General features: G+C 40.5%; 12 protein-coding genes, 1 long non-coding RNA gene and 3 other non-coding genes across 23 annotated transcripts in view; 9 read left to right on the top strand and 7 right to left on the bottom strand.

The window, feature by feature from the left end:
* Positions 1 to 16,183, bottom strand: part of LOC119726688 (protein O-mannosyl-transferase 1-like) — a 26,885-nt gene extending 10,702 nt beyond the window's left edge. Inside the window, exons 1-9 of one of the 3 annotated variants that reach the window (XM_038198479.1) lie at positions 16,008 to 16,183; positions 6,487 to 6,648; positions 4,919 to 5,073; positions 4,281 to 4,427; positions 3,368 to 3,473; positions 2,494 to 2,559; positions 1,677 to 1,770; positions 1,091 to 1,246; positions 1 to 78 (exon numbers count right to left, since the gene is read on the bottom strand). The exon at positions 1 to 78 is cut by the window's left edge and continues 105 nt beyond it. In XM_038198479.1, the coding sequence (XP_038054407.1) occupies positions 1 to 78; positions 1,091 to 1,246; positions 1,677 to 1,770; positions 2,494 to 2,559; positions 3,368 to 3,473; positions 4,281 to 4,427; positions 4,919 to 5,073; positions 6,487 to 6,602 (918 nt within the window). In that variant the 5' untranslated portion in view covers positions 6,603 to 6,648; positions 16,008 to 16,183. Of the gene's footprint in view, positions 79 to 1,090; positions 1,247 to 1,676; positions 1,771 to 2,493; positions 2,560 to 3,367; positions 3,474 to 4,280; positions 4,428 to 4,918; positions 5,074 to 6,486; positions 6,649 to 15,248; positions 15,280 to 16,007 lie in introns of those variants that run through there. The other 2 variants (XM_038198482.1, XM_038198480.1) reach the window with 2 other exon arrangements.
* LOC119726689 (uncharacterized protein DDB_G0284459-like) lies at positions 9,354 to 15,312 on the bottom strand. The gene is made up of 4 exons (XM_038198483.1): positions 15,253 to 15,312; positions 10,474 to 12,268; positions 10,103 to 10,206; positions 9,354 to 9,895 (listed from the first exon to the last, which is right to left on the bottom strand). Exons 2-4 carry the CDS (start codon positions 11,690 to 11,692, stop codon positions 9,680 to 9,682), a joined length of 1,539 nt encoding a protein of 512 aa, XP_038054411.1. The 5' UTR covers positions 11,693 to 12,268; positions 15,253 to 15,312; the 3' UTR covers positions 9,354 to 9,679.
* A 293-nt stretch (positions 16,184 to 16,476) lies between the features above and the next one.
* Positions 16,477 to 29,401, bottom strand: LOC119726687 (phosphate carrier protein, mitochondrial-like). The gene is made up of 8 exons (XM_038198478.1): positions 29,281 to 29,401; positions 28,974 to 29,152; positions 25,278 to 25,399; positions 23,242 to 23,394; positions 21,882 to 22,090; positions 20,854 to 21,026; positions 19,161 to 19,271; positions 16,477 to 17,870 (listed from the first exon to the last, which is right to left on the bottom strand). The coding sequence occupies exons 2-8, from the start codon at positions 29,143 to 29,145 to the stop codon at positions 17,704 to 17,706; spliced, it is 1,107 nt and encodes a 368-aa protein (XP_038054406.1). The 5' UTR covers positions 29,146 to 29,152; positions 29,281 to 29,401; the 3' UTR covers positions 16,477 to 17,703.
* LOC119727047 lies at positions 18,712 to 18,993 on the bottom strand. Its single transcript, XR_005270886.1, has one exon. It is a non-coding gene; the product is annotated as a small nucleolar RNA SNORA53 (small nucleolar RNA).
* Positions 29,402 to 31,348: 1,947 nt separating the features above from the next.
* On the top strand, positions 31,349 to 41,197 carry LOC119726686 (pyruvate dehydrogenase E1 component subunit beta, mitochondrial-like). Its single transcript, XM_038198477.1, has 8 exons — positions 31,349 to 31,470; positions 34,649 to 34,711; positions 35,220 to 35,426; positions 36,409 to 36,516; positions 37,520 to 37,697; positions 38,402 to 38,604; positions 38,926 to 39,067; positions 39,855 to 41,197. The coding sequence occupies exons 1-8, from the start codon at positions 31,435 to 31,437 to the stop codon at positions 40,022 to 40,024; spliced, it is 1,107 nt and encodes a 368-aa protein (XP_038054405.1). The 5' UTR covers positions 31,349 to 31,434; the 3' UTR covers positions 40,025 to 41,197.
* A 4,509-nt stretch (positions 41,198 to 45,706) lies between these two features.
* Positions 45,707 to 78,699, bottom strand: LOC119726684 (PX domain-containing protein kinase-like protein). Of its 2 annotated transcripts, XM_038198474.1 has the most exons (13): positions 78,367 to 78,697; positions 71,749 to 71,799; positions 67,919 to 68,153; positions 63,524 to 63,675; positions 62,267 to 62,446; positions 59,740 to 59,841; positions 58,701 to 58,862; positions 57,149 to 57,266; positions 55,999 to 56,077; positions 54,351 to 54,634; positions 53,523 to 53,579; positions 49,581 to 49,649; positions 46,367 to 46,421 (listed from the first exon to the last, which is right to left on the bottom strand). In XM_038198474.1, exons 1-12 carry the CDS (start codon positions 78,469 to 78,471, stop codon positions 49,630 to 49,632), a joined length of 1,545 nt encoding a protein of 514 aa, XP_038054402.1. In that variant the 5' UTR covers positions 78,472 to 78,697; the 3' UTR covers positions 46,367 to 46,421; positions 49,581 to 49,629. The 2 variants fall into 2 exon arrangements, with proteins under 2 accessions (XP_038054401.1, XP_038054402.1); XM_038198473.1 differs by lacking the exon at positions 49,581 to 49,649 and having other exon boundaries at positions 45,707 to 46,421; positions 78,367 to 78,699.
* A 228-nt stretch (positions 78,700 to 78,927) lies between these two features.
* Positions 78,928 to 95,331, top strand: LOC119726685 (protein RFT1 homolog). 2 transcript variants are annotated; one of them, XM_038198475.1, is made up of 14 exons: positions 78,928 to 79,038; positions 80,106 to 80,245; positions 81,824 to 81,909; positions 83,040 to 83,156; positions 83,871 to 84,060; positions 85,267 to 85,368; positions 85,577 to 85,711; positions 87,412 to 87,487; positions 87,913 to 88,094; positions 88,890 to 89,034; positions 90,408 to 90,513; positions 91,682 to 91,810; positions 92,448 to 92,568; positions 94,931 to 95,331. In XM_038198475.1, the coding sequence occupies exons 2-14, from the start codon at positions 80,150 to 80,152 to the stop codon at positions 95,105 to 95,107; spliced, it is 1,662 nt and encodes a 553-aa protein (XP_038054403.1). In that variant the 5' UTR covers positions 78,928 to 79,038; positions 80,106 to 80,149; the 3' UTR covers positions 95,108 to 95,331. The 2 variants fall into 2 exon arrangements, with proteins under 2 accessions (XP_038054403.1, XP_038054404.1); XM_038198476.1 differs by lacking the exon at positions 78,928 to 79,038 and adding an exon at positions 79,069 to 79,105.
* Positions 89,467 to 89,755, top strand: LOC119727048. Its single transcript, XR_005270887.1, has one exon. It is a non-coding gene; the product is annotated as a small nucleolar RNA SNORA53 (small nucleolar RNA).
* A 10,196-nt stretch (positions 95,332 to 105,527) lies between the features above and the next one.
* Positions 105,528 to 113,964, top strand: LOC119726683. Its single transcript, XM_038198471.1, has 9 exons — positions 105,528 to 105,683; positions 106,080 to 106,167; positions 106,676 to 107,241; positions 107,474 to 107,663; positions 109,019 to 109,234; positions 109,829 to 110,001; positions 110,722 to 110,918; positions 112,710 to 112,907; positions 113,356 to 113,964. The coding sequence occupies exons 1-9, from the start codon at positions 105,554 to 105,556 to the stop codon at positions 113,950 to 113,952; spliced, it is 2,355 nt and encodes a 784-aa protein (XP_038054399.1). The 5' UTR covers positions 105,528 to 105,553; the 3' UTR covers positions 113,953 to 113,964.
* Positions 113,965 to 115,737: 1,773 nt separating this feature from the next.
* LOC119726682 (dnaJ homolog subfamily C member 2-like) lies at positions 115,738 to 133,614 on the bottom strand. The gene is made up of 16 exons (XM_038198470.1): positions 133,433 to 133,614; positions 132,518 to 132,711; positions 131,127 to 131,202; positions 129,254 to 129,361; positions 128,054 to 128,198; positions 126,264 to 126,344; positions 125,028 to 125,185; positions 123,569 to 123,759; positions 122,397 to 122,477; positions 121,863 to 121,951; positions 120,942 to 121,011; positions 119,852 to 120,033; positions 118,462 to 118,562; positions 118,097 to 118,207; positions 117,777 to 117,961; positions 115,738 to 115,920 (listed from the first exon to the last, which is right to left on the bottom strand). The coding sequence occupies exons 1-16, from the start codon at positions 133,503 to 133,505 to the stop codon at positions 115,861 to 115,863; spliced, it is 1,905 nt and encodes a 634-aa protein (XP_038054398.1). The 5' UTR covers positions 133,506 to 133,614; the 3' UTR covers positions 115,738 to 115,860.
* Positions 133,615 to 133,694: 80 nt separating this feature from the next.
* Positions 133,695 to 156,528, top strand: LOC119726681. 2 transcript variants are annotated; one of them, XM_038198468.1, is made up of 14 exons: positions 133,695 to 133,814; positions 135,030 to 135,527; positions 137,187 to 137,305; positions 138,694 to 138,858; positions 141,215 to 141,361; positions 141,684 to 141,779; positions 142,540 to 142,974; positions 145,594 to 145,746; positions 147,153 to 147,344; positions 148,590 to 148,665; positions 149,265 to 149,273; positions 151,571 to 151,729; positions 153,134 to 153,274; positions 155,556 to 156,528. In XM_038198468.1, the coding sequence occupies exons 2-14, from the start codon at positions 135,303 to 135,305 to the stop codon at positions 155,622 to 155,624; spliced, it is 1,986 nt and encodes a 661-aa protein (XP_038054396.1). In that variant the 5' UTR covers positions 133,695 to 133,814; positions 135,030 to 135,302; the 3' UTR covers positions 155,625 to 156,528. The 2 variants fall into 2 exon arrangements, with proteins under 2 accessions (XP_038054396.1, XP_038054397.1); XM_038198469.1 differs by lacking the exon at positions 149,265 to 149,273 and having other exon boundaries at positions 155,556 to 156,527.
* A 3,288-nt stretch (positions 156,529 to 159,816) lies between these two features.
* Positions 159,817 to 177,153, top strand: LOC119726410 (nucleolar protein 8-like). Its single transcript, XM_038198065.1, has 15 exons — positions 159,817 to 159,870; positions 162,718 to 162,893; positions 163,525 to 163,587; positions 164,173 to 164,251; positions 165,468 to 165,645; positions 166,012 to 167,640; positions 168,323 to 168,430; positions 169,118 to 169,246; positions 169,828 to 169,894; positions 170,124 to 170,262; positions 170,492 to 170,572; positions 171,778 to 171,932; positions 173,286 to 173,522; positions 174,970 to 175,052; positions 175,853 to 177,153. The coding sequence occupies exons 2-15, from the start codon at positions 162,734 to 162,736 to the stop codon at positions 175,934 to 175,936; spliced, it is 3,192 nt and encodes a 1,063-aa protein (XP_038053993.1). The 5' UTR covers positions 159,817 to 159,870; positions 162,718 to 162,733; the 3' UTR covers positions 175,937 to 177,153.
* Positions 177,154 to 191,202: 14,049 nt separating this feature from the next.
* Positions 191,203 to 253,393, top strand: LOC119726680 (fibrillin-2-like). Its single transcript, XM_038198467.1, has 24 exons — positions 191,203 to 191,291; positions 192,001 to 192,700; positions 210,392 to 210,607; positions 211,544 to 211,716; positions 214,447 to 214,653; positions 215,456 to 215,593; positions 222,993 to 223,130; positions 225,463 to 225,582; positions 228,198 to 228,323; positions 228,740 to 228,862; positions 229,921 to 230,061; positions 231,463 to 231,661; positions 233,414 to 233,661; positions 235,267 to 235,405; positions 236,132 to 236,322; positions 238,926 to 238,992; positions 239,264 to 239,319; positions 242,059 to 242,245; positions 243,259 to 243,446; positions 244,113 to 244,182; positions 245,093 to 245,168; positions 246,263 to 246,365; positions 248,799 to 248,923; positions 250,389 to 253,393. Exons 2-24 carry the CDS (start codon positions 192,657 to 192,659, stop codon positions 250,506 to 250,508), a joined length of 3,195 nt encoding a protein of 1,064 aa, XP_038054395.1. The 5' UTR covers positions 191,203 to 191,291; positions 192,001 to 192,656; the 3' UTR covers positions 250,509 to 253,393.
* Positions 253,394 to 254,741: 1,348 nt separating this feature from the next.
* On the top strand, positions 254,742 to 263,515 carry LOC119726931. The gene is made up of 3 exons (XR_005270870.1): positions 254,742 to 255,109; positions 256,078 to 256,272; positions 262,540 to 263,515. It is a non-coding gene; the product is annotated as an uncharacterized LOC119726931 (long non-coding RNA).
* A 2,873-nt stretch (positions 263,516 to 266,388) lies between these two features.
* On the bottom strand, positions 266,389 to 266,460 carry Trnae-cuc. The gene has a single exon. It is a non-coding gene; the product is annotated as a tRNA-Glu (tRNA).
* A 67-nt stretch (positions 266,461 to 266,527) lies between these two features.
* Positions 266,528 to 286,935, top strand: LOC119726679 (inositol-pentakisphosphate 2-kinase-like). Of its 3 annotated transcripts, none has more exons than XM_038198466.1 (13): positions 266,528 to 266,684; positions 271,023 to 271,166; positions 272,300 to 272,356; positions 273,920 to 274,006; positions 274,467 to 274,658; positions 275,202 to 275,297; positions 277,391 to 277,449; positions 279,006 to 279,078; positions 280,154 to 280,293; positions 280,614 to 280,762; positions 281,446 to 281,599; positions 284,625 to 284,852; positions 285,461 to 286,935. In XM_038198466.1, exons 2-13 carry the CDS (start codon positions 271,074 to 271,076, stop codon positions 285,663 to 285,665), a joined length of 1,533 nt encoding a protein of 510 aa, XP_038054394.1. In that variant the 5' UTR covers positions 266,528 to 266,684; positions 271,023 to 271,073; the 3' UTR covers positions 285,666 to 286,935. The 3 variants fall into 3 exon arrangements, with proteins under 3 accessions (XP_038054394.1, XP_038054392.1, XP_038054393.1); XM_038198464.1 differs by having other exon boundaries at positions 266,529 to 266,684; positions 271,017 to 271,166; XM_038198465.1 differs by lacking the exon at positions 266,528 to 266,684 and adding an exon at positions 270,431 to 270,537 and having other exon boundaries at positions 271,017 to 271,166.
* The last annotated feature ends 1,423 nt before the right edge of the window (positions 286,936 to 288,358 follow it).

Here is a 288,358-nt window from a genome sequence, read left to right as displayed (position 1 = left end):
GTGGGTGTGACGTAGGGTGACCTGGGAGCCGTAGACCACGGATAAAGGCTGTCCCTTGGTAATCAATGACAAGCCTCCCTGCAGGGAAAACAAGAAAGAAAAGAAAAGCATTTGCATATACCAAGCCAATACATCAGCTCAAAATGGTACTTAATTGAGTGGGATGATGAGCTGATATATGGCTCAATAATCAGTGTGCTTTGTTTTGAAGGGCCCATGCAACGTAATTTTTTTTAACGCAATCCTTGAAAATGCACCTTTGTGTCCCATTTAACGCCAATTTGTGACGCCAGGGCAAGTTTTTGCACTGCAAATTTGCAAAAATTAAACACATTTCAACTCTGGCGAATTTCGTAGCGGGTGCTTTGTGAATTAAATTTACATCGCATTCGCATGAACCCTCCTTAAGGCACTTCATTCCATAGTCAAAGAGTTAACCTTAACAGCCCTAACCCCCAGGCCCTTTTTGGTAGGAACCATCCTCAATCCTCCTCAATCCTCCTCAATCCTCCAAAAGTTTGCACTTATATGTATGTTCAAATGAAGGACACCCACTGCCTCAATCCGTAAAAATCCTCCAATAGCCCTGCCTCTCTAAACACGTTCAGCCTCAATCCTCCAAAATCCTCCTCTTCTTCAAACACCATTCATCCTCAATCCTCCAAAATCCTCCTCTTCTTCGAACACCATTCATCCTCAATCCTCCAAAATCAACCGATGCTGAATGTCCATGAGCCCTCAATCCTCCTCAATCCTCCAAAGTTGTATGTTGCATTCATCCTCAATCTGTCAAAATCCTCCAAAATTAACCGCCCGGAGGACTTAGGAGGATTGAGGAAGGTTAGGGTTATCCTTTTAAAAAGGGGGTTTGGTGCATAGAGGACGATACAGCCCAGCTACTAATAATTACTTTGCATAGACTTAAAACCCCTTGAAGTATTGTTAGGTTCCCCCACAGGTTTCACAAATTTATTAAACAAATTATTTGGTTGACATTTTAAAAGTTAAATTCCTGTGTGTCTGATGTTGTCAGCTCACAAACTGAAACTTTGGCAGCTTGGTTTGTGTTCGAAGACACAACAGAACTCACCTCCAGGCTTGCTGAAAATGCACTTGTCATCTGGTTGTCATGGGGACCAGCCTTACTGAGCACGCTCAGATGAATCCAGAATATCCCAATATACATCAGGAGGGGGAAGATGTTCAAGAGGGACAGACGGGCAAGAAAATGGCACAGGAGAGTTTTCTATAAAAGAAAAATATAAACACTGCAACATGGAGTGTGCTTAGTTGAAAAATCAGAAGAAGCAATAACAGATAGTTAATTAAAAAAAAATAAACAGTAAATTGTAAGTTATAATTCTATGGCATTCAAAAGGTACATAATTATCTGGTTACACACTCAACTTTTCCGATTTTGCCCAATTCAATGAAGTTTCCAATTATTTCAAGAACTAAAATCTATTGCATTAAATTGATATAAATCTATTACGCATAAAACAAAAGTATTTTTTGTACACAAAACCCATTCCGAAAGTTCATGAAAACAATCGTATAACAAAAGGTTGCCCCATTTTAAAGACTACTGTGAAAGAAAGAAATGGAAGGTTAGTTGGCCAAACTGCAACCAAAGTAAAACTGCAACCAAAGCAAAAAAAAGAGTAGAAATTCCTCACCAGGGAGAGAGTTTTAACACCGATGAGCTGCCAGAAGTCGTACACTACAATCAGACATATGAGAGATACTGTACAGATGGATGAGTACTTGACGCTGCAATGGAACAAAAAACAAAACAGTTGGAATTCTCATTCTTCAAATCAAAATACAAGGATCATGTGTACAAAGAATTTAATACCTTGATTACACAATGTAATAGAAACCCGTGTTGTAGTCAAGTCATCCAAAGTTCATTATAAATCCTGTCAAAAGTGAATTACAAGTCCTTTCATAAAATCCAGTCACAAGTCAGGGTGTGAACAATGACAAAAGAATGCTTTTAACCAACTTTTGGGATTCCTTTTGCCGAAAATTTTGATTTTCACAAAAGGCAACATTTTCCAGCCAACTTCAGCCAAATGCCACAAATACTGATTCGCAAGAGTCATTTCAACAGTATTTATACGATATTTCTTGTCAAAACGTAATATGTTTCAATACTCTGGGGTGTGCACTGTTGCAAATTGTAGAAAAATAGGCCGTACACAACGGCCAATTCAAGATCAACACACGGTCCACCTCCATAGACTTCACAGACTTTGTGTGTGTGTGTGTACAACAGGCACGAGGGATTAGCATGTTTAGACGTCACCCGGAGGCGAGTCGAGGCAATCTTGACGTTTTAACCCATCAGCCGCGACTGTGTATAAAAATAGCCAGTGCGTGTTATCACGTCCTTCGACTCGAACTGGTTAAGACAGTTCATTTGAAAAGCTTGTGTCTTGATTGGAGGACTTGTGAGGTTTTGTGGAAAACTCTGTAAAAAGCATAAATTACCTGATTGCACAAGTCATGGATACACCAAGTGATGTCATCCACAGCCACCAAGACAGACTGAAACATCTAAAATAAAAACCACAAAAACAATAACGTAAATAATTACTGTTTCTAACTACAAAAAAAAAGCAATCAATGAAATTGTTAATGATTTTATGGACTCTGTAGAGTGCCAAGAATGAATTTATTATTGTTAACGCATTAACAACTGTATTACATTGTATTTATCACATGTGAATGAGGGCTTGGGCAGTTTCAGACTCTACAGGGAGTAATGGGCAGGGCGATTCAGGGCGGTACAGTGAGTCAAGGTTTATGAGCACAATCAAGATGGCCGCAACATGATAATGGTCTATACTGAGCAACAAATTCTTGAATGGCCACACAAAGACAGTTAAACGAAGCTAATATACTGACCATGAGCACAATTTCTATATGCCTCAATACTACGGTTGAGCACATTCTATTGACAAGTCGTGGAAAAACTCTAGAATTATAACAATTCTCCACCATATTTACCCCAAGCTGTAGATAGGGCATATTCACATCAGGAACTACCACTGCTCGAATACCTTACTGGTACCCCATTGCAGAGTGGGGAAATTACAACATCTGAAGTGCACTGCCTTGTGTTAACTATAAACCTCTATCATGCTGCCACCATTTCAGTGATGTTCCCTGTATCCAATAACAGTACTGAATGATAATATTTTTTGTGTTAAAAGGAACCAAACTATTTTTCCTTCCAGCCTCGCTTTGCTTACGTTGATTTGAATGGGAAAAAATCAAGATGGCCGCAACATGATAATGGTCTATTGAGCAACAAATTCTTGAATGGCCACACAAAGACAGTAAACGAAGCTAATATACTGACCTGTCAATTTTCCTGAATTTCAAAAATGACAACAAAGCGAAGAATGTGAAGAACAAGAGAATTGTGTCCAGAAGAATGAATCTTGACTGGGTGATCAGAGCGTTATCTGCAACAAAGAGGAGACAGACTTAATACTAGTTTTGAGTTTCAACCAGAAAAATAGAGTTACTCACTTTTAAATGAGACATCGAATTAAAAACATTCGGCCCACATTTACTATTGAAATAACTGATTTACAAATTTCAAATTGCGGCCCAATGATAATTCAGTTCTTGCAGGTACTTTGAGGGACCTGCACCCAATTTCATGAAACTCATCGTAACTTACACTGCATTGCGTCCTGCGATTCATTTCACAAAACGCATCATAAGTGCGACGCGTCATAGGTGTATTCATAGCACAACTCGGTGATGTATTTATTCAACGTACAGTAAATAGTCGTCTGATATTCAGCAAAGAGTCGTTGGATCTCCTTTCGAAAAGTTTCAAAACAAAATGGTGGACGTATGATGCAGTTTTAATGGAAAACAAGCTTGCAGTGGATGGTATAGCTACTTTGAAATTTCAACTGCAATATCTCAGGCTAATTCATATTTACTACGATGCATATTCCATTTACAACTTCGCACACATGTCTCGGTATTATAGGACGCTTCTTATTTTGCGATGACGTTGCAACGTGTTTTAAGCCGTTGTCAAGGAACTTACGACAACACATCGTTAGTTTTTGTGAAATGCATCGTAGGAAGCAATGCAAGTTGCGACATGTTACACGTCGCAACTCAAGTTGCGACATGTCGCAGCGTTTCGTGAAATTGGGTGCTGGACAGGTACATCTTTAAACTACTAAACAACAAGCGATACAAAGCTGAGTGAAAGAACAACCAATCCATTCAATATTTTAACTTCATACCAAACAATACCAAGCTTGCTGCCAACAGTGCCGTCCAATGTGAATATCCTACTTCAGCCATAATGAGGTAGACAAGAGGGACCAATAGGCTGCCACACAGTGCTGGAAGGAACCTCAGGTGCCAGATAGGGAAATCACACGGGTAGTCTGGGGACAAAGAAATGACCAAATGGTACAAAATGGTTCAGAGAAACTGGCACAACGGAAAACAATAATTACTGTCAGCTTTTTCACCCACGTTTTTCACCACCGTGGCCATGCCTGTTGTGCCCTCGAGTAAGGCCCTTTACATTAATTACTCCTCTCAACCCAGGTGTTAAATGAGTACCAGCATTATTCGATGCTGCGAAGGTAACAGACTTGCTGTGGAGGAGGTGTGGCGATCCCCGGCCCCCCACAGCAGCATTTCATGGACTTGAATCTAGCCCAATCGCTTCGAAAGAGAGATGGGCGCTGCGTTCCTGTGAACACAGGTTCGTCCCTCTTATCTTTTTTACTTTTCACTCCATAATGCCCATACAACTCCTTTCAGACCGCAGTAAATGACGTGGCTCTGCATACTCTGGGGAAAAAGAAACCCATCCACTATGGATTGTGTTCTCAGTCTCCTCCTGATTTGATGAGTTTTCCATACTTACCGTCTCCGATTCTGTCAAAGGGAAAACTGGCGTTGGTATCTGTCAGGTACCCGGCACCTGCCAGCAGCAGCTTGCCCAGGGGAGGGTGGATGTCAAAGAAGAAGGTACGACGCAGGTACAGGTTGATGAACTTGCCGAAGTGAAACTCATCAAATCTGTGTGATGAAAAATAAAACATTCCATCAAAGAGCCAAAAACGTTCCATCAAAGAGAAGCATCTATTCTAAGTTGCTTTGGTGTGTTCAAGCCTAAACTTAAAGTCAATCATAAGTCATATCACAAGTCAGGTCATGGTATATGCCGTGCCTGGTATGTGTTCAGTGTTTTCTGATATTTGCAAGAAATAAGCTAGGCAAGTTTTGAGGGGAGGGGTGTGTGGATGGTGGTCTTTGTTGATTTGAAATTTAGGAGGGAGATTGGGGAGAAAACGAAATAATCAGCAGAGGGCTTGAGAGTTGCCCAAGGCCCCAGAGCAACGTAGGGTTCAATAATAATAATAACAGGTTATAGCACTTTTAACTAAGATCAAAGCGCTTTACATTATTATTATTACCCCTGATCACTGGGCCAATTAAACATTCGTATATCCAAATACCATCTCAGCTCCCTGGGGAGTATACAGCTCGATGCAGCCTGTTAGGCGCAAGGAAGCTAATTCAATCACAACAACCATCTCTACCCTCACAGGTACCCATTTACTCCTGGATGGAGAGAAGCAATGAGTGACAAAGTGCCTTGCCCAAGGGCACACGCCCCATGACCCCGGGCTGGACTCAAACCCACAACCTGCAGCTTAACCCACAGACCAAAATCCAGTGCCCTTAACCACGAGGCCACAGCACTCCACACGTGTTACCGTATTTCTTCGTATAAGCCCAAAAGGCATCTCTAAAACCACCACTTTCTTTTGCTCTATGTACAATTTTATAGGTAAAAAGACCTTTACAGTAAAATCTCAGGAATTCCAGATTTCCAAAAGGGATTCGTTAAAAATCCTGATACAAGGAAAAATCCTAGCGAAAAAAATCCCGAAATCAGGATTTATCCTGACAATTTTGCTCTAGGGAAGCACCCCTTCAATGTAATGTTTTAAACAATGTAAATTGAGTGCTATCTGAGTGTGAGTTAGAGAACAAAGTCGCCATGCTCTGTAATTAACCTGAAATGTAACATTTATTTTCTATAGATGAGGCGAGTCAACCAACTTCCTTAGTGCATGTATGACAACACCAACTTGTGCAAGTAGGTTTTTGTCCCTGTTGATGCAGACCAGCTGTGAGTTTGCATGTGAATGAAACAATATTGTAGAATAGCCATTTATATCATTATCAGATCCAGGGACAGCTTTTGTGGGGACTGGGGAGGGGGGCTTTTGTGGGAGGGGATCAGCATTAGCAGAAGCCCCGGGGGGGGGGGGGGGGGGGGGGGGGGGCAATGCAGGTGCAATGTGATACTTTTGAAATAAAGCCGGGGGGGGGGGGGCTGGCTAAACCTCCAACCTCAGATTTACCCAGTGTTTCCTGCTGATGATCATGATCACTTATTTCCATGCTTGTTTCCATACTTACACAACCCCTCTGGGTTCTTCTAGTCGCCACATTCTCATCACAAAGGACATCAAAGTCAGTCCCAACAGGACAACGTTAATCTCAACTTTCAGCGAGAAGATTGCACTTGGCTTCATTGTTGACAGTTGTTGAGTAGCATCTGTTGAAGTGTTTGACTGAGCTCTGTAAACAAAAAGAAAGCGGCTATCGTTACGGCAGCCGTAATGCAATCCTCAACTGCTAACGTTACAGTATTGCAAAATCACCATATAATTTTGACACGCAAACGTGTGCAAACGAATCTGGAAATTTCACGAAAAATGGACATCTGAAAAAGGCAGCACTTTCTGATTAGCCTGTAAAGAGGGTGACTATGCTTCTAAAGCAAAAAATAAACTACAAACTAAGCCTAAATGTGAAAATCAAAATTTGACTAAGTTCTACATGTTTTTGTACATGGTGGAAGTGTGGCCTTTATTTACGGAGGTAGTCCAGTTAATTGGCCACATTTATGGGGCTAATTAAACTTCTGCCCAACTCGGAGTAAACAACAACGCGTTTATCAACTTTTCGGAGTAAGATTAACAGGCTACGCATTATTGAGCAAAATTTACCTTGCAAGGCCTTGTGGAGGGGTAATACACATATTTTGTTACTAGACAAGCGAGGCGTAATAATGTTTTGGGATTTAAATCAATAATTAGGTGTTGGGCCTTGAGCCCAACACCTACTGGTTTTGTAAGAATTTACTGGTTTTGTTCTTCTCAGCATATTCTCAGCAAATCCTTCTCCAGAACTATTTGGAAAAATATATGAACTTCATTTGTCAATACATGAATGCCAATCCACCGCAGATGTGTTTTTTTGCAATTGGGTCATTCCACAAAGTTGGGTACACAATGTGTGACATGAGGGCGAGTTTTTCAAAATAATGTGAAGAGCACTAAGGCCAAAAAAAAAATATTCGGTCTCTGGTCAGACCAAAGTTCCGGAATTGACGCGGCCACGCGGCTTTTTTTTTTCTTTTCTTTTTTTCTTCTTCAAGCTTGGATTGTACAGACAAGGTAGGTACTATTTTGCTTTTTTGGTGTCCTCATGTACATTGGTGTCCTCCATAATTTGCCTTGGTGCTTTCGATCATTTGCCTTGGTGCAATTTCCCATTCCTTGGTGCTCTTTGGTAAAAAAAAATTGAGGAGGTGCGGAAATAGAGGGCGCTGTTGGAGCTACCGCGGAACATTTTGGAAAAAAAAAAAGATTGACGCGCATGATTAAAATCGACGCGCGCGCTGACCAGAGACCGACTTATTTTTTTTTTTTGCCTAAAATAACTTTTTTAGGTGCTGACATATATGTAGTGTCTAAAATAATAAACCATTTTGAGACATCTTGACAAACGGTTATTTTTAACAGTGTTGTTTATTAACAGATGCAAAGCAAGTTTCACATGTAACATGGACACCAAACATGAGGAATCACCTTTCCCATTGTTATTTTATAGAATTGATATGCTCCAAGTATAGAATGTATTTAAAAGGGCTTGATAAGTACATTAATTAAATTCATACATTTTTTGGCTAATCGTTATGAGATTATTGAAATCAGCTGTTGTTCACTCACATGAAATGGGCAAATTATATAAATTTGGCCCTTCATACACATTTTTTCTTGTATTGTCTGTTCAAAAAATGTTTGACAATCATGTGTAAAACACAAGGAAGCAAATCCACATTCAACTTATTTTGCCATGTTACCATTTCTTTTTACACAAGACAGTATCCATGCAAAATAATTTTGTGGTTTTAACATGTAACAATGACACCAAAATATTGGTGTCCTGTTACACGTGAAACTGATATATGGATTATAAGGTAATAAGCTTTAAACTTGATAAAAAACGAGTAAAACTTCATTTATATTAATTAAAAATGAATAAATTTGAAACATCAGCTAAAGATGTGAGAGAGTTTAGCTTTAAGACTCCCATATTGGACAGGGTTGGGTTTCACATGCAACATGGATGCCAAATTATCGAACGTTCTGATTACATCTCAAGATGTGATGCCTTAAAACCATTTTGCCGTCCCCATCCTTCCCGTGTCCCGTCCCTACCCAACCCCACCCTCCCCCACTCCATTCCCACCCTTCTACTACCCATTACATAACAGTGTTGTAGTTGAGTCCATCACAAGTCCCTGCAAGTCCATCGTAAGTCCATCACAAACAATTCACTCTTAATCAGGTAATTAACTTTAAACTTGATAGAAAATGAGTAAAACTTCATTTATATTAATTAAAAATGAACAAATTTGAAACATCAGCTAAAGATGTGAGAGAGTTTAGCTTTGAGACTCCCATATTGGACAGGGTTGGGTTTCACATGTAACATGGATGCCAAATTATCGAACGTTCAGATTACATCTCAAGATGTGATGCCTAAACCATTTTGCCGTCCCCATCCTTCCCGTATCCCGTCCCTACCCTCCCCTACCCCACCCTCCCCCACTCCATTCCCACCCTTCTAGTACCCACTACATAACAGTGCTGTAGTCAAGTCCATCACAAGTCCCTGCAAGTCCATCATAAGTCCATCACAAACAATTCAGTCTTAATCAGGTAATCAACTTTAAACTTGATAAAAAATGAGTAAAACTTCATTTATATTAATTAAAAATGAACAAATTTGAACCATCAGCTACAGATGCGAGAGAGTTTAGCTTTGAGACTCCCATATTGGACAGGGTTGGGTTTCACATGTAACATGGATGCCAAATTATCGAACGTTCTGATTACATCTCAAGATGTGATGCCTAAACCATGTTGCCGTCCCCATCCTTCCCGTATCCCGTCCCTACCCTCCCCTACCCACCCAACCCTCCCCCACTCCATTCCCACCCTTCTAGTACCCACTACATAACAGTGCTGTAGTCAAGTCCATCACAAGTCCCTGCAAGTCCATCACAAGTCCATCACAAACAATTCAGTCTTAAGCCAAATCACAAGCTATTCAAATGAATTGTAACAAAAGCATTCCTTTGTGGTTGTTCACTCTGTTTCTTCTGACTGGTCTTATGAAAGGACTTGTGACTGGGCTTGTAAAAGGACTTGTGCTGGGTCTGTGATGGACTTGTGATGGACTCGACTACAACACTGTTACATAAGGCATACAATGTTGAACAATGGCCGCCCTTATTTAAAGATCTTGAAGTGGTTGTCTAGTGCTGCTGGAAGAGTTCTTCAGCCCTCTTCATGTTGAACTTAAAGAACAGACGGGAGCCTGCTGTAACTGGCTCAGGATCCTCAAGTTTCACGATGATGTCACATCGGGGATGAAGAAAAAACAGCTCTTCACCCTCGGGCCAGGTGTACTGATTTTGGCGCTTGATCATGTAAGAGAGACTGAAGGTGTTGTCCGTAAGAACTGATGCGACCTGCAGTTTAAAAAATCCAAGACAGCAGCACATTGGTATTATTACTTTTTTGTTTAAAAGTCACAGTATATGATAACTAGGAGTTTACAGCAACAAGGCTGGAAGATAATGTTTATGTACCAACAGTTATTGTATTTTGATTAAGTGTACACTCTTTAAAAAATCCTTTGGAATTTTTTTTTTTGTTTTTTGAAATTGTAAAATTACCTGGGCAACATGTAGTTGATTGGACTTTGCTCGCCAACCCGCAGTAGTTACTCTAACAGCAACAAAGTCCAGAGCACTGATATGTGCTCGTGCACTGTCATCTCCTGATTAAAAAAAAAACAATTATCAACAATCAAGTTAAATTATGAAGAGTATGCTGTTAAGTCAGTTCATTCCGATTATTGCAATGAATATTAAAACAATGGCAGAGATGAGTAAAAAAAAGTTTGGCTACAGGATATGTCCCGACTTGAGTTCTCAAGAAAATACTTGTGTGCTGTGGAGTGACCCCCCCCCCCCTCCCCGAAGGGAAAGTTGCAATTTTTTTTACCTACATTTTATATGACTGTAGAAAAAGTAGTAAGAGATACCTGTTTTGTGTTCGGGTAAGCTGAACCTGTTGCTGCTCCCATGCCTGCTGCCACTGCTGCTGCCACTGCTGCTGCCACTGCTGCTGCCACTGCTGCTGCCACTGCTGCTGTCACGGCAGCTGTCACGGCTGCTGTCACGGCTTCTGTCATGGCTGCTGTCACGGCTTCTGTCACGGCTGCTGTCACGGCTATTGTCATGGCTGTTTCCATGGCTGCTGTCACGGCTGCTGTCACGGCTATTGTCATGGCTGTTTCCATGGCTGCTGTCATGGCTGCTGTCACGGCTGCTGTCACGGCTACTGTCATGGCTGTTTCCATGGCTGCTGTCATGGCTACTGTCATGGCTGCTTGTCGCATTTTTGTTCAACACGCATTTACTTGATCCACGGGGACCAGCAATCATCTTGCGCCCAATATTTAACAGCTTGATCCCTTTCTTTTGCAGGCGATACTTTTTGAGAATCCGGGCTACTTCTGCAAACTCTGCTTTTTTCTGCAGATTTTTCTTCTTTGTACTGTGCTTGATGGATTTCATCTGAGTGCCTATGGCTGCTACCAGAACATGTTGCACGTCTCTCTCACTACCTTGCAAAGCAATGCCTCTTTTCTCAAAAGCCATTTTCTTTCTAGGTGACGCCTTGTCGTACAGATCCACGAGAGTGGTTACGTTTTTTTGTGGTTCTTTTGGCATTTTCACCCTTGCCCTCTCCAAACTCTTTCGTCTTGCTGCTGGTGTCCTGTTCTCAGCCCCAAGTGCAGACATCTTTGTTTTTATATCTTTTTCTTTCTCATCAAGGGCTTCTCTCAATGCTTTCAGGCGCATTTCCTCTTTGTTCAGTTCCTTTTCTCTCGCCTTCAGCAGGGTAGCTTCTTGAAGAAGATTCCTTTGTTGCTGGACTTTCTGATGGTATTTTCTTCGCCTATTAGCATTATGCTGTTCCCGTTCATCCTTTGACATTGCTGCACGTTTTTCCCTTCTGTATTTTGCCTCGGCAGTTTGTTTTTGCTTTTGTTTCATCTGCTGTGCCCTTGTGACAGGAAGGTTTTGCTGCTTCTTTTGGACTTTGGATTCTTCAGTCTTCTTCTTTGCTCTCAATTTCCTCATTCTCATGGCTGTACCCTTGTTGTATTTCTCCTTTCTTTCTAAATACTTGTGTGCTTTCTCTCGCTCTTCTTCAGATAGATTTCTCTTACTCAGTGTATGCGCTGCAACAGACATCTCCAGCCTTTGTAATGTATTGTACTCTGCTGATCTCTTCAGGACCTCTGCATACTTTGTCGGATTTTCTGCTTTCAGTTTATGTCTCCAATTTGTTGATTTGCAGGTGGTGGTGTTGCACGTTTTTCCCTTCTGTATTTTGCCTCGGCAGTTTGTTTTTGCTTTTGTTTCATCTGCTGTGCCCTTGTGACAGGAAGGTTTTGCTGCTTCTTTGGACTTTGGATTCTTCAATCTTCTTCTTTGCTCTCAATTTCCTCATTCTCATGGCTGTACCCTTGTTGTATTTCTTCTTTCTTTCTAAATACTTGTGTGCTTTCTCTCGCTCTTCTTCAGATAGATTTCTCTTACCCAGTGTATGCGCTGCAACAGACATCTCCAGCCTTTGTAATTTATTGTACTCTGCTGTTCTCTTCAGGACCTCTGCATACTTTGTCGGATTTTCTGCTTTCAGTTTATGTCTCCAATTTGTTGGTTTTGCAGGTGATGGTTGGACTGCAGGAGCCTTCTTAGTCTGTCTCAATCTAACCCGCAGCTGAAAGAGTGGTTCACCTCTTTTTTTGCCCATGGTGCATATATCTGTGAAATAATTGAAATATGTTTTGTCTCTTATTAATTTGTTATCCATGTTTGCCAAAACTTTGAGTACCACTGTACATGTATGTGCCAAACTTAAAAAAAAAAATAAAGGACGCACACGAATGTTATATAAACCTATCACATATTGCATACTGCAGAAGTAATCACTGGTCAATTAGTATGTGCGGCAGCTTGCACCACAACACAGTAAATCATAACTCAAGTTATACATGTAGTTACACAGCATTTTCAATTTCTACGTCAATTAAATTAATATTGAAAAAAAAAAAAAACATGGACAGTTTTTGAGATATTTTGGAAAATGTCAAATGATATTTTAAAAAAAAATCTGCTGCAGGAGCCTGTTGAATTATTTGAGGTCATAATAAGACAAACATTAACTGGAAAAATCATTTAAAAACAAAGTATTTGCCAGTGCCGGGTTGAAAGCCTTCAACACAGAAAATCCTTCAAAAAACAAATTAAAGGAAGGAAAAAAGATTTATAGATAGAAAAAGTACTGTGTACAGGCATGGTACGAAATGGTGAACATGTGTGAACTACCAGCATGCAATACAACCAGAACCAACTTATTTTTCTGACAAAGATTAAATAAAAAAATAAGGCTGAAATAATTCTCTTTAATGTCATTAACGGTTGGATGCATTGTTCTATGGATATACCATTCCCTAATGGATGAATTTACTGAACATGCTGAAGCCTAAATCAAAGCAAATTGTGAATTTATTTCTAAAAATTCTTAGGGGAAGATTTTATTTTAGTTTTATACCTGTATACTATTTATTCTTATGTGTTTTGTTTCTTTTGTCTGAAAAAATATTGAAATATCTTAATTCAAACCAGAAAAAGAAAATCACATGATGCTCCACCCCCTTTATGAGAATGGAATGGTCTGGCGGTATCCTGGCCTGTGACCAATCAATTTTGACACTTCCCCTCTTATTTTAGACTAACTTCAGTAAAAATCACCAACTTTCGAACCCCCTTCAAACAGATAAATGAAAAGGACCCCATTTTTATAGATCAGACGTTGACCATCCAACGCAGGCAAAAGCACAGGCCAAACCACATAATCGCACCACACCATCACATGGAAACCACGTCGTGAAATTTCCATTACGATGTGCAATTTCAGTTAGGGTTTCGGAACACATATTTAGCGTCATTTGTGAAAGTTCAGCCTCTTCCATGTTAAAAAAACCAATCAGGTCTTTCCATGCAGAACCTGGAGTATTTGACCGTGCATGAGCATGTTTTATGCCAAATCACGGAAATGGAATATCACATCGTCACGCGGTTACCATTTTGTTTCGTATCCATTCCGTAGCTAAAGTGCAGGTTTTAGCGCGTCAACTATACTGCAACAATTGTTTGAGATGTTATTCATGTTTCAGCATACACAGGGAGTATTTCTTCGGGATTACCAGGCACCGTGTTGGTAAATCTGTAATCTTACCCTTGTGTCCTCCCCGAATGTGGTATACTTCGTAACTGACGTCACACCGCAACAAAATTACGCCCCAACTATCGCATCGGTCCCAACTATAGTTGGGACTGTCCCAACTATAGTGCGGCAGTTGGGTCAGCCCAACTATAGTTAGGACTGGAGTTGCGCCGGACGTCGGAGGGTGTTAATGTTCCGCGGCGCTGGCACCATGTATTCGTCGTGCATGCGCATGCATGCCGCAGGGCTGGCCGGCCACGTGGTGATGCCTAGTTGGATGAGTTGTCCAGCTTGGTTTTATAGTCAAGCAACGTGCCAAATTCAAAGATTGGCGTGGCCCACCTATAGATGGGCCCCACCCAAAGCTAATTTCAATGGTTCCAAGTAAAGTCAGACGTGTATAATCAGAGCTGTAGAATGCTACAGTAGTTGTACAGCAAGTGAACTATAGTTTGGACTGCAAAATTCAAAGATTGGCGTGGCCCAACTATAGATGGCCCCACCCATGGAATGTTTTATAGTAGTAGATTAATGTAAACTATAGTTGGGACCGCAAAATAAAAATATTGCAGTGGCCCAACTACAGATAGGCCTAGTCCGAGTAACTTGGACCCAACTTATCGCCTTTTTTAACATTTGGACATGGTCTGGCGATATAGCCAGACCATGTCCAAATGTTAAAAAAGGCGATAAGTTGGGTCCAAGTTACTCGGACTAAGATAGGCCCCACCCATAGCTAATTTTATTGGTCCCAAGTAAGTCAGACGTGTATCAGAGAGGAAGGGAATGTTTTATAATTGTACATCAATCTGAACTATAGTTGGGACACCGCTATAGACTTGTCCTGAGTCGAGTTGTCTCAACGGTCGACTTGTCTGACATTCTAATAATATATGACATGTATGACTGAGAGTCCCAAAACTTAAGGTAACCATTAGCTTGAGTAACTCCAGCTGACATGCTCATATTCATTCACATGTAGCGCTGGAGTCACAACCGGTTCGTTGCCATGTGGTAGCAAGAGGTCTGATTCCCGCCCTCAGAATACACAACGCTACGATAATCTAAGCGCGGAACCAGACTAAGCAACAAGGCTATCACAAAAGCGCAGTAGTTGGAACTGGCGTATTTTTACGGACAAGCCACCGAAATCGTCAAGATTTTTCCCTTTTTTTTGTGTGGTCTGTTTCAAGTCGATCATTAGGCTTCGTAAATGACTGCTGAATGTATTTATGAGGTATGTAAATGAACTCTGGGGTGGGATAAAGAGGTGAAATTCGGACAATTTTGGAGAGGCCGTTTTTTTAGGGTCTCTTGCTACCACATGGAAACGAACAGGTTGTGACTCCAGCGCTACATGTGAATGAATATGAGCATGTCAGCTGGAGTTACTCAAGCTAGGTAACCATGGCATATCGTGCAAAAGTTTGTGCTGCATAAAACCATGGAGGAATAAGAACACTTCTTATTCCTCCATGATAAAACCAGTGTGAATCAAATTTGCAAGCTTCTTACTCACTACATTTTCTTCAATAATCCCCGAAACTTCTGCCTCGCAAAGTTGCTGTTGTGAGCATTGCTTCACCAAAAATTCAGCTTTTAATTCTAATTTTGCAGAGAGTTATCGAAATCCAAACGCGAGACAAATGTGGCAATGCATTGTTTTGTACAAAAAAACACCCTAGCTGGAACATTTTCATCGTGTAGATAAAACAGCGCCCTCTTGTTGATCTGTGTGAATGTAGAATGTTTCATTTTTTAACAGAGGGCGCTATGTTCATTTGGCTATCGTTCGGTTCGCTCGGAGCGCGTCGCGGGGGGGGGGGGGGGGGGGGGGGGGGGCGGGGTACGGTACGGTACAGGCGAAATGATAGTATGTGCATGCGTACCGTACAAGTGCATGTACCGTACCCCCCGCGGCGCGCTCCGAGCGAACCGAAAATCATCGCTCGATCATATGCGTGCACGTTTCAAGTGTCAGGTTGGCTCAGTGCGGAAAGGGCATATTTTTCATCATTTTGGCCTAAAAACCGACAGAGTCCACCTATGTTAGTTCTGCGCATGATACGTGAGTATGTCAAGAGATAAAGTACGGAGTATAGGGGCAAACTGTGCAGCGGTTCTGTGTGAAATGTCTCCATTTTGATGGACGTTTTTGTACTTTATTAGTGTTTTGTGCTGCAGGCAATTTTGCGGGCTTCTTGATCTATGAGGAGTACCTTGAACCCTGCTTGAGCAAACAACTGTTTTGAAAAAGCAGGGGTTTTTACTCACCACCTACTCACAAACATCGGATTTCCGACCCGACGAGCCACCACGGACTGAGGTATAGGACGAACCCTAGTACATGTATCACGCGCACGATACGACGACCGACGCCGGCGCGGGTACCGGCGAGCAAGGACATATATGCTTCCACCAAATTCCACGTTCTGAATACAACAAATCAAACGCACGTTCTAAAATAGCTGTCGAACACGTACACGTAGCTGATGTTGTTTTTGTTATTTGGAACGTGTAGTTGATGCTTTTACTTAGAATGTATAGTTTAACATGTTTAAAGGAGCTTTCTTGATACCGAAGCGATTTATCGTACGAAGCAATGAATAAGCAATTTGAAAGTTCATGTAATTGGCGACACAGTAGGTCGTATATCAGTGCAAACAAACGTTCATGCAATTTAAGGCAAAGACGATTCACCACGTATTCCAACATTTTTGAATGAAAAGTACCTCACACCATATTGTGGAACTCAATTCCTTCTTTATTCAATTATAATTTCTTGGATGTTCAATACTGTCAAAACATGGATCAACTCATTGAGGTTTTTTTTCGTTGTTAAATGCGTCGGGAAAAGTGGATGTAAAATGTTCACACAGGAGGTTAAACTACAATGCAGGGTTTTTGTACACCATAAATATTACAATAAAATAGTCAATTATAGTCACAAACACTGCAATATCATTGTATTAAAAAATACTTCGCTATCTTTCTCGTCAAATAAGTGGATCAATTTTCTTCCCCATCTTCTTGTAAGCTGCCAGCCATGCAAGTTTACTATAAGTTAATATCTGGTGAGGTATCTTAAAAACGCATCTGGAGAAACACAGCTTGGCTCTTTAAGGCGGTTCATACTTCAAAACAGTTTTTGATGTCGGTTAAAAATATTAATGATGCAATTTCACAGAAGTTGAATACATTTTAAATCCAACATGGCACATCCGATATCTTTTGAAGTATGAACAAGCCTTCAATGTTTATTTTTAAACAAGAAAATGTTACACCAAAAAAATCCATCAACAACCGCTTGTCCATTCCATAGCACAATTTTGAATTCTTTAAAAAAACGAAGCTTCGTTCTCACTGTCGAGTCAACAACATGCAGCAGATGATGAATTTATATGTTCATGCGATTAAAGAATGGAAATTCTCCTGCTTTTTCGAAGAAATTATACAATCTGACAATGTGTTCTGAAACTTGTGAAAGCGTGAACAGAAACAAAGAAAGCACCGCATCCCTTAAAAAAATATTGAGGAGATGTTTTGAAACTTAACAATAAGAAGACCACACAGATCCCATTTCGCTTTGAGGCAAATATTTGAAAAACTCCAACTGCCGTTTATGGATTGTAAGTTGATTACAATTGAAGTACAGTGTATAACTGAAACTAAAAGTGAGGAAAATTACTTTCCTGATGAAACAGGCGAAATTGTCAGGAGGAAATAAGAAAAAAAACAGGGAAAATGATCTTCCTTCCTGTTTACGTTCGTAACTGATAATTTACAGACCTATATAGGTGGGAAAAAAGTTATATGTTTGTAGTCCCTAATATTCCAAATTATCTATGTAATTAACTTGGTTGGCTCATTTCTCCGTGGTTTAATTTTGTGACTATTTCCTAATTTTGACAATGCATCTGTTTCCTAATGGCTGGTGTTGTTCCTAAACGGGCTGGATTCCTAATTGGGCTTAGTTGCCCTCTTTGGCGGCCAGCTTTCTCTTGAGGCTCTCGGGCATCTCTGGTGGTGGTGGGCGGGGCAGCTTGAAGTAGACCTTGACGGAGTCATAGATAAACCACTGGAGGGCAGTCAGGGTGCCAATCATGATGATACGGGGGAACAGACCCTTCCACAAGCCTAATGGGAAAAACAAATCATATTTTTTTACCGACCAAAATCAGAGGCTTTTTTAACCCTCCTGCCATCTGAACAGTCACAGACAGTCAAAAAATCAAACCTCTTCCCCTGCCATGCCATTTACAAAGGCTAGTCAGCGACAGTCAGATCATATTTCAAAGAATTAAGCACTGTGACTAGTCAAATTCAGTCAACAGCACACACTGCACTGATTAAATACAGGTTCGCTAAGAGCTATCGCATGCAATAAAAACAGGCAAGTGGTAAGCACAGCTGGCTTATCAATCACCTACAGTCAAAGCATAGCTTTATCAAGTAAAGTTACATAAATAGTCACAGCCAGTCAATCCTGCTTAATGTATGACAGGAGCTCTGAACTATTGAAAACAGTCACGAGATCGATTTTGACTGAAATGACAACTTTGCACAGAATGCATACTTTAGGCCAAAAAAAAAGTCTCCGGTTTCTGGTATGGAGCTTGCCCAAAAAGTGTTGCGGCGACGCGGCTTTTTTTTTTTTTTTTACCTTTTTTTTTGCTTCAAATGTCAGCTGATGGCTGCAAATGGTGCCCGACTAAACTTAGTGCAAATATATGGGAGTCCAAAGAGGCCACATAAAGCTTATTCTCGATTATAACCCAATCTAAAAACACGTTAAAATTGTGCAGCAGCAGGATTCCAGTCAAACCAGTGAGTTTGGCGGTTTTGAGACATCATCTACGGCGACGCGTGCGCATACCAAACACCAGAGACTTTTTTTTTTGGCCTTAAAGGAGGGTTTTATTGCAATGAAGTGTATATCAAACCATTTACTCTACAGTCAAACATTTTAAACAGATATAATGTCCCCACCACAAGCCTGACATCATGTGTAATCAGTTGACCAACTGCCTTGGGAGGCAGTTCCCCCTCCACTGGTTGGGGTGGGGGTAGGTCTGCACACAACGCACTACCAGCTCACAGTGGAGGTATTCTACTCTCACACACTAATGACTCAAGCACTCCCCATGGAACACAACATTGACAAGTGTTGCTGAACGGAGACTGGACAGGGAGGCAACCCTAGAGGGCGTACTCCACTGTGACAGGCCCCGTCCGAGGAGCGGATCTAAGGCAGTGTGTGCGACAACTGGCCGCAAACAAGTTTAAAGAAAACTGTACTTTTTAGTTTACAGCAAAATTTACCACAGTCGAAATGTGTTCATAGTTTGCAAAGTTGCAGAGCCAACACTTGCAATGACATTCACATGTGTGTGTATGAATGACCAATAGTCCTAGAATCAAACTCACCAGCCATGCCAAGTTTCTTGGCAGCCTCCAGAGGTGTGCTGCCGGCGTCCTGGTTCAGCTTGGATACAACGGTGTCAGCAGGGTGAGAGACAATAGCACAGAATACACCAGCTAGGAGGAAAGAGAAATCATACGATAAGAATCATAATGTCCAGTGTTCTCCAACTTTGAAAATTAAAGGTCGGTGCGCCGTCAAAAAGCGGAGGGGGGGGGGGGGGCGCTATATGTTAGGAGCGCTATTTGCAGTCATACATTTCTTTATGCTAGGGGGTGTTATTTGCAGATGAACATGTACCGGTACATTACATGTATGTATGGATAACAGCTTTTAGGCCATTTCTAACCAGTAACACTGACAATTAAGTACAATACTGGCTCAGCATCATCTTTTTTAACACATCAGTGACTGGGGACTCTGAGGCAGTTTGGCCTTGAGACTTTTGACCTGATTGATTGCTACAATGGGCAGGCTTGTCAGTGTGACAAGTGTTGCATGTTACTGCTTTTGGCAGAGTTTCTGGCCAAAATACACCCTGGAGGGTAAGGGTAGTCCCATTTGTTTTTATTTTTTATTTTTCCCCCCATTTTTTTAAGCATGGCGGGCAACTTTTTAAGCTTGGCGGCAGCTTTTGAAGCTTGGCGGGTGCCTCAGAAAGCTTGGCAGGGCACCAAGTTATATTTACAGGTTGGAGAACACTGAATGTCTCACTAGGCTAAGATCAATTCACAGTGCAATTCAGAGCAAAACGTTTGCAGATACATCATATAATAGTGACTTCCTCCGACAGGGAAGTGCGGTTCCGAGAAAAACCAGAAAAATGCACTTAACATTTGGTCAGTATGTTCTGATCTTCTAAAGATTGTCGGGTATTACTACCTGATATTGGTCAAATATATACCATCCATTCTTTTCAAAATGTTGCTCGTCTTCTAGAATCACTTAATGTGGTATGAACTCCTTGCACAAGTACCCCCTCAACGGTAAGAAAGGGAGAGTTGGGGGAGACCACCGGGCGGGACATTTGAATGCCGACGATGCCTGGCGCTCACCTGAAGACGCTATGGGTTTGCGCACATTAAATAAAATAAATTGTAATGCTGATATAGCGATTTTCATCGTATCATTAATCTGAAAGCGCTTTACAATTATTCCCCCGTTCATCAGGCCACGAGAGCACGCGGCAGCCGATATCAACGCACATTCGGTCCTCTACCCTCATAGGTACCCATTTTATACTCATGGGTGGAGAGAGGCAATTGTAGTAAAGGTCTTGCCCAAGGGCACTAACACCATGTTCCTTGCAGGATTTGAACTCATGTACCACCTTACATGAGTTAAACACTGTAACCACTGGACCATGGAATTCTACATTGAGAATAAAATTAGTTGTGTGTATTTTGTGATGTATGCCCACGAACCGCTACGCCCAGTGTATATCTCCTTCCAGGGCTATAGACCTTTATCATGCCGCCACCATTTCAGTCATGCTCCCTCTATCCAATAAGAATATTGAATGGTAATATTTTTGTGCAAAACGGAACCAGACTATTTTCCCTTCCAGCCTCGCTTTGGATCCGTTGCTTCGAATGGGAAAAAAAATCAAAGATGGCCACAACATGATAATGGTCTGTTGCGTATGGAGTCCATATTGGCACACTTCTCTTAGGTAGCGCAAAGCCGAACTCCACATACCGATGTAACCAGCCAGGAAAGTAATGACCAGCTGTTCAGGCTTGGAGCACTCCGACCGTGGCTTGGGCACGACGTGCTTGTACAAGAACTCCACAGTCCGCTCGAAGCAGGCGAACTTCATCATGGTGTACGGGATCTGTCGCAGCCAGAGAGGGGGCAGACCCTTGTAGAAGCTGCAAGGGAAAAACGTGATGACTCATTATTTTAATCAATGGTGACAGATGGTACATGTACAGTGTTTACTCTCATTATTACAAATTTCGTTGCAACAAAATTCTTGTTAAAGTGAACATCAAGCCTCAATCAATAGGACTGATGCTCCTCTTGGATATAACAAACATTTTGGCTAGGTCTAGCTGGGTTTGTTTAAACAGGAGTCGACTCCAGTGATTTAGTTCTGTGAGAAAAGAATTTGTTAGGTTAATTAGATGTCAGGCTTTTTCTACAAAAGATTTTCCTCAGAACCATGTATGATCACGATGTACTGACCCTGATCCTTCAAAGTCTACCAGAATTTGGAGGATTTTGTAGGAATAAGAAAGGTGGAGCCCAGCGACTATTACTTTACATGGGGATTGATGTCCGTTGACATTTTAAGTACAAAGACTATCCCACTGGTTTCTTGCACAATGGACATTTGAAGGAAGGTTCTGAAGAAAAAAAATGCTTCCCTCTGCTGTCTGAACAGTCACAGACAGTCATAAACACAATCCACTTCCTCTGCTATGCCTTTATACACAGGCTAGTCACCAACAGTCTTGACCACATTTCTGGTGAGAAATCACCAACAGTCAAAGCATAGACGTATCAAGTTACATAAATAGTCACGGCCGGTCAATCCTGATGGATGTTTGCATAGGATTCACAAGTTAAAAACAGTCACCTGATGACACAGCTTTGTTAAATTTGTCTGCACGAATACGAGGTTTTGGCACAATTTTTCCGCAGAGTAACTAATCAGCTCCATAAAAAGTGAGCCCAGATACATGAAACCCTCTCTGTCTTGATCCGGTTACGTCGGTACTCACCCTCTGATGCCCTCCATAGCCCACAGCTTGGGGGCGCCCTCCCTCAGAGTGTTGGCAAAGCCAGGCATGGTCTGAACCCGCACCTTGACGGCTTCCATCGGTGCCAGGGCAATGTCGGCAAAGAACTCAGCGCTGGCCGAGGCAGCCAGGTACAGGGAGGTCCGGTACAAGAAAGTACGCTCCTCTCCCAACAGATTGCTGTAGAGACTCTGTGATGGAGGGGGGAAAAACAGACAAAATTACTCATTGCTTTCTGGCTCTTGCCACATTCTATTGTTGCAATAACCCAATTAAGCTGTGAAAAATTCTGTATTTTTTCTCTATACTTTTCTACAAGGAGAGTGAGTTTTGCACAATGGTTCTTTTCCCGCCTTAACCCCAAAACAGGTAAAAAGGGCCGGGGTTGTAATTTTTTGTGGGGGGTGGAATTTTTTTCCCCCACCCCTTTCAGAACTCGGGTGCGAAGCGACGAAACAGAATGAAAATCGGCGTACATGTAGAGCAATTTAATCTGAACATATTCACACAATTTGATTTCACAAGACACAGATTATTGAAGTTTGATTATTGAATTTGCAAGTTAGCACACAGTTACCACGACAAGCTGCACTATCCGTGTATTGTACGGGGAATGCAATTTCTGTGACAACCAGCCTCAAATAATGTCACGCAGCGCAGTGACCCTAAGGCCAAACAAAGTCTCCGGTTTCTGGTATGCGCGCGCGTCGCCGTAGCCATGCGCGTCGGCAAAATGAAAACGTTTTTTTTTCAATGAAAGATGATGTTTCAAAACCGCCAAACTCACTGGTTTGACTGGAATCCTGCTGCTGCACAATTTTAACGTGTTTTTAGATGGGGTTATGATCGAGAATAAGCTTTATGTGGCCTCTCTGGTCTCCCATAATATTTGCACTAAGTTTAGTCGGGCACCAGTTGCAGTCATCAGCCGACATTTGAAGCAAACAAAACAGGTAAAAAAAAAAAGAAATAAGCCGCGTCGCCGCACCACTTTTTGGGCAAGCTCCATACCAGAAACCGGAGACTTTTTTTTTGGCCTAAGGTAAATTTTCATAAATTTGGTATCAAAACGTGCGCCAGACTTGACGCTTGAAGCTAGTCACAAACAGAGTACACTGTCAAAAACATCGAGATCTATTCTCTACTCCAGTTCTTTTCAGAATCACAGTTCTCTTCAGAACCACACTTCTTCACAGAAGAGATACTCCGTGGTAAACCAACAGAAACCTGTCCCTTTATTGTAAGTCAGCTTCATTGCCAGTAATATTATATTCAAGGAATTATATTGCAAAAAAAGGATAAAAATTTATTAAAATAAAATAAGAAATTGACCGTGGCTTACCTTGAAGACCTCATAGAAGCCAAACTTGCAGAGACCCTGCATGGAGTAGCCGATGGCAGTGGGTGCCCAGCCCTTACCGAGTGCCCGGAAGCCTTCCTCTTTCAACGTGACTCTGAAGCCTTTGAAGATGCCTACATATTTCTCTGGGTCAACCTGAAAATGAGCAACAATGACATTCTTGGGTATTATCAGTTCTTCTAAAAGTGGAACGCACAGTACTACAGTGCGTCTGTGTCATGATACATCACAACACTTTTCAAGTTCTACACGGGGTAGTGGGATGACAAATTTATCAGGGTAATAAGAGTCACAAGAGGGGGGAGATGGGGCGACAGTGTTCGAGTACTCGTGCTTGGCCCGTACTCGACTTCAAGCACTCCAAAATTATTTGGACTTGGCCTGAACTCGTTTCTTTGTACCTGAATTTTGCAAGGACTTGATGGTTTGGTACTCGTTACTCATTGTATAATCCGTCGGGTCAATGTGTGCCATCGCGTAACTGTCCCGGATGCTGATTTTAGCGCAATTCAAAACATGACTTGGCAACTTATGAATTGAAACCGAGATCCTAGAATGTTGTTTGCTCGGAATATACAGCATTCCCGAGCTGGAACTTCATCAGGTTGTTGAAGCACCTGTCTTTAGATTTTTAGCACTTTTTTGCTTCAAACAAAACAAAAATCACAAATGACAAGTAATCTACCCTGACAAGTAATCTATCCTACGGTACCTTTAAGCATAGATGCCTTCAATGCTCAACAATAGGGGCTACTACCGTAATTTTCGGAATATAAGCCGCGGCTTATACGTTGATTTTGCCCATGAAAATGTTTACTGTGGCTTATACACAGGGCGGCTTATACGCCGAGCCTTGAAGAATAAAAATGAAATTCACTTGTGTATTTAATGTACTGGTATAAGAAGAGATATGTTGCTGAAATGAATTATCAATTAAGAAAGTCATTAACGAACCGAAACCACGTGCCACGTAAAGGTGCCGAGTGGTAAAAAGTACGGTGAAAGCTGTCTTCGATCGACGCTTGCAACAAGCCGTACGTGATTCTAGTGCTGCTGCATATCGCATGCAGCATGCTTTCCCAGCGAACCACACCATTTGAGGTAATATAGGGGTGTACTATCTTGGAAACAATAATTACCAACATTTCCGCTGTTTAGAAAAAGAAAAAAGACGACTAATACTTTTTATGGTGTCCGAAACATTTCTTTATTCGATAATCAGTTGTTCAACGTCACAATATAATTTTTGTACTTGAAATGTATTCAAGAAACGATGTAAACCACAAAACAGGGACTACATCACCCCTTACAAAATTAATGGATTCGTCCATGAAAATGGCAGCATCGTTTTGACTATTTTCGAAGAAAGTTACGATCGAAACTTGAATACTGCTCGTTAGTAATCACAAAAATTTGATAAGTTTTGAGATAAAAACGGACCTGTATATTTTTAGGACAAAACAAATCAGCATCTGTTGCCACAAAGCAAGATTTGTACGTAGCGCTCCAGTCAGACAACACACGCAATGGGGGAAAATCACGGTGGGTTGCATACTCTCTCACGTGCTGCAGGAAAATGTTGTCCTAGGCCGGCGCGCACCAGGCTGCCGCGTCGGGCGATGTATTAACTTTGACGGCCGGGGACCGGACGGGGCAGCCGGCAGCAATTCCCGGTGTTTATTTCTCATCATCAATTTCCACATTTGTTTGTGAGAGTATCGATTGTAAATGATTTGATACAACTTTTGTGGCCCTTTTTATAGCTTCTGTCGTGTAAATGGAACTGGTTCAGAGCATTTTGGCTAGAATTTGGAGGCCTTACAAAATTGAAACCGCTGCCGTCGGTGCGGCTTATACGCCGGTGCGGCTTATACGCCGACTTCAAATCTTAATTTGCAGATTTTTGCGTGCTGCGGCTTATACGCCGCGCGGCTTATATTCCGAAAATTACGGTAAATGATTCCATTCAAATAATAGCTGGGTGGGGGGTGTTGGGGGGTTGTGGAGCCCTGACTCACCTGGATACGGCATTTGACAAGATCTAGAGGTACGAGGGCGGTATGTGTCACCCCACAGCTGAGGATACCACCAAAGCCACACAGTGCATAGTACTTGGCCGAGCCAAAGTCGCAACTGGTCTCTGCAAAACAAAAAGACCACTTTTCTGTTATATTAGAGACATTGCCAGCAAAGAGCTAGTAGCAATTATGATGGAACTTTGAACAACAAATGATGCAGTAAATCATTAAATTACAAGTACGACCTTGTCTTGTTGGACGCTATCCTGGCTGAGTCCACTATTTACCTTAACGTCCTAAAGGGCTCTTTGGGGTCAAGGACCAAATACTACAGAATGCTACTTGTGTTGTGTACACTTGTATGGAAAGAAATGCATACTACAGGTTACTACGTGTACTCAGTAGTATTTTGCACATTTAGGTGAGGTGAGGTTAGGGTTAAGGTGTGTTGCCTTCACATGCAAAATAGAACTTTTTTGGGGGGGGGGGAGGGGTGGGGGGCAGGTATACACAGTGCACATAAAGACTTCAAGTTCCCCTCGACCAACATATCCGAAACGTTAAGGCTAATGTACTGCACACGCCATTAGGTATGTACGTTATGTAACGAAATGCAACATTACAGCATAACAAAGAAATAATAATAGCAAAATTAATGAATATTTAGGGTTTTTTTTTTTCAAATGAAAAAAAAAAAAAAAAAAAAAAAAACATAAAAAAAAAAAACCCAACAAAACCTCACAGGGGATTTCCAGATTTTTAGGTTGGTCGGGTGAGGGCAGTACAACAAATTCTTATTTTTTGCCTCATGTGGACACAGTGCAGAAGTATCCCTCAATTACCCTCAATGTTTTGTGTACTCTGTACCATACATGCACAAAGCCTCAAACTAGTGTACATGTACTGCATCCCAGCAAGAGCCAACCACTGTCCCTGCATAGTTCACAGACAGGTTGCATGTTCAGTGACGGATAGGGTTGTCCAACGGTCATGAATATACTGAAAGGTTTCGCATCAGCTCTCTTCCATTTTCTTCCCCTCTTGGAAATTGTGGTTTGAAATAAAGCAGTACAGAATGGTAATTAACAGCTGTAACAATGACAGTTCTTTATGTACTTCCTCAAGAAAATGCAAAAGTTTAAGTACAGAGAGCCAACAATACATGGCCAACGAATACTAGGGCAATACTGGGTCACAGCCAACGAATGTAGCGGTGGAAAGTAAACTTCTTGCCTGTAACGATGCCTGTACAACTAACACGTACATGGAACTTTATGAATTAACTTCCCAGGAAGTCAGAAATTGACCACGAGGGGGAAGTGAGTCAACAAGACATGGCAGTGATGGTGAGGCTAACACGAGTGGCTTCTCAGTTCACCGATGTAGGTGAACCAAAAGTGAAACCTGATTGATTCATTTCAGAATTGTCTGTTAACCCGAACCTCCTCCTCAGGACTACCCTGCTAAATCCAACAGAGTCCAACCGGAGTTTCCTGCTCAATCCACTGTGACTTATTTTCAGTTGTCTGCTGAATGATAATCCAACATTTTGCATCAGGAATGTATCCAAGGGGTTTACTGCTCAATCCAACAGGCTCCATTGGGTATATGACATAGTTGGATTCAGCAGGGTAACACACTCAACTCAAAATCATCTTTAGGAACATGGAAACTACAAGAGTACAAATTGTGCAGTCCTCTTCACAGCACTTTGCTAAATCCAACAAAATCTAATAATGAAAGGCTTATGATGACCCATCTGATCAACAAAATCCAAAAGAATTTCCGACTGTTGGCTACTGTTAGACAGCATCTGCATTACAAGACTAGGGCTAGCAATTATATGTGCCTATGGAAGAGGTTTAAGCTGCATCCCATAGACACGTGTTACTGCCAGCCGTTCACACAGATTTAGATTCAAGCAAATAATTTACAAGTAGTTTTAGAAGAATATTCAAGATATAATCCTTAAAACTCCAAACCTGTAAGATTCCTGATAAATTATAGAACCCATGTAAAATTTCTTCATGAAAATTCCTCTCTGTTGCTGAGGCAGCCTGAGTCTTTAAGAAAAACTGAACTGTCTTCACACCATTTAAGTTTGAATGATCTGAACATCTTTGCAACATCTGTGAACCAAGGGGTCAATTTAGACAATAAAAGTTACATGCACTTAAAGTGAGATTTTTCCTTGAAAATGGGCTAAAAACAGAAAATTTTGCATGCACAGAGCCAAAGTTACATGCATATGTGCATGTAACTCCCCTTTAAATCGACCAATATTGGGAACCAATCTTTTCCATTTTTTTCCAAATCGTTACTTCTTGCGAATAAATCTCTTCACAGCCCCTTGAAAAACAGCCTTTGGATGAATGGGTGAATAGGTAAAGATAATAATAATAATAATCTGGTCAACCCTCTTGCAGTTCATCGCTTTCCCTTGTCCCACATTTATACTACATTCTTCTCCCTACAGTTTCCCATCTCTTCACATCCCAGTTTGGGATGCAGACATTAAGATGAAAATGAGTAATGCCTGGTTTCATATCCAGAATTCACAGATGAAGAAAGCAGTACACGCATAAATATACCCGCATGAATGACATCATGTTTTTATAAAATTTTCAAAAATTTTAACCTGAAAATGATGTTCAGTTATTGCAGATAGGCCTAAAATGGTGTAATAAAATACATGTGAACAAACACAACCATGTCCATGACAACCATCCTTTTCAAATTTCCATCCTTGAAAAACTGAAAAGTAATAAACAACTATCAAGTTAGGAATATAGGTTATTGTTGGGGAAAAGTTCCATACTCGGACGTCAATTTATCTGCTGCCAAACATATTAATTGTCACCTCACCTTGTCATTTGAACCAAGAGAAATCCAGGAAGCTGTGTTAAGGTGAAAAAAATTTACTCAAAGTGTGTTTTTAGAGCACATTTTGGATGCATACGTCGTGCAGAACTAACTTGAAGCAGCCGGTCAAAACTGATTGTAGTGGCTGAAAGACAGCGGTATGTTATACACGTGACATCAAAAACCATGACGTCGCATGAGCCTGCCAATGATAGTGCAATACGTCATTATGAATATTTATTTTCTCATGAATATTTAGTTTATTTCAATGGATACTTCAAATACGTCCAAAGATTGATTATTGCAACAGCGATCGTGCGCGGCCTAGCGGTTAAGAGTCTCGTGTATCAAGCAAGCGTCAGAGGTTCGAATCCCGATGAAGTAACTGACTGATTAATAAAAAGAAATTAAGGAAAGGAGAGGGTGAGAGTAGAGGAGGGAAAGTGGAGGAATAACCATAAAAGATGTAACTTTTGGCGCTAGAAAATTAATTGAAAAAAGTGACGTCCGAGTACGGAATTTTTTCCCATTGTTGGTTTACTTAAGTCTGGTGCATAAATATCTCAGTCACCAACTCTATCAATGACCTTATAAATCACATGAAAGCTGTGAAACACATGGGCCAGACCATGGCCAGACTCACATGTAGGCTACATGTACATGTGCGCGCGCATGGTCATATGGATTGTGCATCCTGCGCCGGTGACTTTCTCACATGCGAATCATTTCATGGCGCGGCGCTTTAGTGTGTTAGCCGGTCGCGAAATTTTACATCAAGATATATTTCAAATCCTACTATTCTTTCAATGAAGAAAGGTATAATTATGGACCCACCTTCCCCGACACTTGCAAGCTTCGGCGCCGTTACTTCGGCAGGTGAAATTTGTGATACATTTTCTAATGACGGTGTCGGTGCCGGTGCAACTTCGCCTTCACATCGGGCCGTCGTGGTGAACGGGCTCGAAAAATGGTTACGTTTAACGGTGTCAAATAATGACGAAAACATCTTGATTCTGAAAACGCAACAGATATTAAGGAAGAATGAATCAGAAACGTCAATTATATGCAAACTATTTTCTAACACTTTCCCATAAAATCAAGTTATTTCATATTTTTTGAAGATGCGTTGTACAAAACTTACCGGCGTCAATCGCGTGGATTTCCTAAGAACATGGAAGGAACGTGACGTAATTCCATGACGTAAAAATTTGCGATGATGCCATTGGCTGAAACGCTTGTTCTCCCCCCCATACATATTTTGCATATCCTCGATCGAAGTATTTCATCAATAATTATAAGATTTATTTCTAGAAAATTGAATGCATCTTGGCCAATAAACTAATTCAAGTAATTACAAAAATAATAACAACATATTTCTGAGGTAATAAAACAACAATATTGCCTTTCATTTATGATGCGGGTGGTAAGCGTAGAATGTCCAATGTGACGTCTGGGTACCAGTTCGTCGCAAGCGATGGTATCGATTAAATAAAACTCGATACTTGTAAAGTCGATATTAATAAATGGTTCTTTGGCAGAATTATTAAAATAATTTGTTCATCACTTCAAAGTGAAATGAAACACACACAAAAGTAAATTTTCCTCCTTTTTGGGGGTAGGCTGAAGCTGGAATGTGGGACAAGAGTTTTAGATTGGGCGAGCTGATAAGTTGTGAGTTTATGGCAGGCATCCATATGGAGGAGTAACTAAGGATTCAATTTGCATGGGCGCCTGTTTTGAGGGGAAGGGGAGGGGCCGTCAATATCTGGTGTGGAGCACCCAATATTCGGTAGTTGTTTTTGACAAATCAAAGCTCTTTCTTTCTCCATTTTTTAAGCGGGAGGTTGTGGACATGCGCCCGTGCCCCTTCCAGTTTTTTGCTCGTTTGTATTGGTAAATGGTCAGTAGGAATTTGCGCTTCCCGCCACAGTGCCGAAAGTTGCTGATCCTTGGAGCTAGTCTGGGCATATCACCCGTTGTCGTATCCAACAATTCCAAAGACGAATTGGAGACAGGCTAGCTGTAAGCGAAAATCGTAGGGTTTCTCAAAGTTACAAAATGGACAAAAATCAAAAAAAAAATGTATCATTTGGTATACAAGTCCCTCTTCAACCCGACTCTTAACACCCATCCCGTTAAAAAAAGCAATACGAGGGTCGTTGGACATTTAGCAATGACGCACGGGCTAAAACGCCCAAAAAAATTCGACCAATAGCCAAAGGTGTTTTTTTTTTACAGGCAGACGCCAATGGACTAAGGAAATGCAAATTTCCACCTACCGCATTCATGATAATCCGAGGATATTTCATTTGCTTCGAATTGGAAAACCAGTGGTGTCGATTTTTATGGAGATGCTTACTTATTGACAATTTTAGTAACCACAGAAATTGGGTACTCTTTTCATGAGATAAACATGTTTCACCATTTTGCTTCTTCTTTTATTTTTTTAGGAAAACGTCAGCACCCACAACCTCGTACTACAATTTTACGAACGAAAACGAAATGGGAGCCACTTTTCTGGATTCCCCCCCCCCCATATATCTGCCACGAGCAAATGGTTAAGAATAATGTTAAGTTTGGCATTCTTTTACCCGGCGCAGGCAGTTAATTAACACTAACCAGCTAAACATTTACGTTCAAATCACCCGGGAGTGTAACAATCCTGGGTATATGGGGGGGGGGGGGGGGGGGGGGGGGGGAGGGGGGTGCCTGTGTACAAACAGGACCGATTCTTCACAAGCGTTGCCGGTTAATGGCCAATGCTCAGTATCCGTACCGCCCATGACAGGAGGGCGGGCCGGTGGAAAAGACTCACCCTGAACTTAAGCAATAAGTAGAAAACGTGAGGGGGAAAAGGGTAGGGCCAACTGAATATTTATAAGAAGTTGTTGCGATCCGGCCGAATTAGACACTGCATGTCGCGCCCGAAACACCCCCCCCCCCCGGTGAAAATTCCTGCTTTAACACTTGGGAATAGTGACATGAAAACAAATTCAATAGACTGAACTGAAGGGACAAGATGACCGTCTACGCTCAGCAACACTCCTTCAAACTCCAGCATTTGTGGCTCCTGGGTGTACACACTCCCGAAAAAAAGGCCACCAAAAAATGACCAAAACATTATTTTCGTTCCAAGAAATAGTGGCAATCGATTCTAGTGTTTCGAATTGGACGAATATGAAAGAACCGACAATATTAGTCGGGTACCTCAACTGCATAGAGACATCAGCTGATCAGTGGCGAAGGATTTGCGGCGATTTTATCATCGTCGAGAGGTCTAAATTACGCCGACAGAATGGCTTCGTTGAAGTGCTTGAGATCGTTACGGCAGGTGATGTTGTCATGATTAAAAAACAAAATTAAGTTCTGTCCGAGTTTGCACAATTTCAACCACAATATAAGGCTCCGTGCGCGTGCGCTAGTAATAAATGCGCCACTTTGATTGTGGTAGGATGGAACGCCCTATTATCGCGGTACTTATCACGTTTCTCGTTCGGAATAGAGATTGCCCACTAACCTTCCAGAATTGTCCTGTCTTATGTGTAGTATAACTCTTCCTTTTTAAATTAATATAAAAAATCTGACGGGTGGTGTGGTTTATTCCGTGTACGATGCCTGTGCAAATAGACATGCGCGGCGTGTGCGAACGGAGGTGGACTCCCTATTATCGCGGTATGCGGGAAGTGGTTTTTACAATGATCCCAACTTTTTTGTTCATAGTTTATGTTTGACCAAAACACCCCCTGAATAAAGTCTGATATTTTCCCTGTAACGTTCAAGGTGATTAAAGACAAAATGTCTGCAGGATGATTTCTTAAGACCCTGCCCTTCCCCCGAAAGGAGAACAAAATCCCGGAGGCAAGTCTACTGATCGGCGATTGAGGGCGCCATTCACTTTACACGGTGTGCCGTTTTATTTTCGCTAACGCGCGGTGCTTATTTTGATCCCGTAAAAGTTGTTACGATTTCGCGCTGCAAATATCGTCGTTCGACTTCATTTTACATTTGCAGCTGAAGAATGGGAACCAGACAATGGAACTTTCATGGACAGAGCGCAATTAAAGATTTATGTTAAAATATAAACGGTACCTTTTAGCAGACACGGTGAGGGAAAATTTTGCAAGTTTTGGAAAACGTTAATATTTATTAAAATCGTTAAAAGTCCCGAAAGACACAACATTTTTTAATCGTCCTTTTTATACAACTTGGTAGAAAATCCTTGATGACTGGTGAACTGGATAAAAATCGCCACTTAAAGGAGTTTTGACACTGTAAAAAGAGAAATTTCCCATGCCGCGATAATAGGGATGCCGCGATAATAGGGAGTCCGAGTATACGTGCAAATCCCACACAACTTTATTAGGGGCGGGGCTCCGGGGAAGGGGGAAGTAATACATAAATAGACCCTGTGTATTTTTAAATGGCCGTCTCAGGAAATGACATGGGCAGGCTAATTTTTAAAAAAAAGAAAAAAGAAAAAAGGAGGCGGTGGCCTCCAAAAAGGAAGCGGGTGGGGACGCTAAAAATGTTTGTTTTTTTAAATTTGGTCTTAATTGATAATGATAGTTTACAAATAGGCCTATGCAAAATTGCAGGCCACATTGTTGCACAGTCATAAGTCATAAATTAGAAATAAAGGAGAATACCTAGCACTAGTGTAACTATACTGACCACATGAGGCCCAGAGGGCGATCGATTGTTTTCTCAGTATATACTATATGGTTAAATAGTTTCCCTGCTAAATTGGACTTTTTAGGTCGTGTTATCACTTTCTGATGGCTGATGAAAATTAGTGATGTCCATGCATGGAATTCTTTCAATAAAAATACCCCGCTCAAGTGAAGGAAAGCAACATTGACAAAATGTAGGTTTTTTGCCTCAAAAATAAGTCATTCCTTACGTGTAGTGCGTAGGCTATAGATGTTGTGCCCATTCTTGAAAATCACGCATTCTCGAGAATGGGCATGCACATTCTTGAGAATGTGCAACTGGATCCTTGCTCAATCTTGGCAAAAATAACTCTTCCAGATTGAGCGCACATTCTTGAGAATGCGCGACAAGATAACGGTCTTGTCGATGCCGAGCACCGGCTGCGCTTGGCAAGTCTAGCTGAATCCTCGTTCACTGATTCTCAATAATTATACTGTTGCAACGCAAGGCGCTGAAAAGTAGAGTGGATATGATAAGTAAAGGCGTATTGATATGGGGGGGGGGGACCGGGAAAAAATAAGAGACATAATAATACTAGTGCAAAGAATTCTGATTTTTGGGATAATAAAAGCGGGGGGGGGAGGGGGGGGGGACGTAAGAATGAAGAATGTGAAGAATGAGAATGAATACTGTGACATCCCATAGTGCTAATGCTATTTCCCATTTAAATTGCCACCAATTTATTGTTCACATCCCACCATAACGTCGCAGAGCTGGATTCTATCTAGTCAAAAGAGCAATTTTGGCAGCTTCTGGACATCGTTTTTTTTTCGTGGCACGCATATGATACATGCAGGGACTTGTAACTTGTCTAGCCTAAACAAAGCACTTCCCAGACTAGTTCCCAGTCCTCCGTTATTACAAAACTTCCCATAGTGGGCAGAAAAAAGCAATAATAACAGGTTTAATTTGATTCAAACTATCGTAGTTATACGAGTACAGAAGCATAGAACATTTTCTTTCCTCTTTATATGAATTGTTTCCCTTTTAACCGCTATACAATTCATTTAACATAATTATGTCGTGCAATGTTTGTTAAGATTGGGCAAAATTCATAAATTGTGCACGTGATATTCCCACCCAATCTTAAGAATGAGCGCTCATTCTTAAGAACGCGTGCTCGTTCTTAAGAATGGGCGCTCATTCTTAAGAATGCGCGCCCATTCTCGAGAATGTGCATGCCCATTCTCGAGAATGCGTGATTTTCAAGAATGGGCACAACATATACATAGTCTGCATTATGGAGGTTGGAAATTTAGATCCAGGAATTCAAAATCCTGAAGTAGGTAATTGGGAGATGAAACATTCGGTAATCCTTAATTTTACTAGGACCCCTTTCCTATATAAGGTTAAAAGACTCACCAAAACAGCTGACTATGACACTCAAAAGTGACATTCTGATATTTATTGACACATTTGAACATTTGGCAATGACACCTCTTGAATATCAGCAGGTTTAATTTTGTAGAAAGAGGGCAGGGTTTTGATTTATGAGGGGTTAAAGACGATGACAAACAGAAAATAAATTTAAAAAGCAAGATGGCGAACTGCAAAAAAAGGTAGGAAAGTCACATTTTCTTTGAAAGTGCTTTCAAAATTATAACTAACATGAGTTTGTCTGAAGAAAAAAGACTTCTTTAGCCTACAAAAGTCACTTTGGTACTGGACAGTCATCTGCAAAAGTCAGTTTTGAACAGAACTCGTACAAAATAGAGGTGTCCTAAAAGTAAGGATTACCAAACATTCATTTCATCAACATGAAGATTACTTATTAAACTCCAACGTCAAATTCTTTTCAGGTTGTCTCCAATGCCTTGGCGACGAGAAGTATCACAACATCAGCGCCAGCTGCTGCACAGCAGGTATTCAACAATTGTTACTATTGTCACGCTTGGGTCTGCAAGTATCAATGAATTTACGATCAGTTAATGTTTTAATTGAATAATTGTTTTCTTTTTTCAGTTTCTAGTAGGATATTTGTAGGGCCGTTCATCTGACAGTTTGTAAGATACTTGTAAGAATTTCAAATATGTTTTAACATAATACAAAAAAAAATTGATGCTTATCACTTTCCATTGTATCAACAATCTCAAGTCAAAGCGCTTAACAATTATTCCCCAGTTCATCAGGCCATGAGAGCACGCGGCAGCCGATATCAGCGCACATTTGGTCCTCAACCCTCACAGGTACTCATTCATACTCCTGGGCGGAGAGAAACAATTGTAGTTAAGTGTCTTGTCCAAGAGCACAAACACTGTGTTCCTGGCGGGGTTCGAACCCATGCACCATTGCACTTGAGGCAAACACCTTGGCATTCTGCTTGCACTTTTTATTCACTGCTTGCACTTTTTATTTATTCATTGATACCAGATGACAGTGCGGGATGCCTTAAACGCTGCCCTCGACGAGGAACTGGGTCGCGACGAGAAGGTGTACATCATGGGGGAAGAGGTGGCACTCTACGACGGAGCCTACAAAGTAACGCGGGGGCTGTACGAGAAGTACGGCGAGAAGAGGATACGAGATACGCCCATCACGGAGATGGGCTTTGCTGGGATAGCTGTGGGCTCGGCCATGGTAAGCAGAAGTATTTGCAAGTAGGAAAACTAGAAAAGAAAAGTTTAACCCTAAGCATCCTCAATCCTCCAAAATCCTCCAGGCGGTCTTGGAGGATTTTGGAGGATTGAAGCTGAATGGTAAAAAGTGTCGGTTGGTTTTGGAAGATGCATTGTGTCGAGTACCCTAAATTGTTTATGTTCACCCATGCATAATTGAGCCCTGCATTATGCTTGATATCATCCGCACTGCTTCTGAATGTCATCGGCACTACCTCAACCCAGTGATTGTTGGAGAATTTTGAAGGAATGAGACAATGATCACCCCTCCACTGAACAAATTCAAGAAATAACAGATTTTTATGAGGATTTAGACTGAATCCAATTTTAATGTGGTAGCAATTGAAGGATTTTGCAGGAGTGAGGTTGGTTCCAAGCCAAAAGGGCCAAGGGGGTTAGGGTTAATGTCGCTGTGCTGCAGTGTTGTGAGGAGTCACCGAACTTGGTGATTCGAGCCGAGTCAAGTCATTTTAATACAGCCACTGGAGTCGAGTCAAGTCATTTGGTCAACAAGGTGGGGTCGAGTCGAGTCAAGTCGAGTCAAATGTTTGCCTGTGTCAATCTGAGTCGCTGACAGTTGAACACCATCTAATGAAGTTTCACATACTGAGACAGAGACTGAGTTAGGCTTCAGCATGTTTGTTTTGATTTGGATGCACTTGACTTGAAGTAGGCTAATTATGCAAGTAAGTTTGTAACGTTCGTAAGTCACTAATATTTTTCACTAATATTTTTCATACTTTGACTAGAGTCGACTCAAGGCTTTTGATGAGAGACTCGAGTCACTTGCTCGCACAGACTCGAGCCAAATCATTGCCAAAAATGTCTCAAGTCGGACTATTGACTCGTGCCATTACAACTCTGCTATATTTACTTTTTTTTCAACTTAGCTGGGCACCTCACTTCATTGACAATGGCTTATTTTTGTTTGTCGCCCTCTATAGGCTGGGCTCAGACCCATCTGTGAGTTCATGACCTTCAACTTCGCCATGCAAGCCATCGATCAGGTCATCAACTCGGCCGCCAAGTCTCACTACATGTCAGCGGGCCAGGTTAGTCTTCATGTTACTCCTCTGATCCATTTTGTCTTTTCAAAGACATCGCCCAAACACGACACAAGAGCCATTCAAAGATACCGGTAACAATGCAAAAGAATAGGGAAAAATCGAAGAATTCATACTGTTAGATGGTATCTGTTCACATTTCATGTGAGTTGTGGAAGTTATATAGGTAGAAGGGAAATAAGATTCCAGAAGGGTGTTCCTGCAGTAGGAAGAGAGGCTGCACAGTGTGAGAAAAAAAACCCCTGTTGCTGTCTGTGCTTCACTCAAATTGAAATTCAAGGAGTTTGGCAAATTTGAGAACTCTTTGAGACATGAGTGGAAATAATTGCACAAAGGAAAACAAGAAAAAGTGTGTTTCAATGTTTTATTGAAGTGCATGAGTTTTTTCAACATTCTCACAAATGGTTGAAACAGTTCTTTATAAATCTCTGTGCCTAGAGGTCAAAGGATGGTTGCAGAGAGGTCGTTCTCTTTCTGTGCCCCTAGATTGTGGAATTACCTCCGAGCAACCATCAGATTGGATCCTAAACCACAAGTCATCACAAGTCCATCAAGCCACTTGTCACAAGTACATCACAAGTCTTGTCGCAAGTCAATTGATAGACAATTCACAAGTAACAGGATGAACAATAACAAAGGAATGTTTTGGCACAGTTTACTTGAATAGCTTGTGACTTGAGTCGTGATGTACGTATGACGATTTGGGATCCATCACAATCATCTCACGACAACACTGGCTATGTGATCACACTCCTCAAGCACATACATTCGTGAATTTCTATACGCCCGAGGACAATGCTTTGTGTTTCCCTTTGTCCCTGTAATATAACACACTCTCATAGAAGCACATAACTGTACGATCGAGGACAGCTTTCAACAAAAGACCCAACGCTCGAGGACTGAAAGGATCTTTTGTTCTCCCTTTGTGTGTCTGTCCGCTATCATAAAGCCATACATGTACAAGTATTCAATTTCAATTTTGTCCCAAAAGGTGACCGTACCAATCGTCTTCCGCGGACCCAATGGTGCCGCGTCCGGCGTAGCGGCCCAGCACTCCCAGTGTTTCGCGGCGTGGTACGGCCACTGCCCTGGCTTGAAGGTTGTCAGTCCTTATTCCTCAGAGGATGCCAAGGGACTCCTCAAGACAGCAATCAGGGACGACAATCCAGGTACAAAACGCTGGGGTCAACTCTAACATTTCTAGATCCCTCAAAATGCACCAGGAGGTTGTGGAATATTATTTTGCAGGATTGAGGAAGGTGGAGTCCAGTCACTAAATAATAATAATTTGGGGGCTGATCATCCTGAGAAGCTGAATTGTGAAAAGGAAAAGGACGCGGCTACAACGTGGAATGTATCAAGGAGTGTGCCTTTAGGATTTTGCATTTCTGCACAGTGCATGGTGAATTTGAGAAGATTCAGAAAAGACAAAGTTCATAGGGAGTTAGGGTTAATATTTTTGAACAGAAGTGTGAATGTGGTTGGTAGGCCAGCATGTGACATTGAAGAAGTCCAAGTAATGGCACAACTAGGGGGAGGATGGGGGAGGTATGAGGTGGGGTATTTGGCACCCAGCTAAAGGCAGTTTCCCATGTGACCTAAAAAAAACCCTTATTATCATTTTTTCATGCATGAGAAAGGAAGAGGTTTTTCCTCCCGTTTCTTTACACTATGAGAAGAGCTAAAATCGCTCTGTTGGCATTGTGTACAGCAAGCCAGCAGTTGTGCATATGATGCCGACATATTTTTCTGTGATGTTCACATGCACATCCATGATGCAATGCAGGCTCCAGGCATATACCGTTTGTGCAATAACTTGTTACTTAACCTCTCTAAAATAACATCGCGAAAAAAACGTCCTTTGTTTTTCCAGTTGTTGTACTTGAGAACGAGCTGCTTTACGGCACGGCCTTTGACATGTCGGATGAAGCCATGCGAGACGATTTCCTGGTCCCCATCGGCAAGGCTAAGATCGAGAAGGAAGGAACGGACGTGACCCTAGTGGCTCACAGTATGAGCGTGCAACGGTGTCTGGAAGCAGCTCAGCAGCTGCAGTCAGAGGGGGTCTCTGCTGAGGTAAGAATGATCAATCCAAAAAGAAAACCAAAACCTCCCCAAGTAACAAACCCAAAACCAAAACCCCCAACCACCCCCCCCCCCATCCCCCAACCATCAACTGGACACAATCCTGCCCATTTTGTTCACTGTGATATTGGTGGCTATCTGAAGAAAGGTCAGTCAGAAAAGATAGAAACTGCAGGTCTGAGATCCAGAAAAGGCAGAGTTAAGAAGATTCAGGATGAATAACAGTTCATGCTTCAACAATTGTAATGATAGAAACAGGAAAACGCACTCCAACATTGAGCTTTTGGCTTCGTTCCGTCCCATGAACTGCAGGTGATCAACATGCGTACCATCAGGCCAATGGATGAAGAGGCTATTGTGAAATCCGTCAAGAAAACCAACCACCTGGTGTCTGTGGAGGGTGGCTGGCCGCAGTTTGGTGTCGGGGCAGAAATACTGGCCAGAGTCATGGAGAGTAAGTCACAAAAGCTAACTTTTCATTTCGTAGTTTTCATTTTCCAGAATAACTTTTATATTTCAGAACTGTTAAAAAATTACAGCGTTGCCTTGTACTCATGGCTTAAGCCTGCAGCACACAAGAGCTACATGCTAAGCAAAAAGTCATTCGAGGTCATTTGCTCAGAACGTAGCTCACAAAATATCCCCGTGTGCGGTCAATTTTGGCTGAGTTTTCTGCCTCGCAAGGCCGTGAGGCAAATGTCTATCCCGTGTGCGGTCAACCTGAGCTACGTGCTCATACGTTCACATGATTTTATGATATTGTTTTGCAATTTCTCCCAACGCCTGCTGGCGTTTGTCCCCATTTTTAATATGCAACCGACAAACAAGGATAATCTGGCCACAACTCAACAAGGTTGCCCTCTAAAATATAGTCTCTGACACAGTGTCCACACAGTGTTTTCCACTTACTAATAAAAACAGTGTTTAAGGCATTTTGAGGTTTATCTGTAGCAAAATGAAGTAGAACGTTGAAGGAAATTGTTTTCAGTGAAAGTGGCAACGTTTGGAAACGGGTTATTTCTTTCCATGAGAACAAAGGAATGTCCAACAATTGTATGTACCTTAAACGTGTATGTGATTGTTTGGTCATTCACATAAACTATCAAGTACAGATGATTATAACATAACACAAAGTCAGTCGTTGGAAAGTTGAATGAAAAGTGGCAACATGTAATGGCACTTTGTATTTTGAATTCAAAAAGTTGATGTCATTTGAAGTTGCATTTCTCTTTCCCTATCAGGTGAAGCCTTTGACTACCTAGATGCCCCAGCTGTGCGTGTGACTGGTGCCGACGTTCCCATGCCCTACGCTGCCTCATTGGAACAGGCCAGCTTAGCGACGGCAGCAAACATAGTCAACACGGTCAAAAGATTGCTGCTGGTTGAAAACAAGCAATCCGTGCAACACTGACACTAAACAGGGTTTATAAGAAAGTGTTTTATATTGAAATTTGTTAACTAAGATGCCAGAATATAATCTCTGTGCCCAGATGACCTCCAGATGTATCAAAAGTCCGCCCAGAGGTTTTGAAGAGTTTCAAAGGATTTGGGATGGTACAACTCTGCTATTAAACTTAAATATAATGGATGTCTCTGAGGGTGTTCTTTATTATAATTTAATAACAATAAATGCACCAAAGGTATGCTAATGCTTACGCTAATGATACTATAGGTTTTCCCGGCTATTTTAAAACATTTTTTCATTCAAATTCACCAACTCTAACATTCCATTTCGTTTGGGAAAAATTTCACACGCTTTTACAAAGACCAATGTAGTAATTTACCATTCAATTTCAAAGTTTAGTCACCCTCTGTAGTCACCGGGGCGAGACTATTCGTCATTGCAGATCACATTCGTCTAAGCTGTTGCCGAATGACAGCATTCAGAGAACGAATTCGTCTTACATGTATATAAATCAATTAGACAAATTTGATTTCTGATTACCGTGTTTAGCGTAGATGAGACAAAATCGAATACCCCGGGATGAAAACGGGTGCTTATTGTTTGAATTTGCTTGAACTGAATTTGAAATTGTCTGACAAAAGACGAAAATTAAACATTGGAAGTGCACTAAATCGATGTTGATTGACAAATTTGAATATTAGAAACAGTAAATTTGAATGACAAACGTTTTAAAATAGCCAGGAAACCTATATTACTCGTCCTGCGAGCATGAGTGGAACAGGGAATAATGTAATGCGTCTGTGTCCCACATGGCATGTGGGACGCAGACGCACTACATTTTTCGTGTTCCACGAGCGCGATTTTATGAATGACTATTAGTGCTAGTGCTGACATTTCAGTTGGTTATGTGCATGAATTTGTAGGCGTGACTGAGCCTTTGTGTAGCAATACAATGTGTGACTCTACCCGTCAGAAAATATAACTATATCTAATAATACAGAGAGGGTTAATTTGTTTGCACTGATTATAGTTTACCACTGTTTAATTAGTCCTATTTCATATTTAATTTACTGTTGTATATAGTACAAGATCTGAATAAGTATAGATATATTGACCCTGGTCAATACCAATTGAATGCGTTTGAATTAAAATGAAAAAATAAATTGGACTTACAATTTACATGGCTGTAGTTTGTCGTGTTATGTTTGAAAAGAGTAAATGGTTGAGCCAAGTGTCTGCTTTGTAGATGTAGATGTTGGCAACTTTCAGATGTGATACTCACTGCACTAATGTGCAAAGGCTTTCTGTTGAAAATATTGCTTGCAGATTTTGTGAAAGTACCTCCCCCCCCCCCCCCCCCCAGCAGGTGAACGTTTGGGGAAACCAGAATGGACATCTTGAATGCATTGCCAACAGCTCCTGATGGTAGTGTGAAGACAATACATGTTTGTGACCATTCACAATATAATTAGTTACGCGTACTTCACGCTATATATGCGGGAACCTGTCGGTGCATGTGCCCCATCTCCCCCACTGCATGCACTGGAGCTCTCATGAGTGGGGACACAGCGCCAACTACTGTTCATGCAGTGTCCATATAGCCAGAGGTTCATAGCTGCCCACAGTGTCAACATGATGTGCCGTTGATCAAGCATAGATAAATCTGGACATGTGAGGCCCCCTTCAATGGAGAAACCATTGTGCATGCTATTGTACGAAAGCAACTGCCTCATGACCGATTACCTGAACAATAGATCTCTCTCAAATGACGCCACTGCCAACAGACTGCCGTGTGCATCGGCATTTTGGGAGTCGAATTTTCGTGGTGTGCATTGGCTGTGCCGTATTTTGAGCAACATGCGGCGTTTATAACATTTTGCACACTGTGATCTGATACACCGTCCCTCTGGAGACATGCACACAGTAGGGAACAAAAGATTGTATACGTCTCCACAGGGCAATTTTTATGGATGAATACGTCTCCACAAGTTTTTAAGAAATAGATATATGGATTTTACTCAAAAAACTAGGAATTTCCAAGGTATGTTAATCTGTCGCAAGTGGTAGAGTTTTAGAAAAGGGATATTAAGTCTGAATCTCAGTCAAGGAAATTAATTCTGGTTAAAATAAGAGCATTTTGAAACTGTACTTTCAAACTCGAAAACTTTAGTACACGAGAACAAAGAAATGTCTCCACAAGGATACAAATTTCGCCATTAGAGGGGCCTCAGTTCTGAAGTTATGCGCAGAGCCAATAGTTTACTTTGACCAAGGTTCTCATGGGATCCCTTTAACAGCCTTCTAAAAAGTGCAATGCAAACGGAAAAGACTGCACAAAAAATTCAAGATTTTTGGTAATAAAGAACGTCTGCTTTCGTTTAATTATAGATCTGTGTTTACAATATTGCTAAACTTTTCATAGATTTTGATCTCTTCAATTTAGACAGTAATAATAATAATTTTGTGTATTTTCGAACTATTTACGAAGAAAATAAAAGAAATGCGTAATAGCTTTGTGTGAAAGAGGTGGGAGCTGAAATAAAACTGAACAAGTTAATAAAACAAATGACAATAAAAAAAACAACCAAATTATTGGTTTTTCTGCGAAAGAATTCTACATTTCTACCTTAAACAAAAGACTCGCAGATCATAAATTAACTACCTTACCAAACTGAATTGCAAGAATGATTTCTTGACACTTATAAGATTTGGCATGAACCCCTAAAAAAACACCCTTCATATTTGTTTCCTCTCAAATGAAATAAAAATATAACAATAACAAAAAAACACCGATATTCGTTTAATGTCAAAACACATTCTGTGGCACAGAAGTTTGCTTTGTTGTCCATTGCTGAATAAATGGATGTTTTTTTTGTTTTCAGTTTTATAATCAGCCAAGCAAATAAAAGTGAGAGATTCACAGGGGATGGACAAATTATTTGTAACATTTTTTAACTTACAAAAAGGAAAAACTGTGGACAAAATTTAATTGTTTACGTATAAAGACGAGTGATCTGCCAGGCATACCAGCCATTTTGCAAATAAATGTACTTGGAAAATCTCCAAAAATTCTAATCTGGAAGAAATTTCTAAAAATGTAAACGTCTACACGGCAGATGAAAAAACTTAAAAAGATATGTCTCTTCTTGTCAAGCGTACAATGTGCAAAAATGGGAATGAATTTCGAATAAACGTATTATTTAAGCTTATTTTCTGTACAATCAATATGTTATTTTTTTTGTTGCTAATATCTTTAAAATTTCTCATTTAGCAACTTTATCTCTCTTTTTTTTGTAAAATAAAAAACCCAGATCATAAAAATATTATTTACATGAAATTTCTGTACAATTTCTGCCTAAGCCTTCATATGTAACATCAATGTGTATCTTTGAAATATGGATTAACTACAGTGGCTTGGATAGGACATTACAGCTGTGGTCAATGTGATATGTGTGGAAAACAGAATGCAACTAGTGGCGGGAGAAATATAAGATTTCAAAATCCGGTTCCATTTTTTTCTTTCTTGCAAATTCACGGGAAATTTCCATTTAGTTCACAGTCATGCAAACAAAAAGTTATGAGTGAGATGCCGGTCGCATGCAATGCCCTTTAGAGCTGTGCATGTCATGGTGAAAAAATGGATGGGAACTTTCTGATCAGTCACATTAGCAGGGTATTCATGAATCAAGAAGACCACAAGAGAGTGAATGCGATTACGATCAGAGACAATGGAGCAACTTGGGAGATACACTCAACCAAAAAAAAAAGTTCCTCCTCTAACTCTTTTTGGTCTAACTCAAAAACTACTGCGCACATCTTGTTCAAAATTACAACTTTTCGGTACAGGCATTCCTTAGCAATTCAGCCATACTCTTTATTTGGGCCAAAACAGTGACAATGTGTACAAACTTATGCAATTTATGACAAATGCTACCGGAAAAAAATTGCACTTTTGTATACGTGCAAGGCGAGTGTGAACCACAACTCATACAAAAGTGCAACTGTTTTCAGTGTCATTTGTCATAAATTGCATAATTTAGTAAACATTATCACTGTTTTGGGCCAAATAAAGAGTATGGCTGGATTGCTAAGGAATTTCTGTACCGATTAGTTGTTATTTGAGCAAGAGGTGCTCAGTAGTTTTTTAGTTTGACCCAAAAGTATTGGAAGGGGGGACTTTCTTTTTTGGTTGAGTGTATGTTCCACTTGTTTTCTTTAGCCTGTGTCACAAAAAAATAGATGTCTTATTTTTTTCAAGGTTGGTTTCGGATATCCAGTTTCCAAATCAAAACCCAAAATCCACACAAATTTGGATATTTATCCCAGCACTAACGACTATTAAAGAAAAATGTATATGCTCACATATATTCCAGAATGACATCACGACCCATCTCAAAGGAAGTCATACAGGCATGTCACAATGTAGAAAACAAATTCTCACCTGTTTGTCCCTTCTGGGCCACCATAAATTACTACAACAAATGGCAATGTTTTTGAAAACTAAACAATTTTTCCCTTTTAGTAAACAACTATAATTTTAATCTAATGAGTTTACCTAAACTTGGCCCTAGCCTCCTTGAAATGGATAATCACCCTCTACAATCAATTCAAATATATGGTTTTTTATTCATTTTACGCATTATTTACAATGAAAGCCATTCATACCATGCTGTATTACATGTCCTCTATTCCAGTATTACATTATTACTATTAACAAGGCACTCCAAAATATTTCACTCGCAGTTACTTTAAAATTTCCACGTGAAAGAAAAATACAAGTTTTGCTGGAATGTGATTTAAAAAAAAAAAAGAATTGATTATTGAAACAAACTTTAGGGGTTGGCAAATATATCTTCTTGCAGTTGTGGACTTTTTCATACATAAATGGAAAATTGAACTTTTTTCCTCCTACATTGTACTTTTTTTCATGACTTTACAGGAGTGTAAATTCTCAATTTTTGTTTTAGCTTTAAATTTGCTCTTCCTGTGTCCTTCAAAATTGTTAAATATTTTTTTTAATATTCTTTAGTTGGTCTGCAACCCTTTTGCTTTTGGGAAAAATTGTTGTCGAGTTGCAAATCATTTGAGATTTGAGATCTAATTCATCCATAAACAAGTAAACATGGGCAATTTTTTTTCATTCAACTGTGAATAACTTTTGTATTCAATATTAGGTTTTGTCCGTCATCGACGTATAAACGCTGCATACTCAAAACCTAATATTGATTTACATCACCCCGATGCAACTTCCATCTTATGAATAACTATTGTATTGATTGCAAAAACAACAACATATTTTTATATATTTTTTTTTTTCGGGGCGCAAGTTGAAAAATAGGACAGGGACAACAACGTTAACCCTGTGGTGCACAGATTATTTGAATATTAAAGATGCACAGATTGTAACTTTTATTTTTGGCGGTTGCTAGTGACCGCCCAGCACCCGATTTCACGAAGCGCTGCGACGCGTCGCAACCCAAGTTACGACGTGTAAAATGTCGCAACTCGCGACGCGTCATATGATCCATTTCACGAAACTTGCGATGTGTTCAATACGTCGTAAGTTCCTTGACCATGGCTTAAAACACGTCGCAAGTTAACACGTGTCTAGTGGTCATCGCAAAATAAGAAGAGTCCTTTTCTTAGCCAGTTTTATGGCATAAACATTACATAAATGAGATTATAATACCGAGACAATCATAGTTGTAAATAGAAAATTCATTGAATACTTATGAATTAGCCTGGAATATTGCAGTTGAAATTTCTAAGTTACTATACAGTTCACTGAGAGTTTGTTTTCCTTTACGTCCGCCATTTTTTTTTTACCTTTTAAAAACTTTTCGAGAGGAGATCCGACAACTCTTTGTTGAATATCAGACGACTATTTACTGTACGCTGAATAAATACAAAAAACAGTCACCGAGTTGTCCTATAAATACACCTAGGACGTGTCGCACTTATGACGTGTTTTGTGAAATGGATCGTAGGACATGTCACAGCTGCAAACGCATCATAGGGATACGACGCGTCGCAGTGCTGCGATGCATCATAAGTTACGGTGAGTTTCATGAAATCGGGCACTGAACATCAAAGGGTTCAGATTCAATCAAGTCTGGAAAGACTTGCGTATTCTTTTCGTAGTCAAAGTGCTAAGGATTGAAGATCCAGCAGAGCTGGGCTTGGCACGAGTTCCTCTCTCGCTGACGTCGGGCTCACACCCTCGGCCCGCTGCAATCCTTGGTGTCCGTCTTCTTGAGGGCGCCCTTGGTAAAGCCTTGAATGGAGCTCAGCAAGGCCCCTCTTTCGCCGGCGGGCGCCGGTCTCGGGGCCGGGGATGCTTGGGACGGGGCGCCGGGGGGTGGGGGGGCTACTGGAGGGGGTGGAGACTGCGGAGGTGGGGGAACTGCAAAAAACAAGGAATCACGAAAAAATAAAAGAAATACAAAGTATGCAATGCATGTTGGAGATTTGAAGGTAAGGAAACTGCATTGTTAATAGAATTCAGTGTCCCACATAAATTATTCATATTTGGTTTTGCCTTTTGCTGAAGTGCATGTTATAAAGGACTGTAAGTTAGTTTAATGCTTTGGAATTAAATAAACCCACACAGCCAAAATTAGACTCTGTACAGAGTATACTCAATATAGGAAATGACAAAATGGCAGCTCACATTTATAAAATGAAAGGAAGTTAAAGGAGGAAATATAGAAAGAAATCAAATCTGAGGACAAGGGAAGGAAAAGTACAAAAGTACATGCATACAACAAGACGATGCAGACTGCATAAAATTTAAAAAGAAAGAAAAAATAAATTGCAAACGCAATTCATCAGGTTGCAGCTCTGATGTCTTTTGTTTGTTTCACAAAAGCCGCACTACTGTCTACAGCAAAAATTACCGCAAAACAACAAATGCTGACACACTGGTGGAAATAATAACATTGGAATTCACAACAGATGCAGCTGCAAAAAAAATATATAAATAAATGAATAAATTACTATTAAACAGTTAGCCGCTGTGAAAACAATGGCACAAAAATGAGCAGGCAGTGCAGTGCTACAAACAGAATGTTGTCAATTCTTTCCCCTGATGTCGAAAAAAGAAACCTCAAGTGCAGTTAGTCCCCAAATTTTAATCCTTCAATAATACAAACGGAAATTCAACTCTCGGCTCTCAGCCACAGATACTTTTACCACCGAATGACACCAAGTACGTTTGTGTTAATTTTTTTAACAGTAGTACAGGCAAGATTTGAAGGTTTGCATGGTGAAGATAGCAGTAAGATAAAGATGGTAGCACCATGTGGCAAATCTCTTTTGTGAGTTTTCAAGGTGCTGAAGAGAAACGGGGGAAACTCAACGTTTCGGACAGAATACTCTAGGCCATCATCAGAGACAAAGAACCAATTGAACCTCTTGTTAAAATGAAAACAAAGATTAACAAAAGAGATAAATAAACAAGAGGAGGGAGGAGTTATGTCCACCAACAAAGGGAGGTGACATCAACAGAAAGCAACTAAACTGCATGTGGCAGTATTAGTACCACTAATGTGACGAAGGGTATTTCAATTTTTACATTAGTACCACTGGATTCCAATATATTTCATTCACACATACCTATCTTTCAATTAATTAGGTATCACACCATGAAGAGATTATTGGGGAAAAAACTGTTAAGGTATCTAAGAACTACACTAAGAACTACAAGAATGCCAGGACACGTTAGAACGTGAATTCTCCACAGGTCGTAATGATCTGTAAAATTGTAACCAAGGTATTAAAAGTTCCTGTGATAAATTTGTTGGCCAAAAAAAGCTATTGGCACAGACCTCATCGTTTGCCACGAAGCAACAGTTTCTGACAGCAAATTTCCACAAGGGGCCATATCGTCACCGTTTTCAAGAAGAGCAACATATGTCCAAAATTACCATTTTTCTGATTTTTATTTTTTTCAATATTTTGCTTTAAAACAATATACTTAACCATTTTGACATGTTTCTGTAAGCAAAACATCATTAATTTCCGAGTTACATTAATGTTGCAAGGGGCAAAAATCTCGATAAATGCATTTTGCGTTTTCACGAAGAGCCACATACATTTTGGCCCTTTGAACGCGTACAAAACCCATTGAACTGAAATACGTAAAAGTAGGTCAAATGAGATTTACGTTTTCACGAAGAGCCACATATCTTTGTTAAATTTTCAGCTGCGCGCACGTACTCACGCGCGCCTATGGAAATACACGTTGAACAGAAAGGGCCAATATGTCGGAAACCTGAATTTGTGTTTTCACGAAGAGCCACATATCTTTACTAATTAATTTTCACCAATTAACTGCTGTATTAAGTCTTGTTACTGGGTTTATGTAAAAATTCAGCTCTCATAGAATCGTGTGATGGTTTCCTTGCTGCACAAAGTGGTTGCAAAGTGGTATTTTTGGCAGTTTTAAAATATGAGAAACTTCTTTTGCGATTATCTCGAAAACGCTTTTTCTTCCAAATCCACATATGTGGCTCTTCGTGAATATGGTGACGATATAAGGGCCTTTTTTTTTTAAACTTTCCAAAAACTCTTGCGTTGAACCCCTTTGACAGTAGCAAGAATCCAAAATGGCTTCTACACGCGGTGCTCTACACCGGTAAAATCCAACCCTTGTCGGTACCAGGGTTGAGTGGATCTACCCCGGGTAGAAAATCAAGCCAACAGGTGTAGTCACACCGGTATAAATGTGAACGGTACACCTTGCCTACCAGTATTCGTTGGGACCCGGTTCTGCTTACAGTTGATTCATGTTAATGTCAACACAGGTAGGTGAGATGGGGCCATATCATAAGTCCGACGCCTCATAGGTCCTACGCCTCATAAGTCCGAAATTTCGGACTTATGAGGCATCGGACCTATGAGGCGTCAGACTTTTGGGCCTTTGTTTGATTGGGGGATGCGATTTTGTCGGACTTATGAGGCGTCGAACCTATGAGGCATCAGACTTATAGATTATAGATTATAGTGTGAAAAGGCCTATACATGGACAGGCCGAAAGATTAAAGAAGTGACTTTTTTATATTACAGTGCAATACAAACTGACCCACTGTCTGAAAAAAATTCTTGCATCCAGTACATATCCAAGACAAAAAGATAAACAAGAAATTGAACCACTGTCCCAATGAGTGAAATGCGCATGAATCCAATGGCAAATCCAACGCCACAATCTATGTGACATATGCAATATGAACGATTAGTGGAACTCTAAAGATTGAAAAGAATAAAGCCAAACATCAATTGCCAAAAAAAAATGCCAACTAGGTTAACACAAGGTGGTGACGCCAGAACAGAGCATGCATCTAGAGCTATTTGTGAACACAAAAATAATCAAAAGTGCAGAATTTAAGAAGATGATCAGGGTATCCACTGATATTCAGAAAAACAAACTATTCCCAGAATTTTCCTCAAGTTTTTGACCGATCCCTCACAACTTCCAGTCACCAAAAGTAAAAACTTCTGTTGATTTCTGAAGGCAGTGGGAACCCTGGGGGCGAATACTACTGTCTTATTTGTATGCACACACCTACACACACGCTCATACTCATGGCTGGCGAGACTGGTCCGGGAAGAACTTAGGTCTTTGCGCTCGCCTCTGGAAATAAAACAGTTGGGTGGAAGACATGAGTTAATGAACGAAGTGATCGTGACAATCCAATGGTTCGAAAAGGCTCCCAATGCATGTGCAATAATGTGATCAAATGATTTATTCGGTTACATTTTTCGGTTCGTAAAATCAAAAATGAATTTTGGAGAAAATGAAAGCGTCCTATCAAGATGCTCGAGATCAAAAGCAAAAGAACAAAATTCTCAAGCCAAAACCTCAAAAAATTTGGATAAACAAAAAGACATGTTCTGACATTCTTTCAGAAAATGCTGAAGATGCACCCAAACAAAATCTGGACTAAGCCGTTGATTGGTCAATTTGGATGCCATGTTTTTGTAATACAACTTAACGGGCATAGAGATCTAATAAATCCGACACTGGCTTTCAAAGTGGGTTACCGAAGACCTGATATAGAAGGCGCCCGCTGAATGGTCAGAACCTCGAGGTCAAGATGCAGTCTAGTTGCATAATTAATCACTGAATCTGCTCGCATATCATTGACCCTTGTTCCATAGACTATCCCGTTATGTGGCTAGGATTGAAAAAAAGTAAAGGTCCTCAATGTACCACAATGGCTCAGCACTGAGAATCTTGGCCCTGAAGCAAAGTGGAAATTTGTCCATTAAAAATAACCAGTCTATAGAAATGATCTGCATTCTAGAAAAAGACTTGCATGCGCTGTAAACAATTCAACTGCCAACTGTCTTGTTTTGTTCCGTTCATCACAGATATCTGTCATAGCAACTTCATATGTTCCATCATTTGGAAGTAGTACAAATGCTACCATTTTGAAGCATTGCAAAGTTAGAATAGGCCTACATGTCTGTAGGACAGAGGATACAAAGATTTCAACCCGTACAATTCAAACCCAAAATGCAAACTAAAAAAAATAAACCACAATGCAATGGCATGCCGTAGAAAAATTATCACACAAACTCTCGGAGAAAGGAATCTGGTGGATTTGTTTGTTTGTTGTTTTGTGTGTGATGTTTGTTAGGCAGTCACATCCAGTCTCACCTATGTTTACGTTTCCTGCGAGGTTTACGATGGAATTTCACTACAAAATAATGCAAAATTGGTAGCAAAATGTTGGAGGAAGCATATCTTGATCCTTTTCTGAGTTGTCAGTAAAGTTCCTCACTGAACAAAATAAGGTAAGTCTTGAAAAAATGAAATTAAGAACAATTTATCAATTACAATTGGTTCCCATCCTGCTAGTAGGTTAAAACACGGATCCTACACACAAGGATTAACAACTCGGCCAAACTCCTGGTTAGATGCGTGATAACGGCTCGTACTGGTGGCAAATACGATGAATACTTGTCAACAAAGACCCCTGCGGGCGGTGGCTTTCAGATTTGCAGGGCTCTGCGCCCGATCTGGTGTTGAAGTCTGTCAAGCCAGCTAATTATCTTTTTGAAATATTCATGAGTCCACGTTTTTGGTCTTTTATTATTGAATTCTGATATAAAGTGATATCTACATAACCATGGTAATGCCGAGCACAATATCTTTAGCTTTAAAATGAACTATATGAAATGTCGCTTTTGTTTCATCGGTTCGGGATCACATCTCTCTAATACTTTTTAGTGAGAGCCTAATTAAAAATGAAATTTGGGTAAATGGTGTTCTCCTCGAAATTTGACGGTTATTTCCTGGGTAAATACTTCATCTATGACGACAAAAACTGCACAATACCATCTGTTATATCCCAAAGTATTTATTTTTTAACAATTTTGGAACAATTATATCTTATGAAAGGAGTAGTTTTGCTGACAGTTTTTATGAATATTTCCGTTTTAGATGTCGTGCAAAAAACCTGACACAATGGCACACCTGGAAAATTCACGATTATGCGCCAACGGTCATCTAACCAATTAAGGCAAGTCCGCTAAGTACATTTTGTACTAGAGCTCAGAACAGTCGTTTATCCGTGTGTGTAGGATCCGTGGTTAAAGCCCTCGACAGTTATAGAATGCTCACTGCAAAATACTCCAGCGTACCCCAGATTTTGCACTATGCGTGCGACTTTGACAGGCATGGCAGTTTCGAATATCCAAATATTCGGTCAAATGCAGTTTCAAGTAATCGAATACTAATTCATTCGTAAACGGACATCCCTACAAATGCAGAGCTTCTTCCGGACAAAGTGAATGACTCTACCTGCAACTTGAATTGAAAGGGCCCTAGCTAATTACGACATTATCCTCGAAATGCTCAGTATACATCAGTGGCACAATTTGTGCTTACTGTAGCAGAAAGCTTTCAGCTAAACTTTGGCAAATTTCACAGCCTGGACGGGAGGCTCAACTGCACATCAGTGTTGTAGTCGAAACCGGATAGTCCGAGACCAAGACCACAGCTTCCGAGACCGAGACTGAGACCAGCAAAAAGTGGTCTCGAGACCGGTCTCGAGACCTACAACACTGCTGCACATGGAGATTTTTGTTGCATCACAGGCCGTGTCTGAAACGGGCTTCCAGAACTAGGGCTAGGTCTACTGTCAGCATGATGCCTGCGTAGCTGTAACAGGCGAAGGCCTGGACAATAGTTGTATGACAAGAGATTCAGATGAGGCCTTACTCCTTGCAAGTGGTACTGCTTACGATCATCAGGAAACAGACAGAGAAGTGGCAAATTCAGGTTTTTTTCAAACAGGGTGGATAAAGTTTTGCAGTCCAGAAATAATCAAGGGTGGTCAACACATACAGAGACTTAATTAATGTCTTGACCCTACCCTTCCTCAATCCTTCAAAATCCTCCAGGCGGTTTTGGAGAATTTAGTATTGAGGCGGCATGGCAAAAAAGTGTAGGTTGCTTTTCAGAGGATGCATTATGTCAAGTTCGTAGGCTGTACCCAGCATTGTGTACGTTCAGTCATGCATAATTGAGCCCTGAATTATGCTCGATTAACAGTGATTGTTGTAGAATTTTGAAGGATTGGGGCAATGATCACCCCTCCACTGAACAAATTTAAAAAATAACGGATGATTTTGGAGGATTGAGGCTGAATCACTTTTTACTTGGTGGCAATTGGAGGATTTTGCAGGATTGAGGATGGTTCCTATAGCCAAAAGGGCTTTGGGGTCTAGGGTTAAGCAATGAACGCGAATTTGCAATGCCTGTATCTACAATGTGTTTGACCGAGCGCATCAGTTCAGACAAAAGTACAATAAGCTCTCATTGGAGGCTCTGTAAGAAAGAAAAAAAAAGGTGCCGAGCCATAAATTGGGCTCCCCTTGGCAAGGCCAGATTCCCTTGGCCCCAAGGCAGTCACCAGTGGTCCTAGGCCTTATTCCGCACTAGGCACCAGCACCGATATCATGTTGATTCTAAACTGTACTAAGCAAGCCAGGCCAAACTGGTAGCTCTAAAAGTCTGTTGACACACTGCGGTATTGTCGTAGGCCCTCAAATTTCTTGTAGGCCCTCAAATTCCTCGGAGGCTCCCGAACTTTTCGTAGGCTCTAGGCACAGTGTATACTTTGCCTATTGGATAATCCGGGCCTGCCCGTGGGCAAGTAAAGAAAAAAGTCAGCATTCTCTGTCAAAATGTTTCCAAACTTGAACCGGACCACCAATGTAATATCCGTAGCCACATCTTTGATGCATCACACCTACGGCTAGATTGTATCGGCTACATTGTACGCCGTAGCCAAAACTGTCTGATGCGGACATGGGCTGTGGCTAGTGTATTGCATACATAGACTGGTGCAGATTGTCAATGTGTCACACTGCATAGAAATTCATTACGACAATAGGAAACATGACCAGGATGAGCGTAATGCTCGAAAAAGGCACAGAGTGGCTGAAGTTAGATGTGGGAAGAAATTTGTGGCGGGCAATTACGAGAAGTTCTTACCTGATGATGGCGATGAGGGCGCTGTTGATGACGGACTGCTTACTCCAGATGCTGTGCCTAAAATAGCCCCAAACAGGAAAACAAATACAGAAAGGAAAATGAAATAAAAAAAATAAATTGGAAGAAAACCCCCCCCCCCCCCCAGGAAATTAAGGAAACCACAAAATTGGGCAGTCACAGGGCACATATTAAATTTGCTATTTGACTTATTACGGGAATAGTTATAACATAGTATTGCTAGGTTTGGACTATTTATGACTGCACCTTTCTTGCAATTTAACTGCAATTGGACTTGTGATGGACTTGTGATGGACTTGTGATGGACTTGTTGTGGACTTGTGATGGACTTGTGAGGGACTTGTGATGGACTTGTGAGGACTTGTGATGGACTTGTGATGGACTTGTGAGGACTTGTGATGGACTTGTGATGGACTTGTGATGGACTTGTGATGGACTTGTGATGGACTTGTGATGGACTTGTGATGGACTTGTGAGGGACTTGTGAGGGACTTGTGAGGACTTGTGATGGACTTGTGATGGACTTGTGATGGACTTGTGATGGACTTGTGATGGACCTGTGATGGACTTGTGATGGACTTGTGATGGACCTGTGATGGACTTGTGATGGACTTGTGAGGACTTGTGATGGACTTGTGATGGACCTGTGATGGACCTGTGATGGACTTGTGATGGACTTGTGAAGGACTTGTGAAGGACTTGTGATGGACTTGTGAGGACTTGTGAGGAGTTGTGAGGATTTATGAGGACTTGTCAGGGACTCGACTACAACACTTTATTGAACCAATGTGGGAGCTCCCCTCCACTGACCATTGGTTGCTCCGTTGGTGGCACCGTTTGTCTGGCTGTCTGTTACACTCAGCTGCTGCTCTGACATTCTCTTTTTGGCCGACGCCTTCTTCCTTTTCTTCTTCTCTTCCTCCGAGTTGTGATGGGCGTGGGCCTTCGACGCCCTCCGCCAACTCGCAAGCTGCTTCTGGTCCGCCTTGAGCCGTTTCTCCACCCCGTTTTCTTTGGCCATCTTGAGCGGTTCTTTTAACTTGCTGGACAGTCTGAATTGTGGGGCTGATGCCACCGATACATCACTGAACAAGCTGAAAAGCGCAACAAACATTGGAATGCTCCGTTGAAATGACAATCCAAAACCGACTTTTATGTTACTTAAATGCTGAGCATTATTTTTTGCTTTGACAAATTGGGGACCTGCCAACATAGAGCTGGATAGCTCAGTTGGTAAAGCACGGCAACCCAGAGGTTGTGGGATCAAACCTTGCTCCATTCAATTTCATTGTTCAACTTTATATTAATTATATATGTACCTTGTCAGTTTCCCTATGTGGTTTATTTGACAATCAGATCAGTGCACCTAAAAGCAAAAACTGTAAGGGACCGAATCCCACAAAAATGAGTCTTTCAGACATTTATTCCCTCATTAGTATTTCATAAACATTTGAAAGAGCATTTACTGCCTTTCATCTCATATATCACTTGGCTTAAAATCTTAAACCAAAGGGCGAGTCAGAATGATCTGGACCCAAGTTCACCATTTTTTGGTGGCAAATAGAGTAGATTGAGAAAAAAACTGAGTGTTTCATATGAATGGTTATTACCTTGTCTTCCACAGGAATTTTAAATTTTTCAAATTAGTGGCTGTGGTGAGGAGTAATGCCATTTTCATTGAAGTGGCTCATTTTCCAGTCTGCACACGGAATTGGTTTTGCCTTTTGTGAGTCAGTCACCATGACTAGGTGTTTATTTGTTATTATACTGCTTCACATCAGTACGCGATTGCAATCAATCTGTTGAACCATGGAAATACGGTCAGATTGTTCTTTAGGGCGTGTTCTTGGATAGCGCTTTTCTTCAAAATGGTACATGAAACTTTTACCAAATAAGTCCAAAATACCAGCCTATAACATATCTCATTTGCACTTGTTTCGATAATTGCTACATATTTTTAATATTTTCTTTAATTTGGGTCCAGATCATTCTGACTCACCTAGTATATGCACATACTTTGTGGTGAAAACAGAAATCTTCCAATGAAATTCCAGGACTTTTCCGAGACAAAGTTAGGGCTTGTTATGACCAATTCCTACGCTGTTTTGGCATCTTAGGAGCACATTTCTCTGGAGGCAAGTTGACACTACTCCCCTTCAGCCTTTCAGTTTGGCACAAGACCACTAAGCGCCACAAAAACATCACAACGGTGCATTGAACGAGCAACAAGTATAGGGACATGCAAACTGGAAGACTGCCATAGCCAAATATTACGCATCACCACGTATAGGTTGCACAGGATTCCATGGCTTTTTCCCTTGGTATATCAAGTCCAACATTCCATGACATTTCCATGCCTTTCCACGATTGCTTTAAATTCCGGGATTTCCCAGGATTTTTTCTTGAATGTGGGAATCCTGGGCAATGTATTTTTCTTTTGTCTAAAACGTTTACTTACGGATCTGCTATGAGATCATCAACACTGGGTAAGCCACTTTTACAGGATTCAGACGTCAAAATGGATTCCAGTACAGACTCTGCATTGGAAAAACGGTGGAGGATAGAAAAATGCAAGAGAGGAACACGACATTACAACTACAATTATCTTTAATTAACTGATTCTTCCTGTTCAGATTTTCAACTATTTAATTTTCCATGCATCTAGTCAGTTCCCTTTGAGGTTTATTTAATTACATAATTTTCCATAAGACAAATCAAAATATCAAAATAGTGATTAACCTGCTTATAAAGACTCGTAACCAAATAAATATTTCAGGAACATCGATGAACTATATGATATTCATAAATACCTCAGACAGTTTAGCTATTCCTATTGGTCGAGAGCCCGTCACGTGGCCGGTCTTAAACGGATGATAAAGACATGGCTAGCTGGTCTTAAACACTTTTCCAGTGTCACAATAAAATGTGGACTCCTAAAAATCCAGTGCCTCTTACCGTTTCATTGGTTGAACGTAAACAATCCTCACGTAGGCATGCGCAACACTACCAGCGAGTCAGAATTTTACAGTTCTAAATTCAAAACGCAACGCCCCAGGTGCGTTCTGCGCGGCATCGCGCAGAACATGATACGCGCGCGTCAATCTCCATAAAAGGGTTGTTTACATCTTACTCGCCAGCTGAACACTCCATTATTTTGCTAGAGGGATGTTTCAAAAAGCATGAAGTGAACTTGTTGAACAAAATCGGGATTTTTGAACGAATTATTTGATATTTTTTACCGAAAAGGTATTTATGAATGGGAATAAATATGTGCTCGGTCGGTATTTATCACTCTGTTTAAGACCACTTAGAGTCTGGGTGCTGATAATTACCCTCGCCTCCAGCTCGGGTAATTATCAGCACCCAGACTCTAAGTGGTATTAAACAGAGTGATAAAAACCTCCGGAGCACACATTTATTGCCTTAGTTATATATGTGATTGACTTGTGATGGACTTCCAGTTAACTTGTGATATGACTTGTAATGTGATCAACATGTGATCAACATGTGATTGACATGTGATCGACTTCTGATTGACATGTAATTGACATGTGATCAACTGGCAATCACCTTGTGATAGCTGAGCAAAGCAGAAGAGTCATACTCACTGATAGGAGAGGGCACCGTGTGGGGGAAGTCATCCTTAAAGTGCTTATTCAGTGGCATGCCAAAGACCATTTCAAAGATGATGTGACCAAAACTGTACACGTCTATCTGCTCTGTGGTCTGCAAGAAAGAGGAGTCAATTTCATCTATTTCAAGATTTACTCTCAGTGCTCTTCAATAAATTCAATTTTTCTTGGTCTCCTAACGAATGTTGACCTTTGAATGTTTTATTTTAATGAAAATGTGCTGTCTTCTCTTTCAGGGTGTCTGCAACACCCTGAAAAAAAACCTCCAGGCTTTTATTTGCCGCTGCTTTTGCGCACAAACTGATCTGCCCTGCGAGTGGACTGGTTCCCTGTCCTTACAGTATGGATTATAAAAGAGGGTGGGAAACCAGTGTACCCTGCAGGAACTGAAATTACTGAATTGTTGTGTCGGGCTGCAAATAATTCAAAATCTGTAAAGTAATTATTCCATAACTATTAACGTGGGGTGACTTTTTGGTCGTTTTCTAGAACATCTTTTATATTGCTAGAGGGGAAAAAAGCAATTTAAAATTTAAATCTACGTGTTTTTTCTGGGGCGAAACTTGAAAATAGCATGGACAGTACATCTTTAACAAATCTTGACTGCTGTGATGTTGAACTTGGCATTTTTAGCCTTGGAGCTCCACGTAACTGCACAATTTCAAAACCATCTGGGAAAAACTGCTAATATTATTCATAAGATGAATTTGCGTCGGGGTGATGTAAATCAATATTAGGTTCTTGCCCTTCACCGACTTATAAACACTGTTTACTCAGTGTGTTACCTCCCGAGTGAAAGTTGGAAAAATCGCTCGGGTGGGACTCGAACCCACGACCTCCTCTTACCACTTGACTACCGAGCTTGCGGGTTGGGTTGGCTGGTTTGAATCTGATGTAGCAGTCGGTACCACAATGAAACTATTCACTTTCACTCGGGAGGTAACACACTGAGCATGCAGTGTTTATAAGTCGGTGAAGGGCAAAAAACCTAATATTAATTTACATTCCCCTACGCAAATTCCATTTTATGAATACTTTCATTGCGGTACCTGCTGCTACATCAGATTCAAACCAGCCAACCGATCCCGCAAGTTCGGTGGTCAAGTGGTAAAGACGTCTGCCCTAGAAAGCAGGAGGTTGTGGGTTCGAGTCCCAACCGAGTGATTTTTCTCACTTTCACTCGAAAGGTAACAAACTGAGTACACAGTGTTTATATGTCAGTGAAGGGCAAAAACCTAATGTTGACTGCTAATGTTAATGGCTCCCTGTACCATATTTGTTTGTCTTATACAGAGCCTCCTTTATTAGCTGGCCAATGAGTCGTACTATGTATCGTTTTTGCCTCATCGTTGCAAAATCTGTTTACTTGATTAATGATTCGCACCCAAATTAGTTTTTCGCATACATTGTTTCACAAATCCTGTGCTTGTCAAACCCCGTAATGTGATCACAACAGCATTATCAACAGTGTGAGTGTACTTCAACAGCGCCCTCAATGGGTCAGGTATAAGAGCTTTCATTCACTTACGTTGATCTTCTTGTGTTGCACTATGAAATCCCTGTAGTAAGAAGGCAGGCCCAGCATAGAGTTCTCAACGTCCAGTAGCCTACACGTGTTGCCTTCCAGGATCACGTTTCCCGTGTGTAGATGGCCGTAGGGTATGCCCTTCTCATGAAGAAACTTCAAAGCCTGGATGGACAAAAAAGTGAAAAAGGATGCTTTTTTGACTTCAAAATAAGTGCCAGATTTCAATTGTGGGTCAATCAGGTTTTTTTTTAGAGTCTTCAAAAAAAAATAATGGGACACTGGCTAGGATTGAATGATGGTAGACTGGAGACCTGGATTCATATCATAATGTATACATGTTCTACATAACCCCCGAGGACTAACACACAAAGGGAGAAGAACAGATCCTTCCAGTCCTGGGGGGGGGGGGGGATTTTGTTGAAGACGGTCCACTTTCGTACGGTTATGTGCTTAGTCTATGGGGGAGTGTTATATTACAGAGACAAAGGGAAACACAAAGCATTGTCCTCGGGAGTATAGTAAAACATGACTGTCTGTATATATGAAAACAGGCAATGTACATTCTATGCTGTGCTTCTGAAATCTATGGGTTGATATGCAACTTGATGATGTATTCTGGTTTTCCTACTTATGTCACGCAGAATGCAGTGCCCTTTTTGTACGTGTGTGTAGATATTTAAATTAAATTGACCCCCTACTTCATGGGTCACTTCAAATGTAGGTCAATGACGCACTAGCCACTCTCAGACTCTTAATCTAGAGATTTTGATGCTGTGATCAGGCTAGGGTTAATGGTTTCTGACTAGGATCCCTCAATCAAAGACATTGATCGATCGGGAGACCCCCCAGACAGGGCTGAGCTCAGTTGGTAGAGGGTGGTTAAAGGTTCAAATCCTGCTCCAGTCCCTTTCTTTGTTTTGCCTAATATTGTACAAAAGATAAAAGTGGAACGGGAGGGGGAAGGAAGGTACAGATTATAACTTAATAACGGGAATACATCAGAAATTGTAAGACTTCCAAGACTGCAGCCTAGACCTACCTCCAAAATCTGTCTCCCGTAGGTCTTGATGTTCATCATGTTGAAGGCAGTGTAGGACTTGGGATGGCAGTATTTCCTCAGGTAGTGGTGCTTAGGCTTGGCCTGGGGGCATAAAGACGGTGGAAAAAAGATCATTTCAAGTGCAATTTTTGTGAACCAGCTACCCTAACCCACCATCCCGAGGCTACATTCCCACCCCAGCCCAATTCGAAGTTACCGCTGCCCCCACTCCAACTGGAAAAAAGGGGGAAAACCTCCAGGTTTTGAGGGAAATATGGCAATACTGGCATCATTAATTTGAAAAATAGCTCTCCAAATTACTGGCAATGTCCATATTTTAAACACTGTATCCCTTTTTGACCCAATTTGTTTTCAAAACACTCCCCGCCCTCCTCCCTCTGTTTTGAAGTCCAAGTCCCACACCTCTCGGGTAGAATCCTGGCTAGGTGAAATATTCTAACTCCCTGCAGGGGACCACGTATCTTTCATCTTGTCATGAAGTGCCATGTCTTATATTAGTGCACTTTGCCTGTTGAGTCAATGACCTCTGGGTCAATGACCTCTGAGTCCACACAGAGATCTGCCAGATGACAAGACAAAGTGCCACCTGATGCTTACTCATCATGAAGCATGTGAGGCAAGCCTCAGGCAGATCAGTGTACAATTTCATGGCACTGTACCATGCTTGCTCTGCTAGATGCTAACTACAAAAATACCCCCCCCCACCCCAAACAAATCTAAAACTGTTCATAGCATATGTTTCAATGACAGAGTTATCACAAAACTGTCTGTGCTAGCACTATTAGCACAGAATGATGATCCTAATCACAACATTTCATTGCCACGAAAATGGGCCTAAATTTTATCAGTTACCGAAACAGTGAGGTGATTCTATCTCATAGTCTTTACAAAATGAATATGGAGAAAATGATTGGACACTGCAAATATCTCCGTTAGATATCATCTCAACACTATTTGCAGTGCTGTTGACAGCTGATCTTAATTTAGGATGAATTGTACAACACACACATTTAGTTTGAGAATTGTCCCATGTATGGGTTTACACAAGCAAGAAACCAGTGGAATCTGTAACAAGTCTGTGTTTGAAAATGAATAAAACTGCTGCAAACTGCTTACTGACTGGATTGACCTGAAATATACACATCATTTTGCCTTTGACAAAGATTCTGCTAGGATAGAAATATTAAACCCTCTATTTTTCTTTCTTTTCATATGACTGTGTTCGATTGACATTTGTGCTGATGCCAGGGAGCTACATGTACCACTGTCACTCAGCAGGTAGGGACAATAACACTCATGCAGCCTGCCTCTCTGGAAACAAAACCTAAAGCAAACTCCATCAAGGGATTTTAAGGTCTGACCTATCTCAAGTGTTTATTTTAAGTTAAGATCTAAGAGTATGGATGCCCCAGGGAAAGTCTAGGGTACTTTATGCTTCCCCTGCATTCTTTCCAAACAAACTCGGACTCAAAGACAGAAAAGCTTTCCATGACTGAAAGTAAAATTGAAAATGTTTTGATCCATTGATTTTGAGAAGTATGTCCTTTTTTTGACTCTCCGATCAACGTTTAATTCAGCACACTAAATTACTTTTACTTAAAGCTATAGTCCATCATTTGCAGCCATCCGAAAAGTAATTGGCGTAAATTACTGTTGAAAAACAAACTTGGTTGAAAGATAGTAAGGGAACTAAACTCCCTGTGAAATTATTCTTTCTGGGAAGCTGTCATTTTGAAGTAATCAACGAAAGAAGGCATTTCCAACGGTGATTCTTAAGAAGCACCGTAGGAACATTTAAATTAGTAGTTTGTTTTGTTATTCAGCGCAGCGCGCACAAGTATTGGAACGACGCACACGCGTGCGCGGTTGTTATAATTCGTCAGATCAGTGCGCGACGCCGCGTATAGCTGCAATTCAAAACAATTCAAAACATGATTCAGTAACTTTTGATTTGAAATTGAGATCTTAGAATGCTGCTTTTCTCGGAATGTACAGCTGAAGCTTAGCTGAAACTTCATCAGGTTAGTTGCTCAGTATCCTTCATTAGATTTTGAACACTTTTGTTGCTTCAAACGAACAAAATGCACTAATTACAAATGATGGACTATAGCTTTAACTTTACACAATGAAAACTTAAAGGAGAAAGCAGACAGACCACAAATTTTGTTATGAATTTATGGTAGTCATTAAATGATGTATGCTTCGACTTTTGATGCTCAACCATCTGAAAGCCAATTCATTCTCTGTTCACAGGGGAATGTCCATGCACATTGCAAATTTGTGTTGTCACAGCAAGTATACATTCTGCAAATTTTCAAAAGTCGAACACATTTCATCTGCGATGAATTTTGCTGTGAATGTTTTGTCATGCAAAGCTCGATTCATTTAATACTTTACGCCTTTGTCTTCCACCTCCCCCCACCCACCTCGAAAAATCTTGGACTTCAAAACCCAAGCCCCTTATTTGGAAAATCCTGAATCCTCCACTGAAGTTTCCAAATTGTACCTTGCAAATGAAATCCCTGAGCGTTCCCGTGGCATGGTAGGTGCGTATGGCAAACCCTCCCGTCTCGTTGGCCGAGGCAAAGGTGACCGGGTAGATGTAGGGATGTTGGATGGTAGGAAGGACCTTCATGGCTTGCAGTATGTCCTTGTCCTCCATGACTTTATCTGGTCCAAAGTCGGACTGCGAAAGAAAGAACCGAGAGTTAGGCCCGCTCTAGACCCTGTGCTTCTGCCGTGCCGAACTTAATTGAAATGAGTACGGCAATAGCTCGTCTACAGCATGGCAGTTACGCTAAACAGTCGAACCTTAATGCATCTGGAGTAATGGGCCAATAGTGCGATCAAACTATTCGCGCCAATTTCACTCCCCGTGAAGCAGACGCAAGAGAGGGTATTGTCAGCATGTGCATTCCTAAAATGTTTGCCCCAATTTCAAATTGAATTGAGTTTGGCACTGCGTTTAGAACAGTGCCGTGCCACTGTCATTCAGAATGACGATAGCCCGGCAGCCCTGTCAAACCACATGATGGTGCAATGCCCAACTCAATTCGCCAAGCCAAATGGTTCTAAACGCTGTGCTATCGCCGTGCCAAATTTGATAAAGTCAAATTAATTGAGTTCAGCAGCGCAGTAGCACGGCGTCTAGAATGGGCCTTAGACCAACGGCGACTCATAGACTGATCCATTGCGTAACCAAAATGCCTGGTAAAAGTTTGAATTGTGTGCACAACTCCTAGTAAGCAAATGCAGTGTTGCTGCGCCAAATGTAAGGTGAGTGGGGCTTAACGAATAGTGCTTTCACCATGGACGAATTCGAGCACATGATCACTGGTAACTCCTGAGGCCCCCTTCAATGGAGAACGTATTGCGTCAGCTATTGTACAAAGCAAGTGCTCAGTAACAGATTATCTGAACAATAGCTAGCACAATGCTTTCGCCATTGAAGGGGGCCTTTGTGATAACTGGTGACCACTTTAAATAAAAAAAAAATATCAAGAATTTTTTTTTTCAGTGCGTGTAGATCATAAGTCAAATTTAAAAAATTTATTTTACAAATTCAGTAAACAAAACTTTGCAATTATAACTTTGCAATTATTAATAATATGACACAACATTTCATTTTATAACTTTTGAAATGGCTTTTCCTTTGTTAGAATGCAACAATTCTTGTATGGCAGAATATGTTTCTGATGAACTGTCTTCTTTCTCAACTTGTTTCTCGTCAAAAAATACATGTCATTCTTTCCTGTGTACATACCCAGGCCAGGATTTGTCTGACTTTAGGCTGGTCCTTGGGCCTGATCAGGAAGTAACTCTTGCGGATTCTCCAGCCGATATCTCGGAAGGGCTCGACCACTTCCCAGTAGGGCTCCGACCTGAAGAACATGGACACGTGCTGCAGGGCAACCTCTGTAGGGGGTAGGGGAGGAAGTTGTGGGGGGTAGGGGAGGAAGTTGTGGGGGGTAGGGGAGGAAGTTGTGGGGGGTAGGGGAGGAAGTTGTGGGGGGTAGGGGAAGAAGTTGTGGGGGGTAGGGGAGGAAGTTGTGGGGGAAAGGGTTTAGAGACGGTCATATGGATGTTATGCAATGGAAAGGACTTCAGGAAATCCATAGTAATTGTCCCCCTGATTGATTAGTAGAGTTACATAATAGGGTGCAGTAAACTAACAGTAAATTGTGCCCGACTCATGAGGGATGGCATATGGCTCATTCTATAAATTTGGGGTCCACTATTTTCTCTGTCCCTGTTACATCTGACATGTATGATTTTATAATTCTAAGCCTAATATAAACAGTCATTCTCCAAGAGTGATTATGAATAATTCATGAGGACAATTCCACGGTTACTCACGTTACATTTTTGATGTACTTTTGAGTTTCCTTGTGCTTTAAAGGGAATGTACATGTACATCATTGGCTTTTGCTGCAATTTTCAAAAATGAACTATTTGAGGGGTTTGTATAATAGATCAAATATTGTTACACTGACATTTTTGAAGTTTTGCGTTCAAAAATGCTGGAAAAGCCAAGAAAAAAGAAAATGTTCAAGTAGTCTGGTTCCCTGACTCCACTAAAGATGAAATGGATCAATTTATAGATGCCGGAAAATTGTAAGGTAAGGGAACCAGTCTAGCTGGCTTTCACCCGTTCATGAACATGTAACCAATAGCAAACAAAATTTTAACTGAAAAAAAATGGTAATTTGGAGCAGTAGTTCAAAAATAGTTAGGTTTTTCCAACGGTGATTGGCCGACCACCGTTAGTAATTTATACAAAAATACCATTTTCTTGAAAATGACTTCACACCAGGTGCCATAATTTTACAAGATGCTTTAGACTGTCATTAACCAACATCCTAGTAAGGTATTTCGTAAAAACTTGGTAGTTTTATTTGTTGATGTTTGCAAATGTTGTATATTACCGGTACCTTACTGAAAAGGTTTAATAACTGTTATCCCCATGGTAGATAGAGTACCGGTAGACCTACAGTAGACCTACCTAAGCACCAAAGATGACATCCAGAAAAATGTGTTATGTATGATAAACAAGACGCACAAAATCGGTTACTCACGTTATGGAAATGTAACGTGAGTAACCGTGGAATTGCCCATAATCACTCTTAGAAAACGACTGCAAGAATAGCAAACTACCTACCCAACAAATAAAACAAATCATATGAACTCATTCTTGATGATTCTTTAATATCGAAGAACAAAGTTCAGAGGCAACAGGGACAGAAGGAAAAAAAACACACACGCTTTGGATTCTAAATTTATACATTGACCAATATACTACACAGTGGTTTGAACCTTGAGGGAACATGAAATTTGTGTTTTTGGGCAAGACATTTTACCTTAATATTGAACAGCAGAAATGCTTCTTAAGCCCTGTCCGCACTGGACTTTTTTTGGTCAAACTAACCGAGACTATGGGTACTTTTCCCATTTTAAGTCCAGTGCGGACAGCCTAGGACGTTTTCCTCTCAGTTACTTTTCCTGAGTCCAGCGGTTACTTTTACTGGCCAACTGCTGCCCAGGAAAACTTCCCACGCGCCCAGGAAAACTGACCGAGTCGCTTTTCCCGAGACGATTAGTCCAGTGCGGACAGTGCGAGTCGGTAAAAGCGGCTCAGGAAAGCGTACATCCGGCCCAAGCGCCCTGTTATGCATACAGAGACCGCACGAACCTGCACGTGCAGTGGCCGAACATTTTGTAGAAACACGCTGCGGTGTATTATCAAGTCCGAGCAGTAAAATCTCGTTAAAATATATATTTCAACGGACAAATACATACACAGAGAAGAGAGATCACATTCTGAGAATTAATTTGCGGAAATTCTCTTTCTCCACCGATGTATTGTTATTTTCTACGATCCAAATTCGTCCTGATACGCTACTGTAGTCATGCACGGAACATCATGGTCCGGTACCGTACGTAGGCCGTAGTCACTGGTTCCTGGCCCACATCATAGCTTCGATTCTGTAAGCATGCGATGGGAACCAACGAATACTGATGGCACTGCTGCCGCACGGAACATCGTACAGCGGCATGGCTTCGACGACGTGCATCACAAATGCGTCAGAATTACAGGCCTTTTCGTCAAGATTTAGCGTGTCAAGATGAAATAATATCGTGTAAACGATTATGTTATGCATGCAAATGGCGTGTGTAATATTACTGAGCGTATCGGTGGCTGAAAATGTGATCGGCAATTTGTTTTCTGCGTACGGTGAGTCATTATACTGACACTGTGACAGCTCGGTTACTTCTCCCACGCGGTCGGGGTAAAATTTCCTGTGTCGAAAGTCCAAGTGCGGACAGTGGTCACATTTGACCATTTTTCATTTTACCATCGTCTCGGTAAAACCTTCAAAAAAAAAAGTCCAGTGCGGACACGGCTTTACAGTCATTTTAAGAACACAAGGAGCAACTATAGTCGGCCCAAACAGATATTGGTTTCAGACGAGTGAACTTTATTTATTTGAACTTTATTTCCATCGACTGAACTCCCAAGTCATTCTGAATGACAGGAACAGTCTATCATTTAATGTTATCACTTCTAACTGTTCAGAACTTTCCATGTGCTTCATTCCAATCTTCAAATTTCAGACAGGAACGCCACTTTGAAATGAGTGTTAGTTCAACATTTTAAAATTATTACTATTACTTAGCCAATACAAATAGTAACACAAAATACAGAAACTTAAAGGTAAAGGACACCATTTGGAACAAAAATTGCGCTTCTGCCGATTCAAGGAACAACAAATAAATCTGAAGCAGTTTATTAAAAAAAAAACTAACCCGTTGACCTTTCAGCTCAGTAGATATACTTTTTGAGAAAACTGTGAAAAGCATCTTCATTTTCTTTTCCTCATTTTTCTTTTCTGTGCCCCCTCTCGATGTTGTTTCATGTTCCTTTGTCATGTGCCTCTGAAGAAGGCCTTGCTACATGTAAGGCTGAAATCACAGGCCATTTTTATCTTTTGATTTGTATATTTCAGGTCAATCCAGTCAGTGAGCAGTTTGCAGCAGAATAATTAATTTCCTTTTTTTTTCTGAAATCGCAGGCCATTTTTATCTTTTGATTTGTATATTTCAGGTCAATCCAGTCAGTGAGCAGTTTGCAGCAGAATAATTAATTTCCTTTTTTTTTTCTCATTGCGAAGCGTACATGTAGGTTTTCTTTGAAAGTGCCGTGGTTGGGTACCTATCGCGAGGAAATCCCCTTTTCTAAAAAATGACTGGTTTCTAAACTGTACACACAATGATTTTACAAGATGCGTATCATTTCATGAATTTTCAGTTTCATTTTTTTTAATGTTTGTAAATTATGTTGAGGACTAATGACCAAGAATGGCTATGGGCAACAAAAGCAAAATGTCGACCTGCAACCCTAGATCTTGACGATTTTATATATCAGAAGTTGTTCATATAAGTTATGTAAGTTACACATGTTGTAATTATTGAAAAGACATTCATAACAATGCCAGACCAACCAGATGATCAGTCTGAGTATCACCCATTATTCAACGGAGCCCGCAAGCTCCGCAACAACTTCTGATATATGAACATTGCAAATTTTGTGCGACTCCGCACGCCAGCCAATCGGAGTCGATTTTAGAAATTGTGACATCATTTCCAGCCGAAATTCGGCCCAAGCTGTTGATTGGTCCATTGGCTGCCACTATTTGTTATACAACAATGGGTTGCCGAAGATCCGATAGAAGGCGCCCCCTGAATGGTCAGAATCTGGAGGTTAAGACTCAGTCTTGACCTCCTAACCTCCTCAACTCCATCAAAATCCGTCGCCCCATTTTGGTGGATTTTGGGGGACTTGGTCCGGCAGGCCTGGTTTGACTACATATTGATGGAGTATGATGGACTTGGGCCAAGAGACCTAAAGCAAAGCGGATTTGAAGCAGGATGATTGATGGATTTTGGCAGACTTGGTCCGGTACTTAGTAAAAGCCAGTAGGGAGTTAGGGTTATTATATGTTTTCTGGTAATGAAACCAAGGGTTCCTCATAGGCGCCCAAGGCACTACAGCTCGGAAGCCTGAAGAAACTTGTAGAGACTAGAGAGAAGACAATGAGACGAAAATTACAGTTTCGGAGGTGGGAGGAACACCCCAGAAGACATCCAAGTGTGCAAATACCTTGTAAGTTGGCCGGGTAGTTGGAAGGATCCAGGAACCTCTTGACAATGAAGCTGGTTGCTAGGAGATGATGAGACAGGATGAGGCTGAGGTACTGCTGCAGACTCTGCTGCCTCTCGGCGATAAACTCCCGGTCCATGTTGCCAAAGACCTTCTTGGGAGGGAGGGGAAGCTCCAGGTTGGTGATCTTGAGGAACTCGTGGAGGGCCACGAAGTCGCTGTACCTCCGGTTAATCTGAGGGAAAGGAGAAATCCAAAAAATGTCTGAGACGAGGGGAAAATTTCGATCATCACAATGGTTCTTTTGAGAAGCACTTTGCAGGCAGCCTCGACTCCATGGGCTGTGTGCGCGTCCCTTCACAAACCCCTGGCCATGTAGGATACGAAAATGACGCTGATTGACTTTTCAGACCGTACCGCACACCCTATATATATATGTGCTTGCGTTATCTCCTGCACGTCGCATCACGTACAAACATTTCTTTCAAGACTGCACAATGCCTGTACGATATGGATTCTGGAAGCCTCATTTTTCGCCCCAAAAAACCCTGTATCTTTTGTTTTAAAGGGATAACAGAGGTACGTATATTTAATATAAATCCTTGCTCTATAACGCAAGGTCGAAATCTCATGTTGGAAAGGATTGATTCTACAAAAAAAAATTTCAAAATTTAAAGCACTGCGCCGCGCGTTAAACACATCGACTGCAGTCCTAATTTAAATCTCCCATATTTAAATTACACAATTCCAGAACTTAAGTTTGCGCACGGCATGATGGGAACCAACATGGCGAAAAAAGATCGTACCCATCGGGAACGAGGTTGATTTGTGGGCAACCAATTTAATTTAGGGAGGCTTCCTGAATCCTCTAAAAGCCTCTACTTGTGTAGAAAACCAGTGGCACGTGATTTGTAACTTCTAAGGGTGATCTGACACATATTGAAGGTTTGGCACAAAAAGAACCAAACAAAATAATGAAAAATCTCCCAAAACTCTCTGGTGGATAATGAAAGGCCTGGTAGGGTTACAGCTAACGCGTGAAAGAATTGTACAAAAATAGCCTTTGTGGAGTTTTTACTTGACAACTTTCAACACCTGTAGAACTGAAAAGAGTAATTACTGAAAATGTTATTCACGATGGATATTTTTCTGGTAAGTTGATCTTAACAGGCCTGCAAATCAAAAGCATCTTTTATTGGTGAATTTTGAATAATTTTTATTAAGAATTTGGTTACTAAAAAAAATGCTAATCAGCCGTAAGCCAAATTCATGGAGTCTGAGGTTGACATATACTGAATATAATGTGCTGCAAATTGCAAACTTAATTTTCCTTGGCCGTCCTTGCGCTTCACAAACTACTATGAATTTCATGATAAACATGCATTGCCTTGAACAGGATTAACATAATCTGTAATGGAAAGCTAGCTTACATGTACATCACGACCACATGCAAAATGGTAAACTGGTCCAATTCGTGAGAGGAAAATAAATCCTTTGCAATACTTCTGGAATTCATTTTATCAATTCTGTCTACATACAATTGTCATATGTGGCGTAAACTGGTGTTGCAGAAAATACGTGTATTTATTTTAGTTCAAAAACTTGAATCCAGTCAAAGCAGCCAAAATCACGAATAATAGGCCTATATTTTTGAAAACCACTTGTGAGCGTTAAAGCTGACAGCTACATGTACATGTATGTGTAGCTTGAAAAGAACCTACATGTAGAACTTATGAACCAAGTCGTTTCAATTCTTGCATATCACCAAATATTTTAGTTTATTGTAAATTTCAATTCTTCAGTTGACACCATGCACTTTAATATAAAAGCGATTTTTTTTTTTTATAATAGACGGATGTCCTCAATGAATCTCAGGTGGTTTTAAGCTCAATCTCTCTGTCAAAGGTGAGTTGTTGAATTTGAGCTCTTATATTGACCTGGGATTCTGGGAGGCCTGCTGCACAAACACAGAGCGCAAGTCAGCAGATTGTGCCACCAAACGGAGCGGAACAAATTGCCTAGGGTAGAATCCTGGCTAGGTGGAAAATTCTAGCTGTGTATCTAGGACTACATATTTTACGAGGCTGCTGTGCACAAGAAAAAACAGACAGGTCTGGAGTTACCTTACAGAGTTCAATTCACTCTCAAATTTGCATGAAGAATGAATTTGGCTTCAGTTTTTTTTATAGCCTAAATGTGTCTTGATGTTTTTTGGCCACTCTGTTGGCTGTTTTCCATTTTTATGCCCCGCGGCGAAGCCGAAGGGGCATACTGTTTCCGCCTTGTCCTTCCGTGGGTGGGTGTGTGGGTGGGTGTGTGGGTGACTACAAATTCGTATCCTTGTGGAGACACACACACAATAGGGAACAAAACATTGTAAAGGTCTCCACAGGGCAATTTCTATAGATGAATAGGTCTCCACAAGGTTTTCACGAAATAGATATATGGGTTTTACTCAAAAACTAGGAATTTCCAAGGTGGGTTGATCTGTCGCAAATGGAAGAGTTTTAGAAAAGGGATATTAAGTCCAAATTTCAGCCAAGGAAACTAATTCTGGTTAAAATAAGAGCATTTTGAAACTTCACTTTCAAAATTGAACACTTTACTACACGAGAACAAAGGAATGTCTCCACAAGGATACAAATTTGAGAATGGGTGTGTGGGTGTGTGTGTGTGTCCGGACAAATCTTGTCAGCGCGATAACTTCAGAAATACTTAACATATGAACTTCAAATTTGGTTTGTGGATTGTTCTTGGTAATCCTAAGAAGCCTTTTGCATTTGGGGCCAAAAGGCCAAAGGTCAAGTTCACAGTGGCTAAAACAATAGAAATCTTGTCAGCGCGATAACTTGAGAAATACTTAACATATGAACTTCAAATTTGGTTTGTGGATTGTTCTTGGTAATCCTAAGAAGCCTTTTACATTTGGGGCCAAAAGGCAAAAGGTCAAGTTCACAGTGGCTAAAACAATAGAAATCTTGTCAGCGCGATAACTTGAGAAATACTTTACATGTGAACTTCAAATTTGGTTTGTGGATTGTTTTTGGCAATCCTAAGAAGCCTTTTGCATTTGGGGCCAAAAGGCCTAAGGTCAAGTTCACAGTGGCTAAAACAATAGAAATCTTGTCAGCGCGATAACTTGAGAAATACTTTACATGTGAACTTCAAATTTGGTTTGTGGATTGTTCTTGGCAATCCTAAGAAGCCTATTGCATTTGGGGCCAAAAGATCAAGGGTCAAGTTCACAGTGGCTAAAACAATAGAAATCTTGTCAGCGCGATAACTTGAGAAATACTTAACATATGAACTTCAAATTTGGTTTGTGGATTGTTCTTGGTAATCCTAAGATGCCTATTGAATTTGGGGCCAAAAGGTCAAGGGTCAAGTTCACAGTGGCTAAAACAATAGAAATCATGTATTTATTCTGAGATTATAGGGATTAGGGATTAATTCATATAAAACCTACAGAAGACACTAATGCTGTCAATGAATGTTCCATGTGACCAAGGTACATGTAAGTTGATGTTAAAAGAGTGGTGTTATGTCATGGGAACTGTCACCGTTGCGGGGCATTTGTGTTTGTAAACACACCTGACTTGTTTATTATGCATCTGTACGCAAACAACTTCAGTAATTTGAAACATTTTTTTGTACTTGGATACCAATTTATGTGCTTTCTAAATCTCTGAATGGAATTAACAGTAATTTTTGCATTTTCCCACCCGATAGCTACCATATGGACAGTAATAACACAATGGGTATTACACTTTTACATGAGTTTGTTTGTTTTTTTTTGCTAAGAAAAGATACTGAATCGTTATCAATTTTACCTGCCAGGTTTTTTCTGCAGCTATCCCCCGCTGGACTTTCATGACATAATCCTGCAAAAAGAAGAGAAAAACTCTTTATAAAATAAAGTTGAAAAGATGTATTGCAAGTTTGCAACTTACACTAGTGTATCCAGGCATTTTCAAAAGCAGAAAGTGAAACTACCCAGAAAGGGCAAAGGCACAAAATGTATGCTTGTTTGTTTCTTCACATGTGTGTAAGGAGCCAAGCAGCATGAAGTCTAAGCTGGCACTTTAAAAAAAAACTAACACAATCATGAAAATGATTCAAAAGCTACCTGTATGTAATATTTACTTTCAGAGAGATTCAAATTTGTAGACATACTGTCGTTGCTTAAAAGTTAAAGGTAACCACACAATATTTGCAAACATCCAAAAACAAAACTACAAAATTATAATGAAATACCTTCCTTGACTGCAAGTGAATAACAGTCTCAAGTATCTTGTTAAATCATGGCACCTTGTGTGCTGTGACTGCTGTCATTTTGAAGAAAAGTGGATTTTGTATCAATTTCCAATGATGGTCAGCCGACCATCGTTGGAAAACATACATGACTTTTTTTCAAATACTGCCCCCAAATTACTAAATGTAGTTAGTCCACATTTTGTTTGCAATTGGTTACAAAATCTGTAAACAGGTGCAAGCCGGCTAGTCTGGTTCCCTGACCTGACAATTCCAAGACGTCTATAAATTGCTCTGATTACGTTTGAAGTAGGGTCAGGGAAGCAGACTACAAGAAAAAAAAACTTTTCTTGGTTTTCCAGCATCTATGAACATAAAACTTTAAACAGGTCAGTGTAACAATATTTGCCATAAAATACCGACCCCAAATCCATCAATTTCTGAAAAATCCACAAAAAGCTAATTTTGTATACTAAGCACCATAATTTTGAGAAGCAAGTGGGATTTTATAGACGTTATTTCTTTAATTCCACAATCATCTTTGCAGTTAAGTCAGTTCTGCTCGTAAAACTTTAAGAAAAGCAAACCAGTGGCTTTTCTTCTATTTGTTTAACCTTGTGTTTTAATAACAGGAAGCTGCTAAAGAAAAGTTTCTGTGCATGTTAAATTATTTCCTCTTATAACGCATGGCATAAACTGCTCTTTAAGATACAGCCCTTGCACATGCCCAGTACCACTTCCAATGACAACTGTAGAACTAAACTGACCTTACAATGTCGGTCCAATTAAACTGTTTAGTAAAAGGATTTGTAAAAATAATACCTTTATTAAATTTAAGGTACATTGTAAAAAAAAAATATGTCATTAGGGTCTTGTACCTGCGATTCAGGATTTGAAGGTTCCTAGCAAAATTGAAGTTGGACTTTTACTTAACACAAACACCAACACACTTATAAGGCCGCGTAAAAAAAGAAGTAGTTCGTCGTCCGGACTTTTTGAAAAAATGAAGGAGGCAGGTGCTTTTTTTTCTACAAAAGATGGCGGATGGATTCTTCAATTTCTCAACTATTTTGCTGAAACAAAATTGTGTCCAAAGGAGCCATACCCCTTTGTACATTGTACAATTTTGTTGGAAACAAATAGACAATATACTGACAATGTGCAAACAATATTGCAAATGTATAAATTAAAAAATTGTTTTCAAAGGAGGCGGCCGGGAAAAAAGAAGAAGAAACGGGCGGGTACACGAAACTGGTTAATTTTCTTACATGGCCTGAGCGTTCCTTAGTTATATGGGGCCCTCACACCTGACCACTGATAGTTGTGGTGGGGTGGGGTCCCTGCTAACGGACCAACACACACAAAAACTGACTAAAACCACAAAAAAATATATATAGTTTCTCAACTTGTTGAAAGCTGAATAATGTACATCCAAACTTTCATAATGGAGAATCCATTATAATGACAGCATTGGATGGAGGTCACCACTCATTTAGTCAAACAGTTTTCTTTATTCAACCAAAGTAAGTCTAACTCTCCAACTAAAGATCATTAGAGAGGTTTTTTCCTTTTGATTCAATCAAGGATCACGTTCTGAAATGGATATCTTCAACACAATGCCAAAAGGTCACTGAAAACTAGAACCCAGCTTCATTACAATTTGTAAGAAATATTTAAGCGAAGAAAAGCTATTCTATTCAAAATGAGGAAATTTACACAATGTCGGTACTTTCTGCATTTTAAAACGAAGCCTTTTGTGTGCAGATGTGTGGAATGTGGAACATGAAAGGATATGACTCAAATTCCCTGAATACAAGACGACAGCCGGACCAGGAAACTCACTCCCCTATAAAATAAGCACTCCAGGTGATTCCTTTACACTCAAAATATCTGGATTTTCTTTCTTCTGTTTCGTGGCAAGAACTTCACGATTCGTACAATTACATGTATGTACATACATGTACATGTAGGTCAGTTGAAAAGCCATTAAAAAAAAAATTTAACTATGGCGGGGCACCTATATGTACATGTTCATGCAGTGTAGCTTGTCTGTAAAGAAGGTCCTTTATTTTCCAAATGTTTACATTGTAAGAGTGGTGGTATTGTAGGCATAGTTAGAGTTACTGTGAAAATATCTTTGATTCATACATGCATGACATCTGTGCCAGTATTTGCGGCCCGCAATGGGGTCCCATAAAGACTTGTGATTTTTTGTTATGACAATAACAGAACTAGCAAGGTTAAAACCTTATGCTGACTTTAGAGGGATGTCATGGATGTCCGTCACTTATAGTAAAAATTGGTGTGCAAAATGTTGTCATTTCAAGTCCTTATTAAAACACATGGTTGTACAGCAGGAATCAAGCTTGTGCTGACTGAGTGTTATGAGTAGAGTATGACTGTTTGGACACAGCTGTCACGGAAAGAGAAAGAAGGACTCACATTTTCAGTACATCTTCCAGTCAAAATCATCAGATTCCTATCCAGAATCTAAAGCCCAATAATACTAAGACAATTCTTTCTAGTTTATCTTTTTTAAGTCTAGCTGTATCAGCTTATTATTTAAGCATATTTGTTTGGACTAGGAAAAAGGATACGACTACAGCAACACAGATGTCACTAAAAACACATCCTACAAGAAAACAGACTGTCTCATGCAAAACTTCTTTAGTACTGCGGAAGTAAAGTATGTCAATTAACAGAACCTCCGGTACCAAGTCCTATCTAGTATCTGGTACTATCTGGTACAAAGTCCTATCAACAATAAGCTTTTTGTTTTTAAGCTTTTTTTTTTTCCAAAGTAGGGATTTTTTTTTGCTGGTGGTTTAAATACCGGTACTTTGTATTTTTTTACATAAATTTTTCGTTTTATGTAAATTTGTGTGTGTCTAAGTATTCTGTTTTTATGTGCATTTGGGAAGATGAATTTCACGTTAAAGTCTTTAACCCTAAAAGGGCCGCGTTATTTTGACCATGGGGGGGGGGGGGGGGAAATACCGCCCCCCCCCCCCCTTAAGATCTTGGCAATCCAATGACGAAAAATTTTGAAACTCGGTACATGCATAGAGCAACTAATCATGAACATACCCAAGAAATTTCAGGACTATAGGCCAAAGAATTTTGGAATTATGGCTAAATAATTATTCATATGTTCGAATGGTTATTCTGCTCTGTGTACACGACGTACAAAACAATGTGGGAACATTCAGTTTCACTACGCGCCGGAATTTTTTTTAGGGTTAAGTTGTGATGAAATAGAATATTGAATTGAATTGAATTGACCCTTCATTCTCTTCAAATGCCACCTGGCTACAGAACTGAGTGATGTACCTTTGAACAAAAAATTGAATATAAAATAATTTTGTTTGCTAAAGTGTGGATAAAGTTTAGACCCAACAGGGGCACTAGAACTCCCTTTTTCAAATTTTGTCTTTGGTCGCCTTGTAGTATGATCGACCAAAGAAAAAAATGGCAATTTGTTCATTAAACACTGCCGAGTTGAGTTATGAATATGTTTATGTAAGAACAAAGGATCACAAATTAAATCCTTTCCAGTACAATCAATTCTTTGTTTAGAATGCATCTTTAACGGTGTGATAAATTTTAGTAAACATTCTATGTACACATACAAGTTATTTCTGGCTTTATGACGTCATTATTCAAAAACGGGAAATGAATACTGATGTAATTCGGAGTGGATAAATGTTTGTTGTGAAGTTTAATAACGTATGAAAATATGGAAAATATAACTGAATGTATTCATAACACCTAACTTCCCGTTTGATGACATCACAGTATTTGAAAGCAAAGGGTGAACATTGTGGATATCGTTATTTGGGCTACGAAGATATACGACATGAATCAAATGGATATCGTTATTTGGGCTACGAAGATATACGACATGAATCAAATGATGCAATTAAATTTAAAATATTATCGTTTTCAAATTCTCATAGATGTAACTTCCGGTCTGATGACGTCATGAATTTGAAACCTTGCCAAATTATCTGTTGTTAATCAAAGAATTTCAAGGGGCGATTTGGTAAAATTTTCACGGATGATTTTCAAATTAAAGAAAGCAAACACTATTTAATATGCCGCTAGGGGGCGCCCTTTCAAAAGATGACATCATCACACTGTTTTGTGTCTGGCATTCCTCAATAAACACTTTCATAATGTGTGTAGTAAAATGCTTCCGCTTTGAGTTAAACTCGGTTTTTATTGCACTTCCGGTAACACCGGAAGTGAAGGTCAAGCGGTTTTGTGTCCGGGACAAGAAATGTTTCTCACAGCAAAGTCTACAGACTCACGAAAAGACGAACACGATACTATATTTAGTTCAAAAGATATAGCACAAACTATTTCATCAAAATTTGCCCTCCAGTCACTTGTAATTTGATACATGATGACGTCATGATGACGTAACAAAATATAAAGTATCTTCGTAACGTGGTACAAGTTTACACTAGGTTTTATGATCATACCGTAAACCGTATGTAAGAAATTTTGCTTTGTTTTGATTTCAGGCTCAAGTCTTCATTTTGAATTCACGTAACTTTAACCTTCCGGTAGACCCGGAAGAAAGGGTCAAGTAAGTTCATGTACACGAAAAGAAATGTTTATCAATTCATGGTCTATCTGATTACAGAATATAAACATCACTGTTTATTTTGTTCAAGAGTTATGGGTGAAAGTAATTGGACCCTTTTTCATGTAAAATCGCTTGTAATTTGACACCCGATGACGTCATCATGACGTCAGAGTAATATGCACCACTTTGGATGAGGGTCGATGTATACTGAAAGTTACAAGTTCATATCATGAACCGTTTAGGAGAAAACCCGCGGAGAAGTATTGTCCGGGAAAAAAAAGAAAGAACCAAACAAAGAAGATTTATGAGAACAATTCTAGACAGTGGCCGGGTTGTGCCCGACCACTCAAAAAAACAGGAGACTAGCAGCAGCACCCAAGTTACTGGGTCTCTAGAGGTAAAGTTCTGATTTTGAATTTGATGATGACATTTTATGTTGACATAGTATCGTTTTGCCTTTCCTGAAAGGCAGTGTAATTTGATCATGAACCAGTCCCCGATGGTTTTGCTGTTGTACAGACACTGCTTGAATGTTCTTAGAACTTCCGATCTGGTGCATCACTCACGATTCCTAGTCTTGGGCGCCATCCACTACCCCACGATTTCATTTGGGTTGGAAAGGCAATTAAATCTTAAAAAGTGTAATCGTATATCGCGACATCCATTGACTTTGTGTGTACATCCGGGTTATTAAGGGCGATACGACCTTTTGACATTGAAAACTTGCGTTTCTTGTACATGACGTCACACGCCATTTTAGGAGATACGACCTTGTTGCACGGACACGACGAGTTGAGAGAAGTCTGCTTTTGGTAGAGGTCATTTTTGAATAATAAAGTTAAGGCAGTGGATATTTTGCCGGAGACGGCAAACCTTCAGTAAACGTTAGTTTGCCGGATATGCACTGAACATGCGCAGTTACTGTTTTTTTGTACTTAAACATTTTCCGGTGACAAATTTTAGTCTGGCTCCATGCCAACATTATCGTTGTATTTTTGCATTAACAAGATGGGAATCAGACCATTTTATAATTTCGGACTTTATTTCCCTTTAAAAAAAATCCTCCAGAGCCACAAATCTGAAAAAGAAAAAGTAATACTCTGCAATAAAATGTTTGAAACATATTAAAATAATAAAAGAAGAATATTCTTATTTATTTGGGGATTGGAAAAAAAAACCCTTAAAATTGTGGCGGGGGTCAGGATTCAAACTCGGGACATCCCACTCACTAGAGCTATTGCTTAACCACTGCACCAACTGTGCTACACAACTTTGGTGGGAATTTAATACATGTTATAATTCAGCCCTGTCTTAAAGAGTACAGCGCCCTCTGTTGATATGGATTGCCGCCGGCAAACCTTTAGTAAACGTTAGTTTGCCGGCGTTACCTCCGGCAAAATATACACTACCTACAGTTAAACATGTTAAATAAAATAAATCAACATAATCATGGTCATTCCAGAATAAATAATATTAAGTAATAATTTCGAATCAGTTCCAATTTAAAGAACAGACGTCTAAAATGAACAAATTACAAATTCAAGTTCAAGTTAAAGGTGTTTGTACATAAAATTAATACCGTACAGTACACACTTCATGCACTTACAATATGTGTTTCCACGTTCTGCGCCGCTTCTATCACACACTGAAGGGGGGTGGTGTCGTCCAACAAAACTTTGCCGGACGACTTGGTCTTCTCAAACAGGCTCATGATTTACGAGAGTTCCTGCCCAAACTTAAGTTTCACGCGGGAAAAACACACACCTCCTCAGGGAGCACGTGGGGTTGTCAGTCTGATTCTGGACCTCGAAATTTCAGTGTTTACATCATCAGAACGCATGTGACAATGAGTACATTTTAGATGTGGTGAATCATTGAGACTGAGAGCTGAGTGTATTATTTTGTTTAGCGCGCAGGTGCCATTCAGCGATGTTTCTATGAGTGGTCTGGTGCCGAATCCCGTATCGTGTGTTTTTCCATACTAAGTCTGATTGCAGACTCGAAGGGGGAGTTTCCGATCATCACACAGCCTAGCCACTGATTGCAGTGGGCGCTTTTGTCTACGGCTGCGGATGGTTTGATACTGATAGCATGTTCACATGTATGTCAAAATCTGTAGCCATAGCCATTAATTCCCACTGTTATCACTGGTTCCGTTCGAATTTCAGGTGTTCGGAAATCGATTGATCGGAAACCAGTCTTAAATGTTCAAAGATGGCTGCGCCCATAGACCAGCTGCTGATGCATGACGTTTACGGATGACGGGAAAATCATTAAGGTTGGCTGTTGCACTGTTGGCCATTGGGCGCAGTTGGGGGATGCGATCGGACGATCTCGCGGCGATTGTGTGACACATTTTTCTTTTAAATTTCTAACCAGTTCACGCCGGGATTAGTCAGCATTTGCAGTGGACATTTGACAGTGAACTGGTCCCCGATTGTTTGAACAAATAGAGGAAAGAATGTTGTGTTGGGCACAAAAGAATTGCAGAATACCCCGCCACTCGATCTATCTCCATGATCTATGCACCTCGTACTCGTAGCCGAAGCCGGCTACGGAGTCACGTTTGATTGCCCTCAACAAACCTTCTCAGCGCTACCTGTCCTGTACGTACTACTAAGTATCTGTATCTGTAGCGTACTGCAAGCAAAACTCCACTATGGGATATACGGTTGCAGGCGCGAGGTGACTAGCAGCATCCCTAGCTAGGCCTACACACAGACACACACGCCATGCTCCACTGCACTCCCACTCGGTATCCGCGTAGCCAGCAACAGGGTAGTTGGTTTGAACTTTGAATCTTTTCAGCAACTCCCATTCCTTTTGTGTTGCTTCGTTCTCAAGCATTGTCAAGGGGACTCCCACTCTGTAGCCGCGTAGCCGTAGCCGGAAATACTGTTAATTAAAAACTTTGTTAGGAAATGACTCTCCATAGACTTTGTACATAACCGCTGAAGAAGCGTCAGGTTGCAACATTCTTTCTTATTGTTTTGTATTGTTATGTGGTAAATAAAGTAAGATCGATTGATTGATTGATATACTTCGTACACAATCGCGGAAGTGCAGGCGTCAGGTTGCAACATTTTTTTTCGTGAGTATTTTTTGGGACTCTTTTTACCGTGACATATCTTCGTCTGGTTCCCCAGCTTACATTGTCATTGTGACTTTGACACTGTATTCAGGAGATGGGAATCAGACCTAACTATTGCGTGTAAATCTTCCTGTGCACCCACATTTGGATAGTGATTTTTTCATCGTGGATACCACACTTGTTTAAGTTTGAACAGTCATTCTTTCAGAACTGATGTGTAACTGCTATTATTTTGATGATTTCTATAATACTAGTGATTCAGTGCATGAGCTGACTGATTGAGGACGTCGATTTCACCATGGCGGATGGAACAAAGCAAGAGAGAAAGCCAGACGCGAGCGGCAAAGTCTTGGCAGGTGCAGCGCGATCTGTATCCTACAACATGTTACTGCAGGTAATGAATTGGAAGTAATGTAATCAGACATTGCCAGTGTTCAACAATCAGCAATTTCATTGGCTCCTTGCTTGGTTGGAAATGTCTTTTGTGCCAACTTTTCAGGCTGCTGTTCCAAGACTGCAACTTTTTGAGTATTTCAACTGATTCATTTTTAAAGGGAATATACATCATTTGCTTTTGCTGTAATTTTCAGAAATGGATGGAATTGGGGGGTTGGAAATATATAGCAAATATAGTTACACTGACTTTTTTGAGGTTTTGGGTTCGAAAATGCTATAAAAACCAAGAAAAACGATCATTTTCCTGTAGTCTGGTTCCCTGACTCCATATAAGAAGAAACAGAGCAGTTTACATACATTGGGGAATTGTAAGGTCAGGGAACCAGTCTAGCTGGCTCGTACCCGTTCATAGGTTTGTATTAAATCGATTGCAGACAAGTGCGATGGTCAATTGGGGCATGATTGGGGCCAGTATTTGAAAAAAAAGCCAGTTGTTTCCAACGCTGATCGGCCGATCAGCGTTGGAAATTGATACAAAAATACCACTTTTCTTGAAAATGACAGTATACCAGGTGCCATGATTTTACAGGATGCTTTACACTGTCATTCACTAACAGTCCAGCAAGGTATTTCAAAATGATTTGGTAGTTTTATTTTTTGATGTTTGCAAATGTTGTATTTTCCCTTTAAGAATAGGTCTTTGGGGGATTTCTAGGAGAAAAATGGGGTAGTTTTTATTTTAATTGGGAGACATTTTGACCATTTGGGAAAACCTTAGGAAACCTTAGACACATAAAATGGATTAGTGGTGGGATTTAAATCTGGATTTTTTTAAAATTTGGTTTGATTTCTACTATTCGGTTACAATTTTGGAAACCATATAATTATTTTGAAACCAACCTTAAAAAACTTAAGCCTTACTTTTTTTTTGTGACACAGGCTAAAAGAAAACAACTGAAAACATCCCCCGATTTGCTCCATGGTCTCTGATTGTTACTGCATTCACTTGCTCGTGGTCTTCTTGGTATCTGAATAGCCTGCCCATTCGACTTATCAGAGAGTTCCCATCCATGTTTTCAACATTACAGCTCTGGAGTGTTTTTGTAAAGGCCCAGTGGTCGTTGAATCCTGCAAAATACACCCAGTCATTGGGAGGGCATTGCATGCAACACCTCGCTCGTCACTTTTTGTTGGCATGACTGTGAGCTGGATGGGAAGTTTCGGTGTATTCGTATTTGGTTTGAAAAAAAAATTGGATTTAACCAGATTTTGATATCTCCTTAATTTTCCTTAATAACAATAATTTAACGGAAACATTTTCACACACAAATTCCAACTTTGGCTATCCCATGTGCATTAGGTTTTTTTTGGCTGTAAGTGTAACTAATCTGGGGTTTTCTTCTCACTTGAATATTTTCAGCTTATATCTTCCCTTCTTCGACACTCACTGTTCAGAAATGAATGGTTTCAGACTTTAGTTAAAAGAAAACAACTTGGCCCTTGCAGAAGGGCCGTCTCATCACATTCATCAGCAATTTTATTTATGATTTAACGATCTTGTCCTTATTGTACACAGATCACGTTTCGGGTGTCAACATTTGTGCTGAATGCTCTGATACTGAGGTACATCTCCAAGGAAATGTTGGGAGTTGTCTCAGTCAGGTAATAACCCTAACCTCTTTATACAATTTTTAATAGAAACTTTTCTCAATCTTCCAAACTCCTCCCATGTGAAAAAGCAATGGCTGGGCTTGTCATACCTGTCTCAATCCCGACAAAACCATTCAAAAATGCCTGATAGATTTGGGAAGATCTGAGAGGGTTAAAGCTAACTGACAGTAAAGAGCCTGTTGCACTTATATTATCAAGTTAACCCTCCTATGAAAACACACATTCTGGTCCAAGTTGTTCTTTCAGTCAAAATCAATCAAGTGACTGTTTTCAACAGTTAGGAGCTCCCAGCATGCATTAAGCAGAATTGACTGGCCGTGACTGTTTATGTAAATTGATACAGCTATACTTTGACTGTAGGTGATTGATAAGACAGCTGTGCCCTACCACTTGCCTGTTTTTGTCTGTTGACTGAATTTGGCTAGTCATGGTGCTTGCTTGAAATACGATTTGACTGTTGGTGACTAGCCTGTGTAAAAGGCATGGCAGGGGAAGAGTATTGAATTTTTGGACTGTCTGTGACTGTTCAGACAGCAGGAGGGTTTGAAAGAAAATAATTACATATTATTGGGTGGCCATCCAATACTATTATTTATATCAGGCTGACTTGATCCGAAAGAAATCAGTGACGCTGGATTAAAACAGAACTTCGACGAAATACCCGCTAGCATAAGTTTGTCCTGGATCTTAAAATCCATTGGTACTGTAGATTCTTCTCGGCCAGATACGCTCGCAGAATATTTACTGCCTTCTTGGTTGCATGCAAGGTATTTTTGGCATCTTTACTTCCAAAAATGTTGTTGAATTCTTTGTTTACTGAATACCAAAGCAAATCTTACATCGCTGGAAGCTGCCAATTTTGTTGATTAACACTTTGTGTGACCGTCTGTTGACTGGTTGACGACTGTGAGTTTCTGCACTCTTGATGGAACGAGAACCTGCAAACTGGGTGTCGATACCATAAAATGTCTCATGTCTATGCAAGAATAATTTAAAAAAAAACAAAACGATATTGCATAGTCGTCCTGGTAGTTTTCCAAAAGTATGCAATACACTGATTTATTTTTACTACTTGGAGGCCTGATATAAATAATAATATCCAATATTCCTTACACTTGTAGGTTGCAGCTCCTGTATTCCACCACATTGTTCATAGCTGGGGAGGCATTCCGTCGAGCTTGCCTAAGCCAAGGCCAACACAGAGACTGGACACTCACAATCAATCTGCTCTGGTGCTCGTAAGCAAATCCCTTGAAACCCCTGGTCTTGATCCAAGATTATGAATTAAACAAGATGAATCAAATCCAATTTGGGAAAGGGCACTCGGACTTGAAAAAAGTTGAGCATACCTTGTGCGCACTTGAGGAATGTTTTCTAATTTTAACCTGTGCCAGAGTTCTCAATACCTGCATTGATTCATCAAGGATTTATGTTGTTGATAGTGACCATTTCCGACGCCTTGGCTTGACCATCCTTTGTTAGGGATCAGGACCAGCTGCATAAAGGGAAGAAAATAATCATCATTATCCAATCTTGTGACCTGCCTTCGTATCATTAATGTGTATGTGAGTTAAGCAACGCCCTTATTCTAAATTATATTGATTGCTATGTGCCATGATGATTCTACTGTCTTTGAAGTACAATGAAGTATGCAAACATGCTAATTCCAGTGCCTTTTTGAACACATGTAAGTGTTTAAATGAGTTGACCCCGCGTCCGAGGTCTTAAGGACAATTATACACTAGCTGTTCTCAGACTCTACATCCGGTTGTGTTAGGCTATGGTTATTTGTTGCACTAAACTTTCAAGCAATTTCAAGTCTCATGTAAATGTAGCTGCTTGACTCAATTAGCTTCCTCAATCCTTCAAGATCATTCACAACTCCTGTTGGAGTTTGAAGGAGCTGGGATGGTAACGGCTTATCACCCAGAAATCTTTCTTATGTTGTTTAGGTTTCCCCTCGGCATCACCTGTGGTATGCTTCTCGGCTATGTATGGATGGCACTCCTTGAGCAACCTGATCCAAGCGTCGTTGCCAACTACTCATTTGGCGTGTGGGTGTACGCCACCTCGGCTATTCTAGAACTATCAGCACAGCCTCTCTTGGTGCTAGGGCAGGCAACGCTCTTTGTTAAACTAAAGGTGCGGACATCCAAACATTCTTTTCTGCATTTGGTATTGATCAGTCAAATACATCTGTTAAATCAGGGTGTTTTTTTTTTTTCATTTCGGCTTTTCTAACTCTGTGCTATATTGGGGGCCAAAAAATACCAATGCTTTTGCTGTGTGACGTACAAAAGGGCCTTTTGCAAGTAATTTTAGGAAGTTTTTTATAAGATGCATGTGACTCTTTTCCAAAATAATGATTACTTTTCACCCATTTTGCTGATTGTACTCAAAAGAAGGCACAATGGTAATGTATGATAACTAAAAGCTGAAAATTCATATCCCTGACCTCTGTAGGTATAGCACTAGAAATTGCCTTGTATGAGCAAATTGTAATATTTTACACAACCGTTTTGCCAAACGATACGGGAGTGCCTTTAAATTTGCCCATAGTTTTATAATAATGTTTAAAGGGATCATGACATGAATTTTACTAAGGAACATTTTTGTGTGTGCAACTTTCTACTTCTCTTAGATGTGTGAAAACTATTTGACATCCATTTTTGGTTAATTTTATTGAGTGCACTTCTTCAAACATTTACTATTTTCCTTGCTTTTCCCGACAACTGAGGGCTCTATCGCTGTGATGTCATTTTAGGAAGACCTGCGCACTTCAGGGATTTTCTGTTCAAATTGTGAACCCAAACATTTGCTCATTTAAAATATTTTTGAGAAAAAAAAATTGCTCATTAGCTTGCTGTCATGTACTGAAACAACAACAAATCACCAAAAGAAAATTGACAACAGCAAAATATCCAAAATTCGGGCAATTTTGTTTGTGCTGAAATAGCTGTAACATTGAGGTTTCTGCCTTAAATGACATCTAACTTTTGCTCATGAATATGGACATAACATTAGCATGAAAACCAAAACGGCACCATTATACCCTAGAAAATGGCAAATGAAAGGTTAAGTAAGGTTAAATGAGACATAAAGGTGCATTTTCAAGGATCGCATTTAAAAAAATTACAATATATGGCCCCTTAAAGGATTTAGTCCTTTCAGGCTCTGTGGTTCACGTACATAAGAATGTGCTGTTTAATTTCTGCACAGTTTAAGCTTTCAGAAAGGTTCGGTTCTGAGCAGGAGTTTACTCATTGCTTACCTGTACTTTCAAATTTACTTTAATCACACAAAAATTTGAAGATAAACCTTGAATTTATTTTTAATTGCCTTGTCCAGGTTGTCATTGAAGGCCTTGCCATTGGTGGGCGGTCAGTGCTTGTTGCAGTATTGGTGGTCTTCTTTCCCCAGTGGGGGATTTATGCATTCTGCATCAGTCAGGTGAACAACTGAACGCTGTTCTCTTACCAGTGGGAATGTTTTTTTATTAATATTAATCAGCCAAAATTGATATAAATCAACATAAACTTGCAAACCACTTTGCTTTTAGATTTCATTTATTTCAAGTGCATCAATTTTTTTTGGTAAAAATATTTATTGATATGGACGTACCAACAACTCGTTTATGTTTTTCTGTTTCCATTTGCAGTTAGGCTACACCGTCATCTACGTTAGCCTGTACTATGCGTACTTCATTTACTTCATTTGGAAGCAAAGAAAAAAAGACGATGACTTTCCTATCAAGTCAGTGCGGGACATATTTCCTAAACTCCATTCAAAGCAAGTAAGTACGTTTGTAGTATAGTTACGGACTCGGTGAAGAAGCACTCCCTCAAAGGTCACATAGAGAAAGTGAGGGAGAATTGACCTATCGCCGTTTGCAAGTTAGCCACGCCCCTCAGACAACCCTATGGAATTTTGCACGTTCATCTTTGTTTGTCTCAGATTTTGGGCATTCTGCGTCCATTTGTATATCATGCAATTGGACAATATTTCACAAGCTGCGTTGACGGGATTCTACCGCGATAGGTTAATACATGAACACCATTGCAGCTACTCGTCAGGCGCTACCATGAAAACGCTACCCTACTGTGCACATTCAGGTGAAAATTAACCACAACAGTCCTGAATCCCCCAATTTTAATATCATTTTACACACACCCTGGGGGTTAGGGTAAATCTTGTTTCACGCCATACACTTCAGAACCAGTACATGCAAGCAGTGTGTCCTGCACATGGAGCTTAGTGAGTGGTCACGAAGCACCATCTCCTGGTCATGAATGGAGATTTGCAAAATGGTTGTCCTGTGTGCTTCGTTCTCTAGAAACATGAGTCTCATTTCAGCAACTGGGGACAAAACATGACTTTCATCATTCTTAGGAGTTGTAAACATGTGTTGAGTTGGCTTAGAATTATGTTTTAGTTTGCACCTCCACAAATTTCGACACACAACAATTTTAGGTGTAGCCATAGTTGCAGTTGAGTCGATCACAAATCAAATCAAAGGTAACAGGGGCGGGGGTGAACATGGACAAATGAATGCCTGTGAGTAGCTTGCAACTTCTCTTGAAACTGAAGGACTTGTGGTTAACTTATGAGGACTTGTGATAACTTGTAAGGATGTGTAAGGACTTGTCAGGACTTGAGAGGACTTGTGATAACTTGTAAGGACTTGTGATGACTTTTGATAACTTGTAAGGACTAGTGAGGACTTGTAAGGACTTGTGATAACTTGTAAGGACTAGTGAGGACTTGTAAGGACTTGTGATAACTTGTAAGGACTTGTAAGGACTTGTGAGGACTTGTGATAACTTGTAAGGACTTGTGATTACTTGTGATAACTTGTAAGGACTTGTAGGGACTTGTGACGACTTGTGATAACTTTTAAGGACTAGTGATAACTTGTAAGGACTAGTGAGGACTTGTGATAACTTGTAAGGACTTGTGAGGACTTGTAAGGACTAGTGAGGACTTGTGATAACTTGTGAGGACTTATGATAACTTGTGAGGACTTATGATAACTTGTAAGGACTTGTGAGGACTTGTGATAACTTGTAAGAACTAGTGAGGACTTGTGATAACTTGTGATGACTTGTGAAGACTTGTAAGGACTTGTGAGGACTTGTGAGGACTTGTAGGGACTTGTTACGACTTGTGATAACTAGTAAGGAATTGTGATGACTTGTGAGGACTTGTGAGGACTTGTGATGGACTTGTGAGGACCTGTGCGGACTTGTAAGGACTTGTGAAGACTTGTGAGGACCTGAATACCACTCTGATTATGTTGAACCCTACAAGTATCCTTGCAAGTTATCTAGGAACTTCATTTTGCTGACATTAATTCCCTTATTTAACATCAGTATTTTGCACCATATAAATAATTACCTGTGCCACAACGGTTGTATGTATGCGAGGAGTCCTTAAGCTTACACCTAAAGATTTACATGTATAAATTATGCTGTTTCGATTTGTGTTTTCTTGCAGTGGATAAGTCCAGAGCAAGCTCATCTAACTTTGAGTTTCTTCAAGCAGGGTTTCCTCAAACAAATTCTCACTGAAGGTAAGTTTTCTCTCATCATTTCATTGCTGTTTTGTGGGGCTACGAAGCTATACTGACACATGCCTGTGCTTGTGAAATTTTGAACTTTTTTCATTTTCCTCCTAGATCCTACAAAATCCACTAGGAAGTTTTGGAGGAGTTTGTAGGATGATCAAAGTTCACTTTATTTCTCCAGAAAAAAAAGAGGAAAAAAAGCAGAATGTCAATGAAGCTTAAAGAGCAAATATATTGACTGCTTAAACTTGTGGTACAGTAAATTTAGCCTTCCCGGGTGATCGAAGGAATATTTTTTTTTCCCCTCTGCTTCGCCTCGGGAAAACAGAATGCTCCATTGATCACCTCGGGAGGCTAGTTACCTACATTATTGGAAGCAGTCAGTGTCTGTATATGGATAAATATGGCTTTCTTTCTCTATCTTCCTACAGGAGAACGGTACGTCATGACAGTGTTTGACATGCTGAGCTTTGGGGATCAGGGTATCTATGATGTCATCAACAATCTGGGCTCCCTAGCTGCCCGGTTTATTTTCCTGCCCATCGAGGAAGGCAGCTACCTTTTCTTCGCTCAGACTCTGGAGAGGGGAGTACCTTTGGAGAAGCAGTCAAAGGTATGGACAGCCAGATGTATCAAATTTCGACTTGGCTTGTCATATTTGGAAGCAATGAATAGATAAAGACTGTCTGATTCAGCCATAGAGCTATATTAAATTCCAGAGAGAGTGAACTTGCCGTACGTAATTTAGCCTGCTGTGTGTATCCATTTTGTGTGCACAAACTTAGAATGGAAAACTTGAAATTTTGTATGGCTTTTTGTACGGCTGTTGGCATGTATATGTGGTTGTATTCAAATTGATGCATTGTTCAAGGTAGAGTTTATCCCTGAATTGAAAAAAAAAAAAAGAAAAAAAAATCTAATTTTTGAGAACTGAAAATGGCTTAAAGGTCTAGAAATAAAGACCAGTGAAATGTAGAAAAGAAAACACATTTTTTTCCCCCTTGTCACAGATTTATTCACGCGAGCATTTCAGAAGTTGTAAAACGAAAAAGATGAGGAGGAATATATTCGTCTTAATTGAATCATCAGAAAATACTTGCTGTTGTTGAGATACAAGAAGTGCCTTGTGTCCAAGAAACTATTTGGGTTTGTATTATGTCATAAATTGTACATATACATGTAATTACGGCAAAATTGTTTTTATTTTGTGTCACTTCAAGAATAAAGTTCCTTTTTCTTTTCTTTACAATAACGCAGCGTAGAATTTTGCTTAGCGCAGAAAAAGATTTGTTCAGCAAAATTAGGTTTACATGTAATACTCAAACAAGAGAATTTGATGAGCAATGTATCCTGCAGAGCAGCATGAGGACATTTGGTCATGATGTATTAAAGTGTTCTTATCCAACAGGAGTCCATAACGCTTGCCTCCGATCTGCTCAAGTGTCTGCTGAAGTTTGTAGTTCTGATAGGCTGTACCGTCCTGGTCTTTGGCCAAGCTTACTCCTATCTCCTGCTGGATATCTATGGTGGAGCACTGCTCAGCACTGGCTCAGGTAACTCCTTGTCATAGTTGTTAACAAGCCTATCATAAGTCAGTTATAAGTCAATTATAAGTAAAATCACAAGTCAATCACTAATCATCAAAAGCCAATAACTAGTTAATCAAAAGTCTAATTATAAGTCAATTAAAAGTCATCCCAAATCATCAGAACCCAATTGCAAGTTAATAAAAAGTCAAATCACAAGTCAGTTATAGGTCAATCATACGTAAAATCACAAGTCAATCACAAATCATCACAGTCAATCACAAGTCATCACAGTCAATCACAAGTCATCACAGTCAATCACAAGTCATCACAGTCAATCACAAGTCATCACAGTCAATCACAAGTCATCACAGTCAATCACAAATCGTCGGAACCCAATGGTAAGAAATGCCTTTGTGTCACAATTCATATGAGTAGGTTGTGATTTGTCTCTCAATACACACACTGCCTTAGATCCGCTCCTCGGACGGGGCCTGTTGCAGTGGAGTGCGCCCTCTAGGGTTGCCTTCCTGTCCAGTCTCCGTTCAGCAACACTTGTCAATGTTGTGTTCCATGGGGAGTGCTTGAGTCATTAGTGTGTAAGAGTAGAATACCTCCACTGTGAGCTGGTAGTGCGTTGTGTGCAGACCTACCCCTCACCCCCACCAGTGGAGGGGGAGGGGGAACTGCCTCCCAAGGCAGTTGGTCAACTGATTACACATGATGGCAGGCTTGTGGTGGGGACATTGTTCACATTATTGGGTTATTAATTTGGGCGATTCACACTGCAGTGCACCACCAAGAGTTTGTCATGGAGAGTCCATTTTTCAAGTTTACGGCCGACAAAACATGGTCCATATGAATGAGTGTCAGTAGACAACTTGAGGTAATTTGTTATAGATTGGGGCATAGCGTTCTGCCGCCTTACAAAAACACCATATTGATACATTCATGTAAAAAGAAAAGGGGCAAGCAGATCCTCGAATCATACGCTTACGAAACTACTGACCGGAAAAAACTAACAATTTCAAATGTCCCGCACTGCGAAATTGTTGACTTTCTCCCACAATGCACTGGGAAAAATGAACTCTCCATGGCAAACTCTTGGTGGCACACTGCATAGTGAATCATCCGAATTGCACGATTAGATATTTTATCCATAGATTTTTGGTCAGTTTTTAAGAAATATGTTTTTATGATAGCAATGAAAAAAAAAAGTTTGATGTTTTTATACTCTCCATTTCCAGTCCCTGTTGTTGTTGTTCCGTAATCATTGCTTCTTTTTTAATATACAAACACTGTTAACAGTTTTTAGGTTTATATTATAATCGTCTTTATTTTATTTATTTGAAGCATTTCTGAACATTCCAAGGGACTTTTTTTCCCATTATTTTCAACAGGTCCAACTTTGTTGCGTTGGTACTGTGTCTATGTTTTACTGATTGCCATTAACGGGACCACTGAGGCATTTGTGTTTGCTGCTATGAGCAAAAATGACGTAGACAAGTAAGTGCATTAAAGGCATATAGGATCATTTGCTTTTCATAAATTTTCACAGTTTTCCCAAAAATTACATCTACTGAGCTGAAATTTTTACAGGATTTATTTTTTTAATAATCTGCTTCAGAATTTCTTTTTTTAATTGTTCCTTGAATCGGCAAAAAACCACAATTTTTTTGCAAATGTTGACAATTAGCTTTAATGAGGGAGCTGAAAAGAAAATCTTGCTTAGTATTTGTGTGCTAAGCACAAATCATTAGAAAACCATTCAAAATTCTGGTAAAATAAGACAGAACTGGGCAGAGGTCAAAATGAAGGTTTGTTGATAATGGGAAAGAGCATGAAATTCTTTTAATCCTGTTTGTTGCACTTCAGTCAGACATTCCGTTGACAAGTTGAGGCTGTTTAAAATTTGTATTTATCGACATGTCAAAAAAGTGAAATACTGAGAAAAAGACCTTTAAAGTTTCAAGTTTTGTATTTGTCAAAATGAAAGATGCCAATTGTTTTTTTCTTAAAAACACTTTTAGGCCAAAAAAAATGATAAGTCAGTCTCTCGTCAGCGCGCGCGTCGATTTAAATCATGCGCGTCAATCTTTTTTTTTCCAAAATGTTCCGCGGTAGCTCCAACAGCGCCCTCTATTGCCGCACCTCCTCAATTTCTTTTACCAAAGAGCACCAAGGAATGGGAAATTGCACCAAGGCAAATGATCGAGAGCATCAAGGCAAATTATGGAAGACACCAATGTACATGAGGACACCAAAAAAGCAAAATAGTACCCCTCCTTGTCTGTACAATCCAAGCTTGAAGAAAAAAAAAAAAAAAAAAAAAAAAAAAAAGCCGCATCGCCGCGTCAATTCCGGAACTTTGGTCTGACCAGAGACCGAATATTTTTTTTTTTGGCCTTATTCCTGTATTTTTTAACTATTTATTAAAATTTTCAGAAAATCAGAAAAACATAATGCTCATTCGCTTGTTTGCATTTTTCTCCAACACAGTCTATGCCCAGTTCCGTCTCATTTTGCCAGAACGCCTCACATACGTTTTACAATTTGTAGCCTGTTTTTGCTTAGTAAATATTCAGCGCTGCGGTAAGCAGCTTCACACGATGTTGGCCCCTGGTATGCCACTGTGCTCGTTAACCATAATGGTACCCTGTATCCCCTCTTGTAGGTACAATCAGAAGATGCTTCTATTTTCCATCATTTTCCTCTCGTCGTCGTGGTTCCTGACTAAAACATTTGGAAGTGTTGGTTTCATTCTGGCAAATTGTCTCAACATGACAGCTCGAATAATACACAGGTACAGTTGCCATAATTTCATTTTTTAAAAAGTCTTATTTTTAGTTTGAATGTTAACACCCTAATGCTTGCATCTTCACCTTATATTTGTAAAAAAATAATTGAGATAATGGCCTTTTTTTGCAATCTTAGTTGTTGTTCAGTTGCCTGTTTTGGAACTAGTTTGTTTTTTGGTTTTTTTTCAACTTCAATGGGGAAAAATTAAAGTAAAGTCTGTCACAAGCCAATGTGGTCCATTAGGCCGGCGTTTATCTCCAGTTTCAGTAGCACGAAACAACCTGAGAATATTTCTATTCCCCCTGGATGGGATGCCAGTCCATCGCAGGTTACTCCCCAGCCAATGCCAGTACCCATTGATACTCCTGGGTGGAGAGAGGCAAGTGGGGGTGAAGTGGCTTGCTCAAGGACTCAGCATATGACCGGCAGCTGGATTTCAACCCCTGACCCTCTGATCATGAGTCACAAACCCTAACCACTAGGCCACACTCCCCTGCAAATGAATGGGTACCTTTTGCCAAATACAGTGTCATATTTTTATTACAAACAATATTTATTTTGATGTAATCATTCGTCAAATAAAAGAAGACCAAAAGATCATATACACCTCTAACAGTCTTTTTCTGTTTCTTGTTGCACAGCATTTACTTTACAGTGAACTATTACAAAGACACAGCATTCCAGCCACTGTATGGTCTGTTACCGTCCGTACCGGTACTCTGCACATTTGTGGCATCATGGTTTATCACTTACATCTCAGAGGTGAGTTTTTGAGACATAGTTTATTCGTAAAAGTTTCTTTCGGTTCGTTTGATCATGTTTTGGGTTGTTTGATTGTTTGTTTCTTTGATTGGTTCTTCATTCATCCATTTGTTTATTCGTTAGTTCGTTCATTGGTTCGTTTGATTGTTCATTTGTTGATTCATTCATTTGATGTAGGGCTGTCCATTTTTGAATAACTTAGTAGTCAATTATTCGAAACTACATTTGACCAAATATTCGGATATTCGAAACTACCAGCTGCAACTGCGTGCCGCGCCGGTCAATAGTTGAGCGTAGAGCACGCCAGTTACATTTGCGTGCAGTGATCAGTATGGGGGGCTGGAGTGTTTTTGCAGTAAGTATTTTTTTACTGTCAAGGGCTTTATTCTGCTAAAAGGATGAGAACAATGAACCGCCATCAACAAAAAAAATTGCCGTCAACAAAAAAGTGGCACTTGACAATAAAACGCCGCAACTTTACGATAAAATAACACCACACTTATGTATGTGTTCATCTTTTCAAACCGTGGACAAAAAATACGAGAGAACAGAAGAGAACAGTATCGTCCACGATTCCCTGCATACGTCTGCGATTGGGGTCATGTTCAAACCCAATGGGGGTCTTCCTAAAAAGTTAGAGTACAAGCAAAAGAGGGACAATAGGACGTCCACGATCGACGGTGAACACACGTTTGCGTGTGAGTGTATGTGCGTAGTTTTTTTTTCTTCGAATATTCAAACCCGATTTGAATTTTGCTAATTTGTTGATGGATTTTGATGGCTTGTACTGTTTAGTCATTGAATTATTTCTTCACAAAATTCGAATTAGTCGCCGCCAGACAATAATTTGGCGCTCATAGGGTGGGATTCATTTGTGTGTAAAGTGAAAGCCATTTTTTGTCGGAGGGTTGCAGACACCCAAACTCTGAATGAAGTAGGTTTTTTTTTCCTTTAAAACAAAACATACAATTGAAAATTCGATAGGAGGAAAATTTTTTTTTGTTTTTTTAAGAGCATAGGGTTTGCAACTTTAAATAATTCAATGGTGATTTCAGGGTTTCTATCAGGTCCCAAAATAATCCACTGAACCATAATTGTGCTGATTGAAAACACAAATTCCTACTATCTCAAATTATCTGGATTGTTATTTTGGCAATAATCATCACCTAAATCTAAAATTCCCAAGTCGGCAAATGGTGTGCTCACGTGCCCTAATTTTTCTCCCCCTGGGTTATTTTTTTTGGTTGCCTTGATAAGGAAGCTCAAAGTAAACAAGTGTTTCTAGGCAAACCGGAATGCCAAGTACCCCTGCCAAACAAGTGTATCAAACCCTCTGCAGGGCAATCAATCAGTCAACTTTTGATATGCAAATGAGCGGACCACAAGCTGTCAGTCATGGAGATTTCTGAATTGACATAATTGGCAGGTGGTTATTTTCGAACAACACCCAAAAAAAATTGGCATATTTTGCCAGATTAGGTGTGTTTTAGCAAGTTCTGTTTTCAGGGCCAAAATAAAACAAAACTACAAAAACATACTTTTTGTTCATTTTTTTCCTGGTTTTCACAGTTTAAGAAGAGTTAACAAAACTTTCTCAAATTCCTTTCTTTAAACCCAAATTGTAACCAAAAAAGTACACAGTTTTGAAAACTACCACAAATGGCTTACAATCCTGTTATTTGTTTCTCCCATTTAGTTTTACTTCTTATTTCCTGAAGCATGCGGAGTTTAAGTCAGTTAAATCTTAAGTCAAATCACAAGTCAATCACAAGTCAGTCACAAGTCAATCACAAGTTAGTTTCAAATCAATCACATGTCAAATCACAAGTCAGTCACAACTCAAATCACAAGTCTGTCACAAGTCAAATCTCAAGTCGGACACAAGTCAAATCACAAGCCAGTCTCACGTCAATCACAAGTCAAATTACAAGCCAATCACAAGTCAAATCACAAGCCAATCATAAGTCAATCACAAGTTAAATCACAAGTCAGACACAAGTTAAATCCCAAGTCAGTCACAAGTCAAATCACAAGCCAATCACAAGTCAAATCAAAAGTCAAATCACATGCCAATCACAAGTCAATCACAAGTCAAATCACAAGCTAATCACAAGTCAAATCACAAGCCAATCACAAGTCATTTCACAGATTGGGTCATAAGTAACAGGTCATTAACCAATAAACCTTTGTCACAGTTCTCTTAAATAGCTTGTGACTTGTCACTGAGTGAATTGCGACTGACTTATGATAATTTGACTACAACTCTAGAAATATCAGATTAACAATCTTGTTGAAGCTGAAGCAATTTTTTTTTCAATACTTATTTAGTAACAAAACTAACAAATGTTCTGTTTTATTTCAGATGCATCTTTGTTGTGATCAAGGCCTCTTCTACAGAGTAGCGCACATAGCTATCGGAGGATTCTGCTTACTAGTGGTGCTTATAACAATTTGGCTTACTGAAAAGGAACTGATAAGCTTCATTCTGAACCAGTGGAAAGCAAGAAAAGCAACTAGTGAGGAAAAGAAGAAATTATAAAAACAAAAACATTTTATTGGTTTTATTTAGGGGGTAACAATATATATTTATTCCTTGCGTAATGCTTTTGTTTTTGTTCATTAGCCCTCCTTTGCAAACATACATTCTGTGCCAAGCTGTCCTTTCAGTCAAAATCAATCAAGTGACTGTTTTTTAACAATTAAGAGCTCTCAGCCTACATAGAGCAGGATTGACTGGTTGTGACTGTTTATGTAACTTGGTACAGCTACATGTATATGGTTTACACTGTCAATGATTGATAAGCCAGCTGTCCCTACAAATTGCCTGTGTTTGTCTTTTGACTGAATTTGACTAGTCACAGTGCTTGCTTGAAATATGGTCTGACTGTTGGTGACTAGCCTGTGTAAAAGGCATGGCAGGGGAAGAGGATTGATTTTTTGACTGTCTCTGTCTGATGAGACAGCAGGAGGGTTAGAGATCATAACAAATTGAAAGCAAAGTGGGTCAAAGGCCGACAAATGGATGGATGTCAACAAGCGGAAAAAGTCGTCAAGTGGGATATAAAAGTTGTTTGAATTCCCACTTCTGGTGCTATAAAGATTTTAGACTGGTCAAATTCTTATCGTGTAGACACTATACGACTAGATTTTGAAATTGAACAAATATTAAAGTCCAAAACAAAACTTGAAATTTTATGTCTATACACTCGGAATTAGACGACTCTTAAAGTTAATCCATTTTAACAATTATTTGATTGAGTTTCATGCCAAGTATAACATTTTGTAATTGCTTCAAAATATTTGGATAAATTCATCAGTCGTCGTGAACTAATTTACTCATTTCCAAAAATCGAAATCCCATAAGGATTGTTACTACACATTTTTACAGCCACCATTATGTAACCAGGATTCGAGAATATGTTCTGAACTGTGGTTCCAATATTTAAGTCTTGTTGCAAATTAACATATTTTTAATTCATGAATATATTTTGTTTAAGACAGATAATTATAACAGATTTATAGGAATCGCATTGTATTTGTAATAAATGACTTGAAAAGGGACTTTATTTATTTTGTCTGTTTGTTGAGCTCCACTGTTCAATATTTGTCGTGTATTACCCAGCCTATAGACCATTATCATGTTGCGGCCATCTTGAGTTTTTTTCCGTTTCAAATCAACGTAACCAAAGCGAGGCTGGAAGGAAAAGTAGTCTGGTTCGTTTGTCCACAAAAAAAACGTTATCGTTCATTACTGATATTGGATACAGGGAACATGACTGAAATGGTGGCAGCATGATAAAGGTCCATTCTATTTGAACTTGGGTGTCGATTTTCTTTAGCTACGCCGAGAAAAAAAAGCTGTTTATTTCTTCAGTCCCCAAGTCTGGGGAAACATAATCTGTCCATGTACAAGCAGTGTTGTCAATAGACATGTATACAAGTCGTAAAACAATCCATGTTAACACCGATGTGGTAGCTTGTGAACTTCCACCTAAAAACAGAATAACTAGTAACTCAAGATGAGTTCAACTGCGAGATTTTCTGAATGGTTCTTCGCTGGTCACCGATAGCATAGACATTCCACGGGTAGCCCTATATGCCTGGAGAAATGCTTGTATTTGCATTTGGTGTTGTTTGGTGTGGTGTGGGTTTAGCTTGTGAACTCCCACCTAAAAAACAGAATAACTAGTAACTCAAGATGAGTTCAATTGCGAGATTTTCTGAATGGTTCTTCGCTAGTCACCGATAGCATAGACATTCCACGGGTAGCCCTATACATGTATACCCGGAGAAATGCTTGTATTTGCATTTGGTGTTGTTTGGTGTGGTGTGGGTTTACTGCGTCGGGGAAAACAACAACAAATTCCGGTTTCAAGTTCATAGGCCTACCATAGAGGAAGGAACAGTGTACAATGTACTCAGTGTTACACATAATACATACCAGCATCTCGAAAGGTTTTTTTGCCGTTGGTAGTGGTAGTAGTTTTTTCGATCGCTGAACTCTATTTAGCCGATTAAATTATTTGTGCATTCAAATGTCTGCCCTTGAGACGGCGTACTTCTTGTCTGAACCATTTTTTACTAAGGTCTGACTTTCATACTTAAAAACTCGTTACTACAGAGGTGTGAGCTGTAACATTTGCGAACATGGAATATGTTGTCATGTGCCGTGTAAGAATATCTGCTTAAAAATGTCGAACCACAGTAAGCTGGCACTTGTAAGATATATTATGTGTTTAATAAAGCGGAGTACGAGGGTAAGCTTTTGTATCGCTGGGTTAGGCATGAATACACCTTTTGTGCACTCATTCGGTTTAAATTGAAAAAAAACATAGATCAAACTCTAAGGTACAAAAACAAATTTGCTGAAGTGAGCGCCTTGAATGACGTCACGATACCACCCATTATTTTGTCCGCCATAAAGATCGAGCTGTATATGGTTCCAGACCAGTAAATAAACTTCCATTCACCCCAATGATAAATGCTCCCACTTCAGAAATTCGGGAAAAATACTCACAACTCTCCAAGGTGTTCGAGACACACAGGAAATTAAAGCTGATTTCATCATCTTTCATTTTCTTTTCAATTTACGGGGGTCAACTGATGACTTTTAGGAGAAATTTCCATCCGAAGATGATCACCCCTTAAAATAGTCCTGAAGCCCATCGCCATTTTGAAAAACGATGCCTACACTCCATTGCAAAGTAGAGCGCTTTTAGGGCCTCAATTTCATCCAAATTGAACGGAACTACAAGCTTCAAGTCCTGTACACGGCTTCCTCCCATATTTTTTACAAGCCCTCAAGTTCATGGCCCACAGTATGCTCAAATACTGAAGATTTTGAGGGCATGCAAATCGTGATTTGGCCGGCGTACGCAATTTCGGACCGATTTACTGGTCTGCAACCATATAGGCTCACTGTGTATCTCAGCTAAACACTGACTGTTGATGCAAGACCCTTCTCGATATTGGACAACATAACTGTTAATCCCTTAAGTAATTGCTCTCAACCGCAGGTCCGTTATTCCAGATGATCTCCTCTAAATCGGATTATGACAGCTCCGACATTTGCCAGGTCGACCGACAAATCTGAAAGCGATGTCTTTGATCGTACCGCCCTATATAACGTTTGCATTTCCGCCCTTATTGATGCAGGCATGTTTTGTGTAGGCCAATTTTGTTAGCATTGCGAAAAGTTTACCGACGTCGCTATGTATCGAAGGTTTACATTAATTAAGTTGGAGTTATCCATATTTATATACCGCATTTGCTCATTGTTTACTTTGTACGAAACTTTCTATTAGCAGCGCAAAACGACCAGGTTCAGAATGGTGGAGTATAAAAGGGGTTGGGTTTGGCGCAAAATTCCACGCCGAATTCCACGCCGTAATTTTTGGGACACACTTTTTGGGACAAACATTTTTTTGGCCCCCCCCCCAAAAAAAATTGTGGTCTGGATCCGCCCTAGACCGTTCAGGCCGCACAGGCAGAATAAAGGCTTGAAATTTAACTCAACAATTATTGCTTATGAATCTGTACAAAAGTATGAGATGCCACACCCGTTGACCAGCCTTATGGTGGTCTCAGACCTCAGAGAAATGCTCGCAAAAAAAAAATCGTACATCCAAAGATAGAATGGTGTAAAAATAAATAAGCTATGTAATATTGCTGTCACCAATTCTCGGCTGAGGCCTTTTTTTTGATATGGCGTGTTTGAATAACACTTCAATAAGCTCGACATCTTTTTTTGGGGGGGGGGGGGGGGGGTTGAGGCTAAAACTGATGTTGACTCGAAGGCTGGGTGTCACCCGCACGGTCAAAAGGGTTGTCGCGTAGTGTACTCAACGTTGCCATCACTACGCTATATCAACGGGGGCCACTATCAAAACTCGACCGAGAAAACACTTCGTTGTGCGGCGTGTTGCCCAGTGCCGTGAACGGGTGCAGTGCGGGTCCAGGAACTTCTCCCGACTTCGGACACAAACCAGTCACTTCACAGTTTAAAGTGGAATCATTGAAGACTCATTTTCGACACTTGTGGAAGAGAAATATAACTGAATCGCAACGTGGAGATCTAAGCCGGCGATATATATTTTGGAGGTTTAAAGATGGGGATGCTAACAACATTTGGGATCTGAAGCTGCCGAGTTGAGCACAAAGGAGAATCGGGGTAAGATTTGCATATTTTTCTTTTCTTACTGTGGTTAACGTAACATAGAAGGTCTATTAAAAAATATATTGTATTTCATTTCAATAATTATAATGCGTTACAGACCTGTTGTAGTCGACATGACTTGTGTTTCATTACGTATAAGAAGTTAACAACTCGCAACTTCAAATAGTTCTAAATAAATTTAAGGATTCCACTCTATTATTTGCGAAGAGTCAAAATTCACTCCATTCGAGTGACAAGTCACTTCCACCGACTGAAACTATAGGGACCAGGCATTTTAGAGTGAAATTCATTCAATCGAACAGATCAAGTTTTCACTCGACTTTCCACTGGAATAATTCTTTTCCGGAGTATTTCAGGCTAAACATTAGAGTGATTTTCACTCTGAATCGTCTGGTTCCTAGCTTCACCCTTTGGAAATAAGATGGTACCGTTGCGGTAATAAAACGAAAACCGACACAATTTTGTTTTCATTGATAATGGGAACTGCAAGGCATTTTGGTCTTCGGACAGATTTTTGGTTGAAATATGGGCAATGCCAAAGTAACCGTGCACAGCCTTGAACCACAGAAGAAACCATCGTACTCCTCCGTGCTTGAATTGTCCACGATTGGCACATTAATGTAAATATCGATCCTGACTGTGCAAAAAGTGCAAGCAAGCAAACATGTATGGGTGTAAATTTGATCGGTCGGACCGTCGGTCGGCAAGGGAGGATCCAGAACACAATTTTTTCGGGGGGGGGAGGGGGGAGAGAGGGGGAAAGTTTTCGTCCACCCAAAAAGTGGGTCCAAAAAATTACGGTGTGAGGCTCGGGCCTGCTTAAGGGGCTCCGAAAAAAAATGTATTCTGGATGCTCTGTGGTGCGATCTGAGGCAATTTCTGAACACTTTAACCAATGTTTTGTAGGAAAAGAAGTTGGTGAACGCAGTGCATGTCTTTATTGCGACTCCACTCAAAAAGAAAAAAGAAATTGGTTTCGTTTTTTTTTGGGGGGGGGGGGCATGGCCCCCGTGGGCCCCCCAACCCCACCCCCTGGATCCGCCCTTGTCGGTCGGTCGGTTGTCGTCGTTGGACATTGCATGCACGAGACATCAGGAAGGCAGGAGTTTGTCAGAACCCGCCCACAAAGAGGCAACATATTCGTTTCTGCTCGATGCTGATTTAAATTCCACGGTACAATCCTAACTCACTAACTCATAACACGAATCAAAATCAGTGGAAGCGGTAGTTAAAAAAAATAGACCGAATTCCTGCGATGTAGGCTATAAGCAGTATGTGTTTCTAAAGACCTAAAAAATCCCGAACATAAGTGAGTCATTTCCACACGAAAAGCAAGAATACACTAGTTATGATCTACAGTGTGTGCATGTCTGCCGCCGAAACTGTAACAATTTTTTTGTCAGACTATTGGCATATATTTTTTTGTTGTTATTCAGCACCTGTATGATAATATTTCCATCCACTCCTTGAATTTTCAGTCATCGGGCAAACACATTCGTTATTCATAGACCAGTTCTGTTTGACCGCTTACAATACTCCGTGTTTAATCGGGGGCAGTGATATGTTGACTCAAAGGCAAATCATTCCATGCAATCAACAGATGCCCAAACAATACAGGAAAACCTGGCTACGAATGATTTGACACTGAGGATGGAATTGACTGTGTTTTTGAACAATATAGCTTTGCGATGGCATTTACATGAATTTGGTGTAATGTCATATCAAGAAATCCAGCTAGGGCAAACCATTTTTTTTCTGACCACTATGCACTGTAAAAACTCCCTGGTCAAAATTGACTCAGAATCTGCGTCTATATCTGCACAACCTTTTCCGAGTCAAAATTTACCCTTTTCTTGGTCAAAATAAACTTTTCCCGGGTCAAAAAGACATTTTTTTCTGGATCATTTTGACCTAAAAATCGTAATTTTTTGACCCTGAAACGGACCTTTCAGATATAGACTCATATCGGGGTCAATTTGACCCCGGAGTTTTTAGAGTGTAGACGAATTTCAAGTTCAAATTTGAATTGAAACCGAGGCACTCGGTGATAAGCGACTGTATGACACTGAATACCTTTTCCTTTCAAATCCTCTCAGCAAGACAGCACTGAGGCCATCGGCTTCATTGCCACGTCAATAGTGTTGAGCACTACATAATAATGGTCATGAAGAATCGTACATCTTGAAATAGAATTCAATTTTACTTTAGGTAAGGGCCTACCTATGTGGGCCGGAGCTTGTGCCTGCCATTTATCTCTATTAGATCGGGTGCAGAAGCGAATCGTTAATTTGGTTGTGAAGAGTTCATGAGCTAGTCACTACAACCCCTTTCCCACCGTAGGCCAGTAGCCATCACCCTCCTAACGCGCCGTTAGGAAAGCGTTAGGAATTGGTTAGGAATCGGTTAGGAATTCGGTTCGGAATGTTCGGAATCGGTACAGTCTGTTCTACAGATATTTCCAATGAAATTGTTCCACCAGTTTAATTGTTTAACTTGGTTCCTCCTGTCAGGGTGTTTGAACGTGCAACCAGGCTCTCTGCTTCATCTCACCCATCCTAACGCGCCGTTAGGAAAGCGTTAGGAATTGGTTAGGAATCGGTTAGGAATTCGGTTCGGAATGTTCGGAATCGGTACAGTCTGTTCTACAGATATTTCCAATGAAATTGTTCCACCAGTTTAATTGTTTAACTTGGTTCCTCCTGTCAGGGTGTTTGAACGTGCAACCAGGCTCTCTGCTTCATCTCACCCATACACTCTAGCTGTGCCGAGATGTAGAACAAAGAGCTACTATAATCAGGCATGCAAGTTGTTCCATCAGTTTGTTTGACTTGGTTGCTCCTGTCAGGGTGTTTGAACGTGCAACCAGGCTCTCTGCTTCCTCTCACCCATACACTCTAGCTGTGCCGAGATGTAGAACAAAGAGCTACTATAATCAGGCATGCAAGTTGTTCCATCAGTTTGTTTGACTCGGTTGCTCCTGTCAGGGTGTTTGAGCGTGCAACCAGGCTCTCTGCTTCCTCTCACCCATACACTCTAGCTGTGCCGAGATGTAGAACAAAGAGCTACTATAATCAGGCATGCAAGTTGTTCCATCAGTTTGTATGACTTGGTTCCTCCTGTCAGGGTGTTTGAGCGTGCAACCAGGCTCTCTGCTTCCTCTCACCCATACACTCTAGCTGTGCCGAGATGTAGAACCAAGAGCTACTCTAATGGCTTTTCCCCACATTTTGTATCTATTTGGAACTGCTTGCCTAGTGCGTGTTTCCCTCCATTCTATGATCTAGCATGTTTTAAGAGCAATTCAATTCCTACCTCAAGTTTTCCTGATTATTTTCTTCGTCTCATTTTTTCTTCATAGCCCTTTGCCAAGAGTGGCTTTTATAGCCTTGCTTGGGGCGATTTTGCAGTAAAAAAACAACAAAATTTATATGATAAAAGGCAGTTACATTGGTGGCATAAAAAAATTTTTTATTGTGAAGGAAATTCTCGAAGAAACACTCCAGAAATATTGACACAAAGATGCTCTTAACCGGTTCCTCATTTACGTTTCATAAAACATAGGTCTTTCTGTTGTGAATTGAAATTGAAGAATTCAACAAAAACATCTTTTGAAGGCTGAGACGGTTTAATTCTCGACTGAAAGTAGACACCGTAACCAATATAGTCATAGGATGTAAAAGTAATGGAAATAATTCAAAACAAATTCAGAAAAAAATCCTCAAAATGATGATTTTGTTTATTATGAATCATATTACAAAAACAGTTTGTTTGTATGATCATCAAAACACCAAAACTCCAGGAGTTTTGATAAATTAAGTTTCCGACATGCACTGTTCAAGCTTTCTTCAAAATGACAGCACGTCCATTGAAAAAAAAAAAACACGGTGTACGTTTGCCTACATTTTCATCGGGGCAAAAGTTAGTCAAATTTACACGAATTGACACCCCGTTGCGGCGTAAAAGCGCTACATAAATGCCTGCTATTATTATTATATTATTATTATACAAAATCAATTTGTGCCAATTGTCAGAAAGAATACAATTTCCCAACTATTTTATTCAACGACCTTTTCATAAAGGCTCGTCAAAAACACACAAAAAATTGCCGGTAGCTCGCTGTGCATGCCCTAGCATAGTTCCACATTCCAACCGCTCGGCAACAACCATCAACACCTCATAATTAATGTTCGTATTTCATGTGATTATTTAAACATGTTGCGGCAGACTATATACCTCCTGGTACGATAGCTCAGTGGCGGTCTTCTGGGGAGGCAAAAGTCCACAATGTTTACATTACACCGGCCCGTTTATTTTGATCATAAATCGCATACTGATTTTTTTTTTTTAGTGAAGTTATTACATTTTTATTGATTTGTACTTTTTGAATGTGAATTGTCGGCCAATTGGTTTTGACAAATGAAAGAGTTCGTCACCCCTCAGCAGCCACCTATTTTTTTCCATACGTCGAAAAAATTGTCATAAAGATATGTTCAAGTTGGAATTAATATTTTTTTGGATATTCTTCTGACTTCTGTATTATTACTTTTTTTCACAAAGTAGGCGTACTTGACATGTGGATTTCAACGGCGCGGCTTTGGCCCGTATTTTTTTTTATATCAGCCGTGTGCGTCATTTATGGTTTATACCGTCTAAGGTTGAATTCTTCGTTTAATTAATGTAAATTATCGTTTGTGTTTGTCTTTCCATTGTGGTTCATTAATTTTCACGCGTTTTTTTTTAAGAGTTGTGTGCTGTGCGATAAGACCGTTTAAAAAAAAATGATTTCCCCAAAAAAGTAATAATAGTGTGATAAAAGGATTAAATAATGTTCATTAGGGCATCTTCACCAAAATCTTTAATCAACATCGTCTCTCTTATGACACACAATAACGTGAATGTCACCGCGATGACCCATCATTTCAACGTTGCACATGCTTGTTTTTTTGAATAGCGCCAAGATCGGATAACATCCATTTGCAGATCCTCTTGAGCAACGACAAAAGTTAAAGCACTTACCGAAAAATAAAAGGTACAATATCTGTCACAATATAGTAGGCCTCGGACAGTTCGTTAGGTAAATCTGAATGATGATCGGAAATTGAAGGCAGACATGTTTGCGTCGCTTCTGGCGTGATGAAAACACCCCATGGGTCGGCATTTTGTAAACGGTGTCGGGCTGGCAAACAACATGCACCTGGCCTTGACACTAAAAACTATTAAAAACAACCAACATTGTCCCCAGTGACTCGAAACTAGGTTAAGAGGGCTCTTCCATTATTTTATTTCTGGCAAGAAGTTACTCTCAAGCACATAACCGCTGCAATTCAAACAATGGTGGCCGAAACCCGCGGAGCCATGGACTTGATTTCAAGTCGGTATATAAAATAAAAACCTGTTTCTGTTTCGACTACGCAGATTTTTAGCACTTCGTTGCTGATTTGTGACTATCTATAGGGCTAATGGTTTTTATCTACTGGGTCGAGGACGAAACCGATCTATCACCCGGCGACTTGAAGTAAAGTCTGGTGGGGTAAAAACTAAATTGTATCTTGGGAGGTAACGAAATTAAAAACCGCAGACAAAAACTCAGTGGAGTTTGCACGAGATGCGGCCGTACCACGGAGTGTTTCTCGGCGGGGTCTGAACCCGGGCCATATCCCGGGGTGAAAAGCGAGTGCAAATTCACTGCCTCAACCTGACCCAATAAGTCTCGGATTAGCCACATGATTGGGGCTATCAAGTAGCCTAAAGCCAAGGACAAAAAGGTAGAGCTTAAATTACTTAGTGAATTTACAAATGTACACACGATGAGTTGAAAAAAAGAAACTTTACAGTCACACACCTTTCAGTATGGCCGAGGTTGTTCACTGCAACGAATAACGCCACCAAGCGTGAGAATATCCCCTCCCAACTCAAGCCAACCCAAGCTCCACCCTTTTTTCTACCTGGATAATAATCATAGGCTTACGAACCGACTATCGACTTTTCATATAGGCTACCACGGCATCAAACTCTGAAGCTGTTTCACAGTTTCAGATCAATTTGCTTTAATCTACAAACACACCTCAAGAACCTCAATGAGAAGCAGTCAGTCAACTGAAAGTCAAAATGCCGACAAATATTTGTTTTTGAGTGAGAAATTGCTTTATAATGCGACACCGTTCTAGCCTAAGTGGAGACCATCTGGCCGTAAAATCACCACACAGCCTAGGTCGATTGTCGAGATTTATTACTGCAACAAAAAGAGGATTTGTTTATTTTATCCACTGCTATAGCAACGGTATAATTCCTCTGGGCACATATAGGAAGATGGCTCACATTTACGAGCGAGTGGTGCAACTCATCTCGCAGGATCCTTCCACGAGACATGCGCGGGACATCGAGTCGCTGATCCCGTGGTTTCAGAACATGAGCGGACTGTTCAAGTCACAGAAAACAGGTAAGAGCCGAGAACTATTCACTGGTGATGTGTCTATTTTGGAATTTGGTGAAAGGGGATGTATCAACAACGATTCAGTAATAATACTGCCTGGTATACTTTCCAAATAGGGATTAATTACTATAATTATCCTAATAAAAGTTATTGCTTTTGTTGAGGTTTTTGATCAACTTTCTTTGTGTTTCGTTTTTACGTTTGGTTGATGATGCCTTCATTTTCTACATTTTCAAGAGAAAAAAAATCACGGAAAAATCGAATTTTACAATCACGCATGACACATTTTTTTCAAGAAAGATGTGCTGATTTTCGCGCTTTTCTTAACCACAAAGTATCTTAAAGACAAATAATTTGATCGGATGATTTGGGGCAAAAATTTCACTTCATTCACAATATTAGATGTAGTGAAGGATATTGTGCGAAACTGCGAGTTCCGATCCGTTCCGGCAGACAACATCATCATCAAACAGGGAGACACTGGCGATTGGTGAGTTAAAAACAAATATGCATAAATAATAGGCCTACTTCGTCGATGAGAACTAATTGTAACTATATATCATTCTATTATTTCAATACCTAGGGAAATAAGTCCCAAAACGTTTTAAGAGGGTAACTCTCTGTTAATATGTGGTGCACTCATGTGATGAGACAAGGAGGTCTGCCCTGCGCAGTTATAGACGGTTTGCCTACGGGTACGAGGCGTGGCAGAGGTCGCCCTAAGCAGCGGCGATTGAAAGAGAACAGGTGATGGCGGCGACCCAAGGGATACGCCCCCATTACAATCTGAGGACGAGGCGGCCACGGACGCAAGTCTATGCCGAATGATAATCTCTGTTAAAAATCGCAAGGCAAATATAGAGGGATTGTTGGAACCCAGAGAAAAATCCATAGATAAACAATTCGAGCTTTCCCCCGTAGTTTATTCTTAATGGCATGGGAAACTCTAATTGTCACTGCTCTCAGTGATTTCTCATTATCTACCATTCCCTTCGCAGTTTCTACATCATTTTGAGCGGTTCCGTGTCCATCTACATCAACCAGACTCTAGAGGAACAAGGCAACATCCAGAACCCCAACGACCTTGCCAAAGCCAAGAGGAAGGCCAAACACCGAGCCAATCGGAGCCGAACCAACAGCCTCATACCCCCGCCTTCCCGGGGCAGGAGCAAAAGCCTCGCCAAATCTACCACCACCCTCCGGTCTCCCTCACCCAAACCGCGACCAAAAGGTCCGGAAAAGCGCGACCGTAAAACCGGAGAGACTAATAAAGACGTATCGGAGGATTTGAAAAATAACGCCGGCGCGCGGAACAGGGCGCGCACCACCCTCTTGCCGCCGAGCGAGAGCCAGGAGCTGCAGCCCGGCGGCTCCACGAGGGAATCGCGGTCCCATAGCTGGGTGCCGCCGACTTACTCGGAGAAGGAGGCAAGCTTCTTTTCGAAGAAAGATGAAGAGGAGGAAGAAACGGAGACGGGTTCCTCGAGCGATGAGGACCAGATGAAGACGGATTCATCCGGGAAGTTGGACAGGACGATGTTTGGAGTACACATCAGGGAACTCGGTAGGCATACACTATCTCATTTTTCCAGTTTCCTATATAGAACGAAATTGCTTCATTTTAACACCTTTTCCAAATAACATTTATTATGACTTCATTTCTTTCGACTTTCAAGATTTTGATATTATCGAGCGAATTCAAATATCTACTCAAGATTTAGTCAAATACATGCATTTCATCAAACTGACGGTATCCCATACGGGACACACTTGACTCAAACTCGCATACCACGCAGGTCCGGGCAAGAGTTTTGGCGAGTTAGCTTTGGTACAGACCAACCTGATACGGAGCGCGTCGGTCATAGCCGACCAGCCTACGGGGCTGATCGTGGTGGACAGAGACCTCTACAACCGATCACTCAAGGCGGCACAGCAGCAGGAGTTCGCGGGGAAGAAACAGTTTGTCAACACCTTCCCCCTGTTCAGGTAAATAAAGGAGGAGCGGTGTCGTTGAGACGGCCGGTCAAAGTCTTGAAAATTGCCGCCACAAAGGACATGCCGTTAGCTAATTGGTCATTTTTACGGTCTTTTACGGCAACCGGTTTAGAACTTTGTTTTAACAATTTCTGGACAATTTTGGAAACTGTTTCTGAGAAGCAGAATGACAAATGTTCAAGGGGAAATTTGGGGAGGGTCTGACCAACTAGATAATGTGTGGTGTTCCTCTCCCTTTTGAACTACATCTGGTGTGCACACGTCCACATGCACCAGTCATCTCGGAATAAATGGGAAGACTTCTGTGAAGTGACGTGATAAAATAAGGCGAGTTTTTTTCACGTCTTATTTCCGTTAGATATCCCTCCAAACCTGTTCTTGAAAACCCCGGCAAACTGTTTACAAGAAAGATGGGACATGCAGGGTTTTATTCTGTGGTCAATTCACAAAACGTCAATCGAAGTAACAATCACAAGTCAAATCACAAGTCAAATAACAAGTTAGGTCACAAATAGTGGGATGAACAATGACAAGGACACGCCGTTATCACAGTTTTAGCTTATGGCAAGTCTTGCGACTGGTTGATTTTTGATGAACTTGTGACGGCATGTGAGGACTTGACTTGAACTCTGTTTAGAAGATAGTTCTCGTGCAATATCTTCTTTGTACGAATAAACGAGTCCCCATTGTGACAAATCTGTTTCCCCTTTTCAACTTTTTGTTAAAACTTCGTCTGAGTGAAACACCCAAAATAGATTTTGCCTCAGGAATGTAGTCGAGTCCATCACAAGTCCTCCAGTCCCAATTCAACTCACAAACTACTCAATGAACTTTGACAAAGGCATTCCCATTTTATATTTCATCCACTATTACTTGTGACTGGACTTGTGACTGGACTTGTGACTGGACTTGTGACTAGACTTGTGACTGGACTTGTGATTGGACTTGTGACTGGACTTGTGACTGGACTTGTGATGGACTTGTGACTGGACTTGTGACTGGACTTGTGATTGGACTTGTGACTGGACTTGTGACTGGACTTGTGACTGGACTTGTGACTGTACTTGTGACTAGACTTGTGACTGGACTTGTGACTGGACTTGTGACTGGACTTGTGACTGGACTTGTGATGGACTTGTGACTGGACTTGTGATTGGACTTGTGACTGGACTTGTAACTGGACTTGTAACTGGACTTGTGACTGGACTTGTGATGGACTTGTGACTGGACTTGTGACTGGACTTGTGATTGGACTTGTGACTGGACTTGTAACTGGACTTGTAACTGGACTTGTGATTTACTTGTGACTGGACTACATTTTGTTTGTCCTAAAAAATTTCTTATAGTCACTGGACCCCGCGGCAGAGAAATGTCATGGCCATGAGCCTGACCAGAGTCCGGTACCAGTACGGCAACAGCATCGTCAGACAAGGGGATAAAGTCAGGGGACTCATCTTCATCACGTCAGGCCGGGCCGTGGTTTCCATAGATCCCATCCAACACATCGAGCAGTATCCGAACATGTGCAGCCAAGAGGATGTCCGATATGCCAAAGAAGTCAGGTTGGTACCCATGCGAACCCCCCCCCCCCAAAAAAAACCCACCTTTGATAGACGCTGCCCAGAACAAACTACTCACATGCAATTTTGCCTTTGAGAAAGATCATGCTAGGATCGGAATGTCAGACCTTCTACCTTTTATTTATACCGTCAACTTTTTCCCTCTCTCTCAAAAATTTTCTGGACAACAAGCGGAGATCTTTTGTAGAAACACGTTTTATTCTTGATCCTCTTTGGTAGGGGTATCAAGATGAAATGTTACCGAACAAAAACCACAGTTTTCAACGTCGTTATATAACATCAAAGCTTTTCTGTTTGAAAATGTTTTTGTTCAAAACACACATCTACGAAGTGGAACAGTCGCCATTTACCTTTAAAGATTCCAAAAGATGCTCTTTATACCTTCTCTTGCGATGCTCTTTATACCTTCTCTTGCGATGTTTTTTTTTTTACAAGACATTCTGATGCAAACTTTTTTCTAGCTACTTCAATGGCATCGGTGTTTTGTTTTAGGTTTATAGACTGATATGTAGAGCTGTGTGAAACTTCACTAGCATTGACCATTTTTAAGAATGAAGTGTTCGTGTTTCTTTCCAGGCTTTGCAAGAGAAGTCGAGCCTCTTTCCCCGGCTCATCCGACTACTGGTTGCAGGACCTTCACAAACCAGGCCCCAACAACCCCAGGCGTAGGGAGGGGTACGCAGCCGCAGAGAAGGAAGTCAACATGAGATCGGTCCAGCTCTGCGCTATCGGAACGAACGATTACATAGGTTGGTGTCCATGAATGCAGTTTTCATTTTCAAATTTCCGCATTCCAAAATGCCGTCATTTCAACACGTCTCAAATTTTAAACTGTCATTTTTGTTCATACATAAATTTCTAAATGAATGCACGGTTTGAACGATTGTATGCGCATGATACATGCAATCGAATTTAAGGCAAAATATTATAATGTTCAATTAAATGTATTCAATTTAAGGTAGACTTTTTGCTTGCTCATAGGTATAAACAGGACATAGTATGACATTATACAGCATGTTACGAATTACTTTTGTGAAGATATTTGCAGAATAATAGTTGAAACGTTTTTAAAGAATGACTTCGCGTTTGTGGTTCCTGCGCCTCAATTTGGACCCTAACCGTCGGCGCGTTTTATGTTTTCAGCATTAAAATGCAAACAATAAACAGGATGGATTGGGAACCTAACGATTCGTTGCATCCCTTGCAGTCTACTGTAAGCAAAAGTACTGCGCTTATGGAAGACGCAGGCCGCGTTTCGTTCTCATATGTCAAGCCCCAAATTAAAAACAAAATAATCATCAACCCATTTTAAAGCTTTCCCGGACTCTTGTATCCATTTCGCCCCATTTCCATTATGCTAAAATCTCAAAACCTCATTTCTACAAGTTCACTCCTATTTCACGACAACTAGTTAGTCTTATTCTGCCAAAGCTGGTTAGCAAAATTGGTGTCCTTTGTTGCCTATGTAGGTGATATCTCGGTCTTGCTGCACCTGCCGACCTACGTTGCCACGGTAACTTGTCTGGAACCTTTGGAGGCGTTGGAGCTGGACTTAAACAACTTTGAGAGGCAGGTCTTTAAGAAGAGTCACTCGACGTACGTAACCATGAGGGAGATAGCGGAGCTGAGGCTTGGAGCGAGGGTGAACAGGTTACAGGAAGAACAGGTACTCCAAATGTCGACTTTGGTAGAGCGCTGATGATCTTGTTAGTCTGTTAATAGACTTGACTAGGCCGTTTCACACTACAGCCCTAAAAAGCAAGGTTTTGTTCGACCCAGTTTGGCCCGACTCTGCGTTAATTCAACCCTGTTCGAATGCACAATACACAAGAACTTCTTGCTCCGGCAAAAAATTTGGTTGAACATAAAACCTTGGATAATGCAAGACCGTTTCATTCTGCGATTTGACTCGGTCATAATGTGAACCATGAATAATTTGGTAGCTTATCCCAATCCAATCCCAATTTGTACTCGCAGGAATATTTTGAAGTTGAAAATTGTCACACTATATAGCTTGAACATTGCCAGTCAAAACAAAGCTGGAGTGACTAAAACCAGCTTTTAGACTGTTGATGGAATGGGCTGAAGCTTTCAAATGTGATTTTGTTGTAATTCCAATTCGCACAAAACTTCAACTCCTTCGACCAAGCATTATTAACTTGTAGAAACTGAGCAACTGATGAAAATAGTTGGTCTGTTTTTGCATTCAAATATGACAGTTAAAGAGGTTGTGGAATGCTCCAAGACATTTCCGTCATTTTTCGGGTATATGTAGCCTAAGGTGTGATGAAATAAAAAAGACTATTGTTTCTGTCATAAAATGAGTACAAAGGGTACTTTTGAGAGCTGTTTTTCAAGTCCTGTCATGCCTGTTTCGACCCGAATGTCTACGATTTACTGTGTTTTATTTGCTGCCCGCAACGACGACTTTTACACAAATTGCACGTTCGGGTCGAAACAGGACCTGAAAAATATTTCTCAAAAGTACCCTTTGTACTCATTTCATGACAGAAACAATAGTCGTTTTTATTTCATCACACCTTAGGCTACATATACCCAAAAAATGACGGAAATGTCTTCGAGCATTCCACAACCTCTTTAAAATAGTGGTGCACATTGAGTGTGTCCTTATGAGTTGAATACCCATACGACTGCATTAGAAACTAAAACCAGTGCCCACGAGATAGGGTCTTTAAAACATGTATTGCTATAGTTCTACAATTCAGTTTGGCTTTTCTATAATTTAAGTAGAGACCGTTGAGTTGAATGTAAAACATTATTGGTGAGACTAGATTAGCAAACTGCCATAATTCAAAGAAAAACCTTAGAGCACGTTCAAGCGAGGACCATGGCTAACCATAGTTGAACTAACTTCACTCGAACGTAGAATAATGGGACTACTTTAAGCAACTGTTTGGAACCGAAGTTTGGGGCACGGTTGCATCACGGGTTAGCAATAGCCACGCGCATCATAATGCATAACAAGAACCACGACCAAGACGTGTTGTGAGTAGAGGCAGTGGCATGCCAACCTTGCCATCTTTGTGTGGGGGATGGACCTAAAAACAAAACTGGTCCACACGATGCAGGTTGTGTGAACCTTCTGTGGACTAAGCCAGGTCCACACAAGGTTTCCCCCTCTCTGGAAAACAGCTTTAGAGGCATATTTGGGTTAGGGTCATCAGTCGCCAAATGCAGAGGAACACTCAAGGAAATCATGATAACATATTTGGGTTCAAAGAGTGTTCACAGAATGAGTAAAATGATTTTTTCCGCGGTTTTTCTTAACTATACGAAACAAAGGAATGTCTACAGTAGGTAAGTATTAGGCCTGGACGTTTGCACATTGCTATTACCGCAGGTGTAAGTTAGGTCACAAATAGACTACTAGTCGACTAATGGTCCTCGCCCGCACTTGCTCATAGCTGCAACTTTCCTATCCACGATCTCCACCCAGGTCTACAGCCCAGTCTTCGAAACCATGCTAGGGAAATTCCAAGAGCTGAACACCTCGCCAGCCATGAAGGCAGCCTTGAGGAGGAAGCAGGCGGAGGAGGAGGATCTGATGGTGTCCCTCTTCACTCCCAGCTGGCACATCTACAGGGAGAAGCAACGCTTGTTTCTCAGGAGAAGACAGAGAGAGAAACGACTACAGGTATTTTCATTTTAATCTCAGTGCACCTTTTTTTTTCATGAGAGGTGAGTTGGGGTCCGAGCCTGGTGTTCTCTTGTCACCTGACTGACCGATTCAATGACTGACTTTCACTTGTGTTTTAAGAGTGGTTATCTGTTTCACTGACCGACTGTCACTCGTGATTTACGCTGGTCTGGGAGCAGCTTTGCGGTGCGAGGCTTGCCTATTTCCATGAAGCATCTACACCACATGATACATAAGTCTGGCACCATTTGTTTCATGTACGTTCAAGATACATGCGTTGGCAATAAGTCAAGTATCCATGCGAGTAGCAAAAGTGGATTTTTTGTTCCCGTCCTTTTAAAAAAAAAGTTATTTGGAATCAATAGCTTTACTAAGCTTGCCTTGTCCTGTTTTTGAAGGGTAGAGTACTTTTTTTAGACTTAAAATGGATATCCTTCTCCGACAGGAAATGAGGATGCAGCAGATGGCCCACGCAGCCAGCCTGGGTATGCAGCTACGACTACAGAGCACGAACATGCTCTCAGAACTCAAAGAAACTGAGGGATCCAACCTGCAATCCCACCGCACCCACGAAGACGCCTTACCTGCCAGCTTACGCAACAACGCCATCCCTACGTACTCCTTGCAACCCGTTAAGGCAATCACGCCGTTGGTTGGCAGACAGCGCAGCATGAGTGATCGCTACGATCGGTACTACCTACCCTCGCATTCCGTCGGTGCCCTGCCCCGGGCACCGTTGATTTCCACCGACAGCTCGCCGTTGATGAACGGACTGAGCGAGAACAAAGACACGAAGGGTGGAGGGGATGCTGGTAAAGAGATGGGGGAGGGTAGTGGACCTCCTGGTGACTCCGTCTGGGGCAAGGATCTAAGAAGGCCCCGCTTCAAGTCCTGGAGCGGTCAAATTGGGAGACAGGACTCAGGAGATAACAACACCCTCCCCAAGTTACCAGAACAGCAGGCTTCAGACAGTCAACAACGAAGACTCCAACCTCAGCAGGCTAACAGTCTGTTACCTCTTGGAATAGGAACAGCCCAATAACCGTGGATTATATTTGAGCCTCTGTTTTAGCCTCTGAAGAAGAACTTGCTAAGTTCGCAACGTCAGGCCACATTAATTTTTAGATTTATATATTTCAGGTCCATCCAGTCAGTAAGCAGTTTGCAGCAGTCTTACTTTTTTTCAGATTATATTTGAGATTTTTCTTCTTGCGTTTGACCCCACTGGTTCAAGACCTTAACATGTACAGATGTTTGGGACACTAACCTAGCAATTTTAAGATACACATCTCAAAATAGATGATCTGGTGGGTAAAGTATGTCTTTCAGGAGTTTGGTAATGCAGGCTAAAACCATCAACAAGCATTTTAGGAATGTTTAGTAGTTTCTTGGTGTAAATATCTGGAACACCCAAAAACATCATTTAAATTAAAAAAGTTTCTTTAGAGTATCTTGAATATCTTTAAAAAAAGAAGAAGGAATTTAGTGAAACATTTAAACTCGATGAACGTGCACTCATATGATGACAACTTCAGGTATGTTTTAAAGATGATTTGCAAAAGCAAATTTATTGGTTCCGGTAAATGAGTTTCTAAGGAGAAGGAAAACAAGCTCACAATTTTTCCAGTAAAAGTTTGTAATCTTGAGGCTCGACAGTGCCTTCCTTGGAACATATTCTTTCCAGAAGGTTTTCCAAAAATACTGAGAACTCTTGCATTAGAGCATAAACATCTATACAGCAATACTGTAAATGTATTGTGTGATGCGACCAGACGCCATTATCCAAACCAAAAAACAATGTTATTTAAGCACTATATATTTGCCAAATACCTCTGAAATATAAATGTATACTGTTAACATAGTTAATTCATTGGTGGACGTTAACCTTGTCTGTATATATGAAAATTTGAATATAAAATGAGAAAATGAAAAAACAAAAAACCAAAAACAAAACCCCAAAACGACATCATTTTTCCTCTGAAGAACATTTTGTTATGACCGCAATGTCAGGCTGCCTTAAAAAAAAAAACCAGTTCCTCAAAATATCTACATTAAGGAGCATCTCAAAAGTCGGAACGTGCTTACAGTGTAAGCACAGAATTTCAAATTGAGACCAGCAGCAGGGGCCACATTTTACGGATCTGCTGGGAGCTGATATCAGCTAAGCAAAGAAAATATCTGCTAAGCGAAAACAGGTTACCGGACAAAAAGCCATTAAATGGTTATTAATAGACCTGTTGCACTGTGTCCCTCCATGGGGGACAGTTTTTGTTATTTGTAGGTAATATACAACATTCGCTTTTGCTGTAATTTTCAGAAATGGATGGATTTAGGGGTTATTCTTTTATAAAATATATTGTTACAATGACCTGATTAAAGTTTTGTGTTCACAGATGCTGGAAACGCCAAGAAAAAAAAATATTGTTCTTGTAGTGTGGTTCCCTGACCCTACTTCAGACGAAACAGAGCAATTTATAGACGTCGGGGAATTGTCAGATCGGGGAACCAGACTAGCTGGCTTGCACTCGTTCACAGATGTGTAACTGATTGCAAACAAAATGTGGACTAACTAAATTAGGTAAATTGGGGGCAGTATTTGAAGAAAAAAAAGTCATTTTTTTTCCAATGATGGTCGGCTGACCACCGTTGGAAATTGATAGAAAATTCCACTTTTATTGAAAATGACAGCACACCAGTTGCCATGATTTCACAGGATGCTTGAGACTATTATTCACTTACAGTCAAGTAAGGTATTTCATAATCATTTGGTAGTTTTGGTTTTTGATGTTTGCAAATGTTATATATTACCTTTAAATTCAGTGATATTAAAAGAACAGTGTCTACTCATGGGCTTCAAAAGAAAAACAAAGCCTTGGTTTCAGATGTGACATCAGATGCAAGGAGTCTAAGATCAGACCTGTCTTCATGAAAGCCTTCTTCAGGCGATTTCTTATTTCTTCCCCACTGCGGCCTGCGCTGCCTTCTTAGCTTTGACCATCTCTACCAGCTCCTGAAGGGTGGAAAAGAAAGAAATCCACACTGATAAATGACAATGAACGACCCAACCCTTAAAAAATCCAACTGCATGTTTTGTTGGAATCTGTTGGAGTGAGTACTGCACTAGTACACTGATTATGCTTGACATGGGGTCAGGCACACCACCAATAATCAGAGTCCAACAAGTTTGGCTGTTGAGTTTACCATAATGGTGTTGGAATTTGCAAGAGTGAGGAAGGTTCATGGTAAATCACTCCAGGGGATTAGGGTTAAGGTTAAATTGGAAAAACGTATTTCAAACTTTACTTTTGATGCACCGAACTTCTCGAGGGGAAAAAAGAAGAAAAAAAACCAGTAGTGTTGGCATTAAGTACCCACCAATCCAACAGCCACATTTTAAGCTCATGATTTGTACCATAAGACGTAAGCCTGAGAACGTGATAACATTGTTTTGGAGTGCACGGGCCTTAGATTATGGAGAAGAATCTGAGTATCTGGACAAATGTACACAGAAAATGCAAAAGAGGTCAAGTCCAAGTCTGAGTGCTAATGTAGTAATGCAAAATGTGTACATTTCTGGCACACCTATGGCAAGCTGTTAGCCCAACAGCAACATTGATCACAGACCACTGGTCGCCTGCGCACTAAAGACAATGTGTGACCATCTCTAGTTAACCGAGGGTCAAAATGGCCTCATGAAACATCTTGGTCCTGGCTCCCTGCTGTGCATTATGATGCAATGAGGTATTGTAACCAGTGATGCAACAAACCTTAAAAGGTAGGGTAAATCATTTGTGCATTTTCTTGTTTTGTTTGAAGCGACCAAAGTGCTCAAAATCTGAAGACGGGCGCTTAACAACTTACCTGATGAAATTTTAGCTCTGTGTATACCGTATATTCCAGGAAAAAATACTCTAGGATCTTAACAAAGTTGCCAAGTCATGTTTTCAATTGCGCCCGAAATCAGCGTCCGGGACACGTTTTCATTCAGCCGATTGCAGCTACGCGATGTCACGCACTGAACTGACGATCAATAGCAACTGCGCACACCTGTGTGTCGTGTCAACGCCTGTGCGCACCCATTAACGGATTCGCTGAATGACAAACCAACTACTTACGGAAATTTCCAAAAATGCATCTTTGGAAAGTGCCTCTTTGGAAATGTCCTTCTTAAATTGTTTTCTTCAAAATGACAGCATGCCAGGGGGACTAATTTCACAGGCAGTTAAGTCTTTAAACCAAGTAAGCTTTTCAACAATAATTTTGTCAGTTACTTGTTGCATAGCTGCAAATGATCTACTCTACCTTTAAGGCTGGTTTCAAATAGCAAACTAGACTTGTCAAAGCGTTGTTGCCTGACAAGCGTTTGATCAGAGTTGGTCGACCTATGGTTATCTACAGTTCTTGATCAAACTTGCTCCAAAATTATCAAAGTGCTACTTGTGGGGAGTGTGGCCTCGTGGTTGGGGTTCGTGACTCATGATAAGAGGGTCAGGGGTTAGAATCCAGCCGTTGGCAATATGTTGTGTCCTTGGGCAAGCCACTTCACCCCCACTTGCCTCTCTCCACCCAGGAGTATAAATGGGTACCAGCATTGGCTGGGGAGTAACCTGCGATGGACTGGCATCCCACCCAGGAGGAATAGAATTATTCTCAGTTGTTTTATGCCACCAAAACCAGAGATAAACGCCGACCTGACGGGCCATATTGGCTCGTGACAGACTTGCTGTTAAGGATGTATTCCTACTCTACCAACTTTTATTTCAGTAAACTCGAGGATATCAGAGTAGGACTCCATTACAGCACTGTTGAGTACACATGGTTAATTGTAAAAGACGGTGTTTGGATTCTAAGTTTCCTGAGGAGTACCTTGTATCTGAGCATGCATTCCTTCTTGCTTCGTCCCGGCACCGTCTCAGCGATGCGATCCCATCTATCCTTGGTGCTGGCTGGGTACGTCTTCAGCGCTTGCTCCAGTCGTTTCTGCTCATCGGTGCTCCACGGCTTGGGTCCTTCCACGGTCTCTGCCGCTTTCTTTTGTTCGGCCGTGTCAGCTGAGGGGACAAAGGACACTAATTTATTGCGGGATTTGAACCTGGGACCTTCAGTTTGTAGTGTCAATGCTTTATCTAAATGTATTTGCCAGCTGTAACAAAGTAAACTGACAAAAAAGCAATCGAATCCCTTACCGACATCGAGTCGTTCTGACGGTGCCATCACATCGTGTTTCTTGGCTTTGCCCTTGGTCTGCTCAAACTTGTCGAAAGCTCTCTTGTTGACCTCCTCCTTCTGTGCACTGTCTGTCAAGACCAAAATAATCAAAATAATTTCTTGAAAGACTCATTACATTTTTTTGCTAACGTCACTAAACAAATGCAATGCGTTTTGAACAAAAAAAATGGAGGATTTTTAGTATTTAAACACCCAGCGTTACGTTTGAGATGCCAATGAGTGACGATAATAATAGGACAAAACTTAAAAATGACACAGACAATGTCATGAGCAGTCACAAAACACTGTCCACTGATCAGGCAACTGATCTGTGGCAACTTACCAAGCTTTTGCAGATTTTTGGTTTTGTTGATGACATCTTTTGCTGTCTTGCTGTTGCCTGACGGGGAATGTTGGTTGATAAAGTTGGCAATCACTTCGTACCTGAAACCGAGACAAATGACGCCAAGTCTTGACAATGGGAAGCACCACTAGTAAACTTTAGTTAAACTGATCGAGTCACACTTAATACATTTTGGTTCTGTGCGTCCCCGAAACTCAAGTCTGAAATAGTGGGGTGTGGTCGGGACCGTTACACGTCCATCACCTTGTCACAAGTCTAGTCACCAACAGACTACAGGCGATGAACAACAACAACAACAAAGGAAAAATTTTTGTCGCATTTTAACTTGAAAAAGCTTGTGACTTGACTTGAAAATGGAGGAACGATGATGGACTCGTGAGGACTTTGTGCTGATGAGTACCACAACGGCAGTCTTCAACTCATGTGCGCCGGTTATTTGACCACAGTGCGGGGGATAACCATCTCTAACCTTGAGATAGACTGGTTCCCAGCCCCTCAGTCATCGATTCTGACTTTGAATGTAGGGACCGGTGCTGCCTGGGAGGAATTCCTACCAGTGTATGATAACTAGTGATTAGCAAATTGTTATAAGATGGAATTTTGCGTTGGGGTGATATAAATCAAATTAGGTTTTGCCCTTCACCGACGTTTAAACACTGTATACTCAGTGTGTTACCCCCCGAGTGAAAGTTGGAAAAAAATCACTCGGGTGGGACTCGAACCCATATAATTCCATCTTATAATAGTTTATGCAGTACCCGCTGCTATGAACATCAGATTCGAACCAGCCAACCGATCCCGTTAGCTCGTTGGTCGAGTGGTAAGACATCTGCACTAGAAAGCAGGAGGTCGTGGGTTCGAGTCCCACCCGAGTGATTTTTTCCAACTTTCACTCGGGAGGTAACACACTGAGTATACAGTGTTTAAACGTTGGTGAAGGGCAAAACCTAATTTGATAGCATATTGTTATTCCCACTACGCAATGTGCCTCAGGTCCTCTTTCGATCTCTTGCGTTCGGGACGCGGTAGAAACCATTGGATCATTACTAACTCTTAGATTGCTGTATTTTTTTGAGAGATTTTAATGTCTTGGGTGAATGCCGAGGGAATCGTGCACATTGTTTACATTTTATAGCAGGCACATGAAGCTTGTAATTCCTAGCTTGCGCTCACAATTAATTGGTCAATTGTAAAAGACTCTTATAAATCATGTGATCATCTGGCATTTATTTATGCAAGAGAACGTACACATCATCTCTAAAAAAAAAGAAATTCTTTTCTGTCACGCGCAAATGTTGTCCAATCAAAAGTTTTACATGCGAGATAGCAACCAGTCCCCATATTATATGGGAGCTGGAACCAGTCTAACCTTGAGACTGTTCCAGCTGGGAACATCTTGACGGCCTTGACCAGCAACTGGACCTCCTCGTTACTCCAGTTCTTCCCTCCCCCGCTGGATGCCCCGCCCCCTCCTTTACTGGACTGCGCCTCTTGGAGTTTCCTCAGGTCCTCCTGCCTCTCTTTCTCCATCTCAGCGTGCATGCCCGACACCTTAGGGAAGAAAATGATATGCGGTTGCGAAATTAAAGAGTGATCTAAAATCTAATTTCAACTGTGAATTTACATCACACAGACGCAAATTCCATCTTATAAATAGTTTGGTTACAGTACCTGCTGCTACATATCAGATTTGAACCAGCCAGCCAAATCCGGCAAGCTCAGTAGTCATGTGGTAAGACAACTGCGCTAGTAAGCAGGAGGTCGTGGGTTCAAGTCCCACTCACTCAGCTTGTGAATGTTTTCTCACAAGCTCTTGGACAACACTGAGTATACAGTCTTTATGAATAACATTGGTGTAATTTTGAAGAGAGTAAACTGCAAGCCTTGGAATTGCTGAAATGGCAAGACCAATCATGGATTTGCATTTTCATTTTGGTTTTAGAAGACTGACTAACTCATGGAAAGAGAGACTAGTAGACTTCTCAATTATCACTATAACCCTAACCTTCCCAAATCCTCCAAAATCCTCTTTGCAAAATGGGGGATTTTGCAGGATTGATGCTATATGGCAAAAATGTGTGGTTGATTTTGGAGGATGCACTGTGTTATTGGTCTTGGGCTGGAGCTTGTGTTGTTTATGCTCAGCTGTGCATAAAAAAACCTCCGCACTGCTCCAGGATGTGACTGGCTATGCCTCAACATACTGACAGTGATTGCTGGAGGATTTTGCAGGATTCAGGCAGTGGTCACCCCTCCAAGGACCACATTGAAGAAATAACAGAGCATTTTGGAGGATTGAGCCTGTATGCAATTTTTACATGGAGGGAGTTGGAGGATTTTGCAGGATTGAGGTTGCATCCTAGCAAAAATGCCTAGGGAGTTAAGGTTAATCAAATTTAATACCAGACTTGTCTAAGGGTACTATGTGTTTCTTTACACAGATTGACTTTTTTTTTTACCTGTTTAGAGAAGATTTCCGCAGCGGCTGATTGGTCTGCTTTGGACAAGGATTCATTGAGTGACTGCAAGCTGATAAAAAACAACAAGGAACAGTTAATACCAAAGATGAAGTAACAGTCGTTTACAAATTAAGGTTTTGTGGTCACATGATGAAACAGTAAACTGCACAATTCACTTAGTAAGACAGTTGATAAAAGTTTGACGTTAAAGGAAACCCTGAAAAAAAATGAAACATTTAAAAGTCACTCACTTTTGAATCAGATGATGAACAAAAACATTCGGCCCACATTTTATTTGTTTATGGAATAATTCCAAATTTTGAATTATTTGTGGTCCAATAATTAAGTTCTCACAGGTTCGACTGGTGCCTGCCCTCTACCAGAATTGATTATGCAGGGATCAGGGACCAGGCTACTCGCAGGGCGGAGGTTTGTGTGTAAAAGCAAACCAAAATAAAAGGTTTCTTAAGAGAGTTGCAGAAGTCAACAATAAAATTTTCTTTTAAATTGATACATACAAATTGAAAAGTCATCTGGAGGAAAAGATAGAAATTGTAGAAGAGTATGGACAGTACTTCTTTAACCAGTTTGCGGGATTGTTTTTCACGAACCTCGATGCCAGACGGGTTCAGGCCGCCATCTGCAGGTAGCACACCCTGATATTTGCGAGCGGGTCGCTGACAGATATTTCCGGCCTCGCTCTTGCGTGTTTATCCGTCATCCGTTCCGCATACCGCGAAACATTTGCATGTATACACGTCATCATCCATCTAGATGATGACATGGCAGACTGGCTTTCTGCCAGTTTGCCCCTTTAAAGCACCAATCTTGAACAAGTCAGCGACCACACGCACGAAGGAACTTCATCCGATGTGAATTGGTTAAACTCTGTATATTCAGGCTTTTACTGAAGTTACTTACTTGACTGCTGATAATCTATCACAAAGCGTCTCCACGTCTGCCATGTGTGTCACTCTGTCTGCATCTGATTCTGCATAGTACTCATTTTTCTGACCAAAAAAACCAAACAAAAATGATGAGGGTAATTACAATAAGGATGTGGCTAAATATAGCAACAGACACATCAACACAAAAGTCTTTCCCAAAAAAATATAACTGAAACACCTGAATTTTGAAAAAAATCTGAACAAAACAAAAAAAGCATGGTAAGACGTAAAGCCAGAGGTCATGGGTTCGAGTCAAGCTAGTCAAACCCTGGAAGACTGAATTTTTTGCTTGCAGGCTCTCAGATGGCACTAAATATACAATAAATATAGCAATCACGTCAGTGAAGGGCAAAAACATATACCGGCAAACAAAAAAACCTGAAAATTAAAAAAAAAAATTGGATAAACCTCTCTATGTGTCATTCAAAATTTGTGATTAAAAAAAAAGTAAAAAAATTGTATTCCTTACTAAAGCATGGAGTTTATTTCCAGTAACATCTCGTCTTACCTTGCATATATCCCGGAGCATTTTGCGCTCTTTCTTCAGGATTTTCTTGGCCGCTTCTCTTTCCTTCTTAGCTGCCTGAGCCTAAATTTGCAAAGACAAATCCGCTGATGTTATTGCTAAAAAAAATTACGTGGCAAATTTATGTGGCTTCATGATGCCATACATGAAGATGGGTAATTCTGCATATTATGTGATGCGATCAAGCTACATGAGTCGTTTGTGGGGAATTTCCATTTGGAGATACAGGCCAAAATAGGGCCACTTCATCACATCTCTTGGTGTTCCGACTTCCATAATTCTTTAACTAAAGGTGGTATCAGCAAACAGTTTTCACAGCAGTAATGCTGAGATTGTGCTCTTTTCAAATCTGTAATAAAATTTTTTTTGACCGGGGTCGACAAATGACTCATTTAGCTTGATCGCATCACATATGGGTGAATTCTGTTGGTTATTCTGCAGATTTTGAGTTTGATGTCCTCTCCGTGGGGTTGCTGTGCATGTGACCATGGGCAAGATGTTCGTCTCTAATTGTCACTTACTGACAATCCTGTACTGTCCGTGCCATATTCACATTTCACCCTGAAAAAAATGTCAATTGCTACTTTTTCAGCAATACAAAAGGGCAGTTCCACAGTGTATGACGTACATTTCACACAATTCAACTGTGTGCATTATTCATCTAATGTGATTGCTGTATCTTTTGAACAAAAAATCCTAATGAAACCAACTAAAAAGTATTTGGAAGACCACTTATTCTACTCAGCAACACACTAGACACGATTTTGAACAGTACCCCCACTTTTCTGAAAACATGCCTGATTCGAATGTTAGGTTTTTTGTGGGACAACCTGTACAAGTCATGTATGTTAAATCACGAACAGGTGCTTCAGACAACGTTATTCCAAAACGGTTTGTATGTATTTAATACTTTCCTCATTTGGGAAAAATTAACATGCGTCCAATATTGATATTTTAAGATACACAAATAAACGACTAACAAATCAGGCGAACAAGGATTTTTTTGAAGCTTTCAATGAGGCTTATATAACTTCGTGGGATTGCCCAAAAGTAATTCACTTTGGATGAGACATGGAATGGAAAAACTGGCCAAGATTTAGATATGGAACAAATACTTTACAAATTTCGAATTATTTAAGATGAAGATTCTCAACCTTTGCTTTGGCTTCCTCCTCCTCCTTTTCCTTGGCCAATCGCTCTGCCTCCATGGCCTCTCGTTTCTCTCTCTCCTTCTCCATCTGCATGGCTCTGACTGCCTCTTGCTTGGCTTTCTTCTCCGCTGCTTTCTTCTCTTTCTCCTCCTCCTTGAACCGCTTGATTCTCGGGTCGCAGGCGTAGGCGTTATCTGTCGGAGACACAAGGGACCACAATTGAATAATAATAATATTATAATAATAATAATTTGGGTGGCTAATCATCCTTACTCGCAGCTGGTATGCTGAATTGCGAAGGACGCGGCTACGATACACCTGTGTAATATGGACTATCCCAGATGAATCCTTTTTTTAATTTGCTACCCTTGTATTGTAGAGGACTAACAGCCAAGCGAATAGAGCGTGGGTCTACGGAGTGGAAGGTTGGCAGTTCAAATGTCATAGGGACCAAAAACTGGAAAACTCTCTTTGACGAACCCACAGTGAAAACAGTGAAAACAAGTCAGGTGTGTTTACAAACACAAATGCCCCGCAACCGTGACTGTTCCCATGACATAACACCACTCTTTTAACATCAACTTACATGTACCTTGGTCACATGGAACATTCATTGACAGCATTAGTGTCTTCTGTAGGTTTTATATGAATTAATCCCTAATCCCTATAATCTCAGAATAAATACATGATTTCTATTGTTTTAGCCACTGTGAACTTGACCCTTGACCTTTTGGCCCCAAATTCAATAGGCTTCTTAGGATTACCAAGAACAATCCACAAACCAAATTTGAAGTTCATATGTTAAGTATTTCTCAAGTTATCGCGCTGACAAGATTTCTATTGTTTTAGCCACTGTGAACTTGACCCTTGACCTTTTGGCCTCAAATGCAATAGGCTTCTTAGGATTGCCAAGAACAATCCACAAACCAAATTTGAAGTTCACATGTACAGTATTTCTCAAGTTATCGCGCTGACAAGATTTCTATTGTTTTAGCCACTGTGAACTTGACCTTTGGCCTTTTGGCCCCAAATGCAAAAGGCTTCTTAGGATTGCCAAAAACAATCCACAAACCAAATTTGAAGTTCACATGTACAGTATTTCTCAAGTTATCGCGCTGACAAGATTTCTATCGTTTTAGCCACTGTGAACTTGACCTTTGGCCTTTTGGCCCCAAATGCAAAAGGCTTCTTAGGATTACCAAGAACAATCCACAAACCAAATTTGAAGTTCATATGTTAAGTATTTCTCAAGTTATCGCGCTGACAAGATTTGTCCGGACACACACACCCACCCACCCACCAGACACTATTTCTTTACTAGGAGCTAGATGCCCCTTGGACGTTTAAAGATGTCCCTAATGTGTCCGATGTTGGTAATCATGTGCGGTTGGTTCCTCCAAATTACCCCCACCCCCAACTGGAAACCCCACTCACGAATGATACAATGAACGTCTCCACCCACCAACAAGCTGTCTTATTCTAGCCGTTTCCTCCTTCTTTCTACTCTGTCTTGCCGTCTTGTTCTGCCTCTCGATCCAACGTCTCTCCTCCCTGTTTTCTCCTTTCTCTTTCTCCTCCTCATCCAAGTAGGAGAACTCCCTCCAGGAGTCAAAGTCATACCTGTCGATACCAAAACAAAGGTACACAAACTTATTAACTTATCAGTGATGTAATAAACCCATTAACACCTGAATTACATTGTAATAATAATAAAAATGAGAATAATAAACACTAAGGCGCATTTTATCTACGAGACATTCAAAGGTGTCGGTCTAGGTGGAGAAGAGAAAATTAAATGTTTTGTTTGGGATGAAGCGGCCAGTGAGAAAGTGTTTGTTTTGAGCTGCCGTTGAATATGTGTGATGTCATGTTCTTGTCTGAAATAATCCGGAAGTGAGTTCCATAGGCGAGGAGCAATGCTAGACAAAGCTCCATCTCCGTAACTGGCCAGTCGCGGCCGGGGAACAACAAGACTATTCCTGGTTGACCTCAGATCCAACCTGACAGAGCAGGATTGCACTGTGTTTACTCCCTGAAGAGTCCATAACACCATACAGAGCTAGGGTGGTTTGGGGCGCTACAGAGAAGATTTGAAGGTTTTCACAGTGAAGAGAGCAATAAGAGCTAAAAATCCCTTTTGTGAATTGTGAGGTTTACTAATAATTTGGGAGGCTAATCATCCTTACTCGCAGCTGGGATGCTGAATTGCGAAGGACGCAGCTACAACGTGGTCGGGACGCTGGCACGTAAAGGCGCCTATGGCTGCTGGCCACATCGACCCATATATGACCACAGAGCATAGCCTGAGATCGAAAGTGTTTGATTTTTCCGGAGGGAGGAAAACTGGATGGCCTCGTGGCACAGGAGAGAACCAACGTGCAACTCTACTCACATGTGATCCGCGGCCAGGATTCGAACCGTGGTCACCTTGGTGAGAGGCGAGCTCTTTACGCACAAGCCACCCATGCCACCCAAAGGTTTTTAGAGAACTGGGGGGAACTCAATATTTCAAACAGAATGCTGTGTAAGTCACCAAAAATTGTAGAATTTTTCGGAAGGGGTGAGGGGGTATGCAATTAGAAAAGAACTATTTTTTTTTAGGGGAAGGGGAGAACATCTGTTGTGGTTAACATTTAACTTTGTTGAATAATGAGCCATTGTGTCACCTTCTTTTGCAAAGTCTTTTGGCCACACTCACCAAGAATTGTAGAATTTGTTGACCTCTTCAAGTGTTGCCTTTTCATCCCCAAGAAGTGGCACTCTCTTCTTTTTGGACCATCTGCAAAATAAAAAAAACACAATTTTTTGACTCGTCCAAACTGAGATATGTAAATCTCTCGATGGGAGTTTTGTCAATTTTCTTTAAAGCCAGAGTCCATCATTTGCAGCTATCCAAAAAGTGACTGGTGTAATCATTGTTGAAAAACATACTTGGCTGAAAGATAGTAAGGGGACTATGCTCCCTGTGAAATTATTCTTTCTGGCAAGCTGTCATTTTGAAGAAATCAACAAAAGAAGGCCTTTCCGACGGTGCTTCTTAAGAAGCATCCTAGGAAATTCAAATTAGTAGTTCGTTTTGTTATTCGGCGAAGCACGCGCAAGCATTGGCACGACGCACACGCGGTTGCCATAATTCGCCGGATCAGTGCGCGACATCGTGTAGCTGCAATCGGCTCAGTGAGAACGTGTCTCGGACGCTGAATTCAGGCCCAATTCAAAACACGATTCAGCAACTTTCGATTTGAAATCGAGATCCTAGAATGCTGTTTTTTTCTCGGAATATACAGCTGAAGCTGAATTGAAACTTCATCAGGTTAGTTGTTCAGCACCCTTCTTTAAATTTTGAGCACTTTTGTTGCTTCAAACGAACAACATGCAAAAATTACAAATTATGGACTATACCTTTAAACTTGGTACAATCGCGGAATGGGTGCTCATTCTATATTGACATGTGGCAAGGTTTCTAGCTAGAGTGGCCTGGGCCGTGTTTGCATATGAAACAAGATCAGGACAATGATGTCACTTAATGCAAACATGAACATTTCCACGGTTTGAGATTTTCTCCTCCTTAGCCTTAGAGATTCTTGAATCAGCTGTGAGATCTAGTGTCAAGAATCACAGGCAGGCCTGCATGAACCCTTGAACTAAGCATTTCCAGAAGGAACAAACAAAAAAAATCAGAAGGAAAAAGGCCTAATTTACCCCTTCAAAAATGAAATAATAAAAATAATAATAATAATCAGCATTTAAGAACGCTCTTATTAGTAAACTAAATCACAGCGCTTACAGTATTATTCTTACCCCTGATCATTGGGCCAATTAAACATTCCAAATACCATCTCAGATCCCTGGGGTGTATACAGCTCGATGCTGCCTGTTAGGCGCAAGGAAGCTAATTCAATCACAATAACCATCTCTGCTCTCACAGGTACCCATTTACTCCTGGGTGGAAAGAAGCAATGAGTGACAAAGTGCCTTGCCCAAGGGCACATGCACCATAACCCCGGGCTGGACTCGAACCCACAACCCGCAGCTTTACCCACAGACCACGAATTCAATGCCGTTAACCACGAGGCCACGGTACTCCATGGCACTCCACAAATCCCAGTTCTTCATTTGTAATTTTTATTCTTTTATTGTTAGTGTTTGAGAAACCAGGCCTATATTGCAGGGCCACAGGGTGCCAACTTGCCTCTTGCACACTGGTATACGTACATTGCAACAACAATGAACAGAGCATGTGGACCAGCTATTCCTTCACACCCTTCTTTGTTTGATTACAAAGCCCCTCTTGTGTGCTTGTCCATAACACATAAATTCATATATTTTTATCTATTTATTTGTTTGAATTATTTATGCCATGGTTGTGGAAAAGGTCACAAAAACCCACATTAAAATCCACTTCCTAGTACATAATTAAACAGTAAAACTAAAAAAGGAAACCAAAATTTACATAAATAATGCATGTCGTCAAGGATTATCGTTTACCTTGCGTTCCTTTTAAAGACCTTGGTGAATTCCTTGAAGAAGTTCTCTTTGGAGTTGTTGTTGACTGACGGGATGCTGTCGTCAAAGCTCGGATCCACGCTGTCGTACGACCTCCTCTTGGTCCTGTTGCCGAGGGTTTCCCATGCTGACAATCAAACAAATAAATCAAATAAAAACGTGTTTTTAATTACCGTCCGAGCGGGTGAAACAATTTTCTACAAAACTTCTGTCCGAGCTTACTACAGACATCAAAATATTTGGAAAGATTGTGAATTTGATTGAAACTATTCAATTCTATCAAAACATTTGCGATTCTGAGGTATAATGAACGTACTACCCAAAAAGCTTGTTTCGGATAAAGGATTTCCCAGAACAGGTTTAACAAATGTGTGAATTATTAATAATTTTCAAGATATGGAATGAATTTCAGGAATGAAAGTGCCATGGGTTCTTATTAACCCTAACTCCCTAGCATGATTTACTAGGAACCATACCCATCCTGGCAAATTCCAACACCATATAGGAAACTGCACACACATATTTCTGACTTAGTTTCTGGAGATGTGCCAACCCAATGCAAAAGACTGTCAGTTTAGGGGTACTGTACCCATCCTGACAGATTCCAACAAAACATGCCGTTGGGGTTTGATGGGTTGAGTTCTGTTACGGTTAAGGTTTGGGATCAGTTAGCTATTCGCTATGTCCTAAATAGGCTAGCAACACATTCTTTACTGTTGCCGTATGGTTTCATTGTAGGGGATGGGGCTAGAAATGGGAAACTTGAAAAGAGGGTGAAGTTTGTACGAAGGATACAGGGAAATATTGCATAAGGAGCTGACAAGAAACGGAGTGGAGATAAGGAAAGAGTCACGGGAAGACATGAGCAAGAAATACACAGGAAGGGAGTACGGGTCGGGTGGGCGTAGAGGGTGGGGGTGGGGGCGAGGGTGAGGGTGGGTGTGAGGGTGGGGTTGGGGGCAGGGAGTGGGGGTGGGGGTAGGGGATAGGGAGTTGGGGTAGGGGGTAGGGAGTAGGAGTGGGGGTGGTGGTAGGGAGTGGTGTGATAAGAGTTTGGGGTGGGGGTGAAGGTGGGGGTGGAGAGAAGGTTTGGGTTGGGTAGGGTGGAGGGAATAGAGGTTTAAATGAAGGCTACGTACGAGGGGAAAGTGGCCGCACAACAACAAATGTTGTTTCTCTTACCTCTGGTGATGCAAGTGAAGTAGTCATCATCTCCGCTTTGTCTTGGCTTGGACACTCCATCTTTGGGCTTTCTCTTATCCGGATGATGCTTCAGGACCATTCGTTTGTCTATTGTTGCAAGAACAGGAGAGACATTTTTAGATGCCGCCAATTTTTTTCTACATCACCAACCATCACAGCTCTCAGTATTAAAGTATGGCTATGTCCGAATTTCTTGACTATGGCTGCCAATAACATATGTGCCAATGGAAGAGGCTGAGTCTACTGCTGGCCATAGCCATAGCCTAGTAAGGCCGAAAAAAAAAAAATTCTGCTTCCGATTAAATGCCTTTCAAAAATAGGGTCGGTCGGTCGGATATATTTTTTTTTGGTCCAATTTTTTTTATGCAGATTGAATGGGGTATTCAATTATATGCGAAGTTTCAGCCTGAACTATTTCCATTGCACTACGAAAGCTATACACAAAATGGCCACAAAAAGTGAATAAAACCTACCTTAATTATTGTCCATATGTTTACGTTCAATAATTCTTAAAAAATAATGGAAAATTCAGGCCGTTTGCATCATATGCACAACGCTAGTCAAGACGGGAAGCTGGCCAAAACTCTGAAGTGTGTGATGCACTGTGCATGTGTGGCCCGCGGCCAACAGACCTCGTTTTTACAGTCGAACATTAGTGCGATCTAAAAATGAACTCTTGAACACGGAAAATTCATACACAGACAAGCTATATCAATTCTGTGAATTAACTTGCAAAAATATTCTTTCTCCATCGGTGTTTTCTTGGCATTTTTACGATGTCGAATCCGACCAGTTGACAGTGCACGTGCCTTTCAATGCATAGCCATGCTAGCACTATCGACTGCATAGCCATGACAGACTGGTTACCGCATTTTCATCGTGTCTTCTAAATTGGCCCCTGCGCGGCGCGGCGGGAACCAGTCGTCGCTGCATTGAGCTAGGTTTACGCACGTGATTAAAGTCACCGTGACATCGAATTGCGAAGTAGTTTTATCGCGAAGCAAATTTGTAAAAATAACGGAGGTTTCTTTTGAAAAAATAGCGAATGTAAGTAAGAAAACAAATAAATACAAGCATTTTTTTTTTACGCAAAACGGTTGTTGAGAGGTATTTTGTGAAGACAGGAAAGACAACAGGTTTTTATTTTTATTTATTCAATCATTATTTTTTTTTTTTTTTTGAATTGCCGATAAATTTTTTTAGGGTCGCAGCCTAAAAATAGGGTCAGTCGGGTAACCGGAAGCAGAAGTATATTTATTTTGGCCTAATTCAGATGTAGCCTATGCTTGAACTAATTGAAAATGCCCTAAACTGTAAAATGTTGACAATGACAGTCACTCATAAGACCAATAGCACTCCTTGCTGAGCACACTAAACAGGGCCCAATTTGGAACCAGCTTTTGAATATGTTTAAATATGCTAATCACCATCTTCTTTCTTACGTGGCCTATAAAATGGTTTGCATTAATTTGCTATAACAGATTCTAAGTAGCAGGTGACTCTTTTTTCTCAAGGTAACAGTAACTTCAGCATTCCTCTGTTTATGAAAACAGATGAGCGATTCAAGTAAAATAACCTGCTCAAGGACACAATCATCGTTCCCTGACTGACTTTGAATTTGAACCCCTATTTCTACCAGTTCTGTTACCAAAAGGAAAACGTGATCTCCGAGTCAACCACAACTGAACTATCCTTCTTTGTACATAAATGTCATAAACAAGTTTGCACAATATTTTACGGCAGATTTTACTGATAGGATCATTGTGAAGTAACCAACGCTGAGCTGTGTATTCCACAATCTTGCAAAAAAGAACGATTTGGGAGTGTTGGGGGTGTCAATGAAACAACTTACAGGCTCGTTTAATGTCATCAGCTGTGGCCTCCGTTCTGACTTTGGACAGTCCCAGGACTGCATAGTGGTCCTGATTCTGTGGATCAAAAAAATAAGCAAAATTATCCATACAATTGTTCACAAATAAAGACATAGGCCTAAACTCTGACAGTTTCATACATCATACCTGGATAGATTTTCTTCTTAAGTCTGAAGCTATAAGCATTGAATTCTGCTCTGGTTGTAATACAGAATTTGGCACCCACTGACACCCTGATTAAAGAAAAAGACATATTTCCTTGGTATTTCACCAGCCAAGATTGGAGTTGAAGAATTTTTTACTTCAGCATTTTGCACAACAGATTGATGCCAAGGTTTTTAAGAGATGGTGCATTTTAATAACTGTCTGGGAGCATTGCTATAAAGAATGCACGGAAATAGGGACTAGGTAAAAGGTTCTTTAAACATACTCTTGTCACGCAGTACTACATCAGTGTTAAAGTGATTAATTTACAAGCCACTCATTTTTTGGGAGCCATGTTTCCACTAGTTATAGTTTCTGATTAAAGGGAATATACATCATCTGCTTTTGCTGTAATTTTCAGAAATGGATGGAATTGGGGGGTTGGAAATATATAGCAAATATAGATACACTGACTTTTTTGAGGTTTTGGGTTCGAAAATGCTATAAAAACCAAGAAAAACGATCATTTTCCTGTAGTCTGGTTCCCTGACTCCATATAAGAAGAAACAGAGCAGTTTACATACATTGGGGAATTGTAAGGTCAGGGAACCAGTCTAGCTGGCTCGTACCTGTTCATAGGTTTGTAATGGATTGCAAACAAGTGCGATGGTCAATTGGGGCCAGTATTTGAAAAAAAGCCAGTTGTTTCCAACGCTGATCGGCCGATCAGCGTTGGAAATTGATACAAAAATACCACTTTTCTTGAAAATGACTGTATACCAGATGCCATGATTTTACAGGATGCTTTACACTGTCATTCACTAACAGTCCAGCTAGGTATTTCAAAATGATTTGGTAGTTTTATTTTTTGATGTTTGCAAATGTTGTATTTTCCCTTTAACAAATACACAATACTGAGTGTCTTAATTTTAGGAATACAGGCTGTTTGGTTGGAGGGGGAGGTAAAAGGGGACGTGGGAAGGGGATGAAGGGGGGGGGGGGGGAAGGGGGTCCCTTACCTTACCTTCATCCCAGCTTGGACATCATCTCTGGCTCCAAAACAATTATAAAGTCTTTTAATGTCAAAACCAAATGAAACCTCGGATTTACTCTAACTTTGGTTACATATCCTTATAATGTGATCAAGGCACAAACTATAGCCTGTGAAACTATAGCCAGACGAACCCGAAGCTGGTGACAAAAACCGATGCTTCACAAACACCCGTACCTTCCATTCCTTTGGGTCAAGGGTCAGCAGCATGGAGTCATCCTCATCATACTCCAGGTCATCATCCGAGCTGTCCGAGGAGGAATCGGACCCCAGCGAGCCGGAGGTGTGGGACAGATTGTGGTGGTGGTGACGTCTGTGTAGATGGGCCTCGAACCAACGTCCAACTGGCTCGACTCTGACAGTAACAGCGGCTGCATGGGGTGAAACAAGACAAACTTGAACGAAAACATTCAAAATGCAGCATGCACTGTTTAGGGCTTTGCCGAATATACCAAATATTCCGATCATCTACCAAATATCCGAATTGCAATTTTTTTTTCAATCCAGTATTTGAAAAATGTGAATGGTCTCAAGGAGATGCTGAAAAACGTCCAAAACATTATTTTAATCGTATACGTTGCGTGGCTTTATTCTTTGTCAAAGACCTCCTTTTTGGAAAGAAAGTAGGGGCTTATTTATAATAGCATGGAGCTATAAAAAGTATCCAGACGCCACTTTTTGGTTGTGTACAACTACAATGTGTATGGAGAGTCGAGTACATTTTCAAAGTATTTTCTAACAAAACTGGGAAATATATCTCAGTCCCAGATTCATGTCTTTTCAACATGTCATAGGCCTATTTGCAATGACTGACCTCCAAAAAGAGTCCAATGACTGAGATAATATTGGTCAGTCATTCAACACTCTTTCAAGCGATTTTACTTATATTGAAATACAATACAATAAATACAGGGAAAGGTTTCTGTCAGCTTACTGAAATCAAATTTGGACAAAGCTCGAGTCCTGCCCCCCCCCCCCCCCCCAGCCCACACCCCCACCCCATTGACTGTGTCATTATCAATTGTCTCATCATGCTCATTGAATTTGTGGCTGGGTGGCATAAACACTAATCTAAACAGTATATTCACCTACCTGACAAAGAGCCGAAAACCTTTGTTTTAAGACCATCAGGAGAACAAGGGGGTAATGAAGTTACACCTGTCATTTTTTACGTTTAGCTTGATTTGTATACCCGAACTATGAACTACAAAGTTTATTGCAAAGTGGCACATTTGCGGACGGCGCACCGCATGTGCTGTATAGCGCCCTCTGTTTAAATCTTTTCCATTTCATGTACAGTCAGGTTCCCTATCCCTCTAATCCCCCATGTCATTATAATTTTGCAGCAACCAGACTGTTCAATAATGTCATGACTACACACGTAAACCATATAATTGATTAGTTTTTGACTGATGATTGATCGTGATGAAGGCTGAATTTTATATGAAATTTGACAAATAAGTCGACTTTTTTTGTAAGTATATATTAGACTTTATATTGTGAGGTGTAAACAACATGTTGTCTACTTATGTTAGTACAATAAGATTGATATCACAGTTTGAGAGATTTCCAAATTTTCTGATGCTCAACGACTTAAGCGCTTCCGCGACAACCTGCTGAATCTGAATCTGAGGTCGCTCAATACAGACAACAGTGGTCAACTCAACTTTCATGTCTTCTTTGTTCTGGAGTTCTGCAAATGCTCAGTCTCAACCGCATGCCTATGTACAAGATTTAATCTCGTTTGTATTCATAACTCATGTAAACCAATGTGAAACTGAAAGGTTGTTGAGGTTTAGTTTACACTTAAGAAATTTGCTTTTCTAATTTCTTCCTTGAAATTTGAATAAAAGTTTACTTTGATTAAATCGTCATAATCATGTAAATATAACAAAGTGTTTTTAACATGTTTAAAGAACCGCGAACTGGCCCCACATTTTTTTCTGTTTTTGTGCTGGCATTTCCTCTGTGCATGCATTATAAGATAACAAATTACATCATCCAACCAAGCGAACGTGTCGTGTTGCTTACACTTACACTTACAACATTTCAGATTGATTGGTGTAATTGATGGGTTTCAGCCTTTAGTTTTTCATTTTGCCTGATGTATGAGTTTTCCTTCTTTATTATTTTAAAGCAAATCCTACATTTAATTGCAGAAAAGTTTGGCGTCATTTTCTGATTTGTAGCTTTGGAGAATTTTGTTTAACTTTAAGGGAAGTAACATTTAAAATTGCTACTTAGCAATTTTAAATGTTACTTCCCTTAAACAAAATTCTCCAGGTCTGATTCCCGTCTCGAAGTCAGAATGACAGTTTAAGCTTAATCACACTTAGTAATTTCTAATTTCCAAAAAAATCCACCGCGTACAATGTAGGTTCAGTGCACTGTACACAAGCAAAAACAATCAGGAACCAGTTCACAGTCAAATATACACTGCCTTTTAATAAATTGTGCCATTGTCCTTGTACTGCTAATGTAAAAAGACTTAAAAGGAACATTACTGTTACCCACCAACCCTAAACTTGTCTAGCATCACAAATATTACTGTGGTTTTTAATCTTAAGGCATACATTTTTTTCCTCCAGAACTGAATGAATAATTTAGTGTTCAGTAGTTTGTAGCTGTTAAAATTCATTGTGACTTCTGCTACTTATGTTTATTTCACTTTTGTTTTCAATACATGTAGGTTGTTTGTGGAAGTTATGGGCAGTCATCTTACTTAACATGAACACAGGATTGGGATGGCACAGGCTATAAGCTGAAGCAGAGACGTTTCATACCCATTTTTCGGAGCGCTCAGTAGGCCTACTTCAAATAAAATTAGCATGATGAACAACTCTGCATAGTGCACGACGGCAAGTGAACAGTGACAGTGACAACACACGATGGAACTTGATCTTAATATTGAAGTCTCAAAAAGTTTTCAGCAACACGAACACTGAATGTGTTGGACAGCACCATGATGGCTTTACCGGACCCAAACAAGCAGACTTTCCCCGTCATTCCGAACCCTATGCAATTCTTCGTCAGTCCCAACTGCCCCTCGCCAACCAAGACCACCGATTCCAGCGCCTTGTCCCTGAAACACTCCGCCATCCAACTTCCGGCTCTGGTCCATTCAGGAGAAGGGGACGGCCACAAGGAAACGGCACAGCAAAATGCAACAGCTCTATCTCTGCCGAAGGTCAGATGATAAGCACACTCTTCTTCATGTCTTTGTTATATTTCAACTGTAGCAACTGTCCCAAATTATAGTTGGGGCACTCCAAGTCATTAAAGCTATAGTCCATCATTTGCAACTATCCAAAAAGTAACTGATGTAATTATTGTTGACAAACATACTTGGTTGAAAGATAGTAAGGGGACTAAACTCCCTGTGAAATTATTCTCTCTGGCAAGCTGTTATTTTGAAGAAATCAACGAAAGAAGGCCTTTCCAACGGTGCTTCTTAAGAAGCACCGTAGGAAATTCAAATTAGTAGTTTGTTTTGTTATTCAGCAAAGCGCGCGCAAGCATTGGCACGACGCACATGCGCGCGCAATTGCTGTAATTTGTCGGATCAGTGCGCGACATCGCGTAGCTGCAATCGGCTCAGTGAGAACATGTCTCGGACGCTGGATTCAGGCACAATTCAAAACATGATTCAGCAACTTTTGATTTGAAATTGAGATCCTAGAATGCTGTTTTTCTCGGAATATACAGCTGAAGCTGAGCTGAAACTTCATCAGGTTAGTTGTGCAGCATCCTTCTTCGGATATTGAGCACTTTTGTTGCTTCAACGAACAAAATGCACAATTTACAAATGATGGACTATACTTTTAAACAAACATTTCAGATCATGTAAACAAGGCATGACAAATTTTATAGTGCCAGTTTCATCAATCTTGGGTGAGATCGACGGAGAGATCGAAATGCCATACAAATAAATACTCACTTTCAGAATCTGCCACTTCCAACTTGGTGTCCTCCAATGTCGATACAGCGCTGGAGACGGTGGCGGAAGGCGCGTGCTGCGGCAGAAAGCTTCTGAAGGAATGCAGGATCACCCCTGATGTCATTGCACACCTCGATCGTTTGGTGCAATAACATCAGGGTTGATCCTGCATTCCTTCAGAAGCTTTCGGCCGCAGCATGCACCTTCCGCCACCGTCTCCAGCGCTGTATCAACATTCTGAAAGTGAGTATTTTTTTCGTACGGCATTTTAGTCTCACCCTCTTTCACAAAGCTGACGAAACTTGCTCGATAAAATTTGTCATGCCTTGTTTACGTGCTCTGAAATTTTGATTTAATTCCATCGGTAAACTACAATGTTCCTAAGACTAGATAAGTTTGCGGTAGCACCATGTGAATAAATCTCTTTTGTGAGTATGTGTGGTTCTGAAAGGAACCGGAGGGACTCAACGTTTCAAACAGTATGCTCTGCCCGTCGTCAGGAGAATGAGGGATTCCAACGATGATGCAATGTTATAAGGATGGGTGCTGACGACGGGCAGAACATACTGTTCGAAACGTTGAGTCCCTCCGGTTCTTTTCAGAACCACACATACTCACAAAAGAGATTTATTCACGTGGTGCTACTGCAAACTTATCTTGTCTTAGTATCTTTCCACCATGCAAACCTTCAAATCTCAAACTACAAAGTTATTTAGGATCAAAAGTAGGACATGTTTTTCTTTTGACACGTAGTAGCTGTTAGTGGTGCATTCTTTAAGATGTACAAGTCGTACCTAAAATCCCATATGTTTTCAATTTTTGCCATAGAGAAGTAAAGTGGTCACTAACCAATTTTTAATTTTTTTTTGTACTTTCTTTTAACTAAAGCTCATTTCACTTTCTTCCCAGGTCAAGAAAACTATTCCAATGAAGAAGGCAGCGCCCTCTCACATGAGAGGAAACAGAATCCCGGAGAATTTCCGGGAGGTCTCAGCCGAACCCATGCCGTACCAATGCCAGTTCTTTCGGTAAGATTGGCCTCTTCCCTGAAAATATCTGACTGATGGGTCTCCTATACCCTAGGTCCTCAGCTACCACCTTAGACTGATGGGTCTCCTATACCCTAGGTCCTCCCTCTACTGACACTGCAACCCCACTGTTCCACTTCAGTGGGCACCAAGCTTGTTCTAGGATCCTGTCTACTTGGCATCCTCACAGGATGCAACTTCTCACTTCATTGAATTCGCCTTTGGCTACTTAAGTATTCACTTTCTTAGAGTTTAGGCACTCTCCTGAAGACGGTCAGAGCATACTGACCGGAACGTCGAGTTTATACCTCTGGTTCTTTTCAGAACCATTCTCTTAGTTGAGAAATTATTCGCACATGGTGTTTCCGCAAACCTTTCAATATTTAGTATCTCCACCATGCAAAGCCTCAAATCTTACTTGTATAGTGTTTGTCATTAGGCTTGTGCAGTATCAGATTATGAGAGTCCATGGTGTATCGTCACAAAAATATTGCAGTAGTTGGTATTTAACATTTGTTGTCTGCTGTGATGTGGGGTATGACGTTTTTAACACCAGAGGGGCGCACCCGAGGCAAAATTTGTCATATCGTGCCAAAAAGTCAAACAGAAAAATGGTTGTAACTTACTGTGTGAACAAAAAATTAAATCACTGCGATGTAACCTTTGATGACTGAAGGTTTTGATGTCCTGCTGGACATGAGGCTGAGCGGTTGACGTTGCAGTTCTCATTGCGTGAAGCTAGCACGCCGGCAGGTTCCACACGCACACAACGCGCATAGTGAATGCAGTGCGATATCACTGATCTGTACGTAAAAATGTATATCAGTGTGTGACATGCATTATTATTGTCCAGACACGTGGCCGTTCTAGACCAATGAAACTACACTATCCAAGCACACGATATAACAATATTATTTATATCAGGCTTCCAGTGGTAAAAACAAATCAGCGTATTGTGTGCTTTCTTAAAAAGTACCCAGATGACTGCAATATTATGTCAGTAAAAGTACCCGGATGAAGACATTATTATTTTTGATATTGTCCTCATCTGGGCAACAATTTTGGCTGGTTCTTGCACAGTCAAGAGTGCAGAAACTCACATTTGTCAACAAGTCAACAAAGCATAGCGCGCGGTACTGTCGAACGGGGACGCATTGCGCAGAAGGGTATACGCTCAATGTTATCAACAATCACAAATGGGAGCTTCCAGTGGTGCAAAATTTTCTTCGGTATTGGCGAAGGATATAAGACAAAATTTGAGAAATGATGACAGCGTCCAGAAATTTCTGCTGTAGTTTTAAGTTGGTTACATGCCATAGCTTTAAGTTTTACAATGTATTATCTTTCAAAGTTGTACCTTTTCACTATTGAACTGTACTTTATTGCAGATCAACAACAAAGGTGCAGTCTGTGCCAGTGACCAAGCGACACCGAGACATGTTCAGCGCCGCAGCCAGATCCAAGCCAGGTCCCCTTGCCAAGACTAAGAACATGTCCTTCCACACCAAGCCTTTCCTGTGGCAGGCAAAGGAGAAGGCAGGTAACCAGATTGAGTAAGTACATTTTTCCTGGTTCCAGGGCCCCAATTCACAGCCCTTATCTTCCCGTTCGAGAAACATCCCAGCTTACAGTAGCAGAATTTTCCGTGCTTGCGGTCAGCATATTTCACAGGTTTGCAAGGAATTTTGGCTTATTCACATAATTAAGTAAGTGAGGAGTCTGTGCTTACAGGGTTAGCGCAGGATTTTTCTGCTAGCCCTGTTGGCACAGAATGATGATTGTGTTAGGTGCGGAATTCTGTGGTTAGCAGAGCCATGAAATTGGGCCACGGTCTCGAAGGGCCAGCCTAGAGCAAGTTCGCGCAAGAACTATTGTTAACCACAGTTCAACTAAGTTAGCCCGAACTCGTCTAGTCGACGATGGTTGGACTACGCTAGTCGACTATTCAGGACAAGCCTGCCGCGGCTGGTCGCGCCACGATTTATAGCTGGTTATCAATAGCAATTTCCATAGCATAGCGCAGAGGGGACCAACTATCAACAAAAAATGGCAGAAAACGAAACTGTGAGCGCTAAATTTCATTTTCATTGCACAGCTTTTCCATGTTAGTTTACGATTATGTCACTTTTGTCACCATTGTGCAATAATATTGGCGATTATGTAAGATGTCTTAAACTATACGCAATCACTTTTATTTGTGTAAATAAAGAGAAACAACAAGTGCTGAATAATAATGTGCGACCGCCATTTTCTGACAGTCGTTGACATGACAATAGTTGGACTAGAGTCGTTCGCATTTCAACTTCAGTGCGCATGCGCTAGGCACGTCACAAACCAACTACTAGTTAACCACTGGTCCTTGCTCCATGTGTGTTCCTTGTACCTATCTCACTGACTTGCTTACTGGCTGGCAATAAGCATAAGAGCTATATTAAATTACTAGAGCGCTGACTCATATGTACAAAGTGTAGCCCAGGTGGACTCCCTTTCCTCCCTACGTAACGGAGGGAGTCCAGGGTATGAAGTGCTCAAAACCGGGCGAAAAAATTTATGACCAATATTTTTAATATTTTTACCTTGTTGGAGAAGCCAATTTTTACGTCGTAGTAGGCCCTATTCTATGTGTCCTTATCTATTGGGCCGCTGGGTTCAGAAATTCCATATGCGATGCTGACCGACCTTAATCTGGAAAATAAACTCGAAAGCAACGTTAAACTTGTACGTGTTTGTAGACTCTTTTCATCAGTTTCTCACCGCCGAGTCTATTCTAGTCGTACATGATGTATATGTACGTCTGTGCAGCGTGTAGTCTGGTTCCCTAGACCGGACAATTATTCTCGACGCTCATATCACGTCTGGTCCGGGGGCCAGACTATGCAGCATGAATATGCAGTGTGCACGCGCGATTTGCTTAGTAACCACCCTCATACGCACGTGCACTTACTTGAAGGCGCGGTCGCTAATCCAATGACCGAGCGTGTTTTCGCGCCAGGTACCAGAAACACGTTTTGGCTTTGGTCGTTGGTTAAGCGTTTTGGAGTGACGTCACGGTTCCAACCAAAACTAAACAAATGAGGGCGCTAGCGTGCGTGCGCGCTTTCGTACGCACGTACATTGTACATGACGTACGACTCTGGGAATAAACTGATGAAAAGAGACTACAAACACGTACAAGTTTAACGCTGCTTTAGAGTTTTTTTTCCTGATTAATGTCGGTCAGCATCACATATGGAATTCCTGAACCCAGCGGCCCAATAGGTAAGGACACATAGAAAATGTAGGCGTGAAATAAGCTTCTGTAACGAGGTAAAACGTAACAAAAATCTGGTCCAAATTTTGGGTGGTCTTATGTAGAGAATTTTCGCCCTGGACGTTAGTCGTAATGCAATGAAGACTTCGTCCAACCTGGGCTAGTACAAAGTGATGCCTGCTGGGCGCATCCATGTTTGTACACAAACCTATGGAGAACTCGAAATTTTGTACGACTTTTGTACGACTATACATTCATATCTGCATTTGTATTCCATACCGGTGGGTTATCGAAGCCGATATGCCCAAAACCGAAATGCACGATCAGCAAATGAGCGTGTCATTTTGCTCTACGCAAACAGCGCAATGCGTGTGCGTATCCGTTGCAGATGATTAATCGTACTTGCACATTGCATGTAGAGTACACTTTCAAAATTCACTCCATCTAATTTCATTGTGTTCTACAAACACGCACATGAATTCAGAATGTCTGGCCCAGAGCGGCTTCAAAGCATCTCCGTGGGCAAGAATAGGGAGTTAGCGCTCTAGTAATTTAATGTAGCTCTATGGCAATAACACACACGTCTATGGGAAGCAGCTGCGGTGCAGGGATAGCAACTCTCAAACTGTTTTTTATGTCTCCTTAAATCTGAATGTCAGAATGACGAGTCTTCCCTCGCGATTTCTGGAAGAGGAGGAGAATCTGCGAGAGGTCAGAGGGCAGAAGAGGAAACATGGCGTCCCATCACATCGTCAGGGTTACAATGATCTCTACGTGGGAGGAAACACACCTAATATTGCTCAGAAGTAAGAAAGAACATTAATTATTATATTTGAAACAATACCATGAACGATGAAATTTTGCATTTGAGAAATGCAATGACGTCAGTGCGGGGAAAATGTTCACACGAGGCTTCCAAGTACTGCTATTTTTAGTGAACACAATAAAAAGGTGCTATTTGGAGTGGCTAATTTTGTGTAAATGTTTGACTTCAGCTTTTCTTTCAAATTGTAAATATAATTTAGGCACAATACACTTGTGTACATGTATACCTGCATACCTCAAATTCCAGGTCTAAATGTCAGAGTCTCTTACGTACTTGCACATTGTTTTTTCTTTAATGATCAGGTTCGACTACAAGACAGAAGCCGACAATGTACGACACATGGTCTTGCCAGAGAATGCTCAGGAGCTGTACATGGGACGTGGAATCAGACTACCAGAGTAAGCATGAAATACTAACATACTCATTCATTTCCTTTATATTTGTTTTTTTTTAACTTATATTCAACAAAATTTATTATATTCAACAAAATTTGTTATATTAATTGTTCATGTTATCAATATTGATTGTTCATGTAATCAAAAGCCTTGTGGTCTGCGGATCTGGGTAATTCTGCTGGTTGTGGGTTCGATTCCTGCCTGGGGTTGTAGTGCGTGTGCTCTTGGGAAAGGCACTTTGTCAATCATTGCTTCTCCCCACCTAGGAGTAAATTGGGTACCTGTGAGGGCAGAGATGGTTATTGTGATTGATTGTAGCTGCTCTGTGTCGAAATGGCAGCATCGAGCTGTATACTCCCCAGGGAGCTGAGATGGTATTTGGAATGTTTCATTGGTCCAATGATTAGGGGTAATAATAATGTAAAGCGCTTTGATCTTAGTTAAAAGCGCTATGTAAGAACCCATTATTATTATTATTAATGTGTTCAAACCTCTTTAAAAATAGCAGTACTTGGAAGCCTCATATTAAAATTTCCCCTCACTTAATACGTAATTGCATTTACCCAATGCAAAATTTCAGGATTCATGGTATTATTTGAAGTGATGTATACGATACGTTTGGGCGAGCGTCGACAAATGGTTAGGGTTTGTAAGTTGTGATGGAAGGGTCACAGGGTTTGAATGTAATTACTGGCTATGCATCGTGTTCCTGGGCAAGCTACTTTACCACAACGCTTTTTTTTTTTCTTTTGGTTATTTGCAGGGATCATTCTCTAAACAGAAGAAGAAAAGACTGGAAAGCCAAGATAGATGCCGAATACGCCCTTCCGAGTTCAGCACCCGCTGTTGCAACAGAACCATCCACAACAACAGCAACAGCAGCAGCAGCTGTCGACTCGACGCGAGCAGCAAGACCGGAGGCACAGCCAAGCCCAAAAACTAGGTATACCACCAGTCATCCCCAACCCAAAGCAACCCGCTCCCATTCCATCACCCATCACGATGCTGACTCTCGTAGTAGCGTAGCTAGCGAGCGATCCGTTGCCAGCCGGAAACTGGAACGGAGGAAGTCCCAAGCAGAAGGGGCGAGGCGAAACTCGGAAGCGTCGAGGAGGGGGAGTAACGCCAGCAAGGGGCAGAAGGAGCCGCCAAAACATGAGGAGGAAAAAGTTGCTGAGCATCCACAACAAGCAGTGGAGTGAGTTCTCATGTTGCTTTTTGTAGTCGGCAAATATTTAGAGCAAGATTGTGTAGCTGGAGATGTGGAAATGCTGTAGTTTTCACCCCATCATGAGTCAAGGCCTGTTCATACTCGGTGCGAAGGTAAATGCGAATTTGTGACATCAGGGCAAATTTTTGCGCTGCAAATTTGCAAAAGTTGAACACATTCCAACTCCCGCAAATTTCGCAGCTAATGCTTCGTGACGTCAAATTCGCATCGCATTCGCATGAAGTATGAACTGGTCTTTATGAGAACGCAGATGTTTTCTCAGCGTGCTTTTTTTTTTTTACCTTTGCTCCAAAAACAGGGAACTAGATTGGTGCTGTATAATTTGCCTCATGTCCATATTTTCCTTAGACTTTCTTGATACTGTGGGATGAGCAGTTTGCTGTTGTGATTATAAAAAAAAAATCATTCAGTACATTATGGGAAAACAGTAGCCAAATGCACACCAAACAGTTTTCCCGTTGCACCAGCGCATGGCGGTTTTACAGTTTTGGGTGCATGTGACTTAATTGAGATATTTTTGGTTCTAATGATGTGCTTATTTGCCAGGTATTCAAATGCATGTACCGTAATTTTCGGAATATAAGCCGCGCGGCGTATAAGCCGCAGCACGCAAAAATCTGCAAATTAAGATTTGAAGTCGGCGTATAAGCCGCACCGGCGTATAAGCCGCACCGACGGCAGCGGTTTCAATTTTCTAAGGCCTCCAAATTCTAGCCAAAATGCTCTAAACCAGTTCCATTTACACTACAGAGCTATAAAAAGGGCCACAAAAGTTGTATCAAATCATTTACAATCGATACTCTCACAAACAAATGTGGAAATTGATGAAGAGAAATAAACACCGGGAATTGCTGCCGGCTGCCCCGTCCGGTCCCCGGCCGTAAAAGTTAATACATCGCCCGGCGCGGCAGCCTGCGCCGGTCTATGACAACATTTTCCTGCAGCACGTGAGAGATGCAACCCACCGTGATTTTCCCCCATTGCGTGTGTTGTGTGACTGCAGCGCTACGTACAAATCTTGCTTTGTGGCAACAGATGCTGATTTGTTTTGTCCTAAAAATATACAGGTCCGTTTTTATCTCAAAACTTATCAAATTTTTGTGATAACTAACGAGCAGTATTCAAGTTTCGATCGTAACTTTCTTCGAAAATAGTCAAAACGATGTTGCCATTTTCATGGACGAATCCATTAATTTTGTAAGGGGTGATGTAGTCCCTGTTTTGAGGTTTACATCGTTTCTTGAATACAATTCAAGTACAAAAATTATATTGTGACGTTGAACAACTGATTATCGAATAAAGAAATGTTTCGGACACCATAAAAAGTACTAGTCGTCTTTTTTCTTTTTTTAAACAGCGGAAATGTTGGTAATTATTGTTTCCAAGATAGTACACCCCTATATTACCTCAAATGGTGTGGTCCGCTGGGGAAAGCATGCTGCATGCTGCATCACTAGAATCACGTACGGCTTGTTGCAAGCGTCGATCGAAGACAACTTTCACCGTACTTTTTACCGCTCGGCACCTTTACGTGGGACGTGGTTTCGGTTCGTTAATGACTTTCTTAATTGATAATTCATTTCAGCAACATATCTCTTCTTAAACCAGTACATGTACATTAAATACACATGTGAATTTCATTTTTATTCTTCAAGGCTCGGCGTATAAGCCGCCCTGTGTATAAGCCGCAGTAAACATTTTCATGGGCAAAATCAACGTATAAGCCGCGGCTTATATTCCGAAAATTACGGTATGTTTGTGTCCGAGTTATTTAAAAATGACTCGGACTTGACACTTTGTACTCAGATTTTGGACTTTGACTCAGTGACTCAATGCTAGTGACTTGAACTGGACAGCATTATGACAAACTTGCTCTTTTTGAAATTGAAAATTTCATATTTTTTCTTGCAAATTAATAGTTGTTTGATTGAAACAATCAATTTTTTTTATTAAAATTGTTCCACGCATCTTCTGTAGTTGCGCAACCATTGCAAATTAATACCCATGTTGCGGACACTGTGTCAGTCTCTAAATGTACAAGCCCAAATGAAAACAATGTGCTTCTGTTTTGTGTCATGATTTTTGCGAGTTTTTGTGAGTGACTCGGACTTGTACTCGAAATTTTATGACTTGTGACTCAGACTCGGACTCAACACTGATGACTCGGGCTCTGATGAGGCGGACTTGAGGTGATAGTCAACTGCAGGATAATATTATGGGTCACTCTAAAATTTAGTGTCCAACTGTGACATTTATCCTGTATCTGTTACCTTGGTACTTCAGAATTTGCCATTCAAGTATCATTAAAAAGACTTCAAGTTTTTTGTATTTGTTGGGTAGGTAGTTTGCTATTCATAATCACTCTCGGAGGACGACTGCATTAAGGAGTGCATCGGAATTATAAAAAAATCATAGATGTGAGAATTTTAAACAGGGACAGGAAAAAAAAGTGGACCCCAAATTTTTAGAATGACCTGTATGTCAACTGTTAATTTTGAAAGGTTGCCTTTTTTTTCAGCTGAATGCTTTTTGGCACGCTGTATTGTGAGTTGTTCCTTTTAATTTTGCTATTCTTTTCTCCATCAGAGCCGAGGTGACTGTCCCTGATGCGGATGATGAGGTTGACATGGAGAGAGAAGAGGAAGACTTAGCGGACGTCTCCACCGCAGTGGAAGTCCAGACCATCCCGGAGGAAAGCAAAGAGGAGGAAGACACAGCTGGAACAGTGGAAGAAAACAGGTTGGAATAGACTGTTTTATATTGGGCCATAAGGCCCAAAAAAGTCTCCGGTTTCTGGTATGGAGCTTTCCCCAAAAGTGGTGCGGTGACGCGGTTTTTTTTTTACCCCCTACTTTTTTTTCTTCAAATGTCGGCTGATGTTACAGATGACTCTTCGATCCCCTTAAAACTCTCAAAAATATCCTTCAGGGTGGAGCTTGAGGTGACATCAGTAAGGCCATAAGGCTTGAGAATTCTGCACCCACTTATGATCTTGACCAACACGAACATTCTTCAAAAATTTTGGATAGTCAAGACAAAAATCAGAGAAAACGGTAACGTCAAACCATACAGCGACATCGACATTGTGCATGTGCTGCCGGGCTGCTCATTAGTCTGCTCCCTTGCATATTGCGCTGATTAAAAAGTGTTTCCAGGTTCCAGATACACGACCATCGCTCCCTCAGTCTGGCTTCCAGACGTACAATTACAAAATTACAACACCGTCTGCAAATGGTGCCCAACTAAATTTAGTGCAATAAATATGGAAGCCCAGAGAGGCCATATAAAGCTTATACTCGATCGTAACCCCATCTAAAAACACGTTAAAATTGTGCAGCAGCAGGATTCCAGTCAAACCAGTGAGTTTGGCGGTTTTGAGACATCATCTTACAGTGATAATTTTTTTGTTTAATTTTGCCGACGCGCATGGCTACGGTGATGCGCGCACAGACCAGAAACCGGAGACTTTTTTTTTTTGGCCTAAGCTCCTTTTCGGTTTAAGCTCCTTTTTGGTTTTTGTGCTAATGAAAATTTGCATATTCATGAGCAAAAGTGTGATGTCATTTCAGGCAGAAAGCTCAATGTTACAGCTATTTCGGAATTTGCCAGAATTGTGGATGTTTAGCTGTCGTAAATTTTCTTTTCTTTGGTGATACATTGTTGTGTAAAGTACATAACTGTAAGCTAATGAGCAACCCTTGCTCACAATTTTTTTCAATTTGGGTTCATAATTTGAACAGAAAACCCCTGAACTGAACAGTGTCTTCCTGAAATGACATCCACAGCAACATCACCTCAGTTGTTCGGAAAAATGTGAAAAACTTTCAACGTTTAAAGAAGTGCACTTTTCAATACAATTAAATTGTTCCTTTCCTTGTACCTTTTTCTTTTTCTAGCTTACTTTCTTTTTCTTTTTGTATCTGCCTAAGCTGATGTTTTGTTGTTGTTGTTGTTTAACACTTTAGTTCTGTTTTTTTGTGTATGCTTTTTGTGTTGTTATCCAAAAATCTTTTGATTCAGATTAAAAATTAACTTCCAGTTTTGAACTGGGCGTGATTCTGAAACGGACCATGGCACTTTCACCCAAATCATAATGACTGCCACACTGATAATATAACACTGTGGTTCTGTCAATTCCCAATCAGGCCTGATTCTGAAATGGAGACGGAAGCACAAGAGGAGCCCCCGAGTCGGCAGGGTCAGCTTCATGACTCAGATTCTCCAAAAGGGGCGTCGCCCAACCCCCTGACATCCATTGATATCACCTTGCACATGACGGCCAGTCAGAAAGAAGAGCTTGCAGAGAGGTTTCATAAGCTGGACTCCAACAAAGACGGGTAAGGCAAGCTTAAAGTTAATGTACAGCATTTATTTTTGCTGTAATTTTCAGAAATGGACAGATTTGGGGGTTAGTACATTAAAGCAAAAATTGTTACACTGACCTTTTTAAAGTTTTGTGTTCATAGATGCTGGAAAAACCAAGAAAAAAAATGGTCTTCTCGTAGTCTGGTTCCCTGACCCTACTTCAGACCGAATGGAGCAATTTATAGAGGTCCTGGAATTGTCTAATCAGGGAACCAGACTAGCCGGTTTGCAGGATGTGTAACCGATCGAAATGTGGACTAGCTAAATTTGGTAAATTGGGGGCAGTATTTGAAAAAACAGATTATGTTGTACAGTTTTACTGTTGATACCTGATATGGAAAACAAACACTTTTTTGAAACGAAAAATGTGTGTCCCTGCAGGGTTGCTTCAGATAGTTTTACGAAGGAATAACTACGGATGGTATTTTGCAATTTGCTTATGTTAGAGTAGATCATTTGCAGCTATCCAAAAAGTAACTGACGAAATTATTGTAGAAAAACTCACTTGGTTTCAAGATAGTCATGGCAGTAAAATCCTTTTGAAATTATTGTTTCTGGCATGCTGTCATTTTGAAGAAAACAATAAAAGAAGGCAATTTCCAATCAGGTGACGCATTTTTGAAATTTCAGTTAGTAGTTGGTTTGTTATTCGGCGAATCCATGAACGGGTGTGCGCAAGCATTGAAACGAGGCACACACATGCCCACGTTTACTATTATTCGTTGTTTCTGTGCATGACATTGCGTAGCTGCAATCGGCTGAACGAGAACGTGTCCCGGACGCTGATTTTGGGCGCAATTCAAAACATGACTCTGCAACTTTTGAATTGAATTTGAGATCCTGCAATATTGTTTTCTCGGAATATACAGCATTCACAGAGCTAAAACGTCATCAGGTTAGTTGTTAAGCACCCTTCTTTAGATTTTGAGCACTTTTGTTGCTTCAAACGAAAAACATGTACAAATAACAAATGATATACCCTTCCTTTAAAAGCTAATAGATTCTTATTATAAAAACCTAAAATGTGGCTGGCATTTCTCTTTGTTGATTTTTTTGGAAATGAAGTGATGAATTGACATTAAAGTTCAAAAGAATTTTGTCATATTTTTGTCATCCATTTTGAAAAATATATGAGGTTGATGTAGTCACAATTCATTTCTTAATGCTAAATAAAGCTTCCACCATTTATAAGGAAATCATTTGTTTAATATTTGCAGGCACATTACATTCCAAGAACTGACAAGCATACTTCCAGAATCCCTCACCAAATCGCAGAAGAAGTTCATCAAAGAGGTAAGGCCTGAAACCATTTTTTTTTTTCATTCAGAACATTTATTTCATTACTGTCATATATTCTTTTATGCAAACAATCATCAAGAAATATGTTAGTTACAAAGCTACACTACACAGAGATCTTAAATGATAAAAGAATTAAATGGAGAACATTCAGGTTTATTAAGGATTCAGATTTGGAGATATCAAGGTTTCGCCATCAAAGCTACAACTTCATTTATCCAAACCTCCAGAAAAGAAGAAATTTGACAAAGTCGGCCAAGACTAATTGTTACACATTGTAAGTGGATTATTTCATGTGCAAGCAAAAGTATGTCAAAATGATGTTTGCCTAAACTAAAAACAAAAAACTGTCTCCTATCTCCGTTTAAATTCAGACGTTCTTGTTCCTTGGTGCTAGCTGTCTTGCTGTTGAGAGATACTGTAACAATATACAATCACAAGCAACAGGGGACAATTTTAAATGAAATTTCACATATCAATCCCCTTATTCTCTTGGCCCATGTTTGACTTTTACGAAAGCAAACATTTGACTCACTTATCTGACATTTGATTCTACTTTTGTTTTATTTGGAAACCCAATATCACAATCCACACAGTTTGTTGAGGTGAGTTCTGCCAAAAAGACTCTTTGCCTTCGGTAACTAGTGCTTAACACCTATCCCCCTGGTCTACAGAATACTTTTGCTCTTACAAATTAATTAATTAGATACTAAACTCCTTTCATCTAAATCTGAATACTTTTTACTATTTCTAAAATGTTGTTATCCTGGTGTTCTGGACTGCATTTTCCTTTCCCTTTTTCCAGTGGGTTTGGGGATGGGAAGTGGGAGGAAGGGTGGAAGGGGGAGGGGGATTCCGTTATTACTAATTATATCAGGCATCCAGTGGTAAATATCGTATTGTATGCTTTTGTAAAAAGTACCCGGATGACTGCAATATGTTAGTAAAAGTACCTAGATGAGGACAATATTATTTTTGATATTGTCTTCATCCAGGCATTTAAATTTCGCTGGTTCCTGCACAATCAAGAGCGCAGAAACTCACAGTTGTCAACCAGTCAACAGAGCGTAGCAGGGCAGGGCATATGCACACTGCTGTAATCAATAACTACAATGGCAGCTTCGAGCAGCGAAAAATTTGCTTCAGTATTAACGAAAAATATTTGACAAAATACGAGAAATAAAGACAGTAACCTGAAATGTATTTCCTGTGGATCAAGTCAGCCAGACTTTGATATAAATAATAATAACAATATTGGATTGCTTTTTTTGGAGGAGGGGGGATACAAGAATATATTGCACTCGCTATTCAACTCGTGCAATATTGTTATAGCTCGTGCAATATATTCTTGTATCCCTCTCAAAGCCATCCAATATTATATAAAGTTATATTTATGGCCACTGTTATTCATTTCCAAAGTTGAAGATTGTGATAATGATATGGCCAATGATGTATGTTTTACAACCCCCCCTTTTCAAGTATACCTGTTCTCGGTAAACTATACTCAATGAGATTTTTTTTGGGATTAAAAAGTTTTTTGCATGCTTCTAACTTCTCCTGAACCCCCATTCTCAGCTGGTTGTGTGTGGTGTTGGCTTTTAGCTATTGTTTCCAGAACTTCGTTAAGAAAGACAATCTTATGTAGTATGTAACAAATAGATCTGTACACCGATGAGCACCGTCTTGGTTATTTCAATCCTATTTTGCAGGTGGGACTTGCACCCAGCACCTTTAGAATTGCCGACTTTTATCAATCTTATATATTTCAAGTGAAATGGAAGTGGTAGTTTGTTGGAATCCTTTTTCTTTACTAATTGAAACTGAATGGTACCCTTTTTATTTCTTTATTTGTAATTAAAACTGGGCTCAGAGTTTGCATTTCTGAGTATTTTGTGCCTAATTTGACAGCTGTCGGGCTTTTTGAATTTGATGTTCAGTAGTGTTTGTGTTGGTGTGAATGTGTGTAATTGGTGTGTTCTTGTTATGTCTGATGTGTGTGTGTGTATTACATTTATCCCGAGGACAGCAACACAAACACAGAACAACAGATTCTTAGGTTGTCCTTGAACGATCATCTTTTATTGAGAACAGTCCTCGAGCGTAACTATGTGTGCTTAGTCTATGGGAGAGTGTTATATTATGGGAACAGAGGCAAACACAATGCATTGTCCTCAGGCGTAATGGTAAACTACGACTGTGTGTGTTTTTCAGTATTGTCTCTTATCTAACGATTGTTTTTTTATTCTGCCAAAAGTCTTTAGGCAGCTAGAGGTACTACATTGTCATTCACTCCTGTAAGGCATTGCTCCTGCTTACCAGACCTGTTAAACCTTTTAACCAGTTCGCGCCGGGATTATTTTGACATTGACCGGACCCAGGCGTGGGATTGTTTTCACAAACCTCGATGCCAGACGTTGGAAGGCCATCATCTGCGGGTAGCACACCCTGATATTTCCGGCTTCGCTCACTGCGAGCAGGTCGCTGACAGATATTTCCGGCCTCGCTCATTGCGTGTTTATCCGTCATCCGTTCCGAATACTGCAAAACCTTTGCGCGTACACGCATACACGTCATCCGATGTGAACTGGTTTACAGCTTGTTCTTTCAGCTCCCGTGGGAGTATGGAGGTCAATGCTGTCAATTTTGGCATAAACTTCAAGAGAAGCAACAGTGACTTGCTCAACAGTCTAAACTTGATCCAACATATTCCAAAATAATTGTTACATTTTCAGTTTAATGCCCCAGACGAAGGCCACAGCACTCCAAAATACTGAATTTTTATTTTTTCTCCCCCAGGCCCAGATGGTCCAAAACTAGTCTTTTCGCTTCCTTCTTGTTAATATCCAAATATACCATTTTAATTAACCATCCCTGTTCTCGTGTGTATATATCTTTTACCCAGGTGTATGAGACGGTGAGTAGCAGCACCTTCTTTGGTCTGGAGGAGTTTGTCGGGGTGACATGCCTGGCAGAAATGTTGTCTAAATTACCCGAGCCAGTCAAAGATACTTATGACACCATCAATTTTGCCACAGTCCAGCAGTCCATCATGCAATTTGTTGTAAGTTACTTTGGGATTTTTTTCCTACAATATGGCCGAAAACAACCATGTGTCCGTTTTCGATGTGGGTATTGCGTTGTGCGTTTACAACTTGCGTATCTGTGATGTGTACTCTGAAATCAATGTGTGCATATTTCTCTGCACGCTTGACGGACGTCAAAGCTCAAATTAAATTTTGCTCAGCTTTGGCAAAGTACATATTTTACGAAAAAAACATTGACAAGATTTACCTTCTCAATAAAATACATAGGGTATGACTATTCAATGTTTTATTGTTTCAAAAAGAATCGCACACAAACTGCTTCCATTTTTAATAGGCCAACCATTTAACGTTTATCTCTATAGCCACTACTTCATCGTTTTGTTAAGTTGTAAGCAACAAATCCCATGCGTATTGGATGCGTCATCCATTTCAATCCCTACCTGAAGCATATAAATATTTCAACGGATAATGCAGTACAGATAACGCAATGCTCATTACGGATGCATGGACACATGCCTATTGCTTATCGATCAACTGCTTTTTAAGCATCACGCAGTGGGCACTACGCTGAGGGCATGATGGACACATGGATTTTCAGCCTAAGAGCATTTGATTCTGTATACCTAGGTGTATTCTTGGGCAGTGGGGTTATCTCTTTACAGGTTCCCATCATTTTAAACAGGTTGATTATTTATTTACTTTTCATCCTATGATCAATCAAAAATTGAAAAGTGTGTTGGATCTTAAATTAATGAACCACGTTTGTCTCATTTCTGCTTGATTGCTAAATAACAAGCATCAAATACAGAGTTGTTGACAAGTTCTTGATTGTAAGCAATAATTGACGATTAACTTCAAGATGGTTTCAGTGCATATCGCGTTGTGAATGAAAGGGAATGTTCCGAGATGTATGAGTGCACAAAATCTGCTCTGGTTGATTACCAGCATGTTTTCATAACTGGTACTATGCAGTGAATGATTGACATCAAAAGATTTAATTTACTGAAGTATTTGCCTCAATTAGATGAAATCAAAACAATATTTTTTTATGTTTGTTCGTTGTATCTAGTGGGCACCATGTTGACTCCTACATTTTTATTGGCTCAGTGTACATGGATCTGTGGATGAGTGCATCTACACTAGCCGATATCAACTTATCTCTCTCATAATGATATTGTAATTAGTGGATCTGTGGATGAATGACGATATCTGTAGTACATTGAAGAAGTTGTTCTCTTCAGTGGATTTTTTAATGAGCTTTTTCATTAACGAGGTGGCTTTGTCACAAAGCACGCTTTGCAGTTTTGCCCCCTCGCCTGATCAAATTGTAAAAACACGTCTATACACAATACACATTCTGCTTGATAGTTTAGCGCTAATATGGCCATAATTTCAGTTGATGTCAATGTGATTTGTTTCAGATGATGTTTTCGTCAGTGGATAGACAGCAGACTGGTACCATCTCCATTCCGTCCCTTCTAGAGGTGCTATCCATGGCCACTGACAGAGACTTGGTGTCAGACCAGAATCTTACCGGTCAGATCCTGACAACAATCGGAAAGGTTGGTGTTCAAATTCAATCTTGAAATTTAAAAAACAGAGTTGCTGAAAAGCACCATTATATCGAAAACAAAGTTAAGAGATATTGTTGGTTTTGTCCAAAGTCACATTAAAAAAACAAACAATATGAAGTTTTATTTGCTACAACAATCTTATAAGACTAAGGCAAACGTAGCAGGCTCTCTTCACCAGGGCCCAATTTCACGGCGCTGCTAAGCAAAAAATTGCTTAGCACAAAAAAAGCCTGGCTTATAAAAGCAGTTTACCAGCCAAAACTCCACGTGATTTTCATACTGTAGTAAACAACAGCTGAATGCTATAATCACAAGTAATATACATCACATGGAGTTTTGGCTGGTATCCTGCTTTTATAAGCCAGATTTTTTTTGTGCTAAGCAAGTTTTTGTGCTAAGCAGCACCGTGAAATTGGCCCCAGCCTCCAACCAATCTAAGTCACAAGTGTTAGTCAAGTCAGTCAGTGAAATAGGTACAAAGAAGACACTTGAACCAGCAAAAAAACTGTTCTTCCAAAAGCCCTAGTTTCCCTTGAAAAAAAATCATATGAAGATCAAATTTCAGACCTGCTAACCTTTATGATTTGTTTCTTCCTAAAAAAAAACCCAATAGGGTTGTCCCGGAAGTACGGAATATTTGAATATTCGATCATCAACAGAACGTTAGAAATAGCTTTTTGCCGCTTTGAATATTCGAAAGTGGAAAAATAAAAAACTACTCACATACACACACAACTGTGATGTTATCATAGAGTTGCAGTGTTTTATTGTCAGGTGCCACTTTTTTTGTTGATGGTACATTTTTTGTCGACGGCTGTTCATTGTTTCTATCCTTTTAGCATGATAAGCAGGTTAAATTCCTTGACAGTTAAAGAGGTTGTGGAATGCTCGAAGACATTTCCGTCATTTTTCGGGTATATGTAGCCTAAGGTGTGATGAAATAAAAACGACTATTGTTTCTGTCATAAAATGAGTACAAAAGGTACTTTTGAGAGCTGTTTTTCAAGTCCTGTCATGCCTGTTTCGACCCGAACGTGCAATTTGTGTAAAAGTCGTCGTTGCGGGCAGCAAACAAAACACAGTAAATCGTGACGTAATAAACAGGACTCCCGATGCAGAGTAGCATAAACGAGTCCTGTTTATTACGTCACGATTTACTGTGTTTTGTTTGCTGCCCGCAACGACGACTTTTACACAAATTGCACGTTCGGGTCGAAACAGGACCTGAAAAATAGCTCTCAAAAGTACCCTTTGTACTCATTTCATGACAGAAACAATAGTCGTTTTTATTTCATCACATCTTCGGCTACATATACCCAAAAAATGACGGAAATGTCTTCCAGCATTCCACAACCTCTTTAAAAAATACTATACTGCAAAACACTCCATATCGATTGCCGCGCACAAAATTTAACTGGCGTGCTCTGCATGCAACTTTTGACCAGCGTGGCACGCATTTGCAAGCTGGCAGTTTATAATATCTGAATATTCGGTCAAACACAGTTTCGAGTAATTAAATACTAAATTATTCAAAAATGGATAGTCCTAAAAACCAATTAGATAATCACCAAAATTTCATTGGATAACTTTTTTTTTACCAATTTTCTATCAGTTTCATCAAACACGTAGTGCAAAAAGTCTGGAATAACAGTAAAATGAGTAAAATCACTCTATTTGCTCTGACTGGCATGTTACAAGTGTGTGTCATAATTTGATCTCAATGCTTTAAAATTCTGAGTTTATTTCTTAGGCAGAAAAAAAAGTCTCCGGTTTCTGGTATGGAGCTTGCCCCCAAAGTGGTTTCCTTAATTTAGTGCAAAATGTATTGGAGCACAGAGAGGCCACATAAAGCTTATACTCGATCGTAACCCCATCTAAAAACATGTTAAAATTGTGCAGCAGCAGGATTCCAGTCTAACAAGTGAGTTTGGCGGTTTTAAAACATCATCTTACATTGGAAAAAAAACTTTTAAATTTTGCCGATGCCCATGGCTACGGCGACGCGCGTGCATACCAGAAAATGGAGACTTTTTTTTTTGGCCTTAATAGCTATGTGAAGTTACTTATTGTAAAAAACAAACAAACAAACAAACAAAACTAAAATGTTTTGGACCTCTGCTAAAAAAAATTTTTTTTGGGGGGGGGGGATACTGAGGAGTTTTTGGATCAGAAGTCAACCCCCTGTAACAACAGTTGTTGATTTCTTTGCATTGCTTGGATTCACTTTACGTGTGAAATGGTAATATTTTGTCATTTTTTCTATCCACAGAATCTGGGGTCAACCGTCGACAAAGTAGAGTTTCTTGCCTTTCTGCCATACTTCCTTCAATTCAGATGATGCTTGGTCGCTGACGAAACCTGAACAGTCAATCTTTCCAAATAATTGTCATCACAAAAAAGTACAAGTCAAATTAACCTTTTCAGTCAATTCTCTGTCAAAAGGAAAATTAGAAGGGTTGTCTATGTCTTGATTCTGTTGCTTTTTAAATGTCCTTTTCTTTGTGTTTTCAATTTGATGACATCAAGTACCTGTTCATGATTTTTTTATGTATATTTTTTGTTATTGATGATTTCTATCTGAATGCATTGGATCATTCTGTGAGGGTTTGTCTCGACCCTCCTTTTTTGTCATCATTTCAGAGAATTCATAACTTTCTTGAGCTACCTACATTGATAAAGCTATGTACCACTTATTAGAGTACCAGTGAATAAGTTGGTATTTCAACTGAGCAAGCACACAATGATATATGGCTCACAAGTCATTCGGGATAATCGAACGCTCATCGCAGGCGCATGCATGCGCAAGGAGATGGTCGCACAACGCTCGCATGTTTAACTGCGAGAAGAATGAGCGTTCGTGTACAAGACACTTGGGTAGCATCAGCAATTTGACCCCGAATGACCTTTGACCTGTACTACTTCATTGAGATACCATGTTGGCTCATTCTGATCCATTCAATTCATATCGTGACTCTTTTACTCATTTTTTTAATCACTGTAGGCCCCTACTTTCTTTTTTTTTAATGTGGAATTTTCTTAAATCTGGTGAATCATTTGAGGAAGAATCACCAGTTTCTGGTAGAGCACAAACCTGTCTATCTCAGTACTTCTACACTTAGTAATTTTCTCTTCATAAAGGACCTGCAAATAATGAAAAGGGAAAAAAATAAGTTGACCAGATTTGTGTAGCTATTATTTTCTTTTCGTAGGATATGATTTCGTGTTGGGGTGATGTAAATCAATTATAGGTTTTTGCCCTTTACCAACGTATAAACACTGTATACTCAGAGTGAAAGTTGGAAAAATCGCTTGGGTGGGATTTGAACAAACGACCACCTGCTTACTTGTAGCAGCAGGTACCACAATTAAACTATTCATAAGATGGAATTTTATTGTTTTGGTGTGCGAAATTATCCAAAGAAGCAAAATGCCAGTGTTGTATTCGAGTCCATCACAAGTCCTTTCATTTCAGTCACAAGTATGAACAATAAGCCATTTGCGAGTTAAATTTGAATAAAACCTGGAACGCTGACTTAATCCAATGCTATTTGCACGTGTTAACTTTGCCTTCTCCTGACCAAAGAGACTGTGTACTATATATCATGTGATTCGGGGCAAGCCTTATGCTAGCAACCATCAGCTCTGGCATGGTCTGGTGTCTTTGTGACATTCTCACCCATTGTGAACAATGTATTGATGCTGAGCGTCTCTTACGTAACTATGCAAGAGCTTGCTCCGAATCATGTGATTAGCAACAGTTGTCTTTGGTCTGGAGAATTCAAAGTTAAAATGTGCCGAGCATTCCTGAGCAAGTCAGTGTACCAAATGTTTTTCAAATGTAAATCCCAAAGGGTATAGGTCACTTGCAAATGGCTTATTGTTACAGTTCATTTGAATAGTTAGTGACTTGACTTGAGACTGAAGGACTTGTGATGGACTCAAATACAATACTGCAGAATGCATACTTTAGAATATGCACCGTTTTAAAGAATTCCTATTTTTCTTCTCTGATGTTGCGAACAAAAGTTTGAGGAACCAGTTTGTTTGAGCTCAATCAATATGTACAAGCTAAAATAATAGTCTGAGAGCTAGGCTTCCGGGATTATTTAGATCCTTATGTAATTGACTTAACTTTGTTTTAATCTTGACCTAAACTATGCAAAACTTGTAAGCTGATATTTCATGTTTAATGTGATTTTTATACTTTAAATATTTCTATAAAAGGTACATTTTCAATTTTATTTTGAGAACAAAATTTGGAGATTTTCAGGTGGTACTGTACTTTTTTTTTTTTTTTTACTTTAACCTTGTAAAAAAGGTGCAAGCTATTTTGAATTAGTTTGTCGTTGGTTTGCTTGTTTTGGTTTTTACATATTTGTGACCTGTTCTGTCAAAAGCAGACGCTTCTGGGCAGAGGTTGAAATTGAGATAGGGCCACAAAACACTGTGGGAATGATTTTTTTGGATTTTCAAATTCTTGCATATTTGAAGTTCTGAGCATTTCTAAAATATAATATAAAAGTTTGAAACCCTAATTTGAACTCTTAAGTATAGTATTTTTGATGATTTGTTAAGGTATATCAGTAAAAGAAATGTCACTTGAAACAGGTCTTAAAATAGACCCCAAACTTTGGCTGCCTTTTTCTCCGTTTTCTACTTTTCGACACGATGAACTTCAAAATAGCATAAATTTGCCCAGGAATGTCCGGTTTCAAAAATTAAACCGCCTATTAAAAGTAAAATATACACCTTTTAACAATAAGCAAAAATCTCATATTTGACCTTGTCAGTGCCCAGAAAAGTCTGACAGAACAGGTCATATTTTGGAAATATGTAATTTGTTTCTAATCTGCAAATGTCATATACTTTCAGTTTGCAGATGAGTGGTGCATTAGTTGTTGCTGGTATATGAGTTTATAAACATCAAAGTGAATGAATATCCATAAATTTTATTAAATTGAATATATTCATGAAATAGCAAGTTCTTGAAATGTTTAGAATTTAGAACAAATGAAAAAAGTGTTTTGGTTTTTAAAGTTTTATTTTTACTGTGAAATGTTTCTGCTGTGTAACATTTTTATGAAAGACCGTATGTATGCATTGTATTCTATAACAGTTATATACACATTTAATGTTATTTTGAGTTTTAAAATATGTCTATGCAGTTACCATTTCAAGGTGTGTTTATATGAAAATGTAATAACGGCAATAAAATATAACAGTTCCTAATGATGAATCTTCCTGTTTTCAAGTGATTTTATAGCATTAGCTATGATATACATGGAAAATATCCATAAATAAGGGTGCCGTATATCTTTGTACATAAAGAATTTTCTGCACTCTTTGCAGTTTCAGTATGTGGTAAATGTCATTCAAAACATGAATCATAAAAATCAAATTTATCTTCTTCATACATGATGAGAAAATTGTTTCGGAGAATGGCAAATTTGGTGTCCCCATTATATGTGAAATCACTGTCATTTTTGTCATGAATCATGTAGATTACACTGAAAAAGTTTGAGAATTCACTGTTTATTTCATAAATTAATAAGGGAATAAATGTGTGCTCCGGAGGTTTTTATCACTCTGTTTAATACCACTTAGAGTCTGGGTGCTGATAATTACCCGAGCCGGAGGCGAGGGTAATTATCAGCACCCAGACTCTAAGTGGTATTAAACAGAGTGATAAATACCGACGGAGTACATATTTATTCCCATTCATAAATACCTTTTCGGTAAAAAAAAATCATATAATTCGTTCAAAACATCCCGATTTTGTTCAACAAATTCACTTTATGCTTTTTGAATCATCCCTCCTGCAAAATAATGGAGTGTTCAGCTGGCGAGTAAGATGAAAACAACCCTTTTATGGAGATTGACGCGCGCGTATCGTGTTCTATGCGATGTCGCGCAGAACGCACCTGGCGCGTTGCATTTTGAATTTAGAACTATAAAATTCTAACTCCCTGGTAGTGTTGCGCATGCCTACGTGAGGATTGTGAACGTTCAACCAATGAAACGATAAGAGGCACTGGATTTTTAGGAGTCCACATTTTATTTTGACACTGGAAAAGTGTTTAAGACCAGCTAGCCATGTCTTTATCATCCGTTTAATACCGGCCACGTGACGGGCTCTCGACCAATAGGAATGGCTAAACTGTCTGAGGTATTTATGAATTGGGATTATACATACAGCAATTGAGACATTTGGAATGAAGTAGTTTAATTATAATATACAAATTACTGGTCTCATGTGTAATGGGTACTCCAACCTCTAAATATGGAAATAATTATATTTTGTGCAATAATTATATCCATCTGAAAATGTCTGAATTTTATAGAATAATAAGTGTCATTTATTAGCTTATGAAATCCTTTGCGCAATCACTTGACAAATAAGTTAAAAACATAAACTACACGTTCTAAATGAAAATACCAGCAGGTACACATTTTTATGATTTATTTTTGAACGTGTAGATAGAGCTAGTGGCAAAGTGTGTGGCGCTCCACGTGCAGATGCATGGATGCAGACGAAATCGAAGAGTTTTTCCATTATTATTCAGCGTTTATTTCATTGTTGACAGGTACCTTTGCTTTTATCATGCTGCAAGGCGTAAATGTATTGCTACAATAATGACAATGTATTTTTCACGTTTGTAGAAGGGTACAACTTGACCGAGTTAATGTTAATCACTTAAAGGCCTGCCGTCGGTCGATTTGCGATGCACCAGTTTCGTTAATATTTTCTCACCTAGACCCGTGAACGTGGCTTGTAAACTACACGCTCTTGTACATGTTCGAACCAAGCGAAATCGTCCTTCCGTGACAAAGACTGAACATTGCCTTACCGTGTGATAAGTATTCACATTATTATCATTATCAAGCTTTCTTGAACTTGTTGAAATCTGCTTTTACGCCAAATCTGGCATTTAAAAGATATTCGAATTTCGAGGTAAAATCTGGCAAGATCTCGACGTCCTGCAACCTCCTCCGATCATGCATGTGATTTACCACGTGATAAATGCTGCAGATAATTTGGTATCACACTGACGCTCCGGGCACTCCTGATGTCCGGATCATAAGTGCGATTCCAAATTATTAGCTGCGTTTATCACGTGGTCTCGTTATTGGCCAATCAGATGCCGCCTAGTATCATATGCGCCACATGAAGCAGACGGGTAGCTCGGAGGGCTCCGATAAATTTGCACGCAAATGACCCTGGGTACTCGTCCAGGGTCATTTGTCAGGGTCACTTGTCAGGTTAAAATCCAAATTCTACACTTTCGTATGGGTCTTCATTGATGGCAAATTTCGTCGAAATGGCACATCCTGAACACGCGGACAGGCAAATTTAGATTTCTAGGTGAGTACTCAACATCCATACGAAATTATGTATGGCAGATCGATTTCGCTAGGTTCGAAAATACACAACAGCGTGGAACGCCATGTTCACGGGTCTAATTCTCACCTTGCTCAGAGATCAGCTGTAACGTACGCTATTCCCATACCATACCTGGCCATGCATCACTAATTTCTTTCAGTAGGCCTAAACGATATTAAGCCAGCTAGATACAATGCCCTCTGTTGTTAAAATTCTGATATTTGAATTTAAATAGACATGATTTGATAGAACAGTATGTGCCAAAAACTCAAAATTCTAATCACAATTTCCTATTCTGAAAAAGGGTCACCAAATGCACAGCGCCTTCCACATTTTCTAATGTAGTTATCAACGCCATAAGGTGCGTGTGGGTGCAGTGTACACAATGTTCAAAACAGGCGCTTGTTGCTCGAATTTCTTTGATGCATCACAACCAATTGACTTGCAAAATGGCCATCTATGCACATACCATCTATAGGCAGTGATTACTCCTAGAACTATGAGGCTCCGCGTGAGCGGAGCCTCATAGATCAAGAAGCCCGCAAAATTGCATGCAGCACAAAACACTAATAGTACAAAAACGTCCATCAAAATGCAGCCATTTCACACATAACCGCTGCACAGTTTGCCCCTATACTCCGTACTTTATCTCTTGACATACTCACGTATCTTGTGCGGAACTAACATAGGTGGATTCTGTCGGTTTTTAGGCCAAAATGATGAAAAATATGCCCTTTCCGCACTGAGCCAACCTGACACTTGAAACGTGCACGCATATGATCGAGCGGGGGGTACGGTACAAGCGAAATGATGTGCATGCGTACAAGTGCTAGGAGTAGGCAGTGATGTCATTTGAGAGATATCTTTTTGTTTTCCATGCTAGTAAGAAGGTGAGTGTGCTTCCAAAGCTAAAAGCACAAATAAACTTGCAGCAAAGTCTGTATGTGAAATTAAAAAGAAAAATAATGTCCTACTGGTCACTGGCTATGATGACAGTGGGGCCCTATACGGAGGAAGTCCAGTATTTGGGTCCCATTTATGGGACTTCTACTGCCCAAGTTAATGCGTAACCTTAATTTTCTTGCTACATGTATTTAAACAGTCACAGACAGTCAAAATTCACTTCCACTTCCCCTGCTATACTTTTATCAAAGGCTAGTCACCAGCAGTCAGATCATATGTCAAGCAAGCACTGTGACTAGTCAAACCGGGTCAACAGACAAAGCAGGCAAGTTGTGGTCACAGTTTTATCACTCACCCGGAGTCAAAGCATAGCTGTATCAAGTTACTTAAACAGTCCCAGCCAGTCAATCCTGCTTTATGTAGGCTGGGAATTCTTAACTGTTGAAAACAGTCACTTGTTTGATTTTGACTGAAAGGACTAGACGACAACAAAAGTCTACATTTAGGGCCTCAGCCTGTGTTAAAAAGCAACAGGGAAAGATTTCCATATACGAAGTTCACTCAACGTTCTGTGTACAAACCATATGAGAGTGGACTGAAAAATTCTAAGTGTTTTCTAAGAAAATGCTTGTATTTTCTCACTGCTCAAATTGACTTTGCTGACATGAAATTGCTATCTGGGGGCTTGTTAGTGAACTTCGCATATGGTAATCTTGCCAAGCAACAGATATGTTTTGGAAGGATACCCGTTTTGGAAAGAGGACAGGATTTTGAATTTAGAGGGAAACTATTGGGTAAAACAACAATAATGACGACAAAACTGAACATGTGCGATACATACTAAACTGCATTGGTTGGTGCAGCATCAACTTGAAAATGGGTAAGAAACTTAAAAGAAAGGTGTTTTTTTGGTGAGATGGAGCATTGTTCCGTGATAAGAATAAGTTGCAAGTCTTGAAAACCAGGCCTAAGGAAAAAGAAGATTGCTTGAGGTTGCGGAAGCTATTCTGCGGCAAAAAAATTGCTTCATAACAACAAAGATAGAGAGGTCCTGGTGCCAGGAAATCTGAGTAACTAACATTTAGGAAAATGGTGACATGAAATTTCTTGGGTTTTGGCTAAGCAGTTTGTGTTCATTTCAATATAGGTACTAAGCTTTCACCATGCCTGATGAAACCAAGGTACAACTGGCCCAGCCTGTCCGAAAGAGACTCTTCATCGGAGGTCTGCATCAGGATGTCACCGCAGATGACCTGCAGCAGCGCTTTGGCAGGTTCGGATCGGTTACATCCGTCGATGTAAGGACAAAGAGAGATAGCCAAGGTAGGCATAAATTCGGCCGCACAAGAGAGCCATGTGTGAGCAAAAAAGTCATTCGAGGCCGTTTGCTCAGCATGAATGACATTTTTTTCTTGGGTTTTCCAGGGTCTATGAAAACGCAAATTTTGAACAGGTCAATGTACCAATATTTGCTATAAAATACCCACAAATCCACCATTTCTGAAAATTACAGCAATAGCAGATTTTGTATATTACCTTAAAGCTTTGTTAAGTGTGTATCAACACAAGTCTTTGTGTGGCGTTCCAAAGTACTAATCTTCTATTTGGTTTGTGCACAGAACAACCGTAATACTTGAGAAAGCCATGCAAAGGTGATGCAGTGTTTGGACAGCTAATTTGGCCATGATCATCAGGCCAACAGGCAGCAGTAGTTTTGAAATGGTGCTCAGTCAACCATGACTGCAGGGTGCAAGTAATGTTTTTGGGAAAGCTATCAAACCTTGCTTTTATATAATGTAACCATTCTCTCAGTTTTGAAGTTCAGGATTGTACCATATATAAGATCATTTATTTCAGGTATACCCTTTTTGAAACACCCAGAATGAGCACCCCAGAAATTTCAAGTGAATAAACAGTGATTTTCTGTATTTTTCCCTCGTTGCTTGCTGATCAGGACAAATAGTGAACGTCTTTGCCCACATGGATATCAACATCTCGGAGACCAACTTCAAAAAGTGTAAGTCCTTGAATTTTATTTCTTTGAATTTTCATTAACTCTTTTCTTTAAGGTGTTTTCCTTTTGAAAGGCAAAGGAAGACATCCTTTTTCAGAGTCTCAGTTGCTGTCCACCTTTGATATTTGCAACTTCTAAAAGCTCACTTTTCCATTACTCAGTGTATGGAAATAAAGCATTTTTCCATCCATTTGTAGAAATAATAAAAATTGATGACCAGCATTGAAATTTTGTTGAGTGCTGTGGCCCCTTGGTCTGGAGCATTGAATTCATGGTTTGTAGATATTTCTGCAGGTTGTGGGTTCGAGTCCCGCCTGGGGTTATAATGCGTGTGCCCTTCGGCAAGGCAATTTGTCACTCATTGCTTTTTACCACCCAGGAGTAAATTGGGTACCTGTGAGGGCAGAGATGGTTGCTTTGCGCCGAAATGGCAGCATCCAGCTGTTTACTCCCCAGGGAGCTGAGATGGTATTTGAAATGTTTCATTTGCCCAATGAGCAGGGTAATAATGATGTAGCGCCTTGAGCACCAATACTGGTGGATGTGTGCGCTATATAAATACACATTATTATTATTTAAATTTGACAGGCTCATCTATCTACAATGATACCAAATGGAAAGGACATACGATGAAAGTACAAGTGGCAAAGGAGGACTTCCTCACCAAGTAAGGAAACCTTATCCTCCAGACATTTACAACCTGACTCCTCAGCTCTGCAAATTTGGCTGTTGAGACTCGTTTTTATTACCAATAAGAACATTTGATGAAAAGGGTGTTGCGGTGTTTGCTACATCAAAGGCAGGCTTTCAAGAACCAAGGGAACCTCAGGAACCTCGAAAACCTAAAAAAAACCACCATCACTGTGCAGGAACTCAATGGTAAAAATTTCAAGGGGCATCAAGTCTGAATAGTAGCTGGGCTGCAATTTCAGAAAGCCTGCGTAATTGCTAAGGAACCTAGCGAACCTCAGGAACCATGAAAACCTCAAAAACCCATCACTTTGCAGGAAGTCAATGGTAAAACATCCAAGAGGCATCAAGTCTTAAGTATAGTTATAGTAGGTGGGCTGCAATTTCAGTAATCCTACATGATTACTTAGGAACCTTGGGAACTTTAGGAACCTTGAAAACCTCAGGAACCCCTCACTGTGCAGGAAATCAATGGCAAAATGTCCAAGGGGCATCAAGTCTTAAATAGAGTAATAATGGGCTGCAATTTCAGAAATCCTACAAAATTTGCTGAGGAACTAAGGGAACCTCAGGAACCTTGAAAACCTCAAAACCCATCACTGTGCAGGAAGTCAACTGTGGTAAAACTGCCAAGGGGCATTGCTGGGCTGCAATTTCAGAAATCCTGCGTGATTGCTGAGGAACCTAGCGAACCTCAGGAACCTTCAAAACCTCAATAACCCATCACTTTGCAGGAGGTCAATAATAAAACGTCCAAGAGGCATCAAGTCTTAAGTATAGTAATAATAGCTGGGCTGCAATTTCAGAAATCCTACACAATTGTTGAGGAACTTAAGGAAACTCAAGTTCAACCTTAAAAACCTCAGAAACCCATCACTGTGCAGAAACTGAATGGAATGAAAACGTCCAAAGGGCATAAAGTCTTAATAGTAGCTGGGCTGCAATTTCAGAAATCCTGCATAATTGCTGAGGATACTAAGGAACCTCAGGAACCTCAAACACCTAAAAGACCCATCACTGTGCAGGAACTCAATGGTAAAACGTCCAAAAGGCATCCAGTCTAAAGTAGAGTAATAGTAGCTTGCTGCAATTTCAGAAATCCTGCATAATTGCTGAGAAACGTAAGGAACCTCAGGAACCTAAAAAACCTCATGGATCTCGGTGACCAGATTCCTTTAATTCCTTTTCTATAGACTTGCAAACGAGAGGAAAGAAGCCAAAGAGAATCCAGAGCCCATCCGCACCAAGACAAGAAAACAGACTGAGCAGGATGCAGCCAAAGAAAGACTTGAGGAGAATATGACGAAGGCAGGGGTGGAAGATTTCCTCATGAAGAAAGCTGTCCCCGGAACACCAATACCGGGAGAAACGGTGAGTCGAGTGCTAAACGTTGGCTCCTTGTTTTAGCTAGCCCGAAGAAATTTCTCTGGTCATTTCGATCAAGAGGACATCAGCATTTGAGTCTTTGTACTTCCTTGTATGATAAACTTCAGTTATAGGGGATCTGAGTCACTTGTAGGGCCAATGTTTTGTACTTTTCAGAATAGTGTAAAATCCGTTTTCAAAAATCTTAAATCCACATTTTTTTCCGATACATATTATAGTGCCTTTAAACAAACACCATGTACACTGAGGCGATAATGAAATAGTTGTTTGGTTGGAAAGGGGGAAAATTGCCAAAAAAATTTATTGGGAAATAAATCCAGTTTGTGACATCATTTTTTTCATCATGTGCAGAACTGGATTGTCGGCAAATTTGGTCGCGTCCTTCCCATCATGCACATGCAGCGCAAGGACAAGCGATCCCAAATGACCCACGACCCCTCCAAGTATGTCCACTATGTCCGAAAATTCAAAGACGATGCCAAGACGGACCAACTCATAACTGACAGGCCCGTGGAAGATTTAACGTGGCAACTGCCGGAGGAAGTATCGGATATTGATAGAAAGAGAATGGGGGTTTTTCCCGAGTACGCCCACAAGAAGAAAATAAAACGAGAGAATCAAGGAATCTTGTTTAAAAACGAATCGTCTCAGAAGAAGCAAGTTCTTTTGTGGAGCCAAGATGGAAATCAGTCAAGTAGAGAGAAATCCAAATCTTCTGATGGAGACTTTGAAATTGTCCGGCGGAATGGAAATATTGACGGCAGAAGAACGGATTTAGTCCAGCTCAAACCATACCGTGCACAAATTGAAGCGAACGTTAAATCAAACCAAAGCACTCAAGTTGAAAGCAATCAACAGGGACATCGTGATGTACAAGATTTACTGGAGCAGTACAACCTGGACTCGGATGAAGATTCGTGCGGATCGGCTGACACAGACGAAATTTGCAATTTTGCCAAAAAATCCTCAGAACCAGAGATCAAAGAGCGAGAGATTCTAACAAACTGGGCAGAGGATTACTACAGTAAGGAGAAAACGGCTGCAATGTCTGGTGATACGAGTGAGTTTGATGGATTTAGAAAAGAGGAAAGTGTCACTGGACGGAGAACACAATCACTTAACTCCTCCGGAGTTGCTGAGAAAAATGGACGGATAGAGAGCAAACCAGATGATAAAACAAATAGTGTTCTTCCCAGCAACGACCGAGAGGCCAATGTTCCGGCAAGGGGAAGAATCCCAGTCCAGATAGCTGATGATTCAGATGATACTGATAGTGATGGTAGTGAAAGGGAATTCGAAGAGGGTGTAAGGGTTGAAGAAAACGATGAAGACATTGATGAGAACGGTGACGAAACTGACGACGAAGAATATGAAAGTAACAATGATGCAGATGTTAATGAAGAACACAGTGATGGTGATGATGAAGATGACGAAGAAGATGATGATGACGACGAAGAAGATGATGATGATGAAAATTCTGAAGAAGATGAAATAGAGAACAGCGAAGCAGAGGACAATTTGAAAGAAACGACAACACACAGTCATGTTCAGTATAATGCCAAAGACACTAGGAACCTCGAAGACAAATTCGTGTCACACCAGGAAAAAGAGCATACAGTGAATTCCAGAACTGAAACAACAGTTGAAGAGAATGTCAAAAAAGAAAATAACAGTGACAGCTATTCTAGTAGCGAAGATGAAGGTGATGCTAGCGATAACGACGAACAGTCTTCAAGTAGCAGCAGTGCTAGCGATTCTGATTCCAGCAACAGTTCGGATGCCAGTGATGGAAAAGGGACACCTAGAAGAACACTGTCGGTCGACAACGTTGACTCTGAGGCCAGAAAGACTGCGCTTGCTTCTCCTGGAGATCAGACTAAACACCGACAGTCCAACCAGATAAGGTTGGAGTCAGTGAAGAAGAGGCAAGCTAGCATCCTGACTCAGAAAGCTGCCATCCAAGAAGCCCTGAAATCTCTGGTGAGCATGAAGTGTTGTTAATCAGTATTCTTCATTCTTGTTTTGTTATGTTTTTTTTAGTTATCTGTTTTTGTTTTTTGTGAGTATCGCCCCAATACAAGGCCAAGAGCCATTTATTTATTTATTTATTTATTTATAACATTTCTTACCCAGGGTATGCCCAAACTTTTTAAGCTGGTTTCCATGGGGGCCCTGTATACAATACAAATGACTACTTGACTTCCTTTGACTTAAGGCGACTACATACATTTACAAATACAATACATTACAAATACAATACAAGTTGTGTGATAGTTGTGTGATGAATAGAATAAAAGAAGACGGTACTGAAAGAATGAGCAAAAGTCATAACTCAAGAAATCTGTTCACAATTCGTTTGTGGAAGATAATAGGTAATAGGGAAAACAATTTGGGTAGGGAGTTCCATAAAGGGAGGCAGATTATTAAGAGAAAAGTAAATTCTCAAAAGACTTTCAAAGCAGTGTCTCACAAGACTGAAGAAATATGGAGATGAGACGGTTGATGAAATGTACAGTTTTGGACTGACTAGATCAGATTTTGACCAATGAGATGCCCACAGGTTGTCTCGGATTTTCCAGTTTCATATGGGAACCTGTTCACACAGATGTACACATGCAAATGTCAAAGTGGAATACGTATCAATATACTTGCTTAAATGCAGGACTCTAAAAAGGGGACTCTTTCTGCAAGGACACACGTGAGGTTTGACTCCGATGATGAAAGCTCTGAAGCTGATGGTACTCCAAAAAACAAAACTGCCACATCTAAGGTATAGTAGTGTCACCAAATTTATGTATATGTTGTTATATCTCTGATGATAAAACCTTTTAAAATAATGTGAAACTTTATTTTGAGCGAAAGATTATGCCTGTGTCGGACTGGCGTTCCGGAGAAGTGCCCGACCAAAAGATTTTGAGAATTTATATTAATCCTAACTTCCTAGGCATTTTTGCTAGGATGCAACCTCAATCCTGCAAAATCCTCCAAGTGCCTCCTTCATTGTCCTTGTCAAAATTGCATTCAGCACCAATCCCGCAAAATCATCTGTTATTTCTTGAATGTGGTCCTTGGAGGGGTGACTATGTTGTGGCAGAGCCAGTGACATCCTGGAGCAGTGTGGAGGATTTTGAGTATAATCTATGCCTAAATGAATGCACGACAAACATAAACAACACAAGGTCCAGCCTAAGACCCTGACACGGTGCATCTTCCAAAATCAGCTACACTCTTTTACCATATAGCCTGAACCCTGTAAAATCCTCCATTTTGCAAAGAGAATTTTGGAGGATTTGGGAAGGTTAGGGGTTAAGTACATGAAAGTGTTTGAAACATCATGTCATGGTACACCTACATGTAGCGTCATCTCAAACCCACTTCATTGTTTTTAATATTGAAGCAGTACATTTGTTTTTCCAGTCTTATTATTAACATGTTTTCTTCCTTGTTTGGTTAATAGATGAATGTTTTGAAAAGACCAGGCTTGTTTGACAGTGATGAGGAGGAGACGATGGACCTGGGGGCTGAAGCAAATGATGAGGACAGATTTAAGATCAAACCACACTTCCAAGGAAAGGCGGGAGAAAAGGCAAGTAGAAAACTGAAAAACCACATCAATCGTTGATATGTCCATGCAGTATTTTGACCCATGCGGCCATACCTGCATTTTTTTCTGTTGAGTTGCAGTGTTTTTGCGTCGTCAAAACAAAGTTTTGGGAGAAACTTACCAGTTAAAATTCTGTATGACCGTAAAATTCTGTAAGACCCGTATGTAAAAGCAAATTTCATCTGCAGTTTTCCAGGCTAATTCATAATTATTCAATGCATTTTCTTTTTACAACTTTACACCCATTGCCTCGGTATTATAGTCTCCTTCATGTATTTTATGGCATGAAACTGGCTAAGAGAAGGACTCTTCATATTTTGCGATGACCAGTAGACACGTCATAACTTGCGACGTGTTTTAAGCCATTGTCAAAGAGCTTATGACGCGTTCAACTCATCGCAAGTTTTATGAAATGGATCATACAGCGCGCCGCTAGTTGTGACGTGTTACACGTCGTAATTCGGGTTGTGATGCGTCGCAGCGCTTCGTAAAATTGGGTGCTGCTGGGTTTGAACAGTCATTTTAAGCTGAATGTGAAAACTTTGTGTTTTTTTCACCAACAGTTGCTGAAACTTCAGGATAGGATTGGGACAGACAGTCGCTTCAAGCTAGGAGAAACGTTCATGGAAGGTGAAGGCAAAAACCATTTTTTTTTTGGTTTAATGACGTGCATATCAAATTTCTTATACTTGAAATTATTTCCAGATGTTTTGAGGCTTTGCAGTTAAATTTAAAACTGAATATACCTTGCAGGTTTTGAAGTGTAAAATTTGTCCTTTTGTGGCGTATGCTTATTCTCTTTCAATCCTTTGCCTGGAAAATCTTCGGTGATTATTTGACTTGTTGAATTTGAATACAGATGATAGTGAGGATGATGATGTTGGTGACGAAGATCATGATTTGAAAGCGGAGAAGCAGAAATCACTGTCTGTCTTGGAGAGCATAGTCGGAAGGTACGCTGTGCACAGCCTGGAGAACAAGACTACCACAAACTTCAGGTAAGACTAAGCAACTTATATCTCATTAATTAATTCAGCTAATACTACATTAACAATGCCATGTTATACATTGAGGCCCATCTTCAGACCAACTGATAACCAATACAGTATCCTGAAATGGTTTATCCTAGTGCTATATCCTTTGATTGATTTAACCAAATTCCAACATTCTTGTTCTTATTTTCAAGTACAAATTTGAGGAGTTTTGTCTTTTTTTATTTGTTAACAGGGACCCTAGTCGAGTGCGTTACGACCCAACAAGCAAAGACCACACGCAGTTTGAGATTGCAGATGCTTCTGTATCCACTGGGTAATTATGCTTGACACATTTTAAATAGCGCTGGTATTATCTGGGCCTAGATAATAACTAGTATTTATCTGGGCCTGTGGGTGAGTTTTAATATTTAGGAGGTTTACAAATTAAGGGATACCTAAATGAGCCACTGTAATGCTGTGAAAATCTATTGATTTGAAATGAATGCACTGATTTGTTGGTTTTTTTGGTTATGTGTGGAATGTCCCTACATTGTTTTTGTTCGACCAATTTTTTTTTTGAGGTTTAGAAGGTTATTTTTGGCCAAAAATTAAAAACTACAATTCATTACTTCACAATTAAACTTTCTCTAAGTAACCACAATGGGATACAACTTGGTTAACTGCAAATCAATATTTATAAATACCTGAGACAGTTTTACCCATTCCCATTGGTTGAAAGCCTGTCACGAAGGTGGTTTTAAACCACTGGTAAAACACTGCAGCATTCTGCGCCACATCTCCCAGTACGTGCCAATCTCCAAATGAGGAGATTTCGAGCCATACGCGCACGAGGCTCATACCATAGACATAGCCAGAGCGGTGCTTCACTAAACATGAAGAAAAATTGTTAAACAAAATTGTTGGAATTCTGTCAATATTTGACTTATTTTGACTTTTTTTAACAAAAATGTATTAATCAATGGGAATAAATGAGTGCTTGGCCGGTTTTAAACAAGTATGTTTAAAACCAGATAGAGGGGCCTGATCGCCGATAGCATCCCTTGGCCCTGGCCGTATATTCCCTTATTTGACCTTAAAGCTATAGTCCATCATTTGCAGCTATCCGAAAAGTAACTGGCGTAATTATTGTTGAAAAACATACTTGGTTGAAAGATAGTAAGGGGACTAAACTCCCTGTGAAATTATTCTTTCTGGCAAGCTGTCATTTTGAAGTACATGTAATCAGCGAAAGAAGGCCTTTCCAATAGTGCTTCTTAAGACACACTGTAGGAAATTTAAATTAGTAGTTCGTTTTGTTATTCGGCGAAGCGCGCGCAAGCATTGGCATGACGCGCACTCGCACGTGCGGTTGCTATAATTCGTCGGATCAGTGCGCGATGTTTGTTATATCCGAATGTTGTGTTAAGTGCTGGTTCCACTCATTGTGCACATAAGTACACGTTCGGGACCGAGGCTTCACTATAGCCAGATATTTGTATTAACAGAGTTTGTATTAACGAGAGTCAACTGTGTTCACAGAACATCAACAAAGAAGAAAGACAAATCAAGAGTCGATGCATCAATTCCCGAGGTGTCCAAAGATATCTTTTATGACGTCAAGGACCTGGAGTTCAGCCAGGACAAAGATGAAAACAAACCGTTCAGGTTCTTTGCGGAGGAGGAATTGGAATCAGGTGAGAAAAAATTGACTTTTTTTTGTCAAGGATTTCTCATGATTCTCGGTCAAATCAGCTCTTTTGTGACCTGTCACCACAAAATCAGCATTAATAAAAAATGGATTTTCAAAGTATTGTGAAAACCAGACACTTCTGGGAAGAACTTAAAATGGAGAGATGACCACCCCCCAAAACCCGCCCCCCCCCCCCCCAAAAAAAAAAGCCCGACAAGGTGAGGCCATGTTTCTCCAATTTTTTTTTTAATTTTGTTTTACAGATTTGTAGTTTTAAATATGTCTAAAACTTCTGTCTTAGTTCTGCTAGGGCCAATCTTTTTTTTTGGATTTGTATATTTCAGGTCAATCCAGTCAGTAAGCAGTTTGCAGCAGTTTAATTAAGTCTCATTTGACTTTTTTGGATGATTTTGTAGAAGTATAACACTTCGAGAAATACAGAACTCAAAATTGTTATCAGGCAGTTTCCCTGTTTTCTCCTTATAAACTTCAATTTATTTTTAGAAAAATTAAGCATTGTAAAGGTGGAGATCATTGTGAAGGCAAAGATCTGTATTTTAACAATATTTTAAAAACCTAATTCCAAACCTAGCTTCCTGTTTGGGGATCCTGCAAGATAAGAGCTTTCTAATGGCATGTAACATTTTGGGGGTGCTGAGTTTAGTAATGGAAATACAGACTTCCAATTTTATCGAAATTTATAAATGATGTCGTGAAACCGGAGACTTTACAAACATTGTTCTTTTGAAAGTAGTTATGGATAAGAGCAAAGGAACCTATAGGTTTTATATACTTATGATAAAGCTAAAAGAATTGGGGAAAGGCAGAGAAGGATATGAAGGATTGAGGTTTACCGAAAAACAAAAAGTACATGTACATGTAACTACCCCTTCGAATGATAGAAAGCAGATTATTTGTGAGGCGTTCTGGCACAATGAGACACAACTTGGCAGAGGTCTGAATGAGAGTTTGTGGTTATTAGGAAGAGAATAAAATCCTCCTTTAGAATGATGTTTGTTGCACTTCAATCAGATATTCCGTTGACAAGTAATGGCTATGAAAAGTTTGCGTTTATCAACATTTCAAAAGTGAAATACTGAAAAAAAGACCTTCATAGTTTCAACTGCATTGTAGTCGTGAAAATTCGATATGAAAGATGCCTAATGTGTTTCCTTAAAAAGCACTTTTATACCACGCTTTATTGTATTTGTTTAAAAAAATTCACCACCATTTTGTGTTTTTGCATTTTTTTTCCACTATGGCCTGTGCCCAGTTTCATCCCATTTTGCCAGAACGCCTCACGTTTAAAGAAGTGTATATCAATGAAGGGCATTTTTTGTTCGTTTAATTTTATCAGAGGATGAAGATGTTGAAGGTTTGAGCACCCTTCAGAAGGACATACAGGCTTCAACAGCCCTGGGTAAGAGGCAGCTTACGCTGGATAGTAGCGACAGCGAGAGCGAGACGGAAGAAGCAAAGCATGATGGGAAGGATGACATGGATGTCACGGACACCTCTGATACGACGGGGAACAACCAGCCAACGTCAGCCTACCGAGCGTTCTTCTTTCAACCTGACGACATTAGGTTAAAAAGTAAGTATTTGTGCAGTTTAACTGCAGAACAAAATGCTAGAGTATATGGGCTCCGTGCGCAAGTACCCCCTCAACAAGTACCCCCTCAACAGTGAGAAAGGGAGAGTTGGGGGAGACCACTAGGAGAGACATTCGCATGCATAGCCAACGACGCCTGACACTCATGGCTTTGTGAACACTCAAAATAAAATTAGCTGTGCATACTTCGTGCTATCTGCACGTGAATAAGTATGCCCCACAGTGTGTCCCGTCCACTGGACCCCGTCCAGAGTGGTAGAAAAGCGCCCTCTTTTGTTTGTGCATGGGGAGCCCATATACCCCAAGACTAACGACGGATCCCTATTTCTTGGTGATGTAAGTTTGAATATTCAGTTTTGGGTTTCGGTTTTCACTGATGGTATTGTTTTCAGTACTGCACGCTCGGTGCTGTCAGGGAGCGTCTGAGATAAAAAAAACTGAGATAGCATGTGTGAGTTTCATCTTGAGACACTGGTTGCATTGTCTGCTGCTTTGTTGCATTCGGGGTGGCCAGCAACCCCTAGTAGGCTTGGTGGTTGAGTGGTAAGATGTCTGCACTAGAAAGGAGAGCAGGAGGTTGTGGTGTGTTCCAGTCCCACCTGAACAAGCTTGTGAATTTCCTTCTCACAAGCTATCAGACAGCACTGTGTGTACAGTGCTTGTCAAACCAAATTAAGTTGGTTTGGGGCAAAACCCAGTATTGCACTTTACAACACTAATGACATAATTTTCGAAAAAGGTAAAGAAAATATAAAACCTAGCTGCAAAGGGATTCCAATTTCGAACCTGTACTATTTCTGTCTTTAGCTGTAATTATCAAGCACTTAACACATTGTAGATGCACACATAAATATCTTGTTAAAGGTAGGGTAGATCATTTGTCATTTCTGCAAGTTTTTCATTTTTGAGCAACAGATCTGCTCAAAATCTATAGACGGGTGCTTAACAACTAACCTGATGAGGTTTTAGCTCTGTGAATGCTGTATATTCCGAGAAAACCTATTTTGATTTCAATTCAAAAGTTGCTAAGTCATGTTTTGAATTACGCCCAAAATTATCATCCAGGACATGTTCTTATTCAGCCGATTGCAGCTACGCGATGTCACGCACTGAACCGACGTATAATAGCAACCGCACGCGCGTGTGCGTCGTGTTAACACTTACGTGCACCCATTCCCCGAATTACAAACCAACTGCTTACGGAAACTTAAAAAAATGCGTCACTTGACGCATCTTTGAAAACGGCCTTCTTCTATTGTTTTCTTCAAAATGACAACATACCAGAAAGAATAATTTCACAGGGAGTTTATTGCCATCCCCGTCTTTAAACCAAGTGAGTTTTTCAACAATAATTTTGTCAGTTACTTTTTGGATAGCTGCTAATGATCTGCTCTACCTTTAAAGAATGTGTTTTTATTTCTGGTTATAGCTGGAGCAGAGCAGTTCTGTCGCAAGCTGAGTCTGGAAGGAATGAATCAGTGGTTTGAAGAACAGAAAGCTGGACTACAAGGGGTAAGTCACATTTGAACATTTAGAAAAGTAATTATTCCACAGCTAAATGTGGGCTGATTTTGTTCGTTTGATGTTTCATTCCAAAGTGAATAACTTTGAACTGCTAGGAAAATAGCAATTTAAAAAGAATTTTACTTTTCCAGGTAAAAGTGAAGTATTTTAGAGGTGATGTGTAGAGCAAGGTAAAAAGTTATGAGAGTCCTAGCTTTAATGGTCCATGCAATGTAACTTTTAATGCAATCCTTGGAAATGCACCTCTGTGTTCCATTAAACCACTTTTTGTTTTGCCATTTTCAAGGGTATTTTGGGGCCTTTTTGGTTTTTATGCTAATGGAAATTTCCATATTCATGAGCAACAGTGAAGCCATTTCAGGCAGAAACCTCAGTGTTACAGCTATTTCAGCACCAAAAGTTGCCAGAATTGTTTATATTTCGCTGTCGTAAATTTTTTTTCTTTGGTGATGCGTTGTTGTGTCAGCACATGGCAGTAAGCCAGTGAGCAAACTTTTCTCACAAATATTTTCAATAAGCACATTTTTGGGTTCACAATTTGAACAGAAAACCCAAAATGAACAGTGTCTTCCAGAAATGATATCACAGCAACAGCGCCCTCAGTTGTCCGGAAAAGCATGGAAAAATTTAATGTTTAAAGAAGTGTATTTATCAATCAAATTAACCAAAAGGGGATGTCAAATATTTCTCATGCATTACAGAGGAGTAGAAAGTTGCACAAAATATATTCCTGAGGAAAATTCACTTCATGGACCCTTTCAGTCAATGTCCACATTTGCTCTCCCCAGGAGTACAAGAAGAGGCACCAGAGAGCTCTCCGAGACTCCAAGAAGGCTGCCCAACTTAGCTCCGGCAGGAAACCAAGGAGGTGACCAAGACATGTAAGTGTCTTCTCTCCTTCCGTTGTTACATTCCAATCATGGATGTTTCAAGTAATGCATGCTACATCTACTCATTATTCACAACCTGAGATGAACAGAAATGTGCGAAGGGACTATTTGCAGCTTTCACCGAAGTGGCTGATGCGCCCAAAGTGTTTTTATTTGGTTGTTTAATGCCCATGGAGCAGCATAATGGACAGTTTTTATTATGACTGTTAAGGGTAATGGCGGTTGCATTGTACTGATGATGGAAATGATTGAGTTGAGAATTATAAAATGCCAAACATAGTCGAGTAACTCATACAATATGGTGTTGGTCATTGAACTCTTCTGGATCAGCATGCACCAAGTGGATGGTCTAGAAACGAATTCTTGAAGAGCCAGTCGTCTTGGACACGTGTGCTTTTGAACTAATACCATGTTGTGACAAGAGGAAGGAACACGTCACGGATTCTGGATTTTTTGCTGTAAGGTGCCGTCACTGCCACTCAATATGGAACTGAATGGACGAGCAGTTAGACAATTGCAACAGCTCAGCTGCATTTCTGATTAGAAAGCACATTCTTCAACAGGAGAACTTGCATACCATCGACTTTGTGAAGTAGATAGCAGTTGATGGCATTGTGGAGTGCCGTGGTTACGGTGTTCGGCCTGTGCGCTATGGCACATGGGTTCCATCCCTTGACGGGGAAACTTGTGCTTGTGTCCTAGGGCAAGACACTTTACTACAATTGCCTCTCTCTACCAAGGCCTATAACTGGATACCTGTGAGGGTAGAGACAAGATTGTGCTGATCTCGGCTGCACAAAACTGCTCTCGTGACCTGATGAACAGGGGTAATAACTGTGAAGCGCTTTGAGACCTAGCTTTCTTGAAAGTGTTTTATAAGCGACACATATTATTATTATTGTGCGACCATCTAATGATTGCTTTAATAGGGACATGGCTCTCTCGTGCACTGATTCTGGTACATATGGTTCTTGTACTCGCCAACAATTTTCATTAGAATGTATACAAACAGGTAGTGTCTTCGCACAAAAATGCACATCTGCACTGGTGCATGACAGCATCGACACTCGTGTGTCCTTCATTTCTTACTTGCTTGCACCATTGAGGGGGTACTTTTGCAGAGAGTCAATTCACAATATGTGAGGACAAATTGTATCAATTGTCAATATGATGGTGATGAAGTGATCTCCTAGTTCTCCTAGTCTTCTGCACTTCGCAACCCTTCAAGTTTTGCAAAACCACCACTTTTGCCCATAGAGTTAGCACCCACACTTCAATTTCCTCGGAGGTAATCTTCTGTGGAGTATGGATAACACTTCAAAATCCCTGCAGGATTCCTTTGTGTACTATAGGCTCAGGGCAAGAAGGCAGATTCAGTCACACTTTACATGCTTTACACAGTGCTGTTTTTTTGTGTGTGCAGCGACTCTCTGTGTGACATACATGTAGTTACTTTTACACTTCATATCCCTTCACCTGAAACTGACCTGCAGGGTTTTAAAGGGTTTAACATATTAGGCCCCCCCAAAAAAGTCTCCGGTTTCTGGTATGCGGGCGCGTCGCCGTAACCATGCGCGTCGGCAAAATGGAAAAGTTTTTTTTCAATGAAAGATGATGTCTCAAAACTGCCAAACTCACTGGTTTGACTGGAATCCTGCTTCTGCACAATTTTAACGTGTTTTTAGATTGGGTTATGGTCGAGAATAAGCTTTATGTGGCCTCTCTGGACTCCCATATATTTGCACTAAGTTTAGTCGGGCGCCATTTGCAGTCGTCAGCCGACATTTGAAGCAAAAAAATCAGGTAAAAAAAAAAAAAAAGCCGCGTCGCCGCACCACTTTTTGGGCAAGCTCCATACCAGAAACCGGAGACTTTTTTTTTTGGCCTTATGGTATTGTATTTTTATTCACGTTAGGCCGTTTTTTTTTAATTACTTGGATTACGGAATTTTTGGGTCCCCATTTCCGGCGGCGAGCGGGAAATGAAAAAAAAAAAAAAAAAAAAAAAATGGGGGCGCCCTATCATCCAACATGGCGGCGCCCATAGAGACATGAAGAAACAAAAACAGTCACTGCATTTTCAAAACCACGCTTTCAAAGAAATGGTGACCATGGAGTGACCAACGGCCCTTTCCTTTCTTTATTTCTTCAAACCTGTGCAATAATTGGTACTGGCGTATATTTTATGAGTTTTGTAATGCTCTGTGTACAAAGAATGGCAGCAACTAAATGAAAAACCGTGGCTCATAACAAACGCGTAGACTGTAGGTTCCGGGTGCTGTGGCATCGTGAACGTACATGACGTGACCCAGTACAGTGCATAGCTAGCTAGGTTGTCCGATTCCATGCATGCACCAAACAGGTCAGAGGACTAGACCACTATTCACTACGGGGGAGCGGTATAGTTTCACTGTACATGTACTGTTGAACAGAACGTGACCCGTAATTTCAGAATATCTAAAGTATATATTTCTAACAACGCCTTTCCAAACATCTCCTTTAGAACAATAGAAATACACATTTTACACAAAATGTGCAAAGGTACGACTGGCCATGCACAATATTTACGGCCACGTGTGGTCTGTGCACGGACTCACCATGTGCACCATACATGGCTGCGCGCGGCCCGCACGGCACAGTCTGTAGTCGTCGCCAGTCTAAGACCCCGTTCCCACTTGATCCACCAATTGGGGGATCTGATCCACCTTTTGCCAAATTGCCGGATCAGACCCCCCAATTGGTGGATCAGATCCGGCAATTGTGTGTAGTGGGAACGCTAACCGTTATAAGGTGGATCAGGATCAGATCCACCTTTTCTGATCCACCTCTGGACCAGGATACAGATCCCCCAATTGGTGGATCAGATCCGGCAATTGCAGGATCACGATCAGATGGGAACGCAAAAGGTGGATCTGATCCGGCAATTTGACCTGTTAACATCCGCCCGGTGCACGAGTGGCGCGAAAATGTTGCGGTCTCATGAACGAAGAAACACGTTTTCAGGCGTGTAGCTCATGTGGACATTTCCAGCGTTTACAACATGCACAATAAACAACCGCTGAACTACGGGCTAGCACCGCGCATGCAAAAGCGCACGTGGTATCCTAAAACTACACTATAGGCCTTATTTTTGTTGCGTGTTCGTCCATTACTAAACCTTTTTCATTCCTGAAATTTTACTTATTTTTCCATCCATAAATGACTCTGAGTCCGCACTCACCAAAAGACTTCACTTTGGCACAGAATCATTGAAAAGCTTACGAGTATGCGATGGGAATAGTGCCGATAACGCGGTACGTACGGGGGTGACAAATCTGAAGTATTGATTATAGAAAATTGGAAAATGATGTCGTAGTACATCATGTGACCGTTTCTAACCAATGAGAAGCTTCAGAACCAGGGAATCCCTTATCGATGCATTGGTTTCTGCCGTGATGTCACACGTGAGCGGCTCTGTTGGATTTCACCTTTTAATTTATGCACGCACGGATCCTCTACGGATCCGTGATTTATGTTGGTGAATTCGCGTAATTTTTGTCTGTGAATTCTGATAGTGCTGTTAGAAAACTGACCCATCCTGGCCTAGCATGCAACCATGCAACAATGGCACTCCCACAGAGCGCGCGTAATTCCGAACTCAGTGACCTTTCGGACCCAACATTTCCGTACGAAAAGGTGGATCAAGCATAAGTGGGAACGCGACTTGCGGTTTCGTTGCGGTAAGATAACGATCACACCAAAATGCCGGATCGTGATCCGCCTTTTTCCAAATCAAGTGGGAACGCGGTGTATGTCATGTCGTTCGATCAAACCAGTACTAATACTATGGTTTACAGGCCTTGACAGCGCGCAATATAGAGTTTTTTGTACAATAGGCACTTTTTTTTTTTTTTTTTTTTTTTTTTGGGGTAGTCAGAATCGACAATTTCCGGCGGCGATTTTTTTAATTTTTTTCAAAATTCCGATTTTTTCCGGCGGCGATTCCGTAATCCAAGTAATTAAAAAAAACCGGCCTTATCACATTGTGACCCAAAGGTCGGATTGCATGATAATCTGCAATATTCAAAACATCAAAATCATGGTAAACATTAATTAAACAAATAGATATAGAGAAAAACTCACATAAGTTGGTCAAGAAACAGGAAAAATGCAATTAGGACAGTGCACATTGCTCTAAGCATTGACCTCCCACCAGAATGGTTAATGATCCAACAGCAACAAGATGGTGATGGTAATACCATACAGGTGGACAAATCATAGACAGTCTTCAGTTGCTCTAGTTAATCAAGCTCCACACAAGTGGATACTGGAGAGTCCAATCTCTGCACAGTGGTGTTACTTAAGGAGATGTGAGAGAGTCTTCAAGAGTTTGAATGGGTTGAAAGTAGCTCCCAGCCATCCAGGGAGACTTAAATCTGAACCATCTGGTTGTTCTGACCTAATCAAAAGATCCAAGGCTCATCCCAGCAATTCCTTGGATTAGAGCAGCCAACAACCTCCGGCCAGAAAAAAAAATGCGTCCATCATCAGAAACTCTGCTCATCTGAACACACTGCAATGTAGTTGTCATCACCTTGATGGCCGACTGTGTAAACAGTGGGCCTTAGATTACCTGTAATCGGTGCGCGGTCTGCCTACCGCTGTTAGTCTCCAGCATTTAGGGTGCCTACTAGATGAGACAGCAAAATGCCACTTTTTGTATATTTTTCATGTATCACCAAGCCCAGTCAATAAGTTCTTCAAATGCAATAAAGAGTCATGGAAGAAGGTAACATGTGGAGACGTTTTTTTTTAAGGTACAAGATACAATTGTAGGATCATTTACGTTTTGTGCACTTTTTGTCATTTGAACCAACAACATTTCTCAAAATTTTAAAGCTACAGTCCATCATTTATAATTTGTGCATTTTGTTCGTTTGAAGCAACAAAAGAGTTCAAAATCTAATGAAGGATACTGAGCAACTAACCTGATGAAGTTTCAGCTAAGCTTCAGCTGTACATTCCGAGAAAAACAGCATTCTAAGATCTCAATTTCAAATCAAAAGTTACTGAATCATGTTTTGAATTGTTTTGAATTGCAGCTATACGCGACGTCGCGCACTGATTCGACGAATTACAACAACCGCGCGCGCATGTGCGTCGTTCCAATACTTGTGCGCGCTGCGCTGAATAACAGAACGAACTACTAATTTTAATTTTCCTACGGTGCTTCTTAAGAATCACCGTTGGAAATGCCTTCTTTCGTTGATTACTTCAAAATGACAGCTTCCCAGAAAGAATAATTTCACAGGGAGTTTAGTTCCCTTACTATCTTTCAACCAAGTTTGGTTTTCAACAATAATTACGTCAGTTACTTTTCGGATGGCTGCAAATGATGTACTCTAGCTTTAAGTAAGGTGCAAAACAAACCTTTTGAGGTCTTAGGTCATTGGCTACGATACATTTTGAATATATCGGAGAATGATTATGAAGTTTTTTATGTTTTAAAAGATCACTTTTGTCAAAAAAAGTGCAAATTTTTAAAGCTGTGGACCAGTTATTTTTTTGGGGTGTGTTTTGCTCTTTTTGGGGGCATGCTTCAGGATTTGGAGATGTGCTTTTAAACTTTCATTTTGAATTAAATGAATTGTATTATTGTTGAATATTAAATACATTAGGAATGTTAAGTTTATTGTCTCATGATTTTAATTGCCTATTGATACAATATATTTAAATTGTGACTCCTGGTCCTGGGCATGTTGCTATAGAAACATTCAGAATCCTTTATTTTATCCAAACACTGTGCAGTAAACTAATGGCACAATTTTAAAATTCAAGATGTTAGTAATGATGACATGGCAGTGCAGTCCTGCACTCACCTGTGTAAGGTTCAGGCTACTTGGGTCATTCTATACATTTTGGGTCCACTTTTTTCCCTGTCCCTGTTACATCTGCCATCTATGATTTTTATCATTCGAATGCACTCCCTAATGCAGCAGTTGAGTTCTCGGTGATTATTAAAGGGAATGTACAACATTTGCTTTTGCTGCAATTTCCAGAAATAAATGGATTTGGAGGATTAGTATGTTATAGCAAATATTGTTACACTGACTTGTTTCACATTTTGGGTTCGTAGATGCTGGAAAAACCAAGAAAACCAATCATATTCTTGTAGTCTGGTTCCCCTGACCCCACTTAAGATGAAACGGAGCAATTTATAGACTTTGGGGAATTGTAAGATCAGATAATCAGTCTAGCAGGCTTGTACCTCTTCACAGGTGTGTAATCAATTGCAAAGAAAATGCAGATGAACTACATGTATATATGAAAAAGTAGGAGCACTTTTTGAAAAAAAAGCCAGTTTTCTCCAACAGGCCGACCAGCATTGGAAAAATACATTTTTTTTAAAAAACTGTCAGCACACCAGGAGCCACGATTTTACAGGATGCTTTAGACTGTCATTCCCTAACAATCCAGTAAGGTATTTCGTGACAATTTGATCATTTCGTTTTTTGATGTTTGCAAATGTTGTATCTTCCCTTTAACGGCAAACTACCCACCCATCAAACAAACCAATCACTGTTTGAAGTCATTCTTAAAGGTTATACCACATTTGCTTTTGCTGTCATTTTCAGAAATGGATGGATTTGGGGGTTGGTATTTTATAGCAAATATTGTAGCGCTGACCTGTTTAAACTGTTGTGTTCATAGATGCTGGAAAAACCAAGGAAAAAATGATGTTCTTGTAGTCTGGTTCCCTGACCCTACTTCAGACAAAACACAGCAATTTATAGACGTCAGCAAATTATAAGGTCAGGGAACCAGACTAGCTGGCTTGCACCCACTCACGGATGTGTAACTGATTGCAAACAAAATGTGGACTTACTGAATTTGGTGAATTGGAGGCGATATTTGAAAATAGTCCATATTTTTCCAACGACGATCGGCCTACCATCGTTGGAAATTGATACAAAAGTTCCACTTTTCTTGAAAATAACAGCACACCAGGTGCTGTGATTTTTTTCTTTTTTGAGCGGGAATCAGCGAAAGGCACGGCAAATAATGCCCGGATGAGGCCAATATCAGAAAACAATATTGTCCTCATCTGGGTACTTCTCCAATAACGTACAATAAGCTGTATTTTTATCACTTGGAAACCTGATATAAATAATAGGCCTAATTCAACTTATCCATAAGAGAAAATGTTTATATTCAAGCCTCTATTTTACTGAATAAATTAAATTGTGAAGTCAGATTTATTTTTAATGCAACCTCTGTCTGATCGCCACATTTTGTTTTTCAGAAAGTGAAATTGTCATTCTCTGATCATTGATTGTACAGTCTCTATTTATAGAATTGGTAAGATTAATGGCTATGTTTGTTTATAGATGAAGCTTCCTGGATTCGGAAGAGTTTTTGCAAAACACGACCTCAAGAATCTGTTGCAATATCCTCTTCCTTAAACAATCACAATCAATAGGTTAAAAACTGTCATCATCATGGTACGATACTTTATTTTGTCAGGTCAAGTTGCTTGGTTTCGTTTGTCTTGGAGAACTATTAAGACCCGGTCGTATTAAAAATGGGCATCATTCAAATCTGTGCAGGATAAAATTTCAGAATTAATGATTGGTCCAAAGTGCTTTGAAACTGAATCCAACAATGGTTTGACTGAAATAGCAAAGTACTAGCGTTTGCAAAAAGTCACAGTATGCAAAATCTTAAAACAATAAGATTACAGTGAATTATTTAAATTCAGTTGAGTTTGCCCAGAGTCTGGTATTTGTTGAGGAAATAAAAAAAATGGGGCATTGTTTTTCTTCCAGGTTTAAAGGACGTTTTAAATTTCAAAACCTTACCGCCTGCAGATCCTCCAAAATCAACTATGACTTTATGGACGATTTTGCAGGATTAATTAAGGTATAGCCCAGCCATTATTACTTTACATGGGGCTGGCTTGATGCCTCTTGAAACTTAGTAGGTACAAAGTTTGTGCCACTGGGCTCCTGCATAGAGGAGGATTTTGCAGGATTAATTAAGGATGGTGTAGCACAGCCACTATTACTCTGCAAAATGCAACAAATGCAACAAATGTGCCATTTTCTTTATCAAAAAATTGGTTGATTTTTCGATCGGGAAGGTTCCGAGTACAAATTCCACGAGAGTTTAAGAAAGATCCCAAGAGTTGAAGCAGCTCAGCTTCCAGGCTCCCTGCCTTCCCTCCAACATTAAAATTAAATTTCTACCACTAAAAAAAAATGTGTGAAAAAAATATCAACGCCTTAGGGTTGAATGCCATCACAATTACTTCATCAGTCCTGTCACATTTAATCTGTACAAAGTGCGGACATTTCTCAGCATGCACCCACAGCAGGTTAAAAAATTGTGGAAAGGGTCCACTGCTTGACACTCAAGACAATGTCTTGTTGCTCTGGCCTTGTTAGGTCTCGCAAGGTCAAACGGGTCACCTGGTAGTGTTTATGGCCTGTGGAAACAATGGCAGTGATCCTGCTGACGTCCAACATCTGCACAGGATATGAGTCAGAGTGACGGGAATTTCCCAATCCCTGGGCTTATTTGTTTTGAACTCTGAAGCTAGCGTACTACTGACATTGGGGCAGTTTTGAAACCTGGGTTTGATCTTTAGCTGTGGCTGTAGGAGGTTTCAAGTACCTGACTTCATCTAGCTTAGTATTGCTGCATGTTTTGCTTCGTGAATTTCGAATCCTATAAATTGTGAGGCCAAAGTTTGGAGTGTTTGTAAATGTTTTGTTTGGTTTGGATATTTTAGGCTCCAAAGCCAGATATGAAGGCAAAGTTGGAGCTGGGGTTTTGAAAACCTCTTTGACTTCTGTCTGATACATGTTGTATTTGACCAGGGCCCAATTTTATAGCTCTGCTAAGCACACAATTTTGCAAAGTTTGTAATGATGTGCCAATTTATTATATTAGTGTCAGTCAATGTAAGATCGTTGAAATGCTGGAGAAATCTGACATTTGTAAACAAGGGAATAAAAATGTGCTTTGCCGGTTTCTAAACAAGTACGTTTAAAACTGGCTGGGTGCCTGGTCGCTGAAAATGGCCCAGGACTGTGGCGCAGAACTTGTGTTGAAAACCAGCTGATGTTTTTCAGTGGTTTAAAACCACCCACGTGATGGGCGCTTGACCAATAGGAATGGGTAATCTGTCTCGGGTATTTATGAATGATGTAAAAACAGTGTCTCTCATAAAGGATACGGCTAGTATAAATACCATAGCCCCATGCTAAAACCTGGCAGCCTAAAACCTGGCAGCATCACTCACATCTTGAGGTTGCAAGGTTGCATAATACCTGAGACCTATTTTTTGTTGGCATTGTTCGTGGTTACTCCGAAAAGTTCACTTGTGTGAGCATGTTTTCAAAGACAGGAAGAGATCTTTGGTTTGTGAAACCACAAGAATTTGGCCGCAATCCACAAATAGAAGAGTGTGTTTGCATTTGGAGCTACAGGCTTTGCCAGAGGAAAGGGAGGGGTCAACCACAGGGGGATGGGAGGGGGGCTGACTGCCATCCTGTCCCTGGAAGTAAGCAATCCTTAAGATAGCTGCAAAAAATGTGGTCAGCAAGTTCCTGTTTAGGTGGAATTTTTGAATCGTCGGACAGATTTAGACGTCAGAGCTGAATAATCCATCTGGAATTGTTATAAAAACATTGCAAAGAGTTTGTCAAACTTTTTTTTCAAGTAAGCCACTTTTTGTTGTAATTGTTGCATGCTATTTTCTTGAATTCGTTTGTATAAGCCTGACGCTGTCCTTGATGTCTTAAGACTACTTCCGTAGTTTAGACCGCAATTAAACATATATGTATGCATTTTAATTGCTGTCTTCCTATATTGTGTTTGCATGGACATTCCCTGTACTTACATTGTAAAACTAGAAAGCACTCAGAGAGCGCAAACCTCCACCAAGGCTAAACAATTGCCCACCATATTGTCCGTACACCCAACAGAAATACTCGCATAAATGGTAAAGAATCCTTTCCTTGATCCAGACCCAGATCGGGATCACTTCCAAAATCTAATTGATTTGTTCTTGTACCAAGGACCACCCCTCAACATTTTTTTCATGCAAAACCGTCCATAACTTTTTGAGTTATCTTGTTCACAGACAAACCGACCAACAAACAAACTAACCAAATCCGATTAAAAACATAACCTCCTTGGCGGAGGTAATAATCACTGTAATGAGAGGGAAAATGTTTACACGTGATACCATGGTCAATGGAGGAAGGAAGTTGCATGGTGATACTTTATGATCCCCTAAATTATTCTTCACCTCCTTAGTACCGGTGGTGTAAATATCGGAAGGATCTACAGCTTTTAAAAAACATACATATATGTACAAGTTGATAACTGTCGGGAAAAAAAGTAATAAATATATTGATTATGTGAAGGACAAAAGAAAGAAAGAAATTTAAATGCATTTGACTGTTGGTTTGTGATGAAAAAGGCAGATGTGCAAAGGCAAGGACAAGCAATTAATTTAAAGAGAAATAATTTGGAAGAGGGTTGAAAATAGGGTTCAGTTTGAAGTCACAACACAGCGTGTTTTGATGAGGGGATGGCCTATTTTAACAACTTGGAACCAAGCCAGTATTTGGTCATTTCTGCTCACCTTGGAATTTAATCTTTACAATCAGGTTTGAGTGCTCAAGAACTGTAATCCGAAAAAAAATTACCGTGTGTACGGGACCCTCCCCATCAAATTATCTGTGTCCACTATTCTTTGGTCAGGGAGAAAAATCTTGGTTGTGGCCCCAGGGTGACACGGGTGAAAATTAGCCACGATTCACACTTAAAATTCTTAAACCCCCCACCCGCCCCACCCTTGAGGCACCCCTCCCCCAATATTGCTCTTTCCATGGGGCAAGTTCAACCCTGCTCGGGACCATGCAGCTAGGGTTGAAACTTGTATCCCCAGGGCGAGACACGTTCTCCAGGGAAAGAACTGTAGTGTGAAACAAGCAGGGTTGCGTTCACTCCAGGGCGAGCATCAGAGGGTTGAAAAAGACTCTGTCCTAAACACATGATTAATAAACATGAAATGTTTTGATGAAAAAAATAATTAAAAACATTGACAAACTTGACCCTCTGAGTGGCAATTCTAAACTTCTGCCAGCAATCTTTCCTCAGTCTATTCTGGGATATACGTTGCTCTCTGCGGAATTTGTTCAACATGCAATATCCATTAATGATTGACACTGGTGACGTACGTACATTTTGTCCCTCTTGGCTGAACGTGATGTTGGCTCTAAGACAGATCTGAAAATGTCAAGTACAGTAGCACATGGTCGTAAATTCCAAGAAGTGCTGAGGGATTTGTGACGCAGTATCAGAAAATTGTGTTTACATTATGCTGCTTGATTCATATAGTGCCAAGTTGAAATCTAGAAGAAGAAAAAAGAGGGAGAGGGTGGGGAAAGGGAGGGGGGGGGGGGAAGAGTGGTAGCAGTGTCTGGTCAAATTTTGCTCAGAACACATTCTCTAATGCTCATGGATGCATACCTATGTTCCCCAACACCTTTGTTCCCCAACCAACCCTAACCATCTAACCCTAACCCTGAGAATTGTTGGTAACATAGGTATTGGGGAACATAGGTATTGGGGAGCATCGGGAAGACCCCATGCTCACGGCCCTCTTGTACATGGTGCACTGTACCCTGGCTTCATCTCCGTCTCTGGCTTCAACCCCCCCCCCCCACCCCCACCCCCCCCCCCAAAAAAAACCCCACATAATTCTTTGCTCAAGATTACCATTCCAGGCTTACTATATCCCTATGAGCACAGAATCCTCAGTGGTATGCTGGCATTCAAACAAGCCAGATTTTAATATTAACCCAAGAAAACACACTAACCATAAGTGCAGCGGGGTAGGATTTCTGCCTTACGTCTAGCAGAGCCAACAAATTGATCCTGTACATGTACATATAGGCCTACATCCCTTAATAACTACGGTTAGTCAAAACTGTCTCTAGAAAAAGTAATGCTTAAAAATGTCCAAAAAATGACAATTCGTCAAATTACAAGTAGAATGTCAAACTCTTGACAGGTTTGAGTTTGTTGGCATACATCATGCCTTGCCGCATTTCAAAAAAAATGTGAGCTGAAAATATACTTCAATCATTGTTTGTCATTTTTAATATTTGGCATTTTTGATTAAATCATTATTCACACCGTAAACTGTTATTCATATATATCCAAAGAAATGAATTGCTCAGACTTTCTCACTTGTATTAAATTTGTTAGAAAAGAACTTGTATTAAATTTGATAGGAAAGTGACAGTGCCTTGGAGAAAACTTCAAAAAAGATTGCAATCTACACGAACCATCCTTGGAGTCATATGAGACAATGCATTCATTTAACCTTGCATGTGTGCCCTTGTGTAGTCACATGTAGTACAAGTTTGTACTTAACCATTGTATGCAGTAGTCTGCATTACAGGCATTGCTAATATTTGAGTCACCTTTTAAACCCTCATTGACTTTCAACAAATTTAAGTTGTACTCACACAGCGTGACAAATCCCTGTGGTAGATTTGCATTGTTGTTTATTAACGCTGTTCTGGAGATGCTCTGAACCATGAGGTTGTTTGTCGACTTTTGCCAGTGTAGTTTAAAGATAAATGCCCGAAGCTCTCCCCCCAAAAAAGTGATTTTTTTTTTTTTCTCCAAACAAATTTCAATTTTTTGAAAAGGGCTTTCATTTTGTCACACAAATAATGCACCCTGCCCAGCCGAATACTTGTCTGGCAACCAATAATTTTAAATTTTGTGAAAACATAATTCAATAGCTACTCGCACTTATTTCACTTTGAAAAAGTGGGAAAAGTATACACCAATGGGTTTTTTTTGGGGGGGGGGGGGTTCTAAGTCTCATTCAAAAGTGAATTACTTTTATATTGCTAGAAGAATACCAATTGAAAAAAAAAAAAATTTGTCAGTTAAACTTAACTTAAATCATCAATAGATGTTCATAAAACTGCCTTCATGCTATGTATTTTTACATATACAATGTAACTACCGGTATATATTTTTAAAGTTGAACAAGTATTTACTAGTAATGGTGTGCAAAAGCCTACCACCCAGATATTGTGTTACTACAAACCTCCCATTCATTGATCACGTCCACCATGTAAACGTGACACATTGTTTGTACTTAAACTTTCAAGGGCATACCCATTGTAGAGTAATTCTCATTCACTTTTTTGCTCTACCATATCTTCATGGGTACATTATACCTTTCTCAATCCTTCAAAATCCTACCAAACCTCTTGATAGATTTTCTAGGATCTGGGATGGTTTTAAGGTTCAAATGGTCATCTTGAATCCTGTGAGTACCTTTAAAGGGAATGTATGTACATGTACATCATTGGCTTTTGCTGTAAGTTTCAGAAAAGAACTATTTGAGGGGTTAGTATAATAGATCAAATATTGTTACACTGACATGTTTGAAGTTTTGTGTTCCAAAATGGTGGAAAAATCAAGAAAAACAAAAATGTTCAAGTAGTCTGGTTCCCTGACTCCTCTGAAGATGAAATGGATATATTTATAGATGCCAGAAAATTGTAAGGTAAGGGAACCAGTGTAGCTGGCCTGCATCCGATCATGAACATGTTACCAATAGCAAACAAAATTTTGACTGAAAAAAAGGTAAATTCGGAGCAGTAGTTGAATAATAGTTAGGTTTTTCCAACGGTGGTTGGCCGACCATCGTTGGAAATTTGTACAAAAATACCACTTTTCTTGAAAATGATTTCACACCAGGTGCCATAATTTTACAGGATGCTTAAGACTGTCATTTACCAACATCCTAGAAAGGTATTTTGTAAAAATTTGGTAGTTCTGTTTTTCGATGTTTGCAAATGTTGTATATTCCCTTTAAGCACTTTCATCTGATGCTTGACAGGGTGTTGTCATTTGAATACAATGTATTACTTCCTATTCGTGCAAAGGATCGGCTTGGCACGCTATTGCTCAGTTAACTGTGAATAAAGGTCTTTCCCCAGTCAGTGGTGGAAGTAGAGGGTTTTTTTGGTAACACTTCCCTATGATGACGTCATGTTTGGATTTATTAATTTGTGTTGTTGAAATTGGCTGTTATAATCCGAACACATGATTTGTTAACCCTAATCTAACTCCGAGGCCTTTTTTTCCTTCTGAATATCCTCTACAAATCCACCACTGTGTAAGAATCAAATGGCACTTGTTTGGGAAAGCATGTAGTATCCAGACGCCACTTCTTTGGTTGTGTGCAAAGTCTGTGGAGAGCTGAGTGCATTTTCAAGTGTTTTCTATCAACATTGGAAATGTTTCTCAGTCCGAGATTCATGTCTTTTCAACATTTTTGCAATGACTGACCTTCATTGAGCTAATATGGGATGAAAAAAGGGCATTAGGATGCAACATTCTTTCCCGTGTTTTTGCACTTTTTGAGCTCAATGTAAAGTAATGGTGGTAATTTCCTTTATATTGCAAAATTCCTCAAAATCCATCACCCCTTTGCAGATTTTGAGGTATCGAGGTGAACCCAAAGGTGTCTGAATGATAGGAAAACACAGAAATTTATCAATTTGATGAAGGAAATGTTATTTGTTTTTTGTTTGTTTAGTATTTAGAAGTTTCTTATTAGAAGATGTCATTGCTATAGTAACAAAAAAACTGGCAGTCTGCTTTTCTGTTTCTAAATTTATCAGATTTAAACAAATTATTTCATATGTGGCTGCTTGAATTCTATTAAATCTTATGAGATATTCTTAAAAAAATGTGAGTTATTGATACTCGGAAAAGAAGAGAAAACAGTAATGGAGGGTAACTAAGAGAGAAGAAACTGTCTATTTTCCATGCTTTTCTTTCTTATTCATTTTTTATCTCATTTATTTGTAATTGGGCGCCGGCCGCCCAAAATGAAAGATGTCTGGCTTTCATCCTTGCCCTTTGTTTCTCATCAGTTGCCTCTTAACCTCTATTGTTATTTTTTTCATTGGGCAAAATGAAAAACTTTTCAGTTGGGCACCCATCCAGAAACTCATGCTTGGTTCAATTCTTGTCTGGAATGTACCTCAAATGCTTTTGTTCTGCTGAAACACAAACCACCTGCATTCCAAATGTGTGTGGTTCTTGCATGACAAAAGACCCACAATCAATGATTCACCAGATGTATATATAGCTATTGAAAGCCCTCCAAATCTGTGCATACAAAGCTTGCCATTCATCCTTTAAAAGAAGTTCGTATAGGAACACCAACAAAGCTTTCTGAGCCAGAGGTAGCTTAGCGTGTTTGAGGACCACGTGGGGAAAAGTCTTGGTACATACATTGTAAGGTAAGTACAAAGTGTATTTAAGCTTGTAAAGCCTGACAGGTTTGTCGATGATTCAGTTGCTGTGAATTGATTGTTTCAGTATTTCAATTTGCATTTTTTTAAAAAGCAGTTTAGTAAACTGAATGCCAGCTCCTTATATTGTACACATCGTTAGTGATGAAAGATCGGCACATTTATGCTTCATTTTAGCTTGGAGTAAAAAAAACACACCACAAATTCAACTGTGCAAATTCCTATGAAATGTTGGATGAAAAGGCACCCATACAGTTTTAAATCTTATCTGTCTAAAGTTGAACATTTTGCTCAAGTTTGATCCATTCTGAACTTAACCCAGAATTTGTAAAACCCAAATCAGGATATGGATTGCTTTGCACTGATAACCTCATTTCCTCATGTCTCTGGGCAATTCTTACAGAGAAAAAGTTCTTGTTCTCCAGCACATCTCACTTATGTGTTTTTTTTTACTGTCCACACTTGGGGAAGAAAATACTTTGCGAGGTCATTGAACAAAAAGGTAAACACGCCAGTTTCCCTTGACCCAATTTTACAAAAAGGAAAAATTTCCTGTTCCCAATTTACTTCTAGGCATGCTGCCGAGTGCTCGCGCTCGTCACGAGAGTTCCTGCCCAACTGCATTTGGCAAACTACTCTGCTTCAAACTAATCCCAGTTTGCATCTGTTTTCCAGAGTTTCACACATTATCAAACAGGTGATGTCAGTGACCTTTTTCCCCCTCCAAGTTCACATCTGATACCTTCCGGGAAAAAAAGTTGGGATCGACCCTTCAACAATATCATTGAACTGGCCTGGCCATCATTCCAAGATCCAGCTGACTGTACACAGTGAACGGGCCAACAACCACTGCCCCATTTTATGGGTACCTCACCAGTCATTCACAAAAAAAATTGGAGCTGTGTCCCACGAGAGATCACTGACAGCAGGGCTCTGCACAGCATTCAACCTGGGGGCAAGAACAAAGATCAGTTCCGCAGTGTGTGTGCAGTGATGCTGTTCATAGGATAGTGCTACACCGCCAAACTACCGGCCGGCACCTATATAAAAGTGCACAGTCAGGACAGGTCCCCTTCACAGGAGCTCAAGACTGTTGATTCAGCGTGTCTGGAAAACTCAAAGGCTTCAGCTCAGAGAGAGAGAAGAATAAGCTTGATAGCCAGCTTGATAACTGACTTGGTGCGTCATAACTTCAAGAAGTTGTGAATTACAAACAGCTTAAGAGAGAAACTTTTTTTCTTCTGAACCTCTTCAGACAGAGCCTTGGCACTGAACCAAGTTTTTTTTTGATAACCGGGGCAGAAATCCGATTAAGTTTCTTCAAGACAGCTGGAATCCGCCACCGGTACTGCCATGAACTTCAGAATGGATACAATGCTCAAGTGTCTGGCTGTTCTGTGAGTATAAACTTTTGTTTTCCTTTTCATTTGCATGTTTTTTTAATAAGAGATGAATCGGTGGTGTAGTGGGGACAGGAGGGGGTTGCTTGGGTTATCACAACCCCCACCCTTGCCCCTGTTTTAAAAAAAAAAGGCTTTACTTCTGATTCTGAGCTGAATTCTGTTCAAATGACGAATGTTAAAAGGTTCTCAATATCTCGACTGTTTGACTGTCTTTCAATTTTTTGTTAAAATTGTTATGGTATTTTGCTTTATTTGTAGCTCCTGGCATTAGCCATTCAGTTTGATTTAAAACGTTACTGCATTGTACTTGAAATTAATTTGCACATATGACAAACTCCGAGAAATAATGTTCAAACATTTAAAACATGGAAATTTAGGAAAATATTGGATATGTGAGCAAAGGTCATCTTCATTTTACGTATAAATAGTTCATAGAGGGGGTGCTGCAGTTTAGGAGAGAAGAGGGTTCAGGATTGGCTAAATGAGCTGTGAATATATTCAGGCCTTTAATTTATCAATTTTGCAATTTTATCACTGAATTAATCGCACTGCTGCTACTGTTGCCTCTTCTGTATGACATTAAGTGTTCACTCAAAGATCGAACTGCCATAAAGCTGCGTTGTGCTTTTTTAATACTCTTAATCTCTTTAATATGAACTGACTTTGATTGTGTATTAAGTAATGCAGACATCCGTTTGATTACATCACCAGAAAGTGACCAAGGTTTTGTCAGGAATCAACTAAAATAGTGGGGACAGCAGAGGTGGCAGCAAGTCATTTTTTGCAAGTCCAAGTCAAGTCACAAGTCATTGTTGCAAGTCCAAGTCAAGTCACAAGTCATTGTTTGCAAGTCTAAGTCAAGTCACAAGTCATTAGGTCCAGTCACAAGTCAAGTCACAAGTCATTTGGTCTAAAAACAAGTCAAGTCACAAGTATCTTTGTCCAAGAACACGTCAAGTTGCACATTATTTTGTCCAGCTGTAATAAGCTAAAAGAATTAACCTGGCGTGAACTTACGAGTTATTTTGAACATGCCTCCTTAATTCCCCTTTTTCAATGTGTTGCAATTACTATTCTTGTAGTTTATCACATATCTGTCGGATATTAGCCCTTTGTATACTTTAATAAATTTATTTAACATTGTAGAAATAAATGTTGAGATGACCGTGAAAAAAAGACTTCCTCACTCGATTACATGTATACTAACACTTTATTGTTCAATTTTCATGTATACTAAACGCCTACCAATGGGTTAGGCTATCCGGTATTTTACATGCAATTGAAAAAGGCCTGCTTTCTTTTCATGAAAGTTTCCTTTCAAAGTTTGTTCAACCAATACATTAAGCAAGAGACAATTGGTCATTGAAAACTGTAGTTTGTTGTGACAGTCTTATTGAACACTTTTTAAACTTCTAGTGGGAACTATTCATTTTACTGGATTCAGTCACTGAGGTCTATTTTCTGGAATGAAAAAGCTAATTAAAAGTATAATAGCTTAATTAAAGTGTATTGGGTCGCTCGAGTAGCGTCTGACTTGGGTTGGTAACAAGTCATTTTTTGCAATCCCAAGTCAAGTCACAAGTCATTGTTTGCAAGTCCAAGTCAAGTCACAAGTCAAAGCTGGTATTTACAAGTCAAGTCACAAGTCACAAAAATAGCGACTCGAGTCCGACTCGAGTCCAAGTCACATGACTCGAGTCAGCAACTCTGGGGGACAGTCACTGCTTTGTACAGTTACCGCTTTAATGACACATGGGATGTCAATTCAATTTCAATGGGATCTGGAGTCACTTTATTCTGAAATGAAAAGACATCAAGGATTTTTTCTTCTTCAGTTTCCTTCCCTTCAATAAAATCACCTTGGATTGCTTTTATTGGTCCCCAAGGCTAAACGTGTGGACCATCATGTTCTTCCTTGAAAACAGTTCCCCTGCCTGGGATTTATTTTGGTTAAATTACCCAATTTAAAAAATGCTGGCAAAGTTGGAATTTGTCGATTCAGTTAATTTTGAAAATAGCCATTTGCAGAAAAGTACATGTACACAAAAAAGTTTTGAAGAAATATTGGCCACTTCTATTGTCCAAACAAGCTCTTTGACATGATAAACAAGTAAAAAGTCAAACTTATTCCAAGAAAATGAAGACAATTTTGATATATATTTGTACACAGAGCTATGGAGACACTACTGTTCTGCCTTGAATGACATCACGCTTTGGCTCATGAACATGGAAATTTTCATTAGCATCAAAAACTAAAACGTTAAAATTTCCCCCTTTTACTGCTACAAAAGAGGTGGAAAGTCATAGTTACATTGTACATGGCAAGAAAGCTGAACTGTAAATGTATTTCAGTCATAAAAATCCTATTGCCTGTTTCCTTTAAAGATGCATTCCTTGTGTTATTTTCCAGTTTTACCCTTACAAATATATTCCTTTTCTTAAAATTTGCTATTTTCCCAGCAAAACAAAAGCCATTCACCTTTGAATGAGACAAGGACCAAAGAAAAACTGGCCCACATTCATTTGACATTCACAATGTATTGATTGAATACTTACCAGTACCTTACAAGTTTTGAATTACGAGTGGCCTGACAATGGTTCCATTCTGGCAGGGTAGGCTGGTTCCCACCCCACATTCAGTATTGATAGTGTATGGACCAGGAGCCAGTCTGCTGACAAGGCGGTCTATTTGTGACCAAAATTAAATTGTTTTTTTTTCAGAGAGTTGCAGACACCCCCCCCCCAAAAAAAAAAAAACAAAGAGGAAAGAAGGATGTTTTTGGTTGGAATAAAACATACAACTTTAAAATTTATTAAGAGCATAAAAAAGGTATTTGTTGTTTAGCACAGGGAATCAACTTTATAGGCCTAATACATGTACATGCAAGTATGTGATTGAAAATAGTGACTGCTCTTCTTTTCCATGGTGCAAGGGCAAGGCTGTTTACTCTAGAAGTAGCTTGATCTGACTACTCATTTTGTTTGGTTCACAATAGTGACCAATGGCCTTTACAAAACTAATCCCTGTCAGAGTCTTGTGTGTGTGTTACTTGTCATCAGCGGCTCAGTCTGGTACATGTATTTGGCTTGTTAAATTGTGTAGTAATAATTCTCCTAACAGCTGGGGGTATATTTATAGCTGTCCACGCAAGTTATCAAGTTATGGCTTTCCCTTGCCACATGACTTGAAGGACAAGTTAGTGTAGGTGTTGCTGTCTGCATTCAATCTTCAGAGCAGTTGGATAGCCCAGCTGAGTATTTTAAGGGATATATGACGCAGCAGTTGATATTTTGGTAATATATTACCCTGAAGCAGTGGCACCTGGTGTATCATAGTATACAAATACAACATGGTTTGTGGGGAAATAGTGAAAACTAATGACACCGAGGTGTTGGATGATTGGAGTCCCAATCATCCAACACCGAAGGATCATTTGTTTTCACTATTCCCCCCCCCCAAAAAAAACAACCACATGTTGTATTTGTTTTACTGTACCTCATAAATATTCATCAGGCAGCTGATGTATTTCATTGGTCCACTCCACCATGTTTATGATCGTGCAGTATTTTGATAAACTGAATTATTAATTTTAATTTAAGGAGACAAACAGAATAGAAAGTTAATTTTGTGTCATTTATTAACTTTAACAGTCACACAAAACACTGGATTTATTATTATTGTGTAAAATTTCACCTAGTTCCTCATCGGAAGACGGAAGACGCGGGGAAATAGTACAAACTTTCTCATGGTTGAGTTGCTCGAATGGACTCAATGAAATGCGGCGGTTGCCTGATGAATATTTATTAGGTATGGTAATAGATTTTGTCATTCTTATGGTATCAGCATAACTTGAGATTTTTTTTTGGGGGGGGAGTTGTCAAATTTGGCACATCTATAGAAAATGAGAAACCACCATTCAAGTGTGTACATGTGTTTTGGGGCTGTGTACTTTATCTTATGATGAATGCAGCTTAGAGGTAAAATGACTTACAAGTTACATAGGGGTGCTGACCTATGTTCCTTAATACTTATATTCCCCAATACCTACATGTGTATAGCCCTTTTCACACTACAGCCTCTCAACACGGGTTGAACTCATCCCTGGGCGAACCCAGTGCCGCCCCGGGTTGAGTTTTTTTATTTTTCAACCCTGCTTTCAACCTCGCATTGTTTCACACTTGTTTCATGCAAATCAAGCTTATCATGCTCAGTTACTACTGTTTTGAACCCTGACAAGAATTTCAACCCGGGTTGAAAATCTCAACCCTGGTCTGGAGCAGGGTTGAGTTCAACCCTGGGCGAAATCAATCTCGGGGTTGACGCAGGGTTGACGCAGGGTTGAAATTCTTCAAGTGTGAAACGATGCATGTTTACAACCCTGCGTCAACCCTGCGTCAACCCCGAGATTTGTCTAGTGTGAAAAGGGCTTAAGTCCCCCAACCCTAAGCCTAACCCTAAGGATTTTGGGGAACATAGGTATTGGGGAACATCGGGTAGACCCCCTTAGTACCGGTACATAGTACACACCAAGTCTTCCCCCATATGCTTTTTGTTTTGAAGAAGAAGAAGAACAAGAAGATGTAGAAGAAGAAAAAGTAACAGTAGAAATCTGCCTGAATCCTAACAGTGCAGAAATTTAGTAAACACAGATATTGCTTATGTGCAATAGCAAGAAATAGTTGAGAACCAGCCACTCGTAATGTTATTTGAATGGCAATTTGGATGGTAGCCTGGCTTAGTGTGCCAAAGTATGATCAACAAATTCATGGACTTAAAACTCCACGAAATAATAGGCTCCCAGATGCTCTTAGCATTGACAAAAAAAGTTTAATTGCTCTACACTTCCAAATTCCCAACTATTGGCATCCCATCAGGAAGTGGCGTGCCGCTGACAGGTGTTCAAATGGGATTTGCGTTCCCCCCATTCTGCCCTTGCGCAAGTAAAAAAACACAATTGTTTCCCCCCAACATCAGTGTAAACAATAACATGATGTTTGACCTGCTACTGTTTGGATAAGGCTCTGCCTCCGACAGCAATCAGTCAGTTAACCTCCAAAAGGAATTTTTTCCTGGACTTTACTCCTTTCAGAATAGAAAGTGGGGTTGCTGAAGCAACAAAAGACATGTCTGTTAATTAGGTTGAGGTTTATTCTGCTAACACTTGCAAGAGATGCCAGTTGAATGGATGCAAGAGGACAAACAAGGCTTTTTACGTTGGAGTGGGAAACCTTACTGTTGCCTGCTGGAAGCGTGTATCCCTAATTCCACTTTCAGTCAGTGTGGCTTTTTACAATTGTTAAATGATGTTACACTAAATCGTGTTTTGTCTGTCTGTCTGTGGTGTTACAGCCAGACAGATTTACTATATTGTCCAGTCCAGTCCAGTCCATTGTCAAATCGGCTAATGGTCTTAAAGACGTTTTCTTGCCGTAGACTTCTCTTCATTAGCTAAACTCAAAACCCAGGGCCCTGATGTTGTATGGGTTTCACAATATATGTTTGTTAGGAACCCAAGTGAGGTCATCTACCCAGATATCAAGCAATTGGAGGAGGGAACAGAAATATTTTGGAGTGGGAAACAATAAATCGCTCTCCAGCTGTTTTTTTGTTGGTGAGAAATTCATCAAAAGTGATTTGATCAGCTTAATTTGAGACCTACATTGTATATACTGGCATGCAACCATTCCTACTGAAGTAACATGCAAGGCTTTTTTTCTCGCAAATTGGCAAAATGTTCTGGAAAAGTATGATTGATGATATCTGTCCAACTTAAGTTGCAAACATCACTCTCGACACCGATGTCCTAACAAATTGCTGTTTGTGCAACCCACTGATAACATGACCTCGACAACGATTAGACATAGTCTGCAAGAAACATCCTTTGTGTTTGGGATATGGGCAAAAAGTTTTCTTCAATTGACTTTGCATTTACCCGTGCAGTTCAGTTTCACAATGACGTGCAACAAAATCTCAATAAATCATGCAACAGTGGGGTAGTATGCACAGAGTACATCAGCTCCTGTAAATCTTGAATATTTACTGAGATTGGTACTGATATGACCCGGGCAGGACCCTGGCCAGATGGCTGTATGAAGCCGCAAAGCCCATGTGCATGGCTGGAATTATTTTAAATAAACAGGTAAAGTTGACTAGGTAGTAGGTTACACTTTCAGCAAATCTGCTGTAACTCTTCAAAGTTGAGGATGAAATACTTATGTATTAACCCTCCTGCTGTCTCAACAGTCACAGACAGTAGAACAATCAATCTTCTTCCCCTGCCATGCCTTTTGCACAGGCTAGTCACCAACAGTCAGATCATATGTCAAGCAAGCAATGAGACTTGTCCAATTCAGTCAACAGACAAAACTTAGGCAAGGGGTAGGCACAGCTGGCTTATCAATTACCTGCAGTCAAAGCATAGCTAAATCAAGTTACATATACAGTCACAGCCAGTCAATCCTGCCTAATGTATAGGCTGGGAGCTCTTATCTGTTCAAAACAGTCACTTGATTGATTTTGACTGAAAAGGACAGCTTGGCACAGAATGTATGTTTGCAAAGGAGGGCTAATTAGTGATGTTTATTTTCATTGCCATTTATTTAGCAAATATTGTATGGTATAACTGTTTAATAATGGATTTTATTTTGGAGGCAGTGGGAAAACTTGATAACTTTTAACAAATTTACTGTCTACTGCGTGAACCTGTGGTGAACCCTGTTGAGTTAACTTCTTCAAGTGTCCAATGTTTGTTATGATGGTCTCTAAGGAGACATTAGTGCATCTTGCTGGAAGGCACAGTTCCCAGAGGTGGGAAGAGGTTTATTTATGGGGCAGTAAACCCAAAGAACCCCAGTGCATTATGATGTTGAGGTGGCTGTTGCCAGCATGTTTTTGTAGACCTGTGATATATTTATTCTGTGATTTATGGCCTTTTATTGGCTTAGGATGCTGGATGGTTTTGCATTGGGAAGACATCACAAGACTGTCTGGTTTATTTTCTGGGATGTTCCTCACCCTAAGGTTTCTAGATGCATCTGAATCAATGAGTAGGTCATGCCAACAACCAGAGTTGTCATCCAGTCAGTCACAAGTTATCACAAGTCACCACAAGGCATCACAAGTCAATCACAAGTCACCACAAGTCAATCACAAGTCATCACAAGTCAATCACAAGTCATCACAAGTCAATCACAATTCATCACAAGTCATCACAAGTCAATCACAAGTCATCGCAAGTCATCTCAAGTCATCACAAGTCAATCACAAGTCATCACAAGTCATCACAAGTCCATCACAAGTCACCAAAAGTCAGTCACAAGTAATCACAAGTCAGCACAAGTCATCACAAGTCATCACAAGTCATCACAAGTCATCACAAGTCATCACAAGTCAATCACAAGTCATCACAAGTCAATCACAAGTCATCTTAAGTCATCTCAATTCAATCACAAGTCATCACAATTCAACACAAGTCATCACAAGTCATTACAAATCATCACAAGTCAATCACAAGTCATCACAAGTCAATCAAAGGTCAGTCACGAGTTACCCAGTCTCAAGTCACAAGCTATTTTCAACTGAACTGTAGCACAGACATTTCTTTGTCATTGTTCATACATTGTACCATGTTACTTTTGACCATGGCCCACTTTCATGGCACTGTTAAGCGCAAAGCCTCTGTCTATTTCATGAAGACCGTAAGGAGTAAGCACAACAAAATGACAGTACCCGGTACACCAGGTGCCATGATTTCACTGGACACAGTCAACTAAAGTATTTCATAATAATTCAGTACCGGTAGTTTTGTTTTTTTGACGTTTGCAACTGTTGTACATATTACCTTTAAACTCTGTTAGGAAGTAACAAGGAAATTCGGAAATTTGTAGGAAGGTCAAGTTCAGTCCATTACCCAGAGAGAATATTGTAAAGTATAAGGCCAGGCATGCAACTTTTCCTCGGATCAGCTGATTTCCTCTTTTTTTACTTCCCATGTGTGTCATTGAAAATAGAAAAACACTGTACAAAGTCTTGGAAAGATTTGAATTTCCTCTTTTTTTGTGGACTCCCCAGTTGCATGCCTGTAAGGCGGAAATGGAATAGAATGGACGTGGGGTCAAACATTTGGGAGTAAATTACCTCATCTTGCCTGTCCCATAGCTTCCAAATTGCAGTACACTTATATTTGGCAAGAAAATTTGTACGACCTTTCAGATGCCACCCTGATGGATGAGATACATGTGTTTCATGTTAAGAGCTGAACATGAGCTTAATGTGTTTGAAGAGAAACATTCAAGGGCATGGAACTCTTTATCACACGTGCCTGACAGCCAGCAGTTGCCAAATGCTGAAAAGTAAAGTGCAGAACATGAACGTGACTTTGCTGCCGATAACATAATGAAATCGGATAAATAAAGATACACTTGTGTTTATCATCAAGTCCAAATAGATGATTTATGGAGTGACTCTTGGATTAAACATGGAATGCTCTTCGACGAAAATGAAAGTTGACATTCTTACTACGTTATACTAGAATTGAGAAAAATCTAAATAAATCAATCTTGGGGAAAGTTATGCTGTGTTAACATTCTGGAACTCATCCAACTCATACACGTATGCCAGACTTTACAAAAACAATTCCATCATTTGGTAAATGTAAACAATTTCTTGCTTGAGTTGTAAAGACCATTGTATTTAAATCATGCCTGTCATTGGGATCATTTGGATATCTGAAGTCTGTTGAGTGCTAATAATGTTAGAGTTTCCTCTGAAGGACTGACCAAGGCTAACAGACAACATACATTAATGATGGATGAAAATCAACAATGCCTGCTGCAAATTGAAAGAGCTTCTGTGCTGGACTGGTCAATTATCACCAAGGGCAGATGAGCTTCACAGAATCTTGTGACGACAGTACGTATGGCATTCTGGGTGACTTGTCATGCCCTTCACATTGCATTGCATGCAGCTAGCACGCTACATATGATAAACTGCTGCAGCAAGTTGGTGTGCCGCATGCTACGTCACAGGTCACGGTAAATCTATCCAATGAGAGCTCAAAGAGATCAGCCCTTCCCAGCGTCTGTTTGCAGGGGGGGGGGGGGGGGGGGGGGGGGGGGGGGGGGGGTACAAGCGAAAGTGTTTGAGAGAGAAACTTGGCTTTCTGCCTATTCTCATCCTAGATGTAAACATACCTAGATGTAAACAGAAGAACATTCATAAAGCTATTTTCCACTTGGAACATCTCTTTGGAATTCCTTGCCTGGTGCTTGTTTCCCTCCAACCTATGATCTGTCCTGTTTCTAGAGGAATGTTAAATTCCTTCTTCAGCATTTCTGAGTCCTTGCTCCTCTATATGTCTTTGTACTTTGTAGTCCTGTACCTTGAGTGGCTTTTTAACCTTGCTTAGAGCAAATATGCATTCAAAAGAGTACTTCAGTTGCAGAAAGACAACAATTTAGAAAGGGGGTGGGAAGGGGCAAAAGAGCAGGGTCATTTAAGAACATCCTTATTTTTTTCTTATAGAAGTCTCCCATTACAAGGCAAAAATGGACTTCGGGTAAAGGACTGCTAAAATGAGAAACAAAGATGGGCACGAGGGATCCTTGCCCCTTTATCCCAAAAATACACCCGTAAAAAAAAATTGGCAAGGAGGGAAAAACACACCCAAAATTGGCAGAGAATCAATGTCCACCTCTAATTGAAAATGGTTAACTTCACGGGTGGGCCACTGGCCATATTTATAGTATCATTATTAACTGTCACCCCAAAGTCATAATATTTTTGTCCCCAAGTTGTTTTGAATTTGTTTAGGAATGTCAAAACAAGTCGATGTGACAGACGACATCGCACTTTGCCAGTTTACCTTGGGACTTCAATTCACTAAGGGGAAATTGCTTCTTTCGTAATCCAAAAAGGAAGGAAAAGATTAACTGCTTTGTAATTCATAGAATTTGGCAGTTTCTGAGGTAAATACACTTTTACCAGGGATCTGTAAAAAAGCTTGGCAGTGTGGGATTAGGCTCTAGCTCGGAGCTAGGAGATACTTTTTGTGGGGGGGGGGGGGGGGGGGTGGGGGGGGGGGGGGGGGGGGGGGAGAGAGAGGTGGACATCAACTGACACTAGCAGAAGAGACACTTGCATAAAATTACAAAATAGGACTATAAATCTGCATTTTACTTTCCTTCCAAGCGGTTTCTACTGTTAACTTCATTTTCAAGTTACATTAAATTTAAAAGTAGTTGCTTCTTGTGCTGCTTTGTTCTGATATTGTTCCCCCACACACTTCCCCCGCCCATTTATGGGTGGTCATTGGGGTTTAAACCTCCCCCACCCATTGTTTAATTCACCACTGTTGTCACACCACACGTTCTACCACCATTGGCCTCATTCTAAAAAGATGTTGGCAGCCTACCTTGATCAATTGGCGAAGTCCTTTACACATTGTGTTACATGATCAGATCCTGAAGCAGCTTGTTTCAATGTCTTGTACAGGTTCTGTGTCCTTTGGGTCATTAATCATCATCACGATGGATTAATTCAAGAGAGGTGTTTGACCTGGGAGTGTGTGACTGTTGCATGCGTGAGGCTTGAAGGCAACTGTGCAGCCCAAACTGCATGTGTTTTCAAAGCACTAGCTCACTAGCTTGAATTTGCCAATATTTTTTTTTTTAACCCTAAAAAGGGGGGGGGGGGGTGGAATCCGCCCCCCCCTCAACTTTTTCCACGATAGCCTTGAATTTTTTTTTTTCGTGACTCGAGCTGTTACGACTTTTTAGCCTCGAGCCGTGCACATCTTTTGATACCAAAACATAAAAATTGGACCACGGGTTGCCGGGCAGCAAAAAATTTTCCAAACTGAAGTTTCCCATATACGTCGTGTACACAGAGCAAAATCACCATACGTACATATGAATTATTAATTAGCCATTATTCCAAAACCTTTTAACCTATAGTCATGAAATTTGTTGGGTATGTTCATGAAGAGTTGCTCTATGCATGTACCGAGTTTCAAAATTTGTCGTCACTTGATGGCCAAGATCTTGGGGGGGGGGGGGAATCCCCCTGAAAAGTCTCGGGTACCGGTAACTATCTCATTGTTATCCGGTATTTAACAGAATATATCATTGAAGTCTATTTGATGTGAACTCAGCATGTATTTTTTTTATTTATACAAGTGTGGCATGGTCCATTGCCGAAGGTATTGTATTAGAGATCCTACTATTTTTTAATAAAAGGTGACTCTTGATTTGTGTGCATTTATTCTGCGGTGAAGGTGGGGGGGGGGTGCTGTGACACCAACCAGGAGGAAATATAATTTGACCGTATTAAAATTAATTTTCTTGTAATTACTGTCACACCGATATATATAAAGTACTTGCTAAGATTTGGAGGTGGGAGAGGTACATGTAGGCAAAAGATATGAAAGATCACCTTTGCTAATTTTCTTGGATCACCGCTGATGATTGTTGTAAACACAACTTTGCCAGATGTTGGCCCAGTTTTGAGCCACCTCCCACGAAATGATGGGCCAGGAGTTATTCTGGGCACAAATACATGTACTTCCCCCCAAAAATGATCCACTCCATCATCACCTCAGGTTGAACCCAAAATTTTGCCGATGACTTTTTTTTTGGGGGGGGGGGAGGACCTGCAATCTTGGCTTCAAAAATGGGCATTGTCAAACCTCAAGGATGACAAACACAAACCATCCAACCAGGAGATTCAAGCCAAAACTGCGTGGAAAATTTGGAACGCTTTCAACAAATTTAAGCCAAAATCTTATCTACAAAACAGGTGTTTTTGATGGTCGGTTACTTTCTTCTTTTATTTCCTCCAGTGTTAAATTTTTTTCCAAATACTGAAGCAATTAAGGGAGGATTTGTAGAAGGAAATTGAGCCGGAAAAATGAAGGCTGTAAATCATCTTTGGCGAATCATAACATAGCTGACTCAAGGTCAAAGTGTTTTTCCCAAGTCCAAATAACAAACTAGGTTTCTTAACTTTAAATTGGAAGAACAAGGTTTCAGTGCTTCATTCAATACATCATATCTGCTTTTACATCTGCCACTTGTGCAATGTCAGGTGGTGACCTTGTGATGACCCCGATTTGCATACTAAACTTTCCACCAATCAGATATGGGTTCCACTCACTGGCTTGTTTTGAGGTTTTGAAAGAATTCACCAGTTTGGTTTCTACTTTATGTTTGCTTTATGACTTGCAGGATTCTACAGGAATGCAGACAGTATTTCTATGGGAATAGGGTCCATGGTTGTGATAATTTGGAACATCTGAGAACTTAAAGAGTTCTGAGCCAAAGCCTGTTTCTTTTTTCTTACTTGAACTGAAAAGGGATAACAAATTACAGGAGAAGTCGAAGTGGGTAGGAGTTTATTACAATGAGACACTTTTTGGTTTAGAGCTAGTGCGAAGATTTTTTGGACATTTCTATTGTGTGATAACCAACTATTGTCAGTCAGAAAAACTTGTCATTTGTAAAAACTTGCTTTCTGTAAACTTGTATTAGCTGTGACCAAAAATATTTAAATATTCTCTTTGATGGACAATTGCAAGCTGAGTTGTAGAGAATTCCCATTGTTGTCAAGGAAACTACATTAACAGGTATTGGGCAATTCCCGCCAATTAACCATGATATAAAACTTACGATTCAGATACAATGATCCAAAACTCCTCATCTGTAATCTCCTTGACCGTTACCAGATGATGAGCGTACAAGACTTGAAAAATATATTTTCAGGTTTATTCTTGACCCTTGTATTCTGCTGAACATACACGTAGCAGGAGTAACTGTGAGTCAAAATTGCAGAGAATTGATAAATACGAAGATGGTATCAATATTTGGAAACATTAATATGGGAAATGTTAAGCTCTGCTGGCCATATTAAACAATTAATTAATGTTTGTGAGTGCAATGGTAAGAATAATTTCATAAGGTGGCAGATGGAATGTTCCATCTGTCACCGAATGCAATTATTCTTTCCATTGTAAATTCATTATTTGTTTTATACAACACCTGAATAAATCCTCATCATCTGATTGGTCAGAGCTGCCAAAAGTGTGACCCTGCAATATGGAACTTCCGTTTACCGTGGAAATGAACTTCTATTTTTTGCCGTGCGTTGGGATGAATAATTCAATGACACGTGATCAGCTTACCGACCAATCAGATGACGGGGATTTAATTCAGGCATTGTATAAGATTGCAATACAAATAACATCCGTAATGGAAGAGTAGGGAAAAAAGATCCCCTGGATAACAAGAAATTGAATTACCAGGTTTGCATGTTCAACTCATTAGGTCATTCAAGGAAAGTAACGCATTAATGTAACCGGATTCCTTCCACAATGTGTTGAACTTCGCACTGGAGTGCATCACTCCCATCATCTCCCAACACCGTGGAGGGGGAAAAAAAAAACAACCTCCTTGAAATGTCATCTGGAATTATAGGTGACATTGGATCCACCAAAGCAAAACATATTTGTTCGGGGTCATGTAGGGGTACCTGTGGGGCCGGGACGTATTTTGGATGCAGGTTCTCACAGTATGACCTTTGAACCGAACGTGTCATGAGGCTCTGACGAACTTCTGGCCTTCTGACTTCACCGTAGTGGAAATGCCTTAATGCCTACGGAGAGATTTTTCCATTTATGTTCACTTTCTGCAATTGGAAGTCAAGAATTGTGTTTTTTCAACAAAATATTGAGTGCTTAGTTAACCCTTCATAGCATGCTCTGCATGTCCAAGTTGTAACTTTTCCTCGGATCAGCTGATTTCCTCGTTTTGTACTTCACACTTATGCCATTATTTAAAAAACATCGTATAAAATCTTGTAAAGCTTGGAATTCCTTTTTTTTCCTTCTTTTTTTTGTGGTTACTTCCCAGTTGCATGCCTGATTACTTAAAAATCAGGTGAAGCTGGGAAAAAAGTGAAAAGGATATTTTGGAGCTCTGCACAGTTCAAGTTTCGGTACAAGTGTAAAATATTTTCGGATCTCGTTTGGCATCTACTTTCTTGAAAAAAAATCTGGAGCAGCGAGGTGGATTTAGGTCACCCCATGAAGGGTCAAATGGCTTGCCAAAACCCTGTCACTGGTCAAACCTAATTTTTGTTGCCAGTGGTGTAGTTTTTGATTGGTCCTAAGTCCAGGGGAGGGCTTGAGGAGGCACGGACAGTGGCAACAGAAATTGCTTAATGTTGTCACTGCGGAAGAGTCAACAAACAAATCAGACACCCACAGATGGAGAAATTGAACATAATGCACCACCGGTGGACGCTGCACCGTAGCACATTTAGGGAAGTATGCAGCTCGGTGGGGTGCACTTCCTCATGTACGGTGTGGACGCTTCTGTCGGAAATGAAAGGGTTAGGTTATTTGCAGTATCTATCATCTGCACTGACCATCTAACGGACAAACTTGGCAGATGGTCGAAGGCTGTCTTCTTGATCGGTCAAAATGTAACATTTCTCTTGCATGTACAATACCCAAATACGCTATATGCGGCTATGTTGGATTTTGATAGTTCAGCAAATTTTCTGAATTGGACCCAATTTCTTTAAGATACTGAGAAGAAAAAAGTGGTTCCCAAATTGGTTGCCAAGCAAAAAAAAAAACAGCGTAAATCGAAACGTATTGAAAAAGTATATATGCATTTTGGCTGATTACCCCTTCTTTTTTAAATTAGGGGTGCATTTGATTAGCTCACCCTGGTCCCCTCGGATTCGCCCCGTGCTGTTCGATTAGCTCTGATGTCATTCTCAGGGCTCACCTGGTCAGCCACCCCTGTCCCTGCTCGTGGAGAGTCAGTAGAGGAAATAGCGCAAACGCATTGTTCATTACAAGAAACGAACAAATATGGCGGTCAGATAGTGAAAAAAATATCCAGCGGACCCAAAAATCAAATTTATTGAAGTCTAAACATAATTATTTAATGTGCTAATTCGCCTTTAAAAGGCTATAATTCCAGCCCATCTTTGTTACTTTTTGCGATTTTCGGAAGAGCAGTAAATCTCAAAGTAAGACTCAGATCCAAAAGGGCATGTTGTCAATGGCCACAGCCACAGCTACGGGCCTCACATGAGGATCATGATGGTTCGTGTTTGAGCGTTCGATTAGCATGGCTCTTGTGGCTAACCCGTCTGCCTTTACCCGAGTCTATCCAAGTGAGCTACTCGAACGCACACGGAAGTTGCGTGTACACAAATATTTTCTGTGCTCCTAAGTCAACTAAGTCAACAAAGTGATGTATGTTTTAATAAACTCCTTGAGCAATAGAGAAGTTTGTTTTAAAGAAAAGAATGATGATGGTCAGCCAGATAATTACTTGATGTCATTAAAGTTGCTTTTCAAGTTGTGTTTTGCCAAGCCTTAGCTGCAAATTCAATTTTACACTCATAAATGATGGCCTCTGAGTGACCTTTCAAGCAGTTGCTTCTCATGGCTCACTTAGTTTCTGGGAATCAAGTATTTACATGCAGAGCCCTTCTTATAGGAAGTGACAAAGCATATCATCCCAGACCAACCTCGAATTTGACATTTCAAAGGCTTCCTCTCAGCCCAATAAATTGTAGGATTTCAAGTTTTTAAAGATGACATGTCAGCAAATCATCTGCCAGCCATTACTTCAAATTTGTTGTTTGTTTGTTTTTGTAATATGGAATGACAAAAAGTAAATGTCAGCAAAAACTCATACTGTTATTGGTCAAAAAAGCCCTGTGCATTTTGCTTGGGTTCTTTTGATTATAGTGTACCACCAAAGGGGCATGGAATATAAACTTACCACCAAAGGGGCATGTTTCCACGGTGTTAATTTCAGGCAATTTCCCCCCAAAATCCTAAAGGAAACCCAAGAGAATAACAGCTGTAGGTCAGACAGTTCACCTGGACTCCATGGGAAGAATCTCTGTGTCTAGTCCCGGACTCCCTTTCCGAATACTTCCCCCAATGGCCCGAGACCCTCCCCGACGGTTGTTTGTGAGCGTTTCTCGGCCGAGAAACCCTTATGAAACCGATTCTGAGATAATATTGAAGAATTTCTGTTTTGAAAATAAATTTTAAAAACCCGAGGGGGAATTTTGCTGAAGTAATAAGTACATTCCTGTGGTTTGTCGTCTCATGGTGGGAACAGAGTCAGCTGATGTCATGCACTTTGCCGGAGAATCCATTCAGCAAATTTTTGAAGTTGAGATTGTTATTTGTGCAAGATTTATCCTTCAAATAGGGCAGCAATAAATTCCTGGGTAAACATCCATTTATGTTTTCTCTTCACCAACATAATGCTATAATGGCTGATATCCAGAGTGATGTAAGGGTAAAAACCCCGCAAGGGTAGACAGGTGGGACTCGAACCCACAACCTCCTGCTTACTAGTGTGGATGTCTTACCACTTGACCACCAATTTCACCACATTCAGAAGGCAAGTGTGAATTCAATTTAACAGTTGTAGTATTGTCAATGACTCTTGAGTGACAGCAGGAGTTACAAACATGTACAACCTATATAGCCTAAGCAACCTTGTGAACTTAATTTTCTTGCAAGTTTTCAGATATCCCAACATTTACCATTACATCAATGAAAAGACAATAATATGTAAAGCCTGAGTACAATTATAACATGTTCTTGAAATTGTAATTCCTCAGTGCTACACCTGCACCTGGTAATTGATTGCCCACCCCCTTATGCACCTTCACCCCCACCCCTGGGCATGCATTTAGAATCCAATTCAGGATACATGTACAAATCATGTACATTGTACATTCCAGGGGATCAGGCCCTGGCTTGAGCCCTTGGGCATGTGTGTGTGTGTGTGTGTTTTTAGGAATTTGTTTTGTGTGGCAAGATTTTGACATTGACAAGTGGTTTCATGTCACAAGAAATCACTGTACAGTTGGGATAGGGTTGAATTATATGAGGTGACATTGAAAAGATTACGTATCTGACTGTGGCAAGTTTGCTTTGTAATTGATACTGAGGAATGATGGCCTTCTACTTCTACCAGCTGTCCCTAGGTAAGGGATGGGGGGTTAGGGATGCCAGTGCTGAAGGAAGGTGGGTTTTAGGGGTTAAAAAAAAAAAAAAAAACCTAGGCCGCAAAAATGTGAAAAATCATGCAAAAAATGAGCACAGCCTGGAAAAGCGCAGTCAAAGCACGACAAAAGTAGAGGGCGCTATCAACAAGATGAATCAAATCAAATCTTGGGAACTTTGGCACTCCAACCCAAGAAATGAGAGCATATACATCAAGCATTAGTTTGAATAGAGTGCCCTAGCTTGCAAGGGACTGGAACTGGCTGCATAAGGAAAATAAAATCCAAATCCAGCCTTTGGACCAAGACTAGCTACGTGTTGGTGAGTGTGAAGCCTAGTTTCCATATCGAGGTAAGAAATGCAGATCGAGCAACGCAAACAAGAATCAAACTGCAACGCAGATAGATGGAAACATGTCATCCTCAAGTGTCACCGACAACCCAGACAGACGCAAACTATCTCGCAGACTATTGGCAAAGTTGAGCCTGGTTCAACTTTGCCGACGGTTCCGCGCACTGTCTGAGCAGTCTGCGTAAGCTTAACGGTGATATGGAAACTAGGCTTGCAAGAAACCTTTGAAGTGAAAGTCAATGCACCACCTTCAAGTATTGCAATTTTATCTTTATTTTTCCCTTCACAGAATGATCAGCATTAGCAGCATCTACCAGCAAGTAGACGGTGTTTCGCTAAGATGCGGAAGCCACATGTACGCTGGGTCTGGTACCCTGACTTCCCCTAACTACCCAGGGCAGTACCCTGCAGATGCAGTCTGTGCCTGGAAGTTAACAACAGATGAAGGGAACCATGTTTCTCTGACCTTCAACTCTTTCGAGATTGAGGACTCGGCAGACTGCTAGTAAGTCGGGGTGGGCGGGGCAGGTCTGATTATTATTAGAGGGAGTAATCCAGTAAGCATTTGCCACAGCAGTCATGGGCTCCGTGCACAACTACCCCCTCAACTGTAAGTAAGGGAGAGTTGGGGGAGACGACTGGGAGAGACTTTCAAACACATTGCCAACGACACATGACACTCATGCGAAGATGCTATGGCTTTGTGTACATTCAGAATATAACAAGTTGGGCGTACTTCGCGCAATAGGCGTGCGAACCAGTATGCGCATGCGGTGTGTCCCATCTACTGGTCTCTCGAAAGTGGTAAAAAACTCCCTCTCTTGTTTGTGCAAGGAACCCATGGAAGACAAGCTGTCATCATCTTCCCCAACCATCTACCCTTCCCCCCTCCTCTTCATAAAAGTCAATCAATTGATCAATGGCCTTTATTCACAAGTCGGTGGATTGAGAGGGAGTTAAAATCGTCATTTTTGGAACTTGTGTAGAGAAATGAAAGCAATGACATTACAAATTCATAACAGTCTGCTCAGATGAATCGTTTACAATTCGTGATTGGAGCAAACTCTAATGTTTTAAGCCACATTAACAAAAAATGCAAGTGAGGCTATACATTGTATATAAATAGATAGTCTGGCATCGTCCCATTCAACAGTTCACAATTTATGAAATACATTCGGGGGACACGACAAAAATGGCCACTCGGGCATAACGCCCATTAATCAATCGGTCAGTCAATTAAGAATCTATGTTCATCCAGAAAACATTCCAGTCAAGAACTATTTTAAACTTTGATATGTTTGACAGTTGAAAATATGTTTAAATGTTGAAATTGTACTCTCCTGCTGTATACCGTACTTTCAGGATTTTGATAATGATGATTGTTCTTGGCTCTATCAATGATGTGTCCTCACACTCTGTCTGTTTGTGTATGTCTTTGAAGTTACGATTACCTGATCTTATTTGACGGAGCTGATGAGATGGCGCCAGTGCTTGGTCGTTACTGCGGACAGGAAACCCCACGCACTGCCACCTCAACTGGCTCCAAACTCTACGTGAAATTTGTCAGTGATTCCTCCATAGAGAGGCTGGGGTTCCATGCCAACTTCAGCACAGGTAAAATCTAAAAAAGACATTTTATTGATATTTTTTTGTGGTTATTTTTTTTTTGGTGGTGAAATTAGTCAGCCGAAAAGCCAGTGTTGTACAGTACTCGTACTCGAACATCAAAGTACTCAGATTTGAATTCAAAGTAATTCAAAGGTTTAGGTTCTTGGACCTGGGTACCTGTACTCGTTCTCAAGGGTCAAAGTACTTGGGTGTGAGTGGTACTTAAGCTTGGTACTCGGCAGTACTTTGTACTCGGATAAAAATACTCAAATACAACACTGCATAAAGCTACAGGTAACTTAAAGTGGTGTCTACAAAATGCAAACACGCAAACTCTGCGTCGGCTGGACATCATCTGACACTAGGTGGCGCTACTCAAAGTAGAGTTTAGAATCATGGCTTGGGTGCTGTCTTATTCTTTTCCTTTTCCTTTTTTTTTTTGGTCACTTTATCTTCCTTTTTCATCCCTCCTTTTTGGTGCTGGGAAGTTCTGAACTCCCTCACTAGGCCAATGCTGACAAGACCATTGAACCTTTAGGTACTCCATCATATGCGTGTACGTCCGCCGCGGCTGTGCACAGCTGTGCATGCTGTTCATGTTTGTCCCATGTTAGACCTTAATATGTCAGGTCACTGTCAAGGTTATTCTGTACAATTGCTTTAAGAGCACACAACATGTTTGTGCCCAACGTGCAAACTTGAGATTTTGTCAGAGATTTTTGTGTTGACTTGTCAGATCCAGAGAGGTTAGTGGGGGGGGGGGGGGGGCTGAGGCTGTGCAGTGGGGGAGGGGGGCAGAAGGGCTCTCTCAAGTGGGAAAAATGGCCTTATTTGACAAACTTTCAGTCACTGGGGGGGGGGGGTGATGCCCCGTCCACACCCCCCTGGATCTGCCACTGTTTTAGTTATCTTTTTTTAAACTAACTCATATTCTCTCGAAACAAAACAACCAAATGCTATTGACTGAAGTATAAACTCCTGATGTCGTTTGTTTGTCCAAAGAACATCAAGTAGAATAAATAAAAATCCTAACGAACAACAATCTCTTCAACAAATTAAGCAAATTTATTGCGGTGTACTCCTCGGTTGGCACACACTGGCACGCTTGCAGAAAAGCTGATAACAGCTGAAAAACTGAGATTGGTTAACTCACAGATGTGAAGGTTAAAACCATTTAGAATTTGAAGCAATGGCAAGGACTTTCGTAAAAAAAATTATTTTTTTTGGCATGTAGCCATTATATGACTTGCAAGATTTTTTTCCTTAGCCTTTCCAAAAATGTTCCTGTAGGTATGGATTGATCACAATATTGTGGCACATTTCTTTGAAGTAAGTTTAATCACAGGTTAACTCCTAAGCTTGTCCACAGCTGTGCTAAATTAGTCTTTTGGGTGAACATTTTGGCAGACTTTTTGTGTACTTTTCGATAGATGAACCTTGGAAAAAGATTCTAAATGCTGCCAACTTTTTGGAAGACCTGTAGATGAGTGAACGTACTGTTTGCAAGAGTGTTAACTTCCAATGCGCAACAGATTATATATTTAGGGCCTGTCGCAATTCATATCCGGATGAGTTCCAGGGCAAGTTGCGGGTAGAATCATTCACTTTGTCTGGTTGAAGCCCTGCATTTGTCCCGGACATGTTCTGGAGAAATTTTCATTAGCAACTGTTTAACTCATAAATGCTGATAACTTCATTGCGGGAAGATTTCGGGGAAGTTGCTCAGAATCCTGCAACTTATACCCCATGCAATGTCCGCAACTTGTCCGGAACTCGTCCTGGATATGAATTGGCCCTTACTTTAATAAAAAAAACCCCAACACCATTTTTCAAAATGCTCAGACAAAGAAGGTTTTTGTTTTTATGTTTTTTTGTTGGTGGGGGAAAGGCGTAGAATTTTAATTAGACAATTAAAACCCAACCTGGCAAAGTTGCAATCAAAAAAGGACATGTTTCCTGCTAGAAAAAAAGGGATGTATGTCATTATTAGGCTGTTTTACAATTTAAAGGTAGAGTATATCATTTTGCAGCTATCCAAAAAGTAACTGACAAAATTATTATTAAAAAGCATACCGTTAAAAGATAGTAATGGCACTAAACTTCCAGTGAAATTATTCTTTCTTGCATGCTGTCATTTTGAAGAAAACAATAAAAGAAGACCATTTCCAAAGATGCATCTTAAGATGCATTTTTGGAAATTTCTGTTAGTAGTTCGTATGTCATTCAGCAAAGTTGGAATTGGTGTTGCTATAAATCGTCGGTTCAGTGCGTGACATCGCGTATAGCTGTAATCAGTTGAAAGAGAATCCTAGAATATTGTTTTCTCAGAATATAAAGCGTTCACTGAGCTAAAACTTGGTTGGTTAGTTGTTAAGCACCCTTCTTTAGATTTTGAGCACTTTTGTTGCGTCAAAAGAAACAATGCACAAATGACATATGATATACTCTACCTTTAAACGAATGTGAATTTGACGGCACCAAACACTATTTTGCCAATTGGCTGTGCGACATCACAAATTTGCAGTCACGTTGGCTATTTTATTATGTTTTTAGTCACCCTCCATGTACGTATAACCCCGATTCTCCTTATGATGTTTACACACCAATCTTCCATCCACACTCTCTGCAAAGAGTATGGCGCACTGTGTGCTTAAAACCCCCATAGGCAAGTGGAGATTCTAGTAGTTAAGAAACTGAATAATTGAATCATTGTTGGCCTACGCCTTTTCTCAACAGGCTGCTCAAGAAATCTTGTTGGCCCAAGAGGACAGCTGACCTCCCCAAACTACCCCGGCTACTACCCCAGCAATCAGAACTGCCTCTACAAGATCACCGTCGGCAACAACAAACTGATACGGCTCCAGTTTCTCATCTTTGCGATAGAAGGAACGCCAACTTACTGCAGTTATGACAGCTTGGAGATATTTGACGGGACAACTGAAAGTAAGTTTTACAAATTTTCAAGAAATAATTGATATTTTGCATATCAGTAGACCGATGCATTAAGCTTGCCCACTGAGTTCATTGGGCAACAGCACATGCGTCTCTGCAATGCCAAACTGCATGGTCCAGCAGCAGGCCAATTTCACGGCGCTGCAAAGCACACAAATTTGCTTAGCACAAAAAATGTCTGGCTTATAAAAGCAGGTTACCAGCCAAAACCCCACGTGATGTATATTGCTTAAGATTATTATTCAGCTGTTGTTTGCTTAGCATGAAAATCACATGGAGTTTAGGCTGGTAACCTGCTGTTATAAGCCAGACATTTTTTGTGCTAAGCAAATTTTTGTGCTTAGCAGCACCATGAAATTGGCCCTGATTTCCCAAAACAGTGCGTAACTAACGCCATGCGCAGCTGCGATCGATTTCACGAAACGTGCCGTAGCTGCTCAACGTTTTAAATAATCTAAACATCTTGGGAGAGGATAATAGCAGCATTTCTGAGGGCTGTTTGTGTAAGGTTTTGTTCGTTCAGTCGTTGAATCTCCTCCGCCTGCTATTTTGAAAAAAATTTTGTCCAACTTTTTTCACGATTGTGCGGCAACTTTACAACCTCTGTCACAAGTAAAATAGCGATTCTTTTACTATTATTCTAATAAAGTTGTGATTGTCTTGTATCTACCCTAAGTTTGTGTGGGGCAATTTTCATTTAAGGGAGCCCATACGACATATATGATTTTCGATAAACCAATCAGATTTTTGTTGTTTTTCTTTCTTACATACGTCCCCTCTATTTCCCCCTCAGACTCAAAGCTGATTGGTCGATATTGCGGCTCGGACATACCCACTCCAGTCATAACATCCTCCAACGTGATGATGATGAGATTTCTGAGTGACGAGTCGGTCGGTTACCAAGGCTTCTATATTGAGTTTGAGGAAGTCGGTGAGTCAATGAAAACATAACCCCGCCTGTTCTGCTAACCTGCTATTTGACCCTTAGGCATTTTTACTAGAAATCTTGCTGAATCTTTCCAAATCCCCCACTGTTCCGGAAACCAATGGCCTATTTCTTTTTACTGTATTTCAAAGGGCATCAAGTTCCATGTGAAGTAATACATAAATTTGCATTGAGTTCAGCTCATGACTAGAGCGACGTCTGAAATCAAGTCGCTCCTGAGGCATTCTGAACGACTCCGACAGTCGATCTTTCGCCATGTAGTGCGTCAAATCGCTCCTAATTGTTTCAGATGTGGAACTATTCATGTACTTCAATTCAAATCTCTGCCTTTAATTTGGTTCGGCGCGACTCTAGAACGCCTGTCTGAACCGGGGGTAAGGGACCTTTGTGAAGTGGTTCACAATTTCCTGCAATGTTCGGCCTCAATTACAAATTGGAAAATGTTTGATGGTGCATTTATATTGATGATCAAAACATTTTTCCTTGTGTTAATTTGCACAGTTAAAGTAATGGAACTTTAAACGTGATCAATTATTTCCAGTTTTAATCATTCGCAGTGTGCACAAGCATTCATCATAACAGCTGTTGCCCTATTTTTGGCAATTTGCCCCTCTTTTTTTGTTTGAACTTTTCCCGGTGGCTTCCTGCAGGATGTGGGTTAGAAGGTTGACAAGGATGCAGAGAAAAAAGGAAATGCAACATTAATATGTTTAATTGCGTGACAATCAATGATTTTATTGGGAGATTAGCATGCTTCTTTTAGAAGTTTTGGGTTTTTCCCCCCAAACCAAAACCTCAAATTAACCTTCTGAAGTAACAAAGTTGCATAATGAGATTGTTTTGTTTGTCTGTACTTAATGTTTGCATGTAATCTAAATGCATGAGTTGTTTGTTGTTTGTGTGGTTAGTACTTGTGCGCAATAATATTAATAACAATTGTAGCTACTAATGGCAATGAAAATGAATGCATTTTTTTTTTCAAAACCAAAAATTAATATTTAATCAATTCCCCATTCTTATTTTGTTTGCTATTTGAGTTAACCTTAACCTCCCCAAGTCAATCAAAATCCATCCCCCATTTTGGTGGATTTTGGGGGACTTGGTCCTGCAGGCCTGCTGGTTTCACTAACTATTGATGGAGTACCGGTATGATGGACTTGGGCCTGGAGGCCTAAAGCAAAGCATGCATTGGAAGCAGTGTGATTGATGGAGTTTGGGGGACTTGGTCCAGTACTTGGTAAAAGACAGTAGGGAGTTAGGTATTTCAGTTTGTTTCACTTTGTTTGGCCGTGGTGGCCTTTTTTTCTTTCAAAACCAGCTCTTTTGTTTTGAATTCATTTCTGACTGTTGCTGCGCTTTTGGGAATGCACTGCTATCAAAGTGCTTGCTCTTGACTTTTTGCATTGTGGATGGCTACTGGCGACTGATTATGTTAGTATTATTTTCAGACGATTGTGTGTACGTAATCCAAAGTGTCCTGGGTAAAGATGAGAGTAACTTGTGTGAGGGCACAATGTTAAGGCAGGCATGCTCCCCACCCCACCCCCCTCCCCCCCCCCCCAAAAAAAAAACAACCCCCAAACAACAGAACTTAGAAATGAAAACATCAAGTGGGCACAGCAGAGCAAAAATGTTGATAAGGTTCAGTTTTATATCTATTAAAAGAAATTTAGGGTATTCTTCTCTTTTTTTGAAATTTATGAGTACAATTTAATAGCACTCCACTTGACAAACAAAAAAGAACTAATTAAAAAGTAATCTCCCCAATATCTCCCCCAACTCTTGAGGCTTCATGCGTATAAATCCCCTCGCTAGACCTCAAATCCCTTGTGATTGTGTGTCATTGTGATTCAGATGAGTCACATGTCTGAATTGACGTCAATAGTCACCGGGAAACGTATTAATAAAAGTGTTTTGGCTGCCAATCACTGGCCCAAAACAGATTACCGTCAAGGTTTTGGTTTTGTTTTGTTATCGTCTCAATTGTGGTGTCATTACGCCACAGTAATTACCAAAACGAATTACCTTTTTTGTTCTATCCAAAAGGCAATTTTATTTTGATTTGTTTGTGGAAAATGTCTCCATCAATACAGTGTCCATGTATTTCTCGAAAGAAAAACTGTTCTTAATACCATTAGATTTATAACAATGCAGTTATTAACCCCAACTCCCGAGGGTGTGTGAAAAATCACATTGAAATTGGAGGATTCAGGACTGTGCTGAGTCATGTTTTGTATAAAGTGCCAACTTAACACTTACCACAAAACAAATTGCCTTTTAACTGAATAAGTTACTTTCCCATGTAAAAAAAAAGGGTACCCCTGTCTAGGGTATAAATATGGTATCCCTCCATATGTTTCCATAGAAACTGTTGGTAACCATAGAGATAGGAGGGATGGAGATGAATCGTCTTCAGAGGAGGACGATAACGATGACGATGATCGTTGGAACAGAAGGACGGACTACGGTTCCGCTGACTACTTCTCCATGTGTACGTTGCGTGTCTTTCTTCCAGAAGGATGCATGCCGTTATCACTGATAAAAAAACAAACACCAAAATTCAAAAATCCGAACTTTAGTCTTTTTTTAAATCAAATGCAAAGGACGAACAATTCGTGGCAATTTTCTCTTTAGACACCATTTTAGGAACAGGGTATCGTGACTTCAGAATCATGATCTACATGTCAGTCGCAAAGAAGTTGTGTTTGCCAGCATTCAAGTTCTTTGAAGACTACACGATTGAATTCCTGAAGAGAAGCTTATTTTCTTTTTTATTGTGTGTTTATTTATTTCAGTTGTTTGTAATGTTTAAAGTTTTCTTTTGTAAGATGGCCCCGTTCCTTTTGAAACTCCAAGTAGAAGCTCTGTGTTGATTGTAGATGCTCCGTGTTTCAACAGCTGAGGTTACTTCAACTTGGTGTACCATATGGAGCTGGGTGTATATTTTGTGTGTGCTCTACAAACAATCAAAGTGTAACAAATTCTAATAACACTTCTGTTTGTTTATATGAGTACGGTACCATATGACACCGGGTTATGTAAAAGCAAAGTCCGTCAAGAGCCATATAGGCCAAGGCCCATCAAGCTGGCGTTTATCTTCAGTTTCCATTAGTATGAAATGACTGAGAATATTTCTAGTCCCCCTAGATGGGATGCCAGTCCATCACAGGTTACTCCCCAGCTTGTGCAGATATACTCGTGGGTGGAGAGAGGCAAGTGGAGGTGAAGTGGCTTGCCAGCGGCAGCTGGATACCAACTACCCTGACCTTCTGATCAAGAACCACAAACCCTAATTAGGCCACTCTACCCCAATAGGTTATGAAGTTTACAGAAAGATTAGTGCCAGAAATGCATACTTAGCCAGTTTGCGCCGGTTGACGTGTATACCTGCAAAGGTTTTGCGGTATTCGGAATGGATGACAGATAAACACGCAGGGAGTGAGGCCAGAAATATCCGTCAGCGACCCACTCGCAGCGAGCGAGGCCAGAAACATGAGTTTGCTGCCGGAGGCTGATGGCTTCAACCCGCCTGGCTTGATGTTGAGTGAAAAGTAATGCCGCGCCTCGTTCCGTTCTTGAAAAAATAATCCCGGCGTGACCTGGTTAATGAACAAGCAAAGTTGTATTTTTACACAGTGCGATGCAAAAGTTATAATGCATCTGCTCTTTCTCACGCTACTGTTATGTAGATTCTTTAAATGTGTAGAGTTCATGTGTTGTGCCTCAAGGACACATTCAAGGGCCAGTAACCAATCTTGAACCCCTGAACTTCTCATGATTCCATTGAATCACAAGTCACATGTGATTCCGTCTGCCTTGACAGTCTGCAGTCATACTCATAAATTCTAGCAGTTCTGTGCGGAACCAATGGGATACATTTCATTTCCAGCAGTGGGATCATATATCTAACCCAATTTCCTTATATCATGACGATTCCAGCAAAATCAGTCTTGGTAGCAAGACTTCACGTCATCCTGAAGTATGCCAGTGCTCACTGCTACCAATCGTCATATTGACAGTTTCCTTCACAATATATGTAGACAGACACAGCGTGCAGCCTATAACATTGAATTTGGACTCCTTCGTAGGGTCAAACAAGTCAACTTAATACCATGTTGGTACAATGTAGTTTTGAGAAAAATCGTGGGATCAGCTTCTGACATGATTTGCTTCTGAGATGGGCAAAAATCCTTAGTGTTTGGTTCACGAAGTTGGTTGATGGTTACTCAATACCACATGTATAGTGTGGAAATGGGATAGAAGTGTGGATGTTTCACATTTTGGATGCTTTTCGGGTTAATTGAGGTCAATCATCAGATGATTGATCTTCGTGATGTTCGGGACGTACAAGTAAACAAACCGAAAATATCGAAATCACACAAGAAGAATGCATGCATGCAATATGGTCCTTTGCCCAAATGTGATTCAGCAAAACATAGCATTGCATTTCTGACAATTTTTCACACCTTCCATGACAATTTTCAGAAAGGTGTTTTTACTTTTAGTGATTTTGCCCAGCCTCTTGTGAAGCATCTGTTCTCCCGCTAGAGCAGGCCAGTACCATCCAGATGAAAATCGATGCAGGTGTTATAAAATTGTTATAACATAAGATATTTCCTCATATAAGATATTTCCTAAGCAAAACTTGGCTCACATCACACGGACGTTCTCATAGCACATTGCATAAACTATGTAGGTGCATGTCTAGCCTGGCTACCATGTCTATGGTACTACACTGCGTAGAGGTCACGTCAGGGAACCTCTTAGACTGGCCTGCCTGTCCCCACTGTTCAAATTTGTTTTAAAGATAATTGAAACTTGTTCAAAACTGCTACATTTTTCGGTTAGGATCACCGATTTTACAGAATTTTGCTAGGAATCTTCTAGATTTTTCAGTGTGCTTTTTCTGCTATTTTCATTTTCCCCACAAAATCTGCCAGATCTAGCAGGGGAAAAAACAGCTAAAATAGTCACCCTCAAAAGACTGTTCAAAGACAGTGTATAGGTGGAATGCGACACAAGTTACGTCTCTTTTACTTTGCATAGTTTGGGTTTTCGCTGCAGTATTCGGACAGTAAACCTACATACTCTAAGATGCACAGGATAATTCTGAAGCGGTCCCTTTTATATGCAAAAGGATCTAAAAATTAAATCAGGTTCTTTCTGGTTCAATGCAAAATATGGAAGTGAAAAAAAAGAAAAAAGTTTGTACATTATCATTACAATGAAATGAGCACACTCCTCAGTTGTATTATAGAATACAAATGGAATCATTGCAAGTGAGCTTATAGCTCCAACCCACCTTCTTCCAGGTTAGCAGGGTAGCCCTTTAACTTTGTCTGGGTCTCGCCCTGGATTTATTTTCCCGCCGAATGAAACGGTTCCTCCGCCACAACCACCCATCTTTTATCAGAGTGATGCAGAGATCCTATTTCCAGTCTAGACGCACCCAGTGACAAACAGGTTTATATCCTGTCCTTCCCCTCCCCAAGACTGGAACCGAAAAAAAATCACAATCCCAATTGTGTCTTTGGACGATCAGAGATTGATCTTAATAAGAAAGCCACAGGAGTTGCTTTACTGTTCTGTTGTCGTTTACGTCAGAAAAGCACAGAAATGGCCAAACAAATTATGTCGTACTGTGACAGCAGTCCAGCGGAAGCTGCGGTTTTGTGTAAACCTTATTTTTGTTTAGGGAGAGGGGAGTTATAATTTTTGTGATTTTCTGAGGAAACATGCTACATATTATGTTGACATGTTTATGAGGATAATTTTTAGCTGGCAAAGCAAAAATGAGTGCCTGGGCAACAAATGCAATAAAAAAAATTTTAAAAAGCAAAAGCATATGCACTTGTTACACACTTTCAAAAGACATATCAGATTGAGCATTGGATGCAGTTGGAGTTGCAGATCAAAGGTTTCTTAAATAGTTTTGCTGCTGAGTGGTCAATAGGCTTTCACGAGTCGGCCATGTTGATTTGAAAGTGAGGTAATATCTTCATTTTTGGAACTTGCAACTATAGAAATGCAAGCAGTGACATAAAGTTAGTCACCGTACAAATTGATACCAGTCTGCTGTGATGAATGATTTAAAATTTGTGATTAAACATATCCCAATCTTTTAAGCCACATTAACAAAAAACTTGAAAGTGAGGCTAGAATGCATAAATAGTCTGGCACATCAAATTCAACATTTCACAAGTTATGTAGTACATAAAGGAACATGACCCAAAATGGCTTCCTTGTGAATAAGGCCCTTAAGAGATTGTTTGTAACTGATCCTTTCAGTCTAAAATGTTTAGTTTTATCGGCCCAGTATTCTCTGTGATTGATCTTCAAGTAATTAATGACTGAAAGTTCTCTACTCTACTTTTGATCATAAAAATTCCCTCCCCCGGTTTACACCTCCTGTTATGGTGTGGGCATAATAGACAATTTTTACATGTCATATTTATATCTCAGCAGCATATTCTCTGTATGACTTCAAGGAAGTGGTTTTTCTAAAAATATGTTCCTTTTTGTACCTCTAATCTGACAAAATCTCTGAAATAGCTTCGTCAAGACAAAGCCCCCACCTTCTCGCTTCCGCCCACAGTCATCAGGAAATTACTGTCATCGGCCCAGCTGTCAAGAAGACAACTTTGTGTTTTAGCAATGTTATTGCATCATAGCCACCTACATTTGACTGTCCACCACTAATAATGGGTGGCAAAGTCACTCATGATGATTAAACGCAGCATCATCACATTAGCTTGAGATAATGAGCCACTTGGCCGTTTTGACGTTTTTTCCCCCCAGAAATAGTAGTTAGCTCATGGTATTTGCCTACAATTCAGTAATCTATGGACGGTCACATTTTGTCAATTTAATATCTGTTTTCTATTTTTTCCCATTAAAGAACTCACTGTTCTTTCTTGATCGTTTTCCAATTTACATGTGTAAAATTCTTCTTCCTCAGAAGAATGTTGAGGTCTTCATCACGTACCTACAAATGTTGTTCGTCTATTTGTGTTAGAATTCTGAGCATTTTTATCTAATTTTATTTTATGTTTTGACAAATTTGCAAACAAATCTCTTTGTTTTCTGACCAAAGCTTTTGCAATTAACCAAGCACTAACTTGGATATAGTAACTTTGCAATTGATTAACTTAATTGATTTTACTCGGTTGCAAGTCTTTATGACGTAACATTGTTGTTAACATAACATATTTACCACTCGCTGTCTGAATGTGAATCTAATATGACTCGATATAACTGACTTGCTACAGCAAAAGAAATAATAATAACGATACTAAAAAACAATGAATTGTCTTTTTTATACAAAAATTGCCATGTCTCTCTTTCCTTCTTTTTTCTTGTCCATCCCTTGTTCAATCTAATACAGATACTGATTTTGCACCGAGCAACCCATGCCATGTTGGCAATGGTGGATGTGACCAGCTGTGCGAGATACGACATAGCAAGCCGACGTGTCGCTGCAGAGCTGGCTACAAACTAGCCAAGAACAAAATCACATGCATTGGTAAGGGTACCCCTCCCCCCATATCTCTCAATTCTAATCCTTAGCTCGTGTTTTCTGATCCTAGAATGAATTTTAAAGAAGAGGCTGTCTTTTTCAAAATGCCTGTCAGGGTTATAAGTGAAAAGTTCATAATTGAGGAGTTTCGGCATCCAGAAAAATACATTATGTATACGTATCCGTATTTGTATGACTATGGCTGATATGTGAAGGGCCAGATTAAGTGTTCTGTAGGCCCTGGGCACCAGTGTTCTGTAGGCCCTACTCGGCCATAGGCACCGGCACCAATTTCATGTTTATGGTAAGTTGTACTAAGCAAGCCACACCACACTGTGGTATTTTCGTAGGCCTTCATATTTTTCGTAGGCCCCAAATTTTTCATAGGCCCTAGGCACAGTGCCTATTGGATAATCCGGGCCTGGATATGTGTAACCATATGTAAGGTCGTGTTCAAATTTCAGTTTCGGCATCGCTTCTCTATGTATACGTATTGCTGCTGAGAAAACCAACTCACAATTTTATGTCACAAAAATGCTCACAATTTCACGCTGTGAAAAATTCATTCTTAAGAATTACCAATAGCAATCCGACATGTCTGGTATATTATAAAATTAAGAATGTGAGGTTGGCTTAATTATTCAATTGGAAGAAAATTTGAGTGAAAAGACAGACATTCATGTGAACTGATCCTGTGTCCATCGACTTCCACGTATAGTTCCCCTGCCACTTTCTTGTATTACGCATGAGAAGAACGCACGAATGGATGACATTACACGTAAAATTGATACGGGCATGAATGTCAAACCTGCCAAAACTCTCTTTTTTTCACAAGGGTCGTTTTTGACTTTTCCTTCATGATAACTTATTCCTCATTCTTGATAAGGTACAACCTATAATACTTGACCATGTTTGGCTTTGGAACAAATTGAGAAATTGATTATTAGGATGTTTTAGTAATAACTAGGATAGGCAGTACTTTCAAACAAAAGCAAAACACAACAAATTTGGAGATGTTCCAGTTACTCAGTGGAAGTCCTTTTTTTTGCAAAGTAATGACCATTTGGCACCGAAAACTTGCAACGGAAATGTGGTTTCAACCAGTTCCCCGAACACCCAAATGTTAAGGTTCAAAAGTGGCAAGCCGCAATGGTTTACCTCACGCAGGAACGCTTGAGGATTTTGGCTCGGTGTTGGTCGTAAATCCAGTGGCCAGGTGACCAAAGAAAGGCGTCTGCGGAAATGGGCGACTCGCACAGAATTTTCTGCTTTCTCACATTCCTGGCAACTTCTCACATTTACTCTGTCTAAAAGGTTGAAATTAACTTGATGCTCCAGACAACCCAAGCAAACCACACGCCCCGAAATCAAACGTTCAGGAAAATGTAAGGCAACACCTTATTAGTAACCACTTCCACTAACACGTTCAGGCCCTTTGTATCACATCCTGGAGGTGATGAAGAATGTTGTTTAATACGAAGAACGCTTTTTTTTTTTAAGGTTAAATTATTGTAAATGTTACACTTGTCCCTCAGGGTCACTATGGACTCACTGCACAAGTACCCCTTAAATTTGAACATGACGAAGCATGTTGTTATTGAAAGACACTAGTTTGACATGCACATACAATCAGGTGTGTTCTCACAAAAATGTTAAAGGCATGGAGTAGATTATTTGTCATAGTGCATTTGTTTCGTCCGAAGCAACAAAAGTGTGGAGCGCTGTGGTCCAATGGTTACGGTGTAAGTTGTCTCGTCAAGACGTGATCGAGTACGTGAACCAAGCATACATGAAGTTGTGTTCAATACTCAGTTTCCGCATCGCCCTTCTGTGTATACGTAATGCTGCTGAGGAAACCAAGTCACAAATTTCTCACAAAAATGCTCAAAATTTCACGTTGTGAAAATTTCACTTCTCCTAATTAAGAGCTTCAAATTACAATGCAACGGGTCTGGTAAATCATAAAATTAAGAATGAGGGATTGATGTAATTACTGAAATTCTGATGGCAAAGATGGAAATTTATACGTACTGATCCCGTTTCAATTAGCTTCCACATGTAGTTCCCCTTTTCACGTAGGAGAACAACATAAAGTGATGACTGCACACTTAAAATTGATAGGGATACATGATACGGGTGTGAATTTGAAACCTGCCTAAACTCTCTATTGTCACAGGAATATCCTTGACAACGTCATTTGAATGATTTATCACTTTGACTTGAGAATAACTCTTGATTGACTTGTGATGACTTGATTGCAAATCTGCTCTTTGCTAAAGCTAAACCAATTTGTTTTGGTTTTTTTACAAAAGTGGAATTGGATGGTTTGATCTCTTAGACAGGAATGAATGTTCCTCTGACGATCGGTGTTCCCAGATCTGTGTCAACACGGAGGGCAGTTATCACTGCGAGTGTCAACGAGGCTACCACCTAGCCGCCAATGCCTGGGCATGCGCGGGTAAGATAAGTGTATAAAGCCGTATCGAAACCACTTGGCTACGGTTGGGAATAACACGCGCACCTATGGAAGCCACTGGCTAGCTCCTGCAGCCACTTCCCGTAGACACGTGTGTTATTTCCAGCTGTACAGCCGAGTGATGCGGCTTAAGGCTTCGTGTTTGAAACCCGTGCTTTCGTGTATGAAAGCACGGGTGGCTTGTGCGTAAAGCGCTCGCCACTCACCAAGGTGACCACGGTTTGAATCCTGGCCGCGGATCGCATGTGAGTAGAGTTGTGCGTTGGTTATCTCCTGTGCCTCCAGTTTTCCTCCCTCCGGAAAAATCAAACACTTTCTATCTCAGGCTGTGCTCCGTGGTCATATATGGGTGGATGTGGCCGGCAGCCATAGGCGCCTGTACGTGCCAGCGGCCCGACCATGTTGTAGCCGCGTCCTTCACAATTCAGCATACCAGCTGCGAGTAAGGATGATTAGCCTCCCAAATTATTATTATTATATTATTATATTATAGTGGCACAATTGTGAAAGCTCCTGTTTAGAGAGGACAATACCTATAATTTTGATGCTAATGGTCCCCCCCCCCCAAGCGACAGGCCTGAATCCAGTGTATATTTTTGTCATGTGTCTGTGTATGGGCATTTACATTGTTATGAAGTGTTAATGATGCAGGAAAATGATCCCAAACTCCTAGTCTGTAATCTCATGGACCGTTACTACATGTAAGTGATGCATTAGTAAGATTTGAAAAATTACATTTTCAGGTTTATTCACCGAGCTCTTAACAGCTCTGTGATAAACATTCCATAACACTTGAATTGCTCATATGCATCCATCGCATATATTGGCAAAATGCAAACTTTCTGAAGTTTATTTGCACATGCAGTTAATGGTTGAACTTTTGCAAATGGGGCCTGACTTCACAGAATTTGCCAGCTCAAAAAATTGTTGCTCTTTGCTTCTGACAATTGCCTTCAATTCTGCTATATTGGGGATACGTTACTTCCATAAATTACGGAGAAGCAGGTATTTAAAAGTTACTGACAGTCTCTTGACCTTCACTAACCACATCAATTCCTTCCACAGAACCATCAAATTCACATCGGAGTTCTCGGCTCACCAAACCCACTTTCTGGATGTCACCGTCCGCAAGCAAGGCAACTCACTAACCACTGACCTGTATTCCAAACCCACAGACACCCACCAGTACCTCCACTCCTCCAGCTGTCACCCCAGGCACTGCAAAACTGGCATAGCGTTTAGCCAGGCACTCAGACTCAGAAGAATTTGTTCTAATGATTCCGATTTCTCCCGCCATACACAGATACTGAAGAACAACTTGGTGGCCAGGGGTCACAGCTCTCGCCAAGTTCATCGTGCCATTGCCAGAGCTAAATCTATCCCCAGAAATCAAGCTCTCACGGGAAAGGCCCCTGATGCCATGGCCAAACCCATGATTCCCTTGGTTACCACGTTTCACCCCAATCTCCCTCCCCTCCGCAAAATCACTAATGACAATCATCATATCCTCCATACTTCAGATCGCCTTGCCCGCGCCATCCCCAACGGCCCCACATTGGCTTACAGGCGTCCTCGAAATCTACGGGACTTGATTGTTCGAGCTGAAGTCCCATCCTTAGATGCATCCCCTCCCACCCAGCATGGTACTTTCAAGTGCAGTTCCAGATGTGTTGTCTGCCAGATTCATATCCAGGAGTCTGACTCCTTTTCTGGCCACTCTTCTGTCACTACCCACAGAACCATTGGTAACATCACTTGTAACACCTCTAATGTCATATATCTCATTTCTTGCAGGGTCTGTGGAGTGCAGTATGTAGGTGAGACTAAGAATACGCTCAAGAAGCGTTTCTATGCCCATCGGTCAACGGTCAACACCAAGAAACTAGACACCCCTGTTGGTCATCACTTCAACCTGCCTAACCACTCCATTTCTGATATGATTTTGCAGGGCATTGAATCTCTTGGCCATCGCAAAGAGTCAGTTCGCCTCAGCAGAGAGAAGGTGTGGATGAATCGTCTTCGAACTATTCAACCACATGGTCTCAACATCCAACTTGGAAATGATTAATCCTTTTCTTCCTCCATTGTCCTCTGTTACAGATAATCCATCTGGTCTTCCTTGTTTGTGTTAACACATCTCCCGCCATCTTTCATCCCTTTCCACCTCTATACTGCCCCCCCCCCCCCGCATCATCCCTTCACTCTCACACTCTTTTGTCCGTTCCCACTCCCTGTGACCTTTGATCCTTCCCCTTTCTGGTCCTTCCCCTGTTTACACCAGACCCCTTGTGGTTTGCCATCTCCCTTTGTTTCTTTGTTCTCTCATCCACCCTCCCCTGCATCTTTCCACACCTTTCCCTCCTAATCCTCCTTTTGTGTTTCTTCTTTCAGCCCTGCATGTTTGTGTGCACCCCCATGTTAATGTATGCATCTCTGTCATTTCTGTTTTAGCCTCTGAAGAAGAACTTGCTAAGTTCGCAACGTCAGGCCACATTAATTTTAAGATTCTTTTGTTTTCTGTAAGTTTGTGTAGAATAAAGGGTGGTTATATGGTTTTACCGAAAAACGTTTTTTGATTTTGTTTTCCATTCTTGAAGATGTTGATGAGTGTCTGGTCGGCAATGGTGGCTGTCAGGAAGTGTGCCGCAATATCATCGGCTCTTTCGTCTGTGAATGCTCCACCCCCGGGTCAGAACTGCTGATCGATGGCCGCAGCTGTGGGAGTGAGTACAGCACCTTGAACAGCCCGATAAAAGGGCTAGGGGAAATTTGTGTTGGGGAAAATTAGTGATGGGGAAAGGTGTCTGCAGGTTTGAAAAAAATAGTTTAAAACATTTCACAGTATTTGCCTGTAAATTTACATGAATCTCTGTAAATTCTGATGTTCTGAGGAGAGCCTTTGGATATATATTAGATTGACACTGACTGTCATGTTGAATGAAAAAAAAACAATTTTAATACTCAGATTTTTTTGGAGGAGGATTTATTTTATGAATAAAACTATCTGCACAAGTTCCTTTCAAAATATAAAAACTCTACCTGACGTGCATGCTGCTCACTACAACTCCAACAGTTTCTTGTCGCCTTTCAGTTTTTAGCTCGTGATCATTTGTTCCTCTCACTTGTTACATTTTACCAGTCAAAGCCAACTGTCGAGAAAACAATGGTGGATGCAACCACGTCTGCCATGAGAAGTTCAACGGGCGATACTGCTCGTGTCACGTAGGATTCCTTCTGGCAGATGACGGATTTAATTGCACAGGTAAAAGAACAGATTACTCTGTTGTATTCAAATGACATACATGTAGATTGTGTTGAATTATAAAGTTGACAAACTGGTTCCTGTATTCAACATTACTATACATAAAGGGCCAATGCAATGTAATGTTTTTAATACAGTCCTTGAAAATGCACCTTTGTGTCCCATTTAACCTTATTTTCAATTCTTGTTTTGCCATTTTCTTGGGTGTTTTTGGTACCTTTTGGGCTTTTATGCTAATGTGAATTTCCATATTCATGAGCAAAACTGTGATGTCATTTCAGGCAGAAACCTCAATGTTGCAGCTATTTCAGCACCAAAAGTTGCCGGAATTCTGGATATTTTGCTGTTGTAAATTTTCTTTACTTTGGTGATTCGTTGTCATGTCAGCACAGGGCAGTAAGCCAAATGTTTTCAAAGAACAAATTTTTGGGTTCACAATTTGAGCGAAAAACTCCTGAATCGAACAGCGTCTTCCTAAAGTGACATCACAGCAACAGCGGTCGTAGTTGTCACAACAACGACAATTACCCATACTTATACTCGTACTCATGACTAAGTACTCGTACTCATGGACATTCTTTTTTTTATAGAGTTAGGGAATAGAATCATTTTCTACAAGCACTTCTCCTGGAACAAATTGCAAATTACTCAAACTCATACTCATTGCTTAGTTTTAGAACATAAACCCATTGTGAAGTGCAGTAGCCTCATGCTCTGGAGCATTGAATTGTGGTCTGCGGGTAATTCTGCAGGTTGTGGGTTCGAGTCCAGCCTGGGGCTATATGGTGCGTGTACCCTTGGGCAAGGCACTTTGTCACTCATTGCTTCTCCCCACCCAGGAGTAACTGTGAGGGCAGAGATGGCTATTGTGATAGATTTGAGCCTTTTTGCGCCGAAATGGCAGCATCAAGCTTTATACTCCCCAAGGAGCTGAGATGGTATTTGGAATGTTTCATTGGCCCAATGAGCAGGGTAATAATGATGTAGCGCCTTGAGCGCCAATACTGGTGGATACGTGCGCTATATAAATTCACATTATTATTATTATGGATTTTCAGATATTAACGAGTGCCAGCATCTGGGAGGATACGGCATTATGGGACACCATTGTAACCAGCAGTGCATCAACACGCCAGGGAGCTACTACTGCGACTGCAACGAAGGGTTTGACCTCAGCCCAAACGGCCGAGTATGTAAAGGTCAGTGACATGGGCCCTTGTATAGTGACTGTTGATGATTGTGTGTCCTCTGTCTGTGGCTACAGTTTGCATGGGGAGCCAAAACTTGGGAGGGGATGAAATAAGGATTTTTTTTAAAGAGGTTGTGGAATGCTCGAAGACATTTCCGTCATTTTTCGGGTATATGTAGCCTAAGGTGGGATGAAATAAAAACGACTAATGTTTCTGTCATAAAATGAGTACAAAAGGTACTTTTGAGAGCTGTTTTTCAAGTCCTGTCATGCCTGTTTCGACCCGAACGTGCAATTTGTGTAAAAGTCGTCGTTGCGGGCAGCAAACAAAACATAGTAAATCGTGACTTAATAAAACAGGACTCCCGATGCAGAGTAGCATAAACTAGTCCTGTTTATTACGTCACGATTTACTGTGTTTTGTTTGCTGCCCGCAACTACGACTTTTACACAAATTGCACGTTCGGGTCGAAACAGGACCTGAAAAATAGCTCTCAAAAGTACCCTTTGTACTCATTTCATGACAGAAACAATAGTCGTTTTTATTTCATCACACCTTAGGCTACATATACCCAAAAAATGACGGAAATGTTTTCGAGCATTCCACAACCTCTTTAAAGTTTAAGTCAGAGAGGCATGCTCTTGGTATGGCAGGGGCAGTACCCTCTTGCCCCCCCCCCCAAAAAAAACCCACAACCTTGTTTCAAAGGGTGTCCAGGCCGCCCTTATTTCAAATTTGTGTCGGAGGGGCAATTTCAAGGTGTTTTTTTCTGCAAACACTGACCTCTCATCACCTCCAGGAAAATGGTTACCATTCTAAAAAATTCTGTAATCTATGTACAAGAAAGTAGAGCCCGAATTGAGCATTTCTTGTGCTCCTTAGGCTCCCGCAATTTTTATTTTCAATGGGAATTCTTATACAAACTTTTTACTCCATTGATAACCATATTCTCTTTTTTCTTTTTTTACCAAATCCTAATCTGGCTCTTGTTTTACTGATTGAATTTTTTTTACATTCAATTGGTTTCCCCCATTTTTTAAAGTTTTATTAAGGTATTAGTTTTAGTATTGTCATATTTTTTTATAAATCGTTGTTCTTAATGTTGTGATCCATTCGTAATTCGGCGTCATGCCGCGAGATATGGATTTTAAATTAATAAACCATCATTGAATTGAATTTCTTACCGTCACTTAAAAATATCCCTTTCCATTACTCCCAAATCTGCAATACCTTTCTGCGTTTGTATTAACTGAACTGAATATTCCATCAAAGGATGTCAAAGAAATGTCCTGCAGATGTTTCCAAACCACAAGACAAGTGAAAGTTGCCCTCATCATTCCAAAATTCTTGATGAGCTGTCCCAAAAAACCGTAGTGCACGTCAATCCGTTATCCTTCTCCTTCCCACCAGACGTTGACGAATGCGCCACAGAGCTCCGAAACCAGTGCGACCACAGCTGTATCAATTTCCCCGGGGGTTTCCGCTGCGAGTGTTTCCAGGGGTTCTACTCGGATACGTCCAGCGGCCCGGGCATCATGAGATGCATTGACATCAATGAGTGTAACCCGCAACCCGAGGACTGCCACGTCTGCAATAATTTTGACAGCGGGTATGTCTGGGGCTACGTCTGTGGCTTTTTTGCTGACTTTGGTTCTTTTTGGGCTGAGTCACTGACTAACAGGCTGACTGAGCCACGGAGTATAGATAATGTCCTTAACTGAGACTGTTGGTCTTAAACCGAAACTTTACATCTGGCCACTGTTCGTGCCCAATCATTTGGTTCACTGTCAGTGTTGTCAGTTGGCATCAATGCAAGGGGTAACTGGTCTTCTAAATGTCTAAGGCTGGCCGCAGGTCGACCTGGGATTTGCTTGCGTCGTGACGGAACCAGCCTAGGTCGAGGCATTCATGGATAGTGTCCATGATGGCATCTGGCCGCTAAATACAAAAAGTTCATTCTTTGCGATGTAGCTGCGTGAGGTCACTGTTCGCGCTTCGTACAGTGCACAGCGGTGGCTGTGTTTGTATTTTAATTGGCCAGATACCATCACGGACATCGAGGAACGCCTTGACCAAGGCTAGTTCCATTCAAGCACAAGCAAATCGCAGGTCGACCTGAGGCCGGCTTTACTTCAAAAAGTAACATTCGTTGTGTGTTCTGTCAAAAACAGCTGGTCCAAAATATTTTTTTTAATGTTGATGTCCCCCTTTATAATGATGCTTAAAATGAAAAAAAAAACAAGGACTTCTCGTGGCAAAATTATGCCCGTTTGAAGTTTATGATGGGGTAAGAAAAGGTCCCCTTTTGGTCCTAAACATAACGCCTTGTTTTCTTTAATTACATAATCATTGCAACTTATTACACAGTTATTGCAAACACTACATAACAAAAACAAATTTTGTGGGTATTCTCCTTGCAGATGCCCAAAAGTAGGATAAAAACACTGAAATCCATGACTATCGGAGAGGGTTAAACTTTTGTTATGTATGGGACATATAGCCTTTGTGAAGTCTGGGACTTGCCTGATGTTTCGAAGGTGAAAACAGAGAATTTCATGTTAAATTCAGGTTTAAAATTTCAGCCATATTTTGAGAGCAGCAAATAAGAACCAATGTGCATTTACACGATCATTATATGGACTATAACAGCTCCCTTTTTTATCGTAAAAAACACCAAAATCACCTTCACATCAGTTTTGGATTTGTGTCTCCAAGCTCTTTCAAGAAGTGTCTGGTTTTGACAGAACACGTTTTTATTGGAGTTGGAATATGACAAATGAGAAGTGTTGTGGAGACAATTTATCCCATTATAGTTTTTGTTAGATAACAATTATTCACGGTGACAACACAAACACACAACCCAACTGTCTCTAGATGAGCTCCCCGCGGACGTAAACACAAAATCTTGAGTGTGGTATAATATTCGTTGAATTAACACAGGTATAGAAAACAGTGGAAAACCATGCACAACCGTTTGATCATGTAGTCTATAGCCCCTATATTTTCCAAAAATCAGCCAATTGACTGATCTTTGGAAATCACCTACATTTCTTGATTTCTTCTAAATGACAGCAAGCCAGACGGAATAATTTCACCGGGTGTTAAGTACCCATACGATCTTTAATCCATGTAAGCTTTTTGATAATAATTTGGTAGGTTACTTTTGGGATAAATGCAAATGATCCTATAAGCCTTTAAGCGGTTAGTGAGATTTGCAAAATCGTATGCCATTAATTAGAAAAAGAGATTTTGTGCAGTAAGGGAATTTGTGCAGTAATGTGTAAATTCTTATTATTAGTCTGAGGCAAAGGCATTGTAAGCTATCTCAGCCACCCCTAAATCCATCCTTTCCTTTCTACAGCTTTGAATGCGAGTGTCGACAGGGCTTCCTCCAAAACGAGAACATCACCGGTTGCCTTGACATCAACGAGTGCTTGGAGCATAACGGTGACTGTCAGCATGTCTGTGTCAACCTGCCCGGTAGCCATGAGTGCCGTTGCCGCAACGGGTACCAGGGAACAGACTTGACCAATCAGGTGTGCGTGGATATCGACGAGTGCGCGGCTGACAGGAGGGGGCCATGTGATCATGCCTGTACAAACACAGAAGGTATTTTAATGGTGATTTTTGTTTTGCTCATTTTTTGGGGGTTTGAAAGGGGCCTAGTGTTGAGAGTATCTTAGCTGGCTGCTTGTATGTTTTTACCTTTTTGTTTTAAGGACAGTTCCAATAAGAATTTTGGGTAAAGATCTTATTGTGCTCTTGTTTTAACCAGTTCGCGTCGGAGGCTGTGATAACACGCACTGGGGGTTTTTGTGCACAGGCACGGCTGAAGGGTTAAAACATCAAGATTGCCTCGACTCGCCTCCGGGTGACGTCTAAACATCCTTCGGGTCTTTTGTACACACACACAAAGGCCGTGCAGTCCGTGGAGGCGGACCGTGTGTTGATCTTGAATTGGCCGCTGCACAGGGCCTATTGTTCTACAAATTACGTTCTAGTGCTCGCCCCGGAGTATTGAAACAACAAATATTGGCAAGAAACATCGTACAAATATGTTGAAATGACTCTTGCGAATCAGTTTTTGTGGCATTTGGCTGTATATCAGAAATTGGCTGGAAAATGTTGCCTTTTGCGAAAATTGACATTTTCGGCAAAATAATCCCGGCACGAAGTGGTAAAAGAGAAATTTTTTTTTTTTTTAATGGTTATCCTACCCAGATGGTACTTGGCATGCTCTATATGGCAGTGTCCCTCCCCTCCCCCCCCTCCCCCCCCCCCCCACAAAAAAAAGAATGATAACAGATCTAAGTTGTATCATTTTTACTCAGTGCAATTTCATATTTTAACCAGAATTATACTAGATAATGTGGGTTTTTTTTAATCGTGCTGTAAATGTGTTTTAAGTGAGTGCAGCCAGATAAGCCCTTATCCTGTTTTATCTCATAATATTCTTATCCACCCCTCCGTACGCATTTGTTCATTTACCCATTTTAGTCAGGTTGAATCCGTATAACACGACACAATTCTTCTTTTTACCCAGGGCTATTTTCATATTTTAATCAGACTCACAACTTAGATAATGCTTTTTAAATCGTGATGTAAATTTGTGCATTTATACCCCTCATGCATGTAAGTTCTAATCCTTTCCCTGTTCCCTTTCGCCCCGCTTATATCCCCCAGCTTGCCATTGATCCCTTCCCATTTATGTGCCACAGGCTTTTTTGTCATTATACATATACAATGTAGTTCTATCAATCCAGACATTTTATTGATTTATTTATTTAACTAGGCTAAGTTTGTTTGTTTTATTTGTGGTTGCGTGTACTCATGTCATATTTTTCATATTGTTATGTCTATTTGTATAAGGTATGTACATGTATATGTTTTTATGGTTTTAAAGGTTTTTTAATGTGAATGTGCAGAACGAGGAGACAAGTTTCATGTTTTACATGATGAGAATAAAATTGAATTGAATTGAATTGAATTGCTCTAAGCTAAATTATATCTTTAAAAATATGATAATGTGATGGCATGTACTTCTGAAAAGGTTATTTTTCTAAAAGATATTTGAAACAAAAAGCTCTCAGCTCTAATCTGATACATAAAACATAAAAATCCACAAATCCCTTTTCTTTTTAAAAGTAAATAATTTTTGGGTCACCCTGTATTGCTTATACCGCTCAAATCATGCTCTTTCGACAAAACTTACAGGATCATTTGAATGCACCTGCGACGCTGGTTTCTACCTGAAAGACAACATGCTACGATGTGAAGACATTGACGAGTGTGTGGACGATAATGGAGGATGTAGCCAACGATGCTACAACACACTAGGCTCCTGGGAATGCGGGTCAGTCCAACAGTTCATGTGCTGAGATTTTATTTACAAGAGACGCCAAGACAAGATTACTTGTGGCTTATTTTAACAGGGGGAGAGGTGGCTAAGGTTGGTGGCTAGGAGTTGGTCCAACACATCCCTGCGCCACCCCCCCCCCCCCCCCCTACCCTCCCCACCCCCACACCCCCCCAAAAAAAGAATTCTGTTCTTTTGCCATTATCAGAGTTTTCCAGAATTTTCCAAACTTTTCCCATAACAAAATAATTCCGAGTTTTGCTTTGCCCCGTATTTGTGAAAAATGTAATTAATTTGTACCTATTAATTTTTGTTTTCTTTTACCTGAACTTCTCCAAATGTTAACAGTTTCATAAGTCAGATCCTCAAATAGAACACAAAATTCCTGATCCAAAGGTGTGGAAAATATGGAAGATGGACATACTCTCCCCACCCCACCCCCCACCCCCTTTTTGAGAACTGTTTCTTCACCACTGATGAAAATTTTATATAGGTACTTGAGCAGTTGATTGTGTTTTATGACCGCTCATGAATACGCACGACTGATTTTATTCTCTGAATGTGCACAAAACCCTAGTGTCTTCGGCAATGCGTTCAAGGTTCCAAACGTCTTCCAGTGGTCTCCCCCAACTCTCCCTTTCTTACCGTTGGTGGGGTACTTTAGCCCATATTCACAGGAGATGGTGGTTCCAAGTACAAATCTCCATTTGTCCGTTTTTGCAGGTGTTTCGATGGTTACTTTCAGGAGGAACCTGATGTGGATTACTGCGCTGATATCGACGAGTGCACGGCCACTGACTCGAACGCACATCGCTGCGCCGCTGAAGACAATGCTGTGTGCTCAAACGTGGAAGGGAACTACACCTGTACATGCCCTCCAGGATACATGACACACGAGTGGAACCATTGTAAAGGTGCAGATATCTACATATTGTATGCTTGTTTCATTTCCAGTCAACCTCAGAACTAAGGCTAAAAAAAAAAATATTTGGTCTCTTGTCAGACCAAAGTTCCGGAATTGATGCGGCGACGCGGCTTTTTTTTTTTTTTTGCTTTTTTTTTTTTTTTTTTCAAACTTGGATTGTACAGACAAGGTGTCCTCATGTACATTGGTGTCCTTCATAATGTGCCTTGGTGCTCTCGATCATTTGCCGTGGTGCAATTTCCCATTCCTTGGTGCTCTTTGGTAAAAAAAATTGAGGAGGTGCGGCAATAGAGGGCGCTGTTGGAGCTACCGCGGAACATTTTGGAAAAAAAAAAGATTGACGCGCATGATTAAAATCGACGCGCGCGCTGACCAGAGACTGACTTATTTTTGGCGAGCTGCGAAGCAGATGCGAGCCTATGTAATACCAATTTCCGTCCGTCTGTCCGGGCGCCCGTCTGTCCGTCCGTCCGTCTGTCCGGCCGTCCGCGTTCAGATAAAAATGTTGAAGTTGTTGGTTTTAGTTAACTTGGGGGAAAAAAATTAAATGCAGTTGTCATGTATCATCTCTAGGCCTATAACTTCAGTTAGGTTCATATCATTGCAGTAAATTTTATGATTTTATTGAGGAACTTTAATTCAAGGAAATGTTAAAGTTTTTAATTGTTACATGTACATGTATACTGGTATAACATGTACATGTGTGTATATCGGTATAACATGTACATGTACACTATGCATTTTGGGGATGTGCATGAGCTTCTGGTTTGATCTTTTAGTTTTATGGATTGGAGTAGGGATGGGGTAGGGGAGGGTGGGGTGGGTTGGGGGATAGGGGTTGGAGTTAGGGTTTGTGTGAGTAGGATGAGTAGGGGAGCTAGGATGGGTGGGGCGGGGTGGGTTGGGGTGGGGTGGGGAGAGGGGTTGGAATACTGGGTTTGGGTGGGGTGGGGATTTGTAGGGGTGGGGTGGGAACTTGTAGGGGTGGGGTGGGACAGGTAGGGAGAGGATGGGCATGGATGTAGGGGTTGGGTTAGGAGGGGGTTGGGCAGGGGGCGGGATATAGGATCGGAGTAGGGGTTGGGTTGGGGATGTGTAGGGATGGGTTGTTGTAGGGGTTGGATAAGGGGAGGGGGCAATATATAGGGATCAGAGTAGGGGTTGCATGGGGTCAGGTGGGGATGTATGGGTGGGGGAATGGGGTGGGCGGGATATTGGAATTTGAGTAAGGGTTAGGGCGGGGATGTGTAGGGTGGGTAAGGACAGATAGGGGAAGATAGGGTAAGTGGGTGTAGGGGGTTGGGATAGGGGAGGGTACGGGTCAGGGGAGGGGGAAGGAGATAGGGATTGGAGTTTGGGTGGGGTTGGGATGTGTAGGTGATAGGGTGGGGAGGGTTAGGGGAGGATGGAATGGGTGTGGGTAGGGGGTTGGATGGGGGAGAGGGAGGGGGCGGGTTGGGGATGGGGTAAGGTTTTTGGATGGGGTAAGGTTTGGGGGAGGTGGTGATGGTGCTGTGTCTACATGTACATGTATACCCATTCTTGTTCTGCATTTGTGGCGACTACACAAGATTTTTCCCATGGTAATACAAGTATGGGGAGCAGAAAACACTGTTGGGGCTGCAAAAATCCACAACTGGGTCCTAATTACCCTAACAATGGAAAACTCCCCCATAATACAGTGACGGCTAACCTATATACACATGTATTTATTAGGTAATCTGTTGACTTTTTATGTTGACATTTAAAAACTGACCCCTACACCTAGGCACATCAACAAGAATCCTAATCCCCTTCCATCATGCCCATCCCCAACCCTACCTTCAGCCTCCCTTCCTGCCTTGGACAGCGAGCCATGGCGGCTTCGCCGTTCTAGTTTTTTTTGGCCTAATACTAAACTAAATAAAATATGTAAAATGAATTGCTACAAAGTAAGTGTAACCTAGCAACCAAGACTACCCAAAATTTAACGAAAGTCGAATGTTTTCATGCAATGAAATATGATAATCCCGCAATATTACACTATAAAATATATATACTTGCCTAGCTGCTTGCAAACATTGGAATCAACTTTACACAAAGAAAGTTCTTGTTCTTATGTAAAGTTACTTCGACTGTTTTACAAGTATTTTTATATAAATAAATCAACTCTTACATGTATTGGCAATTCCGTAAATTCTGATGTACATGTCAGACACTTTAATGAGCTACTGTTGGAAAAGTGAATGTGATACATCACTATTAATAATGTGACATTTAATGGGTAGAAAGCAATTACAGACCAAACTAAGGTACCACTGCTGTAACGACCTTGTACATGAACATCATGTGGTCGGACGTACGTTGCATTTTATGGAATGCCCATCTGCAATAATTTGTAAGGAGGAAAAATTCTTGCAACACTTGTACTTCCACACCATTATCAAGAAGCAAGGTGGAAAATATGCTTAGTTCTAAAATTCCTGCATGTTAAAAGGCGCAATAGATTTTATATTTAGTGCACTGCATTTCTATTGAGTCTGTTTCATCTTATATTTGCTGTTAGGGGCTAGAGACAATATACACGTATGACGTTTTGTTTTTGTTTTACAGATGTTGACGAGTGCGAGAATGAAATGCTGCATCACTGCCATCAAGAGTGCGTGAATGTTGACGGAGGGTCAGTAAATGAAAAATCTCTAACTCCTTAATATGAAAAAACAAAATTACAAACCACATGCTTGACTTAGTAGCACATTTTTTTTAAAAAGCCAGATTTTCCAGAGTTTGTGATCATTGAGCCTGTTTCAAGCGGGCATTCCTGAGTTGCTTTTAGTCAAATTATTCCTCAAGCTTGACTTATAAAGTCAGGAAAAGTTTGACGCTTGATACAGTTGTGAGTTCCTACAGGTATTCAATACTTCACTTTTTTTTCCTTTTCCTTCGTGCAGATTTCATTGTGCATGCTTTGAAGGCTTTTTCATGATCAACGAAACACACTGCGATGGTGAGTTTAGAACAAGAATGTGTAACTTCCATATCATGGCCCTAATAATAATCATAATGTGTATTTAAAAGTGCACATATCCACCAATATTGGTGCTCAAGGCGCTGCGTCATTATAACCCTGATCATTGGGCCAATGAATCACTCCAAAGACCATCTCAGCTCCCTGGGGAGTATACAGCCGATGCTGCCATTTTGGGGCAAAGCAGTTTAAATAAACTACAATAACCATCTCTGTCCTCACACGCACAATAACCCCAGGCTGGTCTCGAACCCACAACCTGCTGAATTACGCGCAGACAACAAAATCAGTCCTCCAGACCACAAGGCCATGGCACTCCACAATGGAGAAGAGTTTTATGTCTTAACCCTTTTCGTGTTTGAAATCTTTTGTGTAAACACCTTCAAAAAGTATGAATTTCCTTCTGGAAGAAATGCTATCAAGCAGTGAAATGCTGTCCGTAGCAGGGGTAGATCCAGCTTTGGATTCTGGGGAAGGAGGGGGGGGGGGAAGGGAAGGGATTAGCAGCATGTTCTACATACTTCCGCATAATTTTCCCATTAATGCGGAAGGAGGTGGCGGTGTTAAGACCACCGACAGCCCCTCCCCAAGATCCGCAACTGCGGCGTAGTCCCTTTAAACAGCCAAAGCTCTTCACAAATGCCATATCCCTAAAACCCATGTCCCCATTTCGATCTCCAGGCGTTAAAAAGGGGGAAATTGGCGTGGTATTCCTAAGAGATGAATGATACACGCTTGAACTTAGTTGACCTTTTAACTTGAACAGAATAAACTTTATTTGAGCAGAGTAAACTTTCTTTGACCCCTGTCAATGACGCACTGTTCCTGATTGCTTGGGGACTTCACTTCCGATGTCAAGTTCCGATCTTTTGTAAATTTCCGATCTGTTGACGTCAGCGACAGTTAACTAGTTTTCCCCAAAGGACTGTTTTTTTTTAATCTGATGAAAAGGGGATGTGCTTTTTCCGGCATCTGACAGCCATTTTCCAGGAATGAATTTTGAAGTTTGTTGACACTGAATTTAAGACATTTCAACTCAGGAACTTTCTTAACAGTTATAAATGTATTTCTTCTCGATGTAAGACGGAAGAAATGCTAATAGTGGAGAAGATTGTGATCCTTTCCACAAAGTAATGTAATAAGTGTAGAAACAAACAGTCAAGGGCGGTGCCAACAAAATAAGCAATTCATACATCGCACCATCAACTGCTCAACAGCAAACTGTACCGAATTAAGAATTTTACCTAATTGAGAATTGTATGTGTTTTTAGAGGTTCATTTTTTTTTTGCGCTAGAAATCTGAAATGTACTTAGTATTGTTTCTCATTAGTTGGACTCTTTGTCCTCTTTGTGACTGACAGACTGACTGACTCCCCCAAGTGACGCAGACTGGTTGTAGACTGTTGAAGAGAGTAGGGCAGTGCTATCATATAGGATTACCTCGTAATGCCTGTGGGCTGAATCTGTCCCATTTCATGCAAAGTGAATAGCCACTCCGATTTAATTGAATAGAATGGGAGGGGGGGGGGGGAGTGTCAGACCAAATTTGCCAACCAGTTTGCATACAAAACATCTGACAAGCAAAACAAACCAAAAAGTCCTCAAATTTACAAGCTGTGGGAGGTATGAAAAGTCAAATTTGCCGACAAAGTTGCAATGAAATATTTCACAAGCAAAAAAAAAACCCAAAGTCCTCAGATTTCAAACTTTGCTGACAACAGTAAAATAATATAAAAAAAGGACCTCAATCTCACAAATATGCCGACAACAATTATGGATTTGCTGACAAAATTTGGAAGGGGGGAGGGGGGGCGAGGGGGGGGGGGGGTGTCACACACACACCCCACTAGCGACAGCCCTGCTGGTTACATGGACTCAACTGGGAACAGCTTCACTAGGCTTACCTAGTCTAGTGTAAGTGTTGACTCTTTAGTATCGATCACATTCCAGTTAATTTTGTTAATCCCTCCAACAGTCGGTGGAGGACAAAACCTAATTTAACCCTCCAACAGTGTTGTAGTCGAGTCTGAGTTACAAGTCCTTTAACAAGTCCAGTCACAAGAGTCCTTTCATAAAATCCAGTCACAAGTAACGGATGAAAAGTGACAAGTGAATGCTTTTGTAACAGTTCATTTGAATAGCTAGTGACTGGACTTGAGACTGAAGGACTTATTATAAGATGGAATTTTTGCGTCGGGGTGATATAAATCAAATTAGGTTTTGCCCTTCAACGACGTATACTGTATACTTAAACACTGTATACTCAGTGTGTTACCTCCCGAGTGAAAGTTGGAAAAAATCACTCAGGTGGGACTCGAACCCACGACCTCCTGCTTTCTTGTGCAGATGTCTTACCATTCGACCACCGAGCTAACGGGATCGGTTGGCCGGTTCGAATCTGATGTACATAGCAGCGGGTACCGCATAAACTATTATAAGATGGAATTTTTGCGTCGGGGTGATATAAATCAAATTAGGTTTTGCCCTTCAACGACGTTTTTTAAACACTGTATACTCAGTGTGCTACCTCCCGAGTGAAAGTTGGAAAAAATCACTCGGGTGGGACTCGAACTGAAGGACTTGTGATGGACTTGTGATGGACTTGTGATGGACTTGTGATGGACTAGTGATGGACTTCCAGGGACTTGTGATGGCCTCAACAAAAATCCCCCCAATGACATCATAGAATTACATGTTCCCTTGGTTTTTTTTCTTTAGATATCAATGAGTGTGAGCAGGAATTGTGTGACCACAATGACCTGTGTGTCAATAACATCGGCAGCTTCACGTGCGACTGTAGACCAGGCTATTTCCTAATGGCTGACGGCCAGTCATGCTCAGACGTCAATGAATGCAATGATGAGAATGGGGGATGTGCTCACGTCTGCATCAATGATAAGGGAGGGTATGTGTAGACAAAACTCTGCTCTCCTTTCCCCACTGTCAGTCCTTTCATTCACAGTATTTTGTTGTTCTTGTCCTGTGGTTGTTGTAGTTGATTTGTTATGGCACATTTGGAAAGGGGCCTCATGGGAAAGAATGTAGTATCCAGACGTCACTTCAGCAGTTGTGTACAAAGTCTATGGAGAGTCAAGACATTTTTCGAAGTATTTCATAACAAAATTGGAAATGTTTTCTCAGTCCAAGGTTCATGTCTTATCATCAGTTTTGCAATGACTGACCTTCATTGAGATGATATATGAAGAAAAAAGTGGTGTCAGGTTGCAACATTCTTTCCGTCTCATGTACTCTGCTTGCCAGAGTTACAGGAATTAAGTCTAGGACTCTGTCTTGAGTTCACGATTTCCGTGACCCAGATTGAATTTGAGTAAAGGGCTCGGACCGATTAAGCAGGACGATGATTTAGGATCCATTGATTTCTCATATAAAGGAGCCAAAACGAAGAGGAAGCCAATTTCGCCCGCAAACAAATTTGCGACATGCGAGTAAAAAATGAGGAATTGCAAATAAAAAAGCCTTGCAAAAAAGCGCACCAACAGAAATGGGGTGGGGGGGGGGGCAGCAGAGTTCCGTGCGCCCCCCCCCCCCCCCCGAAATCTTGAATTGCTCATGAACAATGTATATGTTACCTTCAGTGACCCCCTTGAAAAAATTGGTGCACCCCCATGTGCCCCCCCCCCAGAAGCTTAACCCTAGTTACACTGCTGTTAAAGCCCTTTCACATCCGAAATTCCGGAGTTTTTACCATTGGTTTTTGTGTAACTGTTGATATACGATACAAGAAATGGGTATATCAAGGGGTGCTTTCAGGCAAAATTAATACAAACACATATCGTATAGACCCTACTTTTCTCTTGGGCGTTCGGCAGCCCCAAAAACCCTCTGCCAATTATTTTCATGGATTTTTTCATGTTTCCCTCCATCTTCCCTCCACCTTGTTTGGGTTGATTTTTCCAGACATCGGTGCGAGTGTCATGAGGGTTTTGAGCTGCAGCGAGACAGCAGGTCCTGTGAGGACATCAACGAGTGCGAGTCTAACTTTGCCTGCTGCAACCAGATGAACAACTGTCTGAATCTCCAGGGTAGTTACACCTGCAGCTGTGACCCTGGTTACTTCATGAGTGCGGACAATTGCACATGCTTGGGTAAGTGGATGGCACATACATGGGCGTCATGAGGGGGGGCGGGGGGGGGGGAGGGGGCGCTTGCCTCAGCCCCCTGGACAAGGGGAAAAAAACAAAAAGGAAAAAGAGGCGTTAAGTCAAATTTGCTATTAATTTAATACACATTTTACAAAATGGGCCTCTGCAGGGGTGTCGATCATCAATGGGGGTGGGGGGGACAAATGCCCAAAGAGCTTTTTCTTTAAATGGCCGCCATTTCTGAATTTAGGCTTTATTTTCAACGCCGTTTTTACCAAATACCACACAGATCTTGTAGTTCGGGAATATTTTAACACAATTTCTATATGTCTATCCAATTTTGAGAAATCTGCAGCTGAAATGTGTAAGCTGTCTGTAGGAAGGCAAGACAAAATGTTAAACTTGACATCTCATATCCATCGCAAAATTCCACAGATCAAATTAGCTCTTGCTAGGTTCAAATTTCTTACCCCAGAAATTATGAAGGGCAAAGGCCTCTAGTTAAGGAAAATGTTCTTTACTCATTCAATTTTGTTTTAAATGCCAAAAAAAAAGAGAAAGTAATAGTAATTTTTGTAATATTGTTGTATCATTTATGTGGTTTCTTGCACATGTCAATCATTGTAAACTTTGATGATCACCAAGCGATTTAATGCTGTGCCCATGTAGATATCAATGAATGTGAGAGGGACAATGGAGGCTGCAGCCAGATCTGTACCAATTACGAAGGATATTACAAGTGAGTAAAACGCTTACCAAACATTTCTTCAAAATTCCACAAAACAGTATCAATTTTGATGAAGTAGCGAAAGTCCCGTTTTCTTGTGAAATATAAATCTCTTTATACAAACTGTGCATATCTTGAGCAACTTTTAAGATTCACTGTCGTTCTTGGTCCAATTTCAAAGAACTGCTGGATGAAAAGTTGGCTAAGCACAAGCAAATATTTGCTTGGCAAAAACAGGATATCAGCAAAAACTTTGTGCAATGTATATGGCCTGTGACCGGTTTCCAGCTGACATTTTGCTGAGCACTGCAATTTTCTAAGCACCGTTGTCTGCTTTGTAGTAGCTCGCTGAAATCGAGCCAATATGCAACATTTGCAAATATCAAACAAAAACAATAAAAAGCTACCAAATTATTTTGAAAACCTTACTTGACTGTAAGTGAATAATAGTCTCAAGCATCCTTTGAAATCAGGGAACCTGGTGTGTTGTCATTTTCAAGAAAAGTGGAATTTTGCATCAAAATGGCCGACCATTGTCGGAAAAAAGACCTGACTTTTTGTTTAAATACTGCCCTTAATTTAGCAAATTTAGTTAGTCCACATTTGTTTGGAATTGGTTACACATCTGTGAACGAGTGCAAGCCAGCTAGTCTGGCTCCCTGACCTGACAATTCCCCGATATCCATAAATTGCTCCATTTCATCTGAAGTAGGGTCAGGGAAGCAAAGTACAAGAACAGCATTTTTTTCTCTTGGTTTTTCCAGCACCTATGAACACAAAACTTTAAACAGGTCAGTTTAACAATTTTTGCTGAAAAATACTAATCCCCAAATCCATCCAATTCTGAAAATTACAGCAAAAGCAAATGCTGTAGAATACCTTTAAAATCACTGTTGCTTACCGCCAATATTCTGTCTTGCAGTTGTTCATGTGAAGCAGGCTTTGAAGCAATGCAAGACAACCTCAAGCAGTGTCTAGACATTGATGAATGCCAAAATGTAAGTGGTTCGCAGCTTTCAACTATTTTAACATTTCTTCTTTCTTTTTCGGGCAGTCAGTTTCTTCTTCTTTTATCTAGGCAATCATTACCTGAACCCTACACCACGTAGGCCGCTAATGGCGTGTGCAACTGCCTGTTGTGCAAATGTTGTACGTTGACTTAGGAAGGAGAAGTGAATATATAATATGACACCTGGCTTTCTGTAAACAGTGCAGTTGCCTGTGGTATATTGCCTGTTTCTGCCATTTGTTGCAGGGCAGTCAGAATTTGTTTCCTGTTCTTTTTGAAATCTTGAAAGGTAGATGTATAAAGAAAACTGAAATAATTGTGTTGAGGCAATATGGGCTGGTGGTTCTGTATCTAGTGGCGGACCCAGCATTTGCACACGAAAAAAAAAGGGGGGGGGGGGTTGCCCAAAATGGAGGCAAAACCAAACATACAAGCAAGGCATATATTTGTTCATGTGGGTGAAAACTTCTGTCTTTGAAGTGATTAAATAACCAGTTTACAGCAGAAGAAGCAGGACAAGACATACTTCCTTAAAAAATATTAAAAAAACAAAAACAAAACTGTGACAAATTGGGGGGGGGGGGGAGGGTATGGGCTGCACCTCTCTCTGGGGTACCCATGCAACAACCTTTGTCTTGGGTTCATAAAAAAAAAATAGGCAGCATATGGGCAATGTAAATTTGAGATTAGTTTGCTGCAGAAGTTTCCGGTAAATTTCTCTTTAAGATATAAGGCCTAAGGGTAATAATAATATAATGGGAAAATTCTTCAGATTACTTTATTTATTTATTAACAGTAGCAATTGTCTTACCACCGTTTAGAGCAGTATAAAACACCTTAACCCCAACCTCCCCAACTCCATCAACATCCATCCCCCCATTTTGATGGATTTTGGAGGACTTGGTCCTGCAGGCCTGGTTTGACGGAGTATGATGGACTTGGGCCTGGAGGCCTAAAGCAAAGCATGCATTGGAAGCAGTGTGATTTATGGATTTTGGGGGATTGGTCCAGTACTTGGTAAAAGACAGTAGAGAGTAAGGGTGAATAAAATGTTCAACTGTTTTCCAAAATTTTGTTTGAAAGGAAAACGGTGGATGTGATCATGCTTGCACAAACTATGGAGGCAGTTACAACTGCTCCTGTGAACCCAACTTCAAGCTTGGCATCGATGCGCATTCCTGCCAGCGTAAGTGCAAAGTCGAATGTCTTCTGTACCACTTGTACCAGGCAGAACATATCATTTTCTAAAACACTATTCTCTGACTCAATGTCCAGATTGTGTAATCCAGTGCTTATACATATTTTGGCTTAAAGGGAATATACAACATTTGCAAACATTGGAAAACAAAACTACCAAATTTTTACGAAATACCTTAATAGGATGTTGGTAAATGAAAGTCTAAAGCATCCTGTAAAATTATGGCACCTGGTGTGAAGTCATTTTCAAGAAAAGTGGTATTTTGTATAAATTTCCTACGGTGGTCAGCCGACCACCGTTGGAAAAACCTCACTATTTTTCAACTACTGCTCAAAATGTACTTTTTTTTCAGTCCAAATTTTGTTTGCTATTGGTTACATGTTCATGAACGGGTGCAGGCCAGCTAGACTGGTTTCCTTACCTTACAATTTTCGGGCATCAATAAATTGATTCATTTCATCTTTAGTGGAGTCAGGGAACCAGACTACTTAAACATATTTGTTTTTCTTGGTTTTTCCAGCATTTTCGAACACAAAACTTCAAACTTGTCAGTGTAACAGTATTTGATCTATTATACTAACCCCTCAAATAGTTCATTTCTGAAAATTACAGCAGAAGCCAATGATGTACATTCCCTTTAAAGATTGAGCAGACCATTTGTAGTTGGTACATTTTTTTTCGTTCAAACTAACAAAAGTACCCAAACTCTAAAGACTAATATGCTTAATAACTAACCTGATGAAATTTAAGCTCTGTGAATGCTGTATATTTTGAGAAAACAGGAAAAACATAAGTTCCATAGTTTCTGGATGTCGATTTTGATTCCAAACTTGCTGCGTCATGTTTTGAATTGCGACCTCTCGTGACCACAATCCACAAAAATCAGCATTTGGCACCTGATTCTCACTAAGTCAGTCGTGTCACTTGACACATCTTTGGAAATGACCTTTTGTTGGTTTCTTCAAAATGACAGCATGCCAGAAGGAATCATTTCACAGGAATTTAGTGTCATTCTTTAGTGTCTTTTTGGGCATATGCACATTTAAAGTTGAATTTTATGTGTGAAATAATTTAACGATGTTATATGTTTACGATGCTTCTGAAAGTAGTTGAGTTTTTTTGTGTAGCATTTAATACTCTTACACAATAAAGAATGGATGACTCTCTTCTGGACAATATGTGCACAAAGTCAACTCTAATATTGAAATGAAATGTAACTTCTTTGAGGAAAATGCAATGCGAAAAAGTGTGTAGACTTTATTCCCGTGTCGGCCATATTAAATTAAAAGCGAGGTGAACACTTCATTTTTGGAACTTGCGAGTAGAAATGAAAGCAATGGACAGAAATTTCCAAAAATGTGTCACTTGACACATCTTTGGAAATTACCTTTTGTTGGTTTCTTCAAAATGACAGCATGCCAGAAGGAATCATTTCACAGGAATTTAGTGTCATTCTTTAGTGTCTTTTTGGGCATATGCACATTTAAAGTTGAATTTTATGTGTGAAATAATATAATGATGTTATATGTTTACAATGCTTCTGAAAGTAGTTGGTTTTTTGTGTAGCATTTAATACTCTTACACAATAAAGAATGGATGACTATCTTCTGGACAATATGTGCACAAAGTCGACTCTAATATTGAAATGAAATATAACTTCTTTGTGGAAAATGCAATGCGAAAAAGTGTGTAGACTTTATTCCCGTGTCGGCCATATTAAATTAAAAGCGAAGTGAACACTTCATTTTTGGATTGTGAGTAGAAATGAAAGCAATGGAGTAAAATTTCATTACAAATTAATACCAGTCTGCTCTGAGGAATAATATTAAATTTGTGATTAAACATTCCCTAATGTTTTAAGCCACATTAAAAAAAAAAAAGAATGAAAATGAGGCTTGGAACGCTCTAATCATCAAATAGTCTGGCAACACCCCATTTAACAGTTTATATTCAACACTTTACAATTTGTAAAATAGATATTGTGAATCCCCTGAAGTGTTCCTTACAGTCCGAGTACGCTTAGACAAGTCAAATCCATGAAAACAACATCCTCACCTGCCACAGACTATGTAAAGTGTTGTTCTGCAAAAGTAGAATCTCGGTATCGATTGAGATGAACTTTTTGCAGGAAGCGATGCAAACCTGACATTTACCCAATATGTTAAAAAAAAACTTCAGGTAGTGCCCGTAACATATCTGTTGTCAAAGAATGCTGAAACAACGTAAGCAAAATCAATGATTTAGTGTAAAGATGAATCGATTGTTGACCAAAAAAGTGCAATTTGTTTTAGCATAAATTAAGCAGCTGCAAACACAGACTGGTTTTTTTTTAATGAATCAAAGAAAAGTACACATCAACTAGGATGAAATGTAATTGTATTTACACATTTTGACATGTCATGTTTGTTTTCATTCTGCCAGATTGTCCAACTTGTGAAAACTTTGAGGAGATGCAGATGATGATTCTTGGGTTGCGTGATACCATAGCAACCATGCAGAATGCCATACTGGAAGTCAAAGCACAGAACGAGCAACTCTGGGAACGGGTGAGATTGTTGTAAAAAATGCCTTTTTTTAATTTATTATTTACAGATGCAGCAAGTGATCAAATCTGGTCAAAATAATATCTAGGAAATACATGATGTATAACATCAAAGCAAAGAAACGAACACTCCAACAGCCCCAACAACCTAAGAAACAAACAATCAATCAACCCAACAAGCACTAAATACAGACACAATGGAATAAAAATCACTGATAAGCCTTCTGTGTGGTACATGTTTGTCGTTTTTGTTCGCAAATCTGTCTTTCCACTTATACAGGGTGAGTCAGAATGATCTGGACCCAAATTAAAGAAAATATTAAAAATACGTAGCAATTATCAAAACAAGTGCAAATGAGATATGTTATAGACTGGTATTTTGGACATATTTGGTGAAAGTTTCATGTATATCCACTGTACCATTTTGAAGAAAAGCATTTGCAAAGAGCACAAGCTAAAAACACTCTGACGGTTCCATGGTTCAACAAATTGATTGAAATCGCGTACTGATACGAAGCAGTGTAATAACAAATGAAAACCTAGTCATGGTGACTGACTCACTTGAAGTTATTGACGCATTTAAAAAAGGCCAAACTATATCTCTGTGCAGACCGGAAAATGAGCCACTTCAATGAAAATGTCATAACTCCTCACCACAGCCACTAATTTGAAAAATTCTAAATTCCTGTGGAAAGACAATGTAATAACCATTCATAAAAAAACATTAATTTGTTGTTCTCAAGATACTCTATTTGCCACAAACAAAATGGTGAAGTTGGGTCCAGATCATTCTGTCTCACCCTGTAGATCTGTTTGTGTGTATTTGCTTGAATGTACATCACTCTCTTCACAGCTCCTCAAATGTATTCCAAAAGACACAAATAGATTTAAGTGTAGGGGTGAGTTGGGTGGGCTAGCCTTACATAGCATTTTTTTTTTTAAGCTCACCCAAATTGTAACCCTCTCCCCCAAACAAAAAATGTCGTAACAAAAGACAATAACCCATTTAACAATATTTATCTTGCTACGAAAAAAAAGTGGGAAAAAAGGTTAAAAGCCAAATCACACAATAATTCATAAAAACAGGTTCCTGTATTTGGTTCCCTTTTCAAATCCCCCCCCCCCCCCCGACAAAAAAGTTGAATCATATTTAGGAAAAGAAATATTCATCAGGCACATATTTTGCATTTTGTCTTACATGATAGATGTTCTCAAGATCACCTGCTGGTGAGCCGAAAATGTTCTCAGATCACTGGGCTCAACCCAACAGAATAGGTTTTCTATCCCTTCTGTTTCCATTGAAAAGCATGATTCTTTGTGCCTCACTTTTACTCACTGTTATGATCATATGATCATAAATACCACAAATTTTACCGGTTTTTTTTCTCGAAAAATCACAAAATAAGCATGCAACGGGAAAATAACAACTAAAATATTTTGAAAAAAAAACCCCAAACTTTTCTTGCCAGATCCGCTCCATTGAAGACCGACAAAATGAGAATTCGGCACTAGCTACCCACAAGCTGACCATGCAGGAGCCAGCGCAAAAACCCAAAACGTTGGCCCGACACTCATTACCAGTCCACTGAAGAGAGCTTTGATCATCCCCTTCACAGAGCTTGCATGACCACCGAAACTGTGTTCCCTCCGAAAAAAATATAATAAAGTCAGAAAAGTTACAGCATGAGTATTTTGATCGCATGTTGCACTCTTTTGTAATCACTGACTTTTTTTGTAATGTGCATATTTCACTTGTGATCTGTGATTTTATTCCAAATTTGAGTTTTATCCATCCAAATTTGTTAGAATTATATGATTATTGAATTTCAACCTATACATATTTATGTTTCTTCCATTTTTGGGTGGCAGAAGCCCCACACAAGATGGCTCTTGTGAACTGTTTCAATTAATCTACTTGTTATCTCGAAAACGGCTGGCGTTGTATATAACACCTGCAGTAAATGGCTGACATTTTGCGTCACAGAACTCGTAATTTCCACAGCAGATTGCATAACAAAAGGTTTCTAGCTCAGTGCAAGGTTAAAGTAAATAGTGCAGGGTGAGGGTTCGACTATCAGATGCAAGAAGTACCAAAAAGAAAATCCAATTGCGAATTGAGCCTCAAGTATCATTGTTTTCGTGGAATTGATGGATAAAAGTGATACTTTTTTTAATGAATGAGAAACAAAATGGCAAACAGCATCTGATGAGCTCTTCGTGTAATAAAGGTAGTCAAGGAGACACGATCAGAAAAGCTTAATCTTATTCTACAGAATTCATACGCATATAGTGTCGTGTGGCTTTAATAATAAAGCATTATTTAAATAAAAGATATGGAGAAAAAATAATTAATGTTTTCTGATCTGATAGTGTAAGTTATAAGTAAAAGTGCTGAAATCGTAAAAATGCAGTTTTAATGCAACTTCCAAAAATGCAGTTACTGCTGTTTACAGCTTTTTATGACATGTTAAACAGTTGGATGCAAACAAGTTTGACACTTGTTAACAATCCTTTTTGGTAGATCCTCAAGGTTATTGTGAATGAATCGGTGCTCATTAGATGATAATTATTGGCTATTTTCTAAACCAACCTTCACTTCAGCTCTGCTATTTACCGATGGAAACAGAAGTTCCTATCGATCGTAGTTATTTGTAGTATTTTTGGAAAGCTGCACACGATGACTAAAAAAATGAAAAGAAAAAAAAATTAAATAAACATGCCCAAGTTTGCATTTCCTGTGTCAATAGCTAGCAGTAGTAACTGTCTATGTACATAGTGTAAGTTAACGGTGTTGTAAGGTAGTTTGACTGTCGAAAAGGTACAAACGCACATGTAATGTGAAATGAATTAGAATCGGAGTATTTCTTTATTTTAATTGTTTTTTAGAAAAACAACTTATAGCGTTGCAGTTATTTTCATACGAAATCCAAACTTTTGTAAATAATAAATATTATTGAATAATATTGTAATAACGAAATTCTAACATCGTTTTTATCTATTTTATATTTTTCACGCTGGTTAATTTAGTTATATGTGTCTTTTAATCCAGTTAGCTTGAGTGTAGTTTTATACGAAAACGGCCTAAAAGTATATGTGAAAATTTATTGAGTTTGTTTTTTAGTAACACGATTTTACAAATGTCAAATATTTATATACGACCGGTACGAGAACTACCAATTTCCCCTGGTAACTAACGGCAGTTATAACTATGTATGGAAGAAATTGTGTTGTTGCAGGTCATTTTTTTAGAGGAGGGGACAATGTTCAATTCACGCCTTGATCACGATACTTGTTTTCTCGGGGTTTTTTTTTACTGCAGTTTGAACATTAATAAGAATATTTCGAGAAATAAGTGTGGACTGTTTTCGATTCTCCAATTTTTGTTTTCGGTTGTTCCGACTCCGCTTTCACTTGAATTTTGGTCGAAATATTTTTTTTTAATCTTCAGGCCCTAAAAATAAAGATATTAATATCCCATATAAAAGTTAATAAAAAAAACCGAATATCGACAAAAACGTGATTGAACGGAAATTGCTAAATTGTCTTCGTTCTCGCAAAAAAAAAACGGGAATGAAATACAGGTGTTGCTCCCGAGTTATTGTCCCCATCCGACAGGAAACTGATTATCATGCTTAAAATTATCATTTTTACGAACGTATCGTGGCTCTTCCTCAAACGATCGTTTGACATATTGTTTACTCTTTGTTATGACGTTATTTTTCAAATATTTGTTTAGACAATATCCGAGTGGAATATTAACCATAGATAGACAGGAACAGGCAGGAGCTTGCATACATTTAACCAAAAACAAACGAACTTTCTAGTGTTTTCACTTGGGGGGGGGAATGTTGTCACGTAGGCCTGCACTCACAGTCCCTGTAAACAAAAATTGTTTGCCTTTTTTGACGACTGATGACGGTTTTAGAATACAAAGTTCAAGCTGAATGCCCAATCTAGATCAACGCGTAATCGCCCGTACGACGCTGACGTCAGTTCAGTTCGGTTTTTATAACGCCTGAAAGAATCCCCGTCAACTGATTGATGGGTCGTTGATCACGTGTCATTGAATAAGTCGCAGTGCACGGCACAGCCGCACTGCAAAAATAGAAGTTTCAAATTATTCTTACCATTGCACGCAAAACATTTATTATCTGTATATCATTCGACCGTTTTGGGGAAGTATTTTTAGATCAATGCTTGCTTCTGTTACAGTTTAACGATATTTTTCAAGTTTAAGGTTTGTATAATTTTCTGTCAAACACTCCAGGTTTCTTGTAAACTGTTTGAAATAAATAAATAAATCTCAGAAACCTTTCTTGATTGACCTTATCAGTATTAACAATGATGGGAATTTAGTATACACTTCGTATAAGGTTTTTGATGAGAACAAATTCAAATTGTAAATAATCTGTTACGGTGTGAAATAAACTATTTTTGAGTTTCTGCATTTTGTAAGTATTTGGATTCTAAGCAACTCAACGTGTGATATTTCTATTTATTTCGCCTCATTGGATTTCTCTCATTTGTAAACTTGTTTTGGGGTTTTTTGATTCATAATTGTCGTTCGGAAGTTCAATTTAACTTCAAAACAGTAAGTTTTCACAGAGTTGCAGGCAGGTCCTCCATGTAACTGTTATCTCAGGAAAACCTATAGACGCGTCCCATTATGTTTCTACACGAAGACCTTCTGAGGACTTGCAGCCTGCAGGTCCTCGGTGTTACTGTCATCTTAGGAAACCGGCCTCGTGTCCCATAAGGTTTCTACACGGAGACCTTCTGTGGACCTGAAGCCAGGTCCTCGGTGTCACTGTTATCTCAGGAAACCCGCTACGGACACGTTCCAAAGGGTTTCTACACGAAGACTTTCCGAGGACCTCAGCCTGCAGGTCCTCGGTGTTACTGTCATCTCATGAAACCCCCTGGACATGTCCCGTAAAGTTTCTACACGGATACCTTCTGTGGACTTGAAGCCATGTCCTCTGTTTTACTGTTATCTCAGGAAACCCTCTGGACGTGTCCCATGAGGTTTCTCCACGGAGACCTGAGGACTTTAACCAGGTCCTCGGTGTTATACTGTGCATCTCAGGAAACCCATTGTTCTTAGTCCTCAGACGTATACATAACCAGGATGACACGCAATCATTAAGTAAGGAAGAGTGATATACTCTTGAGATAAGTGATTTCAACCCAGTATCACAAGTTCACAACACGTGTAAGGGAAACATAAACGTGCTATATTCGTGCATTTTAAACATGAGGTATAAATTTCGCTCAAGGTTTTTGCACATATCGGAGCAAAACTTTGAAAACGAGGCAGCAATTGCAGTACCCTCTCGTGGCCGATTCTGACCTGTGTGACCCCTTAAAACTTGATGGGGTCAAAGTCAAGTTATCAAACGTAGATGTGATCTTCAAGCTCGCAAACACATGTACCTCAAACTCTGAAGTTTGATTTTAATTCTATTGGTATAAGCCGCCAGACCTTCTCTCCATCAGTCACGTGTAAAGTTCATCATAGGAGAGCAACTCAGTTCCGGTGTTTTTTCCTCAATGGTTTACAGGTGTGCATAATCACGCATGCGATAATTAATGAAAACAATCGATACAGAGCTGCCTAGGCCCTTTGTATACAGCTCTCGACCAAACAGGTTGCCACTACCGCAGTTTAAAACCAATCCGATCGATCCCCGTGCGCTGAGGAAAAGACCTACCAAAAAAAAAACCGATTGCGCACATCTGCTACCGTCACCTTACTGCTATTTATATAAACAAAAAAAAGATCTTAGTATAGGCCTAGCTAATTAATATTCACATAGCTAGTGGATTCGATGCTGATAGCAAACATTTGGCAGATTTTCTTTTTCATGTGGACAGTAGACCAAGTCCAATCTCGTGAAAGTTCAACCGGTGATGTTTATCAGTATTCTCTGGGTTGGCCACTTTTGACATGTCCGCCGATCGTAATACACGTTTGGGCCTAACTCCTGGCGCCTAAAAAAAAACCTGTCACGGCCAACGTAGCGCACGCAGTGAGTTGCATCTCGGAGCTGGCACAGATCTCAGCGTGGTATATACCCTGTATAGCACAGCATGCAGCTGTGGGGTTTACTTCTAGCCAGTCTTCTGGTGTTTTCCCACCTCGATCGGTCAGACTCTGGAATTGTACGAGTGCGGAGGAGCGGAGGCAATGGTGAGCTCAACGGCTTAAACTTTCCACTTAAATCAGCAGCAACTCCAACTTTTTCCGTGTCGTGGAATAAACAAATACCACTTTTAGCCAATGGGTATTAACTATTATAGGCGGTAGATGAGCTCTGAAACCGGTAGCCTACCGCCCAATTTGGCAGGGTTGGCATTTTACTAGTTGAATATGTCACAGACAAATGGCACAGCAACACTTAAAAAAAAAAATACGTAACAATTCTGCAATGAAAATATTTAAAGATAACTGCCTGCATTTTGTTCATTTTTTGTTTGTTGGAGGCAAAACAAAACTGATCAAAATCTTAAGTAGAGTGCATGTCAACTAACCCGATGAAGTCTAATCTCCAACGCGACTGTACAATTGATAAACAGAGAAAACATATGGACAATTATTTTGGTTTAAGCAACTTGATTCCGTTGCTTACGTCAACCAAAAGAAATGTGCCCGTGGGCACACCTTTTAAAACCACCTTCAGTTTTCTTCCAAACGATACCATTTCAGGCGGAATAAATTCTCAGGGTATTTGGCACCAGTCCTGAGTTACTAGGTCCGTTTCTGAAGAGCATTTTTTTCCTGCAATACCAATGTTCCCACGTACTTGCCGCTAGCAGCAATTAACGGAACGAGAAAATGCCCACTTCGAAATACCTGGATTTTGCGAAGCGTAAATATACGCGCACCTCAAATTGAAGATCGCGTGGTACGTGCGATCTGGGTGCATACCTATATTTCCCAATACCGATGTTCCCTAACCCTGAACCTAACCCTATAACCTAACCCTAATCCTAAGGATTTCGGGGAGCATCAGTATTGGGGAACATAGGTATTGGGGAACATCGGCTAGACCCCGTGTGATCTTTGCCCAGTGTTGTGCCACCTCATTTGAGAGCTTCGAAGCCTTCTGATCACCAGATGTAGCTGATCACATACAATGATTATTCATCATCATGTAGGTATCAAGAAAGATGGTAATTGTCCACCGGTGAATAGTGAAGTTGTGCAAAGTTTCATCGGATTCTACCCGTGCCCAAATGATTGCCGAATCGAAATTTCCGACTACGATTGCCCGGGGATATTGAAATGTTGCCCAACAGGCTGCGACGGCTCGAGCTTCTCATGTATGGTACCAGACGCTCCCTGATGACGAGGTCAGAGTTCAAAGCTCGGTTCAGTTCAGTTCAATTCAGTATTTATTTAATAACTTCATAATGAACACAAATAAAGTACGTAAATTAATAGTAGATAAACAAAACATAAAAGTAAATGTCAAAGATAAATAACAAAGATACCTGGAAAGCAAAGAAGTTATGAGGAAGATGCATGAAGTCCAGGGACTTAAGTTCAAAAGGTTTTATACATTTGAACATTTTAATAATATCTTTGAAATGCATCGAACCAGAGTGTGTCCTATTCACTACAACTTTCGGTCTTTGTGATTGCTATTTCGAAATATGTTTTAGGGTCTTTTGTAATTGGTTTGGTCAGTGGGGTTGGTTTGGTTTTTCAGAAGCGTAGAGAGACATTTTTCTGGGGGTAACCAATTCCAACCCCCCCCCCCCGCCCCCCATTTGCAATCTGCATATACAGTTTGCCACGCGCAAGCGGGCCGTGTGCCGAGAGAGCGCATTCAGTGCGTCGATCAGATAGGCGGCTACAGACCTTTATCAAGCTGCCACCATTTTAGTCATATTCCCTATATCCAATAACAGTACTGAATGATAATGTTTTCTGTGCAAAAAGGAACCAAGATGGCTGCAACATGATAACGGTCTATACGCCCGCCTTTTAGTCATGGGCGCGGGGGGAGGGGGGTGTTTCCAATTCACCCGGTACCCCCCCCCCCCTCACCCCGCCCCCGTCGCTACCCGGTGGTTCGCTTGGGTTGGGTTGGGTTAAGTTTATGGATCGAGTTGGGTGTGGTTGAATTTGGTTCGGTTGGTCAGTGGGGACGGTTGGCATGGGTTGCTTTTTGCTTTGTTTGATTTGGGTTGCGATGGGTTCGGTAAGGTTTAGTATAAGGACCGAGTTGGTTTTGGTTGTACAGGGAGAGTAAAAAAAACGAAACCCAAATGTTGGGACCATTGTTGGAGACTGGAGTGAAGTTCTGCATGTAGCACTTTCAAAATCTAGGATATAAAAGCCCAATAGACCTGAAACCTAATGACGTAATAGCTTTGTTTACATATGTGCTTTCCTATGGGAGCGAAGTCGGGACGCCAGACAAAGTAGGGACCGTCTACTACATAGGCAAGCGCATGTAAACAAAGCGTGACGTCATTAGGTCTATTAGGCCTATTCCTAAGCTATCTTTTAGTACAAGAATCATCCAAATCACTCATGTAATTTTCAAGTTACGGAATTTTTAACACAACCATCGTTTTAACGTTCTATCCACGGATCACAAAAAGGTAAGTGTTCGTTCAGCAAAACGAAAACAAATCACATATGATGTCTGGAATTGTTTTCATTTTGCTGGAAGAAAGCACACCTTTTTGTGATTCGTGGACAGAACTTTAAAACGGTGGTTGTGTTTAACATTGCGCAACTTGAAAAGTCCAGGAGTGATTTGAATGATTCTTGTACTAAAACAAAGCGTATGAATTGGGCTTTCTTGTCCTAGATTTACATGAAGAACTTCACTAAAACAATAGGCCCGATATTTGGGTGTCGTTTCTTTTACTCACGCTGTATTAGGTCTAACCTAGATACAGGGTGTCTAACAAATTGAAACCTATAAGCCTCTTTTTCACAGCTTTAAAAAAATACATCGCAAATACATCGCATATTTAGAGAGCATAGTCCATTAGCTTTTCAACAATGTAAACATGTTTCCAATCGGGTAAAAAATATGTTTTATTGAGTTATGGCCAATTGAAAACACGTACCGCTTTTTCATTTTGTCCACAGCGACTGATATTTTGACTGACGCAATAAATAAGAACATGCATTAATTTTGTAAAAAAGGCTACCTAGTACAGCAGTAGAGGGTAGGGACGGAGCAGCACAGTAAACATCTAAGAAGTTAACCAAACAGTTCTTTTCAGGACTACCATCACTTCCAGAAGGATCAAAATGACTATTGTTGCAACAAAATAAAAATAACAAAATAAACAAATAGAGACTAAAACATTAAAGAAAGCAAACGAGCACCACCCCAAATCCATAACATTTTTGTATTCAGCGAAAATCGAAGCTCCCTACCACCGAAATTGCATATTCGTAGCCTTTTTGCCATTTTGCAATAGGTTGGCTCCGCGCAAAATTAGCATTATCATTGTGATTTGAATCCAGGGGGAAGGAATCAGACCTATGCAATTCCAGCATTTAATTTGCATATAATATTAGGAGGGAAACCTCAAAACGCATTCAGGATTCATTGCTCGCTACCTGTCCCTACATTCGCAGTCCGAAGGACAACGGTTGGGCCAGGAACCAGTCTAACTAATAAGTGTATGTATATTATGTTAAAATGTTATGTGTTCTTAAACATAAATAGGTCATACATGAGATTAACCGCTTGTATACAGGGTGTAGAGTTTGAATATTTATCATTTCATTATCAAAATTGCGGATCTGGTTTGGTTGGGTTAAAACTTCTCATGCATTAACTCCCTACTGGAAATTTAAAAACGTTTATCATTCGAATTCACCGTTTCTAATATTCAAATTCGTCCATCACCATCGATTTAATGCACTTCCAATGTTTAATTTTGTCTTTTGTCAGACAATTTCAAATTCAGTTCAAGCAAATTCAAACAACGAGCACACGTTTTTGTCCCGGAGTATTCTATTTTGTCTAGTCTACGCCAAACCTTTTTAGTCAGAAATCGAATTCGTCCAATTGATTTATATAAGACGGATTCGATCTCTAAATGCTGCCATTCGGCAATAGCTTAGACGAATTTGATCTGTAATGGCGAATATTCTCGACCCGGTGACTAAAGAGGTTGACCAAACTTTGAAATTGAATGGTAAATGACTAAATTGGTTTTGTTAAAAGCCTGTTAATTTTTTTCTAGGACGAAATACATGTAGAATGTTAGAGTTGGTGAATTGGAATGACAAATGTTTTAAATAGCCGGGAAAACATAATATAGGTTTTCTGAGTCAATTTCGGCAAATGAGCAGCCAATTTAATTTTCGTGCGTTCGAATTGAAGCTATTTTGCCTCTCCAGTTGTTACTGCGTTTCAAATTCAGAATTCGGCCATTCAATTTCGTTTTGAGGCATTCAAATTCCTTTAGCACTGTGTTCAATTTAGCATATCGTCATTCTTTTTCGTGACACACAATCATCATTCAATTTAGCAAAGCTGGTTCGACTGGAGATTTCACTGATTTAATTTTTTTCAATTTCGTAAAGAGGCAATCAATTTCGCTTAAAGAGAATTCAAATAAGTACGACTAAAGAAATACGAATAAACAGATAAACTGTACTAGGCAACTGTTTCGTATCTTCACTTTAATTCAGGCAAACCTTGTTTTCTTTATTTATGCTTCCAGTAGACTTTACATGGGGCCAATGAGGTTTTTTCTTCTTCTTTGTTTTCTTCTTCATTCTTTGTTTTTTTTTGGGGGGGGATCTTTATTGGTTAACTGACCAAGACCCAATTTTGTATTGTGTTTGAATGGGGTGTTTCTTTATGTTTTTCCTGGTTTTTTTTATTGTTTATGTTGTTTCTTCCTCAACCATCAATCTGTTGGCGTGCCAGACATCTTGGCATATATGTTTGGGTATGGTTGTACCACTGCATGCACTTCACTTGGGTGATGACATCAACGCTCTGGATGGCTGCTTGTTGAAGGAGATTGCACCTCCACTGCTGCATGTTCATTCCTGCTTGCTGGGCAGCCTGTCTGTCTCCGACACGTTGTTGCCACTCAGGTAACCCAAGGATGCGTTTATACTGCTGCCTTGAATGCAGAGTGTGCCATCTCCGTGCTGTTCAGGAATGGGGAGTAGGGAGGGAGGCGCTTCAGCTGGATCATTGGGTTGGCACCTTCAGGGAGTTGGGCTCGCACGTGAGGCCTCGCATTGTCGTATATGAGGTAAATGGGTTCGTCGTCTGGGAAAACTGCATCACACTCTTGAATTGTGTCCGCAAGAAACTCCTCGAATCTCTCTCGCGTCACAGTTTCGAATGCGATTCGGTGGTGCACCAAGCCTACTTCACTAGAAACAGCGAAGGTGGCATTGCAATTTCTCCCTCGTTGTCTGTCGACGACTCGTCTTGCAGCGATCCCTCGTGGAGCTCTACCCTGGGAGCGTCGAGTCCAGACGTTATAACCTGTCTCGTCAATGAAGACTAGATGCGCCAGAACACCATGCTGCAGGAACCACTCACCATACTGGACGCGTTGATCAAGAACTTCAGGGGAATTTCTTGCATCAGGGACGTCCTCCACTAGTTTCAGTGTAATCATCATCCCATCCAAGGCCCTGGCTATGGTGGCAGTAGAAACCTGGGGCTTCTCTTGCAGATGCTCACTCAAACTCAAGTGTCAAGACGGGATTAGCGTCAAGGATGCCTTGCAGATGGTTTCGCATGTCATCATCCATCTTGCTGTGGGTTGCTCCTCCTCTTGCCAGCGTCTCTCGCCTTCCAGTCCTCAAATATGTTGCAACAATTGATCTGGCTGTGGACTTGTTGATGTTCAAATTGACCGCAAGCTGAAGGTAGTCTTGCTCGTTTCCCTCGAAGGCCTCAATCAACCTTTCTCGATCTACCTGGGCCACTCTAGCGTAGCGACCACGAGCTGCCATTTCTAGAAATATGCGTGTAAAACTGTAGCGAAAGCTCGTCTTCGAAGTACATCGGCAAAGTGACTCAAGGGCCAAAAAGTGAACCGTATTTATGCCTTCAACATTCTTAAGGAAACAAAAAATTTAACAAAGCGTTTTTTAGATTGCACAAATTCCAGAAATGACTGCCCAAAAATGAATTTGAATGACTAAACACACGCCTCAAAAAGCTCCTGCGAATTTGAATGCTGCTCTGTTGAATTGTTAAATTGCATGATTATTTTGTTAAATCGAATGACGTAACAGTACATTTGACTGGTCATAAAACGAAATCGAATGACCCTTTTCAGTAGCATTTGATTTCGCGCGAAATAGAATAGCGTAGTGGTTAAATTGGCTGCTCATTTGCCGAAATTGACCGAGAAAACCTATATATAGTACATGGAAAGTATACTTATTGAGCAAGTATGCTCACTTTAAGTTAGAAATACTTTAAATTCAACGCAACCCCTCTGCCCAACCCTCCCCCAACTCAACTATACCCATCCCATTCCAAAACCCAACCCAACTCGATCAAACTCGATCTATTCTAACTCCAACTCGGGCGCGGTTCTAGAGCCTATATTTTAGGGGGGGGGGGGGGCTAGCAGGTGTGGATCGAGACATTTTTTTCAGGCGTACTGAAATGTAGATCAACCCAACCCAACCCAACCCAACCTAACCAAAACTAGGGCAGTGGCGCACCCTGGATTTGGGGGGGGGGGGCTCCCCATTTTTTTTGCAAAGTTTTTTAGAAGTTACATTTTTGTCAAAAAAATCCCCAAAATTTTTGGCCGCACTTACACCCCTTTTAAATATGCCACCTAAATATCACCAAGGTCAAATTGTAGGACTAAAACAAACAACTTAAAAAACAAAAAAAATGACAACCTCGGGGGGGGGGGGGTGCAAGCCCCCCGAGGCCCCCCCCCCCCCCTCCGTTGGGTGCGCCATTGAACTAGGGGTACCGGGTATTGCCTTTCCAGGGGGACCAGGTATGCGAATGAGAAGTAGTCTTATGCCTGCATGTGCGTTACATTAGCGTTTGTTTTTGTATGCGGTGTCTGGGGTAAAAACTGCTTCAATTCGTCGCGCCGTGAGTTATGAAAGCACGATTTTTCGAGTTTAAAATGTTACAATCTGGCCCGCCAATATGCAGTATCACATTTCATATTAATATGAGCAAACTGGGAATGAAAAGGAGTATTTTTGAGAAGGCTTAAACGTTATAATTACAATGAACGTGAAAACACGTAATGCACGTTGGAAAATAACAACACCAACTACACGATATAAATCCATTACTAGCAAATTGCGGTATCGAATCAGGATACAGGAAGAAAGTTTCCTATCCAGGGCTTACAAATGGAAACGAGGTTGGAAATAAAGTAAGCACTGGGGACGAGGTTGGACCAGAGTATCCCCGAAAAATGGGGATATAATGTGTAGTTTGCATAAATGGCCGGTTGTGAAGAGTGCCCCCTATTTTGGAGCTGAGCAAGTGCCCCTTTGTGGTGGTGCAGTCCCCCCCCCCCCCCCCCCCCCCCCCCCCCGCAGTTTGGAAACCGTTACGCCGCCGCTGAATTCAACTTTAAGTATTGTTAACTGTTAGTATTTCCTCTGTGTCTTTCTAGATTCCTGTAATAAATGAGAACAGGCAAGATGGAGTGTTTGAACGGCTTCCCAACCTCTGGACATTTACCCTACCTGCCGTATGTCGGGAATTATATATTAAAAAAACAAACCAGAAGGGTTCATCGAAGACCCTTGGAAACCACTGAAAAAAAATACAGGTTATTTAATAATATAGAAACTTTCATATGTTATACTAAATATAGTGAAATGTATTCGAATGTTATCCGAGTGATTGTATTGCCTTGTTTTATTTCGTTTTATTTTTAATTTGAAATTATTTTGATTTAGTTTATTTTAATTAAAAAAAATACACACATTTCAGAGATACAAATGAGGAAAGTGTAATACTGCAATTTCGCTTGCTGAAAGTCATGATGTGATGACAACATCAAATTTTGTATGTAAGTATGGCATGTTCTATACATAAGGTACATGTACACCTATCTGTTGTATTATAAAAAAAAATAACCTAGGTAATTAATATTCCTAAGTGCATAGTATATTAGTTTATTTTTAATATAATTATGTATTGTCTGTAACCCAGATGTATTCCACGTAAACAAAATATATTGAGCTTGCATAAAATGTTTGGTGAAGACATATTTCAATGTACTCCTTATTTTCAAATGATCTTCCGCTCGTGAAACCCTGTATACCATGATTTTTGTCATAAAAGTAATGCAAAGGCAAACAATGTATATTGGAGAGTTTAAGTTTGACGTACTGGGCGCTAGTATGGCGGGAAAATTCAGATGTTCGTCTGAAAAAATGTAAATGCAACAGTTTCAGACTGTGATTTTGACTGTGAATACCATCATGGCAAATGCACAATTACTTTAATATACAACACAATCATGAAAACCAGGGAGGATAGGATTCAGTGCAATGGGGTGATTGGGGAAGGAAATGAGGGAAGTAGAGTTGTAATGACTCGACTCGAGTCACAATTTTTGGTGACTTGACTCCTATCGAGTCCCTAAGGGCAAATGACTCGACTCGACTCGAGTCACTGCGAGCAAATGACTCGATTCAACTCGAGTCCCTCATCAGAATGACTCGACTCGACTCGAGGAAGACTAATAAGACTCGAGTCCCAAAAAATGAAAGCAAAACTTTGCGAAAAATATTTGCAATGACTTATACGGTGTTCACGTCACGTTAGAATGTTCGCGAATAATGTATAAATATACATACTTGCTTTGATCAGTGTCCCCATTAGTTGAATGGTGATCATCTGGCACCCCCTTTTTATTTTCATTAAGAGCCAAGTGTTACCACATAAAGCATAGCCCGAATGTAAATTTAAAAAAGTGACTTAGCTCTTGTGTTTATTAATAGTGTTCATATTTGTGACTCGAACTGAATCGAGCTAAATACTTGACTCAACTCAACTCGACTACACACCGTTACTCGACTCGACTCGACTCGACCTTCTTGACCTAATGACTCGACTCGAGTCACTTCTTTAAAATGACTCGACTCGACTCGAGTCACAAAAATCAGTGACTCGTTACAACTCTGGAGGGAATAGGACGGAAAAGGGTGGAAACAGGTCGGGCAGGGTATTCTATACAGGAGGGGCAGGGCTGGGTATCGAGTTGGGTATGGACTAAGTGAGTTATAAAATCAAATGAGAAAATCATAAGGTAAAAAAGGACAACACAGCAAGTGAAGGAATAAATTTATGGGGTGAAGGTTGAGTTAAACATCTGAATAGCCCATGGTAAAAATGAACACCGGGAATCGAACCCGGGCCATTATAGTTTGCTCGATTACTTTTGGAATTTAGACAATTTACAGTTGACATTTTAAATGTGCAATAAATATGGAAGTCCAGTGGATATGCGAGTACATGTAGTTCTTTTGGTTGTACTGACAATATGGCGGGGAATTTTCAGCCTTGGCGGAGGTTTGCTCTCTCTGCATCATATATTTGCCATCACTGCGACAGACAAGCACAATACAAAACGATACGACTGGAACAAAAATAGTGAACCTAAACACTATTGCCCACAGGCATTCAGTCCCAAGACAATGTAAAACAAATTAAAAAGTACATTCATTAGGCCAAAAAAAAAAGTCTCCGGTTTCTGGTATGCGCGCGCGTCGCCGTAGCCATGCGCGTCGGCAAAATGAAAACGTTTTTTTTTCAATGAAAGATGATGTCTCAAAACCGCCAAACTCACTGGTTTGACTGGAATCCTGCTGCTGCACAATTTTAACGTGTTTTTAGATTGGGTTATGGTCGAGAATAAGCTTTATGTGGCCTCTCTGGACTCCCATATATTTGCACTAAGTTTAGTCGGGCACCATTTGCAGTCATCAGCCGACATTTGAAGCAAAAAATCAGGTAAAAAAAAAGCCGCGTCGCCGCACCACTTTTTGGGCAAGCTCCATACCAGAAACCGGAGACTTTTTTTGGCCTTACAACGAACGCTAAACATGGGAACATTGAATACGACATGACATATTTGATGTTTTCGACGCCGGGCGACAGAACCTTTACAAAATTGAGCAGGGACGGATCTAGCTTTCAGGAAAAGGGAAGGAGGATATCAAAGGGGGGGGGGGGGTGTGAAGGGGGTGGTGTTGAGCCTATAAGGCGTGCAGAAGGCACGCCCTGAGAGGGTGAAATTATTGCCCATTTGTCTTTGATGGAAACAGCTGTTCTTCCTCGTTTCTTCTCATGAATATTAATTTGTGATGATAATTTTTTTCAAAAGCCAGCCATCCAGTTTTTTTTTTTGGGGGGGGGGTTCACATTATGACTACTCAAAACAGAAACAGTGTCGGTAGACCTCAATTTGGAGTTTGACAGAGCTTCAGTCCTTGGCGTTTATGTAACATATATCATCTAAAATTACATCTTTTTAGTATGACTTTCTTGTTTTTGCAAGGCATAGGCCCCTAATAAAATTTGCTCTGAGCTAACAAAGGCATGTAAACTTATGAAGCCCGGGAAGGGACAGGGTGGAATTTTTTTTTGGCATTTGCTAGTTCGTTCGCACGAATTACTAATTCGTTCCCACGAATTACTATTTCGTTCCCACGAATTGCTAATTCGTTCGCACGAATTACTATTTCGTTCCCACGAATTGCTAATTCGTTCGCCGCACGAATTACTATTTCGTTCGAACGAATTACTAATTCGTTCGCACGAATTACTAATTCGTTCGCACGAATTACTAATTCGTTCGTAAACAACTGTAAAAAAAGAAGAAGTGAACTTTGGCCGACCATTGTTGTATAGGGGGGGGGGGGGGAACACAGTTACTAAAACATGTCATAGGCTAATCCGATTTTGATTCAAGATTCAAGTTTTGAGATGTAACTTAAATGACCAAAAAATTACCATAGACAATTTTATACAATTACTTTAATTTACAATACAATCATAAAAACAAGGGAGCAGTAGGGCAGGATTCAGGGCAATGGGGGTGATTGGGGAGGGAGATGAGGGGATATGACGGGACAGGATGGAAACACTAGGTCGGGCAGGTTAGGGCCATATTGGGATGGGCAGGACTGGATTGAGTCGGGTATGGACCAAGTGAGTTATAAAAAAAACAAGTGAGAAAAAAAGTTAAGGAAAAACACAGCAAGGGAAGGAATAAAACTATCTGGTGAAGGTTGAGTTAAAAATCTGAATAGATGAAGATTTTGAACCTATTTGTTTTGAGACTAAGTACTCTACCAGATCGAATACGGTACAAATAATTGTTAAGTAAATAAAAAAGAAAGAAAGATGAGAATTGACATTGTGTGAGGCAGCTTTGTATAATGAAATAAGTGGAATTCAATAAAGTGAAATAAACATTCAATTTAGTGAAGAAAACAAAATGTCAGGCTTCCCACACCGGGAATCGAACCCGGGCCACGGCGGTGAGAGCGCCGGATCCTAACCACTAGACCATATGGGATTTGCATGGCGGGTTGTGGAATTCATACCTCATTAATGATTGCGGCTTTCCGTCCGGCAGTACGACCGACCGCGCCCTCACACGACGTACGTTTCACATGGAGGACGTACGTACGGATACCGGCGCGGCCATTATACGGCCGTATTTCAGATTTAGCACCGTCGACAAATGAAATCAATTAAAGCAAATCAAAACTGAGAAGGAATAATTTCATAATGCCAAGGGTAAGTTCGATTGTTTTCTTGTCTTTGTAAAAATGTAACGAGATAGTTGTGAAGGAGAAAAATATACGAGTTACGACTCACGAGCATGACGAGGAATATTCATGGAGGAATAAGAACACATGTTCTTATTCCTCCATGATCAGTTCAACCAACACAAACGCTCAGTCAGACACTTTCACTTTTGGCAGTGTATATTTTGCCGGAGACGGCAAACCTTTAGTAAACGTTAGTTTGCCGGATATGCACTGAACATGCGCAGTTACTGTTTTTTTGTACTTAAAGTTAAACATTTTCCGGTGACAAATTTTAGTCTGGCTCCATGCCAAAATTATCGTTGTAACCTCGTATTCACAAGATGGGATTCAGACCATTTTATAATTTCGGACTTTATTTCCCTTTTAAAAAAACGCAGTGGCTATTGTTACGGCAGCCGTAACGCATTTCCCATTTTCTATCCTTACGGTAGACTGCAACCTGGCAACTTTTATAAAAAAACATGACATTGACAAGAAAATATAAAATTAGAAGGAAAAAAGTGAATTTGAACTTTATGAAATTCGGACTTTATTTCCCTTTTAAAAAAAATCCTCCAAAGCCTCAGGTTAGAAAAGGAAAAAAATTCGAGTGCAAAACTGAGATTCGAACCCGCAACCTCGCGGTGCAAAATCCTACCCTCTATCGGCTGAGCTGGCGCACTGCTCGATACGACGTGGGGAAACAAATAATTATATACCCGCGTGCGTATCAAAAAAATATCGTAGAGGGCGCTAAACAACGAGTGCCGTAACGATAGCCACTTCGTTAAAAAAAATCCTCCAGAGCCACAAATCTGAAAAAGAAAATGTAATACTCTGCAAAAAAATGTTTGAGACATGTTAAAATAATAAAAGAAGAATATTCTTATTTATTTGGGGATGAGAAAAAAAAACCTTAAAAATGTGCTGCGATCGGAATCGAACCCAAGACATCCCGCTTATTAGAGCCTTTGCTTAACCACTACACCAAACGTGCTACACAACTTTTGGTGGGAATTTAATACATCTTATAATTCAGCCCTATCTTAAAGAGTACAGCGCCCTCTGTTGATATGGATTGCCGCCGGCAAACCTTTAGTAAACGTTAGTTTGCCGTCATTACCTCCGGCAAAATATCCACTATCTTCACTTTTCACTCAAGTTTCAACTTAAGTCTTCAACGTGCATGACATGTGCTGTGTTCAACATGCAATTATGCATGTACTGGCCTTGATGAAAGCTAGTCCAAGTAACTAGAAGAACTGGAGTAACTATAGAATGCAGGGCCACGCCGGAGCTAGCTTGAGTAACTCCAGCTGACATGCTCATATTCATTCACGTGTAGTGCTGGAGACATAACCTAGTCGTGAGAGTGTGGTAGCAAGCAAACTCAGTGCTTACGTTATTTCCAACCGCGTTTCCAATAGTAAACCCTGGATAGGAAACTTTCTTCCTGTATCCTGATTGGATACCGCAATTGGCTAGTAATGGATTTTTATCGTGTACTTGGTGCTATTATTCACAACGTGCAGTACGTGTTTTCGCGATCATTCGTCCACGCCTTCTCGAAAATACTGATTTCCTCTCCAATTTGCTCATATTAATATGAAATATGATACTGCATGTTGTCTCGATAAGATCGTAACAGTTTGATTTTAAAAATCGTGTTTTCGTAACTCACGCCGTGCTCGCGCTGCTACGAATTGACTCTGTTTTTACCCCAGACACCGCATACCAAAACAAACGCTAATGTGTAACACATATCCAGGCACCAGACTGTTCCTCATTTGCATACGTGTTCAAAAATCTTGCACATGCAAATGATCCAATATCAGGGTGAGAGAGCAGGTAGTGGTGGGCGCGTACTGCTCGACACCCTGGGGACGAGGTTGGGTAGCAAGAGACCCTAAAAATATGGCCTCTCAAAAATTGTTCATTTTCACCTCTAATATCCCACCCCAGAGTTCATTTACATACCTCATACATTCAGCAGTCATTTACGAAGCCTAGTGATCGACTTGAAACAGACCACCAAAAAAAAAGTGAAAAATCTTGACGATTTCGGTAGCTTGTCCGTAAAAATACGCCAGTTCCAACGGCTGTCTTCCATTTAATGTAAATGTATACAATTATGTAAATGTATGCATCATGTGATGACATCCAAAAAAAAGAAAAAAAGACAAGGCCTAAGTCCAAAGTAGGTCCCAGGTGGTGGCTACGCTGATACGCCGATACGGAGTGGGATTGAGTTTGGGAAGGGCGAAAGAGGGCGCTATTTTCCCTTTAAAAAAAAAAATCCCCCAAAGAGATGAATCAGTATACATACATGTACAATGTAAATTGAATGGGGAACATTGATAAAAAACAAAGTCCAAAGTAGGTCCCTAGGAGTGGCTATGCGGATACGGAATAGGAAGTGCACACGTATTGTTAGAGGGCAGTCAAGAAGTTCATTTTGCCATTTACCATTGGTTTTGCGCTCGGATGACCCCCCCCCCCCACCACGTGCGGATAATTTCTCAACTAAGAGAATGGTTCTGAAAAGAACCAGAGGTATAAACTCGACGTTCTGGTCAGTATGCTCTGACCGTCTTCAGTATGCTCTGACCAGAACGTCGAGTTTATACCTCTGGTTCTTTTCAGTATGCTCTGACTGTCTTCAGTATGCTCTGACCGGAACGTCGAGTTTATACCTCTGGTTCTTTTCAGTATGCTCTGACCGTCTTCAGTATGCTCTGACTGGAACGTCGAGTTTATACCTCTGGTTCTTAGTTGAGAAATTATCCGCACATGGTGTTTCCGCAAACCTTTCATTATGTAGTATCTCCACCATGCAAAGCCTCAAATTTTACTTGGAATTCAAGTCCCAGGACCTATCAGCCATCACAAAGCAATAACATGTCCTAAAAAGGCAAATTTAGAAGAGAAAACTAAGCATTTTATTCTGAGAAAGCACCTATAATTTTTCAGACCAGTCTCTTAGGGTTTGTGCACAGGTGGGTCAAGTTATGTCCAGGTATGGAATTCTTTTCCAAAAAATCCACTTTTGGTTATTGGACTTACCGTAGAGCAAGGAACAGTTAGTGACATTGAGTTAGTGATATTACAAACCAACAGGTATGCTGCAGTCTCGCAGATAGCGGGCAAGATTTTTTGAGGGAGATGTTGGGGTAAAGCGATAATGAAGACGACATTATGCAACCCGAAAATAAAAATGACATTGTTACGCCCCAAGTTGGTAATTGGGCTCAACATTTGTCATTACTCAAGTGTCCCAGTTGGGCAGGCCCAGCTGTGACCGGGGCCGGCCAGAGTGCCCTTTTTTTTTTTTGTACTCAACAGTCTGGGGTAATCCATGTTTGGGCACCTTGAAAAAAGGCTAGAGGACAAAACAGATTTGAATTAGATTTTTTTTCTCTGATTCATGGCTCTCGAGCTATTTTTTATATAAGGGAATTCAAGTCAATATAATGAAAGGTTTGCGGAAACACCATGTGCAGATAATTTCTCAACTAAGAGAATGGTTCTGAAAAGAACCAGAGGTATAAACTCGACGTTCTGGTCAGTATGCTCTGACCGTCTTCAGTATGCTCTGACCGGAACGTCGAGTTTATACCTCTGGTTCTTTTCAGAACCATTCTCTTAACTTTGAGAAATTATCCGCACATGGTGTTTCTGCAAACCTTTCATTATGTAGTATCTCCACCATGCAAAGCCTCAAATCTTACTTTGAATTCAAGTCCCAGGACTGCCCAGCTTTGTGTGGAGTCCTGCAGATAAAACCCCAATGAGACCTTCCTCAGTCATGGTTCGCAAATGCGCCGCCCTCTAACGTCAAGGTGAGGGGCAAGGCTTTGACTTTTTGAGGGAAATGTTGGGGTAAAATGAAAATAATGATAAAGATGACAACACAAAATAAAGATGGCGATCACAACAACGCACCATGAAATGCAAAACTGAATTGATTTGCATGGCATCAACTGAAACATTGTAAGAGAGTTGCATTTTCTACCAAAAGATACAATTACAAAACTATAAGTTCACTACAATTCAAAAAAAAAGACTGCTTAAATAGGTTTCAGAAGTGATTTTGCAATGATACATGATAAAAACGTTCTTGACTCTAACTTGACCAAAAACTAGGGAGGGGCCCCCAACTTCACAATCGCCCTGTTGCTCTGTGAATAGAATTTGACTGCATGATATCAGCAACATACATTCTGAAAATCTAATTTCTGCCCAAAGAACAAATACCATATAATTTGGTTTTGCCCAAAGGTTCTTATTTGTGATTCCTTTTTATAACTCCCGTTTCAAGCATCAGGAAGATTTTGTAGCCGTGCTGAACGACGAAAGCTGACACCTTATTTAAGGCATGGCTTGCAATGGAACAGACTTGTTGCTGTCCGTCAAAGACTGGCATTACCGAGCTGAGGGCAACGCCTCTTTTGTCATCTTTAACCCCACGGTGAGTCTAATAGCTTAACGGCGCAGTAGTTTTTATACAGTATCTGAAGTCATTCTTCCATCATTACAGTGCCAGGATTGGACTGCAGAAGTTTACCTGTTGTTGCAACTTACAACTTTAATCACTTCGTTGTGGGCTGGTCAATATCGAAAAAAAAAATTGGCATTTACATTTCCTCCCCTGACCTCCCTCCTCAAAGGGGGGAACAAAATAACACCAATACAACACGTTTTGGTGACTGTTTTCATGACTGACCAATTCCCCCTGAATTTCGTTTAGGTTGAAATATTTCCCGATATGTTTTTTTCATAATGTGTATTTATAATTCATAAGATGGAATTTTGAGCCGGGGTGATGTAAATCAAATTTGGTTTTGCCCTTCACCGACGTATATTACACTGTATTCTCAGTGTGCTACCTCCTGCGTGAAAATTGGGAAAATCACTCGGGTGGGATTCGAACCCATGACCTGCTTTCTAGAGCAGATGTGTACCACTTGATCACCGAGCTAACAGGATCGATTGGCTGGCTTGAATCTGATGTACATGTACATACATGTAGCAGTGGGTACCGCATTAACTATTCATAAGATGGAATTTTGCGTCGGGGTGGTGTAAATCAAATTAGGTTTTGCCCTTTGCCGATGTATATTACACGGTATACTCGGTGTATAGCGCACAAGATGCTACATCATTATTACCCTGCTTATTGTACCCATGAAAGATTCCAAAGATAATCTTAGCTCCCTGGGGAGTATAAATTTATACAGCTTGATGCTGCCATTTCGGCGCTAAGTAACTAAATTCAATCACAATAACCATGTCTGCTCTCACAGGTACCCACATTTACTCATGGGTGGGGGAAGAAGCGATGATTGACAAAATGCCTTGCCCAAGGGCACACGCACCATAGCCGCAGGCTGGACTTGAACCTGCAGAATTACCCGCAGACCACAAATTCAGTGCGCCAGACCACTAGGCCACGGCACATTTTAAGATGTGGACTTTTAAAATATGCTAACCTAGAAATGACGAAGATCCTCCAGCCAAAACTACAACACAAATGATTACACAGTTATGCAAATGTATAATGTGTGCATGATTTAATGGGCATCCTTACAACTTCTTTTGTAGACACGGACGATACTGAAATTAAGGAAGAGATGTGCTCCCAAGGAGTCAATTTTTGAGGTAAGATTGTAATTGTATTTAGAAGTACAGCAGAAACAAATGTCCATATTAACCCTAATCCGCCTCAATCTTCAAAATTCTCCTGGCGGTTTTCAGTGGAGGATATGAGGAGGATTAAGGATGGATGGTGTTTGAGAAACATGTGGATTTTGGAGGATTGAAGATAAACAGTGTTGAAGCACATGAGGATTTTGGAGGATTGAGGATGAATGGTGGTTGAAGCACATGAGGATTTTGGAGGATTGAGGATGAATGGTGTTTGAAGAGGAAGATGATTTTGGAGGATTGAGGATGGTTGTATTTTGAGAGGCAGGACTGTCTGACGATTTTGAAGGATTGAGGTGCTGGGTATCCCTCCTTTAAACATGAGTGCAGAATTTTGGAGGATTTTGGAGGATTGAGGATGGTTCCTTGCAAATAGGGCATAGAGGGTTGGGATTAATTTTGGTTTTATGTAATAATAAAGAGAAATTTTCAAATTAGCCCTAACTCCCTAAGTATAAGTAGACCTACATGTACTAAGAAACTTCCTATGAAATAAAAATCCACCAAATTCATCACTCCGGGTTGTGCAGAAAATGCGTCGGTACCAAATCCGACAAAATCAACCCGGTTGCAAAGTCATCCAGTAAACAAAAACCCTAACCCCCCAGTAGATCCCCAGGACTACCCTGCTAAATCCAACAGAGTCTGAGTTTCCTGCTCAGTCCAACCCAGTCCCACACAACCAAACTTGCCTAGTTGTGTTGGGTGCCTGAACGTATAAAATGACTGGCATGCTCAATCCAACAGAATCCAACTGTGCCTTGTTTTTTTTCTGTACAACTTAGTGATATTTACCAGTACCCAACAGAGCCCGACTCTGAATGTTTTTAGTTGCCTGCTGAATCCAACAGATTTCAACAGGAATAGATTCAAGGGGTTTACACCTCAATCCAACAGGCCCCAACGGAAATGTAAAATCGTTGGATCCTGTTGGATTGAGCAGGGTTAGGGTTAATATCAAGTCCACCAGTGACGTTAGTGGTGAATTTTGATGAATTCCGTACCAATGACTTATATAAAAACTAATTAGTACTTTTGCAGCCTTCTTGACAGTGTGCTTGTGGTAGGGTGTATTCTTTGAATAGTTCACAATATAGACCCTGATCACAGGCATCTTCTGGGTGCACAACTTTGTTCCAAATAGTAAACCTCTTCTGCATCCATCGTTTCTGAATGAAAAAAATAAATAAACAAAATACCCTCAAATATGGGGAATACAAAGAATCTATTTCAATATCTACATTGATGCTTGGCTGCAAGACTAATTGCCTCAAAAGCAAATGGCATCAAGCTGCTTCTGGAATGCTTGAAGGTAGAAAAAAATAAAAGTACAATGATTTGAAGAAAGTGTTGGCAGGTTTTGGTTTTGGAGAAAACCGTAGAATGTCAAGATTGTCAAGTACATCATACATTCTCTGCATCTGATTGAATTCGAACCCGAGTCACCAAAGGTTGTAGTTGAGGAAAGTACTACTGTTGCTACTAATTTGTCCATTATGATGTTTTGATTTGTTGCAGGTCATGGCTGATGATTTGCAACCATTCCAAGGGTTTATAGAGACTGTAATTGAACCGTTATTGGGAACGGAATATATCTGTCTGTCGGTATGTATCTTAAAATTTCACCCCCCCCCAAAAAAAAAGCCCCTCCCCCTGAAGACAAGATTTTGCTTTGTAAAGCGCATGTGAAGGGGACTATCGCACGGGTAGTGCCACGCATGCGCATTTACCCTGTGCGTGAATACTCGCGTGCGTGCTTGGTAAACAGCAAAAAGAGCGGCTTGCACGTGATAGTGAATAGACCAGCGAGAATTCAGCTCTCAATTATGAATATGAGGTATAGTGATCCTTCTTGTCTCATGCTAGTGAGCGTTACGTTAATTAAATCTGGTGAGTTCAAAAGACGAATTGCCATAAGTTAGGTATTTGAAAAACAAACAAACAAGAGTTTACTCAAACCAATGAGAGCCTCCAATTGTGGCCACCGTAACTCAAAGAGACTAATACCTACATAATTATGTTATTCTTGCCATTTTCATAAATGGGTATTACTCTGAACACACAGGCAATGATCCCAGTCAACCAAGCCTTCCTAGAGAGGGTCGCTCAGTATTTTGAACCCCAACGCCCAGAGAAGCGCCTTCATAAGCAGGTTGACATCAGCAAGAAATACGCCCTCAGCCTCCCCGATTTCTGCTTCCTTCGATATCCACATAAAATGCAGTCACAGGGTCCAACGTTTTGCATTGAACTAAAGGTAAGATGCTGATTTGTTGTTGCATTAGATGGGTCGCACTCTGTACTCTGTATTTGTGAGTGCTAATGCGAACGCCAATTTGTGACGTCACAGCAAATGTAAGTTCCCAAAAGTTGACACATATCAACTTGAGCCTATTTCACAGTGAATGCTTTGTGGTGATGGATTTGCTTACAGTTTTTGCCTTTGCATGAAGTGTAATTAACCAGCTTTAACTCATTGTCTATTGCTTATACCTTTTTGTACATTAAAAAAAAATAATTGCAGAATATTTTCTGGAAGGTTAAATAGCTGAAATGTGATCAATATGAAATGAAAACAGTTCACGATCTTTCATGCTTTGCATGGTCATCTAGGATTATTTTGATCTATTTTCAACTGTTTTTTTTTTAAAGATTTGGTACATTAGATTTTTTTTTTTAAGAATCTTTTGCAATTCAGGAGACAAAAGTAATGCTCATTATAACCTAAAGTTTGAAACAGTTTGGCATTCCACTGTACTCAGAATTTTCGTCTTTGCATATTGTGTTTCTTTTTTCTCAGCCAAAGAGAGGCTTTTTGCCCGTGTCGGGTCACATTCCTGACGATCTTGCCATCAAGTATTCTGTCTGTCGTTACTGTCTTCTCCAACAATATAAGGTCAGTTGCCCACTGAGTGACCAATCAGATTGTCGGTTTGATCACGACTGGCCAATCAGAATAAGGCCGTTTCCCAATTGTCAGATACAAAGGTTAAGTTCCAGGCCAGTCTGGCCCTTTGGATCAACACAGGAACTTTAAAATTACAACATCACCCTATGAAGTCTCAGTATTTAACCCTCCTCGTGGGACGTCAATATTCAGAGCAATATGTAAAACCCTTTGAAACCCTGCAGGTCAGTTTCAGGTGACGGGATAAGAAGTAAAGCTAACTGTGTCACACACAAAAACAGCACTGTAGAGATCAGTGAAGCGTGACCAACACTGCCTGCTTGCCCCCTGTTACAACTGATAATGTAGTCACCAACTGATAACGTATCACAAACCGACAGTGTCACACAAGAAAATTGATAGCGTAGTAAAATGTACTACATTATATAACCGACATACAGATCCTTGTCATTTGATTGGTGGAACTCACATCACGTGGCATTCGTTATTGCTCCCGTTCATGCCGCGGCTCAAAAAGTTCTATCCGCCCATGGGGAATGGGAAATACTATTCAACAGTTAGGATCATGACGCGGTATTTGTGTGCAAATGCATGCTGGTGTGCACGTTCAGCGTTGCGCGTAGCGCGTATTGTTCCAAAGAGCCAGCGTTACAGCGTTGGGTTCAAACATTTTCGTGAAAGGGTGGTTTGGAAGAGAGAAATACATTTTCCTCCGGTTTTGTTTTGAAAAAAGTTCAAATATATCAAATGACAAGGATCTATATGTCAGTTTTATATAAAACAAATATTGAGTGGCTTTAAATTGTGAAATGGGAGGAATATTATCGCTCGGTAAAATCTGGACTTTTCCAGTTCACTCGGCTTCGCCTCGTGAAATGGAAAAGTCCAGATTTTACCTTGCGATAATATTCCTCCCATTCCACGCTGAGCCACTCAATATTTGTATACTATCAGTTAATTGTTGTTACATTATTGGTCCTAACCGATAATGTAACAAACATTGACTGATAGTTTAGTAACATTTAGCACACTATCAGTCAATTTGTGTTACATTATCAGTTAGTGATACAGTATCGGTTGATTTGTACGACATCGGCTGATGATAAGTTATCCATTGGTTACTACATTATCAGTTGTAACCCCCTGATGAGCTTAACCACTCCAAAGAATTGTGCTGGAGTGAAGTGTTATCCATACTCCACTGAAGATTACCTCAAAGGAATTTGAAGTTGGGGTGCTAAACTATACTTGGCAAAAGTGGTTTTCCAAAACTTGGGCGGGTTAATAAGGGAATAAATGTGTGCTCCGGAGGTTTTAATCACTCGTTTAATACCGCTTAGAGTCTGGGTGCTGATAATTACCCGAGCCGGAGGCGAGGGTAATTATCAGCACCCAGACTCTAAGCGGTATTAAACAGAGTGATAAATACCGACCGAGCACATATTTATTCCCATTCATAAATACCTTATCCGTATAAAAATATCAAATAATTCGTTCAAAAATCCCGATTTTGTTCAACAAGTTCACTTCATGCTTTTTGAAACATCCCTCTAGCAAAATAATGGAGTGTTCAGCTGGCGAGTAAGATGTAAACAACCCTTTTATGGAGATTGACGCGCACGTAACATGTTCTGCGCGATGTCACGCAGAACGCACCTGGGGCGTTGCGTTTTGAATTTAGAACTATAAAATTCTGACTCGCTTGTAGTGTTGCGCATGCCTACGTGAGGATTGTGAGCGTTCAACCAATGAAACGGTAAGAGGCACTGGATTTTTAGGAGTCCACATTTTATTGTGACACTGGAAAAGTGTTTAAGACCAGCTAGCGATGTCTTTATCATCCGTTTAAGACCGGCCACGTGACGGGCTCTCGACCAATAGGAATAGCTAAACTGTCTGAGGTATTTATGAATAATCAATAATACAACAATTATTTAATTCCTTGGGCATGTCTTTAGTCTGGAAGCTCTGGGCACATGTGATTTTACCAGTTATTCCCTCATTTGACTCTGTTCATGTTTTTTTTTTTTTTTACATTTCTGTTAATAATTTGCATTTTTAAAATCCCATTTATTTGAAAGGTTCAACAGGGTATATGGGAGAAGCGTAGTCATTACTGTCCACTAGACCTATTTTCGTGGTAAGTTTGATGTCTCCTAGTGTAATGAACGACCCATCGGTGAAATAAATGGAATAAACAAAGTGCATTGTGAACCAGCGTTCAGGTTCAGTTAAAGGGAAAATACAACATTTGCAAACATCAAAAAATAAAACTACCAAATCATTTTGAAATACCTTGCTGGACTGTTAGTGAATGACAGTGTAAAGCATCCTGTAAAATCATGGCACCTGGTATACTGTCATTTTCATGAAAAGTGGTATTTTTGTATCAATTTCCAACGCTGATCGGCCGATCAGCGTTGGAAACAACTGGCTTTTTTTTTCAAATACTGGCCCCAATTGACCATCGCACTTGTTTGCAATCGATTACAAACCTATGAACGGGTACGAGCCAGCTAGACTGGTTCCCTGACCTTACAATTCCCCAATGTATGTAAACTGCTCTGTTTCTTCTTATATTGAGTCAGGGAACCAGACTACAGGAAAATGATTGTTTTTCTTGGTTTTTATAGCATTTTCGAACCCAAAACCTCAAAAAAGTCAGTGTAACTGTATTTGCTACATATTTCCAACCCCCCAATTCCATCCATTTCTGAAAATTACAGCAAAAGCAAACGATGTATATTCCCTTTAATACTCACTGATAAAGATAGATTTCAATGCATGTTCAGTCTTAAACATGTTCAGGCATTGTCTTTTGATAAATTAGCAAGCATAACACATAATCTGAATTCCCGTTTTTGTTGAAATTGTTATTCAGCGCTGCCAATCGTATTTTGGAATTAGACAGCAGCACCACACACGTTGACTAAGCTGTAACTCTGGGGGAGGGGGATAAGTAATCATGTTTTAGTATATCTAGCTAGAAAACTAAACGGAAAAAATGTTGCAACCTGATGCCACTTTTTTCTTCATATATCATCTCAATGAAGGTCAGTCATTGCAAAAATGATGATAAGACATGAATCTGGGTCTGAGAAACATTTCCAATTTGGTTGGAAATACTTGGAACATTTTCTTGACTCTCCATAGACTTTGTACACAGTCTGGGAAGTGGCGTCAGGTTGCAACATTTTTTCCAACTAAACTGCTAATTAAGAAAGCTAGGCCGACATTGAACACTTGGCTCTACAGTGGTTCTCTCTTAATGCTGTCATTGTTTTCTTCTTAAAATAAAGCGAATTTCAGTGTATTTATGCAATGTACCTGTGGGAGTGTGGCCTAGCAGTTAGGTTTGTAACTCATGATCAGCAGGTCGGGGTTCAAATCCAGGTACTGGCCATTCGATGTGTCCTTGGGCAAGCCACTTCACCCCCACTTGCCTCTCTCCACCCAGGAGTATAAGTGGGTACCAGCATTTAACTGGGGAATAACCTACGATGGACTGGTGTCCCGTCCAGGGGAAATATTCTCAGTCGTTTCATGCCAAGGAAACGGGAGATAAATGCTGGCCTGATGGGCCATAATGGCTCATGACAGACTTGACTTGACTTTACCTATCAAGGAACTGCTTTGCTTTTATGTGTTATGGTTCATTATTTTGACATGTGATTTGTTTTGTAACAATCGTTTCAGCGACCCATCCAGAATGAAGTACAGCCTCAATATGTTGCTGGAAAACCCTCAGAACAACTTGAGGATCTTTAAGGTAAAAAACAAACCGACAAGCATACCAACCGTGCTCGCGTTATATTTCATGGATAATGATGTTCAAAATTTTCCAGGAAAACCTTTTTTCTTGATCATCTTGACTGGCTCATCAGTGGAAGTTATCACCAAACTCTGCCCAGTTTGAAATTTATTTTTTTGGCTGAAGTTTTGTATCGGTTTTGTTCATGTTGTGCAGGGTCAGCTTCAGATGTTGAATTCTGTTTCAAAAGATTGACACTGTTGATTTGAAAATAAATGGCCTCTTGTTGTATCTGTCATGTAAACCTTCTAATTCAAGCAGTGGATGAGGTTTCTGATTTCAATGAATTTCTGGCAGAGTCACCACCAATCACAAGTCATCTAGTCTCAAATGTGCTGTGACCAGTTGCCTAGCGAAAGAAAAATGTTCGGGGGGGGGGGGGGGGGGGTGGCTCTGAAATTGAGACGAAGCCGGGGTTTGGAACGGCCTGAGACTGAGGGTTTAAGCCATGTCCGCATACAGCGCAAGCAGGCCATGCGCAAGCAGGTCGTATGTGGAGAGAATTGTTCAGTGTGTTTATCCTTTCTTCTCCCTCCCCCCCCCCAATCACCCACCCACCCATTGCTACCAACCGCCCCTCAACCACCCACCCACCCATTGCTACCCACCCCCACCCCCCCTCAACCACCCACCCACCCATTGCTACCAAGCACCCCTCAACCACCCACCCACCCATTGCTACCCATCCCCACCCCCCCTCAACCACCCACTCACCCACCCATTGCTACCCACCCCCACCCCCCCCCCTCGACCACCCACCCATTGCTACCAACCGTCCTTCCACTACCCACCCACCCACCCACCCATTGCTACCCACCCCCACCCCCCCCCTCAACCACCCACCCACCCACCCATTGCTACCCACCCCCACCCCCCTCAACCACCACCCACCCACCCACCCACCCATTCCTTTGCTGTTTTTTCATCATTGTTACTAGTGGCCTGACTTTTATGATTGCCATGACTGCAAGTATTGTGGTTGGAAGGCTAACCATAACTTCGTTGAAATATGCAGTCCTTCCGTTTTTAACAGGATGGCGTCGCCATCTACCACGTCCAGGAGAAGTCCACCCCAACTGAGGCTGAACAAGGTGAATTAGTGGAGCACCTGCGGCAATACTTTGAGGATGACTGTGTTGGGGAGAAGAAGATCCCAGAAAGTCCGCTCCAAAGGTGGGTCAAGAAAAGAAAAGGAACCAAAACAGAGTGTGTGCTCTGGACTTTTCCAGTTCACTCGGCTTCGCCTCGTGAAATGGAAAAGCTCAGATTTTACCTTGCGATAATATTCCTCCCATTCCACGATGAGCCACTCAATATTTGTATAACATCGCACTTCATTTTTGAGTTAATGGTTCCATGAAGAATTGGTAGTTCATTGTTTCAAACTGTGTCCTTAAAGTTCCAGTTTGGAAACCTCAGTTGGGGAAATTAGTATAATTTTTTGACATTGTACATGTGTCGGGTAATTTGTTTCCTTGTTTTTGTGTACGCAGCTCCTGCGTCCAGTCGTTTCTAGATGTCATCATACAGGCCTTGATGTCATCCAGTACAAAGAATGGAATCAAGCAAAGAGCGCATGCCAACAGATCAATGCAGGGATTACAGACGTGTGCTGAGAGTGGATATAGCAGCTGTTATAAAGGTACTCATAATGATGCCTGGAGTAAAGGTGTGCCGATCGAAGACACGTTATGCTAGGTGGTCTGGGGGCTTGCTAGGGGGTCTGGGGGCTCCCCCCTCCCCCTCTCCCCCTCCCCCTCCCTCTCCCCCCAAAATTTTTTAAATCTACTATACTTTCTCCTGCATTCTAAGAAAATTTGAGAATAAATTTAGGAACTTTAGCATTCCATTTATTATTTTTGGCCCCATTTCACTAGTATCCTAACATTAGTCAGCGGCTAATTTTTTTTTTGGGGGGGGTGGGGGTCGCAACCCCCGTAACCTCCCCCTAGATCCTGGGCCCTGCTTGACTGTAGACAGTTTATGATCAACTTCTAAAAGCAACTGAGATGGAACGCATTTAATAGTTTGCTGAAAGTATGCGGCTTGAGATTCGGTCCATACTCTGTGTAAATGTGCATGTGAACTTTGTCATGGAAATTACTGGCACTGCAACTTTCCAACACAAACAATTTGCTAAGGGAGTAAATTTCAGCCCCGACATGTTCAAACGCCGATGTTTTCAAGTGTCATCAAATTTGCCGTACATCCATGTGTGCCATGTGGCCAGGGATCTTTTCAGAAAACTTTAAAAAGTACAATAAATAACTTTTGAAGTAATCTCTGATGATCAAAAACTCAGTAAAAGCCCTCGTCCCATTTCAGACAAATACCCGACCGGAGTGAGCATGAAGCCGAGTGACAACTGCATCCTGAGGAGACTTGTGGCCGGCCAGTCGTTGACTGTCCTAGAGATTGATGTCATCTTGCCACTCTATCAGAAGGTCTTGCAGTACATCAAGCTGCATCCTGAACACAGGTACTGTTTGGTCTTGACAATTGCCCAGTGTTTCCTGTTGGAAGTATACTTGAGTGGTCTGTGCGCCGCTTTATATAAGCACATTATAAGCATGTTAGCACAAAAATAATGTGCTTATATCAAGTGCCATAAAAGCGACGCACAGACCGCTCCAGTATATCAATAAGAGTGCATTGGAGATGCAAAGGTAACCTGCTTTAAAAAAAAATCGTCGGAGGGTTGCAAATGTGCAATTTTTGGTTAACATGTTAAGTTAACCCTCCTATGCAAACATACATTCTGTGCCAAGTACCGTAATTTCCTGCGGATAAGGCGCGCGGTGGATAAGGCGCAGGTCCCTAAAATCACCCCCAAAAAAATCAAACGCCAACAGATAAGGCGCACCGCCGCATAAGACGCATGTTTGACCGCACACAGAAGAACACCAGGCGTCACCCGGTGTCGGTACATCGCCACAAAGGGGCCATTGTGTTGCCTTAGAACGATCACACTATTCGGAGGATGAATTAAGCCGTGTCCGCACTGGACTTTTTTTTTGGAAGGTTTTACCGAGACGATAGTAAAATGAGAAATGGTCAAATGTGACCACTGTCCGCACTTGGACTTTCGACACGGGAAAATTTACCCAGACCGCGTGGGAGAAGTAACCGAGCTGTCACAGTGTCAGTATAATTACTCACCGTACACAGAAAACAAATTGCCGATCACATTTTCAGCCGCCGATACGCACAGTAATATTACACACGCCATTTGCATGCACAACATAATCGTTTACACGATATTATTTCATCTTGACACGCTAAATCTTGACGAAAAGGCCTGTAATTCTGACGCATTTGTGATGCACGTCGTCGAAGCCATGCCGCTGTAGGATATTCCGTGCGGCAGCAGTGCCATCAGTATTCGTTGGTTCCCATCGCATGCTTACAGAATCAAAGCTATGATGTGGGCCAGGAACCAGTGACTACGGCCTACATACGGTACCGGACCATGATGTTCCGTGCATGACTACAGTAGCGTATCAGGACGAATTTGGATCGTAGAAAATAACATACATCGGTGGAGAAAGAGAATTTCCGCAAATTAATTCTCAGAACGTGATCTCTCTTCTCTGTGTATGTATTTGTCCGTTGAAATATATATTTTAACGAGATTTTACCGCTCGGACTTGATGATACACCGCAGCGTGTTTCTACAAAATGTTCGGCCACACGTGCACTGAGGTTCGCGCGGTCTCTGTATGCATAACATGGCGCTCGGGCCGGAAGTACGCTTTCCTGAGCCGCTTTTACCGACTCGCACTGTTTTCATCTTGATCTTCAGGCTTGCAGACTTCGAAGATATCCTGTACAATAAACACCCTCAACGTTCACACAATAGAATTTGAGTGAATGCGATTTCCAAACGTTTAAGTAATTCTGATTGCAGCATTTTCGGAATGAAAAAACGGCCACAAAGAAAAACGTTTGTATGACGGCATTGTTGGAACGAAAGCACGATCACTATTAAAGGGGGATCAACGCATTGCGGCATTGTTGGAAGGAAAGCACGATCATGGGGGATCAACACATCGCGGCATTGTTGGAATGAAAATACGGTCACAATGTCTGGAGAGTTGAGCCTTGGTTGATCGCATTATTGATTGCGGCATTGAAAGAATTCTTCACACAAAGACCGTCACTTTGAACTCAAGCGACACCAGATAAGGCGCACCTGTAGATAAGGCGCAGCGATGTTTTTGTGGTCTAGAAAGTCAGATAAGACGCGTCTTATCCGCAGGAAATTACGGTAGTCCTTTCAGTCAAAATCAAAAAGTGACTGTTTTCAACAGTTAAGAATTCCGAGCCTACATAAAGCTTGATCGACTGGCTGTTTTGGCTGGGACTGTTTAAGCAGCTTGATACCGCTATGCTTTGACTCCTTGTGAGTGATGAAACAGCTGTGACCACAACTTGCCTGCTTTGTCTTCGGACCCAGTTGTCTAGTTACAGTGCTTGCTTGACATATGATCAGACTGCTGGTGACTAGCCTTTGTTAAAAGTAAAGCAGGGGAAGTGGAATTGAATTTTGACTGTCTGTTACTGTTTAAATAGCAGGAGGGTTAAAGATAATGTTGCGTTAACCCTAATGTACCTGAATACATCAAAATCCAGGCCCCCCCCCCCCCTGTTTCGGGAGATTTTGGCAGATTCAGGATACCTCCATATTGCAGAAACTGGGGGATTTCGATGGATTCAGGATTGTAAGCCTAGCGGAACTGCAGGATTTTGATGGATTCTGGATACCTCCATATTGAGCTGTTGGGGGACTTTGTGGATTTAGGATCTCAACAGAATAACTCTTTGGCTATGTTTACTGCTTGTAGCCCTGCCAGGTCTGTCACATGCTGTACAAAAATGTATGTACCGGGCGGTTGGGAGCTTGTGACTGCAGCTTATTAGGCTTTAGCATATAAACAATGGATTATGTACATAACCCATCCAGACAAAGCAATGCTGGGGTGGGACAATGGCTCATTGAAATAGCCCTTCCAGACAATGCAAACATCTAGTATGCATAATTACCCACAGCCCAAGTTGAAAGGAAAAGCAACCCACATCATATCCACCAGCAGTTGAACCATGCATTTGGTATATTTTGATGGATTCTATGCAACAACACACATCACAATTTTCATGCGAGCATGGTATCCTGAATCCGTCAAAAATCCACCAGAAATTTAGGTGATGGATTTTGAAGACTCTATGGAAAAACATGCTGTATTTTTTTTTATGCCACCATGGTATCCTGAATCTGCCAGAATCCATCAAGACTTTTGCTGATGGACTTTGGCAGATTCTGGATACCTCCAGTATCTACACTGGGGGATTCTGATGGACTAAGGATACCAGCATCTTTTGCGTGTCAAAATTGGTGGATTTCGGCGGATTCAGGATACGTTCTAGTAAAAGAGCTCCAGGAGTTAGGGTTTAACTTGGATAGTAGTTCTTTAAAATAGCTCGACCGCTCCTTTTCAAATACACAGTGAGAAATACCGTCTGGATTTTCCGTACGACGAGGATTTCTCGAGCATGGATGAGGAGACCTGGAGGTTTCTGGGCAATCTCAAGAATGGACGGACTAACGGGACGCTAGACGTCTCGGGCATCAGCATCAAGGATGCGGTGCAACTGATCCGGGAATATCTCATCACTCGCACCTTGCAAGACTGCTCCATCATGCTGGCTGTGCAACTGGTCACACAGGAGAAAAGGTGAATGGATCAAATGTACAGACTAAATCTGGTGAACAAAAGTAGAAGCCATTACTCTGTGAAACCATGCTTGCGCGCATCACGCACACGTTCTGAAATTTGAGGCATGTGCATTTTGGTTACCTTTTCAGAGCATTGAGCACTGGCACAGGTGCACAGTTAAGGTTCTGCCTCACTAATGGCTCCTATGGAGGTTGTCAAATTCACCTTTTCTTTGTGGAAGCATTACATATCTCTCTTTGAATTGTGTAGCTTTGAGAAGAAGTGGTCGACTCAATGCTTCCAAAAGTATGCTCTTCTACGTCGGTGAAGGGCAGAACCTGATATTGGTATGCACTTCTTGTTCTCACTCTCCAGAGGACAAATAGAGCGCAATGTTTGAAACGCCTAGTTAACAGGTTCTTCTAAGAACCAAAAAAAAGAGGAAGAAGAAAAAGCAAAAAAAAAACACCAAACACCACCAAACCAGATATACATGATTGTTCTACCACAAACTCCTTGGTGATTTCTCATCTTGAGTCCGTTTTGTTTTCTAAAAATGTGTGATTTTTGGAGGAGCTCGTCCATTAAAAGCCCTATTATTCCTTCTTTATGATTTGTTCTCCTAGTTCCCCCCTGCCTTGCAGTGTCTCACTGGTCCAGTCTCCTCAGGGTAGGCGTTACTTATATTCAGCATCCGTTGTGGATCTAGACCCAAAGCCGTCCACCAAAATACCCACGTACGAATCGCTGGACAGGAAGATTGCACGGGGTTACGTCAGACGACATCAGAATGGAATTGTGGAGCCATCAGTGGTCACTCCAGGCTGCTGATGCCTAACTCCCTGAGTTGTAATGAGTCATCACAAGTCATCACAAGTTGTCACCAGTCATCACAACTGTTAATAAGTTGTCACAAGTGACCTCAAGTCATCACAAGTCGTCATAAGTTCACTGCTAGTCATCACAAGTTGTCACCAGTCATCACAACTCATCACCAGTCGTCACCAAGTGATCTCAAGTCATCACAAGTCCTCGTAAGTTCACTGCTAGTCATCACAAGTTGTCACCAGTCATCACAACTCATCATCAGTCGTCACCAAGTGACCTCAAGTCATCACAAGCTATCACAAGTCTCATAAGTTCACTGCTAGTCATCGCAAGTTGTCACCAGTCATCACAATGCATCAAAAGTTGTCACAAGTCATCACAAGTCAATTGCTTGTTTTTTTTCAATTTCACCAGTCTCAAGTCAAGTCAGAAGCTCTTCAAATGCGCTCTGACAAGGGCATTCCTTTCTTATCCTCATCTCATGTGTTTTTGTGACATTACTGGATTGATTTTTGATTTTTGACTTGTGACCTGACCTGATTTTAACTCGATTCACTTGTGAGTGACCTGTAATGACTTGATTTCAACTCTGCTTGATGTCCCAATGCGATCCGTGCACAAACTAAAGAGGGCGCTTTTTTACCACTTTTGAGAGCCCAGTGCACATGACACAACAACGCCTGCGCATCCTGGTTTGTGCACGTATTACGTGAAGTACGCATGACTTATGACATTGTGAATGTGCACAAAGCCATAGCATATTCGTGTGACCATCAAGCGTCATCGGCAATGCATTCAAAGGTTGTCTCCCAGTGGTCTCCACCAACTCTCCCTTTCTGACCGTTGAGGGGGTACTTGCGCATGGAGCTCATACACTGAGGCTGAACAGCGGTTGGATATATCCAGTACACCGCTCCAAGCCCCTTTCTCCCCCCCCCCCTCCTAGAACCCAGAGCAGGCCCACCGACTTGCATTTGCCTCCCATTCCCACCCCCAGCCTCCCATGTGCCGTCATGTATTATTTGTTGGTAGGTAGCTAAGCATTATGTCTTTTGCAGTGGATTTGTACTGTCGTATTCGGAGTCGGTAACCATGGTACTAAACCCAGTGACATCACCGGGCATTGAATAAGCCAGTTTGACATTCCATCTTTAAGTGTGCTTGCATTAATATTTGTTAATTTTCTCTCCGGAATATATATCAGCCATGCAAGAAACTCATAAAATTAACGTTACAGAAAAATTGGAAAAAAAAAAAAAAAATCTTAAATTAACGCCAAAAAAAAAAATAAGTCGGTCTCTGGTCAGCGCGCGCGTCGATTTTAAGCATGCGCGTCGATCTTTTTTTTTTCCAAAATGTTCCGCGGTAGCTCCAACAGCGCCCTCTATTTCCGCACCTCCTCAATTTTTTTTAACAAAGAGCACCAAGGAATGGGAAATTGCACCAAGGCAAATGATCGAAAGCACCAAGGCAAATTATGGAGGCCACCAATGTACATGAGGACACCAAAAAAAGCAAAATAGTACCCACCTTGTCTGTACAATCCAAGCTGAAGAAAAAAAAAAAAAATGAAAAAAAAAAAAAAAGCCGCGTGGCCGCGTCAATTCCGGAACTTTGGTCTGACCAGAGACCGAATATTTTTTTTTTGGCCTAATAAAAGAAATTTCAAAATGTCCTATGCCATGTCATAGTACTTTTGTTGTGTTTTGTTACATTTTTCTTGAGAAATATATTTACTTCCTCTTTTCGATAACCTGAAATTTGCAGCTTTTTACCATTGCTCACAATGTGCACATTGAAGAAATGTGCACATTTATCTGCCGTGTTTATTACGAAAGTGAATATTCTGAAATCTGGATGTCAACATTTGCAGTTAGGATATGGAATTGGCTTATAAGTTTTGTAGTGTAGCGTTTATATATTATTGATGTATCCAAGAGAACATGTACAAAACAGTAATGCATAAGTTTATACTATGTTTTTTTTTACCGTTGTGGAAATCTGTTTACCTGATGTATAATTTATACCCTTTTATTTTTGACTACACGGCAAATACATGTACACATGTACTGTGTGACTTTGTTTAGTATTTGATACAAAGTGCAATCGGTTTTGTCAACTGTAATATACTTTTTGGGGTCAACATTATAAGGTCAACCGCCATTAACTGAAAATAATGTAAACTTTTAAAGGCACGTAGGAACGTTTGTTATTACCCAGAAACAGGCGTACTGATTTCATGAGAAAATCCTTGCTCAAAGTGAAGATAGGACTGGTATCAAATCCCCTGTGAAATCATTCTGCTTAAAATGGTATCATTTGGAAGAAAATAACAATTGGAGTTGATTTGCATAGGCACACTTTTTTATTTTTTTATTTTTTTTACATGTATAAACAATGGATTCGCATTACAAAACCCCCCCAAAATATTGTGCATGTGTTTTGCCCGTTTTTCCCCCCAAAATGTATAGTATCCACTGAGCTCAATCTTCCATAGGTTAGGTGTTATACAACCTACTGGAATTTTAGAGCAATTTTGTTGCTTCAAACAAAACAAAAAGTACAATAAGCAAATGAACCTACGTACCTTTTAAAAGGGAAAAAAAACAACTGAGTAAGCCTCTGTACTAGTGACGTCACACTATGTTTACATGTGTGCTTTCCTATGGTGCTCAGTGGACCGTGGGCCCCACTGG

This window comes from Patiria miniata, unplaced genomic scaffold, assembly GCF_015706575.1.
Source record: "Patiria miniata isolate m_02_andy unplaced genomic scaffold, ASM1570657v1 HiC_scaffold_2, whole genome shotgun sequence".
Lineage (NCBI taxonomy): Eukaryota > Metazoa > Echinodermata > Asteroidea > Valvatida > Asterinidae > Patiria > Patiria miniata.
Note: the sequence above shows the minus strand (reverse complement) of the source record. Positions and strands in the feature narration are given on the sequence as shown.

What these genes read in the sequence shown, in the direction of transcription:
- LOC119726689 (XM_038198483.1), bottom strand. Translation starts at nt 11,692, where the DNA reads ATGTCTGTTGCAGCGCATACACTGAGTAAGAGAAATCTATCTGAAGAA. An exon ending in CTTACCCGAACACAAAACAG is followed by an intron (nt 10,207 to 10,473) that starts GTATCTCTTACT and finishes TTTTTTAATCAG; the next exon opens with GAGATGACAGTGCACGAGCA. An exon ending in ATCAACTACATGTTGCCCAG is followed by an intron (nt 9,896 to 10,102) that starts GTAATTTTACAA and finishes TTTAAACTGCAG; the next exon opens with GTCGCATCAGTTCTTACGGA.
- LOC119726687 (XM_038198478.1), bottom strand. Translation starts at nt 29,145, where the DNA reads ATGTTTTCGTCATTATTTGACACCGTTAAACGTAACCATTTTTCGAGC. An exon ending in GCTTGCAAGTGTCGGGGAAG is followed by an intron (nt 25,400 to 28,973) that starts GTGGGTCCATAA and finishes TTTGTTTTGCAG; the next exon opens with AGACCAGTTGCGACTTTGGC. An exon ending in CAAGAAACTTGGCATGGCTG is followed by an intron (nt 17,871 to 19,160) that starts GTGAGTTTGATT and finishes TTTTCCCATTAG; the next exon opens with GCTTGTGGAAGGGTCTGTTC.
- LOC119726686 (XM_038198477.1), top strand. Translation starts at nt 31,435, where the DNA reads ATGGCTTCGTTGAAGTGCTTGAGATCGTTACGGCAG. An exon ending in CGCCAGCTGCTGCACAGCAG is followed by an intron (nt 34,712 to 35,219) that starts GTATTCAACAAT and finishes CATTGATACCAG; the next exon opens with ATGACAGTGCGGGATGCCTT. An exon ending in ACTACATGTCAGCGGGCCAG is followed by an intron (nt 36,517 to 37,519) that starts GTTAGTCTTCAT and finishes TTGTCCCAAAAG; the next exon opens with GTGACCGTACCAATCGTCTT.
- LOC119726684 (XM_038198473.1), bottom strand. Translation starts at nt 78,471, where the DNA reads ATGAGCCTGTTTGAGAAGACCAAGTCGTCCGGCAAAGTTTTGTTGGAC. An exon ending in CACGGTGCCCTCTCCTATCA is followed by an intron (nt 56,078 to 57,148) that starts GTGAGTATGACT and finishes TTTCCAATGCAG; the next exon opens with AGTCTGTACTGGAATCCATT. An exon ending in GATGATCTCATAGCAGATCC is followed by an intron (nt 54,635 to 55,998) that starts GTAAGTAAACGT and finishes TGCGCTTTTCAG; the next exon opens with CTTGTTCAGTGATGTATCGG.
- LOC119726685 (XM_038198475.1), top strand. Translation starts at nt 80,150, where the DNA reads ATGGCGGATGGAACAAAGCAAGAGAGAAAGCCAGACGCGAGCGGCAAA. An exon ending in CGCTCTTTGTTAAACTAAAG is followed by an intron (nt 84,061 to 85,266) that starts GTGCGGACATCC and finishes TGCCTTGTCCAG; the next exon opens with GTTGTCATTGAAGGCCTTGC. An exon ending in TTATCACTTACATCTCAGAG is followed by an intron (nt 92,569 to 94,930) that starts GTGAGTTTTTGA and finishes GTTTTATTTCAG; the next exon opens with ATGCATCTTTGTTGTGATCA.
- LOC119726683 (XM_038198471.1), top strand. Translation starts at nt 105,554, where the DNA reads ATGGCTCACATTTACGAGCGAGTGGTGCAACTCATCTCGCAGGATCCT. An exon ending in CGATATGCCAAAGAAGTCAG is followed by an intron (nt 109,235 to 109,828) that starts GTTGGTACCCAT and finishes GTTTCTTTCCAG; the next exon opens with GCTTTGCAAGAGAAGTCGAG. An exon ending in AGAGAGAGAAACGACTACAG is followed by an intron (nt 112,908 to 113,355) that starts GTATTTTCATTT and finishes CTTCTCCGACAG; the next exon opens with GAAATGAGGATGCAGCAGAT.
- LOC119726682 (XM_038198470.1), bottom strand. Translation starts at nt 133,505, where the DNA reads ATGACAGGTGTAACTTCATTACCCCCTTGTTCTCCTGATGGTCTTAAA. An exon ending in CTTCACTTGCATCACCAGAG is followed by an intron (nt 128,199 to 129,253) that starts GTAAGAGAAACA and finishes TTTGATTGTCAG; the next exon opens with CATGGGAAACCCTCGGCAAC. An exon ending in TGCTCCGGGATATATGCAAG is followed by an intron (nt 121,952 to 122,396) that starts GTAAGACGAGAT and finishes TTTTTTGGTCAG; the next exon opens with AAAAATGAGTACTATGCAGA.
- LOC119726681 (XM_038198468.1), top strand. Translation starts at nt 135,303, where the DNA reads ATGATGGCTTTACCGGACCCAAACAAGCAGACTTTCCCCGTCATTCCG. An exon ending in AAGGCAGGTAACCAGATTGA is followed by an intron (nt 138,859 to 141,214) that starts GTAAGTACATTT and finishes TCTGAATGTCAG; the next exon opens with AATGACGAGTCTTCCCTCGC. An exon ending in GGAACAGTGGAAGAAAACAG is followed by an intron (nt 145,747 to 147,152) that starts GTTGGAATAGAC and finishes ATTCCCAATCAG; the next exon opens with GCCTGATTCTGAAATGGAGA.
- LOC119726410 (XM_038198065.1), top strand. Translation starts at nt 162,734, where the DNA reads ATGCCTGATGAAACCAAGGTACAACTGGCCCAGCCTGTCCGAAAGAGA. An exon ending in GATGCTTCTGTATCCACTGG is followed by an intron (nt 170,573 to 171,777) that starts GTAATTATGCTT and finishes CTGTGTTCACAG; the next exon opens with AACATCAACAAAGAAGAAAG. An exon ending in AGAAAGCTGGACTACAAGGG is followed by an intron (nt 175,053 to 175,852) that starts GTAAGTCACATT and finishes TGCTCTCCCCAG; the next exon opens with GAGTACAAGAAGAGGCACCA.
- LOC119726680 (XM_038198467.1), top strand. Translation starts at nt 192,657, where the DNA reads ATGAACTTCAGAATGGATACAATGCTCAAGTGTCTGGCTGTTCT. An exon ending in GAACAAAATCACATGCATTG is followed by an intron (nt 223,131 to 225,462) that starts GTAAGGGTACCC and finishes TTGATCTCTTAG; the next exon opens with ACAGGAATGAATGTTCCTCT. An exon ending in CAATGCCTGGGCATGCGCGG is followed by an intron (nt 225,583 to 228,197) that starts GTAAGATAAGTG and finishes CCATTCTTGAAG; the next exon opens with ATGTTGATGAGTGTCTGGTC.
- LOC119726679 (XM_038198466.1), top strand. Translation starts at nt 271,074, where the DNA reads ATGGCTTGCAATGGAACAGACTTGTTGCTGTCCGTCAAAGACTGGCAT. An exon ending in CGGAATATATCTGTCTGTCG is followed by an intron (nt 274,007 to 274,466) that starts GTATGTATCTTA and finishes CTGAACACACAG; the next exon opens with GCAATGATCCCAGTCAACCA. An exon ending in ACAACTTGAGGATCTTTAAG is followed by an intron (nt 279,079 to 280,153) that starts GTAAAAAACAAA and finishes CGTTTTTAACAG; the next exon opens with GATGGCGTCGCCATCTACCA.